The sequence below is a fragment of the Crinia signifera genome, chromosome 6 (genome assembly GCF_055691185.1).
Source record: "Crinia signifera chromosome 6, ASM5569118v1, whole genome shotgun sequence".
Lineage (NCBI taxonomy): Eukaryota > Metazoa > Chordata > Amphibia > Anura > Myobatrachidae > Crinia > Crinia signifera.
In genome coordinates, this window is record NC_139222.1 from 21,403,635 (window position 1) to 21,691,992 (window position 288,358).

The 288,358-nt window shown below is 46.7% G+C and overlaps 6 protein-coding genes across 11 annotated transcripts in view; 2 read left to right on the top strand and 4 right to left on the bottom strand.

Moving 5' to 3' along the window:
* The window catches only part of LOC146009545 (uncharacterized), a 23,225-nt gene extending 153 nt beyond the window's left edge, over window positions 1–23,072 (bottom strand). Inside the window, 7 exon segments of the mRNA XM_083149990.1 lie at window positions 1–153; window positions 155–1,454; window positions 4,587–4,746; window positions 4,934–5,031; window positions 5,464–5,587; window positions 6,663–6,854; window positions 22,977–23,072. The exon segment at window positions 1–153 is cut by the window's left edge and continues 153 nt beyond it. Coding sequence (XP_083006116.1) covers window positions 33–153; window positions 155–1,454; window positions 4,587–4,746; window positions 4,934–5,031; window positions 5,464–5,587; window positions 6,663–6,854; window positions 22,977–23,072 — 2,091 coding nt within the window. The 3' untranslated portion in view covers window positions 1–32.
* A 3,370-nt stretch (window positions 23,073–26,442) lies between these two features.
* On the bottom strand, window positions 26,443–212,205 carry LOC146007462 (uncharacterized). Of its 2 annotated transcripts, XM_083145834.1 has the most exons (9): window positions 212,150–212,205; window positions 206,605–206,757; window positions 205,156–205,347; window positions 204,638–204,761; window positions 117,371–117,468; window positions 116,987–117,203; window positions 113,923–115,141; window positions 63,974–64,656; window positions 26,443–27,566 (listed from the first exon to the last, which is right to left on the bottom strand). In XM_083145834.1, the coding sequence occupies exons 2-9, from the start codon at window positions 206,710–206,712 to the stop codon at window positions 26,464–26,466; spliced, it is 3,744 nt and encodes a 1,247-aa protein (XP_083001960.1). In that variant the 5' UTR covers window positions 206,713–206,757; window positions 212,150–212,205; the 3' UTR covers window positions 26,443–26,463. The 2 variants fall into 2 exon arrangements, with proteins under 2 accessions (XP_083001960.1, XP_083001959.1); XM_083145833.1 differs by lacking the exons at window positions 63,974–64,656; window positions 113,923–115,141; window positions 116,987–117,203; ... (3 more) ...; window positions 206,605–206,757; window positions 212,150–212,205 and adding exons at window positions 47,086–47,275; window positions 47,415–47,512; window positions 49,507–49,626 and having other exon boundaries at window positions 26,443–28,028.
* LOC146007374 (uncharacterized) lies at window positions 64,828–85,504 on the bottom strand. Its single transcript, XM_083145721.1, has 7 exons — window positions 85,409–85,504; window positions 83,210–83,333; window positions 82,475–82,572; window positions 82,102–82,297; window positions 72,021–72,362; window positions 65,903–66,000; window positions 64,828–64,854 (listed from the first exon to the last, which is right to left on the bottom strand). The coding sequence occupies exons 1-7, from the start codon at window positions 85,502–85,504 to the stop codon at window positions 64,828–64,830; spliced, it is 981 nt and encodes a 326-aa protein (XP_083001847.1).
* Window positions 122,832–133,960, top strand: LOC146007456 (zinc finger MYM-type protein 1-like). Of its 2 annotated transcripts, XM_083145816.1 has the most exons (5): window positions 122,832–122,911; window positions 126,505–126,634; window positions 128,872–128,963; window positions 129,076–129,154; window positions 130,705–133,960. In XM_083145816.1, exon 5 carries the CDS (start codon window positions 130,717–130,719, stop codon window positions 133,369–133,371), a length of 2,655 nt encoding a protein of 884 aa, XP_083001942.1. In that variant the 5' UTR covers window positions 122,832–122,911; window positions 126,505–126,634; window positions 128,872–128,963; window positions 129,076–129,154; window positions 130,705–130,716; the 3' UTR covers window positions 133,372–133,960. The 2 variants fall into 2 exon arrangements, with proteins under 2 accessions (XP_083001942.1, XP_083001943.1); XM_083145817.1 differs by lacking the exons at window positions 122,832–122,911; window positions 126,505–126,634 and having other exon boundaries at window positions 128,011–128,963.
* A 21,345-nt stretch (window positions 212,206–233,550) lies between the features above and the next one.
* Window positions 233,551–288,358, bottom strand: part of LOC146007459 (uncharacterized) — a 606,258-nt gene continuing 551,450 nt past the window's right edge. The window contains exons 1-6 of one of the 4 annotated variants that reach the window (XM_083145822.1): window positions 258,829–258,937; window positions 247,757–247,826; window positions 247,570–247,637; window positions 246,996–247,455; window positions 234,555–234,961; window positions 233,551–234,472 (exon numbers count right to left, since the gene is read on the bottom strand). In XM_083145822.1, the coding sequence (XP_083001948.1) occupies window positions 233,948–234,472; window positions 234,555–234,961; window positions 246,996–247,455; window positions 247,570–247,637; window positions 247,757–247,787 (1,491 nt within the window). In that variant the 5' untranslated portion in view covers window positions 247,788–247,826; window positions 258,829–258,937 and the 3' untranslated portion in view covers window positions 233,551–233,947. Of the gene's footprint in view, window positions 234,473–234,554; window positions 234,962–246,995; window positions 247,456–247,569; window positions 247,638–247,756; window positions 247,827–258,771; window positions 258,938–288,358 lie in introns of those variants that run through there. The other 3 variants (XM_083145821.1, XM_083145820.1, XM_083145823.1) reach the window with 3 other exon arrangements.
* LOC146007464 (uncharacterized) lies at window positions 259,193–280,241 on the top strand. Its single transcript, XM_083145836.1, has 5 exons — window positions 259,193–259,272; window positions 268,713–268,794; window positions 270,556–270,653; window positions 270,795–271,335; window positions 273,857–280,241. The coding sequence occupies exons 2-5, from the start codon at window positions 268,761–268,763 to the stop codon at window positions 275,020–275,022; spliced, it is 1,839 nt and encodes a 612-aa protein (XP_083001962.1). The 5' UTR covers window positions 259,193–259,272; window positions 268,713–268,760; the 3' UTR covers window positions 275,023–280,241.

The following is a 288,358-nucleotide window of genomic DNA, read 5'->3' on the forward strand; positions in this document are numbered from 1 at the left end:
ACTTGACTTGAAAAATTCAATAAAAATTTTTTCTAAAAAAAAGAAAATGGTTTTGCACCGGTGTGACTTCTCTCATGTTTAACAAGAGTTGATTTCTCTCTAAAACATTTCCCACATTCAGAGCATGAATATGGTTTCATACTTGTGTGACTTCTCATGTATTACAAGATGTGATTTCCTTCTAAAACATTTCCCACATTCAGAGCATGAAAATGGTTTCTCGCCTGTGTGAATTCTCTCATGGTTAAGAAGATTTGATTTCTTTCTAAAACATTTCCCACATTCAGAGCATGAAAATGGTTTCTCACCTGTGTGACTTCTCTCATGTGTAACAAGAGATGATTTATGTGCAAAACATTTCCCACATTCAGAGCATGAAAATGGTTTCTCACCTGTGTGACTTCTCTCATGTCTAACTTGATTTGATTTTTCGCTAAAGCATTTCCCACATTCTGAACATGAAAATGGTTTCTCACCTGTGTGACTTCTCTCATGTTTAACTTGATTTGATTTTTCGCTAAAACATTTCCCACATTCAGGACATGGAAATGGTTTTTCACCTGTGTGAATTCTCTCATGTTTAAGAAGAATTGATTTCTCTCTAAAACATTTCCCACATTCAGAGCATGAATATGGTTTCACATTTGTGTGACTTCTCTCATGTGTAACAAGAGACAATTTATTTGTAACACATTTCCCACATTCAGAGCATGAATATGGTTTCACACCTGTGTGATGTCTCTCATGTGTAACAAGAGTTGATTTTCTTTTAAAACATTTCCCACATTCAGAGCATGAAAATGGTTTCTCGCCTGTGTGAATTCTCTCATGGTTAAGAAGATTTGATTTCTTTCTAAAACATTTCCCACATTCAGAGCATGAATATGGTTTCACACTTGTGTGACTTCTCTCATGTGTAACAAGAGATGATTTATGTGCAAAACATTTCCCACATTCAGAGCATGAAAATGGTTTCTCACCTGTGTGACTTCTCTTATGTGTAATAAAAGCTGATTTATCTGTAAAATATTTCTCCCATTCAGAGCATGAAAGTAATTTCTCGCCTGTGTGAAGTCTCACATGTTTAACTAGACGGTCTTTATTGCTAAAACATTTCCCACACTCAGAGCATGGAAATGGTTTCTCCCCTGTTTGATGACTCTGATGTAAAACAGAATCTGACGGATGTATAGAACTCTTACCAAACTCAGAACTGGATGATACTGTATCATCTTTATGGTCTGTACTGTGTGTAGTAAGGTCTGAATGATCAGGAGAAGGTTCCTCATGACTAGAGGGACCAGATGAAATATCTGCAATGGGAAATGTTGGGTGTGTATTGGGGATAATGGGGTTTTCTTCTGGAGACTCTTGTCTGATGTTCTTATCTTCTAGTATATAATCTGGAGACACAATGAGATCTCCCTCCGAGGTATTCCTGCTTGTGCGCCCATCTACAGGAAACAGATGAATGACAACAGACAGAATTGTTTACATTGAGAAGGAAATGTTCATGGAGGTTTTATCACTTAAACTGAACATGTCTAATGCTGCGCACACACTGGCCGATATATCGATGGTCCCTCAGCCAGCGATAGATCTGTGAATGACCAGACATATCGCGTCAGCTCTGCAACACAGCCAATGGTCAACATACCTAAAGCTAGATAGTGCATGGTGCTGTGTGTGATATCTCCTGACCTCCCATACACCCGCTGCAGTAGGCAGCGGTGATGTGCAGCGGAATCAGTCACTATGGATTGGGCAGGGTGTATGGAGAACACACTGCCCAATCCATCCACAGATATATATGTCTAATAGAGCATACACATGGTGAGATAGGCTTTATAGAAGCAAAATCGAATAGAAAATGGAATGGTCATCAAATGGTTTTTGCACATTAGATGCAGATTGGATCCCAATGCAAATCAAATAGATAAATAGTGATAGCAGCCAAGACTATATAGCGGAAATCTAATGCATCACTGCAGCATTCCAGTCCATGTCCATCTCCTGCCTGAAGCCAGTGTTGATCGAATGATAAATCGGATAGAAAATAGTGGAGCATATCATCACCCTTGCCATCTCCACAGAGACTTGCCATTACGTCTCCTCAGCCGCGGCAATCAAAACACCACCGTCCTAACCTTAGGACCTGCCCGATCACCCATCCGGTGCCCGTCAGGAAACTGATGTGCGGCGCTGAGGGTTGAGGTATAGCAGGAGGGACATGGCTAATAATACTGACACAGCACCTGTCAGCCACGAGGTGTGCGGCTGCAGAGGACCGCTCAACCTAGACGGAGCCGGGAGCCCACACACTGCCAAACGGATACTGCTAGGACCCCGTAAGCGCCGAGTCTGAGACGGCCGCAAATACATCTGTGTGGAGACTTTCTTGCGTGGAATTACAAAACCATCAATGCCCGCAATTAATATCCTCTAAAGAGGGAAGGACAAGTGGTGAGATCTTTTGCTCTGGGAAGCATACCATTCAAGTAACATTAGATCTGCACATGTGTTTTACCCTACAGGATTTATATTGACTATTGGTCCCTAAGCGCCAGTTAGAGACTGTTTGATTAGCACGGGTCTTGGGACATTGCTAATTGTCAACGGGACATTTTGCCTAAGGGGCAATTATACCTAATAGGTTTATTACAAGGTTGATATTAACTAATGTATTTTTAATTATTGTCTTTTAATAAAAAACTTTATACATTGGTATACATGCGCGCTCTTTAATTGGTTAAATTTTCATGAAAAACTGATCAAAACCCTTCAATTCGCATTTTTTTTTTTTGTAAGCAGATCACATCTCCCATACTTATACTTGAGAAACGTGCTCTAGCCAAATTAACTAAAACTAAAAAAAAAGTCAAATACCCTGTGATAATAATGCAGCTTCAGCTGGGGAATCACAGAGCTCAGGTGCAAATTCTGGGCTTCTGCACAGCTCTCTCTGTTCCTAGGCAGAGAGAGCTGTGCGGGGATGGGGCCAGGATGATCAGCTCTGTGTGTCCTGTGTCACACATGCTGATCACAGTGTAAAAAACAATCATACTCACCTCCCCAGGGGATTGCTTCCAGTCTACAGGGCCTCCTGCTGTGCTGTGACCCCTAGTGCAGTAAAGTGATGCTGCAAAGCGGCAGGTCACTTTACAGCACCGGGGGGTTACAGGAAAAGGAAGTCCATAAGACACCAGGAGCTGATATATACCAGCGGTGGGGAGGAGACTGGTCAGATGTCTGGGCTGGTAACACACAGTGACATGATGTGAGGGGGAGAGCAGGAGTATAATAGGGGCTGATGGCTCCTGATGTATGAGATACACCAGAGAGTGTGGGGAGGAGACTGGTCAGATCTTTGGGCTGGTAACACACAGTGACATGATGTGAGGGGGAGAGCAGAAGTATAATAGGTGCGGATGGCTCCTGATGTATGAGATACACCAGAGAGTGTGGGGAGGAGACTGGTCAGATCTCTGGGCTGGTAACACACAGTGACATGATGTGATGGGGAGAGCAGGAGTATAATAGGGGCTGATGGCTCCTGATGTATGAGATACACCAGAGAGTGTGGGGAGGAGACTGGTCAGATCTCTGGGCTGGTAACACACAGTGACACGATGTGAGGGGGAGAGCAGGAGTATAACAGGGGCTGATGGCTCCTGATGTATGAGATACACCAGAGCAGGGCCGTAACTAGTGGGGGCACGCGCACCGGGAGCTGGAGGGGGGGGGGGGGGCGCTCTCAGGTCCGGGGACAGCCAGCGGGGTCAGCCAATCAGCGTCCGGCAAGTCTTTTCAAAGTCATCACCAGCACTTCCCGACGCCACACTAGTAGATGAGAGGATAGACGGACGGAGTCAAGCTGCCGCTACAGCGGCTACCCGGAACCCCACTGCCTGTCATCGGACTTCCGCTGGCTGCACACGGGGGGAGGTGAACGGGGGTGGGGTCTCCGGCGCCAGGGCGGTCATTTGGTCGCCCCCGTCCCGGGAGAGAAACACACAACACAACACATACATAACACCACATACACAAAAACAGTACAGCACACAGAAAAAATAAATGCATTACAGGTGCTAAATCTCAGGAGTGGATGTAGAATTCATCAACACACAAGCATACTTGCCTACCTGACCCTCTCCATGCGGGAGAAAGTGCTCTGTACCTGGACTTCCCTGTAATGTATGATTGCCATCACCTATGGTGACACCTTTTCTTATCAATTACCTAGCTCCCCACAGGTGATGGCAATCCTACATTACCAGGGAAGTCCAGGAACAGAGCATTTTCTCCTGCATGGAGAGGGTCAGGTAGGCAAGTATGCACACAGGTCAGGAGCGGTGGGTTTGAAACACCACCACCACACCTGATCTAATTGCGGTCATTGAGTATCACTGCAAACACTAACATTTACAATCTTGGGCCTTTGGCGCAGCATAAGACGAAATTTTACAGCAATTTTGGAATTAAAAAAAAAATAAAACTCCCAGGTTTTCACGGGCAGGTCAGATAGTATGTAATAAGTGATTATTCCTCACCTGTGCTGGTATCTGTAGGGATTTCCTCCTCCTTACACTGCTGACCATCCCTCATATATGTGTCTTCTGTCTCTGTTTCTTCTTCCTTATCTGTCACACAAGACTCTTCTCCTTCTGCCTTAATATCAGTCACATCCGTCTCTTCTTCTCCCTTTATTTCTTCGGCCTTAATATCAGACAAATCTTCACAATGAACCTAAAAAAATATCACATTAGTATTGTCTGATGTTATGGAGATAGAATATCAGTGTATATGACACACACACACACACACACACACACACACACACACACACACACACACACACACACACACACAACTGCTGCAATTCATATAGTGACAGTCACTTTGGTATACTGGGGAGACCCTAATTCCCACCTACCTGATCCTCCTGTGGGGTCCTGTGAGTCTCCTCTGTACACTGCTGGGAATACAGAGGACGGGGACATCTCTCTGGGGTATCTCTGTTACTGGGCCCATCTGTAGGAGACACACAGTGACTGAGGACATGGTATATATATGTGATTATCCTGGGAATACAGAGGGCGGGGACATCTCTCTGGGGTATCTCTGTTACTGGGCCCATCTGTAGGAGACACACAGTGACTGAGGACATGGTATATATGTGATTATCCTGGGAATACAGAGGACGGGGACATCTCTCTGGGGTATCTCTGTTACTGGGCCCATCTGTAGGAGACACGCAGTGATTGAGTACATGGTATATATGTGATTATCCTGGGAATACAGAGGACGGGGACATCTCTCTGGGGTATCTCTGTTACTGGGACCATCTGTAGGAGACACACAGTGACTGAGGACATTGTACATGTGCGATTAGCAGATGATACGATTATATAGGGGCCCCCATACCTGCTCTACCATGTGCAATAAAATGTAATCTCTGCTTACCCAGTGATGTGAGGGGCCAGTGAATCTCCATCATCACGTCCTTGTACAGACCCTTGTGTTCCTCTATATACTCCCACTCCTCCATAGAGAGATAGACAGCGACATCCTGACACCTTATAGGAACCTGACACACACAATGATACAGTCATCACTCAGACCACATCCCCCGTATTACTGTATAATGTCCCATTCTCGGAAGTCACCTCTCCAGGCACATCCCCGGTGTTACTGTATAACGTCCCATTCCCATTGGTCACCTCTCCGGTCACATCCCCCAGTGTTACTGTATAATGCCCCATTCCCAGCAGTCACCACTCCGGTCACAGCCCCTGGTGTTACTGAATAATGTCCCATTCCCGGCAGTCACCTCTCTGGTCACAGCCCCCGGTGTTACTGTATAATGTCCCATTCCCGGCAGTCACCTCTCTGGTCACAGCCCCCGGTGTTCCTGTATAATGTCCCATTCCCGGCAGTCACCTCTCTGGTCACATCCCCCGGTGTTACTGTATAATGTCCCATTCCCAGCAGTCACATCCCCCGGTGTTACTGTATAACGTCCCATTCCCAGCAGTCACCTCTCCGGTCACATCCCCCGGTGTTACTGTATAACGTCCCATTCCCAGCAGTCACCTCTCCGGTCACATCCCCCGATGTTACTGTATAACGTCCCATTCCCAGCAGTCACCTCTCCGGTCACATCCCCAGGTGTTACTGTATAACGTCCCATTCCCAGCAGTCACCTCTCCGGTCACATCCCCCGGTGTTACTGTATAATGTCCCATTCCCAGCAGTCACATCCCCCGGTGTTACTGTATAATGTCCCATTCCCAGCAGTCACATCCCCCGGTGTTACTGTATAATGTCCCATTCCCAGCAGTCACCTCTCCGGTCACATCCCCCGGTGTTACTGTATAACGTCCCATTCCCAGCAGTCACCTCTCCGGTCACAGCCCCAGGTGTTACTGTATAATGTCCCATTCCCGGCAGTCAACTCTCTGGTCACATCCCCCGGTGTTACTGTATAACGTCCCATTCCCAGCAGTCACATCCCCCGGTGTTACTGTATAATGTCCCATTCCCGGCAGTCACCTCTCCGGTCACATTCCCCGGTGTTACTGTATAACGTCCCATTCCCAGCAGTCATCTCTCCGGTCACATCCCCCGGTGTTACTGTATAACGTCCCATTCCCAGCAGTCACCTCTCCTGTCAGCAGTTGATTGATCTTGTTAGTGAGTTCCAAGATCTTCTGTTCATTGTCTTTCCCATGTATCAGTGAGTGAGGTGGAGGCACCATGATGGGAATCTGGGTCCTCTTCTGTCCTTCTGACACACAGTGATGGCTACTGGGTGTCTCATGATCACCAGAGGTCTTCTTCACTACTGTGTAACCCTGTGTATAAGAAAATACACTATCACTGTAGACACTCCCAGTTATGACCCTCTATTATTACTAGAAGTGATGTCACAGTGACACTCCCAGATCCCCTCACCTCCCCAGTCATATCCCTGTATTATTACTATAGATATAAGTGACGTCACAGTGACACTCCCAGATCCCCTCACCTCCCCAGTCACGTCCCTGTATTATTACTATAGATATAAGTGATGTCACAGTGACACTCCCAGATCCCCTCACCTCCCCAGTCACGTCCCTGTATTATTACTATAGATATAAGTGATGTCACGGTGACACTCCCGGATCCCCTCACCTCCCCAGTCACTTCCCTGTATTTGTACTATAGATATAAGTGATGTCACAGTGACGCTCCCAGATCCCCTCACCTCCCCAGTCATATCCCTGTATTATTACTATAGATATAAGTGACGTCACAGTGACACTCCCAGATCCCCTCACCTCCCCAGTCACGTCCCTGTATTATTACTATAGATATAAGTGATGTCACAGTGACACTCCCAGATCCCCTCACCTCCCCAGTCACGTCCCTGTATTATTACTATAGATATAAGTGATGTCACAGTGACACTCCCAGATCCCCTCACCTCCCCAGTCACGTTCCTGTATTATTACTATAGATATAAGTGATGTCACGGTGACACTCCCGGATCCCCTCACCTCCCCAGTCACTTCCCTGTATTTGTACTATAGATATAAGTGATGTCACAGTGACGGTCCCAGATCCCCTCAACTCCCCAGTCACGTCCCTGTATTATTACTATAGATGTAAGTGATGTCACAGTGACGCTCCCAGATCCCCTCACCTCCCCAGTCACGTCCCTGTATTATTACTATAGATATAAGTGATGTCACAGTGACACTCCCAGATCCCCTCACCTCCCCAGTCACGTCCCTGTATTATTACTATAGATATAAGTGATGTCACAGTGACACTCCCAGATCCCCTCACCTCCCCAGTTACGTCCCTGTATTATTACTATAGATATAAGTGACGTCACAGTGACACTCCCAGATCCCCTCACCTCCCCAGTCACGTCCCTGTATTATTACTATAGATGTAAGTGATGTCACAGTAACGCTCCCAGATCCCCTCACCTCCCCAGTCACGTCCCTGTATTATTACTATAGATATAAGTGATGTCACAGTAACGCTCCCAGATCCCCTCACCTCCCCAGTCACGTCCCTGTATTATTACTATAGATATAAGTGATGTCACAGTGACACTCCCAGATCCCCTCACCTCCCCAGTCACGTCCCTGTATTATTACTATAGATGTAAGTGATGTCACAGTGACACGCCCAGATCCCCTCACCTTCCCAGTCATGTCCCTGTATTATTACTATAGATATAAGTGACGTCACAGTGACGCTCCCAGATCCCCTCACCTCCCCAGTCACGTCCCTGTATTATTTCTATAGATATAAGTGACGTCACAGTGACACTCTCAGATCCCCTCACCTCCCCAGTCACATCCCTGAATTATTACTATAGATATAAGTGACGTCACAGTGACACTCCCAGATCCCCTCACCTCCCCAGTCAGCAGGTAGATGATCTCCAGGGTGATATTTAGTATCCTGTCAGTCATGTGACTCTGGTTCTTGTACATCCTCGAGGAATCAGTGACGCGTCTCATCCTCACCGCTCTGTTGTCCTGGAGAAAATATAAGAATTACAATAAACACCACACAGTACACATGTAACATATTAGATAAAGGTAAGAGAAATCCACATAGAGGCACAACAGCAGCTTCTAATGTTTCCCCACATTTAAATATATATCGTATAGAGAACAACAGGTACATGTATAGTATAGGATATAATAGCACTGCTATGTCCATTGTAGTGAATGGTCTTAAAATAAAATGTAACAATAGGCACCAAAGGCTGCTGGCTCTGTATAATCATCATAATACTAATAATATTAAGAACTCAGAGACTGGTAATTATGGAATAAGAAAATATATTATAATAATCATCCTCATCATCATCACACAGAGGCTGCTCAACTGTACAATAATAATAACAACGCACAAGAGTCTGCTCCCCCTCTATAACATTTGTTACAGGCCACTCCACCTGTATGAATAGGACACTACAGGCCGCTCCTCCTGTACTATGGGACACCACAGGCCGCTCCCCCTGTATGAAAGGGACACCGCAGGCCACTCCCCCTGTGTGAACAGGACACCCAAGGCCACTCCCCCTGTGTGAACAGGACACCCAAGGCCACTCCCCCTGTGTGAACGGGACACCGCAGGCCGCTCCCCCTGTGTGAACGGGACACCGCAGGCCGCTCCCCCTGTGTGAACGGGACACCGCAGGCCGCTCCCCCTGTGTGAACGGGACACCGCAGGCCGCTCCCCCTGTGTGAACGGGGCACCCAAGGCCACTCCCCCTGTGTGAACGGGACACCGCAGGCCGCTCCCTCTGTGTGAACGGGACACCGCAGGCCGCTCCCCCTGTGTGAACGGGACACCGCAGGCCGCTCCCCCTGTGTGAACGGGACACCGCAGGCCGCTCCCCCTGTGTGAACGGGACACCGCAGGCCGCTCCCCCTGTGTGAACGGGACACCGCAGGCCGCTCCCCCTGTGTGAACGGGACACCGCAGGCTGCTCCCCCTGTGTGAACGGGGCACCGCAGGCCGCTCTCGCTGTGTGAACGGAACACCGCAGGCCGCTCCCCCTGTTTAAACGGGACACCGCAGGCCGCTCCCCCTGTTTGAACAGGACACCAAAGGCTGCTCCCCTGTATGAACAGGACACCACAGGCTGCCCCCCTGTATGAACAGGACACCACAGGCTGCTCCCCCTGTATAATAACCCCAGGGCAGCACAATACTATCACCTGCTGCCAGATACAGCAATGTCTTCTCTCGGTCCCCGTAACTTAATCACCGCGGCTGCTGGAAGTGAGAGGCCTCAGGTAAGATCAGCAGCGCTGCCCCAGCAGGGAGACGAGATGCTGCGGCTGCCGTCACTCTACGCGGGGATTGGTCTTCGGGAAAATGGCCGCCGCTCCGTCGCAAATGGGACAGGTGTTATGGAGCCTTATTAGTCATATATACAGCATGGAATCTATCATCTAAAGGTGACCTCACATCACATAACTCTCTCTGTGCATTCTCCCGGGGGCAGTTACCTCTCCTAGCAGTCCGGCTGTGATGTCTCAGTGTCCTCATACTGCGGCGGCCATTTTGTTGTGGTTTGTAACTTTGTACTCAGCTCCCAGACTCCCCCGCGGCTGTAGCCACAGTGTATTTCCTGTGTGGGCAGAGTGGGAGGAGCTGTGTTACCAGGGAAACGAAACGTCCCTTCCTGGTGTGCATGGCAGGCAGGAGGGAGAGTGCTGCAGCTGGCACCAGGTGACCCCAGGTATTATACTGCTAGTAACAGCATAGTAGTGATTGCTGGGTGTGAGCCATAAGGGCACTTACAGGGGAGCTGCTGCTCTACTCACACAGGCTGCAGTATAATACCAGGTGTGTGCTATCTCTGGGACCAGGGAGAGGCAGCTGAGTCCTCCCAGCCCTAGCTGTGGTGCTGCAAGGCAGAGACTGGTGTGCATGCTGGGACTTGTAGTTCTCCACCCTTTTCTTTACTATTCAGCCATGCCCAGATGTGTATGTATGTGGTGTAATGCTGGGCGGTGACTGTGGGTATGGGGGGTCTATGTGCCAGGCATGAGGCTGTATAAGGTGTGCCCAGGTGTGTATGTATGAGGTGTAATGCTGGGTGGTAACTGTGGGTATGGGGGGTATATATGCCGGACATGAGGATGTATAAGGTGTGCCCAGGTCTGTATGTATGAGGTATAATGCTGGGCAGTGACTGTGGGTATGGGGGTATATATGTCGGGCATGAGGATGTAAAAGGTGTGCCCAGGTGTGTATGTATGAGGTGTAATGCTGGGTGGTGACTGTGGGTATGGGGGGTATATGTGCCGGGTATGAGGATGTATAAGGTGTGCCCAGGTGTGTATGTATGAGGTGTAATGCTGGGTGGTGACTGTGGGTATGGGGGGTATATATGTTGGGCATGAGGATGTATAAGGTGTGCCCAGGTGTGTATGTATGAGGTGTAATGCTGGGCGGTGACTGTGGGTATGGGGGTATATATGCCAGGCATGAGGATGTATAAGGTGTGCCCAGGTGTGTATGTATGAGGTGTAATGCTGGGTGGTGACTGTGGGTATGGGGGGTATATGTGCCGGGTATGAGGATGTATAAGGTGTGCCCAGGGGTGTATGTATGAGGTGTAATGCTGGGAGGTGACTGTGGGTATGGGGGGTATATGTGCCAGGCATGAGGATGTATAAGGTGTGCCCAGGTGTGTATGTATGAGGTGTAATGCTGGGCGGTGACTGTGGGTATGGGGGGGTATATGTGCTGGGCATGAGGATGTATAAGGTGTGCCCAGGTTTGTATGTATGAGGTGTAATGCTGGGCGGTGACTGTGGGTATGGGGGGTATATGTGCCGGGCATGAGGATGTATAAGGTGTGCATGTATGAGGTGTAATGCTGGGCGGTGACTGTGGGTATGGGGGGTATATGTGCCGGGTATGAGGATGTATAAGGTGTGCCCAGGTGTGTATGTATGAGGTGTCATGCTGGGCGGTGACTGTGGGTATGGGGGGGGTATATGTGCCAGGCATGAGGATGTATAAGGTGTGCCCAGGTGTGTATGTATGAGGTGTCATGCTGGGCGGTGACTGTGGGTATGGGGGGTATATGTGCCAGGCATGAGGATGTAGAAGGTGTGCCCAGGTGTGTATGTATGAGGTGTCATGCTGGGCGGTGACTGTGGGTATGGGGGGTATATGTGCCGGGTATGAGGATGTATAAGGTGTGCCCAGGTGTGTATGTATGAGGTGTAATGCTGGGTGGTGACTGTGGGTATGGGGGTATATGTGCCGGGCATGAGGATGTATAAGGTGTGCCCAGGTGTTTTTTTTACGAGGTGTAATGCTGGGTGATGACTGTGGGTATGGGGGTATATGTGCCGGGTATGAGGATGTATAAGGTGTGCCCAGGTGTGTATGTATGAGGTGTAATGCTGGGTGATGACTGTGGGTATGGGGGTATATGTGCTGGGGGTGAGGATGTATAAGGTGTGCCCAGGTGTGTATGTATGAGGTGTAATGCTGGAAGGTGAATGTGGGTATGGTGGGGTATACGGACTGACCCACTGACCTAAATTTTACGCTGACTGACCCACTAAACCATACATCTCACAGTGACTAACTGACCCATACATCTCACACTGACTGACTAATCCATACATCTCACACTGACTGACTGACTCATACGTCTCACACTGACTGATCCATACATCTCACACTGACTGACCGACTCATACGTCTCACACTGACTGACCCGTACATCTCAAACTGACTCACCCATGTCTCACACTGACTGATCCATACATCTCACACTGACTGACCGACTCATACGTCTCACACTGACTGACCCGTACATCTCAAACTGACTCACCCATGTCTCACACTGACTGATCCATACATCTCACACTGACTGACCCGTACATCTCACACTAACTGACTGACCCACTGATCCATACTTCTCACATGGACTGACCCATACTTCTCACACAGTCTGACCCACCCGTATCACACAGTCTGACTGATCCATATATCTCACACTGATTGATTGACCCACTGACCAGTACATCTCACACTGACCCATAGGTCTTACGCTGACTGACCCACTAACCCAAACGTCCCACACTGATTGACCCGTTAACCCATGTGTCTCACACTGAATCACTGACCCATACGTCTCAAGCTGACTGACCCACTAGCCAATACTTCTCACACTGACTGACTCATATGTTACACACGGACTATATGAACCACTGATCCATATGTCTAACACTGACTGACCCACTAACCAATACGTCTCACACTGACTGACCTACACGTCTCGCACTGACTGACCTACACGTCTTGCACTGACTTACCCACTGACCCATACATATCAAACTGACTAATCCATACGTCTCGCTGACTTATAGGTCTCATGCTGACTGACCCATACGTCTCACACTGACTGACTGACCCACTAAACAATACATCTCACACTGACTGACTGATCCACTGACCCATACGTTACACACGGACTGACTGACCCGCTAACCCAGGGCTGGGCAACACCGGCCCTCCAGATGTTGATGAACTACACATCCCAGCATGCCTTGCATCAGTTTCAGCATGGCCACAAAGCAAAACTAATGCAAAGCATCCTGGGATGTGTAGTTCACTAACATCTGGAGGGCCGGTGTTGCCAATACGTCTCACACTGACTAACTGACCCATATATTACACACTGACTGACCCATACATCTCACACGGACTGACCCATACATCTCACACGGACTGACCCATAAGTCTCACACGCACTGACCAACACGTATCACACAGTCTGACTGACCCATATATCTCACTGATCTATTGACACACTGACCAATAGGTCTTACACTGACTGACCCACTAGTCCATACGTCTCACACTGATTGTCCTGTTAAACCCATATGTCTCACACTGACTACCTGACCCATACATTACACACGGACTGACTGACAGACCCACTAACCAATACTTCTCACACTGACTGACCCATACGTCTCACACTGACTGACCCATACGTCTCACACTGACTGACCCATACGTCAAATGTTTATCAGGGATCTGCTGTATACAAACCCTCCTAAAGCTATACCTGTAATTATACAAGGAACACGACCAGCGGTTTGTGAGAAGGAAGCTACTGCACCAGAGACAGAGAAAGCTCCCATAGTGATTGATGATGGGAAACAGAGTGATTTGATATGGGTGCCCGACAGTCAGGATCTTGACTGTTAAAACCCCGACACTTGGGGTCCCAACGGCCCCTGGCTATCCTCCCTCATGGGGGTCCATGATGTGATAGAGGGAGAATAGAATAGGTGGTGAGAGCACCGAGCCCGCAAGGGGCTTTGTTACACTGCCCTTGCTGCCTGAGTCCGGGCAGTCAGGATCCCAACATTGGGCTAATGACTGTCTGGATCCTATACCTCACCCTTTGATTTAAATATGCTACAAATCCTACAGGGATACTCCGGTTGTGGGAGGAGGGTGGAGATTCAATTAAGTTAATTTCCACAGAAACGGCACAAATGGGAACTTTGCCAATAGATCCCCGGGTGCATTTACAGGCGCAGAGGTTTCACAGTAGGGATGGTACCTGGACATTATTGACTTGTGAAGTAATAAAAATACAGATGATGCCCACCTCACCGTGGCACACTACTAGAGAGGGTATTCAGCAGGTATATTTGTTAGGGTGTGTTCGACGTTTGGTGAAAGTTGCAAATCCATGAGGTGGGGGAATGAGTGTGATACAGCGGGAAGGACCTGATCTCTGTATGTTTGTCCAGTCAGCTCCCACCTACATGAAAGCACCCCTGGATTTAGCAGTAGGCACCTCATCTGGTATGACTGGGTCTATGGCAGAAGAGCATTTGACTCCACTGCCACCCAGAGTACTGAACTGAAGACTCCTATTGAACTTTGGAGCAAGCAGTTACCACACCCACAGACAGCATACACTGCACTCCAGCATGTGGGGAGCGTCATCATGCCACAACCGGTCACTATACGCACTGACTTACCAGTGGCAGGGTGGGTGAGGCGAAAGGGCCTAGGCACACACAGCCATGGCCCAGGAGCAGATGCTGCAGGAATGGAAGTGGTCGGAAAGAGGTGGAGCGTCCATACAAGAGACTGCCCAAGCAATCCACAGCATCAGGTCCACAGAGTGGTCAGCAACAGTGGTCTCCACAGGAAGCACCCCAGAACTGATACATGGGGGTGGTGAAGAAGGAACATGTCAGTAAGCAGAGCTACATGCTGTAGTCAGGCTGCTGGAAGAAACCAAAGCTCCTCCCATCATCATCATTAACACCAACAGCTGTACTGTATCCCAAGGATGGATGACATGGATGCTCGCCTTGTTGTAGCACCAAGTTGGAAACTGAGCTATATAACCAGTGTTATGGACGGCCTGTGTCTGTGGGACATGTCTATTACACACTGGGCTAGAAGGCAATGAAATCTCAGATGCCCTGGTGCAATACAGGACAACAGAGGTCTCCCCACAGGAGAAACCTGGAAGGTGTATGGTGGAAAACTACCTGAGACCAAGGGTGGAATGTAGCAGGACTGATGAATATATTGTCATTGCTCATTTAAGTTTGATGTCAGGTATTGTTGCTTTTGTATATAATATAATCTTTAGAAGTATGGTGGGTGTTTCTTTCATTAATGTAAATGGTGATAGGACAAGAAGGGATATCTGTATATTCTCGTATGAGCGGATAGAGGCGGTTTTAGATTCTAACATGTTTGTCCCAATAGACAACGGTCACTGGTTATATTAGACTAAACTAAGTCACGTGTTTTTGTCCTTGCTTCTCAATCCTGGGACATTGCATTCACATTGTGTCTTTAATCTATGTAATCCTATGTACACATTTGTAAATACATTTGTTTGATTATTCATAATTCAGGCAATAGCGCCCTCTAGTGTTATTTACATTTATGATATTACACTTTAGCCTTTGCACTTATAAAACAGCATATGCAGGAGTTCTGTAGTCTATATAACCAGGACCCGGTCAGTGTTATGGTAGCCTATATAACCAGGACCCTGTCAGTGTTAGGGTAGCCTCTGTAGTCTATATAACCAGGACCCTGTCAGTGTTAGGTTAGCCTCTGTAGCCTATATATCCAGGACCCTGTCAGTGTTAGGGTAGCCTCTGTAGCCTATATAACCAGGACCCTGTAAGTGTTAGGGTAGTCACTGTAGCCTATATAACCAGGACCCTGTCAGTGTTAGGGTAGCCAATGTAGCCTATATAACCAGGACCCTGTCAGTGTTAGGGTAGCTTTTGTAACCTATATAACCAGGACCCTGTCAGTGTTAGGGTAGCCTCTGTAGCCTATATAACCAGGACCCTGTCAGTGTTAGGGTAGCCTCTGTAGCCTATATAACCAGGACCCTGTAAGTGTTAGGGTAGTCACTGCAGCCTATATAACCAGGACCCTGCCAGTGTTAGGGTAGTCACTGCAGCCTATATAACCAGGACCCTGCCAGTGTTAGGGTAGCCTCTGTAGCCTATATAACCAGGACCCTGTCAGTGTTAGGGTAGTCACTGTAGCCTATATAACCAGGAGCCTGTTAGGGTAGCCTCTGTAGCCTATATAACCAGGACCCTGTCAGTGTTAGGGTAGACTCTGTAGCCTATATAACCAGGACCCTGTAAGTGTTAGGGTAGCCTCTGCAGCCTATATAACCAGGACCCTGTAAGTGTTAGGGTAGTCACTGCAGCCTATATCACCAGGAGCCTGTTAGGGTAGCTTCTGTAGCCTATATAATCAGGACCCTGTCAGTGTTAGGGTAGTCACTGTAGCCTATATAACCAGGAGCCTGTTAGGGTAGCTTCTGTAGCTTATATAACCAGGACCCTGTCAGTGTTAGGGTAGCCTATATAACCAGGACCCAGTCAGTGTTAGGGTAGCCTCTGTAGCCTATATAACCAGGACCCCGTCAGTGTTAGGGTAGCCTATATAACCAGGACCCAGTCAGTGTTAGGTTAGCCTCTGTAGCCTATATAACCAGGACCCTGTCAGTGTTAGGGTAGCCTCTGTAGCCTATATAACCAGGACCCTGTAAGTGTTAGGGTAGTCACTGTAGCCTATATAACCAGGAGCCTGTTAGGGTAGCTTCTGTAGCTTATATAACCAGGACCCTGTCAGTGTTAGGGTAGTCACTGTAGCCTATATAACCAGGAGCCTGTTAGGGTAGCTTCTGTAGCCTATATAACCAGGACCCTGTCAGTGTTAGGGTAGCTTCTGTAGCTTATATAACCAGGACCCTGTCAGTGTTAGGGTAGCCTCTGTAGCCTATATAACCAGGACCCTGTCAGTGTTAGGGTAGCTTCTGTAGCTTATATAACCAGGACCCTGTCAGTGTTAGGGTAGCCTGTGTAACCTATATAACCAGGACCCTGTCAGTGTTAGGGTAGCCTCTGTAGCTTATATAACCAGGACCCTGTCAGTGTTAGGGTAGCCTCTGTAGCCTATATAACCAGGTACCTGTCAGTGTAAGGGTAGCTTCTGTAGCCTATATAACCAGGACCCTGTCAGTGTTAGGGTAGCCTCTGTAGCCTATATAACCAGGATCCTGTCAGTGTTAGGGTAGTCACTGTAGCCTATATAACCAGGACCCTGCCAGTGTTAGGGTTGCCTCTGTAGCTTATATAACCAGGACCCTGTCAGTGTTAGGGTAGCCTCATTCTTGGATGAACACTGACTGCAGAAGTGCCAGGAAGAAACCAACTCAGCCTCTTGATGCAGGGGGCGGGGCTCCTGAGTTTGCTGATGTGTATGCTGGGTACTTGTGTAATATGTGGGCGCCCAATTTTTTTCATCGCATGCCAGTACTTAAGGCATGCGATGGGACCCGATTTTTGGGGTTTTTGGACGTTACGACCCGATTTTTACATTGTACTCAATGTTAAATGGCCCCCCTGACCCGATTTTTAATTGTATACCCACCAGGATGAGTAATTATTAGGTAAAATGCCCCCCCATTGTTAACTCCAACCCGAAGCGTGGCGAGCGCAGCATCCACTGACCTTTTCATACCCCCACTATCCACGTCGGTGTGGAGTAGATTTTATATAGTGTGGCAAGCGCAGCGAGCCCCGCGAGGGGACGCGGAATACGAGCCCGAAGCGTGGCGAGGGGACGCGGATTACTTAACATGTATTTCACGTCCGCTCGCCACACTTTGGGCTCGTATCCCGCGGGGCTCACCACACTATATAAAATCAACTCCACACCGATGTGGATAGTGGGGGTATAAAAAGGTTGGAGGGCGCGTACCGCTGCGCTCGCCACGCTTCGGGTTGGTGTTGATCGCGGGGTGGCGTTAACAATGGGGGGCATTTGACATAGGCATTACCCATCAGGGTAGGTGTACAATCAAAAATCGGGTCTGGGGGGCATTTAACATAGGAATTAGTCATCTGGGTGCCTGTACAATAAAAAATCGCCCCCCCCCCAATATTTCCACTCAAAATATAGTTTGTTATACAAGTGCACCCGGCGTATAAGACGACCCTCCCACTTGGAGGCATGTTTTTCAGGGGAAAAAAGTAGTTTTATACGCCAGCAAATACAGTAAGTGTACTTTAAAACTAAAGTAATTTATTGAAGTACTTTTCTGGGATCCAGCCATCTTGGTCCCCTCGAACTTTAACCCACCGGTAACAGAATATGGACTACATCATCTGAAAATACAAATGAGGAGAATATGACATCTCTGTAAATGTATGGTCCATTCGTATTATTGGGTCTTATACGGCCAATCTCATTTCTTTCCATTTGTATCGGGATCTGCCGTATATGCCCATCTTAGTACATTTCCCCCTATGTGTCTCATGTTATATAATGGGGGCAGTTGTACAGATCCTGCCACATAGCATCAGACACCGGCACCTGCCCTGTGGGAACACATTATCTCCCAGCTCTGACCCCAGTGACAGAGTAACAGATCCCACATTATGGGGCTCATGTGGAGGTGGCCGGGAGTTGTGTCTAAGTACCGGATGCCAAATGGGATCCATAAAGCTGCCTGGTGCTGGGCTCGTGGGCTGTGAGTACCACGGAACGTGGCCGGCTCGGCAATCCCAGCACATGCACCTCCTACATAGGTGCCCGGGGTGTGACAAGAGGCGCAGAGTCATAGTGATGGCCCAAATATCAGTATACACCACACACATTACAGTACAGGGTCACACAGTGTATTTATTACATATATATTACAGAGATGCCGTTATACATAAAGCACAGGTACAACAATGCGGTTATATAATGACTCAGTAATACATATACCAGCTGCTTTCCCATATACAGTCAGACTAGGAGACATGGAGTCTTATTGCACACTGATCGCTCATGTCACTGTAACCATGGCAATACATCACAGCAGCAATAGAACTGGAACATCAGCATAAATGACAGATGCATCCAGCCAATCAGATGTGGCCGCCTGTATTACATGTGTGTAACTTGCACCAAGGGTGGAGAGGGAACCAAGAGGTTACGCTTTACACTAGGGGGGGGGGGGGGGGGATCTTAGAATGCACACCCGATTTACATGAGGTGCTATCATGCTGGGACTTGTAGTTCTGCAAAGAAAGACATGTGGTGCAGATGCACACTCCATATTATTAATCAAATTCAATCAATAATAGAGGTTCTTGGTATATTCATTGGCCAAGAAATATTTGCCCACCAACCAGCTTCACGGTAACCTCATTTCTGGTGGGTCCCTAATACTAAGAATCTGGGGCGCGGAACCCCAAAAAGGCCAGCATAAGCCAGTCACCCCAGGGCAGCACACAAGTGAAAAACTAAGCTATAAATGTGTGTTAATAAGAAAGCAGGAGCTAGAGGTTAAAAAGTGCAGTGCTAGGAAGTATAATATTAGTGAAAATAAATAGTACTAAATAAATGTTAGGGTGTGCCACCCCGAAAGCAACTCGGTTACACCAACCCAAGGGGAGCCGCGCCCCAAATCCATCTCCAAGACTAGCAATTAGTGTAAATTTTTAGGTCTTACCTTCATTGTGCCCTCAGTTTGCAGTCTGTGGCTACCAGGGACCAAACTGGTGAACTAATGTTCAGATCAGGTGGGCGGGGTGCTACTCTAAGTTGAAGGAGTCCCAACCTTCAGGTGTACAGGTGTACACAATGTTAGCTTAGGGGGGATCTTAGAATGCACACCCGATTTACATGAGGGGTGACTGGCTTATGCTGGCTTTTTTGGGGTTCCGCGCCCCAGATTATTAGTATTAGGGACCCACCAGAAATGAGGTTACCGTGAAGCTGGTTGGTGGGCAAATATTTCTTGGCCAATGAATATACCAAGAACCTCTATTATTGATTGAATTTGATTAATAATATGGAGTGTGCATCTGCACCACATGTCTTTCTTTGCAGAACTACAAGTCCCAGCATGATAGCACCTCATGTAAATTGGGTGTGCATTCTAAGATCCCCCCCCCCTAAGCTAACATTGTGTACACCTGTACGCCTGAAGGTTGGGACTCCTTCAACTTAGAGTAGCACCCCGCCCACCTGATCTGAACATTAGTTCACCAGTTTGGTCCCTGGTAGCCACAGACTGCAAACTGAGGGCACAATGAAGGTAAGACCTAAAAATTTACACTAATTGCTAGTCTTGGAGATGGATTTGGGGCGCGGCTCCCCTTGGGTTGGTGTAACCGAGTTGCTTTCGGGGTGGCACACCCTAACATTTATTTAGCACTATTTATTTTCACTAGTTTTTCACTTGTGTGCTGCCCTGGGGTGACTGGCTTATGCTGGCCTTTTTGGGGTTCCGCGCCCCAGATTCTTAGTATTAGGGACCCACCAGAAATAAGGTTACCGTGAAGCTGGTTGGTGGGCAAATATTTATTGGCCAATGAATATACCAAGAACCTCTATTATTGATTGAATTTGATTAATAATATGGAGTGTGCATCTGCACCACATGTCTTTCTACGCTTTACACTAATTGGGAGTCCATGTCAACACTGACACCAAAAAATGTGAAAAACACATATCGACCTTTTCAGGTCGACATTTTGACCCTGTTAGACATTCAATTTCGGCATAGGAAAGTTTACCTAGACACTGTATCTAAGAATCCACATACGGACTTCCGGTTCGGCTACCCTATGAGAGGAGGCTGAGAGAATCAGCTCCGCTGCCGGTTAGCCCAATTCTATCATTTACAAGGCACTGCGCCTCGACTAATGCCCCCCCCCCACTCACCGCTATACCGCCGAATACCCGCGGTATATGGAAAAGTATTTCCCCGCGATGCCCAGCAACACCAAGCGCCACAAGAAGGAGGGAGAGAAGAGAAGCAGGGAACCCAAAATGGTGCCGCACATCACGCCCAGTGCGTCTCTCCCGGGGTCACCGCTGCACAGCCAATATCCCTCTAAGGAGGAGGAGAGGGAATCCGAGGATCTGCAGGTAAACCTGGCTCGCCCAGATACCCTACACAAACCACGCAGAGACACCTCACTCCCTGACCCACAAGCCCCAGTGACATATGGGGACCTCATAGATGCTGTGAAAGCTGCCATATCTCCCCTATTGAAGCAGCAGACTGCTGATATAATTAGGCAGATTGCTACGCTACAACAACGGGTGCTTGAGACTGAACATAGAGTTGGAGAGACTTTTTGCAGAGGTAGCTGAGATAAAGTTGGTCTCAAAAGATCATACAAAAACTATTCACCAATTGCAGAATAAAATTCAGGACCTTGAAAACAGGTCCAGACGTAATAACCTGCGGCTGATCAGACTCCCAGAAACCGTCAAGAGTCAGGGCCTCTACGACTTTATCAGGATCACCCTCCCCAATTTATTAAATGTGCAGGATAGATGCAATGATTTAGTAATTGAACAGGCTCACAGGTTAGGCCCACAGAGAACACAAGAGGGCGCCAGACCTCGTGCAGTAATATTTAAAACACTGAACTACCTCCACAAAGAATTATTATGAGTAGAATCCCGCAAGGTTAAACCCCTGACCTGGGAGGGTGTCACGGACCCACCGGTCGCCTGCTCCGATACGTCAATCTGAGCAGCTCCGGCCGTGACTGGGGTTCACTTTGGACTCTCGGGTCCTTTACTTGAGGTACACTGCCACCAGCCAAAACCTGATTTTAGCGCTTGAAACTGCGCAAGGGGCGGCTTGGCTCGCACCTGACCGCACAATACAATATACAAATGGTAACACGCTGGAGCGTTCTCTTCTGAGGCTAATGAGTCTTAAGAACACAGGACCAGGACTGAGAATATGTATTATTTATGCCTAGAAATACTACAGAGCTTTAAAAAATAGTTACAAGATATTACAATGATTTAAAAAGTACACACAAGATTAAATGCAATTTCAGAAATAAAATAAATAGGAAAAATGACAGAACCGTATCTTACACTTAAAATCCTGACGTGGGGGGGTTCTCCACAAGAAATCTCTGGTCGCTTACAGCCTGTTTGCTACACCCCCAGGTAGTGACCACTGACTATCCCAAGGTACAGAGGTTTTTTTCTGCAGCCTCCCCCATCCCTCCCACCCTTGGGATTTTTAACCATTCCCTTGCTGAGCCTAGTGAAGGTCCCTAGATATAGGATCTTTCCCATAAAGAATTTGTCCCTGCTTTGAAGTAGATTTTATACATTCCTCAAGTGATAAGAGGTAATTTAGTGGAGGGCCAGAGCAACTTTGGCCTGTTGGCTGGACACTATTGCTCTCCCCCCCAATCTGGTTTATGAGGGGTCTCAGATCTTTATCTTACATCCTAACTCCAGAGGAGTCCACAGATGTCAAACAGAGGGAATACAGGCCTCAAATTAAAACCAGGGTCACCTACAGTTTACCCACATAATAAAAGACATGTCCTGATTCCAATACTCACAGGAGACATAACTTCACAACAATATCAGACATACATTGATCGAACAGATAATCATAACAGGAGGCATACGTTAATTTGATCGATCACCTGATCTGATCGTTACAGAGGGGCATAAACTACTTTTATTCCAGGACTATTCTGCCCAGCTGACCAAGGCAAGAAAGGATTTCTCACCTATCTGCGCTAATCTCATCCGTGATGGCCGCAAGTTTGCGCTCTTATACCCAGCCAGACTCAGGATATTTGACGGAACCTCACTTAAAGACTTCCTATCCCCAAGCGACGCAGAAGCCTACCTGCAAGAAGAAACCGACTCGCATAACCCCCCCACAAAAATGTCAGACTGTGACTGAATACATACGCCATCCCATTACTGCTTTGTTGCCCCGTGCATCAACAATTAAGGAAACCGCATGAAGCTCATTTACATCACCTGAGTGTTTCATATATACATGACTGGTATTGCCATTTACATATACCTCCTTCTCTTGCCCTCGTCACCTTTCCCCCCACTCCCCCCTCCCATCTTACCTGCTCCTGGTCCGGGCAAGCTGCCAGGGGGAGACGTCCGGAGGTGCTATTCGCCGAGGTCTCCCCTGCCGGATTACCCCGCTTGACGCCTGTCATGGGGGAATGTCGGCGCCGGGAGGAGAGATGCAGCCGCTCGCTCCGCGGTCAGTGACTGACGGCGTTGAGCGGCTGAGCCGCAAAGCGACTTCTGCCGTAAAGGCGGCAGATTCAAAAGTGAAAAATAAAATTAAGCTTTTTGTGGGATTGCCTCAGCGAGGCAATCCCCGCTGATAAAAAGGTGCGTCTGCTTCCTGCAGGCACCAACAAAAAACTGGGTAGAGCCCTGGAGGCGGGGCTGTAGGGGAGAGGGCCTGGGCATTCTGGGAAACTTAAAGATGCTTTGCTGATTGGTGCCTCGGACCCCCTGGATCCGCCTACAACCCCGATGTCTCCTGTGGGACCCATGGACCCTGAAAAGGAAAAATCGGGCGCCCAGATAATACACAAGTACCGTATGCTGTATTGGAAATTCTGCTGATCATGACGGTAGATACCGTATTTGCCAGCATATAAGACGCCCCCCCCCCCCCAATATTTCCACTCAAAATATAGTTTGTTATATAAGTGCATGAAGGGTCTTTTTATTTAAAGTGTACCGGAACGGCAATGGGCACCAGGTTTGCCCCAGCTATGCCAACCTATTTATGGCCCACTGGGAAGATCAAGTGGTGTGGCAGGGTGGCGAGCTGGGGGTAGGCCTGGTGTCCTGGAGCCGTTTTATAGATGATATTTTTTTTATTTGGTCAGGGGATAAGAATTCCTTAGACTCTTTCTGTGATTCTTTGAATAGTAATAGCAGGAACATTAAACTTACATTCAGTTGTAGCCAGAAGGAGGTATCCTTCTTGGATTTAAACATCTACATTGAATCCAATACTCTCAAAACGAAAACGTTTAGAAAAGAAACGGATTCTAACAGCTTCATTTACACCACCAGTCAGCATCATAAAAACTGGCTTGATGCCATTCCTTTTGGGCAATTCACCCGCATCAAGCGGAATTACACCGACCCCTCTGTCTGCGAATCCCAAATACAAGAAGTTTCGGATCGATTGCAGGTTAAGGGTTATTCGAGCCAAATCCTTAAAAAAGCAAAAGAGAGAATTAACCAAATTGAGAGAACCAGCTTATTGGAAGTAAAAACCAAACCTAAGGAAACTAATGATAGGTTCAAGTGGATATAGAGCGGGTCTTTAAGACCAACTGGTATCTCCTTCAAAATGATCCCGTTATAGGTCCAGAGTTACCAGACAAACCTCAATTTATTTATAAAAAAGCACCTTCATTACGAGATCATCTGGTACATAGTTCAACAGAGGAGAAACCCCGTCAAGCGATTAGAACCATTGGGTTCCATCGCTGTGGCTCCTGTTTGGCCTGTAAAACAGTAAAGGCCAAAGATAGAAAAATAGAGCAGTTGATGATAAATGGCACCAGTGTATCAATTAAACAATTTTTGACATGTCATTCCAGAAACGTTGTATATCTGCTTCAATGCAGTTGCGGCTTGGCCTATATAGGCAAAACTAGTACAACTAGACAATTAAAAGCACGTACTGCTGAACACATATACAACATCCGGAAACAGTTAAGAACACATACTGTATCAGCACATTTTAGGGTTGTTCACAACTCGAAGGAAAGCCATATTTCAAACTTTTGTGCAATGGAACAAATTATCCCCAAAACTTGAACCAGGACAGAGATGCGCTGGATCCATAAATTGGGGACATTGGTACCCAAAGGCCTCAATGGGGATTTTGAGTTGAAACCCTTTTTGAGTTAAAAATTTGTTCTACTCTTCAAGTTCTCACTGCTCTTTTCTTTTTCTATTTGGTGCTGGCATCATAATATTTTGGATTGTACTCTAACAAATCTTTTAGTTTTTTTACAGATCTTATGTGTATTGATAATTTATGTACACAATATCCGTTTTTCCTGTGAGCAATCATTACATACATATTTATTGATCCAAATTGTGAGGTATTGCCTTAAAGTAAGAATTGGAACGCAAGCGCCAGAAGGCTGGAACGCACAGCTACATCTAAACCACTGTATCGCGATCACTTCCGGCTATTGGAACGCATGGGGTGACGTACTTCCGGCATATGGAACGCCAGCAAATACAGTAAGTATACTTCAAAACTAAAGTAATTTATTGAAGTACTTTTCTGGGATCCAGCCATCTTGGTCCCCTCGAACTTTAACCCACCGGTAACAGAATATGGACTACATCATCGGAAAATACAAATGAGGAGAATATGACATCTCTGTAAATGTATGGTCCATTCGTATTATTGGGTCTTATACGGCCAATCTCATTTCATTCCATTTGTATCGGGATCTGCCGTATACGCCCGTCTTAGTACATTCCCCCCTATGTGTCTCATGTTATACAATGGGGGCAGTTGTACAGATCCTGCCACATAGCATCAGACACCTGCCCTGTGGGAACACATTATCTCCCAGCTCTGACCCCAGTGACAGAGTAACAGATCCCACATTATGGGGCTCATGTGGAGGTGACCGGGAGTTGTGTCTAAGTACCGGATGCCAAATGGTATCCATAAAGCTGCATGGTGCTGGGCCCGTGGGCTGTGAGTACCACGGAACGTGGCTGGCTCGGCAATCCCAGCACATGCACCTCCTACATAGGTGCCCGGGGTGTGAGAAGAGGCGCAGAGTCATAGTGATGGCCCAAATATCAGTATACACCACACACATTACAGTACAGGGTCACACTGTGTATTTTTTACATATATATTGCAGAGAGGCTGTTATACATAAAGCACAGGTACAACAATGCGGTTATATAATGACTCAGTAATACATATACCAGCTGCTTTCCCATATACAGTCAGACTAGGAGACATGGAGTCTTATTGCACACTGATCGCTCATGTCACTGTAACCATGGCAATACATCACAGCAGCAATAGAACTGGAACATCAGCATAACTGACAGATGCATTCAGCCAATCAGATGTAGCCGCCTGTATTAAATGTGTGTAACTTGCACCAAGGGTGGAGAGGGAACCAAGAGGTTATGCTTTACACTAATTGGGAGTCCATGTCAACACTGACACCAAAAAATGTGAAAAACACAGGTCGACATTTTGACCCTGTTAGACATTCAATTTCGGCATAGGAAAGTTTATCTAGACACTGTATCTAAGAATCCACATACAATGGATGATAGAGGAATTTAGTATTGATGCTTCCGTTTCATGTAGATCAGTTAATTAAAATTATGGGTGAGATTTAATAGGATGAGAGATTCACAGAGTGAGAGATTTGGTGAGAAATCTCCAGTTTTTTTAAAGCGGCAATCATTAACACTGCTAAACCAGTTTGATTTTGAAGTGTAAATGATTGCCGCTTTATAAAAACTGGAGATTTCTCACCAAATCTCTCACTTTCTGAATCTCTCATCCTATTAAATCTCACCCTATACTATTTGTGTGTGAGTTTTCTGGTGTTTATGAACAGCTGATTTATGTGTAAAAGATTTCCCACATTCCAAACATGAATATGGTTTCTCCCCTGTGTGAATTCTCTCATGTATAACAAGAGTTGATTTCTCTCTAAAACATTTCCCACATTCAGAGCATGAATATGGTTTCACAATTGTGTGACTTCTCTCATGTATAACAAGATGTGATTTCCTTCTAAAACATTTCCCACATTCAGAGCATGAAAATGGTTTCTCCCCTGTGTGAATTCTCTCATGGTTAAGAAGATTTGATTTCTTTCTAAAACATTTCCCACATTCAGAGCATGAATATGGTTTCACACTTGTGTGACTTCTCTCATGTGTAACAAGAGATGATTTCTGTGTAAAACATTTCCCACATTCAGAGCATGAATATGGTTTCTCACATGTGTGACTTCTCTCATGTCTAACTTGATTTGATTTTTCGCTAAAGCATTTCCCACATTCAGAACATGAAAATGGTTTCTCACCTGTGTGACTTCTCTCATGTTTAACTTGATTTGATTTTTCGCTAAAACATTTCCCACATTCAGGACATGGAAATGGTTTTTCACCTGTGTGAATTCTCTCATGATTAAAAAGAGTTGATTTCTCCCTAAAACATTTCCCACATTCAGAACATGAATATGGTTTGACACCTGTGTGACTTCTCTCATGTATAACAAGATGTGATTTCCTTCTAAAACATTTCCCACATTCAGAGCATGAAAATGGTTTCTCCCCTGTGTGAATTCTCTCATGTTTAACAAGAGTTGATTTCTCTCTAAAACATTTCCCACATTCAGAGCATGAATATGGTTTCACACCTGTGTGACTTCTCTCATGTATAACAAGATGTGATTTCCTTCTAAAACATTTCCCACATTCAGAGCATGAAAATGGTTTCTCGCCTGTGTGAATTCTCTCATGGTTAAGAAGATTTGATTTCTTTCTAAAACATTTCCCACATTCAGAGCATGAATATGGTTTCACACTTGTGTGACTTCTCTCATGTGTAACAAGAGATGATTTATGTGCAAAACATTTCCCACATTCAGAGCATGAAAATGGTTTCTCACCTGTTTGACTTCTTTTATGTGTATTAAAAGCTGATTTATCTGTAAAATATTTCTCCCATTCAGAGCATGAAAGTAATTTCTCGCCTGTGTGAAGTCTCTCATGTTTAACTAGACGGTCTTTATTGCTAAAACATTTCCCACACTCAGAGCATGGAAATGGTTTCTCCCCTGTTTGATGACTCTGATGTAAAACAGAATCTGACGGATGTATAGAACTCTTACCAAACTCAGAACTGGATGATACTGTATCATCTTTATGGTCTGTACTGTGTGAATGATCAGGAGAAGGTTCCTCATGACTAGAGGGACCAGATGAAATATCTGCAATGGGAAATGTTGGGTGTGTATTGGGGATAATGGGTTTTTCTTCTGGAGACTCTTGTCTGATGTTCTTATCTTCTAGTATATAACCTGGAGACACAATGAGATCTCCCTCCGAGGTATTCCTGCTTGTGCGCCCATCTACACGAAACAGATGAATGACAACAGACAGAATTGTTTACATTGAGAAGCAAATGTTCATGGAGGTTTTATCACTTAAACTGAACATGTCTAATGCTGCGCACACACTGGCCGATATATCGCTGGTCCCTCAGCCAGCAATAGGTCTGTGAACGACTAGACATATCGCGTCAGCTCTGCAACACAGCCAATGGTCAACATACCTAAAGCTAGATGGTGCATGGTGCTGTGTGTGATATCTCCTGACCTCCCATACACCTGCTGCAGTAGGCAGCGGTGATGTGCAGCGGAATTGGCCGGCGCATGTAATTGTATCCGCCCATTTGTGACATCAGTCACTATGGATTGGGCAGGGTGTATGGAGAACAATCCATCCACAGATATATATGTCTAATAGAGCATACACATGGTGAGATAGGCTTTATAGAAGCAAAATCGAATAGAAAATCGAATGGTCATCAAATGGTTTTTGCACATTAGATGCAGATTGGATCCCAATGCAAATCAAATAGATAAATAGTTATAGCAGCTAAGACTATATAGCGGAAATCTAATGTATCACTGCAGCGTTCCAGTCCATGTCCATCTCCTGCCTGAAGCCAGTGTTCATCTAATAGCAAATCGAATGCACATCGAATGATAAATCGGATAGAAAATAGTGGAAACCGTAAAGGAGTAGAAAACGCGCCAGAGCAGGAGGAATTGTCCATATCTAATAGAGATGTAATAAATAACAGCAGGCCCACGCACAGCAGATACCCCTAGAGCCACACGCACTCTCGTAGCCGCCATGAGACACTACAGGCTATGTGATTCTTGGCGCCTGAAATATCCACACTCGAGAGACTATACTCACTTTTCGGCCCCTCACCAGCAATATTCTAGGATCGACATGTTACTCATCTCCTCCTCCCTTATTCCACATGTTAGGGGAACGGGCATGGCACCATTCTCCTGGACAGACCATGCCGGCACCGTCATAGATCTCGACCTTCACGACTGGCCACCGGGAGCCAGAAGATGGAGGCTAGACAACTCCATCTTGGAACATCCCTCCTCACTGAAGGAGGTCAAAGCTGCCATCACTAACTATTTTAAAGAAAATCCCACGTCGGACACATCCCCTGGCATTGTTTGGGAGGCTCATAAAGCCACAATTAGGGGTGTGATAATATCTAAGGTTGCCTCTGTCCGGAAAAAATGGGCCTCCCAGATACATGCCTTAGAATCACAGCTGGCCACCCTACTGGAGCAGCACAAAAGTTCACCTACCTCTAGTCTGCTATCCCAAATAGAAACGATCAGAGGCCAGCTGAACACACTTTTAGCTCACCGGGCGGCAAAAATTCTTTTTAAGCTTGGGCAATGCTTCTATGACAAAGCAGACAAGGCTGACACTCTACTAGCCAATAAACTTAGACGGCAACAAGCTTCTAGGTTAGTTGAAAAAATACAATCCCCAACATTAGGATCCTGCACGTTTGACCCGACAGAAATAGCCAGAGAATTCCAACTTTTCTTTAACGCCCTATATAATTTAAAAAGGCCCCCCCTCACATGCACCTCAGTTAACGAAGAAATGATCTCCTACCTTGCAGACACCCCCCTCCCGCTCCTTCCCGAGGCTCAACTGGCCACCCTAAGTGGGAAGATTACAGAGGAAGAAGTGGTAGCGGCAATCAGATCTATGCGCTCATCAGCAGCGCCTGGCCCAGACGGGTTTTCGGCCATTTATTATAAGCGGTTTGCAAAAGAACTAGCCCCCCATTTAGTGGCCCTGTTCAACAATATACTGGAGGGTGCCTCCTTTCCCCCGGAGACGGCCCTAGCGGATATAGTGGTGATTCCTAAAGCGGGCAGAGACCCAACAATCTGTGCAAACTACAGGCCGATTTCACTATTGAATATTGACCTGAAGATCTATGCAAAAATTCTAGCCGGACGTCTGGCTCCCCTACTCCAATTCCTTGTCCACCCGGACCAGGTGGGTTTCATCCCGGGGCGCCAGGCGTCGGACAACACAAGGCGAGCGATTGACCTTATCCATATAATCCAGAAGCAGAAAAATCCGGCCTTGCTCCTAGCATTAGATGCAGAGAAGGCATTCGATCGTATATCGTGGTCCTTCGCTTTCGCCGTGTTGGAAAATATGGGCATCTCAGGGCCCTTCTTGGAGGGGGTCAAAGCCCTATATCGTACACCTTCCGCCCGGGTTGTTGTAAACGGGGCAAGGTCAGACCCCTTCAATATAACCAACGGCACTCGTCAAGGCTGCCCCCTCTCTCCATTAATCTTTGCCCTGGTCATGGAGCCCCTGGCGGCGAGGATACGCAATAACACGTCTATCCATGGCGTCAAAGTAGGCTCCTCGGAGCACAAAATAGCATTATATGCAGACGACGTGCTCTTGACCCTCGCTGATCCAGTGAGCTCTATCCCCCATTTATTATCAGAGATTCAACAATACTCCCGCCTTTCTGACTATAAAATAAATGTTGATAAAACCGAAGTTCTTGACTTTCATGTGCCCGGACCCCTTAAAGCAGAGCTGTTAAAAATGCTACCTTGTAATTGGAACAGAAAAAAAGTGAAATATCTAGGTATCTATCTAACACATCATTACCACCAACTTTTTCAAGCCAACTTCCCGAGACTGCTAGACACGATTAAGTCAGACCTTTCCACCTGGTCCTCCCACTTAATCTCCTGGATAGGCAGAATACACTCTATAAAAATGAATATCCTCCCACGCCTGTTGTACCTCTTTCAGACCCTGCCAATATACGTCCCGACTTATGTTTTTAAATTTTTGCAACACCAATCATCACAATTCATATGGGACAAAAAACGCCCCCGTATAAGATTAAAACTACTGCAGAGGCCCTCCTGCCAAGGTGGCCTGGGGATTCCAGATTTCAAGAGATATTACTATGCCTCACAGCTGTCCCAGACCGTTCAGTGGTGTAACCCCTGGGGCGCGAACAAAGTATGGGTGAACATAGAAGCGGGGGACTTTGGTCTGAACACTTTGTCCTCCCTGCCGTGGCTACCCAGAACTAAACGTCCGCACTCAACAGTGTCGCACCCGGTGGTGTCGCGTGCTCTGGCGGTCTGGGACAGAATGAATAAAACATATAACTTGGCCCCACCACCCTCCCCATTGATACCTTTATTCCATAACCCCGCTTTCCCCCCCGGCTTGGGATGCTCCTCCCTGTCCAGCTGGCTTAAAGATGGCATTTATTATTTAAACGACATATCGGACAAAGCATCCTTCCCCCAGTTCTCCGAAGTCAGAGAAGGCACGTCAATTCCAAACATAGATTTCTTCCGTTTTCTCCAGATTCGCCACTTTCACACCAAAGTAGTATCTACATTAATTGCTAGGCCACTATCCTCCGTTGAATACATTTGTTGGAAGCGCGACTCATCTAAAGGGTTAATCTCTGCACTATACTCCCTGCTAGATCCCTTCACAGCCTCGTCCCGGGCTCCTCATGAAAAGGCTTGGGAAAGAGACCTGGGTCTCGCCCTGGACGAGGAAGACTGGGAGGAAATACGCGACAATGCAGCGTCAAGTTCCATCTGCGTAAAAATCAAAGAAAATACATATAAACTGCTATATCGCTGGTACTACGTCCCCTCTAGGCTGCATAAGATATTTCCTAAGGTCTCTGACAGATGTTGGAGGGGTTGACCTTCTGAAGGTGACTTCCTCCACATTTGGTGGACCTGCCCCCAAATCACGGGCATTTGGAGAGAAGTAATCGACTTAATCACAGCTCTGCTGGGAGTTACGGTGCCAAGAGACCCCAGATACTTCCTCCTCCCACTGAAGCCCCCCGAGCTTTCCCAACATCAGCACAAATTACTAAGACATATATCGTCGGCAATGACATGTCAAATTGCGGCTGATTGGAAAAAACCCACCCCAGCCCCAATACAGGCAATTCTCACACGGGTGTGGTATGTATATAAGATGGAATACATTACTGCAACTTTACGCCACTCACTTAAGTCCTTTCAAAAGGTTTGGGACCCGTGGCTTTCACATCAAAACATGCCACCCCCGTTTGAGCCATGTTAATGGAGGCCAACCCCCTCCCCCCCCCCTCGCTTCCCAGTCCCCCCTCACTCGTTCTTCTCTTGTTCCTTCCTCCCCCATCCCTCCCTCCTCTCTATCTCACCCCTGATGTCACGCCCTTTTCCTTCCCCTCTTTCTATCTCTCAGCTCTCTTCTTGCACTATGTTAAATACAGAAAACTTGGCAAATTGTGATACACGCTGTCTTATCCGTGTATTTGCTCAATAAAATTGTTTAAAAAAAAAAAAAATAACAGCAGGAACTGCGTGTGCGCACCTGACGTCTGAGCTGGTTGTCGGCTCCCAAACGGAAATCGCTAAAATCCTCACAGCCACCGAGTGATTCCGGGTTACGTGGCGTCTGTGAGCGTCAGGGACAGGACCAATCATACGATGGTAGGTGACCAAATGATTTATTCTCTGTGTGGGCGCTAGCGGATGGATGTGTACCCGTACGTATCCCTGCACAGGGTGGGAGGGGGCAGGGGGCGGCGTGCGTTCAGAGGGGCGGTGTTATCCTGATCCCTGGGATCCGAAATCACGCAGCACAGCGAGCAGGTCTGAATAGGGCCCTAAGACTCTCATCCAATCACTGGTTACAGACCAGACTGGATTACTGTAACCTGCTCCTATGTCTCCTCCCCAACTTCCATCTCTGTCCAATGACAATGACGGGCACCTCACCTCCCACCTAATTACCTCCTCCCACTCAGGCCTGCAAGACGTTACCCACCACCATGGGAACTTTCCCCGCCCAGCTCTTCACCTCTCTCTGATGTATCAGTCAGACTCTGATACCCCAATTCCTTACTAATGCTTTCCTGCTGTCACTCTGTATCCCCTCTCTATGATCCTCAGTCTCTCCGCTCTGTATCCCCTCTCTATGATCCCCAGTCTCTCTGCTCTGTAACCCCTCTCTATGATCCTCAGTCTCTCCCCTCTGTATCCCCTCTCTATGATCCCCAGTCTCTCCCCTCTGTATCCCCTCTCTTTGATCCCCAGTCTCTCCCCTCTGTATCCCCTCTCTATGATCCCCAGTCTCTCCGCTCTGTATCCTCTCTTTATGATCCCCGGTCTCTCCGCTCTTAACCCCCTCTCTATGATACCCAGTCTCTCAGCTCTGTATCCTTTCTCTATGATCCCCAGTCTCTCCGCTCTGTATCCCCTCTCTATGATGCCCAGTCTCTTCCCTCTGTATCCCTTCTCTATGATCCCCAGTCTCTCGGCTCTGTACCCCCCTTTCTATGATCCCCAGTCTCTCCGCTCTGTATCCCCTCTCTATGATCCCCAGTCTCTCCGCTCTGTATCCCCTCTCTATGATCCCCAGTCTCTCCGCTCTGTATCCCCTCTCTATGATCCCCAGACTCTCCGCTCTGTATTCCCTTCTCTATGATCCCCAGTCTCTCCGCTCTGTATCCCCTTCTCTATGATCCCCAGTCTCTCCGCTCTGTATCCCCTCTCTATGATCCCCAGTCTCTCCGCTCTGTATCCCCTATGATCTCCAGTCTCTCCCCTCTGTATCCCCTCTTTAAGATCCCCAGTCTCTCGGCTCTGTATCCTTTCTCTATGATCCCCAGTCTCTCTGCTCTGCATACCCTCTCTATGATCCCCAGTCTCTCTGCTCGGTACCCCCCTCTCTATGATCTCCAGTCTCTCTGCTCTGTAACCCCCCTCTCTATGATCTCCAGTCTCTCCCCTCTGTATCCCCTCTCTATGATCCCCAGTCTCTCCCCTCTGTATCCCCTCTCTTTGATCCCCAGTCTCTCCCCTCTGTATCCCCTCTCTATGATCCCCAGTCTCTCCGCTCTGTATCCTCTCTTTATGATCCCCGGTCTCTCCGCTCTTAACCCCCTCTCTATGATACCCAGTCTCTCGGCTCTGTATCCTTTCTCTATGATCCCCAGTCTCTCCGCTCTGTATCCCCTCTCTATGATGCCCAGTCTCTTCCCTCTGTATCCCTTCTCTATGATCCCCAGTCTCTCGGCTCTGTACCCCCCTCTCTATGATCCCCAGTCTCTCCACTCTGTATCCCCTCTCTATGATCCCCAGTCTCTCCGCTCTGTATCCCCTCTCTATGATCCCCAGTCTCTCCGCTCTGTATCCCCTCTCTATGATCCCCAGACTCTCCGCTCTGTATCCCCTTCTCTATGATCCCCAGTCTCTCCACTCTGTATCCCCTTCTCTATGATCCCCAGTCTCTCCGCTCTGTATCCCCTCTCTATGATCCCCAGTCTCTCCGCTCTGTATCCCCTATGATCTCCAGTCTCTCCCCTCTGTATCCCCTCTTTATGATCCCCAGTCTCTCGGCTCTGTATCCTTTCTCTATGATCCCCAGTCTCTCCGCTCTGCATACCCTCTCTATGATCCCCAGTCTTTCCGCTCTGTATCCCCTCTTTATGATCCCCAGTCTCTCTGCTCTGTACCCCCCTCTCTATGATCCCCAGTCTCTCCGCTCTGTATCTCCTCTCTATGATACCCAGTCTTTCCCCTCTGTATCCCCTCTCTATGATCCCCAGTCTCTCGGCTCTGTACCCCCCTCTCTATGATCTCCTGTCTCTCCGCTCTGTACCCCCCTCTCTATGATCCCCAGTCTCTCCCCTCTGTATCCCATCAGCCCCTTCAAATAGAAGGACCCATTTACATTATTTTTACCAAAATAATGCAATAAAGGGTATTTTTACATTATTTTAGTTTCCCCTGAATGTACTAACGGGCTTTTGGAGCAGTTTTTATGAAAGCAAAATAATAATAATAATTCAGGCGCAAAACTTCTAAATAATCAATTACTCCAAATATATATATCACAATTCACTATGAGTGCTTATGCTTGGTATATATGTGCAGCTACCAAGGCAACAGTAGTTAAAGAGCGAAAAAAGAACCAAATAAAGAGAGCGCATGTATACCAATGTATAAAGTTTTATTAAAAGACAATAATTAAAAATACATTAGTTAATATCAACCTTGTAATAAACCTATTCGGTATAATTGCCCCTTAGGCAAAATGTCCCATTGACAATTAGCAATGTCCCAAGACCCGTGCTAATCACACAGTCTCTAATTGGTGCTTAGGGACCAATAGTCAATATAAATCCTGTAGGGTAAAACACATGTGCAGATCTAATGTTACTTGAATGGTATGCTTCCCAGAGCAAAAGATCTCACCACTTGTCTTTCCCTCTTTAGAGGATATTAATTGCGGGCATTGATGGTTTTGTAATTCCACGCAAGAAAGTCTCCACACAGATGTATTTGCGGCCGTCTCAGACTCGGCGCTTACGGGGTCCTAGCAGTATCCGTTTGGCAGTGTGTGGCCTCCCGGCTCGTCTAGGTTGAGCGGTCCTCTGCAGCCGCACACCACGTGGCTGGCAGGTGCTGTGACAGTATTATTAGCCGTGCCCCTCCTGCTATACCTCAACCCTCAGCACATCAGTTTCCTGACGGGCACCGGATGGGTGATCGGGCAGGTCCTAAGGTTAGGACGGTGGGGTTTTGATTGCCGCGGCTGAGGAGACGTAATGGCAAGTCTCTGTGGAGATGGCAAGGGTGATGATATGCTCCTGGGTGGCCCAAGGGGGTGAGAAAAGCTCTCTTCCTTGACGCGTTTCTCCATCTATGTAATCGAAAGGTTTCCTCAGAAGGTATAAGAGCCCAAATCCTCTGCCTGTCTTATAAAGCAATCCTGCCCAATCAGCCTGGGGCTTTCATTTGCATACACCTGTTGTTTAATTAATTGTATGTCCAGGTGTAATCAACCTATGAAGTTTTGCACTTTTTAGCTATTCTCATTATTTGGAGCAATTCTATTTAAACATACATAATTATAAACTCATATTATACAATATATAAAAAATGCATATACATACACAAATAAAAGTATCTAGAAGTATTGGCATCGCTGAACGTAATCACCTTACTTCACTTCAATAACATTACTAGTCCTCAACATTAAATTGTTTATTCACATTCATTTGAGCCAGCTCTTGGTGGTTCGAGTCACACATCAGACCAAACCCAAATGTGGGTGTGTATAAATATTTTTCTTTTTATCTCTATTTACATTTATTTTACATTTTTTATTTTATTTGGATTTTTATTTATTTTTATTTTCATTTATTTACTATTTTTTATTATTTATCTATATTTATTTATTCTCATTTATATTTTGATTATGGTTAAATTAACATTTATTATTATTATTATATATCTTTAGGTTACCACTTTTAATTATAAAGCCTTTTATGCCTGGCACAATAAAAAATCAATATAAAATAATATAAAAAAAGAAATCTATTTATACACACCCACAGTTGGGTTTGGTCTGATGTGTGACTCGAACCAGCAATCGGAAGGTTGGTGTAAACTGAAGGTCCGAGTCTTTACCGTCGAGCCAAGAGCTGGCTCAAATGAATGTGAATAAACAATTAATGTTGAGGACTAGGAATGTTAATAAAGTGAAGTAAGGTGATTACGTTCAGCGATGCCAATACTTATAGATACTTTTATTTGTGTATGTATATGCATTTTTCATATATTGTATAATATGAGGTCATAATTGTTATGTGTGTTTAAATAGAATTGCTCCAAATAACAGGATTTTGTATTTACCATTAAATCCTTTTCTCTGATTCCACAGGTGTCACTGGAGTTACAGTGGGGAATAGAAAGTCAACTGCAGGGAGCATGGGCACTTTAATAATTTTCAGAGACAGTGTGGCCAGCTCCTCCCCTTCTACTTCCCCCAGACAGTCAAAAGAATTGTGCCCAGAGGGAGCTGGAAGATAGGAAAAACACTTCCCAGGAGGAGATGAGTACAAACAAAACACTCTTACACAGAACAACATAAGAAAAGAACTGAAATTGAAAAAGGTCAGAAAACACAAACTAGACCACACATACCATCGTGGAGAGTTTCAGCAAAGCCAACTGACTGAAACTCTAATCTTACTGGAACAGACCTATGGTGCTGTAGAAAACCAAAGAAAATAAACTGGTCTGAATGAAGTAAACAAGAACTTTAGCGCCGAGGCGGGAGTCCAGTGACACCTGTGGAATCAGAGAAAAGGATTTAATGGTAAGTACAAAATCCAGTTTTCTCCATCTACCAGGTGTCACTGGAGTAACAGTGGCGACGTCCCAGAGCTCCCAACACAGACGGGACAGCGCTGAGATCCCATCAAAACCACGCGACCAAACTGAGAAGCAGGGTCTGTAATGGTATCAAATTGGTAGAACCTGACAATGGTCTTCCTACTCGACCAGGTAGCAGCCTGGCAGAGCTGCTGAATGGAAACCCCTTGGGCAGCCACCCAAGAGGGACCTTCCGAGCGCGTAGAGTGCGCCGATATGGTAGAAGGAGGATGACGAGCCTCCGCGATGTACGCCTGTCTGATGGTCAGACGAATCCACAGAGATAGCGTCTGTTTGGTTGCAGGCCAATCTCTTTTTACCGGATCGTAGACCACGAACAAAGCATCAGTCTTTCTAATGGAGGCCGTCCTTTCTACATAGATATGGAGGGTCTGCACCACATCCAAAAACTCGTTAACCGGAGAATCCCCCTCAAATGCCGAGACTACAATGGGCTGGTTTATGTGAAAGGCTGTAACCACTTTAGGCAGAAAAGCCTTGCAGGTTCCGTCCTGTCCGGGTGAAAGATCAGGAATGGTGGTTTACAAGAAAGCGCCCCTACCTAGGTCACAGACACTCCTTGCGGAGGGCAAGGCCAAAAGGAGCACAGTCTTCCATGCAAGATATTTTAATTCCACCGATTCTAGAGGTTTGAACAAAGAGGATTGGAGAAAGGTTAAAACCAAATCCAAGTCCCATGGTGCGGTAGGAGCCCTAAAAGGGGGTTGAATACGGAGGACCCCATGGAAAAAGGTCTGTACCTCCAAAAGTAAAGCCAAACGGCTCTGGAAATATACAGACAAGGCCGATACTTGTACCTTGAGGGAGCCCAGTCTCAAGCCTGTGGACAGGCCTGCATGTAAGAAGAGAAGGAGTCTCGACTTTTTGAACAACTTTGGTGAGACACCCCGCCCCTCCCACCAATTGATGTAAGCTCTCCAGATACGGTAATAGTGGAGAGATGTCACCTCTTTCCTGGCCCTCAGCATCATAGGGATAACCGTAGCCAGAATCCCTGCCTTCCTCAGGATGGACTTCTCAGTACCCACGCCGTCAAATGATGTTCCAGGCTCTGATGGTAGAAAGGGCCTTGACTGAGCAGATCCTCCTGCAGAGGCAATGGCCATGGTTCGTCGACGAGCATGGACGTGAGGTTTGTGTACCAAGACCTGCGCGGCCAATACGGTGCTATCAGAAGAACCGTGGCCGCCTCCCTCTGAATGCGCTGTAGCAGTCGCGGAAGCAGAGGGAATGGAGGAAACAGATACACAAACCGGTAAGGCCAAGGCATTGTCAGGGCATCTACTCCCACTGCTCATGGATCTCAAGTCCGAGCTCTGTATAGGGGCAACTGGTGATTGTGTCCAGACGCCATGAGGTTGACTTGAGGGAGACCCCACCTCCTCACCAGTTGCTTGAACACCTGAGGATGCAGACACCACTCTCCGGGGTGCATGTCGCGTCGGCTCAGGAAGTCTGCCTCCCAGTTTTCGACCCCTGGGAGGAATACTGCGGAAATAGCCTGAGCGTTGTCCTGGGCCCAGAGGAGAATCCGACTGACCTCTCATGGCTGTGAGTGCCGCCCTGCTTGTTTATATACGCCACTGCCATGGCATCCTCTCTAGTAGAGGGACCGGGCTCTACTCACCCCTGCCAGGCTGGCCGGTGGGTAGTGTGGCTGGTGGGAGATCAGGACACGCGCCGCACGCATCAGTGTCTCTGTCCACTCCGGAAACTGTGGTTTCCTCAGCCGGGGCCAGAGCACAAGCCGCATGAAGCTGCGAACTGGTCCCCCCGGCAGCTCCAACGGCAGGGTCAGACAGAGGCAGAGGCTGTCTGACCCTCCTCTTGCTGATTGTAGAGTAAAAAAAATAAAGAAATTCTCCTGAACTTGCCCTGGAGCAAGCCAGAAGTGTGCCTAGCTCCCGCAGGGCACAACATAAGACTGACTGTCTGGGGGAAGTAGAAGGGGAGGAGCTGGCCACAAAATTCTTAAAGTGCCCATGCTCCCTGCAGTCGCCCTTCTATTCCCCACTGTTAGTCCAGTGAGGTGTCACAGGTGGATGAAGGAGAAAATGAGAATACCTAAAAAGTGAAAACTTCATAGGTTGATTACACCTGGAGATACAGTTAATTAAACAACAGGTGTATGCAAATTAAAGCCCCAGGCTGATTGGGCAGGAGTGCTTTATAAGACAGGCAGAAGATATGGGTTCTTATACCTTCTGAGGAAACCGTCTGAATACATAGACGGAGAAACGCGTCAAGCAAAAGAGGTTTTCTCACTTCCTTGGGCCACCCAGGAGCATATCATCAGCCTTGCCATCTCCACAGAGACTTGCCATTACGTCTCTGTTATGAACACGGGTGTCCTCACCAAATGTTATGGACACGGGTGTCCTCACCACCCCTAACTCCGTTGCCTCCACCTGGAATCGACGGACAAGTGCAGGGCTAGGCTTCACCTGGGCCCGTCTCGGCTGAAGGGCGAATTAGGTCCGCCCCACTCCGCTACAGGCAGGTCTTAAGTATGGACAACTCACCCGCCGAGGCCAGGAGAGAACAAGGGTAAAGCTAACTGTACCCACCGGTGAGGACAACCCAGCCCTAAGGGCGGGGGTGAAGAACGCCCCGAGACCAGGAAACCTCTGGGGAAATACGATTTCCAGTGGGTGTAACAATACACATGAGTTGACACAATAAGAAAAGAATACTAGTGTACCCAGGGGGTACCGGTGTAACAATACACTAATGATGACACAATATATATATATAAATACACAGTGATCTCAGAGCAAGAAGGTAAGGGAGAAATCCCAACTTATCTGAGAACAGTGACTGCTGCAGGCAAGGCAGGCTACCACCAGGATAGTAGCCAGGAGGTGGATAGGAACGCTGGATGCTGCAGCTGGAAACCCACAGACAGGCAGGAACAGGACAAGACCGCCAGGAACCGGGAACACTCAGAACGCTAGGTAAGAACTATAACCGGCGTCTCAGTGTCCCGGTGAAAAGGTTTAAATGAAAGAGCCGGCCAATGGTGAGCAGCTGTGGCTGATCAGGTGGGCGGACGGCTGAGCCGGAGTCTTCCCCTTCCGCCTGGATGCCTGGCGTCCCCCGTCGCCTAGGCAACCGCTGCGGCTGTGGGGGAAGAGACTGAGGAGGCGGACCAGGACGCACGGCGGCGTCTGCCGGATGTCGCGGCATGATGACGCAAGGGCGTCCCGGCTGTTTAGCAACAGCCGGGCCGTGCTGCAGGGAAACAGCCGGGCTAGCGCTGGAGCTACCCGCGCGAGGCCTGACAGTACCCCCCCCCCTTGAGGAGGGGTCACTGAACCCTTACTGCCAGGCTTCAAAGGAAATCTGTTTAAAATTCCACCCTTAGCCTGGGAGCGTGTAACAACCTGTCAGGAACCCAAGACCTCTCTTTATCCCCGAAGCCCTGCCAATGAACCAGAAACTTAAGCTGCCCCCGAATGACCTTGGAATCTAAAATGCGTTCTACCACAAATTCCTTATGGCCCTTAACAAGGACTGGTTTACAGCGCTGCCTCGGGTGAAAAAGTGTAGAGACAGGCTTGAAAAGGGAGCAATGGAAGACATTATTAATTCTCAAAGACCTGGGTAACTGCAACCTGAACGCTACCGGGTTGATTTGTTCAATAATGAGGAATGGTCCGATGAATTTGGGGCCCAGTTTCGGACACCTCTGACGAAGCTTGATATTCCGAGTAGACAACCAAACCTTTTGACCAATCCTAAACAAACATGGCCTCCTGTGCCTATCGAAAAAGACCTTGGACCGTGCAGAGGACTGTTTAAGGGCGAGATGAACCTTCTTCCAAGACTCTCTGAGAAGAGTGACTGCAGAGGAGGAAGGCTGAGCTGCATTCATGGGAATGTCGAAGGAATTACATTTAGGATGAAACCCAAAATTACAGAGAAAAGGCGACCTTTTGGATGACACATGATAAGCGTTGTTATAGGAGAACTCAGCTAAAGGTACCAGCTCTGCCCAATTACTCTGAGACTTGGATACGAAGCAGCGTAAATATTGCTCTAAGGCCTGGTTGGTCGTTTCGGTTTGTCCGTTGGATTGTGGGTGATACCCAGAGGACAAACTGAACTGAATCCCCAGACTGGAACAAAAGCTTCTCCAAAACCTGGCCACAAACTGAGAGCCCCTGTCCGAAACTATGTCCCTGGGGAGACCATGAAGTCTAAAAATGTGAGTAATAAACAATTGGGCTAACTCCCTGGCGGTGGGGAGCTTGCGCAAAGGTATAAAATGCGCCATCTTGCTAAATCGATCGACCGTGACCCAAATGGTGGTGAAGTGGGCAGAAGGAGGAAGGTCGACGATGAAATCCATAGAAATATGGGACCATGGTCTCTCCGGAATAGACAAAGGAAGGAGTTGACCCACCGGGTATAATCGAGAGGACTTGTGCCGGGCACAAATCGGACAAGAGGAAACAAAGCGAGTCACGTTCTGTTTCATGGTGGGCCACCAGACTGCTCTAGACAAGTGTTCAAGAGTCTTGGTGGTACCTGGATGTCCAGCCAGCCTACTGGAATGAAAGTCCTTGAGGACCAACTCTCGTAAACTCTTGGGAACAAAAAGCCGATCCTGCGGTGTCAACCGGTGAGCAGAGGACTGGGAAGCGAGGACACGTGCTGCTAATTCTTGGGTCAGACCGGCAATGATAATAGAAGGCGGAACAATGGGTACTGCATCAAGTCTGGCACCTTGAGTGGTCTGAAAGCTACGAGACAGTGCGTCGGCTTTGATGTTCTTGGGACCTGGTCTAAAGGTGATAACGAATCAGAACCTGGTAAAAAACAGAGCCCAGCGTGCTTGACGCGGGTTTAGTCGTTTGGCCGATTCGATGTAAGCCAAGTTTTTGTGATCTGTGATTACCGTGATAACATGCTCTGCTCCCTCAAGCCAATGGCGCCATTCCTCAAATGCCCATTTTATGGCCAGAAGTTCCCTATTGCCAACGTCGTAATTCCTTTCTGCCGAAGAGAATTTACGAGAGAAATAGGCACAAGGATGAATCTTGTGATCATGGACGTCTTTCTGAGAGAGAACTGCACCGGCCCCAACATCGGAAGCGTCAACTTCGACCAGAAATGGATTTCTGGGATAAGGATGATGAAGAATGGGGGCCGAACAAAAAGCCTTCTTCAGCTTCTCGAAGGATTCAATGGCCTGGTGGGACCAATTCTTTGGATCTGCTCCCTTGCGGGTTAACTCGACAATATCTGAAAAGGAGCGGATAAACTTGCGGTAATAATTTGAGAATCCTAGGAATCTTTGAACCGCTTTGAGATTGTTGGGGCGAGCCCAGGAAAGAATAGCTTGTACTTTACAAGGATCCATAGAAAACCCCTTAGAGGTGATGACATAACCCAGGAAAGAAATCTGGGAACCTCAAACTCACACTTTTCCAACTTGGCGTACAAGTGGTTCTCCCGTTGTTTTTGGAGAACCATGCGGACATGTTGTCGATGTTCTGAAAGACTTTTGGAAAAAATTAAAATGTCGTCCAGATAGACTACAGCGAATAACCCTAAAAAAGGCCTGAGCACTTCGTTAATGAGGTCTTGGAAGACTGCGGGGGCGTTGGCCAAGCCGAACGGCATCACCAGATATTCGTAGTTGCCAGTGTGGGTATTGAAGGCCGTCTTCCACTCGTCTCCGTGGCGGATTCTTATGAGGTTATATGCTCCCCTCAAATCGATCTTTGAAAAAATGACCGTTTCCCGAATTTGATCGAACAAGACCGAAATGAGGGGTAACGGGTAGGAATTCTTTATCGTGATCTGATTAAGAGCCCGGTAGTCTATACAGGGGCGTAAGTACCCATCCTTTTTCTCCACCAAAAAACCCTGCGCCCACAGGAGACTTAGATGGGCAAATGAAACCCTTCTCAAGGCTTTCTTTAATTTAATCATCCATAGCCTGGGATTCCGGGACAGACAGTGCATATAAACGCCCCTTGGGCAGCCTAGAGTTGGGGACAAGATCAATAGCACAATCAAACGAACGATGAGGGGGCAATGTTTCTGCTTCCTTTTTGGAGAAAACATCAGAATAATCCCGGTAGGGAAGAGGTAAAGCAGAAAGGACAGGGTGTGAGGCCCGGAGAGGAAGAGAGAGACAGTTGTCCGCACACGAAGACCCCCACCGAGTGATATCCCCCGAGACCCAGTCTATGTTGGGATTGTGTTTCTTTAACCAAGGTAGGCCCAAGACAAGAGGAGCAAAAGGACAATGAAAAATGACCCTGCCGTAGTGCCTGAAGATTCGCTTCGGCAGAGGCGGACCGATCAGGGTCGTCATACAACAAGCCCATAGCAGGAAAAAAAGAGTCAACGGAGGAAAGAGCTACATCTCTAGCTGGGAGACCGAACGCCCAGGTCTGTGGATCCCCCTGGAGGGAAATAATTATGCCCACACGTTGGGACTCAGAGCCAGAAGAGACCGGGCGGAGTTTAAAATATAATTTACAGGCCTCTCTAAAGTTATAGAAATGTGAGCGATCCCCAGAAAAACGATTTGGGAGACTAAGTTTAGGCTCAGGATTTCTGGAAGCAGACACGACACCATGGACCCGCTCCTCCTGTGTGTTGACCCGGAGTGTAAGCTCCTGGAGCTTTTGTGTAAGCGAATGCATCTGTCCTACCAGAGTATGGCTGGCGGCCTGCTGCGCAGGATCCATGATAAAGATGAGACTGGGCTAAGTAAATGGCCGGTTATAATGTTATGAACACGGGTGTCCTCACCAAATGTTATGGACACGGGTGTCCTCACCACCCCTAACTCCGTTGCCTCCACCTGGAATCGACGGACAAGTGCAGGGCTAGGCTTTACCTGGGCCCGTCTCGGCTGAAGGGCGAATTAGGTCCGCCCCACTCCGCTACAGGCAGGTCTTAAGTATGGACAACTCGCCCGCCGAGGCCAGGAGAGAACAAGGGTAAAGCTAACTGTACCCACCGGTGAGGACAACCCAGCCCTAAGGGCGGGGGTGAGGAACGCCCCGAGACCAGGAAACCTCTGGGGAAATACGATTTCCAGTGGGTGTAACAATACACATGAGTTGACACAATAAGAAAAGAATACTAGTGTACCCAGGGGGTACCGGTGTAACAATACACTAATGATGACACAATATATATATATATATATATATAAATACACAGTGATCTCAGAGCAAGAAGGTAAGGGAGAAATCCCAACTTATCTGAGAACAGTGACTGCTGCAGGCAAGGCAGGCTACCACCAGGATAGTAGCCAGGAGGTGGATAGGAACGCTGGATGCTGCAGCTGGAAACCCACAGACAGGCAGGAACAGGACAAGACCGCCAGGAACCGGGAACACTCAGAACGCTAGGTAAGAACTATAACCGGCGTCTGAGTGTCCCGGTGAAAAGGTTTAAATAGAGAGCCGGACAATGGTGAGCAGTTGCGGCTGATCAGGTGGGCGGACGGCTGAGCCGGAGTCTTCCCCTTCCGCCTGGTTGCCTGGCGTCCCCCGTCGCCTAGGCAACCGCTGTGGCCGTGGGGGAAGAGACTGAGGAGGCGGAACAGGACGCATGGCGGCGTCTGCCGGATGTCGTGGCATGATGACGCGGCCGCGTCCAATGACGCGAGGGCGACCCGGCTGCTTAGCAACAGCCGGTACGTGCTGCAAGGAAACCGCCGGGGTAGCGCTGGAGCTACCCGTGCGAGGCCTGACAGTCTCCTCAGCCGCGGCAATCAAAACCCCACCGTCCTAACCTTAGGACCTGCCCGATCACCCATCCGGTGCCCGTCAGGAAACTGATGTGCGGCGCTGAGTATTGAGGTATAGCAGGAGGGACATGGCTAATAATACTGACACAGCACCTGTCAGCCACGAGGTGTGCGGCTGCAGAGCACCGCTCAACCTAGACGGAGCCGGGAGCCCACACACTGCCAAACGGATACTGCTAGGACCCCGTAAGCGCCGAGTCTGAGACGGCCGCAAATACATCTGTGTGGAGACTTTCGTGCGTGGAATTACAAAATCATCAATGCCCGCAATTAATATCCTCTAAAGAGGGAAAGACAAGTGGTGAGATCTTTTGCTCTGGGAAGCATACCATTCAAGTAACATTAGATCTGCACATGTGTTTTACCCTACAGGATTTATATTGACTATTGGTCCCTAAGTGCCAATTAGAGACTGTGATTAGCACGGGTCTTGGGACATTGCTAATTGTCAACGGGACATTTTTCCTAAGGGGCAATTATACCTAATAGGTTTATTACAAGGTTGATATTAACTAATGTATTTTTAATTATTGTCTTTAATAAAACTTTATACATTGGTATACATGCGCTCTCTTTAATTGGTTAAATTTTCACGAAAAACTGATCAAAACCCTTCAATTTGCATTTTTTTTTTGTAAGCAGATCACATCTCCCATGCTTATATTTGAGAAACGTGCTCTAGCCAAATTAACTAAAACTAAAAAAAAAAAAGTCAAATACCCTGTGATAATAATGCAGCTTCAGCTGGGGAATCACAGAGCTCAGGTGCAAATTCTGGGCTTCTGCACAGCTCTCTCTGTTCCTAGGCAGAGAGAGCTGTGCGGGGATGGGGCCAGGGTGATCAGCTGTGTGTGTCCTGTGTCACACATGCTGATCACAGTGTAAAAAACAATCATACTCACCTCACCAGGGGATTGCTTCCAGTCTACAGGGCCTCCTGCTGTGCTGTGACCCCTAGTGCAGTAAAGTGATGCTGCAAAGCGACAGGTCACTTTACAGCACCGGGGGTTACAGGAAAAGGAAGTCCTTAAGACACCAGGAGCTGATATATACCAGCGGTGGGGAGGAGACTGGTCAGATGTCTGGGCTGGTAACACACAGTGACATGATGTGAGGGGGAGAGCAGGAGTATAATAGGGGCTGATGGCTCCTGATGTATGAGATACACCAGAGCAGGGCCGTAACTAGGGGGGGCACGCGCACCGGGCGCTGGAGGGGGGGGGAGCGCTCTCAGGTCCGGGGACAGCCAATCAGCGTCCGGCAAGTCTTTTCGAAGTCATCACCAGCGCTTCCCGACGCCGCACTAGTAGGAGAGAGGAGAGACGGACGGAGTCAAGCTGCCGCTACCCGGAACCACGCTGCCTGTCACCGGACCCCCGCTGGCTGCCCACAGGAGGTAATTTAGGTTGTCAGCAGGGCGGTGAACGGGGGTGGGGTCTCCGGCGCCAGGGCGGTCATTTGGTCGCCCCCGTCCCGGGAGAGAAACACACAACACAACACATACATAACACCACATACACAAAAACAGTACAGCACACAGAAAAAAGAAATGCATTATAGGTGCTAAACCTCAGGAGTGGATGTAGAATTCATCAACACACAAGCATACTTGCCTACCTGACCCTCTCCATGCGGGAGAAAATGATCTGTACCTGGACTTCCCTGTAATGTATGATTGCCATCACCTATGGTGACACCTTTTCTTATCAATTACCCAGCTCCCCACAGGTGATGGCAGTCATACATTACAGGGAAGTCCAGGAACAGAGCACTTTCTCCTGCATGGAGAGGGTCAGGTAGGCAAGTATGCACATAAGTCAGGAGCGGTGTGTTTGAAACACCACCACCACACCTGACCTAATTGCGGTCATTGAGTATCAATGCAAACACTAACATTACGGTGAATGTTTTAACAATTTACAATCTTGGGCCTTTGGCGCAGCACAAGACGAAATTTTACAGCAATTTTGGAATAAAAATAAATAAAACTCCCAGGTTTTCACGGGCAGGTCAGAAAGTATGTAATAAGTGATTATTCCTCACCTGCGCTGGTATCTGTAGGGATTTCCTCCTCCTTACACTGCTGATCACCCCTCATATATGTGTCTTCTGTATCTTCTTTCTTATCTGTCACACAAGACTCTTCTCCTTCTGCCTTAATATCAGTCACATCCGTCTCTTCTTCTCCCTTTATTTCTTCGGCCTTAATATCAGACAAATCTTCACAATGAACCTAAAAAAATATCACATTAGTATTGTCTGATGTTATAGAGATAGAATATCAGTGTATAAGACACACAAACACACACACACACAACTGCTGCAATTCATATAGTGACAGTCACTTTGGGGAGACCCTAATTCCCACCTACCTGATCCTCCTGTGGGGTCCTGTGAGTCTCCTCTGTACACTGCTGGGAATACAGAGGACGGGGACATCTCTCTGGGGTATCTCTGTTACTGGGCCCATCTGTAGGAGACACACAGTGACTGAGGACATGGTATATATGTGATTATCCTGGGAATACAGAGGACGGGGACATCTCTTTGGGGTATCTCTGTTACTGGGCGCATCTGTAGGAGACACGCAGTGACTGAGGACATGGTATATATGTGATTATACTGGGAATACAGAGGACGGGGACATCTCTCTGGGGTATCTCTGTTACTGGGCCCATCTGTAGGAGACACACAGTGACTGAGGACATGGTATATACTGTATGTGATTATCCTGGGAATACAGAGGACGGGGACATCTCTTTGGGGTATCTCTGTTACTGGGCCCATCTGTAGGAGACACGCAGTGACTGAGGACATGGTATATATGTGATTATCCTGGGAATACAGAGGACAGGGACATCTCTCTGGGGTATCTCTGTTACTGGGCCCATCTGTAGGAGACACACAGTGACTGAGGACATGGTATATATGTGATTATCCTGGGAATACAGAGGACGGGGACATCTCTTTGGGGTATCTCTGTTACTGGGCCCATCTGTAGGAGACACGCAGTGACTGAGGACATGGTATATATGTGATTATACTGGGAATACAGAGGACGGGGACATCTCTCTGGGGTATCTCTGTTACTGTGCCCATCTGTAGGAGACACGCAGTGACTGAGGGCATTGTATATATGTGATTATCCTGGGAATACAGAGGACGAGGACATCTCTCTGGGATATCTCTGTTACTGGGCCCATCTGTAGGAGACACGCAGTGACTGAGGACATGGTATATATGTGATTATCCTGGGAATACAGAGGACGGGGACATCTCTTTGGGGTATCTCTGTTACTGGGCCCATCTGTAGGAGACACGCAGTGACTGAGGACATGGTATATATGTGATTATCCTGGGAATACAGAGGACGAGGACATCTCTCTGGGATATCTCTGTTACTGGGCCCATCTGTAGGAGACACGCAGCGACTGAGGACATGGTATATATGTGATTATCCTGGGAATACAGAGGACGGGGACATCTCTCTGGGATATCTCTGTTACTGGGCCCATCTGTAGGAGACACGCAGCGACTGAGGACATGGTGTATATGTGATTATCCTGGGAATACAGAGGACGGGGACATCTCTCTGGGGTATCTCTGTTACTGGGCCCATCTGTAGGAGACACGGTGACTGAGGACATGGTATATATGTGATTATCCTGGGAATACAGAGGACGGGGACATCTCTCTGGAGTATCTCTGTTACTGGGACCATCTGTAGGAGACACGCAGCGACTGAGGACATGGTGTATATGTGATTATCCTGGGAATACAGAGGACGGGGACATCTCTCTGGGGTATCTCTGTTACTGGGCCCATCTGTAGGAGACACGCAGTGACTGAGGACATGGTGTATATGGGATTATCCTGGGAATACAGAGGACGTGGACATCTCTCTGGGGTATCTCTGTTACTGGGCCCATCTGTAGGAGACACGCAGTGACTGAGGACATGGTATATATGGGATTATCCTGGGAATACAGAGGACTGAGACATCTCTCTGGGGTATCTCTGTTACTGGGCCCATCTGTAGGAGACACGCAGTGACTGAGGACATGGTATATATGGGATTATCCTGGGAATACAGAGGACGGGGACATCTCTCTGGGGTATCTCTGTTACTGGGCCCATCTGTAGGAGACACACAGTGACTGAGGACATGGTATATATGTGATTATCCTGGGAATACAGAGGACGGGGACATCTCTCTGGGGTATCTCTGTTACTGGGCCCATCTGTAGGAGACACATAGTGACTGAGGACATGGTATATATGGGATTATCCTGGGAATACAGAGGACGGGGACATCTCTCTGGGGTATCTCTGTTACTGGGACCATCTGTAGGAGACACACAGTGACTGAGGACATTGTACATGTGCGATTAGCAGATGATACGATTATATAGGGGGCCCCCATACCTGCTCTACCATGTGCAATAAAATGTAATCTCTGCTTACCCAGTGATGTGAGGGGTCGGTGAATCTCCATCATCATGTCCTTGTACAGACCCTTGTGTTCCTCTATATACTCCCACTCCTCCATAGAGAGATAGACAGCGACATCCTGACACCTTATAGGAACCTGACACACACAATGATACAGTCAACACCCAGACACATCCCCCATGTTACTGTATAATGCCTCATTCTCGGAAGTCACCTCTCCAGGCACATCCCCGGTGTTACTGTATAACGTCCCATTGCCGGCAGTCTCCGGTCACATCCTCCGGTGTTACTGTATAACGTCCCATTCCCATTGGTCACCTCTCCGGTCACATCCCCCGGTGTTACTGTATAACGTCCCATTCCCAGCAGTCACCTCTCCGGTCACATCCCCCGGTGTTACTGTATAATGTCCCATTCCCAGCAGTCATCTCTCCGGTCACAGCCCCCGGTGTTACTGTATAATGTCCCATTCCCAGCAGTCACCTCTCCGGTCACATCCCCCGGTGTTACTGTATAATGTCCCATTCCCAGCAGTCACCTCTCCGGTCACATCCCCCGGTGTTACTGTATAACGTCCCATTCCCAGCAGTCACCTCTCCGGTCACAGCCCCCGATGTTACTGTATAATGTCCCATTCCCGGCAGTCACCTCTCCGGTCACAGCCCCCTGGTGTTACTGTATAATGCACCATTCCCAGCAGTCACCTCTCCGGTCACAGCCCCCGGTGTTACTGTATAATGTCCCATTCCCAGCAGTCACCTCTCCGGTCATATCCCCCGGTGTTATACTGTATAATGTCCCATTCCCAGCAGTCACCTCTCCGGTCACTCCTCCCCCGTGTTACTATATAATATCGCCTTCCCAGCAGTCACCTCTCTGTTCATATCCCCCAGTATTACTGTATAATGTCCCATTCCAAGTAGTCACCTCTCCAGTCAGCAGTTGATTGATCTTGTTAGTGAGTTCCAAGATCTTCTGCTCATTGTCTTTCCCATGTATCAGTGAGTGAGGTGGAGGCACCATGATGGGAATCTGGGTCCTCTTCTGTCCTTCTGACACACAGTGATGGCTACTGGGTGTCTCATGATCACCAGAGGTCTTCTTCACTACTGTGTAACCCTGTGTATAAGAAAATACACTATCACTGTAGACACCCCAGTTATGACCCTCTATTATTACTATAAGTGATGTCACAGTGACGCTCCCAGATCCCCTCACCTCCCCAGTCACGTCCCTGCATTACTGTAGATATAAGTGATGTCACAGTGACACTCCCAGATCCCCTCACCTCCCCAGTCATGTCCCTGTATTATTACTATAGATATAAGTGATGTCACTGTGACACTCCCAGATCCCCTCACCTCCCCAGTCACGTCCCTGTATTATTACTATAGATATAAGTGATGTCACGGTGACACTTCCGGATCCCCTCCCCCGTCACATCCCTGTATTATTACTATAGATATAAGTGATGTCACAGTGACACTCCCAGATCCCCTCACCTCCTCAGTCATGTCCCTGTATTATTACTATAGATATGTGATGTCACAGTGACACTCCCAGATCCCCTCACCTCCCCTGTCACGTCCCTGTATTATTACTATAGATATAAGTGATGTCATGGTGACACTCCCGGATCCCCTCACCTCCCCAGTCACGTCCCTGTATTATTACTATAGATATAAGTGATGTCACAGTGACACTCCCAGATCCCCTCACCTCCACAGTCACGTCCCTGTATTATTACTATAGATATAAGTGATGTCACTGTGACACTCCCAGATCCCCTCACCTCCCCAATCACGTCCCTGTATTATTACTATAGATATAAGTGATGTCACAGTGATGCTCCCAGATCCCCTCACCTCCCCAGTCACATCCCTGTAATATTACTATAGATATAAGTGATGTCACAGTGACACTCGCAGATAAGCTCACCTCTCTGTATTATTACTATAGATATAAGTGAGGTCACAGTGACGCTCCCAAATCCCCTCACCTCACGGTATTATTATTATAGATATAAGTGAGGTCACAGTGACGCTCCCAGATCCCTTCACCTCCCCAGTCTTGTCCCTGTATTATTACTAGAAACAGGATCATATACAACAAAAAAAGCCCAAAATATGCATGCAAATATGCATGAAAAGCTTCAAAATATGCAAAATAAAAAATATACAGTAATTTATAGTTTTTTATTTAAATCAGCATACAATTAGTAAGCAGTATATGACCAGCAGTAAAATATATATATAATGCCCCCAGCAGATACATGGATAGAATGCCCCCAGCAGATAAATGTATAGAATGCCCCCAGCAGATACATGGATAGAATGCCCCCAGCAGATACATGGATAGAATGCCCCCAGCAGATACATGGATAGAATGCCCCCAGCAGATACATGGATAGAATGCCCCCAGCAGATACATGGATAGAATGCCCCCAGCAGATACATGGATAGAATGCCCCCAGCAGATACATAGATAGAATGCCCCCAGCAGATACATAGATAGAATGCCCCCAGCAGATACATAGATAGAATGCCCCCAGCAGATACATAGATAGAATGCCCCCAGCAGATACATGGATAGAATGCCCCCAGCAGATACATGGATAGAATGCCCCCAGCAGATACATGGATAGAATGCCCCCAGCAGATACATGGATAGAATGCCCCCAGCAGATACATGGATAGAATGCCCCCAGCAGATACATGGATAGAATGCCCCCAGCAGTAAAATGGATAGAATGGCCCCAGCAGTAAAATGGATAGAATGCCCCCAGCAGTAAAATGGATAGAATGCCCCCAGCAGTAAAATGGATAGAATGCCCCCAGCAGTAAAATGGATAGAATGCCCCCAGCAGTAAAATGGATATAATGCCCCCAGCAGTAAAATGGATATAATGCCCCCAGCAGTAAAATGGATATAATGCCCCCAGCAGATAAATTGATATAATGCCCCCAGCAGTAAAATGGATATAATGCCCCCAGCAGTAAAATGGATATAATGCCCCCAGCAGTAAAATTGATATAATGCCCCCAGCCGATAAATGGATATAATGCCCCCAGCCGATAAATGGATATAATGCCCCCAGATATAAGTGACGTCACAGTGACTCACCCAGATCCCCTCACCTCCCCAGTCACGTCCCTGTATTATTACTATAGATATAAGTGATGTCACAGTGACGCTCCCAGATCCCCTCACCTCCCCAGTCACGTCCCAGTATTATTACTATAGGTATAAGTGACGTCACAGTGACGCTCCCAGATCCCCTCACCTCCCCAGTCACGTCCCTGTATTATTACTATAGATATAAGTGATGTCACTGTGACGCTCCCAGGTCCCCTCACCTCCCCAGTCATGTCCCTGTATTATTACTATAGATATAAGTGATGTCACAGTGACGCTCCCAGATCCCCGCACCTCCCCAGTCACGTCCCTGTATTATTACTATAGATATAAGTGACGTCACAGTGACACTCCCAGATCCCCTCACCTCCCCAGTCACGTCCCTGTATTATTACTATAGATATCAGTGATGTCACAGTGACACTCCCAGATCCCCTCACCTCCCCAGTCAGCAGGTAGATGATCTCCAGGGTGATATTTAGTATCCTGTCAGTCATGTGACTTTGGTCCTTGTTCATCCTCGGGGAATCAGTGACGCGTCTCATCCTCACCGCTCTGTTGTCCTGGAGAAAATATAAGAATTATAATAAACACCACACAGTACACATGAAACCTATTAGATAAAGGTAAGAGAAATCCACATAGAGGCACAACAGCAGCTTCTAATGTTTCCCCACATTTAAATATATATCATATAGAGAACAACAGCTGCTCGCTCTGTATAATCATCATAATACTAATAATATTAAGAACTCAGAGACTGGTAATCAAGGAATAAGAAAATATATTATAATAATCATCATCATCACACAGAGGCTGCTCAACTGTACAATAAAAACAACGCACAAGAGTCTGCTCCCCCTCTATAACATTTGTAACAGGCCACTCCCCCTGTATGAATAGGACACTACAGGCCGCTCCTCCTGTACTATGGGACACCACAGGCCGCTCCCCCTGTGTGAACGGGACACCCCAGGCCGCTGCCCCTGTGTGAACGGGACACCGCAGCCCGCTCTCCCTGTGTGAACGGGACACCGCAGGCCGCTCCCCCTGTGTGAACGGGACACCGCAGGCCGCTCCCCCTGTGTGAAAGGGACACCGCAGGCCGCTCCCCCTGTGTGAAAGGGACACCGCAGGCCGCTCCCCCTGTGTGAACTGGACACCGCAGGCCGCTCTCGCTGTGTGAATGGGACACAGCAGGCCGCTCTCGCTGTGTGAATGGGACACCACAGGCCACTCCCCCTGTTTGAACAGGACACCACAGGCTGCTCCCCCTGTATAACCAGGGCAGCACAATACCATCACCTGCTGCCAGATACAGCAATGTCTTCTCTCGGTCCCCGGTAACTTAATCACCGTGGCTGCTGGAAGTGAGAGGCCTCAGGTAAGATCAGCAGCGCTGCCCCAGCAGGGAGCCGAGATGCTGCGGCTGCCGTCACTCTACGCGGGGATTGGTCTTCGGGAAAATGGCCGCCGCTCCGTCGCAAATGGGACAGGTGTTATGGAGCCTTATTAGTCATATATACAGCATGGAATCTATCATCTAAAGGTGACCTCACATCACATAACTCTCTCTGTTGATTCTCCCGGGGGCAGTTACCTCTCCTAGCAGTCCGGCTGTGATGTCTCAGTGTCCTCATACGGCGGCGGCCATTTTGTTGTGGGTTGTACTCTGCTCCCAGACACCCCGGCGGCTGTAGCGAAAATGTATTTCCTGTGTGAGGCAGAGTGGGAGGAGCTGTGTTACCAGGGAAACGTCCCTTCCTGGTGTGCATGGCAGGCAGGAGGGAGAGTGCTGCAGCTGGCACCAGGTGACCCCAGGTATTATACTGCTAGTAACAGCATAGTAGTGATTGCTGGCTGTGAGCCATAAGGGCACTTACAGGGGAGCTGCTGTTCTACTCACACAGGCTGCAGTATAATACCAGGTGTGTGCTATCACTGGGACCAGGGAGAGGCAGCTGAGTCCTCCAAGCCCTAGCTGTGGTGCTGCAAGGCAGAGACTGCTGTGCATGCTGCGACTTGTAGTTCTCCACCCTTTTCTTTACTATTCAGCCATGCCCAGATGTGTATGTATGTGGTGTAATGCTGGGAAGTGACTGTGGGTATGGGGGGTATATGTGCCAGGCATGAGGCTGTATAAGGTGTGCCCAGGTGTGTATGTATGAGGTGTAATGCTGGGTGGTGACTGTGGGTATGGGGGGTATATGTGCCGGGTATGAGGATGTATAAGGTGTGCCCAGGTGTGTATGTATGAGGTGTAATGCTGGGCGGTGATTGTGGGTATGGGGGGTATATGTGCCGGGTATGAGGATGTATAAGGTATGCCCAGGTGTGTATGTGAGGATGTATAAGGTGTGCCCAGGTGAGGTGTAATGCTGGGTGGTGACTGTGGGTATGGGGGGTATATGTGCCAGGCATGAGGGTGTATAAGGTGTGCCCAGGTGTGTATGTATGAGGTGAAATGCTGGGAAGTGACTGTGGGTATGGGGGGTATATGTGCCAGGCATGAGGCTGTATAAGGTGTGCCCAGGTGTGTATGTATGAGGTGTAATGCTGGGTGGTGACTGTGGGTATGGGGGGTATATGTGCGGATTCAGTATTGAATCCGGCGGTCGGGATCCCGGCGTTCAGAATCCCGACGCCGGAATCCCGACAGCCGAAATGCCGACAAGGGGGGGAAGTGGATCGCCACGCAGCGGGCCCGGGGCCTCGCTACGCTCGGCACACTAATTTATTCTCCCTCCAGGGGTGTCGTGGACACCCCAGGAGGGAGAATGTGTCGGCGTTTTGGCGGTCGGGATTCCGGCATCGGGATTCTGAACGCCGGGATCCCGACCGCCGGGATATTAACTGCATCCCATATGTGCCAGGTAGGAGGCTGTATAAGGTGTGCCCAGGTGTGTATGTATGAGGTGCAATGCTGGGTGGTGACTGTGGGTATAGGGGTATATGTGCCGGGTATGAGGATGTATAAGGTGTGCCCAGGTGTGTATGTGAGGATGTATAAGGTGTGCCCAGGTGAGGTGTAATGCTGGGTGGTGACTGTGGGTATGAGGGGTATATGTGCCAGGCATGAGGGTGTATAAGGTGTGCCCTGGTGTGTATGTACGAGGTGTAATGCTGGGTGGTGACTGTGGGTATGGGGGGTATATGTGCCAGGTATGAGGATGTATAAGGTGTGCCCAGGTGTGTATGTATGAGGTGAAATGCTGGGAGGTGACTGTGGGTATGGGGGGTATATATGCCAGGCATGAGGATTTATAAGGCGTGCCCAGGTGTGTATGTATGAGGTGTAATGCTGGGTGGTGACTGTGGGTATGGGGGGTATATGTGCCAGGTATGAGGATATATAAGGTGTGCCCAGGTGTGTATGTATGAGGTGTAATTCTGGGCGGTGACTGTGGGTATGGGGGGTATATGTGCCAGGCATGAGGATGTATGAGGTGTGATGCTGGGTGGTGACTGTGGGTATGGGGGGTATATGTGCCGGGCATGAGGATGTGTAAGGTGTGCCCAGGGGTGTATGTATGAGGTGTAATGCTGGGCGGTGACTGTGGGTATGGGGGTATATGTGCTGGGCATGAGGTTGTATAAGGTGTGCCCAGGTGTGTATGTATGAGGTGTAATGCTGGGCGGTGACTGTGGGTATGGGGGGTATATGTGCCAGGCATGAGGATGTATAAGGTGTGCCCAGGTGTGTATGTATGAGGTGTAATGCTGGAAGGTTACTGTGGGTATGGGGGTATATGTGCCAGCCATGAGGCTGTATAAGGTGTGCCCAGGTGTGTATGTATGAGGTGTAATGCTGGGAGGTGACTGTGGGTATGGGGGGTATATGTGCCAGGCATGAGGATGTATGAGGTGTGATGCTGGGTGGTGACTGTGGGTATGGGGGTATATGTGCCAGGCATGAGGATGTATAAGCTGTGCCCAGGTGTGTATGTATGAGGTGTAATGCTGGGTGGTGACTGTGGGTATGGGGGGTATATGTGCCGGATATGAGGATGTATAAGGTGTGCCCAGGTGTGTATGTATGATGTGTAATGCTGGGTGGTGACTGTGGGTATGGGGGTATATGTGCCAGGCATGAGGATGTATAAGCTGTGCCCAGGTGTGTATGTATGAGGTGTAATGCTGGGTGGTGACTGTGGGTATGGGGGGTATATGTGCCGGATATGAGGATGTATAAGGTTTGCCCAGGTGTGTATGTATGATGTGTAATGCTGGGCGGTGACTGTGGGTATGGGGGGTATATGTGCCGGATATGAGGATGTATAAGGTTTGCCCAGGTGTGTATGTATGATGTGTAATGCTGGGCGGTGACTGTGGGTATGGGGGGTATATGTGCCGGATATGAGGATGTATAAGGTTTGCCCAGGTGTGTATGTATGATGTGTAATGCTGGGCGGTGACTGTGGGTATGGGGGGTATATGTGCCGGGTATGAGGATGTATAAGGTGTGCCCAGGTATGTATGTATGAGGTGTAATGCTGGGTGGTGACTGTGGGTATGGGGGTATATGTGCCGGGTATGAGGATGTATAAGGTGTGCCCAGGTGACTGATCCACTGACCCATACGTTACACACGGACTGACTGGCCCGCTAACCCAGGGCTGGGCAACACCGGCCCTCCAGATGATGATGAAGTACACATCCCAGCATGCCTTGCATCAGTTTCAGCATGGCCACATAGCAAAACTAATGCAAAGCATCCTGGGATGTGTAGTTCACTAACATCTGGAGGGCTGGTGTTGCCCAGCCCTGCGCTAACCAATACCTCTCACACTGACTAACTGACCCATATATTACACACGGACTAACTGACCCATACATCTCACACTGACTGACCCATACATCTCACACTGACTGACCCATACATCTCACACTGACTGACCCATAAGTCTCACACGGACTGACCCATAAGTCTCACACGGACTGACCCATAAGTCTCACACGGACTGACCCATAAGTCTCACACGCACTGACCCATAAGTCTCACACGCACTGACCCATAAGTCTCACACGGACTGACCCATAAGTCTCACACGGACTGACCCATAAGTCTCACACGGACTGACCCATAAGTCTCACACGGACTGACCCATAAGTCTCACACGGACTGACCCATAAGTCTCACACGGACTGACCCATAAGTCTCACACGGACTGACCCATAAGTCTCACACGGACTGACCCATAAGTCTCACACGCACTGACCCATAAGTCTCACATGCACCGACCAACATGTATCACACAGTCTGACTGACCCATATGTCTCACTGATCTATTGACACACTGACCAATAGGTCTTACACTGACTGACCCACTAGTCCATACGTCTCGCACTGATTGTCCCGTTATACCCATATGTCTCACACTGACTACCTGACCCATACATTACACACGGACTGACTGATCCACTGACCCATACGTCTCACACTGACTGACCCATACGTCAAATGTTTATCAGGGATCTGCTGTATACAAACCCTCCTAAAGCTATACCTGTAATTATACAAGGAACACGACCAGCGGTTTGTGAGAAGGAAGCTACTGCACCAGAGACAGAGAAAGCTCCCATAGCGATTGATGATGGGAAACAGAGTGATTTGATATGGGTGCCCGACAGTCAGGATCTTGACTGTTAAAACCCCGACACTTGGGGTCCCAACGGCCCCTGGCTATCCTCCCTCATGGGGGTCCATGACGTGATAAAGGGAGAATAGAATAGGTGGCGAGAGCACCGAGCCCGCAAGGGGCTTTGTTACACTGCCCTTGCTGCCTGAGTCCGGGCAGTCAGGATCCCAACATTGGGCTAATGACTGTCTGGATCCTATACCTCACCCTTTGATTTAAATATGCTACAAATCCTACAGGGATACTCCGGTTGTGGGAGGAGGGTGGAGATTCAATTAAGTTAATTTCCACAGAAACGGCACAAATGGGAACTTTGCCAATAGATCCCCGGGTGCATTTACAGGCGCAGAGGTTTCACAGTAGGGATGGTACCTGGACATTATTGACTTGTGAAGTAATAAAAATACAGATGATGCCCACCTCACCGTGGCACACTACTAGAGAGGGTATTCAGCAGGTATATTTGTTAGGGTGTGTTCGACGTTTGGTGAAAGTTGCAAATCCATGAGGTGGGGGAGTGAGTGTAATACAGCGGGAAGGACCTGATCTCTGTATGTTTGTCCAGTCAGCTCCCACCTACATGAAAGCACCCCTGGATTTAGCAGTAGGCACCTCATCTGGTATGACTGGGTCTATGGCAGAAGAGCATTTGACTCCACTGCCACCCAGAGTACTGAACTGAAGACTCCTATTGAACTTTGGAGCAAGCAGTTACCACACCCACAGACAGCATACACTGCACTCCAGCATGTGGGGAGCGTCATCATGCCACAACCGGTCACTATACGCACTGACTTACCAGTGGCAGGGTGGGTGAGGCGCAAGGGCCTAGGCACACACAGCCATGGCCCAGGAGCAGATGCTGCAGGAATGGAAGTCGTTCCTGTCGGAAAGGGGTGGAGCGTCCATACAAGAGACTGCCCAAGCAATCCACAGCATCAGGTCCACAGAGTGGTCAGCAACAGTGGTCTCCACAGGAAGCACCCAGAACTGATACATGGGGGTGGTGAAGAAGGAACATGTCAGTAAGCAGAGCTACATGCTGTAGTCATTCTGCTGGAAGAAACCAAAGCTCCTCCCATCATCATCATTAACACCAACAGCTGTACTGTATCCCAAGGATGGATGACATGGATGCTCGCCTTGTTGTAGCACCAAGCTGGAGACTGAGCTATATAACCAGTGTTATGGACGGCCTGTGTCTGTGGGACATGTCTATTACACACTGGGCTAGAAGGCAATGAAATCTCAGATGCCCTGGTGCAATACAGGACAACAGAGGTCTCCCCACAGGAGAAACCTGGAAGGTATATGGTGGAAAACTACCTGAGACCAAGGGTGGAAGGTATCAGGACTGATAAATATATTGTCATTGCTAATTTAAGTCTGATGTCAGGTATTGTTGCTTTTGTACATAATATAATCTTTAGAAGTATGGTGGGTGTTTATTTCATTAATGTAAATGGTGATAGGACAAGAAGGGATATCTGTATATTCTCGTATGAGCGGATAGAGGCGGTTTTAGATTCTAACATGTTTGTCCCAATAGACAACGGTCACTGGTTATATTAGACTAAACTAAGTCACGTGTTTTTGTCCTTGCTTCTCAATCCTGGGACATTGCATTCACATTGTGTCTTTAATCTATGTAATCCTATGTACACATTTGTAAATACATTTGTTTGATTATTCATAATTCAGGCAATAGCGCCCTCTAGTGTTATTTACATTTATGATATTACACTTTAGCCTTTGCACTTATAAAACAGCATACGCAGGAGTTCTGTAGTCTATATAACCAGGACCCGGTCAGTGTTATGGTAGCCTATATAACCAGGACCCTGTCAGTGTTAGGGTAGCCTCTGTAGCCTATATATCCAGGACCCTGTCAGTGTTAGGGTAGCCTCTGTAGCCTATATATCCAGGACCCTGTCAGTGTTAGGGTAGCCTCTGTAGCCTATATAACCAGGACCCTGTAAGTGTTAGGGTAGTCACTGTAGCCTATATAACCAGGACCCTGTCAGTGTTAGGGTAGCCAATGTAGCCTATATAACCAGGACCCTGTCAGTGTTAGGGTAGCTTTTGTAGCCTATATAACCAGGACCCTGTCAGTGTTAGGGTATCCTCTGTAGCCTATATAACCAGGACCCTGTCAGTGTTAGGGTAGCCTATATAACCAGGACCCTGTAAGTGTTAGGGTAGTCACTGCAGCCTATATAACCAGGACCCTGCCAGTGTTAGGGTAGCCTCTGTAGCCTATATAACCAGGACCCTGTCAGTGTTAGGGTAGTCACTGTAGCCTATATAACCAGGAGCCTGTTAGGGTAGCCTCTGTAGCCTATATAACCAGGACCCTGTCAGTGTTAGGGTAGCCTCTGTAGCCTATATAACCAGGACCCTGTCAGTGTTAGGGTAGCCTCTGTAGCCTATATAACCAGGACCCTGTCAGTGTTAGGTTAGCCTCTGTAGCCTATATAACCAGGACCCTATCAGTGTTAGGGTAGCCTCTGTAGCCTATATAACCAGGACCCTGTCAGTGTTAGGGTAGTCACTGCAGCCTATATAACCAGGAGCCTGTTAGGGCAGCTTCTGTAGCCTATATAACCAGGACCCTGTCAGTGTTAGGGTAGTCACTGTAGCCTATATAACCAGGAGCCTGTTAGGGTAGCCTCTGTAGCCTATATAACCAGGACCCCGTCAGTGTTAGGGTAGCCTATATAACCAGGACCCAGTCAGTGTTAGGTTAGCCTCTGTAGCCTATATAACCAGGACCCTGTCAGTGTTAGGGTAGCCTCTGTAGCCTATATAACCAGGACCCTGTAAGTGTTAGGGTAGTCACTGTAGCCTATATAACCAGGAGCCTGTTAGGGTAGCTTCTGTAGCTTATATAACCAGGACCCTGTCAGTGTTAGGGTAGTCACTGTAGCCTATATAACCGGGAGCCTGTTAGGGTAGCTTCTGTAGCCTATATAACCAGGACCCTGTCAGTGTTAGGGTAGCTTCTGTAGCTTATATAACCAGGACCCTGTCAGTGTTAGGGTAGCCTCTGTAGCCTATATAACCAGGACCCTGTCAGTGTTAGGGTAGCTTATATAACCAGGACCCTGTCAGTGTTAGGGTAGCCTGTGTAACCTATATAACCAGGACCCTGTCAGTGTTAGGGTAGCCTCTGTAGCTTATATAACCAGGACCCTGTCAGTGTTAGGGTAGCCTCTGTAGCCTATATAACCAGGTACCTGTCAGTGTAAGGGTAGCTTCTGTAGCCTATATAACCAGGACCCTGTCAGTGTTAGGGTAGCCTCATTCTTGGATGAACACTGACTGCAGAAGTGCCAGGAAGAAACCAACTCAGCCTCTTGATGCAGGGGGCGGGGCTCCTGAGTTTGCTGATGTGTATGCTGGGTACTTGTGTAATATGTGGGCGCCCAATTTTTTTCATCGCATGCCAGTACTTAAGGCATGCGATAGGACCCGATTTTTGGGGTTTTTGGACGTTACGACCCGATTTTTACATTGTACTCAATGTTAAATGGCCCCCCTGACCCGATTTTTAATTGTATACCCACCAGGATGAGTAATTATTAGGTAAAATGCCCCCCCCCCCCCCCCATTGTTAACTCCAACCCGAAGCGTGGCGAGCGCAGCATCCACCGACCTTTTCATACCCCCACTATCCACGTCGGTGTGTAGTAGATTTTATATAGTGTGGCAAGCGCAGCGAGCCCCGTGAGGGGACGTGGAATACGAGCCCGAAGCGTGGCGAGGGGACTCGGATTACTTAACATGTATTCCACGTCCGCTCGCCATGCTTTGGGCTCGCCACACTATATAAAATCAACTCCACGCCGATGTGGATAGTGGGGGTATAAAAAGTTTGGAGGGCGCATACCGCTGCGCTCGCCACGCATCGGGTTGGTGTTGATCGCGGGGTGGCGTTAACAATGGGGGGCATTTGACATAGGCATTACCCATCAGGGTAGGTGTACAATCAAAAATCGGGTCTGGGGGGCATTTAACATAGGAATTAGTCATCTGGGTGCCTGTACAATAAAAAAATCGCCCCCCCCAATATTTCCACTCAAAATATAGTTTGTTATACAAGTGCACTTGGCGTATAAGACGACCCTCCCACGTGGAGGCATGTTTTTCAGGGGAAAAAAGTAGTTTTATATGCCAGCAAATACAGTAAGTGTACTTTAAAACTAAAGTAATTTATTGAAGTACTTTTCTGGGATCCAGCCATCTTGGTCCCCTCGAACTTTAACCCACCGGTAACAGAATATGGACTACATCATCGGAAAATACAAATGAGGAGAATATGACATCTCTGTAAATGTATGGTCCATTCGTATTATTGGGTCTTATACGGCCAATCTCATTTCTTTCCATTTGTATCGGGATCTGCCGTATATGCCCATCTTAGTACATCCCCCCCTATGTGTCTCATGTTATATAATGGGGGCAGTTGTACAGATCCTGCCACATAGCATCAGACACCTGCATCTGCCCTGTGGGAACACATTATCTTCCAGCTCTGACCCCAGGGAGAGAGTAACAGATCCCACATTATGGGGCTCATGTGGAGGTGGCCGGGAGTTGTGTCTAAGTACCGGATGCCAAGAGGGATCCATAAAGCTGCATGGTAGTGGCATCGTGGGCTGTGAGTACCACGGAACGTGGCCGGCTCGGCAATCCCAGCACATGCACCTCCTACATAGGTGCCCGGGGTGTGACAAGAGGTGCAGAGTCATAGTGATGGCCCAAATATCAGTATACACCACACACATTACAGTACAGGGTCACACAGTGTATTTATTACATATATATTGCAGAGAGGCCGTTATACATAAAGCACAGGTAAAACAATGCGGTTATATAATGACTCAGTAATACATACACCAGCTGCTTTCCCATATACAGTCAGACTAGGAGACATGGAGTCTTATTGCACACTGATCGCTCATGTCACTGTAACCATGGCAATACATCACAGCAGCAATAGAACTGGAACATCAGCATAAATGACAGATGCATTCAGCCAATCAGATGTGGCCGCCTGTATTACATGTGTGTAACTTGCACCAAGGGTGGAGAGGGAACCAAGAGGTTACGCTTTACACTAATTGGGAGTCCATGTCAACACTGACACCAAAAGATGTGAAAAACACTTATCGACCTTTTCAGGTCGACATTTTGACCCTGTTAGACATTCAATTTCGGCATAGGAAAGTTTACCTAGACACTGTATCTAAGAATCCACATACAATGGATGATAGAGGAATTTAGTATTGATGCTTCCGTTTCATGTAGATCAGTTAATTAAAATTAAGGGTGAGATTTAATAGGATGAGAGATTCAGAAAGTGAGAGATTTGGTGAGAAATCTCCAGTTTTTTTTAAAGCGGCAATCATTAACACTGCTAAACCAGTTTGATTTTGAAGTGTACATGATTGCCGCTTTATAAAAACTGGAGATTTCTCACCAAATCTCTCACTTTCTGAAAATCTCATCCTATTAAATCTCACCCTATACTATTTGTGTGTGAGTTTTCTGGTGTTTATGAACAGCTGATTTATGTGTAAAACATTTCCCACATTCCAAACATGAAAATGGTTTCTCTCCTGTGTGATTTCTCTCATGGTTAAGAAGAGTTGATTTCTTTCTAAAACATTTCCCACATTCAGAGCATGAACATGGTTCCACACCTGTGTGACTTCTCTCATGTATTACAAGATATGATTTACGTGCAAAACATTTCCCACATTCAGAGCATGAAAATGGTTTCTCTCCTGTGTGAATTCTCTCATGGTTAAGAAGAGTTGATTTCTGTGTAAAACATTTCCCACATTCAGAGCATGAATATGGTTTCACACTTGTGTGACTTCTCTCATGTGTAACAAGAGATGATTTATGTGCAAAACATTTCTCACATTCAGAGCATGAAAATGGTTTCTCACATGTGTGACTTCTCTCATGTGTAACAAGAGATGATTTATGTGCAAAACATTTCCCACATTCAGAGCATGAAAATGGTTTCTCACATGTGTGACTTCTCTCATGTGTAACAAGAGATGATTTATGTGCAAAACATTTCTCACATTCAGAGCATGAAAATGGTTTCTCACCTGTGTGACTTCTCTCATGTCTAACTTGATTTGATTTTTCGCTAAAACATTTCCCACATTCAGAGCATGAAAACGGTTTCTCACCTGTGTGACTTCTCTCATGTCTAACTTGATTTGATTTTTCGCTAAAACATTTCCCACATTCAGGACATGGAAATGGTTTTTCACCTGTGTGACTTCTCTCATGTGTAATAAGAGATGATTTATGTGCAAAACATTTCCCACATTCAGAGCATGAAAATGGTTTCTCACCTGTGTGAATTCTCTCATGTATAACAAGATTTGATTTCTTTCTAAAACATTTCACACATTCAGAGCATGAAAATGTTTTCTCGCCTGTGTGAATTCTCTCATGGTCAAGAAGAGTTGATTTCAGGGGCTTGGCTTAGTATGGTGTAGGCAGCACGCCAACACAGCTCCCACTAAGGATCCGTTTATTTCCCCATTCTGAGCTGTCTGAACTAGGATGCATAAGAAATAAAATGCATACCATCCGCTGAAATTAATGGAGTTGTGACCCAGAGCTGAAGCGTAGACTGGGAGCGCGAGGAACGCTGTGAGACACGTGTAGAGAGATCCGGAAGTGCCTGTGCAGGTCTGCCTCGTGGAGGAGAATCGGTGCTCGATTAGCGGTGCCTGTGGGAGACGCGTCTGAGAGGAAACCCTGCTGGAGTGCTGGGCGGGCGATTGCTGCCGGAGTTCACGCCGGTGAGAACAGTTTGGCCCAGGGGATCGCCTGGAGCCGCTTAAGCCCCAGGGAGTGTGGAGAGCGGTATCAACGCCCGTGATAGAGGCGGCGGGGCCACCAGAGACCGGGCCTGTACTGTGGCAGAGTCGGACCCGGAGACCGGTGGATCCCAGGTAGAGTGGAGAGGCGGGGGTCCCGGTCAATATCGGCGGTGCTGGTGAGTGTGGGGAGAGTGGTGACGTGAAGAGACATTGCTGTTTGATCCTTATTTGCCTCCGGGTTCGTTCGGTGGCAGAGAACGAGCACGGGGTCATTTGGGACTGTTGTTTGGTGATAAGGAGAAGTCCCACTATGGTGGCAGGGGTACACCTGACATTTAAAACAAGCAAGTGAGCTATATAACATTAAAAGTCAAGGCCCCGTTGGTGTACAGTTGGACTTGTGATTCCAGATCTGTTTATCAGATAAATATCCTTGCTCAGCAAAATGGGGAAGACTGGAAATACTTCTGCTGCAGCTCAGCGGCTGGAGAGATATGCAAGAAATGCTCAGTCCCCTGCTCCCCCACAAGTGCAAGAAATACCACCACCCTCCCCTAATACCACAATAGTAGAAAAAGGCACTGAAGATGTGACACATTCAACACAGCAAATACTACAGGCTATCGGTACATCTGAACACCGAGTCACAGAAAAAATAGGCCATGTGCAGGCAGAGATCTCATTGATTAGACATGATATGCAAAAACTCACTGAAAGAGTTAAAAATACGGAACAACGTGTCTCGGATGTGGAGGACATTGTAAACCCGTTAAAACTCACGGTATCAGACTTAACGTCACAAATGATAGCAGTTAAATCCAAACTTTCCGACATGGAAGGGCGATTAAGAAGGAACAATGTCCGGTTTGTGGGCATACCTGAGAGAGCAGAGGGCACATGCCCAGAAAAATTTGTAGAGGAATGGTTAGTGAAGATATTCGGCAGAGACAAATTCAGTCCCCATTATACGGTGGAACGTGCACACCGACTTCCAAATAAAGAACCACCACCTGGGGCACCACCCCGTACTCTCATAGTCCGTTTTTTGCATTTTAGGGACAGAGACTCAGTTCTACGAATGGCACGGATGCAAGGGCCCATGATGTATGAAACCAATACTGTAGCAGCCTTCCCAGATTTTGCAACAGATATACAAAAATCAAGGGCACAATTCGCACAAGTTAAGAAAAAATTGCGAGAGAGGCATATACAGTACTCTATGGTTTTCCCAGCACGCCTACGGGTGATATATGAAGACACTACCTTTTTTTTCTCTACACCTAATGAGGCCGAAATTTGGGTTGGGAAAAAACCTCTCTGAAAGAAACAGCGTTGGATGCATGTTTTTCTTCTTTTTCTTTTTTCTCTAAATTCCTTTTTTCCTTTTCAATTTTTTCGTTTTTTCTTTCCCATATATATGTCCTCTAAATGGGAATGGAGTCTTTAGAGGAATATAAATGCAGAATATAAAGGAATTAATGATGTAATGTATATGCTCTGCTCTGCTTATTAGGGTGTTATGAAAGAAATAATATCCTGGTACCCTAGGTTGGGTGGCATAAGTAAAAGTGGGAGATTAGTACTAGGAAATAGCTATTGGGGCTCTGAATAGATTTCTAATACTCCCTCTTTTAGATAAGGGTTAAGTTCAAGGGGTAACTAAGGTATAGGCATGTCTACAATTTTTGATAGGTATGCAGGGTGGGGGAGGGAGGGCACAGGGGATGCGTATGGTATTTATGTGTATGATGTTGTTTTTTTGTTTTTTTGGCTTTTTTGTTTTTATTCTCTTGAAGAAATAATGTATGGCTACTACATAAAGAATATTGGATGTATAAATCAAAGTATACGTAAGATAGTGGAATATAAGTGGAGATTGTATCTTTACTATTTGGCTCTACCTGTAACAAGAAAAAAGGGGGAGAATCCTATAAACCCCTTATTTGATCTTGATGTAAAGATAAGATGGGAGAACTATTTTATTATGTATTGTATTTGTGGTGGATATGACGGATAAAGTAGAGGGAACACGCATACTGGCGTGGAATACACGAGGGCTAAATGACAAGGTTAAGAGAGCATTAGTGCTCTCACAAGTAAAATCTTATAAAGCTGACATAATATGTCTATCAGAAACCCATTTAACAGGAGGGAAAGTCTTAGCCCTGAAAAAACCGTGGATAGGATGGATGTATCATTCTACTTTTTCACAGAACTCTAGAGGAGTTTCACTATTAATTAAAAAATCAGTTAGATTCCAATTGGAACACAGCCAAATAGATGAATATGGACGTTTTGTATTTATTAGAGCATATGTAAACTCCATCTTATTGAATATCCTTGCGGTATATGTACCACCACCATATAATAATGATGTTTTAAAACAAGTAGTAACATTTATGGCACTATCACCAGATACTCCTACGATATGTGTAGGGGACTATAATAATGTAATGGACCTGACTTTAGATAGGTGGCGGGTAGTACCACAAAGTAGTCCTTTAACGTCATCTCCATCTTCTTTTTTCAATCTGGTATCAGAGATAGGCCTAATTGATGCGTGGAGACTTCGCTTTCCAAGGAAAGCACAGTACTCCTGTTTTTCTGCCACACATAGTACTTTCTCGCGCATCGACATGGCTCTTATCTCCCCAGAATTATTACCAATGGTAATATCTATTGGGTATTTGTCTAGAGGAATTTCTGATCATTCCCCTTTATTGATGGTTCTTGATACATTAATACCCCAAGGGGAAAGATACTGGAAACTGAATCCATTCTGGATAACACTGATGGGTGAAGGAACAGAGTTAACTAGGGAGTGGTCGGAGTTTCAGATGAATAACAATACATGTCTTTCAAATTCAGTAAAACATGATGCGTTTAAAGCTGTTATAAGGGGTTCTCTGATAAAGAGAGTAACTGATATAAAAAAAAATGGACATAAACAGGAGAAGGAGTTGGAACATAGGTGTAACCAATTAGAGGCACAATATTTGATCTCTAAATCTCCAACAGATTACAACCTCTGGGAAGGAGCTAGACAGGAATGGACTGGTTATCTATTAGATAAGTCTAAGAGGAGATTATTATTTGTAAAACATAATATGTATTCACAATCAGATATGGGAGGGGGATATTTGGCTTTCCTAGCACGAGATGAAAAAAATAGTGCCACTATCTCCAAGATACAAGATGAAGAGGGGAAAATTAAATATTCAAGTTCAGACATTGCGGAGGTCTTTTCTAAATATTATAAATCCTTATATTCCTCAAAGAGTTCGTACAGAAATGAGCAATTAGACGAATATTTTGAATCAATACAAGTACCAGGACTATCACAAGAGGCGATTGAGTATTTAGATTCTCCCATTACCTTGGAAGAAATTGAAGTAGCTATCCAGTCCTTTCCTAATAAAAAAGCTCCGGGATCTGATGGTATACCAATAGAACTTTATAAAAAATTCAAAGATGATTTTGCTCCCTATCTGTTGGAAATATTCAACAAATCAGTGGAGAGTGGTGTATTACCACCATCAATGTCAGAGGCGGTCATAGTTGTTATCCTTAAACCAGGAAAGGATCCAACTATGCCTGACTCATATAGGCCTATTTCGCTATTGACCTCAGATGTTAAAATTCTGGCCAAAATATTAGCTATTAGGTTAAATTCTGTAATTACATCGGTCATACATGGAGACCAAACCGGCTTCATGCCAGGTAGAAATACAACCTGTAATCTCCGAAGATTATTCTGCCATTTGCAAATGGGAGGAAAAGCTGGGTCGGAAGCCGTGGTGGTATCGTTAGATGCCGCCAAGGCTTTCGACTCAGTGGAGTGGAGATATCTTTGGAGAGTACTAGAAAAATTTTCTTTTGGCCCACGATATATAAAGTGGATTCAATTACTATATTCTGCCCCTGTAGCGCGAATCTCAGTTAACGGGTATATAACCAAATCATTTTGTCTGGGGAGAGGGACACGCCAGGGCTGCCCTTTATCACCCGCACTATTCGCTCTGGCGATTGAACCATTAGCTTGTCTTTTGAGGAGGTCGCCAGAAATGGTAGGTTGCAGAATCGGTAATATTACAGATATAATTGCATTATATGCAGACGATATATTACTGTTTCTGCAAGAAACAATTAGATCAATACCAGCCATGTTGCAAATAATTAATGCCTTTGGGAAGTTTTCCGGGATATGTATAAATTGGTCTAAATCTAATATTATGCCAATATCTGGGGTCCTCCCCCAAATTATAGATCCCCAATACCTTCTACAGTGGACTCTAAAATTTAGGTATTTAGGGGTATGGGTCACTCCAAACCCATTAGAGTATGTGGTACAAAATATAGTGCCTATAACGGAAGAATTTAAGCGTAAAGCACATATATGGAAGAAATTGCCCCTAACAGTTATTGGGCGTATCAATTTAATCAAAATGATAATACAGCCTAAATATTTATATCTGTTGCAGCATTCACCTGTATATATACAAAAGAAAATATTTACTACAATAGACAGTATTATATCTTCTTTTATTTGGGGAAATGGAACATCAAGAATAGCGTTGAAAGCTCTAAAAAAATCTAAAAAGGAGGGTGGGGTTGGACTCCCTAATATGCAGATATATTATTTGGCCACACAGTTAGTACATATATCAGAATGGTTGCAGGGAAAAGGCGGAGACACTTTTTCAGAATTTTATTATATACATAGAGGACAACCAATAGAACCCTTACAATTTTTGTTATCTGATAATTCAATCTCAGGGGTACCGCCACTGTTGAGGCAGAGTAAGCTTGTATGGAGGAGGGTACACAATATAAGTAACTGGAATGAAATTGATGAAGATCAGTCATTATGGTACAATGCGACATTTAAGGAATTAATTCCCCTCTCTAGGGATAATATTTGGAGAGGAGTAGGAATAAGTACAATAAAACAGATATATGAAGATGGGATATTTAAAACATTTGAACAAATTAGAAGAGATTTTAATGTACCAAATGTAATGTTCTTTAGATATTTACAATTGAGGCATGGGATAGCTACACAATTTGGGGGATTAACTTTGGATATATGTGGATCACCTATAAAGATACTGGTATATAAGTTGGGAAAAGCCAAGCAGATATCAAAAGTATATGCCATTTTGAATAGTCATATAAACTCGCAAATATTTGACCCCCTAAAAAATAAATGGGAACAAAATCTGGGAAATATAACTGAGGGACAGTGGACACAAATATTAGGCTCAACGGGGCTGACAACCCCATGTATAAGATATCAGCAAATATATCTATATATAATGCATAGAGTATATCATTCACCAGTATCTTTATATAAGGCTCATTTACGTTCCAATACAGTCTGTCCTAAATGTGGAGTAGAGGGTGCAGATTTTTGGCACTTAATATGGAGTTGTCCGCAGATATTTAAATTCTGGGAATATGTATGGAGGGACATTGTAGGAACTGAATCTACTCTCCCAGAAATGATATCCCCACAAATTTGTTTGTTTGGATTAGATCTTGGAGAGACGCATTCAGTCATCATATATCAGTATGTACTATGCCTTACTACATTGGCAAAAGTTTTGATTGCAAGAAAATGGTTAGCAACTGAGATACCAAATATTAGCCACTGGAGAGCACTGGTGAATGAGACTATGAGACATGAGAAATTTACATATAAAACCAGAGGATCAATTACTACTTATCATAAGAAATGGGATAGATGGAATTTATCATAGTAGAAACTGTAAACAGAACATAAATAAAATAAAAAGAAATGAAAGACCAAGAATTAGTATATATACATATATTCATATTAATGTTGGTATATTGATATAAGATAGAAATATGCTAAACGGGAGAGAGATAAAACAAACATGGAAAATAATTAGAGAGAATGGTGAATTAATAATAATACTTTAATATGAAGAGTGAAGCCATACATAAACGTAAGGAGAAAAAAAAGTCTGTAATGTAAATATATTTTTTTTTTTTTTTTTTTTTGTCTGTTTGTTAGTTGTTATATGTAGAATTTAGAGATATGTTTTTCACATGGAAACATGTGGAATTTGTGGGCATATATATCAAGGGAGTAGAATCGAGAGGGAGAAAGGAAAGGTAGAAGAAGTAAATGTGAAAATAACAGGAGATGCAGAACAGAAAAAAAAAAATATATAAAAGGGGGGGTAGAGGGTGGGGGGAGATGACTGTGCCTCATTACGGCTTTGGGTTTTTTAATTATATAAGATATGTAGAATAATAATCACATCACATAGTAAAACACTATTAAAACATAAATTTCAAAACACACAGAATAGAAGCACTTATTAGATAACACATAAGGATTTAAATAAAATTACAAATATAGCACACAGTAACATAATACACGAACACAAAGTTCACAAATATAAACACATATAATATTATTTATAGGGGAAAGGAGGGGAGGGAAAGATGGGGGAGGTATAGAGGTTAATGTAAGGAATATAAGATATAAATAAAGGAAGAGGGGGGGAGGGACATAGGGACAAGGGGAGGAAAAGCAATAAGGGGCACTTCAACCCCACACCCAAACAAACCAACAAAATAAAAATTCGACCCAATGTTATAGCATCTCCTGATATTTATTTATGGAAAAATGTATGTTGTACAGGCATGTACATAGAACATGACTGGAATATATATATATATAAATGATATCCAAGAAGAATTGGAAAATCTGTGTATAAAACAAAATGTCTGTAACCCATATGAAAATATATGTCCAAATGTAAAAGAACGTGATAAAGATGTATGAAAGATATGTGAAAGGAAATGAAAAATGGGAAAAACAATAAAGAATTTAAAAAAAAAAGAAGAGTTGATTTCTTTCTAAAACATTTCCCACACTCAGAGCATGGAAATGGTTTCTCCCCTGTTTGAGGTCTCTGATGTAAAACAGAATCTGACGGATGTATAGAACTCTTACCAAACTCAGAACTGGATGATACTGTATCATCTTTATGGTCTGTACTGTGTGTAGTAAGGTCTGAATGATCAGGAGAAGGTTCCTCATGACTAGAGGGACCAGATGAAATATCTGCACTGGGAAATGTTGGGTGTGTATTGGGTATAATGGGGTTTTCCTCTGGAGAATCTTGTCTGATGTTCTTATCTTCTAGTATATAACCTGGAGACACAATGAGATCTCCCTCCGAGGTATTCCTGCTTGTGCGCCCATCTACAGGAAACAGATGAATGACAACAGACAGAATTGTTTACATTGAGAAGCAAATGTTCATGGAGGTTTTATCACTTAAACTGAACATGTCTAATGCTGCGCACACACTGGCCGATATATCGATGGTCTCTCAGCCAGTGATAGGTCTGTGAATGACCAGACATATCGCGTCAGCTCTGCAACACAGCCAATGGTCAACATACCTAAAGCTAGATGGTGCATGGTGCTGTGTGTGATATCTCCTGACCTCCCATACACCCGCTGCAGTAGGCAGCGGTGATGTGCAGCGGAATTGACCGGCGCATGTAATTGTACCACCCATTTGTGACATCAGTCACTATGGATTGGGCAGGGTGTATGGAGAACAATCCATTCACAGATATATATGTCTAATAGAGCATACACATGGTGAGATAGGCTTTATAGAAGCAAAATCGACCAGAAAATGGAATGGTCATCAAATGTTTTTTTGCACATTAGATGCAGATTGGATCCCAATGCAAATCAAATAGATAAATAGTGATAGCAGCCAAGACTATATAGCGGAAATCTAATGTATCACTGCAGCGTTCCAGTCCATGTCCATCTCCTGCCTGAAGCCAGTGTTCATCTAATAGCAAAACGAATGCACATCGAATGATAAATCGGATAGAAAATAGTGGAAACCGTAAAGGAGTAGAAAACGCATCAGAGCAGGTGGAATTGTCCATATCTAATAGAGATGTAATAAATAACAGCAGGAACCGCGTGTGAGCACCTGACGTCTGAGCTGGTTGTCGGCTCCCAAACGGAAATCGCTAAAGTCCTCGCAGCCGCCGAGTGATTCCGGGTTACGTGGCGGCTGTGAGCGTCAGGGACAGGACCAATCATACGATGGTAGGTGACCAAATGATTTATTCTCTGTGTGGGTGCTAGCGGATGGATGTGTACCCGTACGTATCCCTGCACAGGGTGGGAGAGGGCAGGGGGCGGCGTGCGTTCAGAGGGGCGGTGTTATCCTGATCCCTGGGATCCGAAATCACACAGCACAGCGAGCAGGTCTGAATAGGGCCCTAAGACTCTCATCCAATCACTGGTTACAGACCAGACTGGATTACTGTAACCTGCTCCTATGTCTCCTCCCCAACTCCCATCTCTGTCCAATGACAATGACGAGCACCTCACCTCCCACCTAATTACCTCCTCCCACTCAGGCCTGCAAGACTTTACCCACCACCATGGGAACTTTCCCCGCCCAGCTGTTCATCTCTCTCTGATGTATCAGTAAGACTCTGATACCCCAATTCCTTACTAATGCTTTCCTGCTGTCACTCTGTATCCCCTCTCTATGATCCTCAGTCTCTCCGCTCTGTATCCCCTCTCTATGATCCTCAGTCTCTACGCTCTGTATCCCCTCTCTATGATCCCCAGTCTCTCTGCTCTGTATCCCCTCTCTATGATCCTCAGTCTCTCTGCTCTGTACCCCCTCTCTATGATCCTCAGTCTCTCTGCTCTGTACCCCCTCTCTATGATCCCCAGTCTCTCTGCTCTGTATCCCCTCTCTATGATCCCCAGTCTCTCTGCTCTGTATCCCCTCTCTATGATCCCCAGTCTCTCCGCTCTGTACCCCCTCTCTATGATCTCCAGTCTCTCGGCTCTGTACCCCCTCTCTATGATCCCCAGTCTCTCCGCTCTGTATCCCCTCTCTATGATCCTCAGTCTCTACGCTCTGTATCCCCTCTCTATGATCCCCAGTCTCTACACTCTGTATCCCCTCTCTATGATCCTCAGTCTCTCTGCTCTGTACCCCCTCTCTATGATCCTCAGTCTCTCTGCTCTGTACCCCCTCTCTATGATCCCCAGTCTCTCCGCTCTGTATCCCCTCTCTATGATCCTCAGTCTCTCCGCTCTGTACCCCCTCTCTATGATCCTCAGTCTCTCTGCTCTGTACCCCCTCTCTATGATCCCCAGTCTCTCTGCTCTGTATCCCCTCTCTATGATCCTCAGTCTCTCTGCTCTGTACCCCCTCTCTATGATCCAGTCTCTCCGCTCTGTACCCCCCTCTCTATGATCCTCAGTCTCTCCGCTCTGTATCCCCTCTCTATGATCCTCAGTCTCTCTGCTCTGTACCCCCTCTATGATCCTCAGTCTCTCTGCTCTGTACCCCTTCTCTATGATCCTCAGTCTCTCTGCTCTGTACCCCCTCTCTATGATCCCCAGTCTCTCTGCTCTGTATCCCCTCTCTATGATCCTCAGTCTCTCTGCTCTGTAACCCCCCTCTCTATGATCCTCAGTCTCTCTGCTCTGTAACCCCCCTCTCTATGATCCTCAGTCTCTCTGCTCTGTAACCGCTCTCTATGATCTCCAGTCTCTCCCCTCTGTATCCCCTCTCTATGAACCCCAGTCTCTCCCCTCTGTATCCCCTCTCTATGAACCCCAGTCTCTCCCCTCTGTATCCCCTCTCTTTGATCCCCAGTCTCTCCCCTCTGTATCCCCTCTCTATGATCCCCAGTCTCTCCGCTCTGTATCCCCTCTCTGTGATGCCCAGTCTCTCCCCTCTGTATCCCCTCTCTATGATCCCCAGTCTCTCCGCTCTGTATCCCCTCTCTATGATCCCCAGTCTCTCCGCTCTGTATCCCCTCTCTATGATCTCCAGTCTCTCCCCTCTGTATCCCCTCTCTATAATCCCCAGTCTCTCCCCTCTGTATCCCCTCTCTATAATCCCCAGTCTCTCTGCTCTGTATACCCTCTCTATGATCCCCAGTCTCTCTGCTCTGCATCCCCTCTCTATGATCTCCAGTCTCTCCCCTCTAAATCCCCTCTCTATGATCCCCAGTCTCTCGGCTCTGTATCCTTTCTCTATGATCCCCAGTCTCTCCGCTCTGTATCCCCTCTCTGTGATGCCCAGTCTCTCCCCTCTGTATCCCCTCTCTATGATCCCCAGTCTCTCCGCTCTGTACCCCCCTCTCTATGATCTCCTGTCTCTCCGCTCTGTACCCCCCTCTCTATGATCTCCTGTCTCTCCCCTCTGTATCCCCTCTCTATGATCCCCAGTCTCTCCCCTCTGTATCCCATCAGCCCCTTCAAATAGAAGGACCCATTTAAATTATTTTTACCAAAATAATGCAATAAAGGGTATTTTTACATTATTTTAGTTTCCCCTGAATGTACTAACGGGCTTTTGGAGCAGTTTTTATGAAAGCAAAATAATAATAATTCAGGCGCAAAACTTCTAAATAATCAATTACTCCATATATATATCACAATTCACTATGAGTGCTTATGCTTGGTATATATGTGCAGCTACCAAGGCAACAGTAGTTAAAGAGCGAAAAAAGAACCAATTAAAGAGAGCGCATGTATACCAATGTATAAAGTTTTATTAAAAGACAATAATTAAAAATACATTAGTTAATATCAACCTTGTAATAAACCTATTCGGTATAATTGCCGATTAGGCAAGATGTCCCATTGACAATTAGCAATGTCCCAAGACCCGTGATAATCACACAGTCTCTAATTGGCGCTTAGGGACCAAGAGTCAATATAAATCCTGTAGGGTAAAACACATGTGCAGATCTAATGTTACTTGAATGGTATGCTTCCCAGAGCAAAAGATCTCACCACTTGTCTTTCCCTCTTTAGAGGATATTAATTGCGGGCATTGATGGTTTTGTAATTCCACGCAAGAAAGTCTCCACACAGATGTATTTGCGGCCGTCTCAGACTCGGCGCTTACAGGGTCCTAGCAGTATCCGTTTGGCAGTGTGTGGCCTCCCGGCTCGTCTAGGTTGATCGGTCCTCTGCAGCCGCACACCACGTGGCTGGCAGGTGCTGTGACAGTATTATTAGCCGTGCCCCTCCTGCTATACCTCAACCCTCAGCACCGCACATCAGTTTCCTGACGGGCACCGGATGGGTGATCGGGCAGGTCCTAAGGTTAGGACGGTGGGGTTTTGATTGTCGCGGCTGAGGCGACAGTAATGGCAAGTCTCTGTGGAGATGGCAAGGGTGATGATATGCTCCTGGGTGGCCCAAGGGGGTGAGAAAACCTCTTTTACTTGGCGCGTTTCTCCATCTATGTATTCAGACGGTTTCCTCAGAAGGTATAAGAACCCAAATCCTCTGCCTGTCTTATAAAGCACTCCTGCCCAATCAGCCTGAGGCTTTCATTTGCATACACCTGTTGTTTAATTAACTGTATCTCCAGGTGTAATCAACCTATGAAGTTTTGCACTTTTTAGCTCTTCTCATTATTTGGAGCAATTCTATTTAAACATACATAATTATAAACTCATATTATACTATATATAAAAAATGCATACACATACACAAATAAAAGTATCTAGAAGTATTGGCATCGCTGAACGTAATCACCTTACTTCACTTTAATAACATTACTAGTCCTCAACAATAAATTGTTTATTCACATTCATTTGATCCATCTCTTGCTGGTTCGAGTCACACATCAGACCAAACCCAACTGTGGGTGTGTATAAATATTTTTCTTTTTATCTTTATTTACATTTATTTTATTTTACATTTTTGTATTTTATTTGGATTTTTATTTATTTTTTGATTTATTTTTATTTTCATTTATTTACTATTTTTGATTATTTATCTATATTTATTTATTCTCATTTATATTTTGATTATGGTTAAATTAACATTTATTATTATTATTATATATCTTTATGTTACCACTTTTAATTATATAGCCTTTTATGCCTGGCACAATATAAAATATTCTAAAAAATCAATATAAAATAATATAAAAAAGAAATCTATTTATACACACCCACAGTTGGGTTTGGTCTGATGTGTGACTCGAACCAGCAATCGGAAGGTTGGTGTAAACTGAAGGTCCGGGTCTTTACCGTCGAGCCAAGAGCTGGCTCAAATGAATGTGAATAAACAATGTTGAGGACTAATTAATGTAAATAAAGTGAAGTAAGGTGATTACGTTCAGCGATGCCAATACTTATAGATACTTTTATTTGTGTATGTATATGCATTTTTTATATATTGTATAATATGAGGTCATAATTGTTATGTATGTTTAACTAGAATTGCTCCAAATAACAGGATTTTGTACTTACCGTTAAATCCTTTTCTCCGATTCCACAGGTGTTACAGTGGGGAATAGAAGGTCCCCTCTCTCTTTCTTTCAAAAAGCTTACTATTTTTGTGTCCAGAGGTCGCACACCTCCCGCAGTAAACCATTATATTGTAGGCTTATGCCAATTGGTTATATTCAGGGGGGTCCTATTTTCCTCATCAAGTTAATGAGGATCCTGTGCGGATGACCACCCCTTCTTTCTGTTGCGCGGGAATAGAAGGTCGACTGCAGGGAGCATGGGCACTTTAATAATTTTCAGCCAGCTCCTCCCCTTCTACTTCCCCCAGACAGTCAAAAGAATTGTGCCCGGAGGGAGCTGGAAAATAGGAAAAAAACACTTCCCAGGAGGAGATTAGTACAAACAAAACACTCTTACACAGAACAACATAAGAAAAGAACTAAAATTGAAAAAGGTTAGAAAACACAAACTAGACCACACATACCATCGTGGAGAGTTTCAGCAAAGCCAACTGACTGAAACTCTAATCTTACTGGAACAGACCTATGGTGCTGTAGAAAACCAAAGAAAACAAACTGGTCTGAATGAAGCAAACAAGAACTTCAGCGCCGAGGCGGGCGTCCAGTGACACCTGTGGAATCGGAGAAAAGGATTTAACGGTAAGTACAAAATCCCGTTTTCTCCTTCATCCACCAGGTGTCACTGGAGTAACAGTGGCGACATCCCAGAGCTCCCAACACAGGTGGGACAGCGCTGAGATCCCATCAAAACCACGCGACCAAACTGAGAAGCAGGTTCTGTAATGGTATCAAATTGGTAGAACCTGACAAAGGTCTTCCTACTCGACCAGGTAGCAGCCCAGCAGAGCTGCTGAATGGAAACCCCTTGGGCAGCCGCCCAAGAGGGACCTTCCGAGCGCGTAGAGTGCGCCGATATGGTAGAAGGAGAATGACGAGCCTCCTCGTTGTAGGCCTGTCTGATGGTCAGACGAATCCACCGAGATAGCGCCTGTTTGGTTGCAGGCCAATCTCTTTTTACCGGATCGTAGACCACGAACAAAGCATCGGTCTTTCTAATGGAGGCCGTCCTTTCTACATAGATATGGAGGGTCTGCACCACATCCAAAAACTCGTCAACCGGAGAATCCCCCTCAAATGCCGGGACTACAATGGGCTGGTATATGTGAAAGGCTGTAACCACTTTAGGTAGAAAAGCCTTGCAGGTTCCGTCCTGTCCAGGTGAAAGATAAGGAATGGTGGTTTAAAAGAAAGCGCCCGTACCTAGGTCACAGACCCTCCTTGCGGAGGGCAAGGCCAAAAAGAGCACAGTCTTCCATGTAAGATATTTTAATTCCACCGATTCTAGAGGTTCGAACAAAGAGGATTGGAGAAAGGTTAAAACCAAATCAAAGTCCCATGGCTCCAAGTCCCATGGTGCGGTAGGAGCCCTAAAAGGGGGTTGAATACGGAGGACCCCATGGAAAAAGGTCTGTACCTCCAAAAGTAAGGCCAAACGGCTCTGGAAATATACAGACAAGGCCGATACTTGTACCTTGAGGGAGCCCAGCCTCAAGCCTGTGGACAGGCCTGCTTGCAAGAAGAGAAGGAGTCTCGACTTTTTGAACAACTTTGGTGAGACACCCCGCCCCTCCCACCAATTGATGTAAGCTCTCCAGATACGGTAATAGTGGAGAGATGTCACCTCTTTCCTGGCCCTCAGCATCATAGGGATAACCGTAGCCGGAATCCCTGCCTTCCTCAGAATGGACTTCTCAGTACCCACGCCATCAAATGATGTTCCAGGCTCTGATGGTAGAAAGGGCCTTGACCGAGGCAGAGGCAATGGCCATGGTTCGTCGACGAGCATGGACGTGAGGTTTGTGTACCAAGACCTGCGCGGCCAATACGGTGCTATCAGAAGAACCGTGGCTGCCTCCCTCTGAATGCGCTGTAGCAGGCGCGGAAGCAGAGGGAATGGAGGAAACGGATACACAAACCGGTAAGGCCAAGGCATCTACTCCCACTGCTTCTGGATCTCGAGTCCGAGCTCCGTATAGGGGCAACTGGTGATTGTGTCCAGACGCCATGAGGTTGACTTGAGGGAGACCCCACCTCCTCACCAGTTGCTTGAACACCTGAGGATGCAGACACCACTCTCCGGGGTGCATGTCGTGTCGGCTCAGGAAGTCTGCCTCCCAGTTTTCGACCCCTGGGAGGAATACTGCGGAAATAGCCTGAGCGTTGTCCTGGGCCCAGAGGAGAATCCGACTGACCTCTCATGGCTGCGCGGCTGCGAGTGCCGCCCTGCTTGTTTATATACGCCACTGCCGTGGCACCCTCTCTAGTAGAGGGACCGGGCTCTACTCACCCCTGCCAGGCTGGCCGGTGGGTAGTGTGGCTGGTGGGAGATCAGGACACGCGCCGCACGCATCAGTGTCTCTGTCCACTCCGGAAACTGTGGTTTCCTCAGCCGCGGACAGAGCACAAGCCGCATGCAGCTGCGAACTGGTCCCCCCCGGCAGCTCCAACGGCAGGGTCAGACAGAGGCAGAGGCTGTCTGACCCTCCTCTTGCTGATTGTAGAGTAAAAAAAATAAAGAAATTCTCCTGAACTTGCCCTGGAGCAAGCCAGAAGTGTGCCTAGCTCCCGCAGGGCACAACATAAGACTGACTGTCTGGGGGAAGTAGAAGGGGAGGAGCTGGCCACAAAATTCTTAAAGTGCCCATGCTCCCTGCAGTCACCCTTTTATTCCCCACTGTTACTCCAGTGAGGTGTCACAGGTGGATGAAGGAGAAAATGAGAATAGCTAAAAAGTGCAAAACTTCATAGGTTGATTACACCTGGAGATACAGTTAATTAAACAACAGGTGTATGCAAATGAAAGCCCCAGGCTGATTGGGCAGGAGTGCTTTATAAGACAGGCAGAGGATATGGGTTCTTATACCTTCTGAGGAAACCGTCTGAATACATAGACGGAGAAACGCGTCAAGTAAAAGAGGTTCTCTCACCTCCTTGGGCCACCCAGGAGCATATCAGGTCTCTTTACAGCACCGGGGGTTACAGGAAATGGAAGTCCTTAAGACACCAGGAGCTGATATATACTAGCGGTGGGGAGGAGACTGGTCAGATGTCTGGGCTGGAAACACACAGTGACATGATGTGAGGGGGAGAGCAGGAGTATAATAGGGTCTGATGGCTCCTGATGTATGAGATACACCAGAGAGTGTGGGGAGGAGACTGGTCAGATCCCTGGTCTGGTAACACACAGTGACATGATGTGAGGGGAGAGCAGGAGTATAATAGGGGCTGAGGGCACCTGATGTATGAGATACACCAGAGAGTGTGGGGAGGAGACTGGTCAGATCTCTGGGCTGGTAACCCACAGTGACATGATGTGATGGGGAGAGCAGGAGTATAATAGGCGCTGATGGCTCCTGATGTATGAGATACACCAGAGAGTGTGGGGAGGAGACTGGTCAGATCTCTGGGCTGGTAACACACAGTGACATGATGTGAGGGGAGAGCAGGAGTATAATAGGGGCTGATGGCACCTGATGTATGAGATACACCAGAGAGTGTGGGGAGGAGACTGGTCAGATCCCTGGTCTGGTAACACACAGTGACATGATGTGAGGGGAGAGCAGGAGTATAATAGGGGCTGATGGCTCCTGATGTATGAGATACACCAGATAGTGTGGGGAGGAGACTGGTCAGATCTCTGGGCTGGTAACACACAGTGACATGATGTGAGGGGGAGAGCAGGAGTATAATAGGGGCTGATGGCTCCTGATGTATGAGATACACCAGAGCAGGGCCGTAACTAGGGGGGGCACGCGCACCGGGCGCTGGAGGGGGGGGGGGGGGGCGCTCTCAGGTCCGGGGACAGCCAGCGGGGTCAGCCAATCAGCGTCCGGCAAGTCTTTTCGAAGTCATCACCAGCGCTTCCCGACGCCACACTAGTAGGAGAGACGGACGGAGTCAAGCTGCCGCTACAGCGGCTACCCGGACCCCCGCTGGCTGCACACAGGAGGTAATTTAGGTTGTCAGCGGGGAGGTGAACGGGGGTGGGGTCTCCGGCGCCAGGGCGGTCATTTGGTCGCCCCCGTCCCGGGAGAGAAACACACAACACAACACATACATAACACCACATACACAAAAACAGTACAGCACACAGAAAAAAGAAATGCATTATAGGTGCTAAATCTCAGGAGTGGATGTAGAATTCATCAACACACAAGCATACTTGCCTACCTGACCCTCTCCATGCGGGAGAAAGTGCTCTGTACCTGGACTTCCCTGGTAATGTATGATTGCCATCACCTGTGGTGACACCTTTTCTTATCAATTACCTAGCTCCCCACAGGTGATGGCAGTCATACATTACCAGGGAAGTCCAGGAACAGAGCATTTTCTCCTGCATGGAGAGGGTCAGGTAGGCAAGTATGCACACAAGTCAGGAGCGGTGTGTTTGAAACACCACCACCACACCTGATCTAATTGCGGTCATTGAGTATCAATGCAAACACTAACATTACGGTGAATGTTTTAACAATTTACAATCTTGGGCCTTTGGCGCAGCATAAGATGAAATTTTACAGCAATTTTGGAATAAAAAAATAAATAAAAAACTCCCAGGTTTTCACGGGCAGGTCAGATAGTATGTAATAAGTGATTATTCCTCACCTGTGCTGGTATCTGTAGGGATTTCCTCCCCCTTACACTGCTGATCATCCCTCATATATGTGTCTTCTGTCTCTGTATCTTCTTTCTTATCTGTCACACAAGACTCTTCTCCTTCTGCCTTAATATCAGTCACATCCGTCTCTTCTTCTCCCTTTATTTCTTCGGCATTAATAGCAGACAAATCTTCACAATGAACCTAAAAAAAAATCACATTAGTATTGTCTGATGTTATGGAGATAGAATATCAGTGTATAAGACACACACACACACACACACACACACACACACACACACACACACACACACACACCTGCTGCAATTCATATAGTGACAGTCACTTTGGTATACTGGGGAGACCCTAATTCCCACCTACCTGATCCTCCTGTGGGGTCCTGTGAGTCTCCTCTGTACACTGCTGGGAATACAGAGGACGGGGACATCTCTCTGGGGTATCTCTGTTACTGGGCCCATCTGTAGGAGACACGCAGCGACTGAGGACATGGTATATATGTGATTATCCTGGGAATACAGAGGACGGGGACATCTCTCTGGGGTATCTCTGTTACTGGGCCCATCTGTAGGAGACACCCAGTGACTGAGTACATGGTATATATGTGATTATCCTGGGAATACAGAGGACGGGGACATCTCTCTGGGGTATCTCTGTTACTGGGCCCATCTGTAGGAGACACACAGTGACTGAGGACATGGTATATATGTGATTATCCTGGGAATACAGAGGACGGGGACATCTCTCTGGGGAATCTCTGTTACTGGGCCATCTGTAGGAGACACACAGTGACTGAGGACATGGTATATATGTGATTATCCTGGGAATACAGAGGACGGGGACATCTCTCTGGGGTATCTCTGTTACTGGGCCCATCTGTAGGAGACGCACAGTGACTGAGGACATGGTATATATGTGATTATCCTGGGAATACAGAGGACAGGGACATCTCTCTGGGGTATCTATGTTACTGGGCCCATCTGTAGGAGACACACAGTGACTGAGGACATTGTACATACGCGATTAGCAGATGTGCGATTATATAGGGGGCCCCCATACCTGCTCTACCATGTGCAATAAAATGTAATCTCTGCTTACCCAGTGATGTGAGGGGCCGGTGAATCTCCATCATCACGTCCTTGTACAGACCCTTGTGTTCCTCTATAAACTCCCACTCCTCCATAGAGAGATATACAGCGACATCCTGACACCTTATAGGAACCTGACACACACAATGATACAGTCATCACTCAGACCACATCCCCCGGAGTTACTGTATAACGTCCCATTCCCATTGGTCACCTCTCCGGTCACATCCCCCAGTGTTACTGTATAATGCCCCATTCCCAGCAGTCACCTCTCCGGTCACATCCCCCAGTGTTACTGTATAATGCCCCATTCCCAGCAGTCACCTCTCCGGTCACAGCCCCCGGTGTTACTGTATAACGTCCCATTCGCGGCAGTCACCTCTCTGGTCACATCCCCCCGGTGTTACTGTATAACGTCCCATTCCCAGCAGTCACCTCTCCGGTCACATCCCCCGGTGTTACTGTATAACGTCCCATTCCCAGCAGTCACCTCTCCGGTCACAGCCCCCAGTGTTACCGTATAATGTCCCATTCACGGCAGTCACCTCTCCGGTCACATCCCCCGGTGTTACCGTATAATGTCCCATTCACGGCAGTCACCTCTCCGGTCACATCCCCCGGTGTTACCGTATAATGTCCCATTCTCGGAAGTCACCTCTCCAGGCACATCCCCGGTGTTGCTGTATAATATTCCATTGCCGGCAGTCTCCGGTCACATCCTCCGGTGTTACTGTATAACGTCGCATTCCCATTGGTCACCTCTCCGGTCACATCCCCCGGTGTTACTGTATAATGTCCCATTCCCAGCAGTCACCTCTCCGGTCACATCCCCCGGTGTTACTGTATAATGTCCCATTCCCAGCAGTCACCTCTCCGGTCACATCCCCCGGTGTTACTGTATACCGTCCCATTCACAGCAGTCATCTCTCCGGTCACATCCCCCGGTGTTACTGTATAACGTCCCATTCCCAGCAGTCACCTCTCCGGTCACAGCTAGGGTGGCCAATCCCGGGATCGGCGGGATCCCGGGATTTGGCCCCCAAAAAAACGGGATTTCAATCCCGGGATTGGAGTTTCCAATCCCGGGATTAGACTGCGCATGCGCGCAGTCTAATGCCGGGCAGCGTTTGAGCATCGCTCAGACGCTGCCCGACTTCTCCCGGCAGCACTGCGCAGCGTGACCTCTCAGCGTGAGATCAGAGGTCACGCTGCGCAGGAAGAGGTCGCGCCCGGCATTGTGATGCTGCACCGCCCACCCAACGCGCCCGCCCACCCAGCGCGCCCGCCCAGTCAGCGTGCCTACCCGCCCGCCCGGCCAGCGTGCCTACCCGCCCGCCCAGCCAGCGTGCCTACCCGCCCGCCCAGCCAGTGCATCCACCCGCCCACCCAGCCAGTACGCACCCAGCGTCATTGACGACCCGTACCCCCACCAGGCAAACCCTCAAAATGTAAGTGATTCTTTTTATTATCCCAGGATTGAAAAAATGCCCAGGGATTGGCTTCCCTAGTCACAGCCCCCGGTGTTACTGTATAATGTCCCATTCCCAGCAGTCACATCCCCCGGTGTTACTGTATAATGTCCCATTACCGGCAGTCACCTCTCTGGTCACATCCCCTGGTGCTACTGTATGATGTCCCATTCCCAGCAGTCACCTCTCCGGTCACATCCCCTGGTGTTACTGTATAACGTCCCATTCCCAGCAGTTACCTCTCCGGTCACATCCCCCTGGTGTTACTGTATAACGTCCCATTCCTAGCAGTCACCTCTCCGGTCACATCCCCCGGTGTTACTGTATGACGGCCCATTCCTAGCAGTCACCTCTCCGGTCACATCCCCTGGTGTTACTGTATAATGTCCCATTCCCAGCAGTCACCTCTCTGGTCATATGCCCCGGTGTTATACTGTATAACGTCCCATTCCCAGCAGTTACCTCTCCGGTCACATCCCCCTGGTGTTACTGTATGACGGCCCATTCCTAGCAGTGACCTCTCCGGTCACAGCCCCCGGTGTTACTGTATGACGGCCCATTCCTAGCAGTCACCTCTCCGGTCACAGCCCCCGGTGTTACTGTATAATGTCCCATTCCCAGCAGTCACCTCTCCGGTCACTCCTCCCCCCGTGTTACTATATAATATCCCCTTCCCAGCAGTCACCGCTCTGTTCATATCCCCCAGTATTACTGTATAATGTCCCATTCCAAGCAGTCACCTCTCCAGTCAGCAGTTGATTGATCTTGTTAGTGAGTTCCAAGATCTTCTGCTCATTGTCTTTCCCATGTATCAGTGAGTGAGGTGGAGGCACCATGATGGGAATCTGGGTCCTCTGCTGTCCTCCTGACACACAGTGATGGCTACTGGGTGTCTCATGATCACCAGAGGTCTTCTTCACTACTGTGTAACCCTGTGTATAAGAAAATACACTATCACTGTAGACACTCCCAGTTATGACCCTCTATTATTACTATAAGTGATGTCACTGTGACACTCCCAGATCCCCTAACCTCCCCAGTCACATCCCTGTATTATTACTATAGATATAAGTGACGTCACAGTGACACTCCCAGATCCCTTCACCTCCCCAGTCATGTCCCTGTATTATTACTATAGATAAGTGATGTCACGGTGACACTCTCAGATCCCCTCACCTCCCCAGTCACGTCTCTGTATTATTACTATAGATATAAGTGATGTCACGGTGACACTCCCAGATCCCCTCACCTCCCCAGTCACGTCCCTGTATTATTACTATAGATATAAGTGATGTCACAGTGACACTCCCGGATCCCCTCACCTCCCCCGTCACGTCCCTGTATTATTACTATAGATATAAGTGATGTCACGGTGACACTCCCAGATCCCCTCACCTCCCCAGTCACGTCCCTGTATTATTACTATAGATATAAGTGATGTCAGTGTGACACTCCCGGATCCAGTCACCTTCCCCGTCACATCCCTGTATTATTACTATAGATATAAGTGATGTCACAGTGACCCTCCCAGATCCCCTCACCTCCCCAGTCACGTCCCTGTATTATTACTATAGATATAAGTGATGTCACAGTGACGCTCCCAGATCCCCTCACCTCCCCCGTCACGTCCCTGTATTATTACTATAGATATAAGTGATGTCACAGTGACGCTCCCAGATCCCCTCACCTCCCGGTATTATTATTATTATTATAGATATAAGTGAGGTCACAGTGACGCTCCCAGATCCCTTCACCTCCCCAGTCACGTCCCTGTATTATTACTATAGGTAAAAGTGATGTCACAGTGACGCTCCCAGATCCCCTCACCTCCCCAGTCACGTCCCTGTATTATTACTATAGATATATGTGATGTCACAGTGATGCTCCCAGATCCCCTCACTTCTTCAGTCACATCCCTGTAATATTACTATAGATAAGTGATGTCACAGTGACGCTCCCAGATCCCTTCACCTCCCCAGTCTTGTCCCTGTATTATTACTAGAGACAGGATTATATGCAACAAAAAAAGCTTGAAATATGCATGCAAATATGCATGAAAAATGCTTAAAATATGCATGAAAAGCTTCAAAATATGCAAAATAAAAAATACAGTAATTTATAGGTTTTTTATTTAAATCAGCATACAATTAGTAAGCAGTATATGACCAGCAGTAAAATATATATAGAATGCCCCCAGCAGATAAATGGACAGAATGCCCCCAGCAGATAAATGGATAGAATGCCCCCAGCAGATAAATGGATAGAATGCCCCCAGCAGATAAATGAATAGAATGCCCCCAGCAGATAAATGGATAGAATGCCCCCAGCAGATAAATGGATAGAATGCCCCCAGCAGATAAATGGATAGAATGCCCCCAGCAGATAAATGGATAGAATGCCCCCAGCAGATAAATGGATAGAATGCCCCCAGCAGATAAATGGATAGAATGCCCCCAGATATAAGTGACGTCACAGTGACACTCCCAGATCCCCTCACCTCCCCAGTCACGTCCCTGTATTATTACTATAGATATAAGTGATGTCACTGTGACACTCCCAGATCCCCTCACCTCCCCAGTCACGTCCCTGTATTATTGCTGTAGATGTAAGTGACGTCACAGTGACGCTCCCAGAACCCCTCACCTCCCCAGTCACGTCCCTGTATTATTACTATAGATATAAGTGATGTCACAGTGACGCTCCCAGATCCCCTCAACTCCCCATTAACGTCCCTGTATTATTACTATAGATATAAGTGATGTCACAGTGACACTCCCAGATCCCCTCACCTCCCCAGTCACGTCCCTGTATTATTACTATAGATATAAGTGACGTCACAGTGACTCCCAGATCCCCTCACCTCCCCAGTCACGTCCCTGTAATATTACTATAGATATAAGTGATGTTACAGTGACGCTCCCAGATCCCCTCACCTCCCCAGTCATGTCCCTGTATTATTACTATAGATATAAGTGATGTCACAGTGACACTCCCAGATCCCCTCACCTCCCCAGTCAGCAGGTAGATGATCTCCAGGGTGATATTTAGTATCCTGTCAGTCATGTGACTCTGGTTCTTGTACATCCTCGGGGAATCAGTGACGGGTCTCATCCTCACGGCTCTGTTGTCCTGGAGTAAATATAAGAATTACAATAAATACCACACAGTACACATGAAACCTATTAGATAAAGGTAAGAGAAATCCACATAGAGGCACAACAGCAGCTTCTAATGTTTCCCCACATTTAAATATATATCGATTAGAGAACAACAGGTACATGTATAGTATAGGATATAATAGCACTGCTATGTCCATTGTAGTGAATGATATTAAAATAAAATGTAATAATAGGCACCAAAGGCTGCTGGCTCTGTATAATCATCATAATACTAATAATATTAAGAAATCAGAGACTGGTAATCAAGGAATAAGAAAATATATAATCATCATCATCACACAGAGGCTGCTCAACTGTACAATAATAATAACAACGCACAAGAGTCTGCTCCCCCTCTATAACATTTGTAACAGGCCGCTCCCCGTGTGAACGGGACACCGCAGGCCGCTCTCGATGTGTGAACGGGACACCGCAGGCCGCCCCCCCTGTGTGAACGGGACACCGCAGGCCGCTCTCGCTGTTTGAACAGGACACCACAGGCTGCTCCCCTGTATTAACAGGACACCACAGGCTGCTCCCCCTGTATAATAACACCAGGACAGTACAATACCATCACCTGCTGCCAGATACAGCAATGTCTTCTCTCGGTCCCCGGTAACAATCACCGTGGCTGCTGGAAGTGAGAGGCCTCAGGTAAGATCAGCAGCGCTGCCCCAGCAGGGAGCCGAGATGCTGCAGCCAATGAACGCGGGGATTGGTCTTCGGGAAAATGGCCGCCGCTCCATCACACAGGGGACAATTGTTAAGGCGCCTTACTAGTCATATATACAGCATGGAATCTATCAGCTACCGGTGACCTCCCATCACATAACTCTCTGTGTGCATTCTCCCGGGAACAATTACCTCTCCTAGCAGTCCGGCAGTGATGTCTCTGTGTCCTCATATAGCGGCGACCATTGTGTTGTGGTTTGTACTCTGCTCCCAGAATCCCCCGCGGCTGTAGCCAAAGTGTATTTCCTGTGTGGGCAGAGTGGGAGGAGCTGTGTTACCAGGGAAACGTCCCTTCCTGGTGTGCATGGCAGGCAGGAGGGAGAGTGCTGCAGCTGGCACCAGGTGACCCCAGGTATTATACTGCTAGTAACAGCATAGTAGTGATTGCTGGGTGTGAGCCATAAGGGCACTTACAGGGGAGCTGCTGTTCTACTCACACAGGCTGCAGTATAATACCAGGTGTGTGCTATCACTGGGACCAGGGAGAGGCAGCTGTGGTGCTGCAAAGCAGAGACTGGTTTGCATTCTGGGACTTGTAGTTCTCCACCCTTTTCTTTACTATTCAGCCATGCCCAGATGTGTATGTATGAGGTGTAATGCTGGGCAGTGACTGTGGGTATGGGGGGTGTATGTGCCGGGCATGAGGATGTATAAGGTGTGCCCAGGTGTGTATGTATGAGGTGTAATGCTGGGTGGTGACTGTGGGTATGGGGGTATATGTGCCGGGTATGAGGATGTATAAGGTGTGCCCAGGTGTGTATGTATGTGGTGTAATGCTGGGCAGTGACTGTGGGTAATGGGGGGTATATGTGCCGGGCATGAGGATGTATAAGGTATGCCCAGATGTGTATGTATGAGGTGTAATGCTGGAAGGTGAATGTGGGTATGGTGGGGTATACTGACTGACCTATTCGTCTCAAACGGACTGACCCACTGACCTATAAGTTTTACGCTGACTGACCCACTAAACCATACATCTCACAGTGACTAACTGACCCATACATCTCAGTGACTGACCCACTAACCCATCAATCTCACCCTAACTGACTAATCCATACTTCTCACATGGACTGACCCATACTTCTCACACGGTCTGACCCACCCGTATCACACAGTCTGACTGATCCATATATCTCACACTGATTGATTGACCCACTGGCCAGTACATCTCACACTGACCCATAGGTCTTACGCTGACTGACACACTGACTGACTGATCCACTGACCCATACGTTACACACGGACTGACTGACCGACCAATACGTCTCACACGGACTAACTGACCCATACATCTCACACGGACTGACCCATAAGTCTCACACGGACTGACCCCATAAGTCTCAAACGGACTGACCCCATAAGTCTCAAATGGACTGACCCCATAAGTCTCACACGGACTGACCCCATAAGTCTCACACGGACTGACCCCATAAGTCTCACACGGACTGACCCCATAAGTCTCACACGGACTGACCCCATAAGTCTCACACGGACTGACCCCATAAGTCTCACACGGACCAACCAACACGTATCACACAGTCTGACTGACCCCATAAGTCTCACACGGACTGACCCCATAAGTCTCACACAGACTGACCCCATAAGTCTCACACGGACCGACCAACACGTATCACACAGTCTGACTGACCCATAAGTCTCACACGGACTGACCCATAAGTCTCACACGGACTGACCCATAAGTCTCACACGGACTGACCCATAAGTCTCACACGGACTGACCCATAAGTCTCACACGGACTGACCCATAAGTCTCACACGGACTGACCCATAAGTCTCACACGCACTGACCCATAAGTCTCACACGCACTGACCCATAAGTCTCACACGCACTGACCCCATAAGTCTCACACGGACCGACCAACACGTATCACACAGTCTGACTGACCCATAAGTCTCACACGGACTGACCCATAAGTCTCACACGGACTGACCCATAAGTCTCACACGGACTGACCCATAAGTCTCACACGGACTGACCCATAAGTCTCACACGGACTGACCCATAAGTCTCACGGACTGACCCATAAGTCTCACACGGACTGACCCATAAGTCTCACACGGACTGACCCATAAGTCTCACACGGACTGACCCATAAGTCTCACACGCACTGACCCATAAGTCTCACACGCACTGACCAACACGTATCACACAGTCTGACTGACCCATATGTCTCAGTGATCTATTGACACACTGACCAATAGGTCTTACACTGACTGACCCACTAGTCCATACGTCTCACACTGATTGTCCCGTTAAACCCATATGTCTCACACTGACTACCTGACCCATACATTACACACGGACTGACTGACAGACCCACTAACCAATACTTCTCACACTGACTGACCCATATGTCTCACACTGACTGACCCATACGTCAAATGTTTATCAGGGATCTGCTGTATACAAACCCTCCTAAAGCTATACCTGTAATTATACAAGGAACACGACCTGGGGTTTGTGAGAAGGAAGCTACTGCATCAGAGACAGAGAAAGCTCCCATAGTGATTGATGATGGGAAACAGAGTGATTTGATATGGGTGCCCGACAGTCAGGATCTTGACTGTTAAAACCCTGACACTTGGGGTCCCAACGGCCGCTGGCTATCCTCCCTCATGGGGGTCCATGACGTGATAGAGGGAGAATAGAATAGGTGGTGAGAGCACCGAGCCCGCAAGGGGCTTTGTTACACTGCCCTTGCTGCCTCAGTCCGGGCAGTCAGGATCCCAACATTGGGCTAATGACTGTCTGGATCCTATACCACACCCTTTGATTTAAATATGCTACAAATCCTACAGGGATACTCCGGTTGTGGGAGGAGGGTGGAGATTCAATTAAGTTAATTTCCACAGAAACGGCACAAATGGGAACTTTGCCAATAGATCCCCGGGTGCATTTACAGGCGCAGAGGTTTCACAGTAGGGATGGTACCTGGACATTATTGACTTGTGAAGTAATAAAAATACAGATGATGCCCACCTCACCGTGGCACACTACTAGAGAGGGTATTCAGCAGGTATATTTGTTAGGGTGTGTTCGACGTTTGGTGAAAGTTGCAAATCCATGAGGTGGGGGAGTGAGTGTAATACAGCGGGAAGGACCTGATCTCTGTATGTTTGTCCAGTCAGCTCCCACCTACATGAAAGCACCCCTGGATTTAGCAGTAGGCACCTCATCTGGTATGACTGGGTCTATGGCAGAAGAGCATTTGACTCCACTGCCACCCAGAGTACTGAACTGAAGACTCCTATTGAACTTTGGAGCAAGCAGTTACCACACCCACAGACAGCATACACTGCACTCCAGCATGTGGGGAGCGTCATCATGCCACAACCGGTCACTATACGCACTGACTTACCAGTGGCAGGGTGGGTGAGGCGCAAGGGCCTAGGCACAAACAGCCATGGCCCAGGAGCAGATGCTGCAGGAATGGAAGTGGTTCCTGTCGGAAAGAGGTGGAGCGTCCATACAAGAGTCTGCCCAAGCAATACACTGCATCAGGTCCACAGAGTGGTCAGCAACAGTGGTCTCCACAGGAAGCACCCAGAACTGATACATGGGGGTGGTGAAGAAGGAACATGTCAGTAAGCAGAGCTACATGCTGTAGTCAGGCTGCTGGAAGAAACCAAAGCTCCTCCCATCATCATCATTAACACCAACAGCTGTACTGTATCCCAAGGATGGATGGCATGGATGCTCGCCTTGTTGTAGCACCAAGCTGGAAACTGAGCTATATAACCAGTGTTATGGACGGCCTGTGTCTGTGGGACATGTCTATTACACACTGGGCTAGAAGGCAATGAAATCTCAGATGCCCTGGTGCAATACAGGACAACAGAGGTCTCCCCACAGGAGAAACCTGGAAGGTGTATGGTGGAAAACTACCCGAGACCAAGGGTGGAATGTATCAGGACTGATGAATATATTGTCATTGCTCATTTAAGTCTGATGTCAGGTATTGTTGCTTTTGTATATAATATAATCTTTAGAAGTATGGTGGGTGTTTCTTTCATTAATGTAAATGGTGATAGGACAAGAAGGGATATCTGTATATTCTCGTATGAGCGGATAGAGGCGGTTTTAGATTCTAACATGTTTGTCCCAATAGACAACGGTCACTGGTTATATTAGACTAAACTAAGTCACGTGCTTGTGTCCTTGCTTCTCAATCCTGGGACAATGCATTCACATTGTGTCTTTAATCTATGTAATCCTATGTACACATTTGTCAGTACATTAGTTTGAACATTCATAATTCTGGCAATAGCGCCCTCTACTGTTATTTACATTTATGATACAGGTACACCACCGATTTTCCGGCATCATCGGTTCCAGTGCCGTTCCGGATTATCGATTTTTCCGGATTATCGAAGGTTTCATGGATGACTAGTTTTTTAGTGATTTAACACCTTCATCACATTTCTAAAGCAATAATTAGTAAAGTATATGCAACAGCATAATATTAATGAATGAATAAACACAGTAGAGTATGCAAAACTGTTTATTACAGTGTAGTACGTGCTGTACAACCAAATCAGGTATCAGGTACATTTTGAACAAACACAGTAAGGGCCTTATTCAAGTTCACTCTTTCTGACAAAATGCTTCTTAGATGGACAGAACCATGTGCACTGCAGGTGGGGCAGATGTAACATGTGCATAGAGAATTATGTTTGGGTGAGGTTTTACTTCAATATGAGATCTATATTGTATTGTAAAAATAAAGCAGTCAGTATCTTCCCTGCACAGAAACAAAATAACTCACATAATTCTCTATGCACATGTTACATCTGCCCCACCTGCAGTGCACATGGTTCTGTCCATCTAAGAAGGATTTTGTCAGAAAGAGTGAACTTGAATAAGGCCCAAAGTGCAGTATGAATTAAAGTCACTACAGGTACAGTACCTGTACTCTAAACCTCCTACAGCATGACAGTAACTGTAACCCCCCTGCAGCCAAACATCCACTACGCCATATGAACGTACCTCCACAGCTGAACTCTAAACCTTCCACAGCCCACCTCTAAACCTTCCACAGCCCACCTCTTATCACTTACTGCAAACCTTCCACACTTTCTGTAAACCTTCCCCACAGCCCACCTCTAAACCTTCCACAGCCCACCTCTTATCACTTACTGCAAACCTTCCACACTTTCTGTAAACCTTCCCCACAGCCCACCTCTAAACCTTCCACAGCCCACCTCTTATCACTTACTGCAAACCTTCCACACTTTCTGTAAACCTTCCCCACAGCCCACCTCTAAACCTTCCACAGCCCACCTCTTATCACTTACTGCAAACCTTCCACACTTTCTGTAAACCTTCCCCACAGCCCACCTCTAAACCTTCCACAGCCCACCTCTTATCACTTACTGCAAACCTTCCACACTTTCTGTAAACCTTCCCCACAGCCCACCTCTTATCACTTACTGCAAACCTTCCACACTTTCTGTAAACCTTCCCCACAGCCCACCTCTAAACCTTCCACAGCCCACCTCTTATCACTTACTGCAAACCTTCCACACTTTCTGTAAACCTTCCCCACAGCCCACCTCTAAACCTTCCACAGCCCACCTCTTATCACTTACTGCAAACCTTCCACATTTTCTGTAAACCTTCCCCACAGCCCACCTCTAAACCTTCCACAGCCCACCTCTAAACCTTCCACATCCCAACTCTAAATCTTCCACAGCCCAACTCGTATAACTAACTGTAAACCTCCCACAGTCCAAATCCCCCTCCAACCTATTCATCATCTTGGACTTGAAGTATTTCAGGTGGGACAGTCGCATCTGGGATGCCTGGGGAACAGGGACCTGTTGTAGAAGTTGAAGGAATCGGAGATGCTACAGTACTGGTTCTGCTCAGAGGCACATTCTTACATAGCTTCTTAAACACGACATCAAGTTGAGGTTGTTTCATAAGTTTTGACCTTTCCCTGTACAGTTTTTCTTTCATCAATTGAAAATGCATTAGTTCTTGTGCTGTCACAAAGTTACGTTGTTCTAGTCCTTTGATTAGCTCACTTGTCATCTCAATCAGTTTGTCAATACTAGTGGGGATTTCAATTACATCCTCTTCACTCCCACCATCATCACTTTCAATGATTTTTTCAGGATTCAAAACCATATCTATTATTTCAGAGTCAGTACAGTGACGTACAACAGGTATTTCAACGTCAACCTCCATCCACTCTGCTAGGTTTTCTTCGTTCAGCCTACTTGATAGATCGTTGGCAGCAGTTCCAGTACCTGTACATCTTTTTGCATATTTTTTTTTTTTTAATTTACTTCTTTATTTGATTTTAAAAGTGCATAATCATTTTACAGTACATTAATTTTTCACGAATATACATTTAAAACATAAATAATTAATACATACAAACAATAAAAAAAAAAACAAAAAAAAAAAACTTACAAATCATACAAACAGCATTTGGTGAATTGCTACCCTCCCCCTCCCAACCCCCCCCCCCCCACCCCCATGCAGTGCTTTAGTCATCTTGCTCCTTTACCTTTCACTAGGATTAGTTTGGCTACATTCCCTGCTATCCTCTCCCAACCTACATCACTTTCCCTAACCTTTCTATATTGCCACTAAGCTGCCAGGTCGCTGGGCCGTTGAGTCCCACTGGTTATCTTTATTTTGTTTCTATCAGATTAAAGTTGGCTTACTTTTATATTTTCCTAGTGTTACAAAAAAAAAAAAAAAAAACAATCCCTTTTTTTTTCCTTTCCCTTTCTTTTTCTTATCCTTCCCTTCTCCTCTTAGTCTGTCGTGTGGTGGTATTCTGTCTAGTGTTTGTTTTAACCATAAGTGATCAGACGTTTATTATTATGATACGAGTTTTTTTTTTGTTTTTTTTTCTTTTTTCCTTCCCCTTCCCTTAAGTTTACAATCGTTAGTGAGTTTTAGTTAAAGTTGGTGCGAAACTTAAATTAAAGGAGAAAAAAAAAGAAAAGAGAAAAAAGAAAAAAAGAGCTTTCCTTCTCTTCTTCTCCCCCCTCCCTTCTCCCCCCTTTTCTCCCTTTCCCTTCTTTCCTTCCCGATAGTGTATATAGTGAGAATATCGTAATTTACTATATCAATTAGTGTCTAAATTTTTTTTAGCGTAAGGGGAAAAATACCATTTATCCCATATTCCGTGAAATTTGCCAACCTTATTTCTAGATAGATACACAGCTCTCTCATGTTCGAACGTATAGTTAACCAAACTGACCCAGTCCTTAATATTTGGTGCTTTCTCTGCCATCCAAAGTCTGGCAATGGAGGTCTTGGCAAGTGCTCCAAGGATAATGGCCAGCTGCCTTATATCCGATGTCACCCCAGACCTAGACCAAACCCCCAATATTAGCGATTTGGGACCCATTTCCCCCCGAGGGATACCTAGATTTATCAGCACTTCCACTACTTCCTTCCAGAATTTTTGGAGAATTGTGCAGTGCCATATTAAATGCCAAAAGTCACCCCCTAAGGCCCTACATTTCGGGCAGGAATCGCTTTTACCCCTTGCGAACTTTTTTATTATAGTCGGAGTTATGTAAGTGCGATGCAAGATGTTAAATTGAATCTGCTGGGTCCTAAGGGAGGTAGTGGCTAAACTGGGTATGGCAAGAGCCCTATCCCAGTCCTCTGATGTAAGCTCGGGGATTTCCCCAGACCATTTTGTCATAAGGTCATGTAGGCCGGGGGTCGAGAGTATAGATGAAATATATTTGTGGCATTTGGATACGCCTTTAGACGTGCCCAAACTGCGTAGAAATGTTTTAAGCGGGTGATCTATTACCTTACTAGAGGATACATGCAAATGTTCTTCCATTGCACTTCTGAGCTGCAGAAAACGAAAGAACATGCTGTTAGGGATCTGAAATTCTAATTGCAATTGCGCAAATGTTTTGACCCCACTTTGTGTGCTCACATGGCCTACATTCCTTATTCCAAACTGGATCCAGGCTGCCATTCCCTGATGTCTTTCAATATATTTAAAAGAATCCAGGGAAGAGAGACTTGTTTCAGGGTCAGTATCTTTATATCCTATTATTCCAGAGATCCAGTTCCATATTTTTATAGCTTGGGTGAGAATCGGGGGATATTTCTTGCTACATTTTTTCGACAGAATCGCCTGTATCGGGGAGTGACCCGGGATGATCTTATTTATTAAGTTTAATAGTTCTGCTGATTGACACGGCTCCACAACCCAGTCTCGAAAATGTAACAATTGCGTTGATATATAATACAATTTGAAGTTGGGGAGTGCAAGTCCTCCTTGGTCTCGTGGTCTCATAAGTGTGGATAATTTAACTCTAGGTCTTTTATTTCTCCATATGAAGGAGATTATTATCCCATTTATTTTTTTAAATATTTTATCTGGGATATAAACAGGGGAATGTTGCAGCATATAGAGTATTTTTGGTAAAATCATCATTTTAATAAGGTTTACCCTACCTACTACTGTCAATGGTAATTTGAGCCAGTTCTTGCATTTAGATCTAATTAGAGCAGTTACTGGGTCTATATTATATTTAATATAGTCTCTTGCGTCTTTCGAAATTACTACCCCCAAATAATCGAATCTTTCCACCCTCGGTATCTCAATTGCTACCTCAGGTTCACTCTGGATCCCGGTAGACAAACTTTCCACTAATAAGTGGGATTTACTACTATTTATAGTCAATCCTGAATACAGGCCAAATTCCTGAAGGACTTGTATCACCATAGGGAGATCCCGCCTGTAGTTTGCCATCCCCACCAGCAAATCATCCGCGTATAGCGAGACAAGGCTGTCCGCACCTCCACCGGGGTCCCCCCTGCTTAGGATATTTCTTAGATTACATGCAAGTGGCTCTATGGCCAGAGAGAACAACGAGGGGGAGAGCGGGCAGCCCTGTCTCGTCCCACGGTATATAGAAAATGGGTCCGATACAAAGCCATTGACAGTTATACGAGCAGTGGGATTATAATAAATCATTAAGAGCCTTTTGATAAAACAAGGCCCGAAACCAAATACCTCCAGAGTGGTCTTTAAATATGGCCACTCCAAAGAGTCAAAGGCCTTATTAGTATCAAAAGAGGCCAGGGAAAACTCCGAACCCGTCGACTTTCTTGCCTGTAGATAGGAAAAAACACGTCGAATGTTTATGGAGGTAGATTTCCCTTTCCTAAAACCAGTTTGATCAACATGAACCAATTTATCCAACACCTCTCCGATTCTGTTTGCCAAAATAGTTGCATACACCTTAGCATCGACTGTAAGCAGCGAGATGGGTCTATAGGAGTCTGCCTTTAGGGGATCTTTGCCCTTTTTAAGAATCACTGTGATTACTGCCTCTGTCATGGAATATGATAGTTGGCCTTCCTTTTCCATTTCTTGATAAAAGTACAGTAACCGGGAGGACAAAGTGTCACTAAATAGCTTATATATTTCAACTGGTAGGCCATCAACACCTGGGGCTTTACCAGATGCTACACTTCTTATTGCTCCTTCCACCTCGCCCAGCGTAAACGGTAAATCCAAAGTTTCCCTATCTAGGTCCGAGAGAGTAGGCAAGTCGATGGCCCTCAGGTAGGCCAGGCTATTATAATAATCAGAAGTTAATTTAGAAAGATATATCTCCCTATAATGATTAACGAAAACCTCTGTAATTTTAGAGGTTTCACTGAGCGTTTCTCCTTCCTGAGAACAAATTTTAGAAATTGTCCTAGGAGGTTCTTCAGTTTTTGCCATATAGGCCATCAGCCTGCCAGCCCTGTCGGCCAATAAATACATTTTATGTGAGTCTTTTAATAAATGAAATTTGGCCATGTCTTGTAGGTGTATGATCCACGCCCGTTGTGCCATTAGCCATTCCTGTTTGACTAAGTCGGATTGGTTTGATATATAGATTTGTTCTAAGTCTGACATTTTGTTCTCTAATGTTGTAGCCTTACTCTGAAGTTGGTTTCTAGCAAACGCTATTTTTTTAATCAAGGAGCCCCGTAAATAGGCTTTAGATGATTCCCAAACCAAGCTCGATTTAGCCGAGTCTATATTAAAGCCAAAAAAACCTTCCAGATCTACTTTTAAGTCATTAATGTTTTCCAACTGAGTCAGCCAAATTGGTTGAAGCTTCCAGTATCTAAACCCACGGATTATATCTGTATCAAGAACCATTACCAACGGAGAATGGTCCGAAATTCCCCTGGAATTATAATCAATGTGCGTTATTTTGTTTACTAAAGCCCTTGTCGTAAAAATCATGTCTATCCGAGAAAAATTGTTATGGGAAGGGGAGTAACAGGAATATTTTCGCTGATCGGGAAATTTCTCTCGCCAGACCTCACTCCATCCCAAGTCGGCCGTAAATCTGGAGAGAGAACTTTCACCAGAAGGGGTACTCCTTCTGGGACACCAAACGTCAAGGCCATAGTTCATCACCATGTTAAAGTCCCCTACACATATAAAGGGATTATCAGGGCGAACCGCTATAAACTCTAAGGCAGTTCTAAGGACATCAAAGGCAAACGGGGGAGGAATATAAACCGATAATAACGAAATTCTAGCCGTACCAAAAATACCCTCCAGAAACACATAACGGCCCCTTGGGTCAATCTGAGCGGCAATATGTTCATATACTACAGATCTCTTTATCAAAATTGATACTCCTCTGGAGGCCGACGTGAACGGGGCATGAAACATTTGGGCGATCCAAGGCCGTTTCATAGAGACGCACCTTTCCTTAGTCAGGTGTGTCTCCTGTAAACAAATCACGTCGGCCTCCAGAGTTTTACAATACTTGAGAACAAGAGCACGTTTTACCCTATCATTCAGGCCACGGACATTCCATGTCACAATTTTAACCAGAAGCTAGCGTTAACCACTGGGAGAACAGTATACTTTAGGCTACTGCAAAGGGGGAACAAGGGTCGTAGCAGAAGGAAAACAACAATGCCATCATTACAGATGAAAAAAAGAAAAAAAAACAAAAACAGGAAAAAAAAACAAGCCATATTTAACATGAACCCCCCCCACCTCCCCCCTCCCTGTATAACCTATCCCACTAGGCATACCTCTAGCTATAACCCCCATTTACTACTACACACTTATTCTTACACTTGGAGGCTATTACTTTATAACCACCTTAAGCACGGCAAGAAGCTCCGGCACTTCAGTTTGGTATTTTGGAACAGAATATTATAACCGCGATCCCCCACCCCAACCGTATGTGCCTGAACATAGCATTTGCTTTACGCTGACGAACCCCAGGATTATAATCAGACTTGACAAGAAAAAAGAGAAGAAAAAAAAAAAAAGGAAAACTTTCTACTGCATACTGTTTTTGCCAGGGTAATATTTGTCCAGCCAGGCGGCTGCTTCAGCTACTGTTGAGAAGAATATAGACTCTCCGTTGGCCACTACCCGGAGTCTAGCAGGATATTGCATTGAGTATTTTAGTTCAAGTTCTCTCAACCGTGCTTTCACAATTCGAAATTTTGCTCTATCTTTTTGAACTTCCTGAGGTAAGTCAGGATACATTGAGACCTTGGACCCATTGTAGCTAAAGTCAGTTTTTACACGAGTTAGCCTCAGAACTTGGTCCCGATCCCTGAAGTGTAAAAATTTAACAATCATAGTACGTGATGACCCTCCTGGGATTGAGGGGCGGGCAGGAATTCGGTGTGCCCTTTCGATGGTAAATTGGGCTGAAAAGTTCTCTTGGCCAAATTCTTTCAGCAGCCATGTTTCAATGAATTTTTCAGGTTCACGGCCCTCCACCCGTTCCTCCAAGCCCACAATACGAACATTGTTTCGGCGAGAACGCCCCTCCAGGTCTATAACCTTGTATTTTAAGTCCGTTATTTGCCCAGACATAGCCTTAATTTGGACCTGTAGCGGAGCCATTATGTCCTCTGTGTCAGAGACACGCTTCTCCAGTTCCACTACCCGATCTCTGGTTTTCTGCGCGTCGTCTCTGATCAACATTATGTCAGATTGTACTTTGTTCATCTGTTCTGAGAGACGTTCTTCACATTTGCTAACTGCATCCAGGACATGCTGGAGAGTAATCTCGGGAGGAACTGGCACGGTCTGTGATTTAGAGGGGGTAGTTTGTGGCGTTGGGGGTTGGGAGGAATTTGCACGAGCATATTTTTCAAGCCTAGCGGCAGCAGAATTGGTCCCGGATTTGGGCATGATATCTGATTTATTGATTCTCAATTCGTCAAGTCCGATGACCCTTTAGGTTTATATGGTGATTTAAAGAGACAGTCACCAGACAGTACGCGTGCCCTGACCAAGTTTTAACGAGGATCCCCTTAGTGTGGGATTAGATTTTCAAAAAGGAGTAGCCCCGGCTCTCACTCGGGGAATTACTGTGCCCCGTATCAGGCCCTTACTCCGGCAGAACCAACAGACCAGTATATTATATAAACACTGTCCTTATGCCTTATTCAATCCGATACAGGGATTTTGCAGATAGAGAGTTTGTCTATAAACTCACCTCTCTCCAGTCAAACCTCTCTCACAGGATATGGTGGATGGTCAAGGGGGTATAGAGAGGCGGCTACTTGCACTTTGTAGGTCCCACTGACCTGTTGGAGTAGCGAGCGATTAGGCCCTCTCACTGCCTATAACCGCTCGTCAATGTCAGCACCAGCATTAGGGCCCACAGCCGATCAAGGACTCGGAGTACCGCAACAGCGGATCAATCCTGCCTGGACTTTTTAAAAGAGTCTTAAAGATATGCCACTCTCCTGTGGCACCGTAGTGCTTACTAAGTTGCAGCCTCTCCCCCAAAACCTAAAAGGATCAGTTTATACTGCTAGTCCATCAATGCATGAAAACACTCTTTCTCTCTTTATATGGAGAAGTCCCGTCTCCCACCCGGGACTCCTTACTCCAATATCAGCCTCTCTCACCGGCTGAGCTGGCAGGGGGTCAGTTAAAGAATATAAACAGAGTACCTTATAACTTGTGCACGCCTGCATAGAGTACTATCCGCCGATGTACTTGCGAGACACTTGCGTTTTGGGGGTAGCTTGTATAATTTAAGAGCCGGCTCTCTCACTGCCTCAGCTCTATAATCCGTCCCGGCATCCGGCCCTCTCACTGCCGGAGCTTGGCGTGGCGCTGGAGGATCGCTCCGTCCGGTCCGGATGAGGATGGTGCACCTCGAAACTGCACCCCCGGGAAAACCCGCCCGTCAGCACGGGATTCCGCCTGCTACACTGTCCGACCAGCGCGCCGTTCAGATGGCGGGTAGCGCCAGGAGAGAGCCCCGATCCACAAGGGTCACAACCTCCGCCCAGGTAAGCCGATTCGGGGGAAGGAAGGGTCGTCAAAGTGCGGACCTCAGGAAGACGCCGTAGGCTGGGGAGGCAGCGTGGTTATCGGCGAGTCATGCCGGAGCTCCTGCTCGCGTGACGCCACACACGTCACACACGTGCAGCCGTGGTTACGCCTCCTCTCTCCAAAATCATCTTTTTGCATATTCAAGTAAATCAAGAACACATTCTTTATCATGTGCTCCACGAAATCCCGTGAAGGCAATACTTTGATCTTCATCAGGTGCATTTTCAAACACCATGGCAGGCCACAACTTATGCCATCCATTCTTTAGTGTTAATGAATTTACATTCTCCCAAGCACTAGCAACAAACCAAAGAACATCTTTCATGTTAAAGTCTTTGATAAATGACTGAATAGGCTTTTCTGAATTCACCACATCTAGCATGTGTTTCATGAAAAGTGTGCGATACTTGGCCTTCATAGAGCGCAATATTCCTTGATCTTGTGGTTGGATAAGCGATGTACAGTTTGGTGGTAAGTATGCTGTAAAAACATTATTTTTGCGCAGCAGATCAGCACTAGGGTGAGCTGAACAGTTGTCCAGGAGAAGAAGAATTTTGGGTACTTATGTAGTATCTGGGCTGCCGATTTTTTGATTGTATGCCTTAAGTTAAGGCATACAATCAGATGCGATGCGATGCGATATCGCATCGCATCGCATCGCATCGCATGCGACCATCGGATGCGATGACCCGATTTTTCCATAGGAATCAATGTTAAAATGGACTGAGTCCATTTTAACATGGAATTCAATGGGAAAAAGGGGTCCTTTTCATACCCCTACTATCCAAGTGGGCATGGAGTTGGATATAAACCTGTGGCGAGCGTAGCGAGCCACCGAGCCCGAAGCGTGGCGAGCGAAGCGAGCCCCGCGAGGGGCCGGTATTCTGTGTCCCCTCGCGGGGCTCGCTACGCTCGCCACGCTTCGGGCTCGGTGGCTCGCTACGCTCGCCACAGGTTTATATTCAACTCCATGCCCACTTGGATAGTAGGGGTATGAAAAGGACCCCTTTTTCCCATTGAATTCCATGTTAAAATGGACTCAGTCCATTTTAACATTGATTCCTATGGAAAAATCGGGTCATCGCATCGCATCGCATCGCATCGATGGTCACATGCGATGCGATGCGATGTGCCCGATTCGACCCGATTTAGAAATCGGCAGCCCAGATACTACATAAGTACCGAATTTTGCAGTCCTCTGCTAGGCCTACAGATGTGCAGTGTGCTCTGGCTTCTGCCACAAAATACTTTGTAAACCACTCTAGCATTAACTCAGTAGTAATCCATCCATTTTTATTTGCGCGATAAATTACAGGATACACTTTAACACCTTTTAAAGCCCTAGGGCATTTACTTTTTCCGATTACTAGTGGCTTACATCGGTGAGTTCCAGCAGCATTGGAGCAGCCTAAGACAGTAACTCTGTCCTTAGATTGTTTAAACCCTGTGGGGGCTTCTTCATCCTCCATTGATAAGGTTTTCCTAGGAGTGCATCGCCAATAAAGTGCAGTTTCATCCGCATTATAAACTTGCTGGGGGGTAAGGTTTTTGTCAGACACAAGCTTTGCAAACTCAACCACATACTCTTCAGCTGCTTCATGGTCTGCAGACCGTTTTTCTCCACACACTTTACGCATCGAAATTCCGTGACGTGTCTTAAACCTATGCAGCCATCCTTCACTGTAATCACACTCATAGTCAAGGTTTAGTGCTTTATGGAACAACTTAGCTTGTTCCTGTACCATGATGCCCGACAAGTCTACACCATCACTCCGACGTTGTCGAAACCATTCCAGCAACACTCGATCATGCTCAGTGCTTTTACCAGTTTTCATAGTTTTGCGAATGCTCATTTGCTTCTTCGATTCACTTTCTGCAAAGAACTGCAATATTTTCTCCCTTTGCTTTTTGATGTCATACACTGTTGAGGAACCAAGACTGTATGTATCACACAGCTTCTTCACTGACACACCACGGTCAAGTTTTTGTAATATCTCAACTTTTGCCTGCACTGATATAGACTTGTGTTTACGCTTTATACCTGTACCACGACTGTTCTTGGAAGGCCTAGCAGCATTACTGTCACTTGAACTGTCTGGGGATGCCATAACAGCCCCACTGCTGCCTGCTGTGTCACCTGCAGTGTGCTTGGAAGCTGTACCCAGTGGCACTTGCTCATGCTGTGTGTTCTGCCCATGTGCGGTACTTGCTGGGACCTTGGCCGCCATATGACCCCCACTGCTGCCTGCTGTGTCACCTGCAGTGTGCTTGGAAGCTGTAACCAGTGGCACTTGAACATGCTTTCTCTTCTGCCCATGTGCGGTACTTGCTGGGACCTTGGCCGCCATATGACCCCCACTGCTGCCTGCTGTGTCACCTACAGTGTGCTTGGAAGCTGTACCCAGTGGCACTTGAACATGCTTTCTCTTCCGCCCATGTGCGGTACTTGCCGGGACCTTGGACGACATATCACCCCCACTGCTGCCTGCTGTGTCACCTGCAGTGTGCTTGGAAGCTGTAACCAGTGACACTTGAACATGCTTTCTCTTCCGCCCATGTGCGGTACTTGCCGGGACCTTGGACGACATATCACCCCCACTGCTGCCTGCTGTGTCACCTGCAGTGTGCTTGGAAGCTGTAACCAGTGACACTTGAACATGCTTTCTCTTCCGCCCATGTGCGGTACTTGCTGGGACCTTGGACGACATATCGCCCCCACTGCTGCCTGCTGTGTCACCTGCAGTGTGCTTGGAAGCTGTACCCAGTGGCACTTGAACATGCTTTCTCTTCCGCCCATGTGCGGTACTTGCCTGGGCCTTGGCCGCCATATCACCCCCACTGCTGCCCGCTGTGTCACCTGCAGAGTTATTGGAAGCTGTATCCAGTGGAACTTGCTCATGATGTGTGTTCCGCCAATGTGCGGTACTTGCCGGGACCTTGGGCGACATATCACCCCCACTGCTGCCCGCTGTGTCACTTGATTTCACCTCAGACGCCATGATGCTTTCTGTGTCACCTGCAGTGTCCGCAGAAGCTAACTTGCGCCTATTGCGTGTTACGCCCATGCGCAGAAAGTGTTCCGGATTAAAAGAGTTTAATGGACCTCTTTTAATCCGGACAATTTTGCTCTGTCCGGATTAAAAGAGTTTAACGGACCTCTTTTAATCCGGACAAAGCAAACTTGTCCGGATTAAAAGAGGTCAGTTAAACTCTTTTAATCCGGACAGAGCTAAATTGTCCGGATTAAAAGAGGTTCCGGATCAACGGTTGCCGGAAAATCGGTGGTGTACCTGTATTACACTTTAGCCTTTGCACTTATAAACAGCTTACGCAGGATTTCTGTAGTCTATATAACCAGGACCCGGTCAGTGTTATGGTAGCCTCTGCAGCCTATATATCCAGGACCCTGTCAGTGTTAGGGTAGCCTCTGTAGCCTATATAACCAGGACCCTGTCAGTGTTAGGGTAGCCTATATAGCCAGGACCCTGTCAGTGTTAGGGTAGCCTCTGTAGCCTATATAACCAGGACCCTGTCAGTGTTAGCGTAGCCTCTGTAGCCTATATAAGCAGGACCCTGTCAGTGTTAGGGTAGCCTCTGTAGCCTATATAACCAGGACCCTGTCAGTATTAGAGTAGCCTATATAACCAGGACCCTGTCAGTGTTAGCGTAGCCTCTGTAGCCTATATAACCAGGACCCTGTCAGTGTTAGCGTAGCCTATATAACCAGGACCCTGTCAGTGTTAGGGTAGTCACTGTAGCCTATATAACCAGGACCCTGTAAGTGTTAGGGTAGTCATTGTAGCCTATATAACCAGGAGCCTGTTAGGGTAGCTTCTGTAGCTTATATAACCAGGACCCTGTCAGTGTTAGGGTAGTCACTGTAGCCTATATAACCAGGACCCTGTCAGTGTTAGGGTAGTCACTGTAGCCTATATAACCAGGACCCTGTCAGTGTTAGGGTAGCTTCTGTAGCCTATATGACCAGGACCCTGTCAGTGTTAGGATAGCTTCTGTAGCTTATATAACCAGGACCCTGTCAGTGTTAGGGTAGCTTCTGTAGCTCATATAACCAGGACCCTGTCAGTGTTAGGGTAGCTTCTGTAGCTTATATAACCAGGACCCTGTCAGTGTTAGGGTAGCTTCTGTAGCCTATATAACCAGGACCCTGTCAGTGTTAGGGTTGCTTCTGTAGCTTATATAACCAGGACCCTGTCAGTGTTAGGGTAGCCTCTGTAGCCTATATAACCAGGACCCTGTCAGTGTTAGGCAGAGCCGGCCCTAGCCTAAATGACGCCCTAGGCAAGATTTTGGCTGGTGCCCCCTAGCACCGTCACTAGTTCCGCCTCTGACCCTGCTCCTCTTTCCCAGCACCATCAACCCTCATCATAGCAGTCATCATTTTGGTGCTCCTACCCGCAATATTTGAAATAGAAACAGTGTACACATTCGGTGCACAGCCCAAACAGGGGTGTGTTCTTGCTGGGAAGGGGCATGGCCACCCAATTGTACCCCCAATTCAAATGATGCCACACAGTAGTGCAACTTTATTCATATTATATCATGCGATGGTGTCCCTTATTCACGTTACATCACACAGTAGTACCACTTTACCTTATGTACATTACTCTTCACATTATACCCTTAGAAAAAAATCCTGAGAAAATATTGTATTTTAAGCACCTCCATGGCCACACTGCAACCCAGCACAAAGCAGTGTGTGCTGGGCAGAGGAGAAGAGCTGCAGCTGCTGCTGTCACTTAAGGGGGGGGAGGCCCAGGGCCCCCACTGGGCCCTTCCATCAGACTTTGGCCTGGGTAATTTGTACCCCCTACCCCCTTTCTCTCGGCAGCCCTGATATTACCACACAGTAATGCCCCTTACACATGACACACATTATTAATGTCCTTATAACCATAATGCCCCTTACAGATTATGTCAACCTTTATTAATGCCCTTCATACACATAATGACACACATAATGCCCCTTACACATATGTTGCACTTTATTAATGCCCTTATACACATGACACACATATGTCGCACATTATTAATGCATTTATACATGACACACATAATGCCCCTTACACATATGCCGAACTCTATTGCACAACCAACCCACCCACAGACACCACTCGCACAGCCGCTAACACTGTGACCTCTGCCTCTGCTTGGATACAGATGTTTCCTCATACATCTTGACTCAATAAGCCATGCAGCTCCTGGCCAGTTCTGCTAATGTTGGGTGCCTTTTTTACTGAAAATTTGTCTTATTTGCATTGTTATGACCAGCACACACAAGGAGCTTCCGATGATTAAAATGATATGCAGCATGCCTATATTCTGTGTGCGACTGTGGCTGTACCGGCATACGGAATGCTATGTTACAGTGATTTCCATGAATACACTATTTCATATGCAGATACAGCCTCACTCACACACAGAATATAGGCATGCTGCATATCATTTTAATCAGCAGAAGCTGCTGATGCCCCTGGGCATTCCAAATGCCCTAGGCAATTGCCTAGTTTGCCTATGCCTCTGGCCGGCTCTGGTGTTAGGGTAGTCACTGTAGCCTATATAACCAGGACCCTGTTAGGGTAGCTTCTGTAGCTTATATAACCAGGACCCTGTCAGTGTTAGGGTAGCCTCATTCTTTGATGAACACTGACTGCAGAAGTGCCAGGAAGAAACCAACTCAACCTCTTGATGCAGGGGGCGGGGCTCCTGAGTTTGCTGATGTGTATGCTGGGTACTTGTGTAATATGTAGGCGCCCGATTTTTTTCATCGCATGCCAGTACTTAAGGCATGCGATGGGACCCGATTTTTGGACGTTCCGACCCGATTTTTACATTGTACTCAATGTTAAATGGCCCCCCCTGACCCGATTTTTAATTGTATACCCACCAGGATGAGTAATTATTAGGTAAAATGCCCCCCCCCCCATTGTTAACTCCAACCCGAAGCGTGGCGAGCGCAGCACCCTCCGACCTTTTCATACCCCCACTATCCACGTCGGCGTGGAGTTGATTTTATACAGTGTGGCAAGCGCAGCGAGCCCCACGAGGGGACGTGGAATACGAGCCCGAAGTGTGGCGAGGGGACGCTGATTACTTAACATGTATTTCACGTCCGCTCGCCACGCTTTGGGCTCGTATCCCGCGGGGCTCGCCACACTATATAAAATCAACTCCACGCCGATGTGGATAGTGGGGGTATGAAAAGGTTGGAGGGCGCGTACCGCTGCGCTCGCCACGCTTCGGGTTGGTGTTGATTGTGGGGTGGCGTTAACAATGGGGGGCATTTGACATAGGAATTAGTCATCTGGGTGCCTGTACAATAAAAAAATCGCCCCCCCCCCCCAATATTTCCACTCAAAATATAGTTTGTTATACAAGTGCACCCGGCGTATAAGACGACCCTCCCACGTGGTGGCATGTTTTTCAGGGGAAAAAAGTGGTTTTATACGCCAGCAAATACAGTAAGTGTACTTTAAAACTAAAGTAATTTATTGAAGTACTTTTCTGGGATCCAGCCATCTTGGTCACCTCGAACTTTAACCCACCGGTAACAGAATATGGACTACATCATCGGAAAATACAAATGAGGAGAATATGACATCTCTGTAAATGTATGGTCCATTCGTATTATTGGGTCTTATACGGACAATCTCATTTCTTTCCATTTGTATCGGGATCTGCCGTATATGCCCATCTTAGTACATCCCCCCTATGTGTCTCATGTTATATAATGGGGGCAGTTGTACAGATCCTGCCACATAGCATCAGACACCTGCATCTGCCCTGTGGGAACACATTATCTCCCAGCTCTGACCCCAGTGAGAGAGTAACAGATCCCACATTATGGGGCTCATGTGGAGGTGGCCGGGAGTTGTGTCTAAGTACCGGATGCCAAATGGGATCCATAACAGCTGCATGGTGCTGGGCCTGTGGGCTGTGAGTACCACGGAACGTGGCCGGCTCGGCAATCCCAGCACATGCACCTCCTACATAGGTGCCGGGGGTATGACAAGAGGCGCAGAGTCATAGTGATGGCCCAAATATCAGTATACATCACACACATTACAGTACAGGGTCACACAGTGTATTTATTACATATATATTACAGAGAGGCTGTTATACATAAAGCACAGGTACAACAATGCGGTTATATAATGACTCAGTAATACATACACCAGCTGCTTTCCCATATACAGTCAGACTAGGAGACATGGAGTCTTATTGCACACTGATCACTCATGTCACTGTAACCATGGGAACACATCACAGCAGCAATAGAACTGGAACATCAGCATAACTGACAGATGCATTCAGCCAATCAGATTGCCTGTATTACATGTGTGTAACTTGCACCAAGGGTGGAGAGGGAACCAAGAGGTTACGCTTTACACTAATTGGGAGTCCATGTCAACACTGACACCAAAAGATGTGAAAAACACTTATCGACCTTTTCAGGTCGACATTTTGACCCTGTTAGACATTCAATTTCGGCATAGGAAAGTTTACCTAGACACTGTATCTAAGAATCCACATACAACGGATGATAGAGGAATTTAGTATTGATGCTTCCGTTTCATGTAGATCAGTTAATTAAAATTAAGGGTGAGATTTAATAGGATGAGAGATTCAGAAAGTGAGAGATTTGGTGAGAAATCTCCAAATTTTTTAAAGCGGCAATCATTAACACTGCTAAACCAGTTTGATTTTGCAGTGTAAATGATTGCCGCTTTATAAAAACTGGAGATTTCTCACCAAATCTCTCACTTTCTGAATCTCTCATCCTATTAAATCTCACCCTATACTATTTGTGTGTGAGTTCTCTGGTGTTTATGAACAGCTGATTTATGTGTAAAACATTTCCCACATTCCAAACATGAAAATGGTTTCACACCTGTGTGACTTCTCTCATGTGTAACAAGATGTGATTTCCTTCTAAAACATTTCCCACATTAAGAGCATGAAAATGGTTTTGCACCAGTCACCTGTTCTTCTTGCCTCTGTCTATGCCCCTAACACGCAACAGAGTTCCCTCTACTCTGTCTTTTTCACTAAGCTAGTGCAATTTTCTCCATGTCTAACTATTATAGGAGGAGATTTCAATGCCACCATACAACCTTCTCTTGATAGATCTCAGTCTAACTCAACACTACCCAACCATGCCAGACTTTCTAAACGCCTCCTCATTCATCTAACAAGACATAACCTATAGGACTCCTGGAGAGTGCTATACCCTTCATCGCCAGGCTTCACTCATTTTCCCCCCCCACACAATCTACACACCCGAATTGATTATATCTTTGCAGATACTATTTCAGCTCAAAACCCAGTGGACGCGCAAACGATCCCAGTCACCTGGTCAGACCACCTAACACTGGAACTTAACATCCGATCCTCCCTACAGCCCCCCACAAAACAATGGCGTATCAATGATTCCTTACTTCTCAAACCGGATATCTTATCAGACCTAACCTCATCCATCTCGGAATTTTACTCCCTAAATAACACCTCTGACATCCCTCCCTCCATTCTTTGGGAAGCTCACAAGGCCACAATTAGAGGCAAATTAATCAGTTTAACGAGTGCACAAAACAAAGCCACACGCAAAAAAACCCAAGAACTAGAGACTACCCTCACCTCTCTCACCCAAGAGCATCAACTACACCCGACTCAGCAGACATACTTGAAAATCATAGCGCTTAAAGGCCAACTAAACCAACTCCTCTCTTCTAGAGCCGCCCAAGCTTTACTGTGGGCGAAGCAAAAATTCTATGAGAAATCTAATAAAGCAGACTCCTTATTAGCCTGTCAGCTTAGGGCCAAACGGACTAAAAACAGAATTATGTCCTTAAAATGCATGGACGGATCCATCACTTATAACTCTGTCACAATGGCGGCCCAATTCCGCTCATTTTATGAAAATCTATACAACCTGAATTCTTCCGACCCCTCTACATCCTCCAACCCGGAGGATTTGGATGAGTACTTGATCTCATGCCGACTCCCCAAACTAACCACATCTCAGGTGGAGACATTAAACGCACCCATCACCACCGATGAGATCCTCGAAGCAATCAAAACCCTACGACGCTCAGCTGCTCCTGGCCCCGACGGATTCACCAACCTGTATTATAAAAAACTGGCCCAACCCCTCGTTCCAATGCTCACCCTTCTATTTAACTCCCTCCTACAGGGCCACCCGATCGACGCAGCCACCACCAGGGCTAACATAATAGTTATCCCCAAACCCGATAGAGACCCGACGGATATGGGCAACTATCGCCCTATATTCCTACTTAATTCTGATTTAAAACTCCACGCCAAAGTTCTAGCTAATCGCCTAGCCCCATTACTACCTACATTGGTCCATCCAGACCAAGTAGGTTTCATTCCCAACCGCCAAGCCTCAGATAACACCAGACGCCTAATTGATCTTATCCACGTCGCCAACGAAAGATCGATAGCAGCCCTGGTGGTGGCTCTCGATGCAGAAAAGGCCTTCGACAGGGTGGCATGGCCTTTCATTCGCGGCACCTTGTCTCACATGGGCTTTAGAGGACCATTCTTAGATGGCATATTAGCACTATACAACAATCCCTCGGCCGCTGTGATGGTGAATGGACTTAAATCAGCCCAGTTTAATATCAAAAATGGCACACGTCAGGGGTGTCCACTCTCACCTCTCTTATTCGCTTTAATTATGGAACCCCTCGTCACGTTGATCCGTAATAACCCGAACATCCACGGCATCAATATAGGGCGCGCACAACATAACATCGCTCTCTATGCTGACGATGTCATATTAACTCTGACCAACCCACTGACCTCGTTGCCCTCCATTTTTCAGGAAACCAAAACATATAGCACATTCTCCAATTATAAATTAAACACTTCTAAATCAGAAGCCTTAGACATTAACATCGCTCCTGCCGACCTCTCCATCCTTCAAGCAAAAATCCCTCTCTGTTGGCAGCCTGATAAAATCAAATATCTTGGGATTTATCTTTCCAGATCATACAATAACCTCTACTCAGTTAACTTTCCCAGATTATTTGCTTCTATTAGGTCAGACCTCTCTGCCTGGAACTCACAATTCATCTCTTGGACGGGTCGGATGGCAACGATTAAAATGATGATTTTACCCCGGCTGCTATATCTATGGCAAACTCTCCCCATACACATCCCTGTCAGGGTACTTAAGCACCTCCAAAGAGATATAAGTACTTTCGTATGGGCTGGGAAAAAACCCAGTTAAACTACGCCTCTTACAAAAACCCCATAATACGGGTGGTCTCGGCCTACCAGACATTCTTAAATATTACAGAGCTGTGCACATAGCCCCTTCAATCTTATGGCACGCTCCTCCCTCTCAAAGAGTTTGGACACACATCGAAGCCTCCTTCATCGCACATTACTCGCTATCCTCCATCCTATGGATCCCCCTCACCTCCCGCCCCGCCCTTTTGCCCTCTACACGCCACACAATTAGGGTTTGGGATCTATCCACTAAACTCTATAAACTACGCTCTCATCACCCATCATTAACCCCACTATGGAACAACCCAGCTTTCCCACCAGGGACAACTAAAAACGCATTCAAACTCTGGATGAAACACAACATCCTTTTCCCCGCAGACATCGCCCCTACATCTCACCTCCCAGACTTTGAATCCCTCCGCTCCAAATTCTCGTTTCCACACTCCATTTTTTAGCAATATCTACAGCTTCGCCATTTCTGTAATTCTCTTCCTCAGGCTCAGCCCTCCTTGAAAAAAACTACCCTCGAATCCCTCTGCAGGCAATCCCAAAACACAAAAAAACTAATTTCAACCATCTATCAGATACTGGTTTCTTATAACCAACCTCAGAAGGAAAAACAGGAATTTGATTGGGAGGCTGACATGGGTGAAGAGCTCAGCCTAAACACGTGGGCTAACATCAGAATGGCTATTGCAAAAAGCTCTAATCTCAACGCGAATTAAAGAAAATGCATAGAAGATCTATTTTAGATGGTATATGGTACCAACCAAACTGCCTGCTATCTACCCTTCCTCCTCGCCCCAGTGTTGGAGATTATGCGGCCAAGAAGGCTCCTTCCTTCACATCTGGTGGGACTGCCCAATCATTCAATCCCTCTGGCGGGAAGCCCATGACTTAATTAGGCTGGTGCTGAACATACAAATGCCCACCTCTCCCTCTTTCTCCCTTTTACTAAGACCAATCCCACGCTCCCAACCTGCGTCACAAAAATTGATCAATCATATTCTTAATACAACCAAATGCCTGATCGCTAAAAACTGAAAAAACCCTACAGCTCCCTCCAAACCTACCCTAATTAGTGCCATATGGTCCACCTACAAGGTGGAAAAGATTACCGCATTTCTACATGATTCCACTCCTTCTCTTATTAAAACCTGGTCCCCATGGACAACCTACTTTCAAACTGAACCCCCGTTGACATATCTTTAATGTACTGGATTTTCTTTCCTTGATGCTTACGTGGAGATTGCCAGCATCCCCCCCCCCCCTCCTCCCCTTACCCCTCCTCCCCTCAGAGTTTTTTTTTTTTCCCTTGTTTTTCATGCTGCACTTACTCCCCCTGTCATTCACCCATCTTCATTCCCCCTGTCGCCTCCTCAGGTTTCCTCCCCCAGCTCCCTTGTTCCTCACAGCGTATCCCCCCTCCTTCCTACCCCTGAACAACCTTTAGGTCTTCATACACAAAGAAGTTTATATAGCTTCTTATAGAAGTGTATCTTCTCAGACCTTTCTCAAATAACAATCCGCACTCATTGATATTTAACAATGTATCTGCTTTATTGATTGTAATGTTTATTGAATACTTGACTTGAAAAATTCAATAAAAAAATTTTCTCAAAAAAAAAAAAAAAGAAAATGGTTTTGCACCTGTGTGACTTCTCTCATGTTTAACAGGAGTTGATTTCTCTCTAAAACATTTCCCACATTCAGAGCATGAATATGGTTTCACACCTGTGTGACTTCACATGTATTACAAGATGTGATTTCCTTCTAAAACATTTCCCACATTCAGAGCATGAAAATGGTTTCTCGCCTGTGTGAATTCTCTCATGGTTAAGAAGATTTGATTTCTTTCTAAAACATTTCCCACATTCAGAGCATGAATATGGTTTCACACCTGTGTGACTTCTCTCATGTGTAACAAGAGATGATTTATGTGCAAAACATTTCCCGCATTCAGAACATGAAAATGGTTTCTCACCTGTGTGACTTCTCTCATGTTTAACTTGATTTGATTTTTCGCTAAAACATTTCCCACATTCAGGACATGGAAATGGTTTTTCACCTGTGTGAATTCTCTCATGTTTAACTTGATTTGATTTCTCTCTAAAACATTTCCCACATTCAGAGCATGAATATGGTTTCACACTTGTGTGACTTCTCTCATGTGTAACAAGAGACAATTTATTTGTAACACATTTCCCACATTCAGAGCATGAATATGGTTTCACACCTGTGTGATGTCTCTCATGTGTAACAAGAGTTGATTTTCTTTTAAAACATTTCCCACATTCAGAGCATGAAAATGGTTTCTCGCCTGTGTGAATTCTCTCATGGTTAAGAAGATTTGATTTCTTTCTAAAACATTTCCCACATTCAGAGCATGAATATGGTTTCACACTTGTGTGACTTCTCTCATGTGTAACAAGAGATGATTTATGTGCAAAACATTTCCCACATTCAGAGCATGAAAATGGTTTCTCACCTGTGTGACTTCTCTTATGTGTAATAAAAGCTGATTTATCTGTAAAATATTTCTCCCATTCAGAGCATGAAAGTAATTTCTCGCCTGTGTGAAGTCTCACATGTTTAACTAGACGGTCTTTATTGCTAAAACATTTCCCACACTCAGAGCATGGAAATGGTTTCTCCCCTGTTTGATGACTCTGATGTAAAACAGAATCTGACGGATGTATAGAACTCTTACCAAACTCAGAACTGGATGATACTGTATCATCTTTATGGTCTGTACTGTGTGTAGTAAGGTCTGAATGATCTGGAGAAGGTTCCTCATGACTAGAGGGACCAGATGAAATATCTGCAATGGGAAATGTTGGGTGTGTATTGGGGATAATGGGTTTTTCTTCTGGAGACTCTTGTCTGATGTTCTTATCTTCTAGTATATAACATGGAGACACAATGAGATCTCCCTCCGAGGTATTCCTGCTTGTGCGCCCATCTACAGGAAACAGATGAATGACAACAGACAGAATTGTTTACATTGAGAAGCAAATGTTCATGGAGGTTTTATCACTTAAACTGAACATGTCTAATGCTGCGCACACACTGGCAGATATATCGCTGGTCTGTCAGCCAGCGATAGGTCTGTGAATGACCAGACATATCGCGTCAGCTCTGCAACACAGCCAATGGTCAACATACCTAAAGCTAGATAGTGTATGGCGCTGTGTGTGATATCTCCTGACCTCCCATACACCCGGCTGCAATAGGCAGCGGTGATGTGCAGCGGAATCAGTCACTATGGATTGGGCAGGGTGTATGGAGAACACACTGCCCAATCCATCCACAGATATATATGTCTAATAGAGCATACACATGGTGAGATAGGCTTTATAGAAGCAAAATCGAATAGAAAATGGACATCAAATGGTTTTTGCACATTAGATGCAGATTGGATCCCAATGCAAATCAAATAGATAAATAGTGATAGCAGCCAAGACTATATAGCGGAAATCTAATGTATCACTGCAGCATTCCAGTCCATGTCCATCTCCTGCCTGAAGCCAGTGTTGATCGAATGATAAATCGGATAGAAAATAGTGGAGCATATCATCACCCTTGCCATCTCGGGGATGGGGCCAGGGTGATCAGCTGTGTGTGTCCTGTGTCACACATGCTGATCACAGTGTAAAAAACAATCATACTCACCTCCCCAGGGAATTGCTTCCAGTCTACAGGGCCTCCTGCTGTGCTGTGACCCCTAGTGCAGTAAAGTGATGCTGCAAAGCGACAGGTCACTTTACAGCACCGGGGGTTACAGGAAAAGGAAGTCCTTAAGACACCAGGAGCTGATATATACCAGCGGTGGGGAGGAGACTGGTCAGATGTCTGTGCTGGTAACACACAGTGACATGATGTGAGGGGAGAGCAGGAGTATAATAGGGTCTGATGGCTCCTGATGTATGAGATACACCAGAGCAGGGCCGTAACTAGGGGGGGCACGCGCACCGGGCGCTGGAGGGGGGGAGCGCTCTCAGGTCCAGGGACAGCCAATCAGCGTCCGGCAAGTCTTTTCGAAGTCATCACCAGCGCTTCCCGACGCCGCACTAGTAGGAGAGACGGACGGAGTCAAGCTGCCGCTACAGCGGCTACCCGGAACCCCGCTGCCTGTCACCGGACCCCCGCTGGCTGCACACAGGAGGTAATTTAGGTTGTCAGCGGGGCGGTGAACGGGGGTGGGGTCTCCGGCGCCAGGGCGGTCATTTGGTCGCCCCCGTCCTGGGAGAGAAACACACAACACAACACAACACATACATAACACCACATACACAAAAACAGTAAAAAATAAATGCATTATAGGTGCTAAATCTCAGGAGTGGATGTAGAATTCATCAACACACAAGCATACTTGCCTACCTGACCCTCTCCATGCGGGAGAAAGTGCTCTGTACCTGGACTTCCCTGTAATGTATGATTGCCATCACCTATGGTGACACCTTTTCTTATCAATTACCCAGCTCCCCACAGGTGATGGCAGTCATACATTACAGGGAAGTCCAGGAACAGAGCATTTTCTCCCCTCATGGAGAGGGTCAGGTAGGCAAGTATGCACACAAGTCAGGAGCGGTGTGTTTGAAACACCACCACCACACCTGATCTAATTGCGGTCATTGAGTATCAATGCAAACACTAACATTACGGCAAATGTATTAACAATTTACAATCTTGGGCCTTTGGCGCAGCATAAGACGAAATTTTACAGCAATTTTGGAATAAAAAACAATAAAACTCCCAGGTTTTCCCGGGCAGGTCAGATAGTATGTAATAAGTGATTATTCCTCACCTGCGCTGGTATCTGTAGGGATTTCCTCCCCCTTACACTGCTGATCATCCCTCATATATGTGTCTTCTGTCTCTGTATATGTGTCTTCTGTCTCTGTATCTTCTTCCTTATCTGTCACACAAGACTCTTCTCCTTCTGCCTTAATATCAGTCACATCCGTCTCTTCTTCTGCCTTTATTTCTTCGGCCTTAATATCAGACAGATCTTCACAATGAACCTAAAAAAATATCACATTAGTATTGTCTGATGTTATGGAGATAGAATATCAGTGTATAAGACACACACACACACACACACACACACACACACACACACACACACCTGCTGCAATTCATATAGTGACAGTCACTTTGGTATACTGGGGAGACCCTAATTCCCACCTACCTGATCCTCCTGTGGGGTCCTGTGAGTCTCCTCTGTACACTGCTGGGAATACAGAGGACGGGGACATCTCTCTGGGGTATCTCTGTTACTGGGTCCATCTGTAGGAGACATACAGTGACTGAGGACATGGTATATATGTGATTATCCTGGGAATACAGAGGGCGGGGACATCTCTCTGGGGTATCTCTGTTACTGGGCCCATCTGTAGGAGACACACAGTGACTGAGGACATGGTATATATGTGATTATCCTGGGAATACAGAGGACGGGGACATCTCTTTGGGGTATCTCTGTTACTGGGCCCATCTGTAGGAGACACACAGTGACTGAGGACATGGTATATATGTGATTATCCTGGGAATACAGAGGACGGGGACATCTCTCTGGGGGTATCTCTGTTACTGGGCCCATCTGTAGGAGACACGCAGTGACTGAGGACATGGTATATATGTGATTATCCTGGGAATACAGAGGACGGGGACATCTCTCTGGGGTATCTCTGTTACTGGGCGCATCTGTAGGAGACACACAGCGACTGAGGACATGGTGTATATGTGATTATCCTGAGAATACAGAGGACGGGGACATCTCTCTGGGGTATCTCTGTTACTGGGCCCATCTGTAGGAGACACGCAGTGACTGAGGACATTGTATATATGTGATTATCCTGGGAATACAGAGGACGGGGACATCTCTCTGGGGTATCTCTGTTACTGGGCCCATCTGTAGGAGACACACAGTGACTGAGGACATGGTATATATATGTGATTATCCTGGGAATACAGAGGACGGGGACATCTCTCTGGGGTATCTCTGTTACTGGGCCCATCTGTAGGAGACACACAGTGACTGAGGACATGGTATATATGTGATTATCCTGGGAATACAGAGGACGGGGACATCTCTCTGGGGTATCTCTGTTACTGGGCCCATCTGTAGGAGACACACAGTGACTGAGGACATTGTATATATGTGATTATCCTGGGAATACAGAGGACGGGGACATCTCTCTGGGGTATCTCTGTTACTTGGTCCATCTATAAGGGACGCACAGCGACTGAGGACATTGTACATGTGCAATTAGCAGATGATACGATTATATAGGGGGCCCCCATACCTGCTCTACCATGTGCAATAAAATGTAATCTCTGCTTACCCAGTGATGTGAGGGGCCGGTGAATCTCCATCATCACGTCCTTGTACAGACCCTTGTGTTCCTCTATATACTCCCACTCCTCCATAGAGAGATAGACAGCGACATCCTGACACCTTATAGGAACCTGACACACACAATGATACAGTCATCACTCAGACCACATCCTCCGCTGTTACTGTATAATTTCCTATTGCCGGCAGACTCCGGTCACATCCTCCGCTGTTACTGTAAAACGTCCCATTCCCATTGGTCACATCCCCCGGTGTTACTGTATAACGTCCCATTCCCAGCAGTCATCTCTCCGGTCACATCCCCCGGTGTTACTGTATACCGTCCCATTCACAGCAGTCATCTCTCCGGTCACAGCCCCCGGTGTTACTGTATAATGCACCATTCACAGCAGTCACCTCTCCGGTCACATCCCCCGGTGTTACTGTATAACGTCCCATTCCCATTGGTCACCTCTCCGGTCACATCCCCCAGTGTTACTGTATAACATCCCATTCCCAGCAGTCACCTCTCCGGTCACATCCCCCAGTGTTACTGTATAACGTCCCATTCCCAGCAGTCACCTCTCCGGTCACAGCCCCCGGTGTTACTGTATAATGTCCCATTCCCAGCAGTCACATCCCCCGGTGTTACTGTATAATGTCCCGTTCCCGGCAGTCACCTCTCTGGTCACATCCCCTGGTGTTACTGTATGATGTCCCATTCCCAGCAGTCACCTCTCCGGTCACATCCCCTGGTGTTACTGTATAATGTCCCATTCCCAGCAGTCACCTCTCTGGTCATATGCCCCGGTGTTATACTGTATAACGTCCCATTCCCAGCAGTCACCTCTCCGGTCACATCCCCCGGTGTTACTGTATAACGTCCCATTCCCATTGGTCACCTCTCCGGTCACATCCCCCAGTGTTACTGTATAACATCCCATTCCCAGCAGTCACCTCTCCGGTCACATCCCCCAGTGTTACTGTATAACGTCGCATTCCCATTGGTCACCTCTCCGGTCACATCCCCCGGTGTTACTGTATACCGTCCCATTCACAGCAGTCATCTCTCCGGTCACATCCCCCGGTGTTACTGTATAATATCCCATTCCAAGCAGTCACCTCACCGGTCACATCCCCCGGTGTTACTGTATACCGTCCCATTCACAGCAGTCATCTCTCCGGTCACATCCCCCGGTGTTACTGTATAATATCCCATTCCCAGCAGTCACCTCTCCGGTCACATCCCCCGGTGTTACTGTATAACGTCCCATTCCCAGCAGTCACCTCTCCGGTCACAGCCCCCGGTGTTACTGTATAATGTCCCATTCCCAGCAGTCACATCCCCCGGTGTTACTGTATAATGTCCCATTCCCGGCAGTCACCTCTCTGGTCACATCTCCTGGTGTTACTGTATGATGTCCCATTCCCAGCAGTCACCTCTCCGGTCACATCCCCTGGTGTTACTGTATAATGTCCCATTCTCAGCAGTCACCTCTCTGGTCATATGCCCCGGTGTTATACTGTATAACGTCCCATTCCCAGCAGTTACCTCTCCGGTCACATCCCCCGGTGTTACTGTATGACGGCCCATTCCTAGCAGTCACCTCTCCGGTCACAGCCCCCGGTGTTACTGTATAATGTCCCATTCCCAGCAGTCACCTCTCCGGTCACTCCTCCCCCGTGTTACTATATAATATCCCCTTCCCAGCAGTCACCGCTCTGTTCATATCCCCCAGTATTACTGTATAATGTCCCATTCCAAGCAGTCACCTCTCCAGTCAGCAGATGATTGATCTTGTTAGTGAGTTCCAAGATCTTCTGCTCACTGTCTTTCCCATGTATCAGTGAGTGAGGTGGAGGCACCATGATGGGAATCTGGGTCCTCTTCTGTCCTTCTGACACACAGTGATGGCTACTGGGTGTCTCATGATCACCAGAGGTCTTCTTCACTACTGTGTAACCCTGTGTATAAGAAAATACACTATCACTGTAGACACTCCCAGTTATGACCCTCTATTATTACTAGAAGTGATGTCACAGTGACACTCCCAGATCCGCTCACCTCCCCAGTCACATCCCTGTATTATTACTATAGATATAAGTGACGTCACAGTGACACTCCCAGATCCCCTCACCTCCCTGTATTATTACTATAGATATAAGTGATGTCACAGTGACACTCCCGGATCCCCTCACCTCCCTGTATTATTACTATAGATATAAGTGATGTCACGGTGACGCTCCCAGATCCCCTCACCTCCCCAGTCACGTCCCTGTATTATTACTATAGATATATGTTATGTCACAGTGACGCTCCCAGATCCCCTCACCTCCCCAGTGATATCCCTGTATTATTACTATAGATATGTGATGTCATAGTGACACTCCCAGATCCCCTCACCTCCCCAGTCACGTCCCTGTATTATTACTATAGATATAAGTGATGTCACGGTGACACTCCCAGATCCCCTCACCTCCCCAGTCACGTCCCTGTATTATTACTATAGATATAAGTGATGTCAGTGTGACACTCCCGGACCCAGTCACCTCCGCCGTCACATCCCTGTATTATTACTATAGATATAAGTGATGTCACAGTGACCCTCCCAGATCCCCTCACCTCCCCAGTCACGTCCCTGTATTATTACTATAGATATAAGTGATGTCACAGTGACGCTCCCAGATTCCCTCACCTCCCCAGTCACGTCCCTGTATTATTACTATAGCTATAAAAGTGATGTCACAGTGACGCTCCCAGATCCCCTCACCTCCGCCGTCACGTCCCTGTATTATTACTATAGATATAAGTGATGTCACCGTGACACTCCCAGATCCCCTCACCTCCCCAGTCACGTCCCTGTATTATTACTATAGATATAAGTGATGTCACAGTGACCCTCCCAGATCCCCTCACCACCCCAGTCACATCCCTGTATCATTACTATAGATATAAGTGATGTCACAGTGACACTCCCAGATCCCCTCACCTCCCCAGTCACGTCCCTGTATTATTACTATAGATATAAGTGATGTCACAGTGACGCTCCCAGATCCCCTCTCCTCACCAGTCACTTCCCTGTATTATTACTATAGATATAAGTGATGTCACAGTGACGCTCCCAGATCCCCTCACCTCTCCGGTCACGCCCCTGTATTATTACTATAGATATAAGTGATGTCACAGTGACGCTCCCAGATCCCCTCACCTCCCCAGTCAGCAGGTAGATGATCTCCAGGGTGATATTTAGTATCCTGTCAGTCATGTGACTCTGGTTCTTGTACATCCTCGAGGAATCAGTGACGCGTCTCATCCTCACGGCTCTGTTGTCCTGGAGTAAATATAAGAATTACAATAAACACCACACAGTACACATGAAACCTATTAAATAAAGGTAAGAGAAATCCACATAGAGGCACAACAGCAGCTTCTAATGTTTCCCCACATTTAAATATATATCATATAGAGAACAACAGGTACATGTATAGTATAGGATATAATAGCACTGCTATGTCCATTGTAGTGAATGGTCTTAAAATAAAATGTAATAATAGGCACCAAAGGCTGCTGGCTCTGTATAATCATCATAATACTAATAATATTAAGAAATCAGAGACTGGTAATCAAGGAATAAGAAAATATATTATAATAATCATCATCATCACACAGAGGCTGCTCAACTGTACAATAATAAAAACAACACACAAGAGTCTGCTCCCCCTGTATAACATTTGTAACAGGCCACTCCCCCTGTGTGAACGGGACACCGCAGGCCGCTCTCGCTGTTTGAACAGGACACCACAGGCTGCTCCCCTGTATGAACAGGACACCACAGGCTGCTCCCCCTGTATAATAACACCAGGACAGTACAATACCATCACCTGCTGCCAGATACAGCAATGTCTTCTCTCGGTCCCCCGTAACTTAATCACCGTGGCTGCTGGAAGTGAGAGGCCTCAGGTAAGATCAGCAGCGCTGCCCCAGCAGGGAGCCGAGAATCTGCAGCCAATGAACGCGGGGATTGGTCTTCCGGAAAATGGCCGCCGCTCCGTCGCAAACAGGTGTTATGGAGCCTTATTAGTCATATATACAGCATGGAATCTATCATCTAAAGGTGACCTCACATCACATAACTCTCTCTGTTGATTCTCCCAGGGGCAGTTACCTCTCCTAGCAGCCCGGCTGTGATGTCTCAGTGTCCTCATACAGCGGCGGCCATTTTGTTGTGGTTTGTACTCAGCTCCCAGACTCCCCCGCGGCTGTAGCCAAAGTGTATTTCCTGTGTGTGGTAGAGTGGGAGGAGCTGTGTTACCAGGGAAACGTCCCTTCCTGGTGTGCATGGCAGGCAGGAGGGAGACTGGGAGAGTGCTGCAGCTGGCACCAGGTGACCCCAGGTATTATACTGCTAGTAACAGCATAGTAGTGATTGCTGGGTGTGAGCCATAAGGGCACTTACAGGGGAGCTGCTGTTCTACTCACACAGGCTGCAGTATAATACCAGGTGTGTGCTATCACTAGGACCAGGGAGAGGCAGCTGTGGTGCTGCAAGGCAGAGACTGGTTTGCATTCTGGGACTTGTAGTTCTCCACCCTTTTCTTTACTATTCAGCCATGCCCAGGTGTGTATGTATGAGGTGTAATGCTGGGTGGTGACTGTGGGTATGGGGGTATATGTGCCAGGCATGAGGATGTATAAGGTGTGTCCAGGTGTGTATGTATGAGGTGTAATGCTGGGCGGTGACTGTGGGTATGGGGGTATATGTGCCGGGCATGAGGATGTATAAGGTGTGCCCAGGTGTGTATGTATGAGGTGTAATGCTGGGTGGTGACTGTGGGTATGGGGGTATATGTGCCGGGTATGAGGATGTATATTGTGTGCCCAGGTGTGTATGTATGAGGTGTAATGCTGGGTGGTGACTGTGGGTAATGGGGGGTATATGTGCCGGGCATGAGGATGTATAAGGTGTGCCCAGGTGTGTATGTATGAGGTGTAATGCTGGGTGGTGACTGTGGGTAATGGGGGGTATATGTGCCGGGTATGAGGATGTATAAGGTGTGCCCAGGTGTGTATGTATGAGGTGTAATGCTAGGGTGGTGACTGTGGGTATGGGGGTATATGTGCCGGGTATGAGGATGTATAAGGTGTGCCCAGGTGTGTATGTATGAGGTGTAATGCTGGGTGATGACTGTGGGTATGGGGGTATATGTGCTGGGCATGAGGATGTATAAGGTGTGCCCAGGTGTGTATGTATGAGGTGTAATGCTGGGTGGTGACTGTGGGTATGGGGGTATATGTGCCGGGCATAAGGATGTATAAGGTGTGCTCAGGTGTGTATGTATGAGGTGTAATGCTGAGAGGTGACTGTGGGTATGGGGGTATATGTGCTGGGTATGAGGATGTATAAGGTGTGCCCAGGTGTGTATGTATGAGGTGTAATGCTGGGTGGTGACTGTGGGTATGGGGGTATATGTGCCGGGTATGAGGATGTATAAGGTGTGCCCAGGTGTGTATGTATGAGGTGTAATGCTGGGTGATGACTGTGGGTATGGGGGTATATGTGCCGGGCATGAGGATGTATAAGGTGTGCCCATGGCCACCGAGAGGGGGGGGGAGAGGGTACATTTTACCTGGGCCCGGGCCTATCAGGGGGCCCGGGGCCCGAGAACACATAAAAAATTTTTTTTTTTTTTTTTTTTACTTTAAGTGGCGCGGTGCCTTCTAGCGGGAGTCGGGACTCCGAGCGTGGGCGGCGGTACATGAAAGCAGAGGCCGCGGTGAGCGGGGGGCTGCTTACTTTATAGTCTATATCACACACTGCACTGTGTGTGTAGTGCTGTGCAGCCGGCAGCGCCGCGGCTTTCCACCGCTGCGGAGCTTCCGACGTGCAGAGAGACTCTCGCGAGATGATGTCATCATCTCGCAGGTCTCCTGCCTGGATCTCCTGCCAGACCGGATGCTGTCAGCAAAAGGAAGGGGAAGGTGTGCGTGTGCAGTCAGCGTGAAGCCGGAGGAGCTCAGAGGCTGAGCTCTGAGCAAAGTGTTTGACAGTCAAACACCTGTCTCCCAGTATAAAAACGCTGCTATCAGTAAGTTTACTTTTCTCCTGCCTGGCTTAATATCTATGATTTATTTGTATGTATATATATATATATATATATATATATATATATATATATATATATATATATATATATATATATATATATATATATATATATATATATATATATATATATATATATATATATATATATATATATATATATATATATATATATATATATATATATACATATAATCTATATATATACATATAATCTATATATATATATATACATATATATATATACATATATATATATATATATATGTAATCTATATATATATATATATATATATATATATACATATATATATATATATATATATATATATATATATATATATATATATATATATATATATATATATATATATATATATATATATATATATATATATATATATATATATATATATATATATATATATATATATATATATAATATATCTATATACATACATGGCCGCCGAGAGGGGGGGGAGGGTACATTTAACATATACAGATGGGGCAGGCCTCATCCTGGCTGGCGAATCGCCAGAATGTCCCCGCTGGCGATCCGCCAGCAGCCTCGCCAGCCATCAGACTGAGATGCGCGTGCGTCTCAATCTCCGTCGGCGGGGCGACGGAAACCCTGTCCGTCTCCGCCTCAGGGAGATGGACAGGGTTGGGGGGGGGGGTGCGGGCAGGCGGTGGGGACCCCGGGTTACCGCCGACAAGCCGGCGGGGACCCGGGGGAGCAGCTGGAAGCGCCGTCGGAAGGGGACGCGCGTGCCTCTCGTGCGCGCACGTCCCCTTCTCGTTATACAGATGGTGCTGGTGGGGGATGGCGGCTGGCGTCGCCATCGCCATCCCCTGCCAAGATGGGACCTGCACCATCTGTATATATACACATGGTGTGTGTGAGTCAACATTTCGGGCGGGTAGCCCTTTATCAAGACAGTTGCTCCCTTGACATTACCATACGTTCCTGCTGCCTCTGTCTTTGCAATTAGCGCTGTCTCTGTATTGTCACCCCTCTGTATTGCCACCATTTGGATTTTTTTATATATATATATATATATAGTTCAATAAATCAGCGGGACTCGCGGGCAGGTGCAGAACCTTGAAAACAGGGGCTGTGTACCCCCGAAATGTCGGTCTCATTTTGGGATTAAAACTTTTTTTGTACTTTTCTAAAGCCCGCGAGTCCCGCTGATTTATTGAACTATATATATATATATATATATATATATATATATATATATATATATATATATATATATATATATATATATATATATATATATATATATATATAATCCAAATGGTGGATGTCACTCGAATATATAAATGACAACAAGAGGCAGTAAGTTGGACCAACTTACTGCCTCTTGTTGTCATTTATATATTCGAGTGACATCCACCATTTGGATTTATATGTATTACCTAGGATGCGCACCGAAGCCTGCTGTGTTATGTTATAGAGTGCCGGACCCTCTTGAACACATATATATATATATATATATAGAGAGAGAGAGAGAGGAGAGAACGGATCGGCACTCCAGCAAATACCCAGTCAATATGAACATCAAATGCCCGGGTGCCTGTGGGGGGCAAAGACTGCCCAGTAGTAGCAGATTGGGGGCAAAGGCACTCCAGGGTCTTAGTAATAACGGAAGCAGACACAGGGGTGCAACGTTTCGGTCTTTATTTAACCACAGTTAAGCACCTTCTCCTTTCTGCTTAACTGTGTCTCATGATGTTTTGGTTACGTTATCCTAGGCATGTTCATTATCGTATATTTCATATGTCCTGTTTATTCTCTGCATTATTGCCTGCTAGGATACATTGTTAGTTTTGCTGTGCCCATTTTTTAACGTGATATTCACTCTTTGTTATTTTTAGGTCGCCTAGCAACCCGTCAACGTCCTGGCATACCGGCTGGTATGCGTCGCTGGCTAGTGACGTCACCGTGACTTGGACCTGCGGCGGTGAGCGGGCGACTTTGCACATGGTGTTTGGTGAAGGTATAAAGGTATGTTTTTGTATTGTTACTGGTGAGCTTGAAAAAGGTCAAATAAAGACCGAAACGTTGCACGGACCCCTGTGTCTGCTTCTGTTATTACTAAGACCCTGGAGTGCCTTTGCCCCCAATCTGCTATATATATATATATATATATATATATATATATATATACATATATATATATATATATATATACATATATATATATATATATATACATATATATATATATATATATATATATATATTTTGGTTAGGGGGGATCCGGCTCTGCTTGTTTTGAAGCTGCTGCGCTGGGTGCCAGCATACAATTTGTACAATAGATGGGGGAGGTGAGGTACTCCTAGCAGCTTGTCCAAGTAAATCACTTAATGCAGCATCTTGTGACAATGTTTCATTGCCTTTATTATGGCAATTTCTTCAGGTGATATACACGCGCCCTGCCCTTATTTTGTGCGGTAATGTGCGCCCTTCCAGAACCCACCACAGCACTGACAGGACTTTGTTATCTGCAGCTCTTCCTGCTGCCCGCTGTGCTGAAAGGCCTGCCTCTCTCAGCCCTCCGGTGTTCCCCGGCGCCTCCGCCGCTGCAGCTGCAAGTGTATGACAGCGGAGCACAGCACCGCAGGCTTCTCCCACCCCTCTCGGCCATTTCAAATGCTGTGTGATTCCTGAGCCAATCAGAGCTTGCATACTGGCAGCTGCGGTGATTGGCTGCCAGGCCGCGAGCTCTGATTGGCTCCCTAGTCAGCACACCATATTTGAAATGGCTAAGAGCCACCGAACGGGTGAGGAAGCCTGCGGCGCTGCGCTTCGCTCTCATACTCAAAATGGTGGAGGGGTGAGTCTGCACTACAGGTGGCATTAAGCAGAGGCTTAATGTGTGAATTTGCAGTCATGCGATTAGGCCTAAATTGGGCCCTATGTGAGTGTGTTCATGTGTACAGACATGTCCCTCTATGTTTTTTGCATCTTATCGTAGCGGTATTGGTATGTGAAAACAGGATGGCATGCTGCACTCATTTACATCACAGCCAGCTCTTATAATAGAATATATGGGAGCCGTTTATCATACAATAAATGGGCACCGTGTACGCACATTTTTTGTTTTTGCAGAAAATACATCTAGGTTTTCTCGTATTGCTTGATTTAACAGTTTTTTTCTGAATGACCTTTTGGGGGAAATTTACTAAAGTAAATTTGTAAAAAAATAGGTGTATTTGTATTCAGAAATACACTTATTTTTGATATTTACTATCCCAAAAATATGGCAATTCGTATTCGTATTGATAGCACTTCAATACGAATTGCCGTATTTTCGGGATAGTAAATGTCAAAAATAAGTGTATTTCTGGATACAAATACACCTATTTTTTTTACAAATTTCCTTTAGTAAATTTCCCCCTTTTTGTCTGTTTTCCATGTTTGGGAAGGGGCGGTAGGTTTCCATTTGCTCACAGGAATTGCCAGATTTTCGTTCCAACCAGTCAGATTGGAGGGAATGATCTTATAGGCCCTTACTCTGATTGAGTCGGACAGCTACACATTTGTTCAGATGGCCAATGTATTGTATTTGCGCATGTGCAGAGACGTTGCACACGTCCGAATACGGCGTAAATTCCATACAGAAAATGATCGGTCTGAATATTTCAAGCAGGGGTTGGAGAGGGGCGTGAAGGGCTGTTTGGGCTCATTATCATATGTGTACGCCCTGTGTTTCATGGACGTTCCCATGAAAACGCTGGGCGTACATATGGTAATCCGGCCGTGACGCACGTGTGGGGGGGCGGACAGCTGACATAGCCGGATGTTAGCTGTCCGCCCATATCCCTGCTTTCATACGGAAAAATGTCAGAGTGGTCTGGAGCGGTCTGACCGCTCGTTCCATTATTCGATGGTTGGCAACCATTGAAGGATGGGGGAGGTTCCCACAGATGGGGGAGTTGTTCACATGAAACATTCACTCACAGCCCATTCACTCTGCATCTCACCGCATTTGGACAGTGTGAGCGATCTGTACGGTGGCAGTCCGAAATACGCATCCATCCGAGTCAACTAGAATAAGGGCCATAGTGTGTATCCTGTGCTCTGTTTTAGTTCTTTAGATACTGTTATGTGTCGTCCTGTGTACCCTGCATTGTTCTAATTATGTGACCTATGTAAGGCGCTGCCAACCACTTGTGGTGCCTTATAAATAATATGCAATAATAATAATGTTGGATATTGATACCTTTGTTTTTCTCCAGTAAAACCGTTCCCTCCATAGCGATAGTGGATGTGATTGTGGATACAGTTAGCAGCATGAGTGAAAGATATGGGCACTGGATACAGCAGTGAGGTAACAGTTGTTCAAAATAGATTATTTTTGTGAACTTGATTTAATGAAGTTTAAATGACACATGAGAAGTCGGAATTGAATATTGGACATTGACATTACTTTTTCCCTCCAGTACAACAGTTTTTTCCACCTGAGTTGTGCATGCGACTGGATGCAGTAGCAGAGTGAGTGAACGTGAGGACTACAGTGAGGTAAAAATTTCTTGATAGTTAAAAACATTTTTTTTGTATGTGGGAAAATCATATTGACTTGTAGGTATATCTATTTAATTCCAAAATTAGAATCTATTTCTAATTGGGCCTACACACATAGAGATGTGTGCTAAGCTATTTGGGGTAGCCAATTTCCTGGTGTCCAGATCTCCCATGGAGAGCACATACACAGTTTTTCTAATCAACTTTGCTTAAGCAAAAAAAAGGCAGGATAGTGGTTCAGAATGACTGATTGCGATCAGTATCTCTCATTTTGTACACACAGAGCGATTCCAGTCACTTGCTAAGCAATTTGACTAGATTTTAACTGCATGCCTAGTTAGCACGCAATAGCTGCACATCGCTATCGCTTGGGGCATACACACGGAGAGATCTGTGCTTACTTTCTAAGCAATCTAGTCAGATTGCTTAAAAAATAGCACAAAATTTCTCCGTGTGTATGCCCCTTAACACTGTAATTGTTAGAAAATGTAATAGTGCTCTTTTAAATGTATATACAATTTTACTAATTAATAGTGTGGCTGTGTATTAGTTCTATTAACCAATAAATTTACCCCCTAGGGAGGAAGGTTTCGGATTAGTATTTTAGGGCATGCTGAACCTTGTAGTACCATATTAGGGGAGTCTCTTAGTGAGTTAGCTTTCAAATTCGAAATATACTGTATACACGCATGTGGTTTTATACAAGAAAATACACAAATATATGACCAAAAGTGTGTTCTGTTATCATACAGTGTTAGGACCACCATAGCAGAGACATCTAGAAGTGGTTTTTGTTTCACCATACCGTATGTTTGCAGGTATATGCAACTGAAATTTCTGCATTCCTATTATGTAGAATAGTCATTTGCAGTGTGCTGGAGGAATTTTAGCTTTTTAAGGTGTTCTATAGTATATTGTCCATTTTCCTGCAGTAAGTTGCAGAGTAAGGTGCATGAAACTGTTAATACGGCAGATAACTAATTAGCAATTCCTCCTACTTACCCCTTTATATATATACAGGGTTACATCTGTGAAATCCTCATTGTAAACATCAGTTGATGTTGGATCATCATATTATTTGTATAATTGTCTTCTGGATTGTAAAATCGTAATTTGAACTGAAAATCCATGTACCAATGTGTTGAATAAAACTACCTTTTAAAAGTTTGTGTAAATTCGGAGGTGAAAAAATAACGTAGGGCGCACATCTATTCCTTCTTCTTTGCATTTCTATCTTTCGTGCCTTTAGAAACAGCAGGCACTATAGAAGTGCTGCCCCACCATTAGCGGAGTAAAAGGCCACATCTCTTTCCCCATATATATATATTTATACATATATAGTGCAGCGGCACCCGGAGGCAATAAAAAGGCAAGACTGCATCAGAATTAGATCATGCTGCAGTCTTGCTTTTTTATTGCCTCCGGGTGCTATATATGTATTATGGAGGACCCAGGAACGGCACCAGAGCAGAGTACCTTTTGAAGTTTGGGAGCGTCGCCCTATACTTTGCATATACTGTATATTTATATATATATATTTATTTTAGGGATTTGTTGCCATGGATTTTTATCACCATAAATCTGGTTCCCAAAAACGGAAAGAAAAAAAAGCAAGAGAGAAAAGGAGTGCTGAAGGCCGGAGGACTCTTGAAAGTGTAGGATTTACCGTTTCCTCCCATTCATCTACGCATGAAAGTCAGACTGAAGATCTATTATCAACAATAACAAGTGAACTTGACCTCGATAAAGTAAATGAAAATGTAACTGTTATTGTTGTTGATGATGATGATGATGATAATGATGAAAATGGTGGTGGTAGTTGTTCAAGTAGTATGATAACGTGTACTTCTGGTGCAGACACTACACTAATTTCAGAACCACAATCAAGCAATGTACCTAAAGGTGGTGTCACTGACGCTTGTTCCACATCAACCTCAAATGTGGCATCTAATATTGAAGTAGATAGCAACAAGAAGCTATTTAATTTTGATATAGGCCTTCTAAAACCTGGTTTCTCAGTAACCGAATTAGAAGATGCAATTCAGCGAGGACCAGAACCATACCCAACAGTTTTTCCCCCTGATAAAGATGGCATCCAATTTCCGACTTACATACTAAATCTTCGTTTACAGAATAAAGAACTTGTTCCCCGTGATTGGTTAGTTTGGAGTAATACTAAGAAAGCATTGTTTTGTTTTCCTTGCTGTTTATTCAGCAAACTCTCAGATACACATCGCTCAGTTTTGACAACAGATGTCGGTTGGGGACCTTCTAAAGGTTATAAGAAACTTTACAACAAAATACCTGACCATGAAAATAGTCATACTCACAGAGCATGTTATGTTGAGTGGAAAAGTTTGGAAAACAATCTTGATAAAAATACCACAGTTGATAGTTTACTATTGCAAAAAATACAGAATGAAACACAACGCTGGAGAGCTTTATTGCAAAGATTTCTTGTTCTTGTTCTGTTCATTGCAGAACGTGGTTTAGCTTTAAGAGGAACAAGCAACCTAATTGGACATCCAAGTAATGGCAATTTCTTAGGAATGTTAGAAGTTCTTAGCTACGTTGACCCTTTGCTAAAAGAGCATTTGAGAAAAGTGAAGCAGGCACAGATGGATAAAAAAAGATTGCAAGTGCATTATTTGTCAGCCGATATTCAAAATGAATTCATTTCATGTTGTGCCGAATATGTTTTTAAAGGCATTCTAAAGGAAAGAGAAACTGCTAAGTATTTTTCCATCATGGTAGATGCCACACCCGACTCAGCACACATGGAACAGACCACATTCATTTTGCGTTATGTGCTTTGCGGAAACAATGAATATGATATTGTAGAACGGTTTTTGAAATTTGAAAATTGTAATAAAAAATCAGGGGAAGCCATTGCAGATTTAATTCTACAAACACTTGAAAGCCACAGTATTCCAATAAGTGATTGTCGTGGACAAGGCTATGACAATGGTTCTAACATGAGTGGAGCTTACAAGGGTGCCCAAGCTAGAATTTTACAAGTTAATCCGCTGGCAATTTTTTCTCCCTGTGCCTGTCACAGTTTAAATTTATGTGGTAGCCATGCAGCAGAATCTTGTGCTGAGGTTGACACATATTTTGGTATAGTGCAAAAGCTGTACAATGTATTTAGTAGCAGTCCACAGAGATGGGAGATTTTGAAAGAAAACATTGGAGCTTCACTCCATTCTATGTCCAAAACACGTTGGTCTGCAAGGGTAGAGAGTGTCAAACCCGTTGCTGAAAGACTTCCAGGGATCCAGAAGGCAATCGAGGCAGTGCTAGAATTAAGTCTAACATCAGAGATGCGAATAGACCTAAAGGCTGTAAGAAGCTACATGATGTCATTTGATTGTGTTTTGATGTCATCTATTTGGCTAAAAGTTCTTACAGCTATAAATTACAGAAGTACAGTTTTGCAAGCACGGAAGGCCACAATCGACATAGAAGTTGAAAACCTTATCAGTCTTCTAGAAGATTTAAAGATAATCAGAGATAATTGGCAAGCCATCTTAAACGATTCCAGACTGGTTGCTGAGAACCTTGGCATAACAACTGATTTTAAATATTTTCAGGAAAGCCGACAAAGAAAAAGGACACGATTTTTTGATGAGTCACCAAGTGAAGATTTTTCTGACTCGTCTCCAGAGGAGATGTTCAAGTGGAAAGTATTTTACGTTCTTTTGGATGATGTCATTGGCAATCTGACAACACGATTTGATGCAGCAAAAGCCATAAATTCATTATTCAGTGTTTTGTGGACCTTCCGTACCTTAGCAGAAGAGGAAGTTCGAGAAAAGGGAAAGCAACTTCAAAAAAGATACAAAGATGATATTAATGAAACAATTTGTGATGAGCTAATACACCTTAAATCAATAGCTCATTCAAATTTAGGGAAAGATTCTCTTTCACCTTTCAAACTCCTAAACCAACTGATGCATGTGAAACTTGACCGCCTGTTTCCAAATACAGTCATTGCTTTAAGGCTGTTTTGCACCATACATGTAACAGTGGCTCAAGCTGAACGCTCTTTCAGTTGTCTGTCGAGAATAAAAGATGTTTTAAGATCGACAATGACCCAAGATCGGTTAAATGCTTTAGGTTTACTAGCAGTAGAGGCTAAAATGGCAAGAAATTGTGATTTTTCTAGTGTCATCAACTTGTTTGCAAGTCGCAAAGCTCGAAAAGCTCCATTGTAATAAGCAAGTATGACACTGTAATTTAGAGCTGCTGAAAATCCAGGCACTTATACTTTTGACATATCTGCAATGTGTTATATTATGATCCTGTGAGGTTGTGAAAATGTTTAGATTTTGAAGGTTCATAACTTTATAGTTATTTATATGTTGCACTTTTGTAATGAACCAAACTGGGTTCAAAATTATTTAAGTTGTTTTGATTAGATTTTGAAGGTTCATAACTTTATAGTTATTTATATGTTGCACTTTTGTAATGAACCAAACTGGGTTCAAAATTATTTAAGTTGTTTTGATATTTATATACTAGAAACCCTGTCAGATGTAATGGCAGTTTTGGAATTTAATTTGTAACTTGATTTTCTTTACCACTATAATGTGTTCATGCAGGTCATACACGTAAACTTGGTTTTGAAATGGTGTATTTATTGTAGAACGGAGTTATCTCAACCAAACTGTTTGGATAGTTATGTCTAAAATTTGCTTTTGTTAGGCCAAAATATGTTACTATTTCTTTACTAACCAAAATTGCATTTTATTTATTTAAATGTTATTTATATAAAACGTGTAAAATAAAGTTGTTACACTTTAATTTTTGTCTGTTTCATTATAACATCAAAATATATCCAGCTAACAATGCAGCTTTTATGGGGCTGTTGTGTCATTCTAATAGGGAATACTTATGACCCAGCTACTGGGAGGTGTGCCATGCTCCTGTGAGTGGGTTCTTCTTATGTGCTAAACACGCCCCCAACATGCAGTTTCACCCCCCCCCCCTTCCCCCCATGGGGGCCCTGGGAAGTTGTTGTACCGGGGCCCAGGATTTCTCTTGGCAGCCCTGGGTGTGCCCAGATGTGTATGTATGAGGTGTAATGCTGGAAGGTGAATGTGGGTATGGTGGGGTATACTGACTGACCTATTCGTCTCAAACGGACTGACCCACTGACCTATAAGTTTTACGCTGACTGACCCACTAAACCATACATCTCACAGTGACTAACTGACCCATACATCTCAGTGACTGACCCACTAACCCATCAATCTCACCCTAACTGACTAATCCATACATCTCACACTGACTGACTGACCCACTGATCCATACTTCTCACATGGACTGACCCATACTTCTCACACGGTCTGACCCACCCGTATCACACAGTCTGACTGATCCATATATCTCACACTGATTGATTGACCCACTGGCCAGTACATCTCACACTGACCCATAGGTCTTACACTGACTGACACACTGACTGACTGATCCACTGACCCATACGTTACACACGGACTGACTGACCAATACGTCTCACACGGACTAACTGACCCATACATCTCACACGGACTGACCCATAAGTCTCACACGGACTGACCCCATAAGTCTCACACGGACTGACCCCATAAGTCTCACACGGACTGACCCCATAAGTCTCACACGGACTGACCCCATAAGTCTCACACGGACTGACCCCATAAGTCTCACACGGACCAACCAACACGTATCACACAGTCTGACTGACCCCATAAGTCTCACACGGACCGACCAACACGTATCACACAGTCTGACTGACCCATAAGTCTCACACGGACTGACCAACACGTATCACACAGTCTGACTGACCCATAAGTCTCACACGGACTGACCCATAAGTCTCACACGGACTGACCCATAAGTCTCACACGGACTGACCCATAAGTCTCACACGGACTGACCCATAAGTCTCACACGGACTGACCCATAAGTCTCACACGCACTGACCAACACGTATCACACAGTCTGACTGACCCATATGTCTCACTGATCTATTGACACACTGACCAATAGGTCTTACACTGAATGACCCACTAGTCCATAAGTCTCACACTGATTGTCCCGTTAAACCCATATGTCTCACACTGACTACCTGACCCATACATTACACACGGACTGACTGACAGACCCACTAACCAATACTTCTCACACTGACTGACCCATACGTCAAATGTTTATCAGGGATCCGCTGTATACAAACCCCCCTAAAGCTATACCTGTAATTATACAAGGAACACGACCAGCGGTTTGTGAGAAGGAAGCTACTGCATCAAAGACAGAGAAAGCTCCCATAGTGATTGAAGATGGGAAATAAGAGTGATTTGATATGGGTGCCCGACAGTCAGGATCTTGACTGTTAAAACCCCGACACTTGGGGTCCCAACGGCCCCTGGCTATCCTCCCTCACGGGGGTCCATGACATGATAGAGGAAGAATTGAATAGGTGGTGAGAGCACCGAGCCCGCAAGGGGCTTTGTTGCACTCCCCTTGCTGCCTGAGTTCGGGCAGTCAGGATCCTGACATTGGGCTAATGACTGTCTGGATCCTATACCTCACCCTTTGATTTAAATATGCTACAAATCCTACAGGGATACTCCGGTTGTGGGAGGAGGGTGGAGATTCAATTAAGTTAATTTCCACAGAAACGGCACAAATGGGAACTTTGCCAATAGATCCCCGGGTGCATTTACAGGCGCAGAGGTTTCACAGTAGGGATGGTACCTGGACATTATTGACTTGTGAAGTAATAAAAATACAGATGATGCCCACCTCACCGTGGCACACTACTAGAGAGAGTATTCAGCAGGTATATTTGTTAGGGTGTGTTCGACGTTTGGTGAAAGTTGCAAATCCATGAGGTGGGGGAGTGAGTGTAATACAGCGGGAAGGACCTGATCTCTGTATGTTTGTCCAGTCAGCTCCCACCTACATGAAAGCACCCCTGGATTTAGCAGTAGGCACCTCATCTGGTATGACTGGGTCTATGGCAGAAGAGCATTTGACTCCACTGCCACCCAGAGTACTGAACTGAAGACTCCTATTGAACTTTGGACCAAGCAGTTACCACACCCACAGACAGCATACACTGCCCTCCAGCATGTGGGGAGCATCATCATGCCACAACCGGTCACTATACGCACTGACTTACCAGTGGCAGGGTGGGTGAGGCGCAAGGGCCTAGGCACACACAGCCATGGCCCAGGAGCAGATGCTGCAGGAATGGAAGTGGTTCCTGTCGGAAAGAGGTGGAGCGTCCATACAAGAGACTGCCCAAGCAATACACTGCATCAGGTCCACAGAGTGGTCAGCAACAGTGGTCTCCACAGGAAGCACCCAGAACTGATACATGGGGGTGGTGAGGAAGGAACATGTCAGTAAGCAGAGCTACATGCTGTAGTCAGGCTGCTGGAAGAAACCAAAGCTCCTCCCATCATCATCATTAACACCAACAGCTGTACTGTATCCCAAGGATGGATGACATGGATGCTCGCCTTGTTGTAGCACCAAGCTGGAAACTGAGCTATATAACCAGTGTTATGGACGGCCTGTGTCTGTGGGACATGTCTATTACACACTGGGCTAGAAGGCAATGAAATCTCAGATGCCCTGGTGCAATACAGGACAACAGAGGTCTCCCCACAGGAGAAACCTGGAAGGTATATGGTGGAAAACTACCTGAGACCAAGGGTGGAATGTATCAGGACTGATGAATATATTGTCATTGCTCATTTAAGTCTGATGTCAGGTATTGTTGCTTTTGTATATGATATAATCTTTAGAAGTAAGGTGGGTGTTTATTTCATTAATGTAAATGGTTGTAGGACAAGAAGGGATATCTGTATATTCTCTTATTAGATGATAGAGGCGGTTTTAGATTCTAACATGTTTGTCCCAATAGACAACGGTCACTGGTTGTATTAGACTAAACCAAGTCACGTGTTTTTGTCCTTTCTTCTCAATCCTGGGACATTGCATTCACATTGTGTCTTTAATCTATGTAATCCTATGTACACATTTGTCAGTACATCAGTTTGAACATTCATAATTCAGGCAATAGCGCCCTCTACTGTTATTTACATTTATGATATTACACTTTAGTCCTTGCACTTATAAAACAGCTTACGCAGGAGTTCTGTAGTCTATATAACCAGGACCCGGTCAGTTTTATGGTAGCTTATATAACCAGGACCCTGTAAGTGTTAGGGTAGCCTCTGTAGCCTATATAACCAGGACCCTGTCAGTGTTAGGGTAGCCTCTGTAGCCTATATAACCAGGACCCTGTCAGTGTTAGGGTAGTCACTGTAGCCTATATAACCAGGACCCTGTCAGTGTTAGGGTAGCTTCTGTAGCTTATATAACCAGGACCCTGTCAGTGTTAGGGTAGCCTCTGTAGCCTATATAACCAGGACTCTGTAAGCGTTAGGGTAGTCACTGTAGCCTATATAACCAGGACCCTGTCAGTGTTAGGGTAGCCTCTGTAGCCTATATAACCAGGACCCTGTAAGTGTTAGGGTAGCCTCTGTAGCCTATATAACCAGGACCCTGTCAGTGTTAGGGTAGCCTCTGTAGCCTATATAACCAGGACCCTGTCAGTGTTAGGGTAGCTTCTGTAGCCTATATAACCAGGACCCTGTCAGTGTTAGGGTAGCTTCTGTAGCTTATATAACCAGGACCCTGTCAGTGTTAGGGTAGCCTGTGTAACCTATATAACCAGGACCCTGTCAGTGTTAGGGTAGCCTCTGTAGCCTATATAACCAGGACCCTGTCAGTGTAGTCACTGTAGCCTATATAACCAGGACCCTGTCAGTGTTAGGGTAGCCTCTGTAGCCTATATAACCAGGACCCTGTAAGTGTTAGGGTAGCCTCTGTAGCCTATATAACCAGGACCCTGTCAGTGTTAGGGTAGCTTCTGTAGCCTATATAACCAGGACCCTGTCAGTGTTAGGGTTGCTTCTGTAGCCTATATAACCAGGACCCTGTCAGTGTTAGGGTAGCTTCTGTAGCTTATATAACCAGGACCCTGTCAGTGTTAGGGTAGCCTCATTCTTGGATGAACACTGACTGCAGAAGTGCCAGGAAGAAACCAACTCAGCCTCTTGATGCAGGGGGCGGGGCTCCTGAGTTTGCTGATGTGTAAGCTGGGTACTTGTGTAATATGTGGGTGCCCGATTTTTTTCATCGCATGCCAGTACTTAAGGCATGCGATGGGACCCGATTTTGGTTTTTTTTGGACATTCCGACCCGATTTTTACATTGTACTCAATGTTAAATGGCCCCCCTGACCCGATTTTTAATTGTATACCCACCAAGATGAGTAATTATTAGGTAAAATCCCCTCCCCCCATTGTTAACTCCAACCCGAAGCGTGGCGAGCGCAGCACCCTCCGACCTTTTCATACCCCCACTATCCACGTCGGCGTGGAGTTGATTTTATATAGTGTGGCAAGCGCAGCGAGCCCCGTGAGGGGACGTGGAATACGAGCCTGAAGCGTGGCGAGGGGACACGGATTACTTAACATGTATTCCACGTCCGCTCGCCACGCTTTGGGCTCGTATCCCGCGGGGCTCGCCACATTATATAAAATCAACTCCACGCCGATGTGGATAGTGGGGGTATGAAAAGGTTGGAGGACGCGTACCGCTGCGCTCGCCACGCTTCGGGTTGGTGTTGATCGTGGGGTGGCGTTAACAATGGGGGGCATTTGACATAGGCATTACCCATCAGGGTAGGTGTACAATCAAAAATCGGGTCTGGGGGGCATTTAACATAGGAATTAGTCATCTGGGTGCCTGTACAATAAAAAATTCGGGTCCAAAATCGGTCGCATCACATGCGATGCGACCGATTTTTGGTTGTACAATCACATAAGATGAAAAAAATCGGGCGCCCAGATAATACACAAGTACCGTATGCTGTATTGGAAATTCTGCTGATCATAACGGTAGATACCGTATTTGCCGGCGTATAAGACGACCCTCCCCCAATATTTCCACTCAAAATATAGTTTGTTGTACAAGTGCACCCGGCGTATAAGACGACCCTCCCACGTGGAGGCATGTTTTTCAGGGGGAAAAAGTAGTTTTATACGCCAGCAAATACAGTAAGTGTACTTTAAAACTAAAGTAATTTATTGAAGTACTTTTCTGGGATCCAGCCATCTTGGTCCCCTCGAACTTTAACCCACCGGTAACAGAATATGGACTACATCATCGGAAAATACAAATGAGGAGAATATGACATCTCTGTAAATGTATGGTCCATTCGTATTATTGGGTCTTATACGGCCAATCTCATTTCTTTCCATTTGTATCGGGATCTGCCGTATATGCCCATCTTAGTACACCCCCCCCTATGTGTCTCATGTTATATAATGGGGGCAGTTGTACAGATCCTGCCACATAGCATCAGACACCTGCACCTGCCCTGTGGGAACACATTATCTCCCAGCTCTGACCCCAGTGACAGAGTAACAGATCCCACATTATGGGGCTCATGTGGAGGTGGCCGGGAGTTGTGTCTAAGTACCGGATGCCAAATGGGATCCATAAAGCTGCATGGTGCTGGGCTCGTGGGCTGTGAGTACCACGGAACGTGGCCGGCTCGGCAATCCCAGCACATGCACCTCCTACATAGGTGCCCGGGGGTGTGAGAAGAGGCGCAGAGTCATAGTGATGGCCCAAATATCAGTATACACCACACACATTACAGTACAGGGTCACACAGTGTATTTATTACATATATATTACAGAGATACCGATATACATAAATCACAGGTACAACAATGCGGTTATATAATGACTCAGTAATACATACACCAGCTGCTTTCCCATATACAGTCAGACTAGGAGACATGGAGTCTTATTGCACACTGATCGCTCATGTCACTGTAACCATGGCAATACATCACAGCAGCAATAGAACTGGAACATCAGCATAAATGACAGATGTATTCAGCCAATCAGATGTGGCCGCCGGCATTACATGTGTGTAACTTGCACCAAGGGTGGAGAGGGAACCAAGAGGTTATGCTTTACACTAATTGGGAGTCCATGTCAACACTGACACCAAAAAATGTGAAAAACACATGTCGACCTTTTCAGGTCGACATTTTGACCCTGTTAGACATTCAATTTCGGCATAGGAAAGTTTACCTAGACACTGTATCTAAGAATCCACATACAATGGATGATAGAGGAATTTAGTATTGATGCTTCCGTTTCATGTAGATCAGTTAATTAAAATTATGGGTGAGATTTAATAGGATGAGAGATTCAGAAAGTGAGAGATTTGGTGAGAAATCTCCAGTTTTTTTAAAGCGGCAATCATTAACACTGCTAAACCAGTTTGATTTTGAAGTGTAAATGATTGCCGCTTTATAAAAACTGGAGATTTCTCTCTCACCAAATCTCTCACTTTCTGAATCTCTCATCCTATTAAATCTCACCCTATACTATTTGTGTGTGAGTTTTCTGGTGTTTATGAACAGCTGATTTATGTGTAAAACATTTCCCACATTCCAAACATGAAAATGGTTTCACACCTGTGTGACTTCTCTCATGTCTAACTTGATTTGATTTTTCGCTAAAACATTTCCCACATTCAGGACATGGAAATGGTTTTGCACCTGTGTGAATTCTCTCATGTTTAAGAAGAGTTGATTTCTGTGTAAAACATTTCCCACATTCAGAGCATGGAAATGGTATCTCACCTGTGTGACTTCTCTCATGTGTAACAAGAGATGATTTATGTGCAAAACATTTCCCACATTCAGAGCATGAAAATGGTTTCTCACCTGTGTGACTTCTCTCATGTCTAACTTGATTTGATTTTTCGCTAAAGCATTTCCCACATTCAGAGCATGAAAATGGTTTTTCACCTGTGTGATTTCTCTCATGTTTAAGAAGAGTTGATTTAGCTCTAAAACATTTCCCACATTCAGAGCATGAATATGGTTTCACACCTGTGTGACTTTTCTCATGTATAACAAGATTTGATTTCCTTCTAAAACATTTCCCACATTCAGAGCATAAAAATGGTTTCTCGCCTGTGTGAATTCTTTCATGGTTAAGAAGATTTGATTTCTTTCTAAAACATTTCCCACATTCAGAGCATGAATATGGTTTCACACTTGTGTGACTTCTCTCATGTGTAACAAGAGATGATTTATGTGCAAAACATTTCCCACATTCAGAGCATGAAAATGGTTTCTCACCTGTGTGACTTCTCTTATGTGTAATAAAAGCGGATTTATCAGTAAAATATTTCTCCCATTCAGAGCATGAAAGTAATTTCTCGCCTGTGTGAAGTCTCACATGTTTAACTAGACGGTCTTTATTGTTAAAACATTTCCCACACTCAGAGCATGGAAATGGTTTCACCCCTGTTTGATGACTCTGATGTAAAACAGAATCTGACGGATGTATAGAACTCTTACCAATCTCAGAACTGGATGATACTGTATCATCTTTATGGTCTGTACTGTGTGTAGTAAGGTCTGAATGATCAGGAGAAGGTTCCTCATGACTAGAGGGACCAGATGAAATATCTGCAATGGGAAATGTTGGGGGTGTATTGGGGATAATGGGGTTTTCTTCTGGAGACTCTTGTCTGATGTTCTTATCTTCTAGTATATAACCTGGAGACACAATGAGATCTCCCTCCGAGGTATTCCTGCTTGTGCGCCCATCTACAGGAAACAGATGAATGACAACAGACAGGATTGTGATTGAGAAAGCAGCGAATTATACTCACCGATAATTCCATTTCTTCTTAGAGATCCCATGGCAGCCATAACACTGGGATATCATCCCTCTCCTCTAGTTTAGACAGGATGTTTTTCTAGGGACCGCCCACCTGGTGGTATATAACCTCACTCCTCCCCTTCCTCCTTGTCTTTCGAGTGTCTCCGTATTTAGGTCCCTGGAAAAACACTACAAGGGGAGGGCATTCTGATGGCTGCCATGGGATCTCTAAGAAGAAATGGAATTATCGGTGAGTATAATTCGCTGCTTTCTTCTACGATCCCCATGGCAGCCATAACACTGGGACATACCCAAGCAGAATACAGGGTGGGAAACCATAAATGCAATATGATTTACTTAGCAAGTGACCTTGCAAGACAGGACCCCCAAGTGGGCGGTAGCAACATTTAAAGCATAATGTTTAGAGAACGTATGAATAGATGACCAAGGTGTTGCTTCACAAATGTCCTTTCTGGAAACCTGAGTCTTCCTGGGCCATGAAGTCTCCACAGCTCTGGTTGAGTGTTTCTTGATTAACACCTGAACCTCTCAAACCTAATTTTTTTTTTTTTTTTTATATGAATATAATCAGGTCTCTAATCCATATAGAGATGGTCTGAATTGTGGGAACACAAGCTTCTTATTTTCTTCTATGATCACAAATAAATGTTTTGATGATCTTATGTCATTCTGTTTAGGTAAATGCCAATACTTCTGACTAGGTCTGGTGTATACCAGTCTTCATCTCTCTTGTTCTTAGGTTCATGATGAAAAGCCAGTAGTACAATATCCTGATTCAGATGGAACCAGTAATCACCTAGGGTAGAAATATTTGCATGCATCCTAGGTACAACTTTATCCAGCAAAAGGTTTAGGTATGGTTATTAAATCCACAAGCCTATAAATCACATACTCCAATCGCAGACATAATTGCTACTAAAAACACAATCTTCCAAGTCAAGAATTTGATAGGATTTTCTAGTAATGGTTCAACGAGTTGTTTCATTAATGCATACGACCTAATTCAAGTCCCAAGGAACCACTAAGGATTCGATGGGCAGACACATTATTTTAATGGTGTAGCAGAATTTCTTAATTACAATACCATCTGCCAATCTCCTATCTAGGAGTACACTTAGGCCACTATCTGTCCTCTATGGGTGAAAGAGTTAGGCCTGGAGAGAAACCATTACGCAGGAATTGTAGGACTTGCGCCATCGCAGAGTTCCTTATAATAGGTGTGCGAAAAAACTTCCTTTCTTGTAATAGAATCTGGGTTACTTGCTCTGACAAAAACTTCTGTCTTAACAGGTTCCATTCAAATCACCAATCCTCCAAGCATAATCGTGCTGGATCTAGATGGTATATCTGACCCTGATGTAGAAGGTCTGGCATAATTGGTAATGTCCAGGGTACCTGCATTGCCTTTTTTAAGGCTGTTGTGAACCACATTCTCCTTGGCCAAAATGGGGAGGACTGCTATATCCTCCCCCTGATCCTATTGGCTTTAGGATGCGACAGAGGAAAAAAGGAGGCAACACATATCCTAGGTGACAATTCAACCGAATTAGAAAAGGTGTCTACTGCATATGTTCTGGAAAGATAGAATCTGTAATAGAATGCGTCTGCTTCTTGTTGACATGAGTTGCCATCAGGTCCACATCTGGCTGCCAAAACTTCTTTATGAACCACAGGAAAACTGTTGCTCAATTCCCAAAAAGGATCTTGCTTCTGCTGATGTATTTGCCAATGTATTTTCTCATCCGGCCTTTGATGGTTCATATATGCTTATGACCGTAACATTGGCTGAAAAGACTCTAAGATAAGCATTGATCTATTCTTTGAAGTAATATTTTGCCTCTCTTAAGTTTGACGACATCAGACTTTTTGTAAAAGACCAGTTTACTCATCCTGTGCGATGTATAATGTGCGCTCCCCAGCCTGATGAACTTGTGTCTGTTGTCAGTATAAAAAACCAAGGTTGATCTGGATATAAAGCTGTTTGCCAAGTTTGTTTGCTCACAAGACTAGAGATGCTTTACCTTTGTACAGTTACTTCATATTTTTAAAAGGAGCCCACTAGATGGCCCAGTGGTTCTTATCTGCCGTCAAATTTTATAACAGTTACTTCTTATATATGGAAAAATACTCCAACTTCTTATCTTCATCCTTCCTAGGAGTTTGATACCAAGATTTAAAGAAGATCATCAGCCCCTGTGTTAGACTCTGGGTCCTTGAACTTCTTTCTTTTGAAAAAGAGTACTTTTCTTCGTGTCTACATGTACACCCAAAAATTGACAGTCCTGAGTTGGATGCAACTGCCTTTCCTCACAATTTATGATCCAACCATGGCGCTGCAGGAACTTTATTACATAATTTCTTACTTCTTCTGAACTGGCTGCAACCAGAACATTGTTTAAATATGGCCAATCTGAATACACTGCTCTCCCAGATGTGGGATCAAGGTAATTAGTTCCTTTGTAAATATTCTTGGCAATGTAACTAGGCCAATGGTAGGCAGGTAAATAGGAAGCATCAGTCCTGTATACAGAATTGTAGGAACTTCTTGTCTTCTTGACTGACTGGTATATAATACAGTACAGTATATGTTTTTCAGACTGAAATTTTCTTACCCTGACAATGTATTTAGGAGCTTTATCCAAGATAACTCTCAATCCTCCTGTACCTATCTTCCCTAAAGACGGGTTGGAGTAAAGGCCTTTCTTTCTCTGGGTAACGATTCTATTCACTTGATATTCACTTCCCGGCAGTCTGGACTCAAAATAAAATAAAAAATTTCCCTTTGGATACTGTAGAAATGATATGTTGTAGTCTTGTTGAATTACACCAATGACCCATTTGTCATGAATAGACATTTTACACTTTTCTACAAAAGTCAGAACCCAGACTCCTACTAGAATAGAGCTGTTAATATTATCTGGGTTCTTCCTATATGACTGCCAAAAGGAATGTTGTGATGTTCCAAAGATCCTCTTCCGCTATCTTGTCAGCCTAGTCTATAGCTCTTGACATCCTTAAACTGTTGTCTGGATGATTTAGAGAGAGGAATCTATTCAGTCTTTCTGGGGTAGTCTGACAGACTGTCCCATAAGCTTAAGAATCCCAGCATCCTGCTAAGTAGCAGAGAATCTTCCGAGAGTAAAAGTAGCCAGTCTGCTTTTTTTTTTTTTTTTAAATGTGCATCTGCACGTCACATAAGTAACCTCAATACTCTTCTTGCAGTAACTCCAGCAGCCATGGACCAAGCTGAGAACAAGATCACATCCAGAGAGGCTTTACATAGAAATTATGCAAAGAGCGGTTGAATTTATAATAATTTTTTTTTTTTTTTTATATCCTATAATCAGTATGCACAGAAGAGCACCACACTCAGAGACCTAGATGCTGAAAATGGATACACCCAAATGTAACCCCTTGAGTGCCAAGTGAATCAGCCAAAACAGGCGACATTGCCAAAAACATTTCTATAAATCATAATGACTTGTAATGTTTGGCTTATATAGGATAGATAATTTTTTTAAAACAAAATGTGAGCTGTGCTTTTTTTTTTTTTTTTTTTTTTTTTTAGCAGATATTTTGCACATCTCCCACAAATGTTAACACTCAAAAGAGTTAATGGCCACTGCAAAAGGAACATGCGATTTAAGGGAATTCTCCAAACTTCTATCAACAGCATCCTTAAAGGACACATTCTCCTCCAAGGTATAGTAGTTCCTGAAGTTCATTCAGTAGCAGCATCTACTTAAGGTATAATACACCAGTTCAGGATGTGCTCATCACCAATAGGATACAGGTGTTCTACCATGGATAATTGTCCTTGATTTTTTATCAAGGCTCTGCCATTCCTTGGATATTAACCCCTTCATCACTTAATGAATAGGAAAGCCTCTACTCAAACACTCCTTAGCTGCCAAGATCAGATGAGATCGGGCCTATGCAGAGTGGTATGGCTGTAGGGATCGGGCCTATGCAGCATGGAATGCTGTAGGTCTTAGGATCTATAGTCAAATAAAAAGGTCTTTATTTTCTGAAGGCCACATCTTTATAGTTTATGGTTTTACAAATGTTTTCAACATACTTTCTACCATAACGATATTAAAGATCCTGGTAACTTTATCTCTCCAGATCCATAACTGGAAACCTCTCCAGGAAAAACAGCACCTTCATAGTTAAAACAAGCCTGAGATCTTGACCTCTAATAACCCTGCAGCTCCAATGCAATAGATTAGGTTGACTAGACACAGCTGCAGCTTGTTCCTCACAGTCATCACAGAGATGCAGAGAAAGGAGCTGGATTTCTCTTAGGTGCAGGCACATTAAGAAAGATAACAAAAATAGCCTATCACTAACCAGCTAAATAGAAATAAAAACACTAATGCCCTTAAAAAGGGGCTTACCTCGTTTGGGCATTTTCAGGCTTTTGGGGGGGAAGGCATTTCCATCTTTCCAGTGCTCCAGCACAAGGAGAGACTTGCTTCTAGCATTTTTTGCTGCAAGAATAGGCATCTCAGTGCCATTTTAAAATATGTATTCCTTCTGCACATGCGTACCCCCTGGCACGGCCTTCTGGACTTAGGAAGATGCAAGACATAGTAAGAATAGTGCTGATCATAAGTGCCAGGGACGCGACACAGCATCTGGCACCTGGCAGTTGCTGTACTGGGGTCATGCTGCACAGCAGGGCTCTCTGGCCATTCAGTAGCAGACATGTGGCTCTTAGCACTTGGTGGACTGCAGATACATAATGGCCCTTGGCGCCATCGTGGCTTGGTACTCTCGGCGTCCGCAATCCTCAATGCGGCTCCAGTGCAGTTTTGGCAGCTACAGCCGAATAAACAGACGGGCAGGACTCTATAAAGGCCACACTCCCTAAAAAGTACCAAGTTCTAGTATACAACGGGCAGGATTCTATACAGGCCACACTCCCGGATACTCTTCTTCCCCCCGGGGAGCCACCCCTTTCAGCTCCATGCTGAGATAGAGGTAAGCCCTAGTTGGAAAGAAAAATAACACTCCCTACCTATCCAAACTAGTTAGGAGACAGGAGAAAAAGACAAGGAGGAAGGGGAGGAGTGAGGTTATATACCACCAGGTGGGCGGTCCCTAGAAAAACATCCTGTCTAAACTAGAGGAGAGGGATGATATCCCAGTGTTATGGCTGCCATGGGGATCCTAGAAGAAACAAATGTTCATGGAGGTTTTATCACTTAAACTGAACATGTCTAATGCTGCGCACACACTGGCCGATATATCGATGGTCTGTCAGCCAGTGATAGGTCTATGAATGACCAGACATATCGCGTCAGCTCTGCAACACAGCCAATGGTCAACATACCTAAAGCTAGATAGTGCATGGTGCTGTGTGTGATATCTCCTGACCTCCCATACACCCGCTGCAGTAGGCAGCGGTGATGTGCAGCGGAATTGACCGGCGCATGTAATTGTACCCGCCCAGTTGTGACATCAGTCACTATGGATTGGGCAGGGTGTATGGAGAACAATCCATCCACAGATATATATGTCTAATAGAGCATACACATGGTGAGATAGGCTTTATAGAAGCAAAATCGAATAGAAAATGGAATGGACATCAAATGTTTTTTGCACATTAGATGCAGATTGGATCCCAATGCAAATCAAATAGATAATAGGATTTATGGTCTTACCTTGATAAATCCCTTTCTTTGAGTCCATAGGGGGCACAGGAGTTCACGCTGGGTATGAGAGGTGAGGTAGCAGAGCGTGCACCAAAGGGTTACAAAAATGTACCCAGCATGCTCCCTGCCTCCCTTCTCCCTCATAACCCGCCCCCTGACCCTGGGTCACCAGTTTCGTTAGCAAGCCCAAGGTAGGAGCAGAGCCAGAGAAGAAGGAAGAGCAAACGCACACCCACATAGCATACAGGCCCTAAAGCCATTGAACTTTCCTACATAGGAAGCCCCGCTACCAGGTGCGTCTGGGAGGGCGTCCTGTGCCCCCTATGGACTCAAAGAAAGGGATTTATCAAGGTAAGACCATAAATCCTATTTTCTTTATCGTCCACTAGGGGGCACAGGAGTTCACGCTGGGACGTCCTAAAGCTGTCCCCTCACGGGTGGGGGACGCTCCTGGACTGCGGAAAGCACATGTCTACCAAACTGTGCATTAGCCGATGCAAAGGTATCAAATGCATAAAACTTGATAAAGGTCTGGGAAGAGGACCAAGTAGCCGCCTTACAGAGCTGTTCAGCCGAGGCGCCTCGATTAGCGGCCCAGGATGTACCCACAGACCTGGTAGAATGTGCAGTAATCCCCTCCGGGGGAGTAATCAGTGTGGAAAGATAGGCTTGGCGAACCACTGATCTGAGCCATCTCGCCAAGGACTGTTTGGAAGCGGGCCAGCTCCTCTTATTGGCCCCATAAAGCACAAACAGTGAACCCGACTTACAAGTTGACTTAGTCCTGCGAAGATAAATCTGCAACGCACGGACTACATCAAGAGAAGCTTCAGCTTCAGAAGAACCTGGAAAAGAAGGCACCACTATTTCCTGGTTAAGGTGAAACTCAGACACCACCTTTGGATGAAAATCCAGTTTGGTACAAAGAACCGCCCTGTCCGGGTGAAATACCAGAAAAGACGGTTTCCATGATAATGCACTCATGTCAGACCCCCTTCGTGCTGAGGAAATAGCCAACAAGAAGCCACCTTCCAGGATAGCCATTTCAGATCCACCTCCTCCAGAGGGTCGAAAGGAGACGATTGAAGTGCCTGGAAAACCTCTAAAGAGGGACCCCTCAACAGCCAGCCCGTCAAAGCCAGGCGACTCGAGTCCGGGTGTCGGAATGGCCCCTGTGAAATTAGGTCTGGACGCAGAGGTAGACTCAGAGGAGAGGCTACCAACAGGTTCCATAGATCCGCGTACCAACCTCGACGGGGCCAATCTGGGGCCACTAGGATCATCATTCCTCCCTCCTTCCTGAATTTCCACAGAAGGCGAAGTAGGAGTTGAAACAGGGGGAATGCGTACACTATCTTGTCGACTTAAAAAGTCTGCCTCAACATTGAGAACCCCTGGGATGAAGACTGCAGAGATTGCAGAAATCTGCTTCTCCGCCCACCTGAATATCTTGGAGACTTCTTTTATCGCTCCTTTGCTGTATGTCCCGCCCTGCCTGTTGATAAAGGCCACAGGCTTTGTGCTGTCGGACCGGATCTTTACAGGGCACCCTCGGATGAGGGACCCCAACCTCTGAAGAGCCAGAAGGATTGCTCTCAATTCCAGGAGATTGATCGGAAGGCGACTCTCCTGAGCCGTCCAGCGACCCTGAAAAGATTGAGAATTGCCAACCGCTCCCCAGCCCCATAGGCTGGCATCCGTGGTAAGCAAGACTCAGGTTGGAATCCAAAACGGGCGGCCCTGAGACAAGTTGTCTGTCTTTAACCACCATGTGAGAGACAGGCGAACCTTCGGGGGCAGTGTGATCAATTGACTCCTTAGACGAGTATGATCTCCTGTCCACTGGCTGAGAGTGTAAAGCCAAAGTGGGCGCGAGTGAAACTGTGTATACTCTACCATGTCGAAGACACCCCCATACACTTGTGTACTGAGACCCTTCTGTGACCTATAAGGGAATGAATCTTCCTCTGAAGGGAGTGGATCTTATCCTCTGGAAGATATACTCTCTACAACCGAGTGCCCAGCCGAGCTTCCAAGTGAAGTGTCCTTTGGGAAGGAGTAAGAAACGATTTCTTCCAGGTTATCCTCCAACCGTGAGATAACAGAAGTGTAATCACGACCTGCAAATGACTCCGTAGTAGGTCTGGGGACTTTCCAAAATCAGTGGGCCGTCCAGGTATGGAATCATCCGAACCCTCAGCCGGTGCAGGTGTGCAGCCCTGACCGCCATCACCTTGGTGAACACCCTGGGAGCCGTAGATAGACCAAAAGGTAGCGCCCTGAACTGGGTGTTCGACCCGGAGGGCGAACCTCAAAGTGCTGATGTTCCTGTTGGATGGGGATGTTAAGTATATCTAGCGAGGCCATGAAGTCCCCTGGCTCCAGTGAGAGAATGATCGAACGCAGGGACTCCATGCGAAACTTCGGCACTCGCAGAAAAATAGTGAGCGACTTCAGATTCAGGATAGGACGGTGAGAACCATCCAGTTTGTGAATCAAGAATAGGGTGGAGAAGAACCCCTGACCCCTCTGCTCCTGAGGAACTGGAACAATGACATTCGAGTCCAAAAGAGAGCAGATGGAAAGCTGTAGCACTTGTAGTTTCGCTGGGTCCTTTGGAAGACCCGTGCAAAAATAACACCGAGGAGGGGGGAACCGGAATGTCAGGGCATAGCCCCTGTAGACCACCTCCCTGACCTGTTTAGCCACTGGACGTCTGGTAGCCCAGGGCTGCTTGGTGCAGGGCTTGGCTCCCTTAGTGGATGAGGAAAATCTAGAGGAAGGACTAGTGCCATCGGACAAACCTCTCTCCACCTTGCCCGCCCACTCAGACACTGCCTTGGCCACCCATGACGCGGCAAGCGTGGTACACCTAATGGCCCCTGCCTGTGAAAAGCAGTCCTGAGGAAATTCTCAGAGGGGTCCTTCAAAGATGAAGAATCCGAAATGGGCAGTACTGAAGCGCGAGCTAATCGCGCAACATGATCATCCGCCAGGGGAGGATTTCCCCACTTAGCCCTCTCTGTGGGAGGAACAGGTTAAAAAGTAGTAAGTCGCTTGGAAAGCTGGAACCTTCTAAACGGTTGAGACCACGCAGTCTCCAATAAATCCTCCATGAGGGCCGAAGGCGGGAGCTGGGCCGATACTTTCTTAAGACACTTAAAAAGCAGGTCTTTACTTTTAGGGGCAGGAGCCTCATCCTCCCTCTGGAGGACTGCCTTAACCTCCTGCATCAGAGACTCTACCTCCACTGAGGACAAAGTGTCATCGACCCCTGCGGATTCCGCCACTGGGCTGGAATCCGAATCGGAACGCGGAGAACCCGCATCGGGACTCTGCTGCCTACACTGCCTCCTGGAATCCCTGCCCGCCCGAGTAGCCGTCAACCCCTGCACAGATTGTGCAAAGGATTGCCACCAAGGGGGCTCTACATAAGCAGGAGCTGCCCCAACACTGGTGCTGGCCACTGCCACAGGGGGCATGGGCACAGGGGGCAGGGGCGCAGGAGGTAAGGAGATGACAAGCGGTCAATATGTCAATACCTGAGTCAAGGTCGAAGCCCAGGCCGGTTCCTGCTGTGAAGGCAGCAGAAGATCTGCTTCAAGGGCCAAACACCTGGAACAGATATCCTCCTCCTGCCGAGAGAGTATGTCCACACATACCCTACAGGTACGCTGCATCGGAGATGGAGTCTCCTTGCCAGGTTTCGCCTTAGGCATACTGTCCATGATAAAAGACAAAAAACACCAGCAGTTACAACACTGACACCCAAGCAACACACTTGCAGCCTTACCCACAAAGCTTTAGCAAAGCCATTTGGTATGGGCAGATAAACTCAACAATTCAGCAAGCTGAAAAGGAGACACCGTATATGCAAAGCCAATACTATGAATGGTGACAGTGTTTCAAACGTTCATCTCTTCCGGCGTGGCCTGGACGCCATACAGAGCAGACGCACTCAAGACGGGCTGCGGGCAGAGAAGAGATTAAAACACCCCTTAACCCCGTTTCTCACCACAGAGTGCCCCCCCCCTCGACCCCCCTACCTCCGGGTGTGAGCTGGGGTACCGGTTGCGGAGCCGGGGAGGGCCTCCTGCCTTCCCGCGGGTTGCGGCCTAGTATCCAGCAGAAGCCGGGGCCTCGATTTGTGGACGAACGCCGGATGGACACCGACGCAGCGCCTAGACCGGCGGGGAGACGGGCGGGCAGGACGCCAGGTGAGCCCCAGTCACCCCCCCCCCCTGACAAACGGCGCTGGAACCTTGACGGTGGAGAGGGAATCCCACGCAGCACGGACGCAGCCGGGTCCGCCATTACTGGAGACGGGCGCGCGGCAAGGTAAAGCGCGGCTGGTGGCTGCTAATCCCCCGTCCCTCAGTGGCTGCGGCAGTGACAGGACGGGGTCCGGAGGTGCATAGGACCGGTCCTGTTCAGCTCACCGGACGCCCGATTAACTAGAGGGGGCCTTACACGCTCCCCCACTCCCCCCCTCAGCCTGGGAGATCCCCCCTGCCTCAGAAAAAAAAAACGCAGCCGGAGGCCACATAAGAAGCCCTGACGTCCTGCAGCCTTTGCTTTGCCACTGCTGGGCCCTTTGACACCTCTCCTCTACCCCTACAGTTCAATAATCTGGACCCCGACAGACCCCAGGCCTGTTTAGCAACCTGCTCAGCTTGGATGCAGATAGAGCAGGATCCAGAAATTAAGGGGAGCACAGATAAAGGCAGAACCCACTTTATACTAACTATCAGACACCTGATTTGCATAGCAGCCATTTAATAGAGCAAAAAAAAAAAAAACACATTTCTCATGCAAACCTGAGACAGTGTCCCTACTGCCTTACTCTAACTGAACCATAAATGAATCTTGTGGCCTAACCGACAAATTGCAGGCTCATAATTTTCACTACCCCCCAGAAAATACAAATTATCCTTCTGGAAAGGGTTTAAACTCCCCAATAGGCGGCTCAGACTTTCCTAACCCCCACATACGGAGGCCAAGAATATATGCGGTGAACCCGCTCAGCCCTCAGTTGTCTCCCTTGCATAACGTTGTGCCCAGGCTTTGGACAGTCCTGTGAGAAATAACTAAGACACCGTGATTTGCCCGCGGTGACGGCCCAGAAGCCTAACCCAGTACTAACAAGGCCTTGAATGACCTAATGGACAGGCCATGACCCCCTAGCCACCCGTCAAATATGGGGTGGCGCTGACGCTGCCTCCTACTGCCCACCTCTTGTATCGAACATGAGGACAAGCCGCTGATTCACTAATTCATTGAGAATACCCGCCCCCGGGGGTCCTAACACTCTATTTACATATGGGGAAGACGAAAAGAGGCTCTAAGACACCGGTGACTAAAAACCAAAGCGATAGCCAGCTGCGATCAAATATATTTAGATATCTCACACCAAACACCGACCCACCGTAGAGGACTCACAGCTTTCCTCAGAGGCCTCTCGGTCACCGCTTGACCCGCTCCAAATGGATCTCTCCTCAGCCTCGCCTTCCCCTCAGGGCTCGGAGGTGACCCTATCGGAGGTCCTATCTTATCTCCGCACTCTGCCCACGAAAGCAGACCTCCCGTCCAAAAAAGACTTTTTGGATCTGGAACAGTCCCTACGGGAATCAATCAAGTCAGAAGTGTCTGCTATCCAATCTGATCTTACCCAGACGACACAGAGGGTCGAAACTTTAGAAGACCGCACGGACACAATAGTGAATTTTCAAGAGAAGCTCCGTGAAGTAACGGCGGTCCATGCCCAGGAGCTGAAACTCCTCCAACGTCGTATGGATGATATAGACAACAGGGGGAGAAGGAACAACCTCCGGGTCCGGGGACTCTCCGAAGATGTCCAGGGTCCAGGTCTGATTGACGCCCTAACAAAGATCTTTAATGAGATATTAGAAGCAGAGCCGGACAACGCTATCCTATTTGATCGTGCTCACCGGGCCTTGAGACCTCGAGGTCTGCAATCTGAGAAGCCAAGGGACATCATCTGTAGGCTGCACTACCACAGGGAACGAGAGGCAATTTTGTCCAAGTCACGGAAGCTGGAGGCTGTTGAGTTCAATGGCGATAGAATAAGCATCTTCCCAGACCTCTCCTGGAGCACACTCCAACAGAGACGCATGCTCAAACCCCTCACAGACCTCCTGAAACAGAAGCGGATCCGATTCCGGTGGGGCTTCCCATTCAGCATTCAAGCATCACATGAGGGGAGACAAGCGACTTTGCAAGAACCATCCGATCAGGAGTCTTTTTGTTCGACCCTGGACATACCTAAGCCGCTCCTTACAGAATGGGCCCACATGACGACCCGTTTAGACCCCCCCCTGCCTCCGGATGATCAGCCGTGGAGAGTGGTGGGCGCAAACGCCGGTGTAGCTCCTGCCGCCAGCTCCACGAACCGGGACGCTGTGACCTGATGACCAATCCACCCTGGCGGTATGATCCACTGATGGGGCGACTGAAGGTTGTCGGAGCTCGTAAGAACTCATATTGACATAGTAATAGGAGTGACGACCACTCTCTAAACCTGGGTTCATGTTTTTTCTTTCCCTTCTTTGGTTATGCGTGTCCCCCGTTGGGGAAATCTTTTTGGGAATAGTATAAGTCACGATATCCTACTCTTGAGAGGGCTTGGCCCAGTTGGCTTGGATGAAGGTGTTTATTGCGCGTAAGGAGGCCAGTCGGATAGCCACTGGCCCCCCCCCCCACGCCTGTAGACCCCGCCCCCTGGAACAGGCTGCCTCCTTTCCTTCCCCCCGAGAGATGCAGTAGATAACCTCCCTGGTACGTGGAGTGGTCCCCCGGAGATGGGTGCCCCTAGATAAGTACTCTAAGACTGAATTTCTTAGGATAATATTCTATCACTACCAGCATGCTTCCTCAATTCAAATGTTATTTTGTATATTAATTCACTATATAATAGACTTAACACTGGCGTGACATTGAATTTAGAGCGTGGGGGGCGGCGGGCGTGTGCCCCAGTTTGGGTGAACCACAGAATTGCAGAGAGGGGATGTCCATAAACGGCATCGCCGTCTCTGCCGGTGGTTATGTTTTTCTTAAGTTTTTTGACTTGAGTTTACAAATGCATTCACTAAGAGAAATGTTGATTGTTTTTATTTTTCTTTCCTTGATGTTTCCTCCCCCCCTTACCTCCCGTCTAGGGTTCTCGATCGTTTCAGGTCCTGGGGTATGGTAGGTAGGCTCCTGCACACCATGCTCACATTTACACTCTATTCGACATGGCCTTGAATGCACCAACACTTAACCTTCTTTCCCTGAACGTAAAGGGTCTAAATATACCAGAAAAGAGGTCTACTTTACTTAGGGAGCTCAGGTCAGGGAAGGTTGATGTGGCCTTCATTCAAGAAACCCATTTCAAAAAAGGTGCAGCACCCAGACTCTATAATCACTACTACCCCACCACACACACCAGCAACAACCCGGCAGGCAAGACATTAGGAGTAGCCATTTTACTGTCTCGTAACCTACACCCAACTGAGATCTCCCACCATGACTTAATAGAAGGGCGATGCCAGGTGCTTAAATTTACACTTTCTTCCCAAAAATATACACTCGTTAATGTTTACTTCCCTAACACCCGCCAACGGCAGTTCTTTGGTAAAGTTTTGAGACTCATAGAGCCACTGAGAGAAGGGTGCCTGATACTTAGAGGAGACTTTAATTGGTCGCTAGATCCATCACTAGACTGTAACCCCCCCCCCTAACTCTCTGCGTGCACGAGACCACCGCAAGGTCAAACAGCTTCTCCACGAACACCAGTTGCTAGATGTGTGGAGAGTACAGCATCCGTCAGATAAAGATTATACTTACTATTCACACTCACATTCAGTTTATTCCCGAATAGACTACTTCTTAGTAGATCACCAGTTCCTACACCACTTTATTAGCAGCGACGTGGGACAGATCACATGGTCTGACCATTCCCCTGTCCACACCAAACTCCGGATCCCCCTCGCGCCACCGCGGGCATGGTCCTGGCGCTTTAATGAACTCCTACTTGCAGACGTGAGGGCGAGAGGGGAGTTGGCGTCTGCTATCACTGATTATATCTTGGATAACGACAACGAACTGGCGTCCCCAACTTCTGTTTGGGAGGCGCACAAATGTGTGGTCAGGGGAAAGTGCACACAGCTAGGGACCATGATGAAAAAAGAAAAAGAGGCTAAGAGGATTGAATTGCTAGGGCGGATAAAGGCCCTGGAGCTTTCCCATAAGACCTCCCTCTCACCAGATATACTAAAGGAATTGACTGAGGCCAGATCATCACTTAATCAGCTGCTTAGGGATAAAACCAAGCTAGAACTTCGTAAGTGTAGACACAAGTTCTATTTATGGGGTAACAAACCTGGTTCAATGCTAGCGAGGGCACTTAGGGCCCAAAGATCGCAAACATATGTCCAAAACGTAACAGATCACTCCGGTAAGAAGGTCCACACTTTCTCGCAAATCTCTAAGGCGTTTGAGGACTACTACACCCCAGTGGCAAACGCAGGATTTTCAGAAGGGGGTTTCCAGAGGGGCGGAGCAAAGCACGGAGATGGACACTTAGATGACCCAGTATATGCTGGGTCAGTTAAAGTATTATAGATAGACCAAATGTATATAAATAATAATAATAATAAATATATATATTTACACACACACACACACACACACACACACACACACATATATATACACACATACATATATATATTATACAGTATATACATACAGGGGCGTCAACAGCAGAGTAGACCCCTGGGCATAGCAATGTATTGGGGCACCTACCGATCCTCCAGCGGTAGGGGTGGGGGAAGCTTTGATGTCCCGCGGGTGGTAGGGGGTATCAACTGCTCAGCTTGTAGGGCCTGGATCAGTAATTTCCACTAATTACCCCTTTACTGCACATATGGTGGGAGATGGGGTGAGAGAAGGGGGCATTGGGTTGAATGAAGGGGGCATTGGGTTGAATGAAGGGGCCCTGATACTTAACTTCCAGGGTGGTAGAGGATGTTTAATATGCAGAGGAGGGGTGTATAGTGGAGTGGGCTTATTATTCATAATTTTCTGGTGGGAGGACAGCTTGCTTGACTGCATATATCTCCAGTTCCCAGAAATAGATTTCTTAGATTTTAATGGAATTAAAAACTAGAGAATCTCACCTACCAAATGGTACTGGGGACTAGGGGATCAGAGTTCAGGAGGCAGAGCAATCTGCCAACGAGTATATAAAACTACATACCAGGTGTGTGGAGCTGGAGCAGTAACCAGCTGCAGGAAGGCTGATATCTCTGGTTCTGGGAACAGTAGAGACAAGCTGCTAGTGTCCATCAAAGGGGGAGAGTCCCAGCTTTTGGAATATACCCTCAGAAAAACTCTAAGTTAGACAGAACCTGAAATATCTGACTGGGAAGAGTAATTAACATGCTTGGATGGGGACCACTGCTTTGAAGTCAGATATCTCTGGTTCCCAAGGGCCGATTTTCAAAATTCTTTTATCCATGGAAAGAGGGGAACCTCAGCTTTCAGCCTAGTGCCCTTAGACTCCTGGGGGGGTTTCTGGGTACTCAGAAACCCCCCCTGCGTGCGCTACTGCACCCGTTTATATAACTTAAGGGGAGACCTGTCCCAAATAGAGGAACTTAACCTTAAACAAGATGTTGACAGTTATTTAACATCAGTACATTTCCCACGCCTCTCTGAGGCAGATATGCAGTGGCTCGACCAACCCTTTACCATAGAAGAACTTGAACAGGCCCTTAAAAACACCCCATCAGGGAAGAGCCCTGGCCCGGACGGGTTTACAATAAGCTACTATAAGTCTTTTCGCTCGACTTTAATGCCTCTTTTTCTAAAAGCTTGTAATTCTATCTCCAAAGACACTATTTTTTCACCTCAGAGTCTAGAAGCCCACATCTCGATAATCCACAAAGAGGGAAAGGACCCCGTCCAATGCGCTAGCTATAGGCCAATCTCACTTTTAAACACAGATCTAAAACTCTATGCCAAACTTATCGCGCAGCGACTGGGATCCCTCCTCCCTGGACTGGTCCATGGAGACCAAGTAGGCTTCGTGGCGGGGAGGGAAGCCAAAGACAACACGACTAAGGCAGTAGATCTAATACACTTTGCAAGGTCTCAGAAGGCACATGTGGTCTTTCTTTCGACGGACGCAGAAAAGGCCTTCGACAGAATAGACTGGTCTTTTATGAAAGCCGTACTTAGACACATTGGACTAGGCCCAAACTGCTACCATCGTATTTTGGCATTATATAGTTCCCCCTCTGCCCGGGTAAGAGTTAATGGAGCGCTCTCAGATTCCTTTAAGATCAGAAACGGAACACGACAGGGCTGCCCCCTCTCGCCTTTAATCTTCGTCTTGTGTATGGAGGCACTGGCGCGTGCGATTCGACTAAATGGGGATATCAAGGGCGTTAAAGTTGGTAGGACTGAACATAAGCTGGCACTTTATGCCGACGACCTCCTGGCATCATTGTCAGACCCAATCACCTCAATGCCCTCCCTGATGTTAGAATTTGAGAGATTTGCGCGCCTATCGAATTTTAAAATTAATTATTCAAAATCTGTGGCCCTGAATATCTCTGCTCCAGACAATGCAGTTGAGGGGATAAAAAAGGCGTTTGCGTTCCACTGGCAGGATGACCATATTAAATATCTAGGCATCCGGCTATCTAAGAACAACGCCAACCTTTTTCAACTCAACTTCCTCCCACTACTGACTAATATAAAAGCAGAGTTTGCAAAGTGGTCACCCCTCAGACTGTCTTGGCTGGGCAGAGTAAACACGGTCAAAATTAATATTCTCCCTAAAGTATTGTATTTACTGCAGGCTCTGCCGATCGCAGTCCCACCCTCCTTCTTTAAAGAACTGCAAGGCACCGTCGGAAAATTTATATGGGGTAATCGAAGGCCGCGAATCTCTCAAAGAATCCTCATACAAAGCCGGGATAGAGGGGGCCTCCAGCTTCTCCATTTTCTCAGCTATTATCACTCGGTACACCTTTCTAGGATTGTGGAGATGTCGAGACCCCTACAACATAAACAATGGCCCGCCATTGAGGGACATGCAGTGGGTATATCCCCGAGGGCTGCTCCCTGGCTTAGGAAAATACCCACAACACAACATCCAACACTGACCCCCACACTACAATGCTGGCGTGGCTATAGGAACCTCCCCTTTTTTAAATCGGGTACATCACTTCTTACCCCCTTGATAAACAACCCAGAGTTTCCTCCAGGAGAAATCCTCCGGACACTCCCCATACGTAATTCGATGGATGTTTCCTATCTAGGGCAGTTAGTAGATTAAACGGGACTGAGATCCTTTTCGGACCTGCGATCGGAGGCTGGTCTTCCGGCAAACCTGTTCTGGCTTTATCTCCAGATCCGACATTATGTTTCCTCCCTCCCCACTAGGATTCAGGGATGGGACCCTACTCCTTTTGAATCATTGATCCTCTCACAAGAGCCCCCGAGGCACTTAATATCTAAACTATATCAGATACGCCTGAGTAACCGGGCAGATGACATGCCAGCATACTCAGTAGCTTGGAATAGGGAGTTGAATGGGGCCTTGTCGGGAGACCAGTGGTCCAAAATTTTTAAATATATTTTTGCCTCCTCATCCTCAATACAGACGCTAGAAACCCAATATAAGATTGTCTCGCGTTGGTACAGATGTCCGCAGACACTGCACCAAATGAATAGGACATTACCCAATCTCTGCTGGCGGTGCAGTCAATCCCAGGGCTCACACATACATATTTGGTGGTCCTGTCCATATATCCAAACGTACTGGCGCCAGATCCATAACCTGACAGAAAAAATAACTGGTACTTCTTTACCTTTTTGTCCGGAGCTCTGGTTGTTTAACCTCATAGACCTACCAATATCCACGTTCAAAAAGTCATTGATTAGACATCTACTGAATGCAGCAAGGGCGGTTATTCCGTGCTATTGGAGGTCCCCAGACCCCCCTCCCGTCTCCCGCTGGCTCCGCAGAATTGATCTATATATGGCCATGGAGGACCTGACCTCCTTCCTGAGAGATAATGCACAGACCTTCGCAGCCACATGGATGAGCTGGCTTACCTTCAAAGAATCCCCAGAGTACTCCAATATAATTTCAACAGAGCAAGTCTCTGCCCCAATGTGAACCCGAGACGGACCCCACACACCCACCCCAATACCCTCTCACTGTCCCCCTCTCTCATCTTTACTCTGTCCTTTTCACTTTATAAACATTCTATTCTTTCTTTGATCATTGTATGTTATAATATATACTCAGTCTTCAGTGGTCTGGTTGGCCATAGGATCTTTACTCGGAATGATTCATGGTACGGCATTCTGGGAATGTAAACGTTTGTGTACTATAATTGAATTCCACATGGGAACATTCTGCTGTTTCACACTGTGCCCGATTGAAAATTTCTGTTACATACTGAAGACTGTTTGTATGACCTTTTGTATTTTCTTAATAAAAATTGATTGCATAAAAAAAAAAAAAAACTTTCATCTCTTCCAATGATATTGGAAGGAAGACAGCATCAGAGTACCAGCCGCAGGAGAGGATAAATACCCCAAACACCAGGCTCCAGAAGCAGGGTGTGGGGGAGAATCCCAGCAGCCTCCATCTCTAAACCCAGCAAGTGCCAGAATGGCTGCTGATTAGGACCTTAATGAGGAGCTGGGACACCTGTGGCAAATTTTTTTTTTTTTTTTGGGATTGTGGGAGGAAACCGGAGTACCCGGAGGAAACCCACTCAAGTATAGGGAGAATATACAAACTCCGCACAGTTAGGACCATGGTGGGAATCGAACCCAGGACCTCAGTGCTGTGAGGCAGTAATGCTAACCATTACACCCTCCGTACTCCTACAGCACCTGGTGTTCCTATGTGGTCACCCACTCAAGTACTAACCAGGCCCAATATACAGCATTAGCTGTAGATCCCAGGCTGTCTTCAAGCTTCCAATGATATTGGAAAGAAGACATCAGCAGAGCTCAACAATCCAGCCAGCAGCAGGAGAGGAGAAATACTACACACACACCAGGCTTCCAGGAGCAGGGTGTGGGGGAGAATCCCAGCAGCCTCCGTCTCTAAACCAAGCAAGTGCCAGAATGGCTGCTGATTAGGACCTTAACGAGGAGCTGGGACACCTGGGGCAATCAGAGAGCAAGCCTCAGAACTTCCCCAGGGGTGGGGGAGGGACTAACCTACAGCACCTGGTGTTCCTATGTGGTCTCCCACTCAAGTACTAACCAGGCCCAATATACAACATTTCCAATGTGTATGGCTGTAGGTTCCCAGGCTGTCTAACCTCCCCCTCAGGCATCAACCCCCGGGACATAGCCTGACTAATTGTCCCTGGTGATCTAGTGGAAAGGTGGAGCAGTTCAGACCCCCACTGCCTGCCCCCCCGCTGACTCCCATACAAACGGGGGGGGGGGGGGAATCGCTGCTAGACGCGGCTGCCTGCAAGCAGGGAACCGCCGCTTACCTGCCCGGGGACGGAGTGCAGCATGCAGGAGCCTCCGAGAGAGGGTACCGCGACGGAAGTCCCCAGCCCAGTCGCCAGCGCTGCCGCCGAGTGATGGAGCTGCGCTGCCGGTGATTCACTAAAAGAGCACCCGCCGCAGCAGCTCTAACCCATGGCTGTTCTAACAGCCGCGATAATGGTGCTGCTCTCTCCTTGGCACCAAAGAAAAAACTGGTGACCCAGGGTCAGGGGGCGGGTTATGAGGGAGAAGGGAGGCAGGGAGCATGCTGGGTACATTTTTGTAACCCTTTGGTGCACGCTCTGCTACCTCACCTCTCATACCCAGCGTGAACTCCTGTGCCCCCTAGTGGACGATAAAGAAAAATAGTCATAGCAGCCAAGACTATATAGCGGAAATCTAATGCATCACTGCAGCATTCCAGTCCATGTCCATCTCCTGCCTGAAGCCAGTGTTGATCGAATGATAAATCGGATAGAAAATAGTGGAAACGGTAAAGGAGTAGAAAACGCGCCAGAGCAGGTGGAATTGTCCATATGTAATAGAGATGTAATAAATAACAGCAGGAACCGCGTGTGCGCACCTGACGTCTGAGCTGGTTGTCGGCTCCCAAACGGAAATCGCTAAAATCCTCACAGCCGCCGAGTGATTCCGGGTTACGTGGCAGCTGTGAGCGTCAGGGACAGGACCAATCATACGATGGTAGGTAACCATGAAATGATTTCTTCTCTGTGCGGGCGCTAGCGGATGTATGTGTACCCGTACATATCCCTGCACAGGGTGGGAGAGGGCAGGGGACGGCGTGCGTTCAGAGGGGCGGTGTTATCCTGCTCCCAGGGCTCCACAGGATAACATCACGCAGCACAGCGAGCAGGTCTGAATAGGGCCCTAAGACTCTCATCCAATCACTGGTTACAGACCAGACTGGATTACTGTAACCTGCTCCTATGTCTCCTCCCCAACTTCCATCTCTGTCCAATGACAATGACGGGCACCACACCTCCCACCTAATTACCTCCTCCCACTCAGGCCTGCAAGACTTTGCCCACCACCATGGGAACTTTCCCCGCCCAGCTCTTCACCTCTCTCTGATGTATCAGTCAGACTCTGATACCCCAATTCCTTACTAATGCTTTCCTGCTGTCACTCTGTATCCCCTCTCTATGATCCTCAGTCTCTCCGCTCTGTACCCCCCTCTCTATGATCCCCAGTCTCTCCACTCTGTATCCCCTCTCTATGATCCTCAGTCTCTCGGCTCTGGACCCCCTCTCTATGATCTCCAGTCTCTCTGCTCGGTACCCCCCTCTCTATGATCTCCAGTCTCTCTGCTCTGTAACCCCTCTCTATGATCCCCAGTCTCTCTGCTCTGTAACCCCTCTCTATGATCCCCTGTCTCTCGGCTCTGTATACCCTCTCTATGATGCCCAGTCTCTCCGCTCTGTATCCCCTCTCTATGATCCCCAGTCTCTCCCCTCTGTATCCCCTCTCTATGATCCCCAGTCTCTCCGCTCTGTATCCCCGCTCTATGATCCCCAGTCTCTCCGCTCTGTATCCCCGCTCTATGATCCCCAGTCTCTCCGCTCTGTATCCCCTCTCTATGATCCTCAGTCTCTCCGCTCTGTATCCCCTGTCTATGATCCCCAGTCTCTCTGCTCTGTATCCCCTCTCTATGATCCCCAGTCTCTCCGCTCTGTATCCCCTCTCTATGATCCCCAGTCTCTCCCCTCTGTATCCCATCAGCCCCTCGAAATAAAAGGACCCCATTTACATTATTTTTACCAAAATAATGCGATAAAGGGTATTTTTACATTATTTTAGTTTCCCCTGAATGTACTAGCGGGCTTTTGGAGCAGTTTTTATGAAAGCAAAATAATAATAGTTCAGGCGCAAAACTTCTAAATAATCAATTACTCCAAATATATATATCACAATTCACTATGAGTGCTTATGATTGGTATATATGTGCAGCTACCAAGGCAACAGTAGTTAAAGAGCGAAAAAAGAACCAATTAAAGAGAGCGCATGTATACCAATGTATAAAGTTTTATTAAAAGACAATAATTAAAAATACATTAGTTAATATCAACCTTGTAATAAACCTATTAGGTATAATTGCCCCTTAGGCAAAATGTCCCAAGACCCGTGCTAATCATACAGTCTCTAATTGGCGCTTAGGGACCAATAGTCAATATAAATTCTGTAGGGTAAAACACATGTGCAGATCTAATGTTACTTGAATGGTATGCTTCCCAGAGCAAAATATCTCACCACTTGTCTGTCCCTCTTTAGAGGATATTAATTGCGGGCATTGATGGTTTTGTAATTCCACGCAAGAAAGTCTCCACATAGATGTATTTGCGGCCGTCTCAGACTCAGCGCTTACGGGGTCCTAGCAGTATCCGTTTGGCAGTGTGTGGGCTCCCGGCTCCATCTAGGTTGAGCGCTCCTCTGCAGCCGCACACCACGTGGCTGACAGGTGCTGTGTCAGTATTATTAGCCATGCCCCTCCTGCTATACCTCAACCCTCAGCACCGCACATCAGTTTCCTGACGGGCACCGGATGGGTGATCGGGCAGGTCCTAAGGTTAGGACGGTGGGGTTTTGATTGCCGCGGCTGAGGAGACATAATGGCAAGTCTCTGTGGAGATGGCAAGGGTGATGATATGCTCCTGGGTGGCCCAAGGAGGTGAGAAAACCTCTTTTACTTGACGCGTTTCTCCGTCTATGTATTCAGACGGTTTCCTCAGAAGGTATAAGAACCCATATCCTCTGCCTGTCTTATAAAGCACTCCTGCCCAATCAGCCTGAGGCTTTCATTTGCATACACCTGTTGTTTAATTAACTGTATCTCCAGGTGTAATCAACCTATGAAGTTTTGCACTTTTTAGCTCTTCTCATTATTTGGAGCAATTCTATTTAAACATACATAATTATAAACTCATATTATACTATATATAAAAAATGCATACACATACACAAATAAAAGTATCTATAAGTATTGGCATCGCTGAACGTAATCACCTTACTTCACTTTAATAACATTACTAGTCCTCAACAATAAATTGTTTATTTACATTCATTTGATCCAGCTCTTGCTGGTTCGAGTCACACATCAGACCAAACCCAACTGTGGGTGTGTATAAATATTTTTCTTTTTATCTTTATTTACATTTATTTTATTTTACATTTTTGTATTTTATTTGGATTTTTATTTATTTTTGGATTTATTTTTATTTTCATTTATTTACTATTTTTGATTATTTATTTATCTATATTTATTTATTCTCATTTATATTTTGATTATGGTTAAATTAACATTTATTATTATTATTATATATCTTTATGTTACCACTTTTAATTATAAAGCCTTTTATGCCTGGCACAATATAAAATATTCTAAAAAATCAATATAAAATAATATAAAAAAGAAATCTATTTATACACACCCACAGTTGGGTTTGGTCTGATGTGTGACTCGAACCAGCAATCGGAAGGTTGGTGTAAACTGAAGGTCCGGGTCTTTACCGTCGAGCCAAGAGCTGGCTCAAATGAATGTGAATAAACAATTAATGTTGAGGACTAATTAATGTAAATAAAGTGAAGTAAGGTGATTACGTTCAGCGATGCCAATACTTATAGATACTTTTATTTGTGTATGTATATGCATTTTTTATATATTGTATAATATGAGGTCATAATTGTTATGTATGTTTAACTAGAATTGCTCCAAATAACAGGATTTTGTACTTACCGTTAAATCCTTTTCTCCGATTCCACAGGTGTTACAGTGGGGAATAGAAGGTCGACTGCAGGGAGCATGGGCACTTTAATAATTTTCAGCCAGCTCTTCCCCTTCTACTTCCCCCAGACAGTCAAAAGAATTGTACCCGGAGGGAGCTGGAAGATAGGAAAAACACTTCCCAGGAGGAGATGAGTACAAACAAAACACTCTTACACAGAACAACATAAGAAAAGAACTGAAATTGAAAAAGGTCAGAAAACACAAACTAGACCACACATACCATCGTGGAGAGTTTCAGCAAAGCCAACTGACTGAAACTCTAATCTTACTGGAACAGACCTATGGTGCTGTAGAAAACCAAAGAAAACAAACTGGTCTGAATGAAGCAAACAAGAACTTCAGCGCCGAGGCGGGCGTCCAGTGACACCTGTGGAATCGGAGAAAAGGATTTAACGGTAAGTACAAAATCCCATTTTCTCCTTCATCCACCAGGTGTCACTGGAGTAACAGTGGCGACATCCCAGAGCTCCCAACACAGGTGGGACAGCACTGAGATCCCATCAAAACCACGCGACCAAACTGAGAAGCAGGGTCTGTAATGGTATCAAATTGGTAGAACCTGACAAAGGTCTTCCTACTCGACCAGGTAGCAGCCCAGCAGAGCTGCTGAATGGAAACCCCTTGGGCAGCCGCCCAAGAGGGACCTTCCGAGCGCGTAGAGTGCGCCGATATGGTAGAAGGAGAATGAAGAGCCTCCGCGTTGTACGCCTGTCTGATGGTCAGACAAATCCACCGAGATAGCGTCTGTTTGGTTGCAGGCCAATCTCTTTTTACCGGATCGTAGACCACGAACAAAGCATCGGTCTTTCTAATGGAGGCCGTCCTTTCTACATAGATATGGAGGGTCTGCACCACATCCAAAAACTCGTCAACCGGAGAATCCCCCTCAAATGCCGGGACTACAATGGGCTGGTTTATGTGAAAGGCTGTAACCACTTTAGGCAGAAAAGCCTTGCAGGTTCCGTCCTGTCCGGGTGAAAGATCAGGAATGGTGGTTTACAAGAAAGCGCCCGTACCTAGGTCACAGACCCTCCTTGCGGAGGGCAAGGCCAAAAGGAGCACAGTCTTCCATGTAAGATATTTTAATTCCACCGATTCTAGAGGTTCGAACAAAGAGGATTGGAGAAAGGTTAAAACCAAATCCAAGTCCCATGGTTCCAAGTCCCATGGTGCGGTAGGAGCCCTAAAAGGGGGTTGAATACGGAGGACCCCATGGAAAAAGGTCTGTACCTCCAAAAGTAAGGCCAAACGGCTCTGGAAATATACAGACAAGGCCGATACTTGTACCTTGAGGGAGCCCAGCCTCAAGCCTGTGGACAGGCCTGCTTGTAAGAAGAGAAGGAGTCTCGACTTTTTGAACAACTTTGGTGAGACACCCCGCCCCTCCCACCAATTGATGTAAGCTCTCCAGATACAGTAATAGTGGAGAGATGTCACCTCTTTCCTGGCCCTCAGCATCATAGGGATAACCGTAGCCGGAATCCCTGCCTTCCTCAGAATGGACTTCTCAGTACCCACGCCATCAAATGATGTTCCAGGCTCTGATGGTAGAAAGGGCCTTGACCGAGCAGATCCTCCTGCAGAGGCAATGGCCATGGTTCGTCGACAAACATGGACGTGAGGTTTGTGTACCAAGACCTGCGCGGCCAATACGGTGCTATCAGAAGAACCGTGGCCGCCTCCCTCTGAATGCGCTGTAGCAGCCGCGGAAGCAGAGGGAATGGAGGAAACAGATACACAAACCGGTAAGGCCAAGGCATTGTCAGGGCATCTACTCCCACTGCTCATGGATCTCGAGTCCGAGCTCCGTATAGGGGCAACTGGTGATTGTGTCCAGACGCTATGAGGTTGACTTGAGGGAGACCCCACCTCCTCACCAGTTGCTCGAACACCTGAGGATGCAGACACCACTCTCCGGGGTGCATGTCGTGTCGGCTCAGGAAGTCTGCCTCCCAGTTTTCGACCCCTGGGAGGAATACTGTGGAAATAGCCTGAGCGTTGTCCTGGGCCCAGAGGAGTATCCGACTGACCTCTCGTGGCTGCGAGTGCCGGCCTGCTTGTTTATATATGCCACTGCCGTGGCACCCTCTCTAGTAGAGGGACCGGGCTCTACTCACCCCTGCCAGGCTGGCCGGTGGGTAGTGTGGCTGGTGGGAGATCAGGACACGCGCCGCACGCATCAGTGTCTCTGTCCACTCCGGAAACTGTGGTTTCCTCAGCCGGGGCCAGAGCACAAGCCGCATGCAGCTGCGAACTGGTCCCCCCGGCAGCTCCAACGGCAAGGTCAGACAGAGGCAGAGGCTGTCTGACCCTCCTCTTGCTGATTGCAGAGTAAAAAAATAAAGAAATTCTCCTGAACTTGCCCTGGAGCAAGCAAGGAGTGTGCCTAGCTCCCGCAGGGCACAACATAAGACTGACTGTCTGGGGGAAGTAGAAGGGGAGGAGCTGGCCACAAAATTCTTAAAGTGCCCATGCTCCCTGCAGTCGCCCTTTTATTCCCCACTGTTACTCCAGTGAGGTGCCACAGGTGGATGAAGGAGAAAATGAGAATACCTAAAAAGTGAAAACTTCATAGGTTGATTACACCTGGAGATACAGTTAATTAAACAACAGGTGTATACAAATGAAAGCCCCAGGCTGATTGGGCAGGAGTGCTTTATAAGACAGGCAGAGGATATGGGTTCTTATACCTTCTGAGGAAACCGTCTGAATACATAGACGGAGAAACGCGTCAAGAAAAAGAGGTTCTCTCACCTCCTTGGGCCACCCAGGAGCATATCATCACCCTTGCCATCTCCACAGAGACTTGCCATTACGTCTCCTCAGCCCCGGCAATCAAAACCCCACCGTCCAAACCTTAGGACCTGCCCGATCACCCATCCGGTGCCCGTCAGGAAACTGATGTGCGGTGCTGAGGGTTGAGGTATAGCAGGAGGGGCACGGCTAATAATACTGTCACAGCACCTGCCAGCCACGTGGTGTGCGGCTGCAGAGGACCGCTCAACCTAGACGGAGCCGGGAGCCCACACACTGCCAAACGGATACTGCTAGGACCCCGTAAGCGCCGAGTCTTAAACGGCCGCAAATACATCTGTGTGGAGACTTTCTTGCGTGGAATTACAAAACCATCAATGCCCGCAATTAATATCCTCTAAAGAGGGAAAGACAAGTGGTGAGATCTTTTGCTCTGGGAAGCATACCATTCAAGTAACATTAGATCTGCACATGTGTTTTACCCTACAGGATTTATATTGACTATTGGTCCCTAAGCGCCAATTAGAGACTGTGATTAGAACGGGTCTTGGGACATTGCTAATTGTCAACGGGACACCGCAAGTGATTATTCCTCACCTGTGCTGGTATCTGTAGGGATTTCCTCCTCCTTACACTGCTGATCATCCCTCATATATGTGTCTTCTGTCTCTGTATCTTCTTTCTTATCTGTCACACAAGACTCTTCTCCTTCTGCCTTAATATCAGTCACATCCGTCTCTTCTTCTCCCTTTATTTCTTCGGCCTTAATATCAGACAAATCTTCACAATGAACCTAAAAAAATATCACATTAGTATTGTCTGATGTTATGGAGATAGAATATCAGTGTATAAGACACACACACACACACACACACACACACACACACACACAACTGCTGCAATTCATATAGTGACAGTCACTTTGTTATATTGAGGAGACCCTAATTCCCACCTACCTGATCCTCCTGTGGGGTCCTGTGAGTCTCCTCTGTACAGTGCTGGGAATACAGAGGGCGGGGACATCTCTCTGGGGTATCTCTGTTACTGGGCCCATCTGTAGGAGACACGCAGTGACTGAGGACATGGTATATATGTGATTATCCTGGAAATACAGAGGACGGGGACATCTCTCTGGGGTATCTCTGTTACTGGCCCCATCTGTAGGAGACACACAGTGACTGAGGACATGGTATATATGTGATTATCCTGGGAATACAGAGGACGGGGACATCTCTCTGGGGTATCTCTGTTACTGGGCCCATCTGTAGGAGACACGCAGTGACTGAGGACATGGTATATATGTGATTATCCTGGGAATACAGAGGACGGGGACATCTCTCTGGGGTATCTCTGTTACTGGGCCCATCTGTAGGAGACACGCAGTGACTGAGGACATGGTATATATGTGATTATCCTGGGAATACAGAGGACGGGGACATCTCTCTGGGATATCTCTGTTACTGGGCCCATCTGTAGGAGACACACAGTGACTGAGGACATTGTATACATGTGATTATCCTGGGAAGACAGAGGACGGGGACATCTCTCTGGGGTATCTCTGTTACTGGGCCCATCTGTAGGAGACACGCAGTGACTGAGGACATGGTATATATGTGATTATCCTGGGAATACAGAGGACGGGGACATCTCTCTGGGGTATCTCTGTTACTGGGCCCATCTGTAGGAGACACGCAGTGACTGAGGACATGGTATATATGTGATTATCCTGGGAATACAGAGGACGGGGACATCTCTCTGGGGTATCTCTGTTACTGGGCCCATCTGTAGGAGACACGCAGTGACTGAGGACATGGTATATATGTGATTATCCTGGGAATACAGAGGACGGGGACATCTCTCTGGGGTATCTCTGTTACTGGGCCCATCTGTAGGAGACACACAGTGACTGAGGACATTGTATATATGTGATTAGCAGATGTGCGATTATATAGGGGGCCCCCATACCTGCTCTACCATGTGCAATAAAATGTAATCTCTGCTTACCCAGTGATGTGAGGGGCCGGTGAATCTCCATCATCACGTCCTTGTACAGATCCTTGTGTTCCTCTATATACTCCCACTCCTCCATAGAGAGATAGACAGTGACATCCTGACACCTTATAGGAACCTGACACACACAATGATACAGTCATCACTCAGACCACATCCCCAGGGGTTACTGTATAATGTCCCATTGCCGGCAGTCTCCGGACACATCCCCGGTGTTACTGTATAACTGTATAACGTCCCATTCCCAGCAGTCACCTCTCCAGTCACATCCCCCGGTGTTACTGTATAACGTCCCATTCCCATTGGTCACCTCTCCGGTCACATCCCCCCGGTGTTACTGTATAATGTCCCATTCCCAGCAGTCACCTCTCCGGTCACATCCCCCCGGTGTTACTGTATAACGTTCCATTCCCAGCAGTCATCTCTCCGGTCACATCCCCCGGTGTTACTGTATACCGTCCCATTCACAGCAGTCACCTCTCCGGTCACATCCCCCAGTGCTACTGTATAACATCCCATTCCCAGCAGTCACCTCTCCGGTCACATCCCCCGGTGTTACTGTATAACGTCCCATTCCCAGCAGTCACCTCTCCGGTCACATCCCCCGGTGTTACTGTATAATGTCCCATTCCCAGCAGTCACCTCTCCGGTCACATCCCCCAGTGCTACTGTATAACATCCCATTCCCAGCTGTCACCTCTCCGGTCACATCCCCTGGTGTTACTGTATAACGTCCCATTCCCAGCAGTCACCTCTCCGGTCACATCCCCCGATGTTACTGTATAATGTCCCATTCCCGGCAGTCACATCCCCCGGTGTTACTCTATAATGTCCCATTCCCAGCAGTCACCTCTCTTGTCACATCCCCCGTGTTACTGTATAATGTCCCATTCCCAGCAGTCACATCCCCCGGTGTTACTGTATAATGTCCCATTCCCGGCAGTCACCTCTCTGGTCACATCCCCCGGGGTTACTGTATAAAGTCCCATTCCCAGCAGTCACCTCTCCGGTCACATCCCCCGGTGTTACCGTATAATGTCCCATTCTCGGAAGTCACCTCTCCAGGCACATCCCCGGTGTTGCTGTATAATATCCCATTTCCGGCAGTCTCCGGTCACATCCTCCGGTGTTACTGTATAACGTCCCATTCCCAGCAGTCACCTCTCCGGTCATATCCCCCGGTGTTATACTGTATAACGTCCCATTCCGAGCAGTTACCTCTCCGGTCACTCCTCCCTCCGTGTTACTATATAATATCCCCTTCCCAGCAGTCACCTCTCTGTTCATATCCCCCAGTACTACTGTATAAATGTCCCATTCCAAGCAGTCACCTCTCCAGTCAGCAGTTGATTGATCTTGTTAGTGAGTTCCAAGATCTTCTGCTCATTGTCTTTCCCATGTATCTGTGAGTGAGGTGGAGGCACCATGATGGGAATCTGGGTCCTCTTCTGTCCTTCTGACACACAGTGATGGCTACTGGGTGTCTCATGATCACCAGAGGTCTTCTTCACTACTGTGTAACCCTGTGTATAAGAAAATACACTATCACTGTAGACACTCCCAGTTATGACCCTCTATTACTTCTATAAGTGATGTCACAGTGACACTCCCAGATCCCCTCACCTCCCCAGTCACGTCCCTGTATTATTACTATAGATATAAGTGATGTCACGGTGACACTCCCAGATCCCCTCACCTCCCCAGTCACGTCTCTGTATTATTACTATAGATAAGTGATGTCACAGTGACGCTCCCAGATCCCCTCACCACCCCAGTCACGTCCCTGTATTATTACTATAGATATAAGTGATGTCACAGTGACACTCCCGGATCCCCTCACCTCCCCAGTCACTTCCCTCTATTATTACTATAGATATAAGTGATGTCACAGTGACGCTCCCAGATCCCCTCACCTCCCCAGTCACGTCCCTGTATTATTACTATAGATATAAGTGATGTCACAGTGACGCTCCCGGATCCCCTCACCTCCCCAGTCACATCCCTGTATTATTACTATAGATATAAGTGATGTCACAGTGACCCTCCCAGATCCTCTCACCTCCCCAGTCACGTCCCTGTATTATTACTATAGATATAAGTGATGTCACAGTGACACTCCCAGATCCCCTCACCTCCCCAGTCACCTCCCTGTATTATTACTATAGATATAAGTGATGTCACCGTGACACTCCCGGATCCCCTCACCTCCCCAGTCACGTCCCTGTATTATTACTATAGATATATGTGACATCACAGTGATGCTCTCAGATCCCCTCACTTCTTCAGTCACATCCCTGTAATATTACTATAGATATAAGTGATGTCTCAGTGACGCTCCCAGATCAACTCACCTCCCGGTATTATTATTATAGATATAAGTGAGGTCACAGTGACGCTCCCAGATCCCTTCACCTCCCCAGTGACGTCCCTGTATTATTACTATAGATATAAGTGATGTCACGGTGACACTCCCGGATCCCCTCACCTCCCCAGTCACGTCCCTGTATTATTACTATAGATATAAGTGATGTCACAGTGACACTCCCAGATCCCCTCACCTCCCCAGTCAAGTCCCTGTATTATTACTATAGATACAAGTGATGTCACAGTGACACTCCCATATCCCCTCACCTCCCCAGTCACGTCCCTGTATTATTACTATAGATAAGTGATGTCACAGTGACGCTCCAAGATCCCCTCACCTCCCCTGTCACTGTATTATTACTATAGATATAAGTGATTTCACCGTGACACTCCCGGATCCCCTGACCTCCCCAGTCACGTCCCTGTATTATTACTATAGATATATGTGATTTCACAGTGATGCTCCCAGATCCCCTCACCTCCCCAGTCACATCTCTGTATTATTACTATAGATAAGTGATGTCACAGTGACGCTCCCAGATCCCCTCACCTCCCCAGTCACGGCCCTGTATTATTACTATAGATATAAGTGATGTCACAGCGACGCTCCCGGATCCCCTCACCTCCCCAGTCACGGCCCTTTATTATTACTATAGATATAAGTGATGTCACAGTGACACTCCCAGATCCCCTCACCTCCCCAGTCACGTCCCTGTATTATTACTATAGATATATGTGATTTCACAGTGATGCTCCCAGATCCTCTCACCTCCCCAGTCACATCTCTGTATTATTACTATAGATATAAGTGATGTCACGGTGACACTCCCAGATCCCCTCACCTCCCCCGTCACATCCCTGTATTATTACTATACATATAAGTGATGTCACAGTGACCCTCCCAGATCCCCTCACCTTCCCAGTCACGTCCCTGTATTATTACTATAGATATAAGTGATGTCACAGTGACACTCCCAGATCCCCTCACCTCCCCAGTCACGTCCCTGTATTATTACTATAGCTATAAGTGATGTCACAGTGACGCTCCCAGATCCCCTCACCTCCCGGTATTATTATTATAGATATAAGTGAGGTCACAGTGACGCTCCCAGATCCCTTCATCTCCCCAGTGACGTCCCTGTATTATTACTATAGATATAAGTGATGTCACGGTGACACTCCCGGATCCCCTCACCTCCCCCGTCACGTCCCTGTATTATTACTATAGATATAAGTGATGTCACAGTGACGCTCCCAGATCCCCTCACCTCCCCCGTCACTGTATTACTATAGATATAAGTGATGTCACCGTGACACTCCCGGATCCCCTCACCTCCCCAGTCACGTCCCTGTATTATTACTATAGATATATGTGATGTCACAGTGATGTCCCAGATCCCCTCACTTCTTCAGTCACATCCCTGTAATATTACTATAGATATAAGTGATGTCACAGTGACACTCGCAGATAAGCTCACCTCTCTGTATTATTACTATAGATATAAGTGAGGTCACAGCGACGCTCCCAGATCCCCTCACCTCCCGGTGTTATTATTATAGATATAAGTGAGGTCACAGTGACGCTCCCAGATCCCTTCACCTCCCCAGTCACGTCCCTGTATTATTACTATAGATATAAGTGACGTCACAGTGACGCTCCCAGATCCCTTCACCTCCCCAGTCACGTCCCTGTATTATTACTAGAGACAGGTATATATGCAACAAAAAAAGCTCGAAATATGCATGAAAAGCTTCAAAATATGCAAAATAAAAAATATACAGTTATTTATAGTTTTTTATTTAAATCAGCATACAATTAGTAAGCAGTATATCACCAGCAGTAATATATATATATATATATATATATATATATATATATATATATATATAATGCCCCCAGCAGATAAATGGATAGAATGCCCCCAGCAGATAAATGGATAGAATGCCCCCAGCAGATAAATTGATATATGAGGTTCAATGTAGATAAATGTAAGGTTATGCACCTTGGGAGACACAACCAGTGTGCAAGTTACAACCTTAGCGGAGAGGAACTGGGTAATTCCATACTTGAAAAGGATCTAGGAACCCAAATAGACAGCAGACTGGGATGTAGTGCCCATTGTAATGTAGCTCCAAAAAAGGCCAACAAAATTCTGGCATGTATTAAGAGGGGAATGAAAACTAGGGACTCAAGGGTAATTATGCCACTATATAAAGCATTGGTGAGACCTCACCTAGAGTACGGAGTACAGTTCTGGGCCCCACACTATAAAAAGGACATCATAGAATTAGAAAAAGTCCAAAGGCGAGCAACAAAGCTTATTAGGGGAATGGAGAATTTAAGCTACAGGGAGAGATTAAGCAATTTGGGACTATTTACATTAGAAAAGAGATGTTTAAGGGGGACATGCTCAACATGTACAAGTATATCAAGGGTCAATATAAGGAACTGTCACACACCCTCTTTTCTACTAGAAAGGAATCTAGGACGCGAGGGCATGAGTATAGATTAGAAGAAAAAAAATTTCATTCAGCTAGTGGAAAGAATTTCTTTACGGTCAGAACAGTCAAACTCTGGAACTCTCTTCCCAGAGAGGTGGGAACGGCTGGCTCATTAAATGCGTTCAAGGCAAAGTTGGACAAACATTTACTGGAGAAAAACATCCATGGGTACAAATAAGAAATATAATTTGTCTGTAAAATACCAGAACCTACCAAATCAGCAATGGATATCTATACCAGGTTGAACTAGATGGACGCAAGTCTTTTTTCAGCCTTACCTACTATGTAACTATAATGCCCCCAGCAGATAAATGGATATAATGCCCCCAGATATAAGTGATGTCACAGTGACACTCCCAGATCCCCTCACCTCCCCAGTCACGTCCCTGTATTATTACTATAGATGTAAGTGACGTCACAGTGACGCTCCCAGAACCCCTCACCTCCCCAGTCACGTCCCTGTATTATTACTATAGATATATGTGATGTCACAGTGATGCTCCCAGATCCCCTCACCTCCCCAGTCACGTCCCTGTATTATTACTATAGCTATAAGTGATGTCACGGTGACACTCCCAGATCCCCTCACCTCCCCAGTCACGTCCCTGTATTATTGCTATAGATATAAGTGACGTCACAGTGACTCCCAGATCCCCTCACCTCCCCAGTCACGTCCCTGTATTATTACTATAGATATAAGTGATGTCACAGTGACACTCCCAGATCCCCTCACCTCCCCAGTCACGTCCCTGTATTATTACTATAGATGTAAGTGATGTCACAGTGACACTCCCAGATCCCCTCACCTCCCCAGTCAGCAGGTAGATGATCTCCAGGGTGATATTTAGTATCCTGTCAGTCATGTGACTCTGGTTCTTGTACATCCTCGAGGAATCAGTAAGGTGTCTCATCCTCACCGCTCTGTTGTCCTGGAGTAAATATAAGAATTACAATAAACACCACACAGTACACATGAAACATATTAGATAAAGGTAAGAGAAATCCACATAGAGGCACAACAGCAGCTTCTAATGTTTCCCCACATTTAAATATATATCGTATAGAGAACAACAGGTACATGTGTAGTATAGGATATAATAGCACTGCTATGTCCATTGTAGTGAATGATCTTAAAATAAAATGTAGTAATAGGCACCAAAGGCTGCTCGCTCTGTATAATCATCATTATACTAATAATATTAAGAAATCAGAGACTGGTAATCAAGGAATAAGAAAATATATAATAATCATCATCACCACACAGAGGCTGCTCAACTGTACAATAATAAAAACAACACACAAGAGTCTGCTCCCCCTCTATAACATTTGTAACAGGCCACTCCCCCTGTATGAATAGGACACTACAGGCCGCTCCTCCTGTACTATGGGACACCACAGGCCGCTCCCCCTGTATGAACGGGACACCGCAGGCCGCTCCCCCTGTATGAACGGGACACCCCAGGCCCTTCCCCTTGTGTGAACGGGACACCGCAGGCCGCCCCCCCTGTGTGAACGGGACACCCCAGGCCGCCCCCCCCTGTGTGAACGGGACACCCCAGGCCGCTCCCCCTGTGTGAACGGGACACCCCAGGCCGCCCCCCCTGTGTGAACGGGACACCCCAGGCCGCTCCCCCTGTGTGAACGGGACACCGCAGGCCGCCCCCCCTGTGTGAACGGGACACCCCAGGCCGCTCCCCCTGTGTGAACGGGACACCGCAGGCCGCCCCCCCCTGTGTGAACGGGACACCCCAGGCCGCTCCCCCTGTGTGAACGGGACACCCCAGGCCGCTCCCCCTGTGTGAACGGGACACCCCAGGCCGCTCCCCCTGTGTGAACGGGACACCCCAGGCCGCTCCCCCTGTGTGAACGGGACACCCCAGGCCGCTCCCCCTGTGTGAACGGGACACCGCAGGCCGCTCTCGCTGTGTGAACGGGACACCGCAGGCCGCTCTCGCTGTGTGAACGGGACACCGCAGGCCGCTCTCGCTGTGTGAACGGGACACCGCAGGCCGCTCTCGCTGTGTGAACGGGACACCGCAGGCCGCTCTCGCTGTGTGAACGGGACACCGCAGGCCGCTCTCGCTGTGTGAACGGGACACCGCAGGCCGCTCCCCCTGTTTGAATGGGAAACCGCAGGCTGCTCCCCTGTATGAACAGGACACCACAGGCTGCTCCCCTGTATGAACAGGACACCACAGGCTGCTCCCCTGTATGAACAGGACACCACAGGCTGCTCCCCTGTATGAACAGGACACCACAGGCTGCTCCCCCTGTATAATAACACCAGGGCAGCACAATACCATCACCTGCTGACAGATACAGCAATGTCTTCTCTCGGTCCCCCGTAACTTAATCACCGTGGCTGCTGGAAGTGAGAGGCCTCAGGTAAGATCAGCAGCGCTGCCCCAGCAGGGAGCCGAGATGCTGCGGCTGCCGTCACTCTACGCGGGGATTGGTCTTCGGCAAAATGGCCGCCGCTCCGTCGCAAATGGGACAGGTGTTATGGAGCCTTATTAGTCATATATACAGCATGGAATCTATCATCTAAAGGTGACCTCACATCACATAACTCTCTCTGTTGATTCTCCCGGGGGCAGTTACCTCTCCTAGCAGTCCGGCTGTGATGTCTCAGTGTCCTCATACAGCGGCGGCCATTTTGTTGTGGGTTGAACTCAGCTCCCAGAATCCCCCGCGGCTGTAGCCATAATGTATTTCCTGTGTGGGGCAGAGTGGGAGGAGCTGTGTTACCAGGGAAACGTCCCTTCCTGGTGTGCATGGCAGGCAGGAGGGAGAGTGCTGCAGCTGGCACCAGGTGACCCCAGGGAGAGACAGCTGAGTCCTCCCAGCCCTAGCTGTGGTGCTGCAAGGCAGAGACTGGTGTGCATGCTGGGACTTGTAGTTCTCCACCCTTTTCTTTACTATTCAGCCTCAGCCATGCCCAGGTGTGTATGTATGAGGTGTAATGCTGGGCGGTGACTGTGGGTATAGGGGTATATGTGCCGGGCATAAGGTGTGTGTATATATATATATATATATATATATATATATATATATATATATATATATATATATATATATATGAGGTATAATGCTGGGCGGTGACTGTGGGTATGGGGGTATATGTGTCGGGCATGAGGATGTATAAGGTGTGCCCAGGTGTGTATGTATGAGGTGTAATGCTGGGTGGTGACTGTGGGTATGGGGGGTATATGCCGGGCATGAAGATGTGTAAGGTGTGCCCAGGTGTGTATGTATGAGGTGTAATGCTGGGCGGTAACTGTGGGTATGGGGGTATATGTGCCGGGCATGAGGATGTATAAGGTGTGCCCAGGTGTGTATGTATGTCGTGTAATGCTGGGCGGTGACTGTGGGTATATGGGGGGTATATGTGCCAGGTATGAGGATGTATAAGGTGTGCCCAGGTGTGTATGTATGAGGTGTAATGCTGGGCGGTGACTGTGGGTATGGGGGGTATATGTGCCGGGCATGAGGATGTATAAGGTGTGCCCAGGTGTGTATGTATGAGGTGTAATGCTGGGCGGTGACTGTGGGTATGGGGGTATATGTGCCGGGTATGAGGATGTATAAGGTGTGCCCAGGTGTGTATGTATGAGGTGTAATGCTGGGTGGTGACTGTGGGTAATGGGGGGTATATGTGCCGGGCATAAGGATGTATAAGGTGTGCCCAGATGTGTATGTATGAGGTGTAATGCTGGGTGGTGACTGTGGGTAATGGGGGGTATATGTGTCGGGCATGAGGATGTATAAGGTGTGCCCAGGTGTGTATGTATGAAGTGTAATGCTGGGTGGTGACTGTGGGTATGGGGGGTATATGCCGGGCATGAAGATGTGTAAGGTGTGCCCAGGTGTGTATGTATGAGGTGTAATGCTGGGCGGTAACTGTGGGTATGGGGGTATATGTGCCGGGCATGAGGATGTATAAGGTGTGCCCAGGTGTGTATGTATGTCGTGTAATGCTGGGCGGTGACTGTGGGTATATGGGGGGTATATGTGCCAGGTATGAGGATGTATAAGGTGTGCCCAGGTGTGTATGTATGAGGTGTAATGCTGGGCGGTGACTGTGGGTATGGGGGGTATATGTGCCGGGCATGAGGATGTATAAGGTGTGCCCAGGTGTGTATGTATGAGGTGTAATGCTGGGCGGTGACTGTGGGTATGGGGGTATATGTGCCGGGTATGAGGATGTATAAGGTGTGCCCAGGTGTGTATGTATGAGGTGTAATGCTGGGTGGTGACTGTGGGTAATGGGGGGTATATGTGCCGGGCATGAGGATGTATAAGGTGTGCCCAGATGTGTATGTATGAGGTGTAATGTTGGGTGGTGACTGTGGGTAATGGGGGGTATATGTGCCGGGCATGAGGATGTATAAGGTGTGCCCAGGTGTGTATGTATGAGGTGTAATGCTGGGTGGTGACTGTGGGTATGGGGGTATATGTGCCGGGTATGAGGATGTATAAGGTGTGCCCAGGTGTTTTTTTTTACGAGGTGTAATGCTGGGTGATGACTGTGGGTATGGGGGTATATGTGCCGGGTATGAGGATGTATAAGGTGTGCCCAGGTGTGTATGTATGAGGTGTAATGCTGGAAGGTGAATGTGGGTATGGTGGGGTATACTGACTGACCTATTCTTCTCAATCGGACTGACCCACTGACCAATAAGTTTTACGCTGACTGACCCACTAAACCATACATCTCACAGTGACTAACTGACCCATACATCTCAGTGACTGACCCACTAACCCATCAATCTCACACTGACTGACTAATCCATACATCTCACACTGACTGACCCATACGTCTCACACTGACTAACCCATACGTCTCACACTGACTGACCCATACGTCTCACACTGACTGATCCATACATCTCACACTGACTGACTGACTGACCCACTGACCAGTACATCTCACACTGACCCATAGGTCTTACGCTGACTGACCCACTAACCCAAACGCCCCACACTGATTGACCCGTTAACCCATGTGTCTCACACTGACTCACAGACCCATACGTCTCAAACTGACTGACCCACTAGCCAATATGTTACACACGGACTATATGAACCACTGATCCATATGTCTAACACTGACTGACCCACTAACCAATACGTCTCACACTGACTGACCTACACGTCTTGCACTGACTTACCCACTGACCCATACATATCAAACTGACTAATCCATACGTCTCGCTGACTTATAGGTCTCATGCTGACTGACCCATACGTCTCCCACTGACTGACTGACCGACCCATACGTCTCCCACTGACTGACTGACCCACTAAACAATACATCTCACACTGACTGACTGATCCACTGACCCATACGTCACACACGGACTGACTGACCAATACGTCTCACACGGACTAACTGACCCATAAGTCTCACACGGACTGACCCCATAAGTCTCACACGGACTGACCCCATAAGTCTCACACGGACTGACCCCATAAGTCTCACACGGACTGACCCCATAAGTCTCACACGGACTGACCCCATAAGTCTCACACGGACTGACCAGTACGTATCACACAGTCTGACTGTCCCATAAGTCTCACACGCACTGACCCTTAAGTCTCACACGCACTGACCAACACGTATCACACAGTCTGACTGACCCATATGTCTCACTGATCTATTGACACACTGACCAATAGGTCTTACACTGACTGACTCACTAGTCCATACGTCTCACACTGATTGTCCCGTTAAACCCATATGTCTCACACTGACTACCTGACCCATACATTACACACGGACTGACTGATCCACTGACCCATACGTCTCACACTGACTGACCCATACGTCAAATGTTTATCAGGGATCTGCTGTATACAAACCCTCCTAAAGCTATACCTGTAATTATACAAGGAACACGACCAGCGGTTTGTGAGAAGGAAGCTACTGCACCAGAGACAGAGAAAGCTCCCATAGTGATTGATGATGGGAAATAAGAGTGATTTGATATGGGTGCCCGACAGTCAGGATCTTGACTGTTAAAACCCCAACACTTGGGGTCCCAACGGCCCCTGGCTATCCTCCCTCATGGGGGTCCATGACGTGATAGAGGGAGAATAGAATAGGTGGTGAGAGCACCGAGCCCGCAAGGGGCTTTGTTACACTCCCCTTGCTGCCTGAGTCCGGGCAGTCAGGATCCCAACATTGGGCTAATGACTGTCTGGATCCTATACCTCACCCTTTGATTTAAATATGCTACAAATCCTACAGGGATACTCCGGTTGTGGGAGGAGGGTGGAGATTCAATTAAGTTCATTTCCACAGAAACAGCACAAATGGGAACTTTGCCAATAGATCCCCGGGTGCATTTACAGGCGCAGAGGTTTCACAGTAGGGATGGTACCTGGACATTATTGACTTGTGAAGTAATATAAATACAGATGATGCCCACCTCACCGTGGCACACTACTAGAGAGGGTATTCAGCAGGTATATTTGTTAGGGTGTGTTCGACGTTTGGTGAAAGTTGCAAATCCATGAGGTGGGGGAGTGAGTGTAATACAGCGGGAAGGACCTGATCTCTGTATGTTTGTCCAGTCAGCTCCCACCTACATGAAAGCACCCCTGGATTTAGCAGTAGGCACCTCATCTGGTATGACTGGGTCTATGGCAGAAGAGCATTTGACTCCACTGCCACCCAGAGTACTGAACTGAAGACTCCTATTGAACTTTGGACCAAGCAGTTACCACACCCACAGACAGCATACACTGCACTCCAGCATGTGGGGAGCATCATCATGCCACAACCGGTCACTATACGCACTGACTTACCAGTGGCAGGGTGGGTGAGGCGCAAGGGCCTAGGCACACACAGCCATGGCCCAGGAGCAGATGCTGCAGGAATGGAAGTGGTTGGAAAGAGGTGGAGCGTCCATACAAGAGACTGCCCAAGCAATCCACAGCATCAGGTCCACAGAGTGGTCAGCAACAGTGGTCTCCACAGGAAGCACCCAGAACTGATACATGGGGGTGGTGAAGAAGGAACATGTCAGTAAGCAGAGCTACATGCTGTAGTCAGGCTGCTGGAAGAAACCAAAGCTCCTCCCATCATCATCATTAACACCAACAGCTGTACTGTATCCCAAGGATGGATGACATGGATGCTCGCCTTGTTGTAGCACCAAGCTGGAAACTGAGCTATATAACCAGTGTTATGGACGGCCTGTGTCTGTGGGACATGTCTATTACACACTGGGCTAGAAGGCAATGAAATCTCAGATGCCCTGGTGCAATACAGGACAACAGAGGTCTCCCCACAGGAGAAACCTGGAAGGTATATGGTGGAAAACTACCTGAGACCAAGGGTGGAAGGTATCAGGACTGATGAATATATTGTCATTGCTCATTTAAGTCTGATGTCAGGTATTGTTGCTTTTGTATATAATATAATCTTTAGAAGTAAGGTGGGTGTTTATTTCATTAATATAAATAAATGGTGGTAGGACAAGAAGGGATATCTGTATATTCCCTTATGAGATGATAGAGGCGGTTTTAGATTCTAACATGTTTGTCCCAATAGACAACGGTCACTGGTTATATTAGACTAAACTAAGTCACGTGTTTTTGTCCTTGCTTCTCAATCCTGGGACATTGCATTCACATTGTGTCTTTAATCTATGGAATCCTATGTACACATTTGTCAGTACATTAGTTTGAACATTCATAATTCAGGCAATAGCGCCCTCTACTGTTATTTACATTTATGATATTACACTTTAGCCTTTGCACTTATAAAACAGCTTACGCAGGAGTTCTGTAGCCTATATATCCAGGACCCGGTCAGTGTTATGGTAGCCAATATATCCCATATAACCAGGACCCTGTCAGTGTTAGGGTAGCCTATATAGCCAGGACCCTGTCAGTGTTAGGGTAGCCTCTGTAGCCTATATAACCAGGACCCTGTCAGTGTTAGGGTAGCCTATATAGCCAGGACCCTGTCAGTGTTAGGGTAGCCTCTGTAGCCTATATAACCAGGGCCCTGTCATTGTTAGGGTAGCCTATATAACCAGGACCCTGTCAGTGTTAGGGTAGCCTCTGTAGCCTATATATCCAGGACCCAGTCAGTGTTAGGTTAGCCTCTGTAGCCTATATAACCAGGACTCTGTCAGTGTTAGGGTAGCCTCTGTAGCCTATATAACCAGGACTCTGTCAGTGTTAGGGTAGCCTCTGTAGCCTATATAACCAGGACCCTGTAAGTGTTAGGGTAGCCTCTGTAGCCTATATAACCAGGACCCTGTCAGTGTTAGGGTAGCCTCTGTAGCCTATATAACCAGGACCCTGTCAGTGTTAGTGTAGTCACTGTAGCCTATATAACCAGGACCCTGTAAGTGTTAGGGTAGCCTCTGTAGCCTATATAACCAGGACCCTGTAAGTGTTAGGGTAGCCTATATAACCAGGACCCTGTCAGTGTTAGGGTAGCTTCTGTAGCTTATATAACCAGGACCCTGTCAGTGTTAGGGTAGTCACTGTAGCCTATATAACCAGGACCCTGTCAGTGTTAGGGTTGCTTCTGTAGCTTATATAACCAGGTACCTGTCAGTGTAAGGGTAGCTTCTGTAGCTTATATAAACAGGACCCTGTCAGTGTTAGGGTAGCCTCATTCTTGGATGAACACTGACTGCAGAAGTGCCAGGAAGAAACCAACTCAGCCTCTTGATGCAGGGGGCGGGGCTCCTGAGTTTGCTGATGTGTATGCTGGGTACTTGTGTAATATGTGGGCGCCCGATTTTTTTGATCGCATGCCAGTACTTAAGGTATGCGATGGGACCCGATTTTTGGGGTTTTTGGACATTCCGACCCGATTTTTACATTGTACTCAATGTTAAATGGCCCCCCTGACCCGATTTTTAATTGTATACCCACCAGGATGAGTATTTATTAGGTAAAATCCCCCCCCCCCCATTGTTAACTCCAACCCGAAGCGTGGCGAGCGTAGCACCCTCCGACCTTTTCATACCCCCACTATCCACGTCGGCGTGGAGTTGATTTCATATAGTGTGGCAAGCGCAGCGAGCCCCACGAGGGGACGTGGAATACGAGCCCGAAGCGTGGCGAGGGGACGCGGATTACTTAACATGTATTCCACGTCCACTCGCCACGCTTTGGGCTCGTATCCCGCGGGGCTCGCCACACTATATAAAATCAACTCCACACCGATGTGGATAGTGGGGGTATGAAAAGGTTGGAGGGCGCGTACCGCTGCGCTCGCCACGCTTCGGGTTGGTGTCTATCGTGGGGGGCATTTGACATAGGCATTACCCATCAGGGTAGGTGTACAATCAAAAATCGGGTCTGGGGGGAATTTAACATAGGAATTAGTCATCTGGGTGCCTGTACAATAAAAAATCGGGTCCAAAATCGGTCGCATCACATGCGATGCGATCGATTTTTGGTTGTACAATCACATAAGATGAAAAAAATCGGGCGCCCAGATAATACACAAGTACCGTATGCTGTATTGAAAATTCTGCTGATCATAACGGTAGATACCGTATTTGCCAGCGTATAAGACGACCCCCCCCAATATTTCCACTCAAAATATAGTTTGTTATACAAGTGCACCCGGCGTATAAGACGACCCTCCCACTTGGAGGCATGTTTTTCAGGGGAAACAAGTAGTTTTATACGCCAGCAAATACAGTAAGTGTACTTTAAAACTAAAGTAATTTATTGAAGTACTTTTCTGGGATCCAGCCATCTTGGTCCCCTCGAACTTTAACCCACCGGTAACAGAATATGGACTACATCATCGGAAAATACAAATGAGGAGAATATGACATCTCTGTAAATGTATGGTCCATTCGTATTATTGGGTCTTATACGGCCAATCTCATTTCTTTCCATTTGTATCGGGATCTGCCGTATACGCCCATCTTAGTACATTTCCCCCTATGTGTCTCATGTTATATAATGGGGGCAGTTGTACAGATCCTGCCACATAGCATCAGACACCTGCACCTGCCCTGTGGGAACACATTATCTTCCAGCTCTGACCCCAGTGAGAGAGTAACAGATTCAACATTATGGGGCTCATGTGGAGGTGGCCGGGAGTTGTGTCTAAGTACCGGATGCCAAATGGGATCCATAAAGCTGCATGGTGCTGGGCTCGTGGGCTGTGAGTACCACGGAACGTGGCCGGCTCGGCAATCCCAGCACATGCTCCTCCTACATAGGTGCCGGGGGTATGACAAGAGGCGCCGAGTCATAGTGATGGCCCAAATATCAGTATACACCACACACATTACAGTACAGGGTCACACAGTGTATTTATTACATATATATTACAGAGAGGCTGTTATACATAAAGCACAGGTACAACAATGCGGTATATAATGACTTAGTAATACATACACATACACCAGCTGCTTTCCCATATACAGTCAGACTAGGAGACATGGAGTCTTATTGCACACTGATCGCTCATGTCACTGTAACCATGGGAACACATCACAGCAGCAATAGAACGAACATCAGCATAAATGACAGATGCATTCAGCCAATCAGATGTGGCAGCCAGCATTACATGTGTGTAACTTGCACCAAGGGTGGAGAGGGAACCAAGAGGTTACGCTTTACACTAATTGGGAGTCCATGTCAACAGTTATCAACATTGACACGAGAAAATGTGAAAAATGTATGTTGACTTTTTTAGGTCGACATTTTGACCCTGTTAGACATTCAATTTCAGCATAGGAATGTTTATCTAGACACTGTCTATCTAAGAATCCACATACAATGGATGATATAGGTATTTAGTATTGATGCTTCCGTTTCATGAAGCTCAGTTCATTTAAATTATATTTTTTGCGCATGGGTTTTCTGGTGTCTACGAACAGTTGATTTATGTGTAAAACATTTCCCACATTCAAAACATGAAAATGGTTTCTGTCCCGTGTGACTTCTCTCATGTGTAACAAGATGGGAAATGTTTTCCACAGAAATCACACTTTCAGAGCATGAAAATGGTTTCTCGCCTGTGTGAAGTCTCTCATGTTGAACTAGACTGTGTTTTTTGCTAAAACATTTCCCACATTCAGAGCATGAAAATGGTTTCTCACCTGTGTGACTTCTCTTATGACTATCAAGAGTGTATTTCTGTGCAAAACATTTCCCACATTCAGAGCATGAAAATGGTTTTTCACCTGTGTGAATTTTCTTATGTGTAACAAGATGTGATTTATTTGTAAAACATTTCCCACATTCAGAGCATGAAAATGGTTTCTCACCTGTGTGACTTCTCCCATGTATAACTAGATATGATTTATCTCTAAAACATTTCCCACATTCAGAACATGGAAATGGTTTCTCACCTGTGTGAATTTTCTCATGTGTAACTAGATATGATTTATCTCGAAAACATTTCCCACATTCAGAGCATGAAAATGGTTTCTCACCTGTGTGAATTTTCTCATGTGTAACAAGATTTGATTTATATACAAAACATTTCCCACATTCAGAGCATGAAAATGGTTTCTCACCTGTGTGACTTCTCTCATGTGTAATAAGATGTGGTTTAATTATAAAACATTTCCCACATTCAAAGCATGAAAATGGTTTCTCACCTGTGTGACTTTTCTTATGTATAGCAAGACCCGAATGAGTTGTAAAGCATTTCCCACAATCAGAGCATGAAAATGGTTTCTCGCCCGTGTGAAGTCTCTCATGTTTAACTAGACTGTCTTTTTGTCTAAAACATTTCCCACACTCAGAACATGAAAATGGTTTCTCTCCTGTGTGAAGTCTCTCATGTATAACTAGACTGGATTTTTGTCTAAAACATTTCCCACACTCAGGACATGAAAATGGTTTCTCATCTGTGTGACTTCTCATATGTGTAACAAGAACTGATTTATTTATGAAACATTTCCCACATTCAGAACATGAAAACGGTCTCTCACATGTGTGCCTTCTCAGATGTGTAACAAGAGACGATTTATCTGTAAAATATTTCTCACATTCAGAACATGAAAATAGTTTCTCACCCGTGTGAAATCTCTCATGTTTAACTAGACTGTGTTTATGTTTAAAACATTTCCCACACAAGGAGCATGAAAATGGTTTCTCACTGGTGTGACTTTTCTCATGTGTAACAAGAGTTGATTCATTTCTAAAACACTTCCCACATTCAGAACATGAAAATGGTTTCTCATCAGTGTGAATTCTCTCATGTCTAACAAGAAATGGTTTCCTTCTAAAACATTTCCCACACTCAGAACATGAAAATGGTTTCTCACCTGTGTGATGACTCTGATGTAAAACAGAATCTGACGGATGTATAGAACTCTTACCAAACTCAGAACTGGATGATATTGTATCATCTTTATGGTCTGTACTGTGTGTAGTAAGGTCTGAATGATCAGGAGAAGGTTCCTCATGACTAGAGGGACCAGATGAAATATCTGCAATGGAAAATGTTGGCTGTGTATTGGGGATAATGGGGTTTTCCTCTGGAGAATCTTGTCTGATGTTCTTATCTTCTAGTATATAACCTGGAGACACAATGAGATCTCCCTCCGAGGTATTCCTGCTTGTGCGCCCATCTACAGGAAACAGATGAATGACAACAGACAGAATTGGTTACATTGAGAAGCAAATGTTCATGGATGTTTTATCACTTCAACTGAACATGTCTAATGCTGCGTACACACTGGCCAATATATCCCTGGTCCGTCAGCCAGTGATAGGTCTGTGAACAACATCGGTCAGACATATCGTGTCAGCTCTGCAACACAGCTGATGGTCAACATACCTAAAGCTAGATGGCGCTGTGTGTGAGGGCGATCTCCTGACCTCCCGTACACCCGCTGCAGGAGCCGGCGGTGATCAGCAGCTGCATTGGCCGGCACATATAACTGCACCTCGCCCAGTTGTGATATCAGTCACTATGGACTGGCCAGTGTGTATGGAGAACAAGCTGCCCAATCCATCCACAGATATCTCTAATAGAGCATACACACTGTGAGATATGCTTATAGAAGCAAAATCGAATAGAAAATCGGTATTTGTTTAGTTTCACGGCGGCAGCTTACGTTATGCTAATAGCGTAGCCCAACGGCTGCCGTACTTGTGTAGTTTCACAGCGCCAGGCTAAGCTACGTTTTCAGCCGCCGTGAAACTACACAAGTGTTGCCAGGAACTACATCTCTGTCCTCGGCAAGCCTAGTCAGCTTTTTCTCGTACCGCTGGCGCCAGCATGATCCCCTCTCTTTGGCGGAGAAGGGATCAAGCTGGCATCGGCGGAGAGGCCCTCCATCTTTTTCAGACGAAGGAGCGTCTCAGACGCGCCTGCAGTGAGACACTCCTGCGTCTCATTAGCTATTGTGGCAGGGTACATCAACCCTGCGGACAGGGTTAGGAGTTCTGTAGGGCGTGCGTCTCCTTTCCAAAGCCACCACTATCCACGGCAGCCCGAAGCGTGGCAAGAGCAGCGAGCCCCGCAAGGGTACGTGGATTACTTCACATGTATTCCGCATCCCCTCGCGGGGCTCGCCACATTTTAGAAAATCCACTCCACGCTGACGTGGATAGTGGGGGTGTTTCAGGAACACATTCACACCTGCCACATCATACACCTGAGACAGCAATGACATGTGTTAACTGGATTTTAGTTCAGATTAAGAAGAATCAATGAAAAATTATGAAATGACAACACAATGAATAAGAAGAATAAAGACACAAAAATGAGAAAAAGTTATTCCTCAGAAACTGCATTGGCAGAAACAGCAGCTGAAGTCAACGCAGTTGTCTCTGCGTCTCTGGTGTCGCCTTTCTCTGCCTGGGGAGCAGGGTCAGCAGGTGCAGGATGCGCTGGAAGGGGTCTTCCTCCAGATGAACTCCTGCAAGTAGGAGACCAGCTGATGGCGCGCTGTGCCCCTTTGGCGCTTATTGCGCCACTTGCAGGAACCCCACAGCCTCTTAATGTTCTGGGTGTGAACCCCGGTCTCCGGATCCACAAAGTGGTACCGGCGGTTCACCCTGGCGTGGCGGTACCCAGCCTGCTCCAGCTACTCCATCTTGTAGGCCCGCCAGCAGTTGGAATAAATTGTAGTCCCCGGTTGCACGTGCCTCTCGATGGCAGCCATGAGGGTGCTGGCATCACGCCTCTCGACTGCCGTAATAGTGCACTCTCTGGTCTCCCTGGAGATGCCCCCGAAGATCCACTGCTGGAGCAGCATGCGGCCAACATGGCTCTTCCATTGTACGAAAAGGCTTTCATCAACTTCCACAATGGTGCCTGGGCCGCCAATTCGCAGGTGAGGCTGTGACAGGAGGTCCACAGTGCAGGCCTCCCGCATTAAGTTGTTATAGAGGACAGTGGGTGCCTGTGAGATGGACAGATGTCGCTGAGAGAAGTGGATGCTGGTCAGCTCCTCTGCCCAACAGAATACGAACCGGAACAGGGTGACAAACGTCAGATGGCACCACTGCGCAGCCCTGACACTGACCAGCGCCACATCCGCTCCCTGACATTGAGCCTCATAGGGTGCCCATTGGGGCAGGTCTGGGTGTCAGGCAGGAATTTGTGGAAGAATAAGAAAATTATGTGAAAAAGAATTTGGAAAGGACTGTACCCTGACCATCCAGTAGTCCAGGTGGTAAGAGCTCAATGAGCGCGGTCAAATTTCTGTCATTTTTTATTGTATTTGTGTCCCCATCTCAGCGTCAGCATGTGGAACACCTGAGGGTGGAGAGACCACTCCCCGGATCCACAACCTGCCGACTGAGGAAGTTGGCTTCCCAATTTTCTACCCCTGGTATGACAAATTGCCGATAGAGCCTCGGTGTACCTCTCTGCTAAAAGTAAGATTCTGGTCACCTCCGTCATGGCTGTGCGACTCCTCATCTCGCCTTGGCAGTTTATGTACGCCACAGCCGTGTCATTGTCCGATTGGACTCTCACCACCCATCCTTTAAGAAGAGTGTGGGCTGATTATAGAGCGCAAAACATTGCTCTCAGTTCTAAGATGTTGATTGGTAAGGTTCCTTTGAAATGGGCTCCCATCATCACTGCACCCCCCACTGGAAAAGGTTAAACCTTTGCCCCTCCAAGTGGTGTTTTAGAGTCCAACCACCACAGGAGGGATAGTCTAGGATGGTTCCAGCTGAGATTTTTGATAGTTCAGAATCCTGCCGTGCTGTTGAAGAAGGGACTGAGTCCTCTGTAAATCCTGAAGAAGCTGATCCCTAGAAGTAGATCGTCGAGATAAGGAATGATTGTTATTCCTTGAAGACGGAGTATGCTCTTCATCACCGCCATCACCTTTGTGAAATTGGGTGCGGATGAGAGTCTGAACGGCAGGAGGTGAGCGGATCTGATGGTGAATCGCAAGTATTGTTGGTGAGGAGGCCAAATCAGGATGTGTAGATACGCATCCTTTACATCTATTGACACAACAAATTCTCCCTGGTCCAGCAAAGCAATGACTGACGGGATTCCATCTTGAACCAATATTTGTTTAAGAAAAGATTGAGATCCTTTAAAGTGAGGATGGGTCTCACCTAACCGTCCGATTTTGATACTAGGAACAGAAATAAAAAAAACCTGTTTTTGCTGTGTGGAGGATACTAGAATGATCACTCCTGCATTCAGAAGGGCAGACACTGATGTCTTTAGAGCTGGACACTTTTCCTTCGACGCCGGTAGCCTGGTAGTGAAGAATCGTGGTGGAGCAGGTGAAAGACAAATTATCTTGGAATCTTGAAGAAAGAACGAGTTCCTTTACAAATGCATCTAGGCAAGTGTCTTTCCAAACGTCCTGAAACAGCCAAAGTCGTCCTCCCACTCTGGGGTTTCCCAGGTGGGCCAGATGCCAGTCATCCACTGGGTCTGAGGGCTTGGCAGGTTGAGCTCCCTCTGATTGGGAGAAAGAGGGATTTTGTACTTACCGTAAATCCTTTTCTCCGAGTCCACAGGTGTCACTGGAGTTACACTGGGGAATAGAAGGTGACCACAGGCGCATGGGCACTTTAAATAAAAGATTAGAGTGGCTAACTCCTCCCCTTCTACTTCCCCTCCAGGTCAGTCGTAAAGGTTGTGCCCGGAAGGGAGCAGGAAGATAAAACACACTTCGAAGAGGAGGTTAACACCACATACATCATTCAATACAAGAAGTAAAGAAGTAAAACACTGAAAGTTCAAACGTTCATAGTCAACAGACAACGTAACATAATAACATAACCAACGTAACCCTAGCAGGGAAATTCCAAGGTAATGATCCTTGTAGGACGAAGCCCGAAGGCAACAGAAGAGAACAGCGCTGGGTGGGCGTCCAGTGACACCTGTGGACACGGAGAAAAGGATTTACGGTAAGTACAAAATTCCTCTTTCTCCTTCATCCACTAGGTGTCACTGGAGTTACACTGGGGACGTCCCAGAGCCTTCAACCCGGGTGGGTGAGTGCGGAGAACCCCATAAAACTCTGCGGCCAAACACTGAAGCAGGAGCCGCAAAGGTATCAATCCTGTAGAACTTCACGAAGGTCCTACAGCCTGACCAAGTAGCAGCTCGGCAGAGCTGTTGGAGAGAAACCCCTTAGGCAGCCGCCCAAGAAGAACCCACCGACCTGGTTGAATGCGCCGTGATTTAAGCAAGAGGGGTCCGAGAAGAGGAGACATAGGCTTGACGGATAGTCAACCGAATCCACCTAGAAAGCGTTTGCTTTGAAGCCGGCCATCCACGACGTAAAGGGTCGTAGGTAACAAAAAGAGTCAGACTTCCTGATGGGGGCTGTGCGGGCTACATAAATTCGCAGAGCCCTAACCACATCAAGGGATCTCGCTTCTGGCAAGTCATCTGGAAGAGCGGAAACCACAATGGGCTGGTTCAAGTGAAAGGCAGATACTACCTTAGGAAGGAAGTCCAGACTAGTATGGAGCTCCGCTCTGCGCTCTGTCAGCATTAGGGTGGCCAATCCCGGGATCGGCGGGATCCCGGGATTTGGCCCCCAAAACGCCGGGATCCCGGGATTTGGCCCCCAAAACGCCGGGATTTCAATCCCGGGATTGGAGATTCCAATCCCGGGATTTCGGAATTAGACTGCACATGTGCAGTCTAATGTCGGGCAGCGTCTGAGCACACGCTCAGACGCTGCCCGGCTTCTCCCATACCCGGCAGTGCAGCACTGCGCAGCGTGATGAGGTCAGATGTCACGCTGAGCAGGCCACACTGCCGTCCACACAGCCAGCAACCCGGCTCACTATCAGCACAGTACACCCAGCTACCCGACCTCGGGACATACATGCACGCCCACCCCGGCTCCCAGCAACCCGGCTCCCGGACAGATCTGCACGCTCACCCACCTACCCAGCACCCCGCAAATGTAAGTACTGTAAATGTGCGGGGTAGCCGGGGAGTTTTTTTTTTTCAAATTAGGGAAGCCAATCCTGGGATTGAGCATTTTTCAATCCCGAATCCCGGGATTGAAAAAATGCCCCGGGATTGGCTATCCTAGTCAGCATGGAATTGAAGAAAGGGGGAGCGACAAGAAAGAGCTCCCCGTTCCGATACCCGTCTGGCTGATGCCAAAGCCAGCAACCTTCCACGTGAGGTAGCGAAGGTCCACCTCCTCCAAGGGCTCAAACACAGAAGTCTGTAAGTACTGAAGAGCCAAGTCCAGGTCCCAGGGAGCCGTTGGAGGACGAATGGGTGGCTGTAAACGAAGCACCCCCTGGAAAAAAGGTTTGCACCTCCGGGAGAAAAGCAAACTTCTTCTGAAAAAAGATGGAGAGAGCTGAGACCTGTACCTTTAGGGTATTCAACCGCAGCCCCGCAGTCAAACCTTCCTGCAGAAAAAGGAGGAGTCTCGTCTTCTTGAACAGGCATGTGGAAACACTGCTGGAAATGGGGGTAGTGGGGAGGAAATAATGCGCTAAACCTTCGCCGGGGGATATACTGGAAAGTGTGGGTCACCTACTCACACCAAAAAGTGAACAGATTAGAAAGAGATTACCAGTTGTCCCCTTAGCGCTGGTTTGGAAATGGAATTCTTGTTTTCTTATTGATTTACCCAAAGAAAAACAGAAAAAAGGGCACAATAGTGTAATACAGTTTTTGCAGTATTATTGACATATAAGACACCGGTGATTGAACTGACTCGTACCCTTTTCTTATGTCTACTAACTTGTAGACATTAGCACATTTGATAGGGGAGCGGTCACGTCACCGATGGCAAATAAAATCTGTATCTCTTGCTTGTAGAAAAGAGAAAGTACTGGATAGTGTAATACAGTATTTATTTTCTAAGACATGGATACAATTTGATAAAAAGGTAGCAAGGTGGACTCTCACCAAAGCGTGTGGTCCACACACGAAGATGTAGACAATTGCACAGATGTTACAAGTATATGTGGGGGGTCCCAGGCATCCCTGACAGTCTCCCAGCAATGTAGTCCCACCAAGCTTCCTCACTCCAGCCGCCAACGCGTTTCGAAACACACCGGTTTCTTTGTCAAGGCATATGGAGTGTAGTGTTCAATACCTATATTTATACTCCCTACATGCATACCTATTTCCAGACATGGAGTTTCCTAACCTCTAATGTCCTATCCTAAACATGTACAATGATATGAAGTCCATATCGGGTTTGTTTATAACCCGCGGGAACGCGTACATTACTTCCGCGTTCCACGTACTTTACTTCCGGAAATGACGTTTGCGGTTCAATCCGCGTACTTCCGGTTGTTGGATATACGGCGAACGTCCCATATCTCTTAGTTCTCCGCCGGATTGACGTCAGGAAATGACGTCTGCGGTTCAATCCGCAACCTTCTGGTGTTGTTGTGCGGTCCATTCACCAGGATGTTATAGCGGAAATGCTAGATTTTGCGTTCCAGCTGCCGTTCTGCCATTTCTTTTAATTGATGAGGTAGTAGATGTCTCAATTAAAGTGCAGTATGCAAGGGGGTAAAAAACGGTACAAAAAAGATATTAATATACAATTCATAAAGATAAGTTTACAATACGAATATTATATAAAAAATGTCATTATTAAAAAATTTTTTTGGTAAAAAATGTCTATAAAAAGATGATAGAAAAATACAAAGTCTAAAATAGAAAGAGCTACTACATGAACCATTTAAGCTCGAAATCTTTGTTTAAGCCATTGGGTATCAATGTATGAAAATTAAAGATCATTGACATTTCTTTCCTCGCCAATAATGAGCTGATGTCACCTCCTCTTCTATTAAGTGGAACTTAATAGAAGAGGAGGTGACATCAGCTCATTATTGGCGAGGAAAGAAATGTCAATGATCTTTAATTTTCATACATTGATACCCAATGGCTTAAACAAAGATTTCGAGCTTAAATGGTTCATGTAGTAGCTCTTTCTATTTTAGACTTTGTATTTTTCTATCATCTTTTTATAGACATTTTTTACCAAAAATTTTTTTTAATAATGACATTTTTTATATAATATTCGTATTGTAAACTTATCTTTATGAATTGTATATTAATATCTTTTTTGTACCGTTTTTTACCCCCTTGCATACTGCACTTTAATTGAGACATCTACTACCTCATCAATTAAAAGAAATGGCAGAACGGCAGCTGGAACGCAAAATCTAGCATTTCCGCTATAACATCCTGGTGAATGGACCGCACAACAACACCAGAAGGTTGCGGATTGAACCGCAGACGTCATTTCCTGACATCAATCCGGCGGAGAACTAAGAGATATGGGACGTTCGCCGTATATCCAACAACCGGAAGTACGCGGATTGAACCGCAAACGTCATTTCCGGAAGTAAAGTACGTGGAACGCGGAAGTAATGTACGCGTTCCCGCGGGTTATAAACAAACCCGATATGGACTTCATATCATTGTACATGTTTAGGATAGGACATTAGAGGTTAGGAAACTCCATGTCTGGAAATAGGTATGCATGTAGGGAGTATAAATATAGGTATTGAACACTACACTCCATATGCCTTGACAAAGAAACCGGTGTGTTTCGAAACGCGTTGGCGGCTGGAGTGAGGAAGCTTGGTGGGACTACATTGCTGGGAGACTGTCAGGGACGCCTGGGACCCCCCACATATACTTGTAACATCTGTGCAATTGTCTACATCTTCGTGTGTGGACCACACGCTTTGGTGAGAGTCCACCTTGCTACCTTTTTATCAAATTGTATCCATGTCTTAGAAAATAAATACTGTATTACACTATCCAGTACTTTCTCTTTTCTACAAGCAAGAGATACAGATTTTATTTGCCATCGGTGACGTGACCACTCCCCTATCAAATGTGCTAATGTCTACAAGTTAGTAGACATAAGAAAAGGGTACGAGTCAGTTCAATCACCGGTGTCTTATATGTCAATAATACTGCAAAAACTGTATTACACTATTGTGCCCTTTTTTCTGTTTTTCTTTGGGTAAATCAATAAGAAAACAAGAATTCCATTTCCAAACCAGCGCTAAGGGGACAACTGGTAATCTCTTTCTAATGTGGAAACACTGCGCCTCTCACACCAACCCACATATGAACGCCATATACGGTGGTAGTGTGCTGAGGTGACCTCTTTCCTGGCACGTAGCATAGTGAGTATAACCGCTCTAGGTATACCGGCCTTCCTCAGGATGGACTTTTCAGCAGCCACGCCGTCAAATGAAGACAACTTAAATCTGGGTAGATGAAGGGTCCTTGGCTAAGAAGGTCGTCCTGAAGGGAAAGGGGCCACGGCTCGTCTATTAGCAGTGCTGTCAGATTGGTGTACCAAGACAGACGTGGCCAGTCTGGTGCTACCAACAGAGCCGTGACTCCCTCACTCCGGATTCGTTGAAGCACTCGGGGAATCAACTGGAACGGTGGAAAGAGGTACACATACTGGAAGGGCCAAGGAGCGACTAGCACGTCCACCCCTTCTGCTTGAGGGTCTTATGTTCTCGTGAAGAACCGGGGGAACTGGAAGTTGTGGCGGGACGCCATCAGGTCCATTTGGAGACAACCCCAGCGATGGATCAACTTCTGAAAGACTTGAGGGTGTAAGCACCACTCTCCCTCATGTATGTCCCGCCAACTGAGAAAGTCGGCCTCCCAGTTTTCCACTCCAGGAATGATAACAGCCGACAGTGCCAGCGCATGGGCCTGTACCCAAAGCAGGATCCTGCTGACCTCCTTCATGGCCGCGCAAATGAGGGTGCCTCCCTGCTTGTTGATCTACGCCACAGTCGCAGAGTTGTCGGACTGGACACGTACAGCCTTGCCTTGGAGGAGAGGTCTGGCCTGGAGAAGAGCATAATAGACTGCTCTGAGTTCCAGGACATTGATCGAAAGGAGACTCTCCTGTCATGTCCATAACCCCTGGAACTGACGGTCACGGGTGACAGCTCCCCAACCGCGGAGGCTGGCGTCTGTGGTGATGAGGGTCCAATCCCAAATCGCAATCCTCCTCCACTGTTGCAGGTTGGAGGTGTTGAGCCACCAAAGCAAGGACAGGCGAGCACGAGGGGACAGGGTCACCCTCTGCTGCAGGTGCAGGTGAGATCCTGACCATTGATGGAGGAGCGACAGCTGGAACGGTCGTGAGTGAAACCGGGCGTACTGTATCGCCTCGAAGGTAGATACCATCTTCCCTAACAGCCTGGTGCACAGGTGTACGGACACCTATCTGCGACGCAAGACAAGCCTGACCTGGGCCTGTAAGGACTGGATCTGGTCTACCAGCAGAAACACCCGCATCTGGCTGGTGTCCAGGATCATCCCTAGAATGACTTGGCGAAGTTGAGAATCCACCAGTGGGATGTGAGGATCTTCTGTGTGAGAAGAATGTGCTCCAGCAGGGTGTCCCAGGAACGACTCTTCAACAGAAGGTCGCCCAAGTAGGGGATGATAGTAACTCCTTGCGTGCGGAGAACCTCCATCATGACCGCCATCACCTTGGTGAAAATCCGAGGTGCGGACGAGAGGCCAAACGGGAGAGCCTGAAACTGCCAATGCCGTTCCTGCACTGCGAACCGAAGATATGCTTGGTGCGGGGGCCAAATGGGAATGTGCAAGTAAGCGTCCTTGATATCGATGGATACCAAGAACTCTCCTTCCTCCAAAACCTGGATCACGGACTGCAGTGACTCCATCTTGATTCTGACCACGTGCAAGTACAGGTTCAGATCCTTTAAATTGAGAATAGGACATACCGAGCCACTCGGCTTTGGTACGAGGAACAGACTGGAGTAGTAGCCCCGGGTACGCTGATCTACAGGAACCGGAACCACCACTCCCATGTCCTGTAGTTTGGCAATGGCTGACAATAACTGTTGTCCTTTCTATGGAGGAAGAGGAAGTCCGATCTTGAAGAACCTGTTTGGGGGAGACAGACTGAAGTGAATCTTGTCACCTAGGGTGACAAGATCTCTTACCGAGGCGTCCTGACAGGACTAGAGCCATACGGGACCGAAGTTCCACAGACGAGCTCCCACTCTGAGATCCCTCAGATGGGACGGAGGACCATCATGCAGTAGGCTTGGTTGCCTTGGGATCCAGTGTGGTTGTGGAGGCGCCTCTGCCGCGACCTCTGGAACCCCGGTGAGATGGAGCACCCCCTCTGGATCGACCTCTGAACCTGCTTGAGGGACGAAAGGCACGAAAGGAAGACATCTGAGCGGTTCTTTGAGATGGGGTGGAGCCGCCGAAGGGAGGAATTGTGACTTCCCGCCTGTGGCCTGGGATATCCATCTGCCCAGTTCTGGTCTGAACAGGAGCTCACCATTGAAGGCCATGGATTCCACTGCCCACTTAGATTCAGCATCTGCTTGCCACTGGTGAAGCCAGAAACCTCTACGGGCTGAGATGGACAGTGCAGAGATTCTAGCTGCAACCACACACACATCCGAGGACGCATCCATTAGAAAAGTAGAGGCATCCTGGATCTGTTCAGACAACTGCATAATAGTGGCAGGGTCTGATTCGTTACGCACCTCAGCCGAGATCTGTGACGCCCATACACCTATGGCCTTGTTCACCCAACATCCAATCTGCGCCGGACTGCAGAAAAAATGCTTTTCAAAGTCATCTCCAACCTACGGTCAGAGATGTCTTTGAGGGTGGTAGCCCCAGGAACCGGAAGGACAGTCTTTTTAGACACTGATGAATCCACCGCAGGTGGAATTTCCACTCTTACGGCCCTCCGGCAGTAGTGGATAGTTTTGTAAAAAGCATTTTGGGGTCTGAAACCGTTTGTCTGGATTCTTCCAGGCCTTGGTAACATGCTCATCCAACTCCTCCGCCACGGGGAAGTTAGTAGACAATTTTTGCTTTTTCCCAAAAAAGGGACGGACGGGTAGGAGTGTCAACCCCATCAGTCACATTACAAGCGACCTTGACCATTTGTATCAGGTCCTCAATCCCCTAAAAGGGTTGAGCAGGGTCCTGAGTGTCATAAGCAAACATATCCTGGACATCCTGCTTGTCGTCCCCAGTAGGCGCAAAATCCCCCTCCTCCAGGTCTGGCATATTGTCAGAACCTGGGGAGTGGTGTAATGGAGAGGCCCTCCTCCTCTGCAAAGGTGGGGGCTGTCTTGAGGAGGAAGGGCAAGGCTCAACCTGCCCTGGAGAAAAGGCTTTAATGAGGCTCTGGACGGCAGAGGCTAAATCACTCTGCTGGCTCCTAGAGGTCTCTCTATCTCTCTGAGATTGTGATAACTCAGAGGACAAGCGAGACATGACCTCTGTAAGCTGTGCGGCCCAGAACGGGGGGCCCACAGGGGCTTGTGACACAGAAGGGTTTACAGTGCATTTATCACAGTAAAGAACCCCTGGAGAGGAAGGAGTAAACTTAGAATTACATGTCTTACAAGCAATTGTCTTGGAGCTTCCCCCTGCCATTGCTATGTCACAGAGATTCCACACACTACCACACACCCAAGGGAGAGTAGGTATAGATTAGTCCAGGTAGAAGGACTGGATAGGACAGACAGTGAAAGAAAGGAGCTGCCACACGGTCTAAACAGCTCTATGGTCTACGATCAGGGAGCGCTATAGCCCTTGAGTTTTAACACAGCCCAACTACCTCTCTCTAAGCTCTCAACCAGCCACTGTAACTCACAGTACCGGGAGAGCTTGTAGCAGGACGGTCACCAGGAGAAGGAATGCACTTGCAGCCTTTGGTGGGGCTGCAGCGGTACAGGAGAGCCTCCAGCAGTTAGCAGCGGTGCCAATGGAAAAAAGATGGCCGCCGCGTGTATCTCTGGGTATAGCCGGGGCTGCTGGGAGTACCACGCGGTAGCTCCGCCCCCCCGCCCGGCAGCTCTTGCTTCTCTCCGGCGCCAGGTTTAAAAACCCTCTGCTAGCCGCCTTTTGTTTAAGCCCTGACCACCGCCGCAAACAGCGGTGGCAGGGAATACTAAGGAACTGCCGTGCTGTCGGCGGTGAGGCTGTGGGAGGACCGCAGCGCGCTTTGGTGGGTGGCGCCGTTGCCTCCCGAGGCGGTGGTCTCTGTAGCCAGGGAGCCAAGCAAAAACCTTGGCAGCGGCTGGCTCCCTCCGGCCGGCTCCCTCGTAGCAGGCAGATAGTGTAGCACTATCTGCCTGTCCTCTGCACAGAAAAAAAAATTCTGTTTAAAAAAAAATAAAATAATGAAATGCTCTGAGAGCAAAAGTGTGTCCGCTCCCTTGCGGGCACAAACTAAGACTGACCTGGAGGGGAAGTAGAAGGGGAGGAGTTAGCCACTCTAATCTTTTATTTAAAGTGCCCATGCTCCCTGTGGTCGCCTGCTATTCCCCAGTGACACCTAGTGGATGAAGGAGAAAGGAGCAGAGACTCTACCTCGGCCTCTGAAAACTCTGGATGAAGAGGCCGCTCCTCTGATGCGACCTGAAACATGCCGACGGCCCAAAGGAAGGTCCAGTGTAGCGTCGAGGAGGAGGTGTGGCCGAGGGCAAAATTTGATTTTCCGGCCTGTGATATCCATTTGTCTAATTCCTCCCCAAACAAAATGGAACCAATGAATGGAAGAGCCTTTACTGCTTTCTTGTATTCAGTATCAGCCTGCCACTGTCATAACCATAGGGTTCGACGTGCAGAAACGGACAAGGTAGACATCTTTTGAACCTTCTCCCAGATAAATAGCGGATTCCTGTACATGTTCGGCTAATCTGGCAATCTCTTCCATTGGAGCACCTGCACGTAAGCTTTGTATGAATTGAGCAGCCCAGGTCTCTATTGCTTTGTTCACCCAGCAGCCCACCATGGCTGGTCACAACATAACCCCCCCGCCACCGAGCATATCGCCTTAAGCGATGCATCCAACTTCCTGTCAGGAAACTCTTTAAAGGTGGAGGCACCGGGCAATACGGTCTTCTTTGACATCCGTGAAGATTCAATAATGAGCGGGGTTTCGCAAGCCTATCTACCCTCTGCAGACAAAGTGTAAATATTTAACATACAACGCGTAATCTGAAAATGCTTGCCAGGATGTTTCCAGGCTTAAGTAGATCAGAAAACCAATGATAGGGAATACGTGGCGCGATGCTGCCTTAAATCACTATCCCCGAAGTTACACCTTTACTTCATAACACAAGACTGGACAAAATTGGGATACAGATAAATGGCGCAATTGGATACTTGAAATTTTTACGTTCAGTGTCTTCCTGAATATGGTCGTTCTCAACAGGTGTTGATCACCAAGCCGCGGTATTCAGCAAGTGCCAAATGAAAAAGATAAATAAACAATAATTAAATTTCTGTGTGTGTGTACATTGTATACATTGTAGGGGGGGGGGGGATATTGGGTATTGGGGTGCGCATCAGCGTTAGAGCTTCATAGCGAAGCGTACGCTGACCGCACCCAAATACCCTTCCCCCCATACAATGTATTTTGATTTGTTTTAGATTAGCGTTGCGCCCTTGGGTTTCCGTCTCACACGGATCCCGCTAGGCATTCTTTACCAGTTTGATGTTATGTATTGATTTGGTTGATCCCTTGCCGTTTCTACATGATTTGCAATTGAAACATTTGAAGAACCCTTTGTTCTGTATGGATTTGTTTCCCACCAGGCTTGTGACAAACATGACAAAGGATGTGACCATGTAAAACATTTCCTTTCAACAGACTCATCTTTAAAGAACTCACAAATTTGTTTCTTTATGGAGAACGTACACTTCATCCTGTCACATAATTATTTCTGGCGCAGCGAGCCATGCGAGGGGACGCGGTGCACTTTAACCTGTGTATGTCGACTGTGTCGAAATTCGGGTTAAAAAAAAAAACAGTGAAAAACCCCATGTTGACCTTTTGACTGTTGACTTAACCCATGTAGCCCTAATGACCCGGTCGACATTTCTGCGTGTCGACCGAGACGCGTGTCGACCTAATGGTGTCGCCCTAATGACTGTCTAACAACTTGCTGGTGACCAACTGATCCACACCCATAATGGCCCTTATTCTGATCTGATTGCAGCACAAATTTGTTTGGAAAATGGGAAAAACCATGCTGCACTGCAGGTGAGGCAGATGGAACATGTGCAGAGAGAGTTAAATTTGGGTGGGGTGTGTTGAAACGGAAATCTAAATGGCAGTGAAAAAATAATGCAGCCAGTATTTACCCTGCACAGAAAAAAAATAACTCACACAAATCTAACTCTCTCTGCACAAGTAACATCTGCCCCCCCTGCAGTGCACATGGTTTTGTCCATCTAAGAAGGATTTTGTCAGAAAGAATTAACCAAAATAGGGCCCTAAATGAGGAGGAGATTTAGAGGGGACTAAAGCCTTAGACAAACTAGCCACCGAAGAGGCCAGCGCCTGAGCCCAGGCGGCTGATGAACTGGTTGTCTAGCAGCTTCCCTTTCCTTACGGGCTGCTAGGAGCTCCCATGATAGACCTGCCATAACCTGGGAGCAGGAAGAGTAACCAGGAGGGAAGCTCCGCCCCCATCATTATGGTGCCGTCTTTTAAAATGGCCACAGACAGCTGTATTTGTACTGCCGGGACACCCGCTAGTCCAGTTACCGGCAGGCTACTCACCTCTGCCCCAACGCAGATGCCCCAACCGGATGCGGTCAGGCTTGGGGCAGGAGACTCTCGCTGAGCACAGCAGGTCCGGGCATCCGGAGGTCTCTGAAGCTGGGAACCCCAGCACGAACCATAGTGGCGGTGGGGTTTCCCCGGCAATCCCGCGGCGTGGACAGGCAGTGGCAGCGCTGCCCGTCTCCTCACATGCTGATTGTATACAGATACATTCCTGTGCCAATAAGACACCAGTGCAGCCTATATAACACACAAGGCCTTCACCCTCAGCCCCCCCCAATAGGACAGAAGAAAGGTTGGTGGATAAATGGCGCTTAGGTGATTTCATTCATGAAAATCCCCTAATAACTAACCCTATAGGAAGGAGAACATGAACAACACGTCCAGCTCCGTCGGGCACTAACCTAAAGGTGCCCATACACGGTACATTGGTTGGGACTGAGGAGATGCGCGGTTCTGCACACATCTCATCGCACAGCTCCAAACATATGCAATGCGATCTAGTCCAAATTGCATACAATAATTGTATTATATATGGGCACCTTTAGACTGCCTTGAGGGAGGGTATAGAGTGGGAGGAGCAGCCACACTATGTTACATTTCTTGAGGTGCCACACTCCCGGTGACTACCAATCTATAACCCACTGAGAACATCTCCAGTGTCTCCTGCTGGATGAGGAGAAAAGATAGACGATCTGGGAAACCAATGATGGAGGAACACCTGAAGATGTGTACACACGGAGCAATATGATTGCTAGCAATCATATTGCTCAATGTCTAATTTTCATCAGCAATGAAAAGGAGACACTGCCGGGGAAAGCCGAAAGGGGGACACAGCCAGGGCCGGTGCGGGCGCCGCTCACCTGCACCAGGGGAGGTGCTGCCGGCATGCTTCTCCACCCCATGTGGGCGCCGCTTACCTGCTCCACACGAGGCGGGGGGGATGTGTCCGCCGCCCGCCTACCCCGGGGACATGCTGCGCCGGGGGATGGGTGTTCACCGCTGAGCTCCTGCTCCACGTGAGGCGGGGGCTGTGTCCGCCGCCCGCCTCCCCCGGGGACATGCTGCGCCGGGGGATGGGTGTCCACCGCTGAGCTCCTGCTCCACGCGAGGCGGGGGCTGTGTCCGCCGCCCGCCTACCCCGGGGACATGCTGCGCCGGGGGATGGGTGTCCGCCGCTGACCTCCTGCTCCCGGGGAAAGCCGCTGGTTGCAAGAGCATGCTCCTGTGACCATTGGACACATATATATACATATGGCACCTCACACACTTACATATTGGAGAGATACACAAAACACCACACCCCCCACATACACAAAAACTGTACAGCGCGCGCGCACACACACGCACACACACACACACACAGAAAAAATAAATGCTTTATAGGTGCTAAATCTCAGGAGTGGATGTAGAATTCATCAACACACAAGGGCTATCAAGTCAGGAGCGGTGTGTTTGAAACACCCCCACCACACCTGATTTCATTGCGGTCAATGAGTATCAATGCAAACACTAACATTACGGTGGATGTTTTAACAATTTACAAACTTGGGCCTTTGGCGCAGCATAAGACGAAATTTTACAGCAATTTTTTAAATTAAAAAACCACCACGGTTTTCCTGGGCAACGCCAGGCGGTTCAGCTAGTAAGAAGTAAGTGATTATTCCTCACCTGCGCTGGTATCTGTAGGGATTTCCTCCTCCTTATACTGCTGATCATCCCTCATATATGTGTCTTCCGTCTCTGTATCTTCTTCCTTATCTGTCACACAAGACTCTTCTCCTTCTGCCTTAATATCAGTCACATCCGTCTCTTCTTCTCCCTTTATTTTTTCGGCCTTAATATCAGACAAATCTTCACAATGAACCTAAAAAAATATCACATTAGTATTGTCTGATGTTATGGAGATTACACAGTAGACTATCCCCACCTACCTGATCCTCCTGTGGGGTCCTGTGAGTCTTCTCTGTACAGTGCTGGGAATACAGAGGAAGGGGACATCTCTCTGGGGTATCTCTGGTATTGAGCCCATCTGTAGGAGACACACAGTGACTGAGGACATTGTATATATATGTGATTATCCTGGTAATACAGAGGACAGGACATCTCTCTGGGGTATCTCTGTTACTGGGCCCATCTGTAGGAGACACACAGTGACTGAGGACATGGTATATATGTGATTATCCTGGGAATACAGAGGACGGGGACATCTCTCTGGGGTATCTCTGTTACTGGGCCCATCTGTAGGAGACACGCAGTGACTGAGGACATGGTGTATATGTGATTATACTGGGAATACAGAGGACGGGAACATCTCTCTGGGGTATCTCTGTTACTGGGTCCATCTGTAGGAGACACGCAGTGACTGAGGACATGGTATATATGTGATTATCCTGGGAATACAGAGGACGGGGACATCTCTCTGGGGTATCTCTGTTACCGGGCCCATCTGTAGGAGACACACACAGTGACTGAGGACATTGTATATATGTGATTATCCTGGGAATACAGAGGACGGGGACATCTCTCTGGGGTATCTCTGTTACTGGCCCCATCTGTAGGAGACACGCAGTGACTGAGGACATGGTATATATGTGATTATCCTGGGAATACAGAGGACGGGGACATCTCTCTGGGGTATATCTGTTACTGGCCCCATCTGTAAGAGACACACAGTGACTGAGGACATGGTATATATGTGATTATACTGGGAATACAGAGGACGGGGACATCTCTCTGGGGTATCTCTGTTACTGGCCCCATCTGTAGGAGACCCACAGTGACTGAGGACATGGTATATATGTGATTATCCTGGGAATACAGAGGACGGGGACATCTCTCTGGGGATCTCTGTTACTGGCTCCATCTGTAGGAGACACGCAGTGAATGAGGACATTGTATATATGTGATTATCCTGGGAATACAGAGGACAGGGACATCTCTCTGGGGTATCTCTGTTACTGGGCCTGTCTGTAGGAGACACGCAGTGACCGAGGACATGGTATATATGTGATTAGCAGATGATATGTGTATACAGGGGGCCCCCATACCAAATGTAATCTCTTCTTACCCAGTGATGTGAGGGGCCGGTGATTCTCCATCATCACATCCTTGTACAGATACTTGTGTTCCTCTATATACTCCCACTCCTCCATAGAGAGATATACAGCGACATCTTGACACCTTATAGGAACCTGACACACAACGATACAGTCATCACCCAGACATATCCGCCGGTGTTACTGTATAATGTCCCATTCCCAGCAGCTACCTCCTCGGTCACATCCCCCGGTGTTACTGTATAATGCCCCATTCCCAGCAGCCACCTCTCCGGTCACATCCCCCGGTGTTACTGTATAATGTCCCTTTCCCAGCAGTCACCTCTCCGGTCACATCCCCTGGTGTTACTGTATAATGTCCCTTTCCCAGCAGTCACCTCTCCGATCACATCCCCCAGTGTTACTGTATAACGTCCCATTCCCAGCAGTCACATCCCCCGGTGTTACTGTATAATGTCCCATTCCCAGCAGTCACCTCTCCGGTCACATCCCCCGTGTTACTGTATAATGTCCCATTCCCAGCAGTCACCTCTCCAGTCAGCAGTTGATTGATCTTGTTGGTGAGTTCCAGGATCTTCTGCTCATTGTCTCTCCCATGTATCAATGAGTGAGGTGGAGCCACCATAATGGGGATCTGGGTCCTTTTCTGTCCTTCTGAGACACAGGGAGAACTACTGGGTGTCTCATGATCACCAGATGTCTTCTTCACTACTGTGTAACCCTGTGTAAAAGAAAATACACTATCACTGCAGACACTCCCAGTTATGACCCTCTATTATTGCTATCAGTGTAGTCACTGTGACACTCTCAAGATCCACCAGTCAGGTCACAATAGTATTACTATAGATATAAGTGATGTCACAGTGACACTCCCAGATCCCCTCACCTCTCCAGTCACATCCCTGTATTATTACTATAGATATAAGTGATGTCACAGTGACACTCCCAGATCCCCTCACCTCCCCCGTCACATCCCTGTATTATTACTATAGATATAAGTGATGTCACAGTGACGCCCCCAGATCCCCTCACCTCCCCAGTCACGTCCCTGTATTATTACTATAGATATAAATGACATCACATTGACACTCCCAGATCCCCTCACCTCCCCAGTCACGTCCCTGTATTATTACTATAGATATAAGTGAGGTCACAGTGACGCTCCCATATCCCCTCACCTCCCCAGTCATGTCCCTGTATTATTACTATAGATATAAGTGATGTCACAGTGACACTCCCAGATCTCACCTCCCCAGTCACGTCCCTGTATTATTACTATAGATATAAGTGATGTCACAGTGACGCTCCCAGATCCCCTCACCTCCCGTGTCACGTCCCTGTATTATTACTATAGATATAAGTGATGTCCCAGTGACGCCCCCAGATCCCCTCACCTCCCCAGTCACGTCCCTGTATTATTACTATAGATATAAATGACATCACAGTGACACTCCCAGATCCCCTCACCTCCCCAGTCACGTCCCTGTATTATTACTATAGATATAAGTGATGTCACAGTGACACTCCCAGATCCCCTCACCTCCCCAGTCACGTCCCTGTATTATTACTATAGATATAAGTGATGTCACAGTGACGCTCCCAGATCCCCTCACCTCCCCAGTCACGTCCCTGTATTATTACTATAGATATAAGTGACATCACAGTGACGCTCCCAGATCTCCTCACCTCCCCAGTGATATCCCTGTATTAGTACTATAGATATAAGTGATGTCACAGTGACACTCCCAGATCCCCTCACCTCCCCAGTCACATCCCTGTATTATTACTATAGATATAAGTGATGTCACAGTGACACTCCCAGAACCCCTGACCTCCCCAGTCACGTCCCTGTATTATTACTATAGATATAAGTGATGTCACAGTGACACTCCAAGATCCCCTCACCTCCCCAGTCATGTCACTGTATTATTACTATAGATATAAGTGATGTCACAGTGATGCTCCCAGATCCCCTCACCTCCCCAGTCAGCAGGTAGATGATCTCCAGGGTGAGATTTAGTATCCTCTCAGTCATGTGACTCTGGTCCTTGTCCATCCTCGGGGAATCAGTGACGTGTCTCATCATCACGTGATGTCTAGTAAACACTCCGTTTCCTCACCGCTCCGTTGTCTAGGTGTAAATATAACTACAATAAACACCACACAGTACACATGTAACTAATAAGGTAAAGGTACAAAAAAATCCACACAGAGGCCCAAAAGCAGCCTCTAATGTTACCACAAATATCTATGTGTTTGCCTAAGAAAATTAAGTATTCTTCAATAACCCGAATATCAAGAAACATATTTGATATACACCAGCTTTATTTATGATCTGTTCCTCCTGTGGACAGGGGAACAAGCGGATCTGGAATCTTATATGCAAGCTACTAATACCCATGACGCACCCATCAAATATAAGTAGAATATCCAACCAACAGCCATAAATTATCTGGATGTGGCAGTCACCTTACAAAAAGGACAAATACAAACAGAGGGTTTTCTCCCGAAATAACACAGAGGTATACCCTATTACTTTCCTCTAGCCACCACCCAAACCATTGAAAAAGGGCGTACCCAAATCGCAATTTATGCGAGTGGCTGGAATTTCTCACACCCATGAAGCGGCGGTAGAAAGGACCAGTGCAGTAGTGGATACATTCTATTACAGGGGATATGACTTATGCACACGGCAAAACCTGCAGGAGGGAAGTCCAGGCTATGAGGTAGGTTAGACCCTAAACGCAAAGAATCAGGAGAAATACAAGGCTGGAGGGAAATGTAATGCCCCCATGGCTAGAAGTTTTTTTATTTGTCAACACATTTGAACACTTTTTTTGTACATGATAACTCAGTTGATCCTCTCTGTAATGCACTTTTCACTTTTCAATGTAGCCCATATCCCTTTCCACCCATGTGTGCCAACACTTTCCGAGTCAGGCAAATCCGTCGGAGAAGAAAGCTGGTGGTTGTTGTTGACACCAGGACCGAACGGCAGCTTTCACCCCATCGTCAGAGTTGAAGTGTTGACACTTAACCCCTTCCCGACATATGACGTACATGTACGTCATATGACGGTTGCGGGGGAATCAAGCCAGCTCACGGAGTGAGCTGGCTTGAAAGAGAGCAGGTAATGGCTGTATATTACAGCCAGGTACCTGCTCTCACGGCCACGAGCGGCGAGTTCGCCGATCGTGGCCGTTTAACCCTTTAAGCACCGCGGGCAAAGCGCCCGCAGTGCTTAAATAGCTGATCGGAGGGGGGGCGCCCCCCTCCGGCGCCGATCGGGGCCCCCCGCGGCATGATCGGAGGGTGCCGATCGGTTGCCATGGCAGCCAGGGGTCTAATGTAGACCCCTGTGCTGGCCATGTCAGCATTCCTATTACATCCTGAGGCAGGAAGTGCTGAAAATCACTATGTTCAGCCATAGAGCTCTATGGCTGAACCTAGTACAGGCGATCGCGCCCCCTAGTGGTCAAGTACACTAGGGGGCCTTGTAGTAAAAGTAAAAAAAATATTAAAAGTTCAAATCACCCCCCTTTCCCCATTTCACAAATAAAAATAAATAAAAAATAAAAAAATAAACATATTTGGTATCGCCGCGTTCCTTAAAGTCCGATCTATTAAAATATAACATTAGTTATCCCGCACGTTTAAAGGCGTAAACGGAAAAAAATTCCCAACGCCAAAACTACGTTTTTTGGTCGCATCGCCTACCCAAAAAAATGTAAATAAAAGAGATCAGAAAGTCGCACATATCCCATAATGGTATTAATTAAAAAGTACACTTCAGCCCGCAAAAAATGAGCCCTCACCCAGGTCCGTAGGTGGAAAAATAAAAAAGTTATAAGCCGCAGAACATGGCAACGCGACGCAAATTAGAAAAAACGTAAAATTTTCTATTTTTTTTTTAGTGGTAAAACGTAACGAAAACTATATAAGTTTGGTATCACCGGAATCGTAACGACCCATAGAATAAAGATAACCCATCATTTTAAACGAACTATGAACTCCAAAAAAAACGTAACCAGCGCAAAATTGTGGAATTGCGTTTTTTTCCCTTTTTACCCCACATTGAACTGATTCCCCAGAATATTATACGGTATAGTAAATGGTACCATTAAAAAGTACAACTTGTCCCGCAAAAAAAAAGCCCTCGTGTCGTACGGACGGTGTAATGGTTAGCATTACTGCCTCACAGCACTGAGGTCATGGGTTCAATTCCCACCATGGCCCTAACTGTGCGGAGTTTGTATATTCTCCCCGTACTTGCGTGGGTTTACTCCGGGTACTCCGGTTTCCTCCCACAATCCAAAAATATACGGTTAGGTTAATTGGCTCCCAACAAAATTAACCCTAGAATGTCTGTGTGTGCGTGTACATGTGGTAGGGAACATAGATTGTAAGCTCCACTGGGGCAGGGACTGATGTGAACGTTCAACTATACTCTGTAAAGCGCTGCGGAATATGTATGCGCTATATAAGAAACTGTTAATAAATAAATAAATAAATAAATATAGCCGGAAAATTAAAAAAGTTACGCTTATTTGAACGCGAGGAGAAAAAAAAAAAGAAAAGTTAACAAAAAACGCCCGGTCGGGAAGGGGTTAAAGTGCTCTTTCATCTTTGGGAAGAAGTCAAAGTCACAGGGCGCAAGGTTGGGGCTGTACGACGGGTGTGGCAGAACCTCCTTGAACTGCAGGCGCTGCAACCCTCTTCCCAAAAATGAAAGAGCACCTTAACACAGGGCTTGACAAAACCCGGGTGACAGGTGACCATGGCGACCAGATTTGCCAGGAAGCAGAACCCCCGGGCAGAGTGGTGGCTTGAATTAATGTCAGCAGCGGGCCCAGTGGTGGATTATACTGTTAGATATAACAGCCAGCGCGGCAGAGCGGTGCACAACTCACCTGGCTGTATCAGAGCAGGTCCGCAGCACGCCTATTTCAAAACTCAAGCACGGAGCTGCGGTGGTAGCTCCTGATTGGCTCGCGAGCCGGCTTGACTGATACAGCGGCAGCCGGGAGAGCTGTGCACCGCTCTGCTGGCTGTTATATCGAACAGTATAACCCACCGCGGGGCCCGCTGCTTATGTGTCTGATGGCAGGGACACCAGATGCTGCTACCAGCGCTTCTGACATTTATACTGTCCTGCCAGCATTTAGGTTAAGTACACAGCACTGATTATATTGGGAGAGAGGATGGGGAAAGGGAGAGGATGGGGAAAGGGAGAGGGGGGGGGGTCTAAACAGTGATGCCTGTCTCCTCCTCTCCCTCTCTCACAGTCACACTGCCACTCACTGCCTCTCCCTTTTACCCATTTTCCATCAGTCTCCATGTCACTCACTGCTTATCATCCTATCACCCTCTATCTATCCCTTTCACCCACTTTTGGTCACCATCTCCCTATTACACACTGCTTGTTCCTGTCAGTCACCCCTTGTTTGTCATCCTTTTTCTCTGCCTCTCCCTGTTCATCTCTATGCCCGGTGTGTGGCATAATGTTCAATAGGCATTATGGTGTACCTTTTGACACTCACGGTTCCTATTTTTAGTTTTTCTGGCTCCCACACTTTCATCCCGGCTCCTAGATTTTTTTTTTAAATTGTCAAGCCCTGCCTTAAGGGTCAACACTTGAACTCTGACAACGAGGTGAAAGCTGCTGGTCGGTCATGGTGTCGACAACAACCACCGTCGTCAATCATTAGCGCACATGCAGGGAAAGGGATGGAGACGTTGTTGAAAAATGAATGGTGCATTACATAGAGGATAAACAGAGTTGTCATGTACAATAAAAAGTGTTCAAATGTGTTCACAAATAAAATACTTACAGCCATGGAGGCATTACTGTTCACTCCAGCCTCGTACTACTGTGGAAACTGCAATACTCCACTTCGAGCGCAGTAGTCCAGAGGGCAACCAAGGCCTTGTGGCCGATAATTAAGAGAGAAAGAGCTTTACCCAGCAACAAGACCAGACCTACGGTGTGTTACACAAGGGGCAGAAATATGAGGGATATAGTGGTTCACACTGATATCACCAACTGTGAGAGTACGACAGTAACAGCTACGACATTCCTCACAAAACAACCGGGCTGTTACCGTTGCCGCAAGTGTAAGAATATGGTAGTGTGCAGAAGCGATATACTGTATACTTGCTCCAAGTTGATATAGTATTTAGCAATAAAGGTTGTACTACATCTACTGTATTAGGCATGTAGGGGAAAGATTATATTGGTCCGATATATTCGGGTATTAAGAAGCTAGATCAGTGATGTCAAACTCATAGCCCTCCAGCTGTTGTGGAACTACACATCCCATCATGCCCTGCCACAGATTTTATACAATGGATTGCTAAAATAGTTTCCTCTAGGGAGCCGTGATTATAAAAATTTGGAAACCGCAGCCTATCTAGTCATTAAGGGGGTGTCCACAGGGTTCTGAACCAAGTCCCAACAATTATACCCCCCAACCTTTCACCTGCTCCGAGTAGGTGAAGAGAAATTTGTGATAACCCCTATGGAGAATTATCGCACGTGTATAACAGGATAGCCGCCATATAGCGGGTCCTGGAAAATACACATTTACACTATTTTTACCAGGAAAACAGGTTATCGTATCTAATAGCATATCCCCCATAATTTTAATAAACTACAGGCCGCTCCCCCTGTATAGTAGTAACTGGACAACAGAGGCCACTCCCCCTGCATTGTAGTAATGGGACAACAGAGGCTGCTTCCGCTCTATAATACCAAAAGGACACCACAAGATGCTCTATGTATTATAATCATCCTTATAATCCACCTGTTGCTCCCCCTGTATAACTGGACACCACAGGCCGCTCCTCCTATATAAAAGGATGCCGCAAGCCGTTCCCCCCTGTATCACAGGATGCCGCAGGCACCTCCCCCTGTATAACATGACACCGGAGGCAGCTCCCCTGGTATAACAGGAGTCCACAGGCTGCTCCCCCTGTAAAATAACACAGGGTTGCCTACCTGACCCTCTCCTTCAGGGAGAAAATGCTCTGTTCCTGGACTTCTCTGGTAATGTATGATTGCCATCACCTGTGGGGAGCTAGGTAATTCATAAAAAAGGTGTTTCACCACAGGTGATGGCAATCATACATTACCAGAGAAGTCCAGGAACAGAGCATTTTCTCCCTGAAGGAGAGGATCCTACAGGTAGAAGGCAACCCTGTAATAACACCAGGGCGGCACAATAACATCACCTGCTGCCAGATACAGCAATGTCTTCTCTCGGTCCCCCGTAACTTAATCACCGTGGCTGCTGGAAGTGAGAGGCCTCAGGTAAGATCAGCAGCGCTGCCCCAGCAGGAAGCCGAGATGCTGCAGCACAATAAACGCCGGGTTTGGTCTTCGAGAAAATGACCGCCGTTCCCTCACACAGGGGACACATTTTGTGGACCCTAGTCGTTTATACAGCATGAAATATATCTGTATGTATGAAATATATATGATACTGGTGACATAACTCATTCTATACATTTCCCAGGGAAATTACCTCTTCTAGAAGTCCGGCAGTGATGTCCGTGCGTCCTCATACAGCGGCACCCATTTTGTTGTGGTTTATACACAGCTCCCATACTCCCCTGCGGCTGTAGTGTAGTGGGGCAGAGTGGGAGGAGCTGTGTTACCAGGGAAACGTCCCTTCCTGGTGTGCATGGCAGGCAGGAGGGAGAGTGCTGCAGCTGGCACCAGGTGACCCCAGGTATTATACTGCTAGTAACAGCATAGTAGTGATTGCTGGGTGTGAGCCATAAGGGCACTTACAGGGGAGCTGCTGTTCTACTCACACAGGCTGCAGTATAATGGTAGCTGAAGCTGATTAAGTTACGGGGGACCGAGAGAAGACATTGCTGTATCTGGCAGCAGGTGATGGTATTTTGCTGCCCTGGGTCCCTGGTGTTATACAGGGGGAGCAGCCTGTGGCGTCCTGTTATACAGGGGGGCGGCCTGTGGTGTCCTGTTATACAGGGGGAGCGGCCTGCGGCATGCTGTTATACAGGGGGGTGGCCTGTGGGGTCCTGTTATACAGGGGGAGCGGCCTGTGGCGTCCTGTTATACGGGGAAGCGGCCTGTGGTGTCCTGTTATACGGAGGAGCAGCAGCCTGTGGTGTCCTGTTATACGGGGGAGCAGCCTGTGGCGTCCTGTTATACAGGGGGGAGCGGCCTGTGGCGTCCTGTTATACAGGGGGGAGCGGCCTGTGGCGTCCTGTTATACAGGGGGGAGCGGCCTGTGGCGTCCTGTTATACAGGGGGAGCGGCCTGTGGCGTCCTGTTATACAGGGGGGAGCGGCCTGTGGCGTCCTGTTATACAGGGGGGAGCGGCCTGTGGCGTCCTGTTATACAGGGGGGAGCGGCCTGTGGCGTCCTGTTATACAGGGGGAGTGGCCTTTGGCGTCCTGTTATACATGGGGGAGCGGCCTGTGGCGGCCTGTTATACAGGGGGTGTGGCTTGAGGTGTCCTGTTATACAGGGGGGAGTGGCCTGAGGCGCTTGTTATGGTAGTGTCTAGCTCCCCTTTAGTTTTGACAATTTTCCCATCATGCCCTGGGTCCATGTATACCTGGAGGGTAATATAAATCTAATGCGAGCGAAACGAGCCACCATGCCCGAAGAGTGCGAGCGTACAATGCAGCTAAAATACTAACATAAAACAAAATAACCGACACCTACGTGAATTACAGATAAAATAAAAAACGTTGTGAGGGCATCTAACAACTTCCGCCCTCACTGAACATCACATCCTGTAATCAAAACTGAAGGGGATCTAGTCTCTACCGTCTTGTTATACAGGTGGAGCAGCCTGTGTTGTCCTGTTATACAGGGGGAGCAGCCTTTTACGTCTTGTTATACAGGGGGAGCAGCCTTTCACATCTTGTTATACAGGGGAAACGGTGTGCGGTTTCATGTTATATAAAGGGATATGCCTGTGGTGTCTAGATATACAGGGGGAGTGGCCTGTGGCGTCCAGATATACAGGGGGAGCAGCATCTTTATACAGGGGAGCATCCTTTGGTGTCCTGTTAAAAATGATATACAGGGCGAGCAGCCTTTGTTTCCCTATTACATTTCTTTTGAGGCAACCATTCACTAGAGTGGATGTTGTGGTATTATTTCCTATAGCACTTATACATACTATACATGCACCTAGGGATGCCAATCCCGGGGCATTTTTTCAATCCCGGGATTCGGGATTGAAAAATGCTCAATCCCGGGATTCCCGGGATCCCGGGATTGGCATCCCTATCTCTATCTAACACAAGTGTAAAAATTGAACGGCAGTGTTCAGGCTCCGAGATAAAGCCAAGTGTAGAGGTTAGACTGTGGCATAGATATTTTAAAGTTTACTGGAAAAGGAACAAATGATTACTAGAACCAAGGTGGATGCAGGTTTGAAGCTTTTGATTACTTGATTAACATTAAGTACAGATGTCCACATGCATAATAAAAAACGCCCTGGCAGCCCACTATTTACTTACATTTGCGGAGGTTGCTGAGTGGGCGGCCAGGAGCCAGGTATGCGTGCGGGAGGGCTGCTGGCTGGGTTATTATAATTATTATTATAATTTTATTTATAAGGCGCCACAAGTGTTTCGCAGCGCCGTACAAAGGAACAATACAAGGAGACAAAAACTTGGCATAACATTGAATAAATAACAAAAATACAGTACAAATAAAGAGCACCACAGTTCAATACACATTACAGCTTAAATGTAAGTAGTAAGGACCCAATCAACATACAACTAGAGGCTTGAGGCCAATGATGGAGATGAGTATGAAGATGGTCACTGAGTGTTGGAGTAAAGGAGAGCTGTGAGTGAAATGTGCCGGCTTGGTGGCCGTGAAGAATGGCTGGGTGTGATGGCGGGGCGGACCGGCAGGCGGTCGTGATGGCTGGGCGGGCCGGAGGAAGGCTGTGCGGCTGTGCCCTGCGCAACGTGACCTCTGACCTCGTCACGCTGCGCAGGCCGCACGCCGGGTATGGGAGAAGCCGGGCAGCGTCTGAGCAAGTGCTCAGATGCTGCCCGGAATTAGACTGCAGTCTAATCCAACTCCAATCCCGGGATTGAAATCCTGGCGTTTTAGGGGCCAAATCCCGGGATTGGCCACCCTACATGCACCTGATGTTCTCTGTAACAAATAAATATATATATATATATATATATATATATATATATATATATATATATATATATAGAAAGTGGGACATCCGTCACTCAGGTCTTAAGTGCTGTGAAATGTTGGCTTGCTCCGGTGCCTCTACCAAGAGGGGTTAATGCCTCTGTGTTATATTCAATAAAGGATCCCTGCCAATCAGCATGTGGGCAGTGTTTTCAAACCCGGCAAATAGCACTAGTTCTAAGTTGCCGAACAGACCCCGCCGACTTAATGCACAGAGCCGCAGGGACCCCGCTGCCCGCACAGACTCTTCTTCCCAGCCACCGCTGCCTGGGCCAATGCACAGCGCCGCAGGTACCTCCACACCACACGGAATCCCCTGCCAGAGTTTGGCACATTAAGTGCCAAATCGTAAGCAGCCTCCCGTTCAGCTGCCGAGGGTTTCTACAGGGCAAACTGGTCCGACTTGTCCTTAGGACAAGTCGGACTAGTGTATGGGGACCTTTAAATACTGCCAGATCTGGATCGGTATTCACTATAGGCCACCACCCTTTAGCTTTTTTCGTAGTATATGTACTGGAGTAGCAGAATTCATTAACCCACGGAATGCAGGATGATGCTTTTTTGGGTTTACTGTTGACCACGAGGTCTATGCAGTCTTGGGCCAGTGATTTATCTTTGGCTTTTAACAGACTTTTAATAGGGTACCCCCTTTGTACGAATTTGTCAACCATTGTGGACAACTGTCATTCTGTTTCTAAGGGACAGTCTGTGATTCCGCAGACACTTAGGAACTGGGAGTACAGTAGGTCTGGATGGTTGGGTTGTTCAAAACAAACTCTGTTCAACTTTTCACATATAAGCGTTGGCGAAGGACGGGGCTACTGCCGAACCCATAGCGCACCCCGCCCTTTGCAGAAAGAAACCGCCATCAAAATAGAAAAAGTTGTGACATCCAATATGTCAAGTACCATATCCTCCTTCACCCTAGGTTGGGTGATGAATTTCTGTAGGAGGAAATTGGAATCCCGTAGATATGTTATTAATATTTTGTTAATCGATCAAGGACGGATGTAATGCATTAATGTCTAAATCATAGTGACACTACCGATATATGTACATTAAGGCCAGTATTCAATGCCTCTGATTCGCCATATTTCCTGGGTAATCAGACAATTCGCCGGGTTTACAGGGAATTTTCTCACAGAAAAAACAATTCGCCCTATTCAATGGACACAATTCGTTGCAAATGAAGAGCGAATGTCTGTTTGTGATTCCCCGGGATTCGCCAGTGGTTTTCAATGGGGTTTTTAGTGGAATTCGCCGGGAGTGTATTCAATGCTGAAATGGAGAACTGCTTTCTCCAGTGATTTTCGCCATCATTCTCCAATTTGCATTCGGCGTCTTTTTTTGGTGAACTGTTATGTGTTCTTTTTAAATAAAGGTTTTTGTTTTGTTTTTTTGTCTCAAAAAATCATTAAATTGTATTATGTCTTGCTATTTATTTTACTGATCAACGCACACAAATATATTTGTATTTCTTTTTGAATTTTTTTTAAACATCACATATGCAGGGGGGGCACTGCTGATTACATACACTTACATTTTGCAGGGTGGGCTCCACTGATCTCACATAAGGGCTACACCTGCCCGCTGGTGGGTGGCATGCAGCAGGGTCATGTCAAGTAGCGCTGGCAGGCAGGAGGTGGGAACTAGTGGTTCTTATCCACTGCAGGGACCCCGCCGCTGATCTCACACGCAGGGACCTCCTGCCAGACCCTGCTGCATGCCACCCACCAGCGGGTCCACCATCCCCGACCCCAGAAGGGAAAAAGGTGGGACACTCAGCAGCTCTCAGCAGGGAGAGACCTGTCCAGCAGCAGCAATCGGAGTCCTTCGGCTCCGGCAGCAGCTATCACTAGGGAGAGACGGGTCCAGCAGCAGTCGCAGTCCTCTGGCAGCCCCAGCGCTGTGATAGCAGATGTCAGCGCCGGGGCTGCTGGAGCCGGAGGTCTGCTGCTGCTGGACCCGTCCTCAGGCTGTGCGGCATCAGTGTACTCCCCAGTTGGGACTCCGCTCTATCCCCTGCAGTGGCAGTGTAGCCACAGGAGCAGGGGAGAGAGCCAGGAGCACAATCCGACATAGGGGGTAATTTTCGGCGTCAGGGGCTGAGAGACCCATACGCGTTGAATACTGCGGATGGGCGGCTGCCGGCGAATCTCCCAGCAAGGAGATTCACGGCGAAAGTGCAGCGAATCCAACACAGGATTCGCTGCCACCCGCCACCCCAGGCCATTGAATACTGGCCTATGTATTCCCCAAAGTATTGGAAGATGATCATACTTTTAGTTTAGTATTGTTGTAATCGCCGTCACAGACGCACGGTCATTATATTAATCGCAATGCGATTAATAACATAACCATATATATAGAGAGAGAGAGAGAGACATGTGTGGATAACCCCAGACAAAGGACCTCATGGTCAGAAAGCTACACTCGTGAACAGGAATACACCCACGTGGAATGAAGAACCAATGAGAAGATGCCTGGTCTCTTTGCCTTACCCAATGACCTCCACGATTGACTCTACCACCCCTTTGCTTTAAAAGGACAGAAGGAATATGTAATCTTACAGAGCACATACCTGGGATCCCGGGGAGAGAAAATGTTCCATCGCAACTATGCGTCTGTGACAGTAATTGATATTCATATATGTGTGTCTGTTGCATCCTGATAACTGTGCCTGCGTTCGTTTAATATATATATCTGTAATGTAAACTTTGTTTACCCTAAATTGTATTGTGGAAACTGTTTCCTTTAAGTGTCTGTTACTCTTTGTGAACCATTGTCCATTAAGGACTACAATATACTAGGACACGGGGTTAGATCCGTGATCTCACCATAACTGATTGTCTGTGCGTATCAATTCCTTTCTAAATATATAGCGTATGAGACGTTTTAAAAAGGTTTTCTTATTCTCAGTCAGCATAAGGTTAAAACAAGATAAGACACAGTACAATGGTTTGTGGTTGCATCTATTCATATGTAAATGTGTTTTACAACCTTTCACATTGTCAGTGAAAGGAGATGCCTTAGACAGGGCTCCACTGCCGGAAATGAAATGATGGCATGATGGTTGCTAAGGGTAACGACTGATAGGTTGCAAGGTAACAGAAACAGCGTAACTGCCTTTATGTCCAGTGGTTTATGAATTATTGAACATTCATAGCATACAATGAGTACTGCCAATAATTACAGTATTGTAGGGTCACGATAGAATGCAAGCGGCCAATGGGAGTCCAATAAGCTGGGAGGTGGTGCTGTTCTGATGGTGCATTCCAATAAAACTGACGCGTTTCGCTACTCTCACGTAGCTTTTCCAAAGGTGACTGGCAGTATGGCTGGTGCTGTTTTACATACCTGTCCTGATGCTCAGTCAGCCAATTATAATAATCATTCACTTAATAAATCATATGTGAAACTAGGGGTGACATTTAATAGGAGCCGTTTTCGCATATTTAATGAGATTGAGCGATTTCAACTCGCACCGGAACTCGCATCCAGATGTTTTCCCATTGAAAAGTATACAATTCGCATATTTAATAAGATGCAAATTTGGGAAATGTGTCTTAAATTCGCCAAAAAATCAGACCAGGTTCTGATATGCGAGTTGGCCAGAACCCTGCACAGATCATTGAGATCTGTGCATGGTCCTGTGGTAAAAAACGTGGGTTGTTTTTTTTTGGAAAAAAATTGCGTGGGGTCCCCCTCCTGAGCATAACCAGCCCCGGGCTCATTAAGCCGGACCTGGTTCCAAACATATGGGGGACAAAAAGCGTAGGGGTCCCCCAGTATTTCTGAAACCAGCCCTGGACTCTTGGACCGGTCCTGGTTCCAAAAATACGGGGGACAAAAAATCTGGGGGTCCCCAGTATTTTGAAACCAGCACCAGGCTCCAACAGCCCGCAGTGTCATGCCACAGCCGGGGGACACTTTTTACATAAGGTCCCCCGGCCGTACCATGAGCACCGTGGCTGGTCAGCCTTGGACGGGGTACCTGGAGGAGTAGGGACCCCCCCCAATAAAGGGGTGCCCCCCCCAGGCTTCACCCGTCCAGGGCTGAAGCTCGGGGCTGTCACCGGCGTCCCTGGCCAGTGGACGCTGGCCTGATAGGGTTAAATCTTTCAATCCTAACATTGCTTTATACCAGTGGTGGGGAACCTCAGGCCCGGGGGCCATATGCGGCCCCCATAGCCAGTCTGAGTGGCCCTCCTAGCCCCCCAGCCGCTTTGCCTGGAGTCAAGTACAGGGGACTTCTTTGGCCAGGTCGGTAGTTCTTGCGAGATTCCTCTTAATTAACAGCAGCCAGAGACTGTCAGTCCTATTCAGTGTGTGGGACGGCTGCAGTAGGACAATTTGTAAGTGAAATTTTAACATATGGCCCCCGAAGGATTTTTCCACCATACAATTGGCCCTTGGCACAAAAAAGGTTCCCCACCCCTGCTTTATACGGTGAACTACAAGTGCCAGCAGTCCTCCCCCGCAGGCTGGGACTTGCTGGGCCTGCTGGGACTTGTAGTCCACCTGTAAAAAGAATGTTAAAAGAAAACACACACAGAGAAGTATAACTTTATTACACACACATCTACACACCTCACTTTTACACCCACATACTTACCGATCCAGGATCCAGCGCTGGTCTGTCTGCAGCAGAGTCGGTCAGCCTGCACTGTCAGCGGGCTGAACCGGATTTCTCCCGTGCAGATAACAGCCTGTGTCGCGCTAGAGAGTGTGATTGGGCGATGATTGGCTGAGCTATGCGTCTCCATGAAGATGCATAAAGCCCAAGATGCTCTCAGCCTGTGTAGCGCAGGGAGTCAGCGCTACACAGGCTGTTATCTGCATGGGAGAAAGCTGGTTCAGCCCGCTCGTGTTGTTTTAAGTATTTTCGCAGCCTTTTAATAAAGACTTAATAAAGGTTAATTTTTACTATTTTTCTGAGGTGCACCTAACAAAGGACATATCTTTTCTCTCCACGTATTGATTTGGAAAGACACTTGCCTAGATGCATGGGTAAAGGAGCTCGTTCTTCAAGGTTACAAGATGATTTTTCTTTCATCTCCTCCTCCACGATGCGTCGAAGGAAAAGTGTCTAGCTCTACAGACAGCAGTGTCCGCCCTTCTGAATGCAGGAGTGATCTTTCCAGTATCCTCCGCACAGCAAAAAACTGGGTTTTTATTCCACTCTGTTCCTAGTGAAGAAACCGGACGGTTCTTTGAGAACAATCCTCAATTTAAAGGATCTCAATCTTTTATTAAAAAAATATTGGGTCAAGATGGAATCCCTTCAGTCTGTTATTGCATCACTGGACCAGAAAAAAGAATTCCTTGTGTCAAATCAATATAAAGGATGCATATCTACACATCCCGATTTGGCCTCCACACCAACAGTACTTGCGATTCGCCATCAGATTCCGCTCATTACCAGTTCAGTGCCCTGCCGCTTGGACTCTCAACCGCATGTAAAGTTTTCACAAAAGGTGATGACGGTGATGATGAGCAAACTCGGTCTTCAAGGAATAACAATAATTCCTTATCTCGACAACCTACCAGGGATTCCAGGGATCAGCTTCTTCGGGATTTACAGAAGACTCAGTCCCTTCTTCAACAGCACGGCTAGATTCTGAACTATGAAAAATCCCAGCTGGAACCATCCCAGAGGCTGGTTTTTCTAGGCATGGTACTGGACACCATCAACGCTCGAATTGTCCTACCACAATCTCAGCAATCCAGCAGATGGTTCAGGTGGTTCTGCAGCACAAACCATGTCAGTGCACATCTATATCAGGCTCCTAGGATGGGTGGTGGCTCCAGGCCTTTTCAGATACACCTGCTACGTCAATGGTCAGTCTCGCATCTTTTCCTTAACAAGCGAGTTCCATTATCTCCAACGACCAGACTATCCTTCCTGTGGTGGTTGGACTCCAAACAGCTCTTGGAGGGGTGGAGGTTCAACCTTTTCCAGGGGACTCTGTTCACAACAGATGCGAGTCTAAGCGGTTGGGGCACAGTGACGATGGGAGCCCATTTCCAGGGTACCTGTTCTCTGACATCTTACCGATCAACATCTTAGAACTGAGAGCAATCTTTCACACTCTACAATCAGCCCACACTCTTCTTCAAAAAAAGGCAGTGACAGTCCAATCGGACAATGCCACTGCTGTGGCATACATAAACCGCCAAGGATGAGGAGTTGCGCAACCATGATGGAAGGGACCAGAATCTTACTTTGGGCAGAGAGGTTTGCTGAGGCTATATCAGTGATTTTCATACCAGGGGTAGAAAATTGGGAAGCCAACTTCCTCAGTCGGCAGGTTGTGGATCCGGGGAGTGGTCTCTCCACCCTCAGGTGTTCCGCATGCTGACACTGAGATTGGGATGTCCACAGGTTGATCTCATGGTGTCCAGAACAAATCAACAACTCCCCTGTATGTCACGAGATCCCGAGACCCAGAAGCTCTTCAGGTAGATGCCTTAGTGGCTCCATGGGACTTCCAGTTTGCTTATCTATCCCTTCATTTCTGTTATTGCTGTGTCTCTTACACCGCATAAAGAAGGAATGGATAAAGGTCTTCCTAATCGCCTCGGATAGGCCCTGCAGGGCTTGGTACTCCAACCTTCGTTAGCTACACGTGGACGATCCCTGGCCTCTTCCTTTACGGCCAGACCTCCTTCAACAGGTACCTTTGGTCTTTCAGAACTTACAGCAGCTTTGTTTAAACGATGTTGGTGTTGAACAGGCACTGTTAAAAATGTGTGGCATCCCTTCTCTGTAATCCCCGACTATGTTGAGGGCTCGCAAGGAGGTTACTTCTTGTCACTATTACCATATATGGAAGGCTTACATTGCTTGGTCTGAGCATAAGGGTTTTTCTTTCCTTTCAAACATCTCACCTTCTTCTGGTTTTGCAGGCAGGGTTCAATGTGGGTCCCAGGTTGGGATCTTTAAAGGTGCAGGTGTCAGCTTTGTTCATTTTCTTTGCAAAAAAGTTGGCTCTCCTGCCAGATGTGCAAACTTTTTTTAGGGTGTACTAAGGTTACAGCCTCCTTTTTGTTGCACCTACCGCTCTTTGAGACCTGGAATTGGTTCTGTCCTTTTTACAGTCCTCGGTTTTCGAACCATTGGATTCAGTGTGTCACAAACCACGGTGTGCTGCAGGCCCGCCTCTAGCTGCGGATCATGGCGCGATGTCCCGTGCCCCCTTAGGCATTGTGCGGCGTCCCTTGCCGATTCCACACCGGATCAATGCTGCATGGGCACCGCCATGACACCCGTGGTCAGTTGACAGATTGGGCCAACCACTCTGTCTCCTGGCCTGAACTCTGACCTGTACACCTGTGCCAGAATCAAGATATTCTCTGGTCCTTCCTCATTCTGATTGATGCAGCGGCTTGCAGCCAATCACAGACAGGCAAAGGGGATATAAGTCAGGGTTCTGGCCCTGCCTCCCTGCCTTGAACAATTGCTCATTCTGTTCCCTGAGTTCCTGCTCCTGTGTCAGAAGTTCCTAGGCTCCAGGCTACCCAGTGCTTCCAGTGATACCATCTCCAGTGTCCTGCTGCTGATCTGGCTAACCCTTCACCTGCCAGTCACTTCTGCTTATCCATCCCTGCGGTAGAGTGTCCCAGCCATCCCCAGCACCGCTGGCTCTGGCTAGCTATCCCTGCTAGCTCCCAGGCTTGTCACCTATATTGTATCCCAGGCAAACCTCCTGTTATTTGCTCTGCATCAGAGACTATCTCCACCATTGTCCTGGCTGTCGACAGTCACAGTCGACATACAAGTCGACCACCAACTACTGTGCTTATTAGAGACTTATACCAACCAGTGTCCTGAACTGTCGACAACTCCAAACAATTCCCAGGCCATTAACAGTCATCTCTGGCTCCCAGGCCATCAACTACTCCAAACGGCTCACAGGCTATCAAGTCATCTCCGGCTCCCAGGCCGTCGATACTCTTAAAAGGATTCCAGGCTGCCTACTGTCATCCCTGGCTTCCAGGCCATTGCTACTAATCCATTATCTTAAGACTACCTGTCTCCAAGTCCTGTACCCAGTACCAGCCAGCTGGATACCAGAGGACCAGGGCAGGGGGCCACAACCTGCTCACCGGGCGCAGCTAATTCCAAACCTCCTTGGTTGGCTCCTTGGTGAATACCACCGGCGAGTTAGATTTCACCCCCATTTCTGTTCTCCGCCAACACTCTGGTCTGGCTGTCCCATGGTATCCCAGTGCAGGACTACACCATATATCAAACCACCCTCCTTCCCGTTCCCTGCACCCTCCACTGGTCCACCACGGTCCCAGCTGGGAACACAACAGACTCCAGTGCTGACACAGTGGATTTAAGATCTCTATCCTGGAAAGCGGTACTGCTTCTTGCCTTACCTTCCGCTATTATTATGTATGAACTTATGAATGTATGACTTCTGTCATTTATCTAGACCTAGAAATATTCATCCAAGACAAGACGATAAACACCCGAACACACATAAAAGAAGTCTCAAGAAAAGAAGTCTCAAGAAATAACACCTTACATGCATCGAGCAACCATCATACAAAATGGATCAATAACCTTCCCAGTGGACAGTTTAGAAGAATAAAACGAAACTGCACAGAACAAGACACCTTCCTGGTCCAAAGCGAGAACATGATGGAAAATTTTTATACAAAAAGGATACAACGAACAAAAATTAAAACATCAACTAGAAGAAGTTAGGAAGATCGAAAGAAAAAAAAACTAATATAAAGATATATATTAAATAATATAAAATTGGAAAGGAGGAGATTTGGTAAAGGATCTACTCAGAACTATTTTTCTGGAAAAATAGGTCCAGGAACTCCATGTCTGGGGGCGGATCAATTAAATAAAAAAAATATATATATAATAGAGAGAGGGAGAGAGATCTATATATTGTATTTAGAAACAAAGGCACTCACAGGTGACTCTAAAATACAACTTATCTTATGGAAAGTAGATTTTCAGTTCCTGATGATGACATCTTTAATTAGAGGTTCAGGAACTGAGTTCCTGCTGAAAATAGCACTGGATCTACCCAAGAATGAAGCAAGGTGGATCTTTGAACTAAAAACATTGTATCCAAGAGGTCTAAATATAGACATTGATTTAAATGCATTTTTATGAACACTTCACAAGTTATTTGAACCCCATGCTGTTTTTCTTTTTTTCACCTATGATCAAATGAAAGTGTGACCTGTTTTCCAATGTAAGAGATAGGGAACATGTGGTTCCCACCAATTTTATCCAAAATGGCCACCGGACTTCCTGTGGAACAATAACGTTTTTCAAATAAAAACACAATTTTTAAAACATCCTTGAAAAAGTGCCTTATAGGCACGAAACGCGTTGGTGCAGATAGGAGAAGCCTTTGCCACCTACATCACTCGCTACAGAGAGAAGGTACGCCGGGACACCGGCGTAGCCTCCTCATGCCGAATCTATCAGGCAACAGGAGCCGCGGCATAAAGGACACGGCCGCATGAACAGCCTCCTGCAGTGGAGCCCGGCAGTCCCCGCTGTCAATCTCCAGGCTTGGAGATTAGAAGACGTGGCAAAAGGTAACATCAGCCGCATTAGCAGGGAAAGATAGGTGACAGGCACTCCACCACTCCAAGAGAGTGTAAACATTTTTAATAACCAATTTCTTTCTTGCAGGTCACACTAAGGGCCTTATTTTGGTTCATTCTTTCTGACAAAATCCTTCTTAGATGGGCAAAACCATGTGCACTGCAGGTGGGGCAGGTGTTACTTCTGCAGAGAGAATTAGATTTGGGTGGGGTTTTACTTCAAAGTGAGATCTATATTGCAGTGTAAAAATAAAGCAGTCAGTATTTACCCTGCACAGAAACAAAATTACTCACCCAAATCTAATTCTCTCTGCACATGTTACATCTGCCCCCCCTGCAGTGCACATGGTTTTGCCCATCTAAGAAGGATTTTGTCAGAAAGAATGAACCAAAATAAGGCCCTAAGTTTGTATCAGTATTTATTTTTCTCCCCTGTCCAATATTTGGCACAATATTTTTCACGTTACATACTTTTTAATTTAGCATAGGTTACAGTGATGGCTAACCTTGACACACCAGCTGTTGTTGAACTACACATCCCAGCATGCCCTGCATCAGTTTTAGCATGGCCAAATAGTAAAACTTTAGCAGGGCATGCTGGGATGTGTAGTTCAAACAGCTGAAGTGTCAAGGTTAGCCATCATTGGTTGAAGATATTTTATAGTTAGTGGAGTAGGGATGGTTGAAGGGCTCCAGGTATGCCTAAATTGGAGGTAGGTTATACAGGGTGGGGGGATTTGAGGTAGGTTTATTTTGGGGATCATTTTACTGTTGTGCAGTTCTACATTGTTGCCCTAACTACCCTCCTATGTGTATGGGGGTGTTTGTTGTTCTATGTTTATATGTAAAAATCTCATTAAAAATTTAACTTTGCTGCAGTCATCCCCTCTTGGCACAATACAATGTGACTAGGACACCGGGTACTGTACTTCTATATTTATGTGACTGTACCCCTGAGTCTGTATATAATATAGCAGTTGCAGCTTATTTCCCAATACCAGTTCTGTTCTGCTCCGTATACAGACCCAGTCACATACAACATACGTGTTCTTGATTCTTCGGGACGCATCAGGGGCCACAGGGCTAATGCTGGGTAGTGGAGTGAGAGAGAGCATTCCAGCACCTGGAAGGTTAAACTTCTTACTGCCCCCCAGGCAGTCAGGCTCTTCACCTTCTCTACCCACCTCCAGGCCAGGAGCCTCAGTTTTTTTCAGACCTGGCAGGAGCCAACGTGCACCTTAGAGAGCCTTCCTTTTTTAGCATTTTTTTTTTACACTGATTGTGTGTCAATGACAGGGCAGAAGCGCGGGGAGACTATTAGACACCTGCGCTGCTCCATCCCCCAAGCCCGGCAACTGTTGTGCACCATGGTCATAATAACAGTTTATTATTTTGGGCATAAAATTGGTTAATCCCTAGGAGGACAGTTACAACTACCTTCTCCAGCTGTTGCGTTCCACCGCCCACATACTTCCGCGTTCTAGAGCACAAGTGGATAAGGGAGCGGAAGGGAATTATTCAATTGATGGACCTGCTCCTATATGGCACGCGGAAGCTGTAATTGCGTGTGGAACGCAAACAACCCCTGACCGATATGACAACTTCCGGCAGGGAGTTATTAGTGGGATGGACTGAAGGAACTACTACATCAGTTCCGGTCCGCAATTATTTGACACCAGCGCCTATTAAAGGGTGATCGTGGCAGTGGAACAGCATCGCGGGATCGGATGCGAGCCACGGGCCACTTTTTTAAATACCCCATGCCGGACCTTAAGCCTTGTTCCAGCTGGGGAAGCTATTTGTGATACGCCACTTCACTTCCGGGACGCTGCATGTAACGTATCGTCACTTCCGGTAAGCGAGTGGCTTCTTGTAAAGGCTACAAATTAACTATATGCAAAAAATAGAATATGAAGCACAACTGATTTAATGCACCACATTGATGGGGAGTTTTTACACTGACTTTGGTACATACAAAGTATAATACGATCAGAGTGACCCGGGAATAACCCGGAAGTGAAACATCACAATACAAATAAGATCGAGATTATTCAATCTTTTATTGGGTTATACTGTATTTTTTAATTTAATTTAATGTGTTTACTATTAAGGTTATTTGAATCTGTCTCCGAGCATGTTTCTTTTCTTGTTATTCGTTATATTTACAAGTGAATCAATTATGTATGCTAATTAGTAACCAGGAAGTATGGGTATAAATACCCCCAAAGCACACTTACCTAGACACAGGGGTCAGCGAAACGCGTAGGTGCTGTGTGGATTTCCATTCCTTTACTTTGCCCATTGGACCCTGCTACCCGCTCAATTCTCTGGACCTGAGTTCCAAAACCTGGGAGAACTTACCATGAATTGGGACAGATATATACCGCAAACATCGTCGAGGTTGCTCCATGTGTGGGCACTCTTTGCCCTAATTCAATAAGGATTTCCAAACCTCCAGCGGCTTCCTAAACCCATTGGTTCACCCAAGGACTTTCTCCACCAAGGACTCTTGCCCGTTCCAGTGCAGGTCATATGATGTGCTAAAAAATCCACTCATAATTTTGGTCTTAACCTTGTTTTACATTGAAGTTTTTATTTATATATCCGGATTAAATGTATACTATGTGCCATTAAATTTGTTATAATTTTATAGTAATTTGATTCACTTGTTATTAATTGGTTTATTTGTACAGCGCTGCTATCTTGCTTTCTTCACCTCCTCTACCCACCTCCAGGCCAGAAGCCTCAGTTTTTTTCAGACCTGGCAGGAGCCAACGTGCACCTTAGAGAGCCTTCCTTTTTTTGATTGTGTGTCAATGACAGGGCAGAAGAGCGGGGAGACTATTAGACACCTGCGCTGCTGCTCCATCCCCCAAGCCCGGCAACTGCATACCAAGCATCCCCGTGACCGTGGCTAGCCCCGGGCACTTTAGAGACCACAGCCGTGACTGGGGACCACGATTAAGGTAACGTGGCTGTAGCAGCCCGGCGCGGGGGACTGGCTGATACGCCACCCAGTCCTGCTGGACCACCAGGGATAAAGTGTGTGGGCAGAGGATCCGGTAAATGGGGCCGCCCGGCGCATGCTGGATCCCTGCCATTTTACCGGCGCCGCATGAGGTCATCTTACCTGGCGGCCATTTGTTAGCAGGGGGAGTGGGCTCCCCTCACACAGGAAGGCATACCCATACAGGTTCCCACCACTGATACTTGCCTGCCTGCAGCACGTGTGACACGGAGAGCTTATCAGCCACCCGATGATCCACTCCTTCACTGCCATAGAGCCTGGGCCAGTCCTCCCTGTACCTCTCCTCCAAGGACACAGGTTACAGAGTTTATGCTCCAGTCAGCCATAGCTGCTTAAGGAGCCGAGTGCCATTTTTTCTTTTCATTGTCTGCCTGTGTACGCTTGCTGTGTATTGTGTACTGCTGTAACACTATCCCTGCCTGTCAGAAGTATATTGTGTTAGCTGTGTCCAATTAAGCTGCCTGTTTTAGCAAAAAGACTTTAGATGTCTTCCAGGGATAGCCAACCTAGTGACACTGGGGCCCCTGCATTGATGTCCTGTACAGCCTGTAACGCTGGCCTATCCCCCTAGGACTATGCATGATGGATTATGCGCAAGCTGTTATATTGAGGTTTTATAGGTGTGGGTCGTGTTGTCTATGTCAATTGTGTAAAAGTGATGTACCTAAGAGAACACATTATAAATCCAATCAGACAGTTAAGACATACGAAATAATGGATTTCATTACATGTAATTCAAAATACTGTGTCTACCTCTTGGAATGCACATGCGGCAGCCAGTACGTGGGAAGAACAACCCGCATGCTCAAAACTAGACTTGCGGAACATGCAAGGAATATTAGACTGGGTACAGAGACACATGTTGTCTCTATGCATTTCAAAACCACACACAATAAAGCGATTGGACACTTAGTGCAGTATTCAACGCCGGTGCGAGCGGCCGGCGAGGGGGTTAAACTGCGAGGATCACAGAAAACCAGTGATCCTCGCAGTTTAACCCCCGCGCCGGCCGCTCGCACTATGCAGCGTTCCGGGGGAATCCTCGCAGTCACAGAACTGCGAGGATTCCCCTAAACTGCGAGAGCCGCGGCTAGTGCAGCAAACTCGCTGTAATTAGCCTCAGCTCTCGCAGCTTTTGGAGGCACATTCGCAAATTCCCCCTTGCTCAAAAAACGGAGCGAGGGGGAATTTGCGAATGAGGGGGGGTCAGTTGAATACTGACAGAGTGAGCGGTGACTGCGAGCAAAAAGTCCTGCTCGCAGTCACCGCTCGCCCACGGCATTGAATATATGCCATAGCATCATTCTGCGGTATCCAACTTATCCCCACTCAGTGGAGGAATGGGGATAGAGACACAGTTTTGGCTAAATCAGAGATGAAAACGATATAAGCATTGAGGACCTTGGTTGCACGAGGACCCAATGCGGATTTCGAATTGAAGTGGTTCCTCTGAAGGCTTTAATATATTGATTACTGTATACCATACATAAAGAAACGTGTCCTTTTCTGTATAGTGTTTTATAACAAATGTATGTTTGTACGCTATCTATTTATGGTCATGTGCTAATCTTTGGATTATAATATGGATTCAAGTTTTTTCTATTTTTCATATGATGCGCTATTAACAATGAGTGACAGGGTCACTTCACTGACGGCCTTAGGAAGCAGTGTGCGGTCCACTCCATTCAACCCATGCGGGTCACAGACAGGATATGAGGTAGTTGGGAGGTCTGATTGTTCTGAAGGATTCCCAGCTGCGTTCCACAACAACAAGTGCATACGCTCCACAAGCCGGACAGTATGAACTTCAGCTTCCGGTACCTTGTTTGGCCGCAATATAGGAGGACATGCCGATCACGGCTGCCGCTCTATTTCCTGGTCTGCGGGTCAGTGACGCGGACTTTTCATCACTCCCGTTACTCGATACGATAGGTGGCTAGGAAGCGCGCTGGGCAGATGGGATGTTTGGAAATCCAGCCACGGAGTTGGCTTTTGATCTTTTTTGCATTTGGCGCACTTTTTAATGTATTCTTTACGTATTTTTATGGAATATGTACTTTTAAAGTCATGTATGTATGTTGTATATGGTTTTTATCGTATATGTGAATTATATGCGGTTTTAAACTATGATTAGATGCCGGGTTTTGTGCCCAACCGGTGAGGAGGAGGCATTAATCCCTCCCTCAAACACTCCAAAGTGGGTCCAGACCTTCTCAGCATGGGGTCGCGACTCCATGTTGCTGACCATCAGGCTGATGACTTTTCTAATCTCAGTCAGTGTTTCAAGGAGTCTGGACAGTCTGTTGAATTGTCTGTTATGTAGACTCCTCCCATCACGCTGTGCCTCCACAATGCTGCCATGTATGTGCTGTCTGCTGAGTACACGTGTGATGTGATGGGTTATGGTATATTAGACTCCTCCCATCACTCTGTGCCTCCACAATGCTGCCATGTATGTGCTGTCTGCTGACTACATATGTGGTGTGATGACCTTTCTGCAGTCACTTGCTGGGGTCCTGTAATTATTTTTATTGTATAATGGGGTCCCAGAGCAAAATAGTGTGAGGACCTCTGCCTTAGGTTATATAAACCCCCAACTATCATAGTGAAATTACACCCTGAGGAAGGACCTTATTGTCAGAAACGCGTTGGTGTAATGAGGAGACCGAAGCCAGGGAGGACCAACATTCGCTTTTCCACCTGAGTGAACATTTCATCCCATACTCATCCTGGGTGATGAGGATCTTAATGTTATATGTTGGTTCTACTTGACAAAGGCTCCTGATTTTACTATTTTATCCTGTCTTGGATTTTATATACTTGTGGAAATAAACTTCTGGAAGAGAAATCCACCATTGGCATTCTGGTTCGGGGGAACCTTGGCTCCAAAGAAACTGCTACGGGAACATAGGGACCAGTACCCAGGTCAGTATGGCTTCTGGAGCGATAGAGATGACCTTTGAATAAGAGATTAAAGAAAACGCTATGTGTACATAGGGACCGGTCGCTAAGGTCAGTGTGGTCCAGTAGGTTTCTACATGAACCCTTAGAAAAAACTCTGTGGAAGTTCAATAGGAGGTTATGCACATATGGACTTCCATTGAATAGAAAAAGTTCAGCGCTTGGTTCCTGTCCTTTTCTAAGCACTCCCATGGGGAGCACATACACATGCAGAGATTTGTACTAAGCGATTTTGCTTAAGCAAAAAAAGGCTGGGTAGTGGTTCAGAATGAGAGATTGTGTGTACAGAATGAGAGATTGTGTGTACAGAATGAGAGATTGTGATCACAGACAGATTTGCAGTCACCTGCTAAGCAATTTGACTAGATTTTGACTGCATGCACTGACTTTATTAGCAAGAGATATTTAATCTCTAGGAGCATACACACGGAGAGATTTGTGCTTACTTTCTAAGCAATCTAGTCAGATTGCTTAGAACTGGGGTAGCCAACCCTAGTCCTCGAGAGCTACCAACAGTGCATGTTTTGCAGGTCTCCTCACAGAATCACAAGTGAGCTAATTAGCTTCATCTGTGTATCTTTTAAAATGTGTCAGTGATTAATGAGTGCAGCTGTGCAGCAGCTAGGTTGTCTGGAAAATGTGAACTGTTGGTAGCTCTCGAGGGCTAGGGTTGGCTACCACTGGCTTAGAAAATAGCACAAATTTGCTCTGTGTGTACACCCCTTAAGTGTGTAATCCCCTTTAGTTAGCAGGAGATATTTAATCTCTCGGGGCATACACACGGAGAGATCTGTGCTTATTTTCTAAGTCATTTAGTCAGATTGCTTAGAAAATAGCGAACATTTGCTCCGTGTGTATGCCCCTTTAAAAGGTCAATCTATAGCTTTCTTTAACACCATTTGTGACATTTATTATCCTAAAAAAAAGAGACTAATGCCGCTTTCCCACTGCCAAGCCATTTGAAGAACCGGTATTTTAAAACGGTATTTAAAACAGTATTAGCTTTCACATTGCAGTAGATTACCGTTTTAAATCCCGTTTAAGTACCATTCACATCGCAGTGAAACAGTTTAATCCCCTCATGTCCCCTGGTACCTGCCAGCTGGTACCCCCCTCCCCTGGTACCAATCCATCCGGGCAGTGCAGTAGGCAGTGGCATGCCAGGGCTCCTAGTCGGCAGGTCCCCCACTGATGCAGGAGCATGATTCAGGAGGAGGCTGCAGCTGGTGCACAGACAGCGGGGGAACTGGGGATCCGGTCAGGTCCATGCTCAGGAGGAGGAAGCGGAGGAAGGTCCTTTAGGAGATTGTCATTTTATCGGCGGGGGTCCCTGCCGTGAATGGGAAACAGCGGGCCTGGAAATTACATATGCTCATATCTAAGGAGTCGCTAATTAAATATGCACCGCTATTTCCCATTCGCGGCAGGGACCCCCTGCAGATTAAATGACAATCTCCTAATGGACCTTCCTCCGCTTTCTCCTCCTGAGCACGAACCGCGCTGCCCGGATCCCCAGTGCCCCAGCTGCAGCCTCCTCCTTCATGATGCTTTCATGCATCAGTCTGGGACCTGCCGACTAGAAGCCCTGGAATGCCCGCTGCAAGGTACCAGGGGAGGGGGGCCCAGGACAGGTACCAGGGGAAGACTAGTGTGGGATCTTAAATACCGTTCCAGAGCCATTCTCACTGCATAAACAACAGCTCTGAAACATTTAGGACTTTGGAAACGTGTTGAAATACCGGTAAATCAACTCTGGCGCTTTTCCACTGCAGCCTTAAACGTTTAGAAAGTGGAAATAAACGACAAGTTACCGTTTAAGACCTGCAGTGGGAAAGGGGCATAAAGGGACAGCGCCAATTGAATTGCACACAGTTTTTTTTTTTCATTCTTGTTATTCACTGTTAGTGGTGATAAAACACTGACCGTACCATTCTGGTTGCATGTCCTGTTTGCGCTATATTCAGTAGATATTGGTTTCTCCAGACCCTATTGAGCAAATGAATGACCATTGCCCATTAGACAATTTTGAAAGGACAGTCTCATGGTGCAACCACAAATGTGACCGTTGTACGTGAGCAATAGGTGTCCTATTTCACCGGAGAAGGAGCAGTTCCTCGGAAGATATTTAGTGTTCATTCTAGCCGCCGCCATCTTTGAAAACCCATGCAGTTCCTCTTCCCTTCCTGGGGTGTCGCTGTCTGCTGTAGTGCTTCTAGCACAGTGTGGTCTATATATCAGCACCGATATGCAAAGCAGATCTAGTCTAAAAACACTACAGCAGACAGCGACACCCCAGGCAGGAACAGGAACTGCATGGGGATTTCAAAGATGGCAGATGCTAGAAAGAACACTAATATTTGTATTGTGTGAAGTGTTGTAAGAGATGTGCATGTTCCATACAGTCCCTTGAGGGTGTTCATTTTATTGCTACTCCTTGATTGTGTTGGAAATTCCATTACTTCTTAAAACTCACTTCAATAATTGTATACTTATTACACAACCTGTATATGCAAAATAAACAGTCTGAAAAACATAGAATTAAAATGTTAACCCTATACCAGGGGTGGCCAAACTGGTCATCAAGATCTACCAACAGTTCTTGTTTTTCAGGCAACCTGTGGATCTATAGTAGGAATGATGCAGCATGATTTAAAATGTAGTAATTAGTAATGACTACAGCTGTGCACCAGCTAGGTGATCTGGAAAACGTGGACCGTTGGTAGATCTCGAGGACCGGTTTGGCCACCCCTGCCTACACATCCCAGAATGCTCTGCTTCAGTTTTGCTATTTTGCCCATGCTAGATCTGACGCAGAGCATGCTGGGATGTGTAGTTTAAAAACATCTGGAGTGTCAATTCAGAATTACTCAGGTACTAATTAAGTCACCTGTGCTGAAGCCTGGATATCACTAAAACCGGCACTGTTGTGTGCCTTGCGGACCATGGTTGGGAATGCCTGGCCTATACCAATGGCCTATTTAAAACCCAACCTGTAAAGAAATTTTAAATACCAAACTCTACTGTATAACATAGGGCCTAGCCTATGCTTGTAGAAATGTCCGTTATGCTCTATCAATATTTGTACACTCGATCTTTCTTGTAACAATGTATATACAAATTAAAAAAAAAAACACCACACAATTTTTAGTTTAACCTTTTACACTATATTTTCTGGTCTCGTTGTCTCAAAAATGATGAGGCCAACAACTGCATCTGTGGAAAGGACTATCACAACAAGGGAAATTGCAATCAGGCATATAACAATCGATTAGTACAGCAGAGGTGCAAAACTGTGATGCAAACTTCCCATGGGTAAGGAAGATGAGGCAAAAATGTTGAACAGTGGTTTGTAAAGGAAAACATCTAGTACAGACATCACAACGTTTAAACGTTTCGTACTGTGAGCTTTACAAACCAAAATTGTGGTAGTACGAGCAATGACATTTATTGTTAAACAAACAAATCAAAGAGAAGATCAAGAGCTTTTTCATAAGCAATTAAATAAAAAAACAAATCCAAAATGAAAAAAAAAAAAAATCAATAATGAAAATCTACATCTGGTGGAAGGGCTGAGTACACACCACCAGACAAAGTGCTGGTTGGAGTGGCAGATGGAATTGGTAGCGCCGGCGCATAAGAGGTTTGGGGAGGCAGAGGATTACCCGGCGCAATCAGCATAGGGTGGCAGTATGGGTAGTTGGGCTGGGGGGGCAATGGCCTGTGGTGCTTATCACAAGTAGTTTTACACTCACCACACAAATTGTCGTCTGCTGCGCGTGACATATAGCAAAAAAGTAAGCGCTTGAAGATGCGGCATTGATCCTTGTTCATCTTCCTCATCGCATCGGCTACTTCATTACCGAAGCATTCGACATCATCCGGGGGGTTGCTTAGAAGATCCTCCGCACACTTATTACACATCTCTGGTCTGGTTGGTGCAGAGCTGGTCCCCTTGGAGGCTTGCTTCCTCCTTTGCTTCTTGGGAGGAGGTTCAGGTAGTGTCTCCTCCTGAGAACGCTCTGTATTAACAGGAGGCTCTGCATCCAGCTTGGGGGTAACATCCTATTAAACAATAGAAACAAAAATTATTACAAGACTTTAATTTGACAGATTCAGACAGACATACAAAACAGATAATACTTACTATATCCACACTCTCTGGATTATCTAATGATACAAATTCCGGTGAGACTTCACCCATAGCTTCTGATCTTCTCCATGGAGCTTGTTCAACAATAAATTTCATCTGGTTGTAGTACCACAATTTCGGTTTGTGAATCTCATCAGCCCGGGCTCCTGAACGCTGAGATTCCCGGACTAGGTTATTCTCCCTCACAACCACTGTTCGCATATTTGCGATCTTCTTCTGAACCCACTTTAAGTTTGCCTCACTGTGGTAGCCTCTACTGTAGCTAATCAATTTTTCATATGCCTGATTCCATACGTCCTTATTGCGATAGTCCCAATGACTGGTCCTCCAGAGGCAGTCGTTTTCCTCGTAAATTTCAATAAAACGAGACCAGAATTTTTTGTCCAAAGGACCAGACATTTCTGAAAAATATAATAAAAACAAATAAAATTAATATATAAATAAAAGTAGGTAAACCTACGCCGACGAGCAGCTGTAAAAAAAAAAAAAAAATCAGTCCACTGATCGTTTGGACACCAAGTCTGTTTGAAGACTGCTGCAACCTCCAAGAAAAACTCCAGACTCCAGGAGTTAAGAAAAGGGAGAGTTGCGTTCCATAGTGTAAAACTGTTTTTTATTATAAATCACAAACGGTGTAAAAGTACATAAAATCAATAAAGACCCGTACCAAGCGGGTAACCGCTGTGGGCTGGTTACCACAAGATTCAATATTGCAAAACCCAGGCAAGCTCCTACCGACTTCCAATCACTGCGAGTCCACAGGCACCAACCCGGCTGTATGTCACAGAGAGCGGCTCGTCGGAAAACTTCAAGCGTGGATGGACGCAGCAGGGAGAGCCGGGCACAGGGAGAGCGGACGTCAGCTCTACCTGTGCCCGGCTCTCCCTGCCGAGTCCATCCACGCTTGAAGTTTTCCGACAAGCTGCTCTCTGTGACATACAGCCGGGTTGGTGCCTGTGGACTCGCGGTGATTGGAAGTCGGTAGGGGCTTGCCTGGGTTATGCAATATTGAATCTTGTGGTAACCAGCCCACAGCGGTTACCCGCTTGGTACGGGTCTTTATTGATTTTATGTACTTTTACACAGTTTGTGTTTTATAATAAAAAACGTGTTTTACACTATGGAGCGCACCTCTCCCTTTTCTTAACACACACACACACACACACACACACACACACACACACATATATTTATTAAAGCGATTGAAAAAAAAAAAAAAAGCAACAGACCACCATGGCTAACTTCCAAAAGCATCATTTAGTTTATCCAAATTAATCTGGGTTATTGCCATGTTTAACTGGTCATGACCAGGGTTGAATAAATCTTTGACCCTGGTCGAGGTGCAGTGTGGACGGTTGAAGCCAGTCCTGTTATGGTAGACCTACCTTTGTTAACTTCCTTTCCTTGAAGTCCATGGGAACCACAGGGGACATCGGGGTTGTAGGCGGATCCATGGGGTCCGAGGCACCAATCAGCAAAGCTATTAAAAATTCTCCCAGAATACCAGGGCCCTCTCCCCTATAACCCTGCCTCCAGGCATAGGCAGTCAGTTTTGGTAACAAGCCATAAGCAGGAAGCAGAGAAGAGGACAGAGAGAACACATGCCCAAGTACTCACACATACACACCACGGTACATGTTACAGTGTATGGTCGTTACAGGTTACAGTGTATTATATCACATATGGGAATACCTCAGGAACAAATTGAAGGGAGGGCGCCCTGTGGTTCCCATGGACTTCAAGGAAAGGAAGTTAACAAAAGGTAGGTACCATAACTTTCCTTTTCAGATTCCATGGGTTCCACAGGGGACGTCACAAAGCCGTAATTAAGGGAGGAAATTTGCCTGAGGTGTCAGAAGTACCCGACGACCGAAGGAGGCATCCTGGGAGGTGAACGTATAGAATTTTTTTAGGTATTGACAGATGACCACGTTGCAGCCTTGCACAGCTGTTTGGCAGATGCACCACGGCTTGCTGCCCATGAAGGGCCAACCGCTCTGGTAGAGTGTGCTTTGATGGAAACAGGAATAGGAAGATTAGCCTTTTGATAGGCCTTGTGAATAGCCATGCGAATCCAGTGAGCAATGGTCTGTTTGCTCGCTGGCAAACCCTTTTTGCAGAATCCATATAGCACAAAGAGGGAGTCAGATTTTCTGACCATCTTGGTACGGTCAATATAGTCAGAGCCCGGACCACATCCAGTAAGCATTCGTCTGGTGAAAGACCTTCTGCCGTGAACGCAGGGACCACAATCTCCTGATTAACGTGAAACTTGGAGACAACCTTCGGAAGGTAAGATGGTTTTGTCCCCAACACCACCCAATCTGCATGAAATATGAGGAAAGGAGATTTACAAGAAAGAGCTGACAGATCTGAAACTCTAAAGTAGGTGTGCCATATCCGGTAATAAATCCTGGAAGATGCTGGCTTGCGTGCCTGAATCATGGTCCTGGTTACTCTGGATGAAAAACCCTTACGTTTCAGTAAGGCAGTTTCAAGTGCCACGCTGTCAAAGACAGACGCTGAGGGTCCGGTTGTAAGCAAGGTCCCTGACTCAGCAAATCCACCCGAAGTGGTAAGTAGAAGGGAGGCTGGTGTGACAACTGTTGAAGGTCTACATACCAATGCCTGCGTGGCCAGGTTGGAGCTACCAGAATGAGGTTCCCGCCTTCCTGTTTGAACTTCCTGATTACTCTGGGAATCATGCTTATTGGTGGAAAGGCATATGGTAGATGAAAAGTCCATGGAACCGATAGGGCAGCCGTGAAGCAAGCTTGAGGATCCCTGGACCTCGACCTGAAGTTGGAAACTTTGTTGTCGTGTCTGGGCGCCATTAGGTCCACGTCCAGCAGTCCCCACTGGTCTGTAAGGATTGCAAGCACCTCCGGGTGGCGTGACCACTCCCCCGGATGGATATCCTGGCGGCTTAGGAAGTCTGCCTCCCAGTTTAGGACGCCTGGGATTAAGACAGCCGACAGAGCCAGAAGGTGCTGTTCCGCCCAGGCCAGGATTATGGACACTTCTTGGAGAGCCGCAGCACTGCGCGTGCCTCCGTGGCGATTTATGTACGCCACCGCCGTGGCGTTGTCCAACCTGATCTGCACGGGTTTTCGTTGGAGCAAGTCCAGCGACCGGATCAGGGCGTTGTAAGCTGCCCAGAGCTCCAGAATGTTGCTGGAAAGGCGGGTTTCCGGGACAGCCCACACGCCTTGCAAGGATCGGGATCCTACTACCGCCCCCCAGCCTCGGAGGCTGGCGTCGGTAGTGAGAATTGTCCATTTGTTGAACCAGAAAGGACGGCCCTGTGTCAGATGGTCTGTTTGCAGCCACCAGTGAAGAGAAGTCCTCACCTCCTGGGTTAAGGTGAAGAACGTGGACCTGATGTGGTGAGGACCGTCCCACTTCAACAAGATGAGGTGCTGGAGGGGCTGGGAATGAAACTGTGCCCACTCCACCATATCAAATGTCGGATACCCTCAGACCCAAAATCCTCATGGCCCAGTGGACTGAGACTCTTGGACTCTGAACAAACAGTGTTCAACTTCAAAAGAGCTCCCAGATGTAGCATCTGCTGAGAGGGGATCAGTGACAATTTTTCCCAATTTAGGAGCCATCCGTGTATTTGAAGAGTCGTGAATGTTATCTGCAGGTGTGTTAACAGGACTTCTGGGGATTTGTCTACCAACAGGAGGTTGTCCAGGTATGGGATTACCCAGATTCCCAGTTGGTGGAGATGTTCTGCCATAACCGCCATGACTTTTGTAAAAATCCTGGGAGCTGTGGCTAGCCCAAATGGGAGAGCCTGGAATTTGTAATGACGGCTCTGGATAGCAAACCTGAGGTATTTCTGGTGTGCTGGCAGAATGGGGACACGTAAGTAAGCATCCCCAATGTCCAGGGAGACCATATAATCCCCCTCTTCCAGGGCTAGGATTATTGTCCTCAGAGTTTCCATTCGGAACTTTGAAACCTTTACCACTTTGTTTAGTGATTTTAGGTTTAGGATGGGCCTGTATGTTCCGTTTGGTTTTGGAAGAAGAGGGTCGAGTAGTAACAGAGTCCTTTCTCGTGTTGAGGGACTGGAATTATAACTCAAGACTGTATCAGAGACCGCAGGATCTTTACTAAATGCTCTGCTTTGTGTGGATTGTGAGGTAGACCCGTGCAGAAAAACCTGTACGGGGGAGGCTTTTTGAACGAGATGGAGTATCCCCGAGACAAAACTTACCCAAGCATCCGTTGTTGTGGATAGCCACTGGTGAGTAAAGTGGAGAAGTCTACCTCCCACCTGGGGATCCCCCCTGCGGGAGGCTGGTCCTGTCATGCAGAGGGTTTGTCAGGCTTGGCCGGGGCCTGTTTGGCAGCCCAGGCCTGTTTAGGCTTTGGCTTACCTACCTTTTTGGAAGGAGTGGCCCTGGGGTATGATTGACCCCTGGCTTTTTCTTGGGGGCGAAAGGAAGATGTCCTAGGCTTTTGTAGTAGAGCAGTAGGTAGACATGCCGTCTTGGCAGCTGCCAGAGAGGCCAAAATCTTATTTAGCTCCTCCCGAAATAAATTCTCGCCCTTAAAGGGCAACAGCTCCAAGGTTTTCTTGGATTCCACATCCGCTTTCCATGGCCTAAGCCAAATGATGCGGCAGGCCTGAACGTAGCTGGCAGACGCCTTGGCCGCTAAGACGCCTGCGTCTGACATGGCTTCCATAATATATAATGCCGCTTGTTTGATGTGGTGTGCACATAGCTTAGCATCCTCAGAGGCATCTGGAGTGAGCTCGTCTTCCACTACCTGAACCCATGGCAAGATGGCTTTTGCCGCAATGGTAGGCCTCTAAAAGAAAATATGGCCCTAAGGGAATGCTCCAAGCATCTGTCCGTAGGATCCTTTAAACTGACCCAGAGGTAACCGGGAGGACCGAAGGTTTTACTAACCTGGTCACATGGGAATAAACCAAAGGAGGAATCTCCCATGGTTTACAATCCTCAGGAGGAAGAGGATATCTGGACAACAGCTTTCTAGGGATATTGGACTTTTTACCCAAAGCCTCCTATTGATCTGTCCTGATCTCTGTTAAGTGATCAGAGTGAGGGAATTGGGCCTTATTCACCTTCTGCTCCTTAAAAAAACATCTTTGGTTTTAGCAGTAGGTTCAGGCTCCTCGGAGTCTGACAATAGCACTTCACTGATTGTGTGAATGAGAGCTGCCACATTAGTTGTCTTTGCTTGTGAAGCAGGAGTGTCAGTAGGCATAGGATCATCATCCAGATTAATGTCACCATCTGCATTATCATCCCAGTCATCATCTGTGTCATCCTGAGCTACAGAGAGCAATGGAGTTAACAGAGGTCTAGTTGGTTGTGCAGCATTAGGCAGCAGCCTTTGCATAGCTACCGTAGTCTGCTGCAAGGTCTGCACCGTGGTCGACAGGGCATCCACCCAGGGTGGAGGGGACTGGACTACATGGGGTGCAATGGGGGGAGGAAGGCGATCCACTAGGGTGCCTAATAATTGTTGAAAGGCTGCCCAGGGAGGTTGTTGTGAAACCACCGTGGCAGAAGACTGGGTATAAAGCAACTGACACAAAGCCCATCCTGGATAACATCCCGCTCAGATAGGCCTGCTGCGCAGCTCTTGCAAGAAAGGAGCTGGGGAGACTGATTGTGCCCCTGGTTAGACATATTGCAAACACACCCAACAGGGGGGGTTTACAGTACACAATAGGGGAATTCAATATTTTGGAGCGAGAGAAAAGGAGGGCTGCTTTGTGGGGAACGCACTGATAATTAAAGAATGATAAAATATAACCTTTATTGATTTATTATTAATATTCCCAAATTACTGTGTGGAAATCATGGTTGCAGTGAAAGATAGAGGTTTAAAACATAGACATACAAACATGTACACTCAATGTGCTCAAAGAAAGTGTATTAAAATGACACAGAGATCCGATGTTTGTTAAATTGTCGCCAGTGATGTTGTGTCTCAAGCTAGTAGTCCCCTTGCAAGTAGATTGTTTGGTACTTATGTATTATCTGGGCGCCCGATTTTTTCATTGCATGCCCCTACTTAAGGCATGCAATGCGATGCAATTTTTCATTGTAAAGAACCGATTTTTAATTGTATAGTCAACCATGGGTGATTTCATACCCCCACTACGCATGGAGTTGATTTTATATAGTGTGGCGAGCGCAGCGAGCCCCGCGGATTACTTTACATGTATCCTGCGTCCGCTCGGTGGCTCGCCACACTATATAAAATCAACTCCATGCGTAGTTGGATAGTGGGGGTATGAAATCACCCATGGGTGACTATACAATTAAAAATCGGGTCTTTACAATGAAAAATCGCATTGCATGAATTGTATGCCACTATATTGCATGCGATGCAAAGAAATCGGGCGCTCAGATATTACATAAGTACCAATTGTTTTTATAGTGCAGTGTGGTATACCCTGACCACAGGGAATTACAAGGGTCTGGTGTGCTGTAAGGTTTTAAATATTATCCCTGTGTTCTGTTGATGCCCTCTGCAGTTAAGCTGCATTTGATTTTTTACCATTTGTTGTGGCAGTCTTTTAGTGCCACCCACTGGTTTGTTGTATATTGCATTCAAGTTATGTCTTTTATTTATCATTCATTCACACAGGGCCTCCTCTGATTATCAAAGATCTCTATATGACAATCAGGGGGATCACCTATACAGCATTCAAGGGGATATTTCTACCGGTATGGTATTTTAATGTACTGTATTACCACTTTTACACCAGAATACCGGGTAGGACCCGGGAAATCGAACACTGGAAATTGCCAGGGCATGCCCTGCCTCAGACCCCATTTACACTGCAATTCAATCCGGGTTATTCCTGGGTAAGGCCCTTTCACACTGAAAACGGATCAGCCCTGTCTCTCCTTGCTGGTGTCATTAAAAATGGACCTTTGGGCTGTTTGAGATGAGGTCACAAGAAAGGGAAAAGGGAGGGAGTGGGTTCTGCAGGAGGATTTGCAGGAGCTCACGTACCTCCTTGTCAGACCAGTTGGATGTATTGGACATGGACATGATGGTGCAGATCAGGTTTGGGGTCAGCCAAAGTGGAACACACTGCGTGACAGCCAGTGTGTGCTGCAGCAGATGAGGCTTTAAACACAGTCTGGAGTGTGCTTGCAGCACAGAGCGTGGTTACGCTGCTGCTGCGCTGCTACATGCGCCCTGTGCGGGTCTCCAGCAGATGACATCATCTGCCAGAGCCGCAGAAGCACCAATCAGCTCTTTGCGCCCCTCTACCCACCAAATAACCCGGATAATGACCATTTACACCACCCTGAGCCCCGGATAAGCCCCGTGTCCGACCCTGAACATTTGCCGGGTCAGATTCCCAGGGAACAGTACCAGTGTTATTTTTTTTCAGCCCATTTACACCATGCCCTGCCCCAGACTGGAGCGGCAATATCCGGGTCCAACCTCTGGTGTAAAAGGGGTATATGTCTAGGTGGATATATCACATTTTGTGAAAGGGTTTAGATCTTCCCCAGTTTCTCCTGTGATATAATCCCACCTAGTTATTTACACCTAGTTTGTACCACTGCCTGTCTCTCCCTAGGTGCTGTAGTTTTGCCTAGTGCCTGGGCGGTCTTGTGGTACAGTGTTACACTAACATCACATAATTACATCAGGCTAACAAACATTTAAATATGGATTTTATGCCAACGCTAGCGTTTCACTGACTAACTCAGCCAAGGAACCGGCCTAGAGTGATATCACTGTGTGTATGTGACCTTTGAGGCTGACCCTCAGTAATCTTCCACAGAAGATAAGTGAAAAACAGTGGACAGTGTAAAAGTACTGACAGAGGAAAGGCCCCCACACTAGAACGATTTTTTGTCCGATTTCTGACCGATCATCCGATATATCAGCCGCTTTTTCCGATAATCGGCCGATTATCGATTTAAAAAAAAATCGGCCGATATATCGGACAAAAAAATCGTTCTAGTGTGTGGGGGCCTTGAGGGTAACACAACTAGCACATGAGTCACACACACAAATAGCCTAATAAATGCTATCACACCCTGTTATCAACCGCTTAAACTCTATAGAGTAAGGGGGAATTAGGGTGGCTGTGAAAGCAACTACTTAGCGTGTAGACGGTTTCACAGGGGAGAACGTGCCCGGTCTCTGGAAGACTTCTGTGCCTGTAGAAATGGCGCTGGTCTGAGAGAAAGGGGTGGGCACAGGGTAAACACAGCTTAGGGACGGCTGATCTCTGGGAGATTGGCGCCAAAGCTGGGGGAGGGACTGCAGGCCAAGTGCCGCCTCCCCTTGCTGGTCTTCCCCCCCGGAGCTATAGGTGCCTTAGTGTAAAGAAATGGGTCCCCCACCTAGGCCTGCGCTCAGTCCCCGGTGGTCTAGTGGATTCCCTGACTGAGGCCAGTGTCCACGCCAGCTGCCGCGGCTGTCTCCCACAGCACATGGTAAGGCAGCGATTTGCGCACCCTATGGCAGCCTTACCTGCTCCTGTCCGGCCACGCTACCTCGGGGGGGGGATGTCCAGCGGTGCTAGGTGCTGTTAGTCTCCCCCGCCGGGCTACCCCGCTTGGCCAAGGCCGTGGGTGGAATGTCAGAGCCGGGCGGAGTGATACGGCTGCTCGCGCCGCCGTCAGATGATTGACGGCGGGGGCAGCCTCAGCCGCTAGAGCGACTGTGCCGCTTATGCGGCAAATTCAAAGTTAAAAATAAAAAGCTTCTTCTGGGATTACCTCAGTGAGGTTATCCCTGCTGATAACAGGTGTGTCTGCTTCCTGCAGGCACCAAACAAAAACTGACTGCCTATGCCTGGAGGCGGGGTTGTAGGGGAGAGGGCCCTGGCATTCTGGGAGAATTTTTAATAGCTTCGCTGATTGGTGCCTCGGACCCCCTGGATCCCCCTACATGTCCGATGTCCCCTGTGGGACCCATGGACCCTGAAAAGGAAATCCTGATCTTCATCCGCTGGCTCATCTCCCCAACCCCGATGACGCACACACCCTCTCCAACATGGCACGAGTGAAATGTAACATGATGCAAGACGGTGTGAGTTTGCATCATATTTTCATTAAAACTCAGAGTTAAAATTAACAATAGGTTCAATAGCATAATAAAAAATTATAATTAAGCAATACGGTATTCCCCTCAAATGGTATTTTGATCTTAAACCAATGGTTCAAAAGGTCTTTTACTAATTCAGAGAGGCAAAAGGTCTCTGCCGGTTTTTGGATGGGGCGTAACATTAACCCGTCCATGTATTTCAACTATTAGACAATCTCTATAAGTGCCAGGAAAAAAAAGTCACCTTAAAAACAGGAGATGTGTTCATCAGTCTATATAGAGATTGTCTACTAGTTGAAATACGTGGACGGGTTAATGTTACGGCCCATCTCAAAAAGTTTCCTTCCAGCAGAGACCTGTAGATGGACATATTGCCTCTTGGAATGTTCAAGTAGTTTAGAGGCCAACGGGCGGTATCTCGTGGATGATAAAGGGTCCAGGTTGGGTTATTAAGAATAGGTGAGAACAGAGCATGTTCGAAGGGTGAGGGAAAGATGCCAGTAGAAAGGGATAGGTTAAAGAGGTGAGCAAGGTGGGAGCAGCCTGTGGGGGGAGAGGGAACGGAGGAGATGGGAGGGGAGGGGGGAGAGGTTGAGATGAGGGAGTGGACTACCTTAACTGTAGTAAGGCAGAAGGAGGACAGAGTTGGGTGGTTGCAGGGGGAACGGGAGGAGATACCGTGTCGGATTATCTCAATTTTAGAGAGGAAGAAGGAGGCAAAGTCAGTGGCAGTGAGGGATGATGGGAGGAGGGCGAAGCAGAGTGTTGAAAGTTTCAAAGAGACGGCGGAGACTGGAGGAATGAGAAGAGATGTGCGATTTGAAAAACAGATTGTTTGGCAAGGGAGAGAGCAGCGCTGTAGGAGGAGAGAATAAACTTGAAATGGAGGAAGTCTGGCAGAGTGTGAGATTTCCTCCAGAGGCGTTCAGCAGAGCGAGCACATTTTGTAAAATCGTGCCAGTTTGTTGTGCCAGGGTTGGGGTTTAGAGCATCGGGGAGGGACATTATGGAGGGGGGTCACAGAATCGAGAGCAGAGGTAAGAGTAGAGTAATAGAAAGAGGCAGCCTGGTTGGGACAGGTCATGGTGGAAAGAGGAGAAAGTCTCCAGGGAGGACAGGATAGTAGGGTCAAGAGACCCGAGGTTGCGTCTAGTGACCACTGCACTGGTAGCCCACTGCATTTTCTGTCGTGCCCGCCATTTTGACAGCCGCACTCGCCTTTTCCACCTCGCCTCAGGGAGCAGGCGAGGTGGAAACGGCAAGTGAGGGGGCAGCGATGAATATTGATGGACGACCCCGACTACATTGAATGTACCCCAAAGAATGGGGGTGTGAGGTTAGCAGGCTGACCGTAAGTCTGTAATTATGATATTTTATTATTTGTAGTGAAAAATGTACACTTTAGTCAGTCTGTACCCTGTAGTCTCTATGTATGTCTATATACCCCCTATATGTGTGTGTAGTTCCAGATCATATATTATTAGGCTGTATAATCCCACCAGAAATGTAATGTCTGTATTTCCCAGGACTTTATTCATGTAAGCATTATACCATTGATACCATTGGCAATCTCCACAGGGGGTGATCCAATTACCCTGCTATTGTTCTGCTATTTACAGGAAAGAGATAGCAGAGGAACCATCTCCACAGGGGGGTTTACCATTCTTTGTAAACCTCTGGGCTCTAGCAGACTTTGTGGAACCAGGCACCGCAGGGGGTGATCGAATCCCCCTACTATCAACAGGAAGGTTGTCCACAGGGGGTGATCAGCCCATAATGTAATCAGCCGATTATTGTTCCTGCTGTTTACATGAGGGTGATAGCTGAAGGACAATCACCGCAGGGGGTGATCAAATTCCCCTACTATCAACAGGAAGGTTGTCCACAGGGGGTGACCACCACATAATGTAATCAGACTGTGTTTTGTATCTTGTATTGATACTCCCTTGCATATCTGTGGTCACTTCCAGACTTACTGGAACCGACCCCAGCAGGGGGGGGGGGGGGGGCAGCAGCAGTAGCTGGGAGGGGATGATACCTGACTCTTGAATCCACCAATCAAGATCCACTGCAAGCCCACTTTTGGTTTGTGAACCGTGGGAATTTGGAAGTTTTTAAAATGACTTGTACACCTGCCAGCTCAGTATGTTAGTCGCAATCCTGGCTAGAGGTGATACTCTGCCACTGGATCTTGTGGAACACATCGTTTGCCCGGGAAGGGGGCATCCTACCAAGCTCTGGTGTGGAGCGTCTGTGTTGTGTGGATTTACACAGGTTTCGGCTATCACTGCTGTGTGGGCTAAGTGATAGTTTGCCCTGTGGAACTGATCTGGGACTGTGACTATACAAGGACTGTCTGTTTGGGCCTGCTACCTGAATATCTTTCTACTCTGCAATTTACCTTTGCCACTGTTTATTGTCTATTTGTGCGTGCTGTGGAAAATAAACCGTTCTTCTGGTTTCATCTGCTCGGTGTCTGAGTGATTGAGGAACTCGTACCCTCACAGGGGGGGTCCTCCTGTATTTTGGAATCAGCACTGGGTTCCAACAGCTGGCGGTTCCCAGGCTGTAACATGCGAAACGTAGCTGGTCCAAGAAAGGGGTGAAGTCCATGGCTGTGGGTGCTGGGCTGATTAGGCAGCTGTCTCTGTGCTTGTTCAGCTTCTCTGTGTTTGGAAGTGGCAGGGGCGGGGGTGGGGCGTGTTTTAGATGATCGCATCTGCGATCTAGTACAAAAAAATACTGCCTACACATACTTTTTGTACTATGCAACATCGGGCTTGCGGGTGCGTCATCGCATCAAAGGCCCCACAGAAACACGTGCGATTAGAACTACATGCAATGCGATTTGTACTTAAAAGTTCAAAACACATACAATAATCGCACCATTACAGTCCCCACATTCAGTCCCTGTCCCAGTTTTGGCAGCTTCCAGGATCAAATCCTATCTCACCCTGGAGGCAACTAAGACCCTCGTCCACTCACTGGTCATCTCTAGACTGGATTACTGTAACCTGCTAAGCACAGCAGCTGTGGGCTACACTAGCAGTGTGTCCTAGTCACTGGTTACCACTACTCCAGGTGGCCACACAGGTAACATAACACCAGGGAGTTTGTAGTGATTGGGGCATTTGTGGTTTTAGAATATGGGGAGGAGACTGGTCAGATCTCTGGGCTGGTAACACACAGTGACATGATGTGAGGGGAGAGCAGGAGTATAATAGGGGCTGGTGGCTCTGGACTCCCCCACTAGGCAGATACATTTCCCTCATTAGTTTGGTCTGACAGAGAGCAGGGTGTAGAAAAAGAGAAAGTTGTATTTGCAGAACAAAAAAAAAAAAAGGAATAACTGATCCTCACCTGTGCTGGGATCTGTAGGGATTTCCTCCTTCTTAGACTGCTGATCACCCCTTATATATGTGTCTTCTTGCTTAATATCAGTCACATCCGTCTCTTCTCCCTCTGTAGCTTCAGCCTTAATATCAGTCACATCCGTCTCTTCTCCCTCTGTATCTTCTGCATTAATATCAGACACATCCGTCTCTTCTCCCTCTGTATCTTCTGCATTAATATCAGACACATCCGTCTCTTCTCCCTCTGTATCTTCTGCATTAATATCAGACACATCCGTCTCTTCTCTCTCTGTATCTTCTGCCTTAATATCAGTCACATCCGTCTCTTCCCCCTCTGTATCTTCTGCCTTAATATCAGTCACATCCGTCTCTTCTCCCTCTGTAGCTTCAGCCTTAATATCAGTCACATCCGTCTCTTCTCCCTCTGTATCTTCTGCCTTAATATCAGTCACATCTTCATACAGAATCTACACAAAATACCACATTAGTAATGTCTACCATTATGGAGATTACACAATACAATATCAGTGTATCAGACACAGACACACATACACCTGCTGCCATTCATAAATCCTACCCACCTCTGTACAGTGCTGGGAATACAGAGGACGGGGACATCTCTCTGGGGTATCTCTGATACTGGGCCCATCTGTAGGAGACACACAGTGACTGAGGACATTGTATATATGCAGCTATCGGATTATTATTGTGTGTAGATGGCCCCTATAACTGATCTTCCTTGTACAATAAAATGAAATCTCTTCTTACCCAGAGATGTGAGGGGCCGGTGATTCTCCATCACGTCCTCGTATAGATGCTTGTGTTCCTCTATATAATCCTACATGGAAAAAATAGTTACATCCTGACACACACACACAGTGATACAGTCATCCCCAAAACAAATCCCCATGTGCTACTGTATAATGTCCCATTCCCAGCAGTCACCTCTCCGGTCACATCCTCCGGTGTTACTGTATAATGTCCCATTCCCAGCAGTCACCTCTCCGGTCACATCCCCCGGTGTTACTGTATAATGTCCCATTCCCAGCAGTCACCTCTCCGGTCACATCCCCCAGTGTTACTGTATAACGTCTCATTCCCAGAAATCACCTCTCTGGTCACATCCCCAGTGTTACTGTATAATGTCCCATTCCCAGCAGTCACCTCTCCGGTCACATCCCCCAGTGTTACTGTATAACGTCTCATTCCCAGAAATCACCTCTCTGGTCACATCCCCAGTGTTACTGTATAATGTCCTATTCCCAGCAGTCACCTCTCCTGTCCCATCCCCGGTGTTACTGTATAATGTCCTATTCCCAGCAGTCACCTCTCCTGTCCCATTCCCAGCAGTCACATCCCCGGGTGTTACTGTATAATGCCCCATTCCCAGCAGTCACCTCTCTGGTCACATCCCCCGGTGTTACTGTATAATGCCCCATTCCCAGCAGACACCTCTCTGGTCACATCCCCCGGTGTTACTGTATAATGCCCCATTCCCAGCAGTCATCTCTCCAGTCACATCCCCGGTGTTACTGTATAATGCCCCATTCCCAGCAGTCATCTCTCCGGTCACATCCCCGGTGTTACTGTATAATGCCCCATTCCCAGCAGTCACCTCTCCGGTCACATCCCCCGGTGTTACTGTATAATGTCCCCTTCCCAGCAGTCACCTCTCCGGTCACATCCCCCGGTGTTACTGTATAATGCCCCATTCCCAGCAGACACCTCTCTGGTCACATCCCCCGGTGTTACTGTATAATGCCCCATTCCCAGCAGTCACCTCTCCGGTCACATCCCCTGGTGTTACTGTATAATGCCCCATTCCCAGCAGTCACCTCTCCGGTCACATCCCCCGGTGTTACTGTATAATGTCCCATTCCCAGCAGTCACCTCTCCGGTCACATCCCCGGTGTAACTGTATAATGCCCCATTCCCAGCAGTCACCTCTTCTGTCACATCCCCCGGTGTAACTGTATAATGCCCCCTTCCCAGCAGTCACCTCTCCGGTCACATCCCCAGTGTTACTGTATAATGCCCCCTTCCCAGCAGAAACCTCTCTGGTCACATCTCCCGGTGATACTGTATAATGTCCCCTTCCCAGCAGTCACCTCTCCGGTCACATCCCCCGGTGTTACTGTATAATGTCCCATTCCCAGCAGTCACCTCTCCCGTCACATCCCCCTGGTGTTACTGTATAATGTCCCATTCCCAGCAATCACCTCTCCGGTCACATCCCCCCGGTGTTACTGTATAATGTCCCATTCCCAGCAGTCACCTCTCTGGTCACATCCCCCGGTGTTACTGTATAATGTCCCCTTCCCAGCAGTCACACCCCCCAGTGTTAAACTGGCCATACACCTACAGATTTATTGTCAGATCTGGCTGGTTGGAACAAAAAACCCGGTTATGGATGAAAGCAAAAGAGAATTGACCATTTTCTGTGAAATGCTGGAAAACTGACAAACTGTCATTCAGAAATTACCAGATTTTTGTACCAACCAGCCAGATCTGAAGATACATCTGTAGGTGTGTGGCCACCTTTAAGTAACAGACAATTCAACTGATTTTTCTCCTTGGATCACTGACTGAGATCAGAGAAGTCATCAGCCTGACGGTCAGCTACATGGAGCCGTGACCTCATGCTGAGAAGGTCGGGACCCACAGTTTGTGAACCGCTGCAATGAAAAAAGTGACTAGATACTGGGCTGTCTGTGTATTATTGCTGCAATCATTACTTGTGTCAGTATGCCTGTACATAAAGGCCTATATATTATACACACTTCTGTACTGTGCTCTGAGGGAGGACTTGTTATACATAACTTTTTTTTTTTTTTTTTCAAACATGTATTTATTGATTTTCAACAATAGGTAACAAGTGGTGTAGTAGCAGTACAAGTAAAGAATAGACATGTTAATACATCAAGTTTTCCCTGAGAATAAGGATACTGTCTACCGAAGGTGTTACAACTTATAGATGCAATTATCGATACAATATAGATACACTTAGTAATTGTGGGAAGAAGCTCCTCATAAATCCGGGGGAACTAACTGTGTATTGATGCTGAGACATCAAAGGACCGGCCGGTCGCCACTGAGTATCTGTCTCGCCTATTCAGATACCACTGAAACTTTAGAAGGGAAAGTCCTACCACCACTGGAAAGGAAAAAGGGGGGGGGAGGGGGGTTGGTTAGAACCATGCTGTATGTTATTATCTTTGAGGTGTTTGCCCTCTTTTGCCTACGGCATCTGTGCTCCCGCAACCTCAATTTCCTTAGTTATCCAATGTCTCATGAGAGTCGGCACCTGCTTACTTGAGCTTCCAAACACATAAGAAAAGTATAGGAGGGAGGGGGGGGGGGACAATTTCAGATTACCTTACAAATCTAATATGTCTAGCAATTGGGATCGAATACTGTCCGATTTGGAATTTATAAGTGGTTCCCACCTCTTTAGAGTAGACCTTGGAGTGTAATGTGAACAATGTACAGAGTTATAATGGTCGTAAGATAAATATTTCAACAGCTTGTTTTCCAGGTCACCCAGAGTTGGGACGTGTCCGTCAGTCCAGAAGGACAGAATAACCTTCTTTGCTGTTGTCAGCAAGATATTCAGAAAGGGTATCAAGTTCCCCTGGGGGACGGACAAATTCCATACTTCATAGTTTAAGAATAACAGGGGACTGGGGTGTAGAAATACTGTCAATCCCAGAGACGTCTTTATGAAATGTATAATTTTGTACCAATATTTCTTAATGTGTCCACAGGACCAGAAATTATGTTCCAGACTTCCCGCATAGAAGCCGCATTTGACACAACGCCCTGTTTCCTCCTCAACAAATCTGCTTCTCTGGGCCTGTGATATAAAGGCCCTGTGAATGAATTTAAAATGGACTTCCTGGAGTACAGAGGCTTGTAAAGTTTTTTGTGCGTTCTCATATTGGTTGAAAATCTCTTCTTGTGTTAATAAAGGAAATACCTTATTCCACTGAGCCGTTATCTTTTCTTTATTGGAATCTGTGTTTTTCTCTATCAGTTCCCTGTATATCATGTTTGTTTTGAAGCGATTAGATTTAATTTTATTTATCCATGAATGAATTTTGGAGTGGGGGGCCGACACTATCTCTTTGGGGGATATTGAAATTACATAATGGTGGATCTGCATGACGCTAAACAATGAGTTTGGCGGTAGATCAAATTTTTCTTGTAGGGTTTTGAAAGGTATTAGGTTTCCCCCTGGATCGAATACCTGAGAGGTTAGTTGCAAGCCTTTCCCCTTTATTCTGTTAAAAACTGGATTATTTATCTGGAATTCTGGGTTCCCGCAGATAGGGATCCATTCTGACCTATTAGCATTCCATTCCATGATGCTACAGGTGCGCCGCCAGGCAAAGTATATATCTCTGAATAAAGGATTGGTTATAATTTCTTTGGGAATGAGTTTAGTTGAAGCATGCAAGAGGGCTTCGGGAGCGTAGGGAAAGAGGAGTGCGCTATCAAGGTCATACAGGGAAAATGTGTTGGCCTTGGCCATCCATCCCAGGGCAAATCTAGTTAGTAGCGCTGTAGCGTAGTCTTGGATGTCTATAAGGTTTAAACCTCCATTTTGCTTGGGAGCTTTAAGTTTAGTTTTAGAGATCTTAGGTTTCTTACTGTTCCAAATAAATTTAGAACATTCTTTTGAGAGGGAGTCAGTATCCTTTAGGGAGGGTTTTACCGGTAACATCTGGAGTGGATATAATAACCGTGGTAAGAGTACTGTGCGAACCACTTCTGTCCTCCCTAGTAATGAAAGGGGCAAATTTTTCCAATTTTTCAACTTGTCAATAATGTTCTTTATAACCGAGGGGAAATTTATCTGCCCTAACTTGTCCAGGTTTCTTGGGATTTGTACGCCCAGATACTTGATCTGGTCTTTCTTGATTTTTATTGTGTTTAGGCCATCTTGTTCTAAGAATTCCGGGGGGGGGCACTAATTGGTAACAGTTCTGATTTATCTGCATTCACACGATAACCCGAGAAGCTCCCAAATTCCCTCAGGATCTGAAAAATGACTGGGACTGCATGTTGGGGGAAAGATACCAACATCAACATATCGTCGGCAAACATAGAGAGGCGTAGGTCATGGTTTTTAACTAATATTCCCTTGAATAAAGGAGATTCCCGTAGAGTGATGGCCAGAGGCTCTAGAGCTGTCACAAATAATAAAGGGGAAAGGGGGCACGCTTGCCTTGTTCCACGTAGTATAGGAAAGGGAGGGGAGAGAAGCCCATTGGTAATAATAGAGGAGGTTGAGTTCGAGTATAGGGACTTAATTAAATTGATGAACCTCTCCGGGAAGGCGAAGCGGCGAAGTGTATGTTCCAGGTGATCCCAGTGTACCATGTCGAACGCCTTCTCGGCATCCAGCGAGAGAATAGCCTTCGGGCCATCCGACACGGCACACTGGGATGCAGCAATAGCTGTTAGTACTCTGCGCACATTCAATACTGAGCTCCTGCCTGCTATGAATCCTGATTGGTCTGTGTGAATTAAAGTCGGGAGAATTACTTTTAATCGGTCTGCCATAATTTTGGTAAGTATCTTGCAGTCGATATTAAGTAATGATATGGGTCTGTATGAACTTGGGAGAGTGAGGTCCCTCCCTTGTTTGGGTATGACCCTTATCAGGGCCGAATTAAAATATAACGGTACAGTCTGGGTATGTAGTATATGATTGAAAACTCTAACTAGAACGGGGGCAATTTTGCTCGCTAGCAGTTTATAGAAGGCCGGGGTCAGGCCATCAGGGCCAGGTGCTTTGCCCGTTTTTAGGCCGGATATTGCTTGTTGTACTTCTTCTAGGGAGATATCTCTAGAAAGCATGGATGAGTCTTCTTCGGACATTTGGGGGGTCTGCAGGCCCTCCCAGAATTTTTCTAAATTGGCTCTATCTGAATGAGGTTGGGAGTATAGGTCAGTGTAAAAGTTACTTAGAATTTGTGCGGTCTGCTCATTATTGGTAGACAAACCTCCCGTTGGGGTTTTTAGTGGGGAAATGGTCGCCGGGTTTCTCTGGCCATTTAATAATGCAGAGAGTAGCTTACTAGACTTGTTCCCAAAACGATGGAAACGAGACGCCTTGGAAAAGGAATAAAAAGCCTCTGCCTTAGCTATTGTACCTTCATAAGCCATCTTTGCATCCCTATAAGCCTGGGAATTTGCTGGTGATGGGTTAGTACTAAATTTTTCAAAGGAAGACGTGAGGGCTGCTTGGTATTTGATATGTTCTTCTTTTAACTTCTTTTTAAAACGGATTGTATGGGCGATAATCTCTCCTCTAAGTGTGGCTTTGGCCGCCTGCCAAAAAAGGGGAGGGTCATTGTCTCCAGTGTTACTGTTTAGTGCCTCATAATTATCCCAGGATTTGACAACTATATCTCTTAATTTTGCTGACGTTAGTATAGTGGGCGGACATCTCCATATTTTTGAGAATTGTTGTGGATCTTGGAGATGTATTTCCAGCTCTATTAACGCGTGATCTGAGAGGGTGATCGGTAGTATTACACATTTTGATATTTTTTGAGTCAGATGCTGAGAGGTTAGTATGTAATCTATACGAGTCATATGACCAGTTAGGGCTGACAGGCATGTGAACTCTCTATCTGTAGGGTGTAAATATCTCCAAGAATCCACCAATTGTAATTGTCTACAAAGCTCTGGGATGCCTAGACGGGGGAGTCTACGGGGCTGTCGTAATGGGACTTGTCTATCAAGAGCATGGGAAGAGATTAGATTGAAATCTCCACATATGATCATTGGTATATGAAGGAATGGGGACATCATCTTAACAATATCTTTCATAAAGGTCAGGGAGTATGAATTAGGGGCATATACATTCAGACATGCTAATTCTGTGGTTCCTATTTTTATTCTGCATAAAACAAATCTCCCCTCTGGGTCTTCTATTGCTTCCAAAACTGTTGCATCCAAACAGGATCTGGCCAAAATTATGACCCCTCTTGCTTTTGAGGAGAAAGAGGCTGATTCCAGCCCATGATATTGAGCTTTGCAATTTCTTTCGGGACCAGGTGTGATTCTTGAATGCACACCAGATCTAGTTTAACCCTATTTAGATGCACCAGAATTCTCTTCCTCTTTATGGGGGAATTTATGCCCCCAACGTTCCAGCTAGCTACTCGTAGAGGCATGACTTGCGGGGGGTACATGCAGGATACAGAACTCCATTCTCCAAATCGTGCTACTCTTATAGTAAAGGATAGGTCTTATGGGCAGCCTAGTGCTGAGGACATACAGGGTAAAAAGCATGGCTGTTGGGTGGGGTAAAGGAGGGGGAAACTGAGCAATAATAAAACATAAAAAACATAAAAAATATGAACAGTCTATAAAAACAGACCAGTAACTTGAGCTTCCGTGAACCACGGGAGACAACCACATTTCCATATGAGCTGTGGTCATTCCGCAATCCCACAGGCCTATAAACCAGCAGAAATGAACGTTTGTTAATTTTACCACACCATAAGGAATCAATGTAGCTTTTCCCAGCCTTAAAAATCTGAGTGCTGGAAAACAGTTAAGTTAGTCTCATCCTGTATATTGAGTCTGAGTAAAGGAGTATATCATAGGAAGAGTCAGCCCCACATCTTGGAAAACAACTTTTGGGGGGCATGGCCAGGTCCTCATGTAGCATGTGGTCTCATGTACTGTTGGCCTTTGTGATTTTGATCTTCCCCCATCTACAATGTATGTATCTGAGCAGCTTGAGCCAAGAAAGAAAAAAGGGGGGGGGGGGTTCTCAGGAGGGACCAAACAATGAATCAAAATCGAGGAGTATCATCGTATAAGTCAGCGAGAGTGGGGGCCATAAATATTCCCTGTTGAGCAATTCGGGCGCTCTGAAGATCTGTCAAAGCCTTTCCTTAAATCAACAACAACCTTGAATATAGACTTGCGTTAGTAGACATTCCTGGAGAGGATGATGTTTCTAGTTTGGGGTCAGTCACCGTCGGGTACCCTTTCCTCGTGGGAATTTGCATTTGCCTCTTCCTGCAGAAAGGCCTCCGCGTCAGCTGGGGCTGAAAAATCCTTAAAGGTATCTCCACAATATATGCGTAGTTTGGCTGGATATAATAGCGCAAATTTGCGCCCTGCAGAAATCAGCTTGGAGCACACTGTTGAGAACTCCTTTCTTTGTTTTGTCAACTCAGCCGAATAGTCCTGAAAGATAAGGAGTTTTTTCCCTTCCCAGGTTAGGTCCCTGCGTCTGCGTGAGGCTGACCATATAATATCCTTATGCGCATAATTTAGTGCTTTGAAAATTACCGTTCTAGGACGGCCCGAATCACTGGGCGGGCGTTGGGGACCCAGCCTGTGTGCCCTCTCAATAGCCAGATCTTTGCATTGCTCCTGGATCTGAAGCATTTCTGGAAGCGTGTGTTTTATAAAGAGAAATAACTCTGGGCCTTTGATTGATTCTGGTAGTCCCACCAGACGCAAATTATTGCGTCTGGACCTGTTTTCCAGGTCTTGTAATTTGTTATGCAGCGCCATCAGCTCTTTGGTATTATCAGCCACTCTGGGTTTAATCTCTGTCAGCTCTTGGAAGCACTCACCCAATCTCCCTTCTGTATCTAAGACCCTTTTCTGCAGTTGGGCGATCTGTCTGTTTATGCTTGCAGTCTGTTCCCTTATTATGGGAGTCATGGCTTCTCTCATTGCAGCTATCATGTCCCCGTATGTGACTGGGGCTAGCGGGTCTATAATAGTGGAGTCCATGTCTGGGGAGTAGTGGGCAGGAAGAATCTCCGATATCTCACCTCCTGAGGTGTTTGGGGAGGGAGCCGGGGACTCTCTTACCGGTGGGAGCTGTGGCTGTGGCTGGCGCGACGATCGCGTCTGTTCAGGATCCGCCGCCATCTTGGATCCCTTCGCTGCCGCTGCCGCCGTCTTCTGCTTCTGAGCGGTTTTTTGACCCAGGCATTCCGCTAATCCAGCGGTCCATACGCCGTGCAGCTGATGGTTCAGGTGGGCACTGTTATGTTGGTGAGCTGGAGGCTACAAGTAGCCGTTTAAAGGTATTTTCTGCCGGTCTTGCCACGGAGCTGCGGGAGGCACAACCTCACATCCCTAAGCCGGAACCGGCTTGTTATACATAACTTATCAGATGACATCATATGTACACTGAGGTCACCCTTATGTAAATGGCAGTATTATATCCAATAGCTGCTTGGGGCACCTGTACCCATATGAGGGATATAGATGGTGGTTTAATCCTTATCATCTGATCAGCTCAGTAGAGATTATTAATCACAGTGAGGCGTCAGCATCTAGTGTGTGGTCAGTTATTAAGTAGTCGCTGTGATCCAGTAGTGTATAGCTGTGATTTATACCCTCACATAGGTAGTGTTCACTATAGCACCCTGCATCTGTCACACCTCGTGCAGTTCCTCCTCCTTGCCTGGGGTGTCGCTGTCTGCTGTGGTGATTCTAGCACAGCGTGGTCTGTATTTCAGCACTGTTCAGACCTGTGCTAGAAGCATCACAGCAGAGAGCGACACCCCAGGCTAGGAAGAGGAACTGCAGGTTTTGAAAGATTAAAAAAAGATATAACAACAACAACAACAACAACAACAACAACAACAACAGGGAGATATCCTATTAACTGTGATAACCTGACCCACAATCGCAGGTAAAGTTACCGCACTTATCACCCATGTATCACAGTTATGTGTACCCCCAAACATGGCAAAGTAACATCGGATAACACAGGGCATAATGAAAAGGTTTATAAATATGTTAAATGGCTGCAATAAAAAATACTGAAAATAAGAAAAGCAGCTTCTGTATGTAATATAAATACTATCATATTTGGGGTGTATGAAAAAGGCACTTTCAAAAACTGATAATTCCTAACTTCAAGCCTAAAAGAAGTGTACCTTTTACCCCATTTCCAACACCTTGCACTTTTTTTTTTTTTTTAAAACCAGTACGGACATGTCATTATTGGCTAATTAAAAACTTCAGAGTGCATAATTAGTATTAAGTGGGGTGGCCAAAGGGGTTCTGAACTAAAAATGGACCCCAAAATAGGGATTCTCATCTGCGTTTCACCTGATCGGGAGTAGGTGAAGAGAAGTCTGCAATATCCCCTATGGAGAATTATCACATGTGAATGACAGGACAGCCGCCATAAAGTGTCCACAGGAAATAGGCAATTACCAGGAAAATGGGTTATTGTATCGGATATTTCCATAATATTAAGAAACCACAGACCGCTCGCCCCCCTGTATAACAGGACGCCACCACAGGCCGCTCTCCCCCCTGTATAACAGGACGCCACCACAGGCCGCTCTCCACCCTGTATAACAGGACGCCACCACAGGCCGCTCTCCCCCCTGTATAACAGGACGCCACCACAGGCCGCTCTCCCCCCTGTATAACAGGACGCCACCACAGGCCGCTCTCCCCCCTGTATAACAGGACACCACCACAGGCCGCTCTCCCCCCTGTATAACAGGACACCACCACAGGCCGCTCTCCCCCCTGTATAACAGGACACCACCACAGGCCGCTCCCCCCCCTGTATAACAGGACACCACCACAGGCCGCTCCCCCCCCTGTATAACAGGACACCACCACAGGCCGCTCCCCCCCCTGTATAACAGGACACCACCACAGGCCGCTCCCCCCCCTGTATAACAGGACACCACCACAGGCCGCTCCCCCCCCTGTATAACAGGACACCACCACAGGCCGCTCTCCCCCCTGTATAACAGGACACCACCACAGGCCGCTCTCCCCCCTGTATAACAGGACACCACCACAGGCCGCTCTCCCCCCTGTATAACAGGACACCACCACAGGCCGCTCTCCCCCCTGTATAACAGGACACCACCACAGGCCGCTCTCCCCCCTGTATAACAGGACACCACCACAGGCCGCTCTCCCCCCTGTATAACAGGACACCACCACAGGCCGCTCTCCCCCCTGTATAACAGGACACCACCACAGGCCGCTCTCCCCCCTGTATAACAGGACACCACCACAGGCCGCTCTCCCCCCTGTATAACAGGACACCACCACAGGCCGCTCTCCCCCCTGTATAACAGGACACCACCACAGGCCGCTCTCCCCCCTGTATAACAGGACACCACCACAGGCCGCTCTCCCCCCTGTATAACAGGACACCACCACAGGCCGCTCTCCCCCCTGTATAACAGGACACCACCACAGGCCGCTCTCCCCCCTGTATAACAGGACACCACCACAGGCCGCTCTCCCCCCTGTATAACAGGACACCACCACAGGCCGCTCTCCCCCCTGTATAACAGGACACCACCACAGGCCGCTCTCCCCCCTGTATAACAGGACACCACAGGCCGCTCTCCCCCCTGTATAACAGGACACCACAGGCCGCTCTCCCCCCTGTATAACAGGACACCACAGACCGCTCTCCCCCCTGTATAACAGGACACCACAGGCCGCTCTCCCCCCTGTATAACAGGACACCACAGGCCGCTCTCCCCCCTGTATAACAGGACACCACAGGCCACTCTCCCCCCTGTATAACAGGACACCACAGGCCGCTCCCCCTGTATAAACAGGACACCACAGGCCGCTCTCCCCCCTGTATAACAGGACACCACAGGCCGCTCTCCCCCCTGTATAACAGGACACCACAGGCCGCTCTCCCCCCTGTATAACAGGACACCACAGGCCGCTTCCACTGTATTACAGGACACTACAGGCTACTCCCCCTGTATAATAACACCAGGGCAGCACAATACCATCACCTGCTGCCAGATACAGCAATGTCTTCTCTCGGTCCCCCGTAACTTAATCACCGTAGCTGCTGGAAGTGAGAGGCCTCAGGTAAGATCAGCAGCGACGCGCCGAGAATGATGCTGCTGCAGCCAATGAACGCGCGTTGATCGGTCGGTCTTCGTGAAAATGGCCGCCGCTCTCCCACACAGGGGACAGAACCTTACTAGTCGTACATACAGCATAGAATCAGCTACCGGTGACCGCACATCACATAACTCTCTCTATACATTCTCCCACTTGTAATTACCTCTTCTATCAGTCCGGCAGTGATGTCCCAGTGTCCGACTCCTAATACAGCGGCGGGAATGTTCTTGTGGTATGTACTCAGCTCCCAGACTCCCCCGCGGCTGTAGCGATAATGTATTTCCTGTGTGGGGCAGAGTGGGAGGAGCTGTGTAACCAGGGAAACGTCCCTTCCTGGTGTGCATGGCAGGCAGGAGGGAGAGTGCTGCAGCTGGCACCAGGTGACCCCAGGTATTATACTGCTAGTAACAGCATAGTAGTGATTGCTGGGTGTGAGCCATAAGGGCACTTACAGGGGAGCTGCTGTTCTACTCACACAGGCTGCAGTATAATGGTAGCTGATAGATTCCATGCTGGAAATATGACTAGTAGGTCTCCATAACTAATGTCTCCTGTGTGAGTGAAGACCAAGCTGATCTTACCTGAGGCCTCTCGCTTCCAGCAGCCACGGCCTTATTCTTGTTCACTCTTAGGGCAGTATTCAATGAGGCTGATTCGCCATGTTTTATGGCGATTTTGTGCTATTTTCGTGCTGTACGGCGATTTTTTGACTAAAACGGTGAATCACCCTATTCAATGACCAGATGGCGAATACATTTCAAGGTTTTTATCGCCATGATTCACCGAGTAGCAATCGCTATCTTTTTATGGTGAAGTGGATTGTGAACTTTTAAAATAGTGTTTTGTTTTTTACATTTGGTGTCAAAAAATCAGGAATTTTATTCTGAGAAGGGGCATGCTATTTTTATTCATGTACTGTAAGCACATGAATATATATTTAATTAAAAAATATATATATATATATATATATATATATATATTTTTTTTTTTTTTCACAGAGCAGCCAGCAGGGGGCCGGGAGCCGAGCCGCTCATTAGATATTCATATATTCACTGCTCCCGATCATTACATATGCACGATCGGGTGTAGTGAATACCCGGTCCCCTGTTGGCTATCCCGGGGGGCAGCCTGTGCTGCCTGGCTCCCGGGTAGCCCACCTCCCCCCCACAAACGTTCTGGGGCAGGCAGGGAGACTTCCATCTCCCTGCCTGCCGCAGTCCTCAGGCTCCCTGCGGCATCGCCGCAGGAGTTAAAATTCGCCGGTCAGGGGCAGTGAGCCCCTGACTCGTTGAATACTGGCGGGCAGTGGCGAATGTGCAGCGAATCCTAAACAGGATTCGCTGCACATCGTCAAAATTCTCATTGAATACTGCCCTTAGCGGCAAATTCCTTCTTAGCTGGACAAAACCATGTGCACTGCAGGGGGGCAGATGTAACATGTGCAGAGAGATTTAGCTTTGGGTGAGTTATTTTGTTTCTGTGCAGGGAAAATACTGACTGCTTTATTTTTACACTGCAATATAGATCTCACTTTGAAGAAAAACCCCACCCAAATCTAATTCTCTCTGCCCCACCTTCAATGCACATGGTTTTGTCCAGCTAAGAAGGTATTTGCCTCTAAGAGTATAGAACTAGAATAAGGCCCTAAGTTACGGGGGACCGAGAGAAGACATTGCTGTATCTGGAAGCAGGTGATGGTATTGTGCTGCCCTGGTGTTATTATACAGGAGGAGTGGGCTGTGGTGTCCTGTTATACAGGGGGAGCGGCCTGTGGTGTCCTGTTTTACAGGGGGAGCAGTCTGTGGTGTCCTGTTATACAGGGGGAGCGGACTGTGGGTCCTGTTATACAGTGGGAGTGGGCTGTGGTGTCCTGTTATACAGGGGGAGCATCCTGTGGTGTCATGTTATACAGGAGGAGTAGAGTGTGGGTCCTGTTATACAGGGGGAGGGGCCTGTGGTGTCCTGTTATACAGGGGGAGCATCCTGTGGTGTCCTGTTATACAGGGGGAGCATCCTGTGGTGTCCTGTTATACAGGGGGAGTGGGCTGTGGTGTCCTGTTATACAGGGGGAGTGGGCTGTGGTGTCCTGTTATACAGGGGGAGCAGCCTGTGATGTCCTGTTTTACAGGGGGAGCAGCCTGTGATGTCCTGTTTTACAGGGGGAGCAGCCTGTGATGTCCTGTTTTACAGGGGGAGCAGCCTGTGGGTCCTGTTATACAGGGGTAGCGGCCTGTGGGTCCTGTTATACAGGGGGAGCATCCTGTGGTGTCCTGTTATACAGGGGGAGCATCCTGTGGTGTCCTGTTATACAGGAGGAGCAGAGTGTGGGTCCTGTTATACAGGGGGAGGGGCCTGTGGTGTCCTGTTATACAATGGAAGAAAGGTAGCAAAACTTAAGGCCCCCATACACTATACGATTTGGGCACGATTTCACCCGATTCGGATGAATCGGGCCATGAAATCGGCCCAAATCGCATGGTTTGACAGCCCCCCCGATCCGATGCGCGGTCCCGTGCGCATCGGATCGGAGTCGGGCAGTCGGACCGGCTGCACATAAGATTTCCTAAATATTATGTGCAGCCTCCGGGCGGGGGACGCCAGAGCCAGGCAGGGGAGAGCGGGCAGCGTCAGCGGTGACAGACGCTGGGGAGGGCGATGCTGGAGAGCCGGGCTGGGGACACAGGCAGCAGCGGGCGGGGGTGGACGCCGGTGAACGGAGCTGGCCGGGCGCAGCATGACCGGGGACGGGGAGAACGCTGCATTGCTGCAAGAAAAAAAAAAAACCATTACAAATGAATTGGAAGCCAGTGATTGGCTGAGAGAGCTCTCTCAGCCAATCAGCAATTGGCTGAGAGAGCTCTCAGCCAATCACTGGCTTCCAATTCATTTGTAATGTTTTTTTTTTTTTTTTTGCAGCGTTCTCCCCGTCCCCGGTCATGCTGCGCCCGGCCAGCTCCGTTCACCGGCGTCCACCCCCGCCCGCTGCTGCCTGTGTCCCCAGCCCGGCTCTCCAGCATCGCCCTCCCCAGCGTCTGTCACCGCTGACGCTGCCCGCTCTCCCCCTGCCTGGCTCTGGCGTCCCCCGCCCGGAGGCTGCACACTGCCTGTGTCCCCAGCCCGGCTCTCCAGCGCCCCCCCCCCCCACCGCCCGCTGCCTATTTGACAGCTACAATGCCCGGCTCCCCCCCTGTTGTTCCCCAGTGTCCCTCACCCCGCTCTCCCCCTGCAGCTCCCCGGGAGTTTTATATGATAAATCGCAAGGCGATTTATCATATGCACAACTTGGCACATCAAGTGCCTTATCATGATGGAAACCTCCCGGGGAGCTGCCGGGGAAATCGGGTCCGACTTGTCCCTAGGACAAGTCGGGCTAATGTATGGGGGGCCTAACACCGAAAATTATAGACCAGTCAGCTTTACATCCATTGTTGGGAAAACATTAGAAGGAATAATAAGATCTAGTATCCAAAATTTCTTAGAACAGGAGGTAGTGATCAGTAAGGCTCAGCATGGGTTCATCAAACATAGATCATGTCAGACTTATTTAATTAGCTTCTATGAGAAAGTCAGTAGGGGGCTGGGCAGGGATTTCGCTAAAGCTTTTGACACTGTGTCTCATAAAAGGTTATTTATAAAGCTAGGTCATTTAGGGTTAGGAGAAAAAATTTGTAATTGGATTAAAAACTGGTTGCACAATCGGGGACAGAGAGTGGTGGTAAATGGCATACCTTCTAGCTGGGGTAAGGTCCAAAGTGGAGTCCTGCAAAGTTCAATATTGGAACCCACCTTGTTTAATATATTCATTAATGATAAAGGAAGTGACTTAGTGAGTAAAACTGCAATATTTGCTGATGACACAAAATTGAGTAAGGGAATTAACTCAGGAGAGGATGTGAATACACTACAAAGTGACTTCATTAAACTGGAAAGGTGGAAAATAGGGTTTAACATTGATAATTGTAAAGTAATTCATTATGGGAACAAAAATGAACAAGCTACGTATAGGCTAAATGGCGTTATAGGTAATTCTGTTGTAGAGAAGGACTTGGGGGTCATCATAGATGAAAAATTGGGTAATAGTGCAAACCCGACACTGGCACGCATTAATAGGGGAATGGATTCAAGGGATGCCAATGTGATAGTGCCTCGTTACAAGGTATTGGTCAGACCACACTTGGAATACTGTGTTCAATTCTAGGCACCGCACCTTAAGAAGGAAATAAATGAATTGGAACAGGTGCAGAGAAGGGCGACTAAGCCAGTAAAAGGTCTCAGATCACTAGAATACAAAGATAGATTAACCAGGTTGAATATGTTTTCACTGGAGAAATGGAGGTTGAGAGGCGATATGATTACTATGGGCCTTATTCTGGTCTGTGCGGCCGGATCCGAATATTCAGCCAGGACCGTGCGTCCTAAACCCCGCCTTCCGTACGGATCGCTCACTCCGTCTGAATGCGGTAAGCCGCTGACCGCACGGAGCACGAGTGGATTTCTCATGTATACACCTCCTCCATCTCTGGGAACCTCCCCCATCATTCGATGGTCGCAGACCATCGAATGCAGGACCGAGTGGTCAGGCAGCTCCCGCAAGCTCAGACCACTCGGGCATTTCTCCGTGCAAAAGCAGGGATCTGGGCGGGCAGCTGACATCCGGCAATGTCATATGTCCGTCCCCTACACGTGCGTCACGGCCGCATTACCATACGTACGCCCAGCGTTTTCATGGGAACGCCCATGAAACGCGGGGCGTATGCATATGTTAATGAGGCCAAACAGCCCTTCACGCCCCTCTCCTCCCCCTGTTCGTAGAGTAAACAATTCATGCGGAATTTGGAAGTATGTCCCTTTCGCACATGCGCAGATATGCCTCTGCACATGCGCAAACACAAAACATTGGCGGAACGAACGCACGCGGACATATCCGCACCAGCCAGAATAAGGGCCTATGTCAGGGCTCGACAAACCCCGGTCGCCAGGTCGCCATGGCGACCAGATTTTACTATCTGGCGACTAGATTCAGTGAGAGGGGGGGCCTGCCGCTTGTTGAGGTGGTAGGATGCAGCGGCAATGTGTCCCTGCTCCTGCCTGCGCCACATAGCCGCGGATAGTAGACACACCTCTTCTCAGCAGGGATGAGCTCAGTCTCCAGCAGCAGGAAGCCATTGATGTCCCCCCCCAGCTAATTGTAAGTATTGCTGGCTGGCCCGCCCCCCTCTCAGCATACTCTGGAGATTCCGGACCTCCGCGCCAACCCCTCCTCCCCCCTCCCAACCCGCACATTGCTCCGTCCGTCCTCACGAGGGTGTTAGCGCAGGAGCTGGTGTCAGTAACCATCACTGCTCCAGCTTCTGCGGACGCCTATTTGAATCCCGCTCCCCTGCCCGCATAGCTGAGCGGACTGCTGCGGGTATCAACGTAGGAGCTGGTGTCAGTAACAGTCACTGCTCCAGCTCCTGCGCTGTCTGCAGGGGCCGGCTATTTGAATCCCGCTCCCCTACCTAGTGAGGGCACTGACTTTGTTAAACAGAGTCCTCAGCGGGGCGATCCCCTCTGCTGGGACTGGCATCTGCAATGGCTGGCCACAGACAAGCAGTTTACTGCGGCATGGGGGACACACAGCCGGCTGTAAGTATTCTATATTTTAATGCAGCTTCGCCCGCCAATCGGAGCTCGGGTGCCGGGGTCAGTGATTGGCTAACAAGCTGGCTCCATATTTCAGATGGCTGTCGGGGCAATCTCTGCTTCTCCCCTAACATAAGTTTGGAGCATCAGCACCAGGAGAGGGCGGGGTGGTGAGCATTACTGGTGCACTACATCTGTGTCACTGCTGGGGGCATTATACACTGTATGTGTCACTGCAGGGGGATTATATGGGTGTCACTGCTGGGGGCATTATATACTATGATTCACTGCTGGGGGCATTATATACTATGATTCACTGCTGGGGGCATTATACACTGTATGTGTCACTGCAGGGGGGATTATATTGGTGTCACTGCTGGGGGCATTATACACTATGATTCACTGCCGGGTGCATTATACGAGTGTCACTGCCGGGTGCATTATACGGGTGTGTATATGCGCATCACGATTGTAAGCTTGCGAGCAAGGCCCTCCTACCTTTTGACTATCTGTAAATACCCAGTTTGTTTTATCACTGACTCATTTGTAAAGTGCAACGGCATATGCTGCGCTATATAAGACACTGTTAATAAATAAATAAAATGCTGCAGAAATTATGGCTATGGCACTATTGGGATAATTATATTTGTGTCACTACTGGCAGCATGGCACTACTGGGGCAATATTACTGTATAATGTGCCCTGCCTTAAAAAAAAATCCTAGAGTGAATACTACCTGCCGCATAGCTGAGTTCAGCTCCGTCCTCATCAGGTGTCAGCACAAGAGCAATTTATTTTGTCTGGCTCCTACACTTTTGTCCTGGCTCCTAGATTTTAGAAAAAATTGTCAAGCCCTGGCCTATGTTCAAATACAGGATTGGGAATCCTATGGAACTGGGAGATGATTGGTCAGTAACAGGCCTATACTTAGGACACGCGGGCATGTACTGAGGCTCCAGGGAAATAAATTCTGTACTGAATTAAGAAGAGGATTCTTCACCATTAGTATTAGATAAGGACAGAGAAAGGTTTGTCATGTGTATGGTGCACCAAAAAGAAACTTAAACAGAGACCTAAAATATACCTTTTATTAAGGTTATGTATTAAAAAGCTGCGAAGTATGACAAACTACATGAAACCGAGACAATAATTTACAATTTAGATTGTAATTTACAATTATCAATGTTAAACCCTATTTTCCACCTTTCCAGTCTAATTAAGTCACTTTGTAATGTATATTGACTATAGTGCATGTTAAAAAGTGCACGTGCGGAGTCCCTTAGCACTTATTCCTAAATTTCTGGCACTGGGTATATAATTCCCTTATTAATAGCTCTGTAGGCTTTGTAAATAATATCGGGAACCCAGTATATGCTCACACTGGATTATCGGCTATCTTGTTGTATGTTAAATACAAATATATCTTTATTAACAACACTTGAGTCTGTGTGCATTCTATGCAAGTCAAATATCTCCAAAAATGTCAGTACAAGGTAATCAGTGCTTTTATTCCCAACCACAACCTGGTTAATATACAGCCGTGTCTGCGTGGATCTTTATTTTCCTTTAATAGGCAGACACTATTCTGGTATACACGGGATGTGTCAAGTTGTAGATCTAACATACTAGATTTTATTGCAGTAGAAATTCGTGAAGGTGTAACGCCAGCACCATGTGGCTGTGGCCCACCATCCCCCCCCCCCACCTCATGGCCTAAGGACTCCGACACAATGGCTGCACATCTCCCACATCATCATCCCCCCCTCATACCTCCCTGACTCCCATGCTGCCCCTTCAGGCACACCTCTTAGCCTAATAATAAGCACTGTATACCCTCATATGTGCAACCATGGCGTCAGTACCACATCACATCGCCCAAACCCCTCTCATAATGCCCACCGGCTATATGTATAATAACTTACTGCCCGCTTTATAATTCCCCCTCATCCCCATGTCATATATTCAGTATAACATGTCCCTGCTTCATACTGCTCCTGTGAGCGCCAGGCTAATATCGGACATATATACTATGCCATATAATACCTGCTCTCAGTAATTCCCCAATCACAAGGCCAGTGTCCCTATTACCCATAGTTTGTGGTCTGGTAAATGGTGAGTTATGTAAAGGGGCCATGCCGCATGTATACAGTGCAGCTCTGATCTGAGGCAGCTCCGTGGTGGCAGATATCCCAGACGTGGGACTGGCGACCAGAATCAGAGCCTCGGTCACAGTCATCCTAGAAGCTTTGTTCCCTGGATGTGTACATACCGAGATTTTGAGAAGCCAATCCCGTAAATGTTGTAGGCCAGTGGTTCTCAACTTCGGTCCTCAGGAACCCCCAACAGTGCACGTTTTGCAGGTCTCCTCAGAAAACCACAGGGGAAATAATTAGCTCCGACTGTGATCTTTTAAAATGTGCCAGTGGCTGAGTGCACCTGTGTATCTGTGAGGTGACCTGGAAAACCTGCACCGCTGGGGGTACCGAGGACCGAGGTTGAGAACCACTGTTGTAGGCGACCAAAATCCCGGATCCGACCTGGCTTGGAAATGTTTTCCAAATACCGGGTCGGATCGGTGAATTTGGTGTGAAAGGGATATTATTCTCTTCTCTGCGTCTGACAGTGAGTGTATAAATAGCCTTGGCATACAGCCCAGAGGTTTCCAGGGAAACTGCTACTTTTTACTCTAATGAGTGTTATTATGGGATGTGAGAGATGTGTCCGTGGCTTAGTAGGCTCTTTATTTGATAATATGGAATATTAACACTCAGGAGCCAGGATAGTGTTATTTAATATAATCCAGATATAGGTAATATATATTATGGATTATGTATTCACTAATTTAATAGCGTATTATCACTGGATATATTAGTGGCGCTCTATCTCTGTTGTGGGGTATATTATGTAAAACACCCACACCCCTTAACCAACTAATAAAGAGCCTACTAATTTATTTAATTTATTAAAGATAAAAAACTACTAATACCCCATTCTCACTGCAGCCAAATTCCCGGGTCTAGCATGTGGAACCGGGAATTTGCCTTTTAACACGGGATTTTTGGCAGTGTGAACGGGTTGCATACCCAGATCTCATACACGGGTAAAACCCTTCTTTTTACCCGTGTCTGAGATCCGGGTATGCAGACACGGGTTGACCCGTTCATACTGTCAAAAAACCCGTGTTTAAAGGCAAATTCCCGGGTAGTACTTCTTCACCCAGGAAATTGCCTTGCAGTGAGAACGGGGGTCCGTCCCTGCAGTCCCCGGGTAAAAGCCGCAGTGAGAACACGGCATAAATCACATGATTGTACAGGGAATATATTATGTCATAGGCCAGTGGTTCCCAAACTTTTTTGCATCACGGCACCCTAGATTATCAGAATATTTGTCACGGCACCCCTAGGTGCAAAGTTTGCTACCGAGAATTTCAGAAAACAATATTAAATAAGTTGTGCTTTATATTTCATCCTTCGGTCCAGTTATGTGGTGAGGGACAGGATTCACTTCTGTTTATCCACATATTTTAAATCTGGAAGCCACAAGCTCTGGTTTTGCCTATTACATTGACCATGAATAATTTGAATCGATTCTGGACCACCAAACCGAGGCACCCCTGCAAGTGGTCTGAGGCACCCCAGGGAGGCTAGGCGCACAGTTTGGGAACCACTGTCATAGGCCAATAATGTGCAGCTTATACCCAGTGTGACCTAATTACGGGACTATTATATTATATTCAGACAACAGATTACTGTAGTCTTCACAACCTTAATGCTCTATACGTCATGTGACATACATACGTGCAGGTCATGTTTAGAGGAGGGGCTTAGTCACTACCATGTGGTAGAATTAGGTGCAGAGCTTCCACATATGGTGACATCATATAGTGCTGTGTTATTTCTTCCTTTAGGTTTTATAACTAGTAATTTGCCATTTTATGGGTTGTTTTGTGGGTATTTATATAATAGTTGTTAATAAAAAGGTTTTTTTTTACATTTTAAACTTGGCCAGTGCCCTGTATACCTCCAGCGTTCTGTCCTTTTGACTGTATACACTGAGGTAGTAGTTATCACCTCTTGTTATTTACATTGTATAATATAACACTAAGGGTCCGGGTAACCTGTGAGGTTCTTCTATAGTATGTATCATTGTGTGTGTCCGGTGCCTGTAAGGTGTCACTGTCTGTCTCTCCATGCAGGAGGAGGAGTATATAGAGGAGGAACACAGGGGTCTCTACAAGGATGTGATGATGGAGAATCACCGGCCCCTCACATCACTGGGTAAGAGGAGACATTTATTATATAGAGGAGAGCAGGTATGGGGGCCCCTATATAACCACATATATACCATGTCCTCAGTCACTGTGTGTCTCCTACAGATGGGCCCAGTAACAGGAATACCCCAGAGAGATGTCCACGTCCTCTGTATTCCCAGGATAATCACATATATACATGTCCTCAGTCACTGCGTGTCTCCTACAGATGGGCCCAGTAACAGAGATACCCCAGAGAGATGTCCCCGTCCTCTGTATTCCCAGGATAATCACATATATAATGTCCTCAGTGACTGCGTGTCTCCTACAGATGGGCCCAGTAACAGAGATACCCCAGAGAGATGTCCCTGTCCTCTGTATTCCCAGGATAATCACATATATACAATGTCCTCAGTCACTGCGTGTCTCCTACAGATGAAGCCAGTAACAGAGATACCCCAAAAAGATGTCCCCGTCCTCTGTATTCCCAGGATAATCACATATATACCATGTCCTCAGTCACTGTGTGTCTCCTACAGATGGGCCCAGTAACAGAGATATCCCAGAGAGATGTCCCCGTCCTCTGTATTCCCAGGATAATCACATATATACCATGTCCTCAGTCACTGTGTGTCTCCTACAGATGGGCCCAGTAACAGACATACCCCAGAGAGATGTCTCCGTCCTCTGTATTCCCAGCATAGTCACATATATACCATGTCCTCAGTCACTGCGTGTCTCCTACAGATGGGCCCAGTAACAGAGATACCCCAGAGAGTTGTCCCTGTCCTCTGTATTCCCAGGATAATCACATATATACCATGTCCTCAGTCACTGCGTGTCTCCTACAGATGGGCCCAGTAACAGAGATACCCCAGAGAGATGTCCCTGTCCTCTGTATTCCCAGGATAATCACATATATACAATGTCCTCAGTCACTGCGTGTCTCCTACAGATGAAGCCAGTAACAGAGATACCCCAGAGAGATGTCCCCGTCCTCTGTATTCCCAGGATAATCACATATATACAATGTCCTCAGTCACTGCGTGTCTCTTACAGATGGGCCCAGTAACAGAGATACCCCATAGAGATGTCCCCGTCCTCTGTATTCCCAGGATAATCACATATATACAATGTCCTCAGTCACTGCGTGTCTCTTACAGATGGGCCCAGTAACAGAGATACCCCAGAGAGATGTCCCCGTCCTCTGTATTCCCAGGATAATCACATATATACCATGTCCTCAGTCACTGTGTGTCTCCTACAGATGGGCCCAGTAACAGAGATACCCCAGAGAGATGTCCCCGTCCTCTGTATTCCCAGGATAATCACATATATACAATGTCCTCAGTCACTGTGTGTCTCCTACAGATGGGCCCAGTAACAGAGATACCCCAGAGAGATGTCCCTGTCCTCTGTATTCCCAGGATAATCACATATATACCATGTCCTCAGTCACTGCGTGTCTCCTACAGATGAAGCCAGTAACATAGATACCCCAGAGAGATGTCCCCGTCCTCTGTATTCCCAGGATAATCACATATATACAATGTCCTCAGTCACTGTGTGTGTCTCCTACAGATGGGCCCGGTAACAGAGATACCCCAGAGAGATGTCCCCGTCCTCTGTATTCCCAGGATAATCACATATATACCATGTCCTCAGTCACTGTGTGTTTCCTACAGATGGGCCCAGTAACAGAAATAACCCAGAGAGATGTCCCCGTCCTCTGTATTCCCAGGATAATCACATATATACAATGTCCTCAGTCACTGCGTGTCTCCTACAGATGGGCCCAGTAACAGAGATACCCCAGAGAGATGTCCCTGTCCTCTTTGTTCCCAGCACTGTACAAAGGAGACTCACAGGACCCCACAGGACGATAAGGTAGGTGGGATTTAGGGTCTCCCCAATATACCAAAGTGACTGTCACTATATGATTGTTAGAAAAACAGATTACATCCAAATATTTGTATTATTTAATCTATTACTGAATTCCAAAATGTATTTTATTGCTGCTTTATATAGGATGAAGACAATATGATTAACATTAGGGTAGAAGATACAGAGGGAGAAGACGAGAAGGATGTGACTGATATTAAGGCTGAAGATACAGAGGGAGAAGAGACGGATGTGACCGATATTAAGGTAGAAGATACAGAGGGAGAAGAAGAGACGGATGTGACTGATATTAAGGTAGAAGATACAGAGGGAGAAGAAGAGACGGATGTGACTGATATTAAGGCAGAAGATACAGCGGGAGAAGAAGAGACGGATGTGACTGATATTAAGGTAGAAGATACAGAGGGAGAAGAAGAGACCGATGTGACTGATATTAAGGCAGAAGATACAGAGGGAGAAGAAGAGACCGATGTGACTGATATTAAGGCAGAAGATCCAGAAGGAGAAGAAGAGACGGATGTGACTGATATTAAGGCAGAAGATCCAGAAGGAGAAGAGACGGATGTGACTGATATTAAGGTAGAAGATACAGAGGGAGAAGAAGAAATATATGTACCAGGTGATCAGCAGTGTAAGAAGGAGAAAATCTCTACAGAGATCAGCATAGGTGAGTAATAAAAACTTATTAAGAGTCCCATATTCTTCAGTCAGTAAACCAATCACTAGTCCTACATCCTTCTCTGTCAGTAGAGACTAATGTCTGCCCAGTGGGGGATCCCGGAGCTATCAGCCCCTATGATACTCCTGCTCTCCCCTCACATCATGTCACTGTGTGTTACCAGCCCAGAGATCTGACCAGTCTCCTCCCCACACTCTCTGGTGTATCTCATACATCAGGAGCCACCAGCCCCTATTATACTCCTGCTCTCCCCCTCACATCATGTCACTGTGTGTTACCAGCCCAGAGATCTGACCAGTCTCCTCCCCACACTCTCTGGTGTATATCATACATCAGGAACCATCAGCCCCTATTATACTCCTGCTCTCCCCCTCACATCATGTCACTGTGTGTTACCAGCCCAGAGATCTGACCAGTCTCCTCCCCACACTCTCTGGTGTATCTCGTACATCAGGAGCCATCAACCCCTATTATACTCCTGCTCTCCCCTCACATCATGTCACGGTGTGTTACCAGCCCAGAGATCTGACCAGTCTCCTCCCCACACTCTCTGGTGTATCTCATACATCAGGAGCCACCAGCCCCTATTATACTCCTGCTCTCCCCTCACATCATGTCACTGTGTGTTACCAGCCCAGACATCTGACCAGTCTCCTCCCCACACTCTCTGGTGTATCTCATACATCAGGAGCCATCAGCCCCTATTATACTCCTGCTCTCCCCTCACATCATGTCACTGTGTGTTACCAGCCCAGAGATCTGACCAGTCTCCTCCCCGCACTCTCTGGTGTATCTCATACATCAGTAGCCATCAGCCCCTATTATACTCCTGCTCTCCCCTCACATCATGTCACTGTGTGTTACCAGCCCAGAGATCTGACCAGTCTCCTCCCCGCACTCTCTGGTGTATCTCATACATCAGGAGCCATCAGCCCCTATTATATTCCTGCTCTCCCCTCACATCATGTCACTGTGTGTTACCAGCCCAGAGATCTGACCAGTCTCCTCCCCACACTCTCTGGTGTATATCATACATCAGGAGCCATCAGAACCTATTATGCTCCTGCTCTCCCCCTCACATCATGTCACTGTGTGTTACCAGCCCAGAGATCTGACCAGTCTCCTCCCCACACTCTCTGGTGTATCTCATACATCAGGAGCCACCAGCCCCTATTATACTCCTGCTCTCCCCCTCACATCATGTCACTGTGTGTTACCAGCCCAGAGATCTGACCAGTCTCCTTCCCACACTCTCTGGTGTATCTCCTACATCAGGAGCCATCAGCCCCTATTATACTTTTCCCTCTCACTTTATGTTCTTTATTTGCTTTTCTTAAAGTTTGTGATTAGGGTGGTAGAGGGTCAGGTAGTTTGGGATTAGGTATGTCACAGTTGGGGATAGACATGCAGGGTGGGGGAGGGTTGGGTGGTTTGGGATAAGGTGTGTCACAGTTGGGGATAGACATGCAGGGTGGGGGAGGGTTGGGTGGTTTGGGATAAGGTGTGTCACAGTTGGGGATAGACATGCAGGGTGGGGGAGGTTTGGGATTAGGTATGTCACAGTTGGGGATATACATGCAGGGTGGGGAACCAATCAACGCCAGGGGGTGTGTCAGCAGTCTGTCGACGCACACACACTCCAGCAGGTAGTACTCCTGTGCCAGCATTTGGGCCTGAGGTAACCGTGGTTCCAGACGCCACGTAGGAGGAGTCTGGTGGTGGCAGCGATAACCGGAACCGCTATCTGTGGACCCGAAGGGCGTAGCCAGAGCGTAAGGGAAGGCGTCCGGTCACAGCCTCCAAATATGTACGGAGTGCCAGTGTGATCCATGCAATGCTGTCAAGTGTAACATGCAGGTACTTGGGGAACTACAAGTCCCAGCATGCGGGGCATTAACGGGCCTGCTGGCACACACAGATACCAGAGTAATAACACATTAATACATACTACACCCAATCTTTGTAAAAGTCCCCACAGTGGCGAGCGCTTTCGGACTGAATGTAGGGACAGCCGCACCGGCCGTGACTCGGGACGCCTTCTAATCTAAGCTGTGAATAACCTGGAACTCTCTTGTGGACGCCATGAGACAGAGTTGAAGGCTTCTTGTCACGCACTTGGGAGATGGGGCTGAGGCAGCTGGGGTTACTTGTCCTGTGGCTCAGGGAGCGTGGCGGAGCACCACTCTAGATATATAGATCTATATGTATATATAACCACCTGGAGCACTTTGTGTAGTGGGGACACAGTTGTGCCTACAAGTTTCCTGTATTTACGTATGAGGGCAGTCTGGATGGATATTGTGGTTCAGCAATGTCACCGGCTGACATAATGATGACATCATAGTGACACGGTGATGTAGTGGTGAGCAATGCTGTCTGGGAATACAGAGTGTTAGCACCACTGGGGCAGGGACTGATGGGAATTACTATATAATCTCTGTAGGGTGGAGTTATGTGTGTACACTGTATAAAGACCTGGGCATAATAATAATAGTTATATTATCTCCAGCAGGGAGAGACACAAGCAGGGATGTCCTGGAGGAAGATCGCATCTTGTCTGCTGATACTAAACTAGAAGATCACATCACACAAGACTCTCCAGGAGACATCCCCAGTCCCCCAAATATACATCCAGTACCTCCCAGTGCTGATATATCATCTGATCCCTCTAATCGTGATATCTGTTCTAATACCTCAGCTTTTGTTACACATTGTGCAGATCATACACGTGATACAAAATGTCCCTGTTCTGAGGGTGGAAAATGTGTAACATATAAACCACATATTGTTACACATCAGAGAAGTCTCAGAGGTGAGAGGTCATTTAAATGCTCTGAGTGTGGGAAATGTTTTACACAGAAGTCATTTCTTGTTAGACATCAGAGAATTCATACAGGTGAGAAACCATTTCCATGCTCTGTGTGTGGGAAATGTTTTACACGCAAGTCAAATCTTGTTACACATCAGAGATGTCACACAGGAGAGAGGCCATTTCCATGCTCTGAGTGTGGGAAATGGTTTACGCATAAATCAAATCTTGTTACACATCAGAGAAGTCACAGAGGTGAGCGACCATTTCCATGTTCAGAGTGTGGGAAATGTTTTAACCGCAAATTAGAACTTGTTACACATCAGAGAATTCACACAAGTGAGAAACCATTTCCATGCTCTGAGTGCGAGAAATGTTTTACATGCAAATCTGTACTTGTGAGACATCAAAGAAGTCACACAGCTGACATGCCATTTCCATGCTCTGAGTGCCCGAAACATTTTAGATGCAAATCAGAACTCGTTAGTCATCAAAGAAGTCACACAGGTGAGAAACCATTTCCATGCTCTGAGTGTGAGAAATGTTTTACATGCAAACCAGACCTTGTTAGACATCAGCAAAGCCATACTGGTGAGAAACCATTTCCTTGTTCTGAGTGTGGGAAATGTTTTACACGGAAATCATTTCTTGTCAGACATCAGAGAATTCATACAGGTGAGAAACTATTTCCATGCTCGGAGTGCGAGAAATATTATAGTTACAAATCAGAACTTGATAGACATAAGAAAAATCACACAGGAGAGAAACCATTTCTATGCTCTGAGTGTGGGAAATGTTTTAAACAGAAATCACATCTTGTTACACATCAGAGAAGTCACACAGGTGAGGCCATATCAATGCTCTGAGTTTGAGAAATGTTTGACATACATATCCAGTCTTGTTAACCCTCAGTATTCACACAGGAGTATATCATTACTATGATCTGACATACAACAGGGTTGTAACAACCAGTAACATTGGGGCAGTTGTATTAAGCCTTAACAAGAGATAAATGCATGGGTGATTATTATTATAGTTTTATTTATAAGGCGCCACAAGTGTTTCGCAGCGCCGTACAAAGGAACAGTACAGGGAGACCAAACTTACAGTAAATAAATGCCACAGTTCAATACACATTACAGCTTAAATGTAGGTAGTGAGGACTTGATACATACTACTAGGGGCTGGTAGTCAAAGATGGACACTGATTGTTTGAGTATAGTAGAGCTGTGAGTAAAATGTGAAGAGAAGAGGGCGTAGACAACAGGAGGGAAGAGGGCCCTGCTCTGAAGAGCTTGCAATCTAGTAGATAGAGATAAATGCCCAGCCAATCAGCTCCTTACTGACTTTTTTCAAACACAGCCTGTAACGTGGCAGTTAGCAGGTGATTGGCTGGATGTTCATCTCTCTTTATCACCCTTGCTTTTATCTCTTGTTAAGGCTTAATACATCTGCCCCAGTATGAGTGATCCTTCATCAGGCCTGGAAAAGGTCACTCAGGTGAAACTCATAGTATGTATATATCTGCCCCACTCACCACATTACTGACAGACCCTAGTGTTACAGAAGTGTCTACATGTTATCCATGTCAGTCACACACGTAACAGAGAACAGGCAGGACCATTTACACAGACACTCTGGAACTGTATGGGTAGAATCCAGCTTATGCTGTTGTAGAATGGTGGATTATGGGAAGTATTTCTTCCTGGTGGGGACAAACAATAAAATCTTCACTTTCTTTTCTCTGTCTTGACATTGAAGTAAATTTGTGGAGAAAATTGTTGTTTTTTTAGGAGAAATAAGCAACTAATGGTGTTTTTTTGATAATAAATGTCAGTATATTGGGGTTTATTCTAGTTCATTCTTTCTGACAAAATCCTTCTTAGATGGACAAAACCATGTGCACTGCAGGGGGGCAGATGTAACATGTGCAGAGAGAATTAGATTTGGGTGAGTTATTTTGTTTCTGTGCAGGGAAAATACTGACGGCATGATTTTACACTTCAATATAGATCTCACTTTGAAGTAAAACCCCACCCAAATCTAATTCTCTCTGCACAAGTTACATCTGCCCCACCCGCGGTGCACATGGTTTTGTCCATCTAAGAAGGATTTTGTCAGAAAGAATGGACTAGAATAACCCCCATTGTGAGGACACTGCAGAAGTAATACACAGCCCAGTGATTGTCAGCTCTTGTCACTGCCGATCTGTTTGTGTCCAGCAAATGTCAGCGTCCTCATATCTCCACCAGACCATGTAAGCTTCCAGCCCAGCATCCTCTATGTCTGCAAGTTCTCACTGATACAGCAGTAATATGTGGTCATACAGCTCCTATGTATCTCCATGCTTATGTTCCCTTCTATCTGCACTGTACTAAATCATGGGGAAGGGTCTATACAGCGGAGTGCAGTGCAGAAGGACCTAGGCCTAGACAGTATAAGCCCCTCCCTTCCCTCTGTGCTATCCTGATATTCTGTACCTGTTGCTGCTACTGTTATAACCTATCTTACTTGCCATTCAAAGTATATACACCGGTATGGCATACCGCCACTTCCGCACAGTCTAAGCCCAGGAATTTTGGACTACAAGTCGCAGCCTGGCTGTGTATGCTAGCAGCTGAATCCCTATTGGCTGTGTGCAGAGTTGGGAGTGGCCAGGGGAGGAGTGATCCATCTGTGGTGAACACTATAGCGCTCCCCATCACAGCATCAGGGTCTGTGCGCTAGCACCCTGCACCATCGCTGGCTTGTTGGGACATTATTCCAGCCGCCAGCACTGCTCCTGTGCTCTGGGATTGTCACTACACGTGCCATGTCCTCACCTAAGTGTCCAGGTGAGTTGAACAACTGGCCCTTTGGCTAATGCGAATTCCACCATGACTACCCAGTAACATTTAGGGCTGCATAGGCTGAGTGCCGGCAGAGGTGTGAGCCTGCTTACCTGAACCTGGCCTGTCCTCCCAGCTGGTGTCCTCTCCATCCAACGCCGCCCGCTGTCACAGAGACCAGATCCCCTCGTTACCCTGCTGCTGTAGGATTGTCTATGGACTCCCCGCCACTGTACAAGAGGACACTTACCCGAACCGGGTCATTCATTGTTGACTGCCATATTTATGCTTCCACTCAATTTAGCAGGCCATTTCCCCGGGATTTACTTGGTACAGCTACATTGCAATATCCCAGAGAACAGGTTATAAATAGGTTGAGCACATTTACGACGGCTTCTTTTTTAAATTCTGTATTTATTTTTTATTATTTTAAAAAATAATTTGATGTTCAACTTGGACAATGTTGAAATGTAGATACAGAAATATATGCACTGTATATATGTATGTAATAAACAAAACATGAACCAACTACAATACATCTGTCTACAACCCAAATTACAAGATAAAACACCGTATTGACCAGCGTCTTCAACGAGGCCTCCCGGTCGGGAGTATTCCCCAGAGAAATGTTAGAGGCCCGGATTGTGACCATCCCTAAGCCCGGTAAACCGCCCACCTCGGTCCAAAACTATAGACCTATTGCACTGTTAAATACGGACTTAAAACTATACGCCAAGCTGCTGGCAAACAGACTGGCCCCCCTCCTCCCATTCCTGGTGGGGGGGGACCAGGTGGGCTTTGTGCCGGGGAGACGGGCCCCGGACAATACCCGTAGAGTGTTCAATGTGCTGGAGGGGTGCGACCGGACTAAATCCCCCCTACTGCTGCTGTCACTAGACGCCGAGAAGGCGTTTGACCGACTTCATTGGGGCTATTTAAAAGAAGTGCTGAAGCGCTTTGGTTTGGGAGGCAGATTCCTAGACTCAATATTTGCCCTTTACTCCCACCCGTCTGCGAGGGTGTTCGTTAATGGATGCCTCTCTTCCAGTTTCCCAATATCCAACGGTACCAGACAGGGGTGCCCCCTCTCCCCGTTAATCTTCGTTCTCGCGATGGAGCCCCTAGCAGTTAGAATCAGAACAGATGACCATATCCTAGGCCCGCAGATTGGGAGCACCTCCCACAAGATCTGCTTATTCGCAGACGATGTTCTTCTATGCCTCTTGCAACCAGAGAAATCCCTACCAGCGGTGCATAAAGTATTAGACGCTTACTCGGCGGTCTCTTATTATAAATTGAACACAAACAAAACAGAGGCCCTACCGGTAAATATCCCTTTAGCCACAGTAGCTCGTCTTAAAGATGCATATAGGTACGCCTGGCAGGAGAGAGCCATTAAATACTTGGGGGTCCAAGTCGCAAGAGACGCTCTCGTAATAGAGTGTAATTTTAACCCGCTCATAAACGCCTTTCAAAAACTTATTAAGGAATGGTCCCTTCATGAAATTTCATGGCTGGGCAGACTGGCGGCGTCCAAAATGATTCTGCTCCCTAAGCTGCTATACCTATTTCGCGCGATCCCCAGAAACCTCCCCAAGTCGTTATTCTGTAAACTTAACGCACTATTCACTAAATATATATGGAAGGGGTCAAAACCGAGAGTATCAAGGAAAACCATGGCTCTACCTAAGAACCTGGGAGGAGCAGGATACCCCGACTTAGAAACATACCGACAGGCCTGTCTTCTGAGCCAAGCTGGGGACTGGTTTAACACTCAGAACCCAAAACCCTGGGTTTTAATCGAACAAACCATGGCGAATCAATTCCCTCTTACTGACATGTTCTGGCTCCCCATTAAAAACATTCCCGGAAAACCGGAGCTTTGTATGGCCACAAGGGCGACATTGGAGGTGTGGGCCAGAATTTCAGGATATGTGAGAGAGATTGCCCTTCCAAGCTCCAACCTCTCCCTCCCAGCTATTACAAAAATGATCCCCAACCTAAATTTGGATGTATGGATTAACGCTGGCATTACAGACCTGGGACATATGGTCCAAGGGGGGTCTCTGATACAATTCTCAGAGCTGCGGGAGAGGTTCGGGCTTCCCAAGAGCGATTTCTTCAAGTATTTACAAATTAGACACTGGTTATCCGCCCTAAGGGAGGGCACGGACCCCTTCCTGCCAACCCCCACCCTCATCGCCTCCAGATTACAGAATGGCTCACATAAAGGGGGAATTTCCAGATGGTATAATCACCTGATATCATCTACGAAACAAGGGAAACTCCCCGCCCAGCTTAAGTGGGAGTCTGACCTTAATATCACACTAGACGAGGAAACTTGGGACTCTATCCTACATTCAGGGTTTAAAATGTCCAAATGTCTACTACACTCAGAGATGTTTTTTAAGTTGTGCCATAGGGCCTATTTCACCCCCCTCCGCCTCCACGCTATTTGGCCCGAAGTCTCACATCTATGTTGGAGAGGATGCGGGGATACTGGGTCTATTCTGCACATATTCTGGCAATGCCCCCTCATTAGGCCCTTCTGGGAGGAAATATCCTCCCTGATCGGGAAAGTGATGAAGTACACGATTCAGCTAGAACCCATTACAGCATTGCTCCATTACACCAGTGTGGTTACGGGAGGTGACCTCTACATCCTAAAACATATCTTGATTGCAGCGAAAGCCGCTATAGGGCTCCTATGGAAATCGGCAGAAACCCCTTTGATACGAGGCGTTATCAACAAGGTGCACACACATTTTCTTTATGAGACGTCAAATGTCCGCTACTCCTCGTCAGCCTCCTCAATACACCTGAAATGGCTTAAATGGATGGATTTTAGAGAATCTCAGGGCCTATCAGTCTCCTCTAGCGTGACTTGGGACGACACCGCATTTCTCTCACCACCTCTCCTGCCAAAATGCTAACAGGCACATGTTTACAATCTACAATGTACCATGCAACGTCACCATCCTGTGCTTATATATACCCTTCCCGCCCCCTTGTGTGTCTGTCTCCCTCCCTTCTGCCCTTTATCTTTCTTCTATCCCTCCCTTCTCTCTCCACTAGACTCTCTTCTTTCATTGTTATTCCAACAGTAATTTTTTTGGGGCGCAGTTTAATTCAACCAGTATTAATTAGAGTGTAAGACAGACAGCTGAATTAGTGGAACTAGTGTTTAACAACTTTATGTTAGATTCACTGTTTTACCTCTGTTACCGCTATGTACATGTCTATCTTCTGCCGACCCAATAAAAATTTAATATTTAAAAAAAAAAAAGATAAAACACCGTATGAGATCAATTATCCATGGAAGTTAGTGCAGAGGACCCAAATATGTGCAAATAGTTAGAACTTTGTAATGATAAACAGTGTAATGTCAATAAACAGTATAACTGCATAATGTCAACAAACGGTATAACTGCGTAATGTCAACAGTATAACCGCGTAATGTCAACAAACGGTATAACTGCATAATGTCAACAATCAGTATAACTGCGTAATGTCAACAAACGGTATAACTGCATAATGTCAACAAACTGTATAACTGCGTAATGTCAACAAACAGTATAACCGCGTAATGTCAACAAACAGTATAACTGCATAATGTCAACAGTATAACCGCGTAATGTCAACAAACAGTATAACCGCGTAATGTCAACCAACAGTATAACCGCGTAATGTCAACCAACGGTATAACCGCGTAATGTCAACCAGCGGTATAACCGCGTAATGTCAACCAACGGTATAACCGCGTAATGTCAACCAACGGTATAACCGCGTAATGTCAACAAACAGTATAACCGCTCAATGTCAACAAACAGTATAACTGTGTAATGTCAACAAACAGTATAACCGCTCAATGTCAACAAACAGCATAACTGTGTAATGTCAACAAACTGTATAACCGCGTAATGTCAACAAACGGTAAAACCGCGTAATGTCAACAAACGGTAAAACCGCGTAATGTCAACAAACGGTATAACTGTGTAATGTCAGCAAACAGTATAACTGCGTAATGTCAACAAATAGTACAATGCAGTGTACACACGGGGCGATATGATTGCTGGCGATATATTGCTAGCAATATATCGCCAGCATTCATATCGCTCAGTGTCTCCTTTTCAACAGCGATGAAAAGGAGACACTGCTACTGACACGGGCGGGGGGGGGGAAGAGATCCGAAGGGATGAGGAGGGAGCAGCAGATGCTCACGCTGCTGCTGTCACGGGGCGAGGGGGAGAGAGAGGGAGCAGCAGTAGCCGTCACGGGGAAGGGGGGGGGAGCAGAAGCGCTGACCTCTTGCTCAGCGCCGAGGGAAGCCGCTGATTGCAGGAGCATGCTCCTGCGACCATTTGGGGTACACACGGGTGCGCACAGGTGGCGATTTAACGCCAGCAGCACTCCAAATCACTGGCAATATGGTCACTCAGCGACCATATTCACAGCGATTTCAGACAATATCACCCCTGTGTGTACGCACCTTAACCGTGTGATGTCAACAAACAGTATAACTGTGTAATGTCAACAAACAGTATAACTGTGTAATGTCAACAAACAGTATAACCACGTAATGTCAACAAACGGTATAACCGCATAATGTCAACAAATAGTATAATACCCCTTTCACACTGCAGCTCTTAACCGGTTTATTACAGATTTTTTTAGCTTTTTAAAATGGTTAGAGCTGCAGTGTGAAAACATCAGTCTGCATTTACCGGTTACAAATAACCGGTATTTGCAAACAGGTAAAAAGCAGAGTCCTACACGGTTCAGAGCCGTTTTTTATGCAGTGTGAACGGCTCTGAACCGGTATATAGGACTCAAGCAGTAGCTATGATAGCACAGTGCATATGTTATGAGCATCTCATTACATATGCGCATAATGCCAACAAACAGTATTACCGTGTAATGTCAACAAATGATATAACCCTGTTTATAACTGTAATGTCAGTAAACGGCATAACCGCGTGATCTCAACAAACGGCATAACCGCGTGATCTCAACAAACGGCATAACCGCGTGATGTCAACAAACTGTATAACCTGGTTTTACCGTGTAGATAGCTGCCGGGGAAGTTGAATGTTCAACTGAATAAACTGCTGCTAATTGGCTGGGAGAGCCCACTTAGCCAATCAGCCCATTTGAATGGGAATTTTGAAACCTCCTGGCAGCCCAGTGCTACCACAGCACAGCCTGTACTATGTAGTATGCAGAGCAAGGAGAGTGCCTCTCCTGCCCGGTGCTTCCCCACTCTGCAGACTACAGGTGTGTGCCAGTGGTAGCACCAATGGCACACACCTATGGACCTGATCGGATGAGATACATCGCGGGTTCTAAAAAAGCACCCGTGCTTTACTGCTGATGGGTCCAGTTTCGACAAATCTTATGGTTGGCTGTCCGACCTCCGAATCCAATGCACACGGGACTGCACATCAGATGTCAAACATCCCAAATTTGGGATGATTTCACCTAATTTATTGTGCTGATTTGTTGAAATCAGGTGCCGTCAGACCAAATAGGACAAGTGTATAGGGGCCTTAAGACCGCAGAATGATGACTTTGACTTTTAATTGATCCATTGATGCCCGATCTGTTTAGGTTCCATAGATATTTTTATTGTTTCCAGATGCGACGTGATGATCTCACAAAAGTACGATTATTTTATTCTACAAATTTTTGTATGAAGTCAAATTAAACGCCATGCAGCGCTATTGTCACGTTCCCCATCGTATTATTTACTTTCATTGACTTGCTAGCAAAATTCTCTAAAGGAACTTTCCCTTTTATTCTGTAAAATTCAATTATTGAAAAACATTGACTGAAAAGAAATTCAATCAAAAGCAGAAAGTTTCTTTTTGGAGCAATCTTTTTCTTGACTTCGTTATAAATTTAAAACATGACTTTTTCCTCAAACGGCTTAACCAGACCTATGATAAGGGTGACAGGGCTGATAGGATATTGGCAACTAGATTACATACTAAACGATCACAAAATAATGTTTTGTCAATTAAAACACGGTCGTGTGAACGTATTCATGATCCCCCCCCTCCATCACGGAGGAATTTCAAATTTTACACCCAATTATATAATCTTTCCCCTACAAGTAGTATTCCTCCTTCTGTGGAATCAATGCAGAATATCATATCCCAGTGTAAACTCCCTTTCTCCTGCAGCCCTAGCACTGTCCAGTTCTAAAATAGATGCCCAAGAGGTTTCCTCTATGCTTAATAACCTCAAATTATTGAAGGTCATCTCTTTTGGGAGAGTTTCATTCTGAAAATTAGATCATTGGAGAAGAGCTGCATCATTTATGAGACGATTATGAAATCCTGATGGGCGAGCCTCATATAAATTATAAAAATAAGATTTAAAGTGCTGTAAAATACATGGAATTACCGTCTCAACCGAAGCAGAGAGCGGATCTTTAATGTGTGTGATCAACCTTTTCAAAGCACTCGACCTAGATATTGTGGCTAACAACCTTCCGGTTTTGTTGCCCCATCAAAAGTACAGGAAATTCTTGAGAAGGTCAAATCACCTTTTTTCTGTGATAATAAAAAGTAATCTAGAAGTTGTCTTGCTAGAGTGTATTTTTAAATACGCCTTTAAAGTCATCGTTAAAAAAGAATGAATAATATGCAGTCAATTTATTTTTTTGGGGGGTTTGACACATAATCTATGATGTGGCCTCAAAAAAAAAGGTTTGGTTGATCCCAATGGTTAATTACTTGCAAGACCGAGGAATCTCTTGAAGTCGATTCCTGACAATGAGCCGTGCACGGCCGACTAATAAGTAAAAGAGTGTTCTAAAACATAACTTTTAGTCCTTTTCTTTAATATAGGTTTTCAAAAAATTGCATTTCTATATCATACAGGAGCATTTATCATTTACGTAAGCCATCTTACACTACAATACAAGTATCCAAGGTATAACATAATATTATATTTCAGAGATGTGTTATCTAGGTGTAGTATATCATTAGCAGGTAAGAGAACACATTATGTATTTTCAGAAACATATTATTCTGTACCAGTGTTTAAAACTGCTCCATGAATGCCTCTGAGTTTCCTGTCCAAGGAGGCGTGCCCCAGTGCAGTATATCGTGTGCATACAGATTCTAGTTACATAGAATTCTGTGCCGATAAATCATAAACATGATCATAAACAGCCTTCATGTGTTCACATAGATACAAAGTGTAAATAAATATACTTGTATCAAAAAACAGTGAAATACTTTAATATGAAAGTGAATAGTTTGCTTGATAATCACTATTATATATTGTGACAAGGAGGCACGTACAATGGATTCAGATGAAGTCTTTGGTCTTTATTTTGGATACCAGGTCAATGTCACAGGCAAGTGAAGATACAGCAAGCAGCATAAAGGTAATCACAGCATAGCACAGACTCTTCCAAATGCTCCAGTGGTCCCTACCATAGGCCACACCCTGGCCTATCGCTTGGGCAGCTAAACTACCTTCAGGAGCATTTACCCTCTCCCCCTGGAACCACGTATATCAGGAGAGCACAGGTGCTGCTGATTACATGACCCTGCTGATGCTACTGCTTCCAAAACCTGGTGTGGATCCTCCACCTTACTCTCCTGTGGAGAGATGCTGTCTCTGCCGCACTCCTCCCCCTCAGCTTCAATCATCCTGGTGAAGCTACAAAGTTTTCAGGCAAGCTCTCTACCTCACCCACCTCTACTTGTGTCATCCGCCCAGGTACACAGCCCTCCACCACTTTCTTGAGATCACCCGCCTCCCCTAGCTTCACCATAGGGTTGCATCACCTCAAACTTAAATGGTGTGTAAGGCCAAAAACCAACGGGTCACCCAAGCATTCACCTCTTTGTATGCATCCATTATAAGGGTGCATGGTCTGTGACCAACAAAACCTCTTGTCGCAACAAATAATATCTTAAGGATTCAACTGCCCACGTAATTGCTAAGCTCTCCTGCTCTGCAGTCGAGTACTTGCGTTCTCTGGGCAGCAATTTACGGTTAAGGTGGAGGATGGGCTTCTCCTCTCCATCTACCTCTTGGGAAAGGACTGCTACTAATCCTGTCCCAGAGGCATCCGAAACAAATTTGTTTTTAAATTAAGGAGCTTGCGCTCAAAGCTAGTCTTCTATCCTCCCAAGCCGTTTCCACTGGTCTAGACCACATCTTGTCTGGGGATCGTTTTTAAGACATGTGGTTAGTGGAGCTGCTCTAGTGGCAAAATCTCAAATGGACCTGAGATAATATCCCACCAGACCGAGAAATGTCCTAAGCTGTGACTTACATTTAGGTGTAGAACAGGTGAGAGCTGCTTCTACCTTTACTAGGCTGAGGTTTATCCTGTCCTCTGACCATAATGTACCCCAAATACTTGGCTTCCACCATACCAGTGGCACATTTCTCAGGGATGGCGGTAAACCTGTGTGCCCGTAGATAATTTAATATGCCTCTACCTTTTGTAGGTGTGACTCCCCATCAGAGCTAAAAATAACAATGTCATCTAAATATGCAGCTGCATATTCCCTGTCGGGCCGCAAGGTTGCTGGGGCTTGATGTAAACCAAATGGCAGCACTTTGTACTGGAATAAGCCATCTGGGGTAGATATAAACTTTCAAATATATCAAGGGCTTTAACAAGGTACAGGTGGGAGACATTCTTCACAGGAAGAGGAGCAGCAGAACACGAGGACATGCACTGACACTAGAGGGAGGAAGGTACAGGTGGGAAATGTGAGGAAGAATTACTTCACAGAAATAGTAGTAGATAAGTGGAATAGCCTACCATCAGAGGTGGTAGAGGCAAATACAGTAGAACAATTTAAACATGCTTGGGATAGGCATATTGATATTCTTACAAATAAATAAGGGTCAAATATGGTTTGAGGTAACATGTTTAAAAACAGGGCAGACTAGATGGGCCAAGTGGTTCTTATCTGCCGGCACATTCTTTCCCTTATTCAGATCTGATCACAGTACAAATGTGTTCTCAAAATGGGCAAAACCGTGTGCACTGCAGGTGGGGCAGATGTAGCATGTATAGTTCACCATTTCCTGTTTCTGACCAGGGCTGAGTGCGACTTCAATTGGTACCTGGCATTCTGGAACCTTTTTAGCCAGCAAAGAGGTCTGTCTAGCACTTTCCTTCTAAGGATTTAACAGGTTTACATGGTCGCTTTGGATCTCCCTCCTTCTACTCTCCTATATAATTGACCAGTCCCTCCGCCGCTATAATCTCATAAGACACTGAGCATACATCTTACTTTCTGTAGTTGGTACAAGCACTAGCACTTTGTCTCCCGGGTTAAAAGACTGGTTGACTGTCATAACGCCATAACTTTGTTTCTGATGTTGTTGGGCCCTTTCCATGTGCTCATTCAGGAGTGGCGCAATCTGCACTAGATGGTGTATAATTGGGCCACAAACTGAACGATGTTAGGATCTTGACAAGGTAGAGCAGGCATGTCCAAACTGTGGCACTCCAGCTGTTGTGGAACTACACATCCCAGCATGCCTTCCATAATTTTAGCATTCCCTAGTTTCAAAACTGTAGCCAGGCATGATGGGACTTGTAGTTTCACAACAGCTGGAGGGCCATAGTTTGGACATGCCTGCTGTAGAGGATTGGGGTATCTTTCTGACTGCAAACATCAAGTAAGGTAGGAGCAGATCCCAATCTCATTTTTCTTGTGACACTGCCCTCTTTATCATTTGCTTAAGGGTTTAATCAAACCTTTCTACCAGACCATCTGTTTGCGGGTGGTACACTGAGGTGATTATCCTGTCTACTTTTAACAGCCAACATAAATCCGCCATGAGTTTGGAAACAAATGGGGTACCTTGGTCCATTAAGACCTCTTTCGGTATCCCAAGCGGGTATACAAGGTTAGTAGCTCTCTGCAATGGTGCCATATTTCATATTACACAGGGGTATAGCCTCCGGGTACCCAGTGGCATAATCAACTACCACTAGTATGTATTGGTGACCTCGCGCAGAGTTTTCCAAACATACCAAATCACTGAAAAGGTCATGAAAATGATAGGGAGGGGTATCAGTGGAGTCCTAAACTCTAGCTGAGGGTCCGCCTTCTGGCACACTGGGCATTCCTGACAGTACCACTTGATTGAGGCATAGGTGACTGGCCAAAAGAACCTTAACTTTATGTATTGGAGAGTTTTCTCCTCCCCTAAATGGCCTCCCCACAAATGCGTATGTGCAGATTCCAACACCAACCGCTCAAGCTTTCGGGGAACTAACAACTGATACACCCTTTTCCCCTGTAATGTAGTAACACGACATAGCAAATCATTCTTTAACACACAATATGGCACACCCTCTGCTGGTAAAGCAGCAATCACCCTACCATTAACCACTTTTACAGTCTCATTGCTGTCATCGTATTGGTCTCGCCCAACTTCTGTAATAAAATCTTACCAACAGGGTTCCACTGGGCCTTAGACTCGGTTTCTTGGGGCGGTTCAGCAGCGGCAGTAGCTCTCCTGGATGCCAAGCTTTGGTAGTCTCTGGTAACCAGCAATGGGAAGTCATAGCCCAGGATTAATGGATAAGGTGGTCTAGAGGTCACCGCAGCTGCCACCTTGAAAGGCTGTCCCTGTATGGTCAGGGGAAAGTACACATGTGGACATTCCTTAACATCGCCATGGATACACAACACCCTGACTGGATGCACGACCTTACCAGCTCCTGGAGGAACCACATTGGCAGCAACAATGGTAAGCTCACTACCAGTATTTACCAGTGCCCAGATCTCCCAGCTTTCCAACTGCACCAGCACCCGGAACAGGGAGGACTTTGCTTGGGATACCCTCCCAGTCTCTTCCACTATCTATGGCTGAAGCCAATACTGTTGCGTTAATTAAACCAGGGAAGGACCCCATGCTTCCGGAATCTTATCGCCCTATTTCTTTACCAACTACAGATGTCAAAATATTAGCAAAGATACTGACGACTAAATGCAGTCATCACGTCAATAATTCACCCGGAACAGACCGGGTTTATGCCAGGTAAATCTACTACCCAGAATTTGCGTAGATTGTTTTGTCATCTCCAGAAAGGGGACTTGGTGGAGTTGTGGGCAGTGGTGGTGACTCTTGATGCCGCCAAGGCCTTCGATTCTGTCGAGTGGAGGTATCTCTGGGGGTTCTTCTGAGCTTTGCTTTGGGCCACGGTTCATTAGAGCTAGAGTGACAGTGAATGGTTATTCGTCCGATACATTTCCATTAGAGAAGGGAACTAGGCAGGGAGGCCCCCTTTCTCCTGCACTGTTTGCAATTGCTATTGAACCCTTATCTAGTTTATTACGAGCCACAAATGTGGTCTGGGGAATTAGAATTGGGGAAGTGG

Excerpts from the sequence above, each read along its gene's own strand:
- LOC146007374 (XM_083145721.1), bottom strand. The coding sequence starts at position 85,504 with ATGGTGCCTCCACCTCACTCACTGATACATGGGAAAGACAATGAGCAG. Across the intron at positions 82,298-82,474 it reads GGACCCCACAGGAGGATCAG|GTTCATTGTGAAGATTTGTC; the intron begins GTAGGTGGGAAT and ends ATTTTTTTTTAG. Across the intron at positions 66,001-72,020 it reads ATGCTCTGAGTGTGGGAAAT|GTATGCCCACAAACCGGACA; the intron begins GTTTTAGAAAGA and ends CTGCTCTCTCAG.
- LOC146007456 (XM_083145816.1), top strand. The coding sequence starts at position 130,717 with ATGGATTTTTATCACCATAAATCTGGTTCCCAAAAACGGAAAGAAAAA.
- LOC146007462 (XM_083145834.1), bottom strand. The coding sequence starts at position 206,712 with ATGATGAGACACGTCACTGATTCCCCGAGGATGGACAAGGACCAGAGT. Across the intron at positions 204,762-205,155 it reads ATCAACTGCTGACTGGAGAG|GTTCCTATAAGGTGTCAAGA; the intron begins GTGACTGCTGGG and ends GTTGTGTGTCAG. Across the intron at positions 117,469-204,637 it reads CCGGCCCCTCACATCACTGG|ATGGACCCAGTAACAGAGAT; the intron begins GTAAGAAGAGAT and ends TGTCTCCTACAG.
- LOC146007464 (XM_083145836.1), top strand. The coding sequence starts at position 268,761 with ATGATGGAGAATCACCGGCCCCTCACATCACTGG. Across the intron at positions 268,795-270,555 it reads CCGGCCCCTCACATCACTGG|ATGGGCCCAGTAACAGAGAT; the intron begins GTAAGAGGAGAC and ends TGTCTCCTACAG. Across the intron at positions 271,336-273,856 it reads CTCTACAGAGATCAGCATAG|CAGGGAGAGACACAAGCAGG; the intron begins GTGAGTAATAAA and ends TATTATCTCCAG.